We start from the raw sequence: 288,358 nt of genomic DNA on the forward strand, positions 1-288,358 counted from the left end.
CTGTGGACTCCCTCTGGTGGCTGTGAGTGGAACTGCTGGTTCTTGAGGTTGCTTCCTCAGCTGCCCTCGTTTGCGGCTAGGCTGGCTTCTCTATTTAACTCCACTCAGATCGTTACTTCATGCCAGCTGTCAATGTATCAGTACTGGTTCAGATCTCTCTCGGATCTTTCTGATGACCTGTCTACTCCAGCAGAAGCTAAGTCCCTGCTAGTTCATTTGTTGTTCATTGTGTACTGAATATATTTCTTAGTACTTGCTAAGTTCTAGTCCAGCTTGCTAACATGATATTGCCTTGCTAGCTGGAAGCTCTGGGGTGCAGAGTGGCACCTCCGCACCGTGAGTCGGTGCGGGGGTCTTTTTGCACACTCTGCGTGGCTTTTTGTAGTTTTTTGTGCTGACCGCATAGATCCCTTTCCTATCCTCTGTCTGTTTAGTGAAGACTGGCCTCCTTTGCTGAAACCTGTTTCATTCCTGTGTTTGTGACTTTCCTCTTAACTCACAGTCAATATTTGTGGGGGGCTGCCTTTACCTTTGGGGAATTTCTCTGAGGCAAGGTAAGGCTTTATTTCCTATCTTTAGGGGTAGTTAGCTCTTAGGCTGTGAAGAGGCGTCTAGGGAGAGTTAGGTACGCTCCACAGCAATTTCTAGTGTGTATGATAGGATTAGAATTTGCGGTCAGCACAGATCCCACTTCCCAGAGCTTGTCCTGTCGTCTAGTTTAACCATCAGGTCATTCCAGGTGCTCCTAACCACCAGGTCCACAACAGTACAGCTGGCCACAAAGTGTTAATGCATCTCAATAGAGGGATAAGAGAAGTTCTGAGACCATTTTTTTTTCTCTGCAGTGTGTTTTGTCTTTCTTTTCCCCTTAACCTCTGGGTGGTTCAGGACTCAGGTGTAGATATGGACATTCAAGGTCTGTCCTCTTGTGTTGATCAACTCACTGCAAGGGTACAAAGCATTCAAGATTATGATGATGGCACAGAATGAAATAGCGCACTCCTCAGTCTTGACGATAAACTTTTTCTTTATTGAAGCATATTCATGGGTACAGGCGGGTGGATGTGAGCGGAGCGGGTACACAAGACTACAGCTGTTTCGCGCACAAAATGCGCTTCTACAGGTCCAGATAGCCACCGGAACCAGAGGGAGGCAACCTTATAGTCCTGCCCAGACCCAAGCCACCTCCCCCTGCTCACATGCGGCACCGGTAGCGCTAATTACTATGTGACAACTCCACATTTAACAAATACAAAAAGTGAGACATTACTTAAAATTAATAATAATATAGTTTAAAATATGAAACTGTGATTGGACGTACTCTCTTATCCTATCAAGTATAATACGGCGTGAACAAGGAGGAACAAACGACGATGTAAACATCAATAAGAACAAGGACATAAGATAAAGTATGGCGGGCAGGAAAGGGTGTCCCTGGCCTACAAAAAGACAGACATATCCACGCGTTCATTCAGACCATTCAGATAGCTCTGTTGAAGGCTATAAAAAACAATCAAAATTATTATATAAACGCTTTGAAAATCGAGGTTATCCACGTCCCCTACTCGATGCAGCAATGAAACGAGTGGAAAAAGAGGAACCCGGTTCTACAAAACCAAATGATAGGGTTACTACACATGCTAATAAACAGTTTGTGTTCAGTTTTAAATATGGCCCCATGGACTCGTACATTAGATCTACAATTAGAAAGAATTGGCATATTTTGAGCAAAGACGGAGACTTAACAGAAAGGTTAGAAAAAGGTCCCCTGTTTGCGAGTCGTCGTAGTAGAAACATAGGGGACATGCTAGTCCGCAATCGGATCACTACGGACCGCACAAGTTGGTTAAATAAGGATACCCCTAAGGGGAATTATAAGTGCGGTCAATGCAGTATATGCCCACAACATATTGTAGGTAGTACAGTTCAGATTGGGCCAATAAAACACACAGTCAAGGAATTTATTTCTTGTAAAACCACTTATGTGGTTTATGTGATCTTTTGTCAGTGTGGTTTCTACTATTTAGGAAAAACAATCCGTCCTCTATATATTCGTATTAAAGAGCATTTTGCATCAGTGCGGACAGGAAGGGGTGTTCCACGCCTTATTGATCATGTCAGGCAATGCCATGCAGGCAATACTCGTACATTATCCTTTGCTGGCATATCACGAGTTTATTCGCCACAACAAGGAGGTAATCTAAACCAGCGGCTGTTACAATGCGAGGCCCGATGGATAATGCGTACTAACGCAATGGGTCCTATGGGTCTGAATGAACGCGTGGATATGTCTGTCTTTTTGTAGGCCAGGGACACCCTTTCCTGCCCGCCATACTTTATCTTATGTCCTTGTTCTTATTGATGTTTACATCGTCGTTTGTTCCTCCTTGTTCACGCCGTATTATACTTGATAGGATAAGAGAGTACGTCCAATCACAGTTTCATATTTTAAACTATATTATTATTAATTTTAAGTAATGTCTCACTTTTTGTATTTGTTAAATGTGGAGTTGTCACATAGTAATTAGCGCTACCGGTGCCGCATGTGAGCAGGGGGAGGTGGCTTGGGTCTGGGCAGGACTATAAGGTTGCCTCCCTCTGGTTCCGGTGGCTATCTGGACCTGTAGAAGCGCATTTTGTGCGCGAAACAGCTGTAGTCTTGTGTACCCGCTCCGCTCACATCCACCCGCCTGTACCCATGAATATGCTTCAATAAAGAAAAAGTTTATCGTCAAGACTGAGGAGTGCGCTATTTCATTCTGTGCCATCATCATCGTTTGTGAAACTCTTGGATGCAGCACCCTCATTAAGACGGACTCTATTTGGGACTACGAGTTCCTGCTACTTGGAATAAAAATTCCTAACACGAGGGGTAAGTGCAGCCCAGCAGTGCCAATTTTCTGCTTTCAGACTTTCTTTGCTTGTGGCATTCAAGATTATGTAGTTCAGAATCCGATGTTAGAGCCTAGAATTCCAATTCCTGATTCGTTTTCTGGGGATAGATCTAAATTTCTGAATTTCAAAAATAATTGTAGACTGTTTTTTGCTTTGAAACCCCGCTCCTCTGGTGACCCCATTCAGCAAGTAAAAATCATTTCTTTGTTACGTGGCGACCCTCAAGACTGGGCATTCTCCCTTGCGCCAGGAGATCCTGCATTGCTTAATGTAGATGCGTTTTTTCTGGCGCTTGGATTGCTTTATGACGAACCTAACTCTTTGGATCAGGCAGATAAAATCTTGCTGGCTTTGTGTCAGGGTCAGGATGAGGCGGAGGTATATTGCCAGAAGTTTAGAAAGTGGTCTGTGCTTACTCAATGGAATGAGTGTGCCCTTGCAGCAATTTTCAGAAAGGGTCTTTCTGAAGCCCTTAAGGATGTTATGGTGGGGTTCCCCACGCCTGCTGGTCTGAATGAGTCAATGTCCTTGGCCATTCAGATCGATCGGCGCTTGCGTGAGCGCAAGGTTGTACACTATTTGGCGGTATCCTCTGAGCAGAGGCCTGAGCCTATGCAATGTGATAGGACTTTGACCAGAGCTGAACGGCAAGAACACAGACGTCAGAATGGGCTGTGTTTTTACTGTGGTGACTCCACTCATGCTATCTCTGATTGTCCTAAGCGCACTAAGCGATTCGCTAGGTCTGTCACCATTGGTACGGTACAGCCTAAATTTCTTTTGTCCGTTACCCTGATTTGCTCTTTGTCATCCTACTCTGTTATGGCATTTGTAGATTCAGGCGCTGCCCTGAATTTGATGGACTTGGAGTTTGCCAGGTGCTGTGGTTTTTTCTTGGAGCCCTTGCAGTATCCTATTCCATTAAGGGGAATTGATGCTACGCCTTTGGCCAAGAATAAGCCTCAGTACTGGACTCAGTTGACCATGTGCATGGCTCCTGCACATAAGGAAGATATTCGCTTTTTGGTGTTGCATAATTTGCATGATGTGGTCGTGTTGGGTTTGCCATGGCTACAGGTCCATAATCCAGTATTGGATTGGAAATCAATGTCTGTGTCCAGTTGGGGTTGTCAAGGGGTACATGGTGATGTTCCGTTGTTGTCAATTTCTTCTTCTACTCCTTCTGAAGTCCCTGAGATTTTGTCGGATTACCAAGATGTATTTGATGAGCCCAAATCCAGTGCCCTACCTCCTCATAGGGATTGTGATTGTGCTATTAATTTGATTCCTGGTAGTAAATTTCCTAAGGGACGACTTTTCAATTTATCTGTGCCAGAACACGCCGCTATGTGGAGTTATATAAAGGAGTCCTTGGAGAAAGGGCATATTCGCCCGTCGTCGTCACCGTTGGGAGCAGGGTTCTTTTTTGTGGCCAAGAAGGATGGTTCTCTGAGACCTTGTATAGATTACCGCCTTCTCAATAAAATCACGGTCAAATTTCAGTACCCTTTGCCTCTACTGTCTGATTTGTTTGCTCGGATTAAGGGGGCTAGTTGGTTCACCAAGCTAGATCTTCGAGGGGCGTATAATCTTGTGCGTATTAAACAGGGCGATGAATGGAAAATAGCATTTAATACGCCCGATGGCCATTTTGAGTACCTGGTGATGCCATTCGGGCTTTCTAATGCTCTATCTGTGTTTCAGTCCTTTATGCATAACATCTTCCGAAAGTATTTGGATAGATTCCTGATTGTATATTTGGATGATATTTTGGTCTTTTCGGATGATTGGGAGTCTCATGTGAAGCAGGTCAGAATGGTGTTCCAGGTCCTTCGTGCTAATTCTTTGTTTGTGAAGGGGTCTAAATGTCTCTTCGGAGTTCAGAAGGTTTCCTTTTTGGGCTTCATTTTTTCCCCTTCTACTTTCGAGATGGATCCTGTTAAAGTTCAGGCCATTTATGATTGGACTCAGCCTACATCTGTGAAGAGCCTTCAGAAATTCCTGGGCTTTGCTAATTTTTACCGTCGCTTCATCGCTAATTTTTCTATTGTTGTTAAACCTTTGACTGATTTGACCAAGAAAGGTGCTGATGTGGTTAATTGGTCCTCTGCGGCCGTTGAGGCTTTTCGGGAGTTGAAACGTTGTTTCTCTTCGGCCCCTGTGTTGTGTCAGCCAGATGTTTTGCTCCCTTTTCAGGTCAAGGTTGATGCTTCTGAGATTGGAGCAGGGGCTGTTTTGTCACAAAGAAATTCAGATGGCTCTGTGATGAAGCCATGTGCTTTCTTTTCTAGAAAGTTTTCGCCTGCTGAGCGCAATTATGATGTTGGCAATCGGGAGTTGTTGGCTATGAAGTGGGCATTCGAGGAGTGGTGACATTGGCTTGAGGGAGCCAAGCACCGCGTGGTGGTCTTAACGGATCACAAGAATCTGACTTATCTCGAGTCTGCCAAGCGGTTGAATCCTAGACAGGCTCGATGGTCACTGTTTTTCTCCCGTTTCGATTTTGTGGTTTCATACCTTCCGGGTTCTAAGAATGTGAAGGCCGATGCCCTTTCAAGGAGTTTTGTGCCTGATTCTCCGGGAGTTCCTGAGCCAGCTGGTATTCTCAAAGAGGGGGTAATTCTGTCTGCCATCTCACCTGATTTGCGGCGGGCGCTGCAGGAGTTTTAGGCTGATAGACCTGATCGTTGTCCAGTGGAGAAACTGTTTGTCCCTGATAGATGGACTAGTAGAGTTATCTCTGAGGTTCATTGTTCGGTGTTGGCTGGTCATCCTGGGATTTTTGGTACCAGAGATTTGGTGGCTAGGTCCTTTTGGTGGCCTTCCTTCTCACGGGATGTGCGTTCTTTTGTGCAGTCCTGTGGGACTTGTGCTCGGGCCAAGTCCTGCTGTTCTCGTGCCAGTGGGTTACTTTTGCCCTTGCCAGTCCCGAAAAGGCCTTGGACGCATGTTTCCATGGATTTTATTTCAGATCTCCCTGTCTCTCAAAGGATGTCGGTCATCTGGGTGGTTTGTGATCGCTTCTCTAAGATGGTCCATTTGGTGCCCTTGCCTAAATTGCCTTCCTCCTCTGATTTGGTTCCATTATTTTTCCAGCATGTGGTTCGTTTGCATGGCATTCCGGAGAACATCGTGTCGGACAGAGGTTCCCAGTTTGTTTCAAGGTTTTGGCGGTCCTTTTGTGCTAGGATGGGCATTGATTTGTCTTTTTCTTTGGCTTTCCATCCTCAGACAAATGGCCAAACTGAACGAACTAATCAGACTTTGGAGACCTATCTGAGATGCTTTGTTTCTGCTGATCAGGATGATTGGGTGACCTTCTTGCCATTGGCTGAGTTCACCCTTAATAATCAGGCCAGTTCGGCTACTTTGGTTTCGCCTTTTTTTTGTAATTCTGGTTTTCATCCTCGTTTTTCTTCAGGGCAGGATGAGCCTTCGGACTGTCCTGGTGTAGATTCTGTGGTGGACAGGTTGCAGCAAATTTGGACTCATGTAGTGGACAATTTGACATTGTCCCAGGAGAAGGCTCAACGTTTCGCCAACCGCCGTCGTTGTGTTGGTCCCCAACTTCGTGTTGGGGATTTGGTTTGGTTGTCGTCTCGTTATGTCCCTATGAAGGTTTCTTCTCCTAAGTTTAAACCTCGTTTCATTGGTCCTTATAAGATTTCTGAAATTCTCAATCCTGTGTCGTTTCATTTGGCCCTTCCAGCTTCTTTTGCCATCCATAATGTGTTCCATAGGTCGTTGTTGCGGAGATATGTGGCGCCTATGGTTCCCTCCGTTGACCCTCCTGCTCCGGTGTTGGTCGAGGGGGAGTTGGAGTATGTGGTGGAGAAGATTTTAGATTCTCGTATTTCGAGACGGAAACTTCAGTACCTGGTCAAATGGAAGGGCTATGGTCAGGAGGATAATTCCTGGGTTGTTGCCTCCGATGTCCATGCTGCCGATTTGGTTTGTGCCTTTCATTTGGCTCCTCCTGATTGGCCTGGGGGCTCTGGTGAGGGTTCGGTGACCCCTCCTCAAGGGGGGGATACTGTTGTGAATTCCATTCTCGAACTCCCTCCTGTGGTCATGAATGGTACTTCGGCGAGTTCTGTCCGTGGACTCCCTCTGGTGGCTGTGAGTGGAACTGCTGGTTCTTGAGGTTGCTTCCTCAGCTGCCCTCGTTTGCGGCTAGGCTGGCTTCTCTATTTAACTCCACTCAGATCGTTACTTCATGCCAGCTGTCAATGTATCAGTACTGGTTCAGATCTCTCTCGGATCTTTCTGATAACCTGTCTACTCCAGCAGAAGCTAAGTCCCTGCTAGTTCATTTGTTGTTCATTGTGTACTGAATATATTTCTTAGTACTTGCTAAGTTCTAGTCCAGCTTGCTAACATGATATTGCCTTGCTAGCTGGAAGCTCTGGGGTGCAGAGTGGCACCTCCGCACCGTGAGTCGGTGCGGAGGTCTTTTTGCACACTCTGCGTGGCTTTTTGTAGTTTTTTGTGCTGACCGCATAGATCCCTTTCCTATCCTCTGTCTGTTTAGTGAAGACTGGCCTCCTTTGCTGAAACCTGTTTCATTCCTGTGTTTGTGACTTTCCTCTTAACTCACAGTCAATATTTGTGGGGGGCTGCCTTTACCTTTGGGGAATTTCTCTGAGGCAAGGTAAGGCTTTATTTCCTATCTTTAGGGGTAGTTAGCTCTTAGGCTGTGAAGAGGCGTCTAGGGAGAGTTAGGTACGCTCCACGGCTATTTCTAGTGTGTATGATAGGATTAGAATTTGCGGTCAGCAGAGATCCCACTTCCCAGAGCTTGTCCTGTCGTCTAGTTTAACCATCAGGTCATTCCAGGTGCTCCTAACCACCAGGTCCACAACACCCCCCCCCCCGACTACAAACGCCAGCTTACAGCCACCCTAGAAATGGCACATCTGTAAGATGCGCCAATTCTGGCACTTAGCCTCTCTCTTCCCACTGCCCTGTAGCAGTGGCATATGGGGTAATAGGGGGTTAATGTCACCTTTGAATTGCAAGGTGATGTAAAGCAGGCTTAGTAATGGAGAGGCGTCAATAAGACAACTATCCATTACTAATCCTACAGTTGTTAATGAGTTAAATAAAGACATACACATGCAGAATTAAGTATTTTAATGAAATAAAACACGACACAGTTTTGCCATCTTTATTATATTGGTAATCCATGCGACGCCCTCGATCGCCTGCAAAAAATAAAAAATAAACCAACAGAAATACTCCCTGGTCCGACACAGTCTATTTAATAACAAGTGTCCCACGATGATCTCCCCTATAGAGCTGTCACATCAGGAGATCTAACAGCTCTATAATCCTCCAGTGACACACTGACAGGAGACAATGGCTCCTGCAGTGTTATCACTAAGGGTTCAATGGCCTCTCCCTTAACGGCACTGCTGCATGAGAATTTTCCCACACAGCGGTGCCACAAGTGACAGTATGAACTCTGCACTCACATCGGTGGAGGGATACAGTGTGGAAGGATACGTTCCGTCATTGTATCATCAGAGCCACTAGAGAGCGATCGCATCTGCCAATGAGACAACTCTCCATGGGAGATCATCGTGGGACACGCCTTATTAAATGGATTACATTGGATCAGGGAGTATACTGTTGATTTATTATGTTCAATTTTTTTCCAGGTGATCGTGGGCTTCGGGGATTAGCTGTATGGTGAGTATGTACGGCATGTTGTATGTACTGTATGTCTATATGTATGTACTGTATATGTGTGAATGTGTTTTGTGGTTTTTGCTTTTTTTTTTACATTTGAACACAGTAGCCAGATGATGGGACTACTACTGTCCCATAATCCGGCTACCTGTCACTGTAGCAGGCATAGCTGGATGGGACTAGTAGTTACATCGGACGATGCCTGCCTACACACAGACACACACACAGTCCCGCACACACACACACAGCCCCGCACACACACAAATAACAGCCACACACACACACACAGCCCCGAAGACACCCACAGACCCAAGCACACACACACAGACACACACAAACACACACATAGCCCTGCAGACCCCCGCAGATACACACAGACACACACAAACACCTGCACATAGACATGCACATCTTCTCCGCACACACAGTCTCCGCCCAAACACACAGTATCCTCCCACACACTCTTCCCCCTCCCAATCTGCAGGATTTCTCGCAGGCACATCAGCAGCAAAATGGCTGATTTTTTTAAACCTGCGGTTTTGCTGCAGATTGGCCTGACACAATGGAAGTCAATGGGTACAGAAACGCTGCAGATACGCAAAAAGAATTGACATGCTGTGGAAAAAAAGCTGCGCTTCCATGAGTTGTTTCTGCAGCATGTGCACACCAAATGTCAATTTCACATAGACTAACATTGCTTGTGCACTACACTGCAGATTTGATGCAATTCCGCGTGTCCATAAACGCTGCAGATCCGCATCTAAATCTGCAACGTGTGCATCTAGCCTTACTCACCTAGCCGTGCAGATTTGGCCTAATCTAAGGCAGGAAGTACAGTATAATGTACTAGGAACTGATTGCAGTATACTTAATTTAACATGTTCTATTGCTAACAAAATACACATTTCCTTATAAAATGTTTCATACAAATGACAAGGAGAAAATATAAGCCTTAAATATGGTGCCACTTGCATTTTCCCTAAAGCAGAATTATTGATGCTCTGTGTGTTATTTTCCTTCCTATTTCAATTACAAACTGTATTTTAAAATGATCAAGCAAATTTGCCGACTTCATTTTGCTATTCCTTTTAGTTGCTTATTGACATTTGGAATCATCATGTTTGTAATACTTAGGGAACTTAATTGAAGTCATCTGATTTCTAACTGAGACTATCTTTTATTCATGTTTTAAGGGTGATTTTTCAAAGTGAAACACTGAGAGTGAATAGAACAAATAATTAGTTTTACTCTGTATGCCTATCCACCTGAGAATTGTAATGTTATATGACTTCCTCATTGACAAGAAAAGTAAAAACGTCTACAGAAAGAAAGAAAAAGGGAAAGCAGAAACGCATATATACCAGTTAGTGTAACAGCCAGGGAAATATTTTGATGTATTTGCCAATGTACCAATTGACTTAAATGGGTTAACACATTTATTTAATTTATGTATTTTACTTGCTTATATAGCACTATTCATTCCACAGTGCTTTACCGACATTAACATTTGTCAAAAGGGTATACTGTCTAAGGCTAGTTTCACTTTTGTGGTAGAATCCGCAGCGTTTATGCCGCAACCTGAAACACATGATAAACCGCATGCAAACGCGTGCAAATGCAGTGTTTTTAGTTGCATAATGTAACGCAGGCGTTAATAAAAACACAATGTTTACACGCTTTTTCATGCTTTTTGCATGCGTTTGCATTTTCTGTGCACATGGTGGAAAATTTACCAGGAGAAAAATCTCGATAAACAGACACCACCAATCGTACTACAGTGGGCGTGTATTATAGGATATCTTTATATAGACCCTTGGACTGCTGAAATCTTCAGATTTAGCTACTGTATCCTGTGTCATGATGGATCTTCACATGGAGAGCTTTTATTTCAACCTGGATATAATTATCAAGCTGTTTCTTGCCTATGCGTTTGCTTGGGAGCAACAAAGAAATAGAGAAAGACAGAGAAGGACACGGCATCAGCATTTTTTTGAGACACCCCATTATTGAACTCCGGGAGAGCTGTGAAGCCTACCACATGCTATTTGGCGAGCTTAATGCTAACCTGGACAAACTCCCGGAATATACGAGGATGTCTCAAGAGACTTTCCAGGATTTACTTGGTCGTGTCCAAGGAGCCATCCGGAGACAGGACACACAGCTCCGTGGAGCGATTCCTGCAGAGGAACTTCTCCTGGTCACACTAAGGTACATAATAACTCTAAACAAATGCCTGTCATAATTATAATTGTTCTGCCATGTATTATTTGTATTTTCCTTTATGTGTTTAGTAAACCCCACCATAAATAGAATTATTCCCATTTTTTTTTTCAGATTCCTGGCTATCGGAGAGAGCTTATCATCGCTTCACTTTCAGTACCGGTTCGGAATTTCCACCTTGTCTGGAATAGTTGCGGACACCTGCCGGGCTTTGTGTAACGTTCTCCGGGATGAATTTATCCCCCTACCCACCGTGGACATGTGGATGGAAATTGCTGAAAAATTCTGGAGAGTGTGTAATTTCCCCAACTGTTTGGGAGCGGTGGATGGAAAGCACATACGGATTATCAAACCCGCCAGATCTGGATCCGAGTACTTTAACTACAAGAAATATTTTTCTGTAGTGCTCATGGCAATAGCAGATGTGGACTGTCACTTTATCACCGTGGACATTGGAGCTTTTGGCCGTGGCAATGGCTCCCAGACTTTCAAGAACTCTGATATGGGCCAACGTTTGCATGGCAAAAATTTTAATTTTCCCCTGCCACGACCTCTCCTCAGCACTCAAGGCCCATCAATGCCATTTGTTATGGTTGGGGATGAGGCCTTTCAGATGTGTGAAAACCTACTGAAGCCATATTCCAGTCGGGACTTGAACCACTTGAAAAGGATTTATAACTACAGACTGACCAGGGTACCTTTGAGATTCTTGTCTCAAAATGACGCATTCTTGGGACAGCCATGAATCTAAAAATGGAGACAGTCAATGAGGTTGTCAAAGCCTGTATGGCTTAGGAGCGACCCAACATTGAACTTGACGAACCATTTGCAAACCCATTGCCAGATTACCAGCATCACCCTCTGCGGTCAACTGTTGAAGTTGCCCACATGAGGGACCAATTTGCTGCCTATTTTGTTCCTGACATCGGACATGTGGCATGGCAAGATGATATTGTGTAAAATTTGCTGTTGGGTTTGGGTCTGTACCAGTTATGTTTTAAATGTTACTAACATTTTTTTTAATAAACGTTTTTTGACACCTGTACAGAGTCTCCTATGTCTTTCCTCTAAAAACCACTTATGTTGTTAGTGGTAAGGTAGTTGATGTCATTACATCCTGAATCTGTTCTGCAGTATCTATTGGTCGCAGACTGAAGAAACGATGGAGGTATAATACAAAGCACATCTATACTCACCAGTTCATATGTGAGAAATAATGACTTCATGATGCACAAAACCCAGCCTCATGAAGTCACTATTTCTGACACCTGTCCAGGTGAGTATACAGGTCCTTCTCAAAAAATTAGCATATAGTGTTAAATTTCATTATTTACCATAATGTAATGATTACAATTAAACTTTCATATATTATAGATTCATTATCCACCAACTGAAATTTGTCAGGTCTTTTATTGTTTTAATACTGATGATTTTGGCCTACAACTCCTGATAACCCAAAAAACCTGTCTCAATAAATTAGCATATCAAGAAAAGGTTCTCTAAACGACCTATTACCCTAATCTTCTGAATCAACTAATTAACTCTAAACACATGCAAAAGATACCTGAGGCTTTTAAAAACTCCCTGCCTGGTTCATTACTCAAAACCCCCATCATGGGTAAGACTAGCGACCTGACAGATGTCAAGAAGGCCATCATTGTCACCCTCAAGCAAGAGGGTAAGACCCAGAAAGAAATTTCTCAACAAATAGGCTGTTCCCAGAGTGCTGTATCAAGGCACCTCAATGGTAAGTCTGTTGGAAGGAAACAATGTGGCAGAAAACGCTGTACAACGAGAAGAGGTGACCGGACCCTGAGGAAGATTGTGGAGAAGGACCGATTCCAGACCTTGGGGAACCTGAGGAAGCAGTGGACTGAGTCTGGTGTGGAAACATCCAGAGCCACCGTGCACAGGCGTGTGCAGGAAATGGGCTACAGGTGCCGCATTCCCCAGGTAAAGCCACTTTTGAACCATAAACAGCGGCAGAAGTGCCTGACCTGGGCTACAGAGAAGCAGCACTGGACTGTTGCTAAGTGGTCCCAAGTACTTTTTTCTGATGAAAGCAAATTTTGCATGTCATTCGGAAATCAAGGTGCCAGAGTCTGGAGGAAGACTGGGGAGAAGGAAATGCCAAAATGCCTGAAGTCCAGTGTCAAGTACCCAGTCAGTGATGGTGTGGGGTGCCATGTCAGCTGCTGGTGTTGGTCCACTGTGTTTCATCAAGGGCAGGGTCAATGCAGCTAGCTATCAGGAGATTTTGGAGCACTTCATGCTTCCTGGCACCTGCTCACAGTGCCAAAACCACTGGTAAATGGTTTACTGACCATGGTATTACTGTGCTCAATTGGCCTGCCAACTCTCCTGACCTGAACCCCATAGAGAATCTGTGGGATATTGTGAAGAGAAAGTTGAGAGACGCAAGACCCAACACTCTGGATGAGCTTAAGGCCGCTATTGAAGCATCCTGGGCCTCCATAACATCTCAGCAGTGTCACAGGCTGATTGCCTCCATGCCACGCCGCATTGAAGCAGTCATTTCTGCCAAAGGATTCCCGACCAAGTATTGAGTGCATAACTGAACATTATTATTTGATTTTTTTTTGTTTGTTATTAAAAAACACTTTTATTTGATTGGACGGTTGAAATATGCTAATTTATTGAGACAGGTTTTTTGGGTTATCAGGAGTTGTAGGCCAAAATCATCAGTATTAAAACAATAAAAGACCTGACAAATTTCAGTTGGTGGATAATGAATCTATAATATATGAAAGTTTAATTGTAATCATTACATTATGGTAAATAATGAAATTTAACACTATATGCTAATTTTTTGAGAAGGACCTGTAGATATGCCTTGTATGACCTCCATTGTCTCTTCAGTTTGTGTGAAATAGATTACATAGACTGAAGAGAAATTGGAGGTTATACAAGGCAGTTTTCTACTCACCAGGACAGGTGTCATAAATAATGAGTTCAAGATGCAAAGTTTTGGGCATCATGAACTCACTATTTATGACACATGACCTGTTGAGTATAAATCTGCTTTGTATTACCGCCATTGTCTCTTCAGTCTGCGTCACATAGATTAAGCAAACTGAAGAGATTATGGAGAAAATACAAGTAATATTAGTTTTTGACAACTCATAGCTCCATACCAAACACACAAAGCTGTAGTGTTCTACTTAATAACTCCTGGAGCTATGAGGTGGCAAAAAAACAAAGTGTACGGCACAGTGTGTTTATTCGATGCACGGTGTGTTGCCGGTGGTGGAATACACAAATAACCAAACAGTATTGGGGGCAAAAAACATTTACATTTATTAAAAAAAAAAATTAACTGCGTCGGCTTGGGGTAGAGTGACGGAACTGGGGGGTGTGTAACTGTGAGGCCTGGCTGAAGATGACGCAGGGGTTGCAGGAGAAGGGGCAATTAAACTAGTGGGGTCAGGGAGTTCAGGGATGGTGCTAGAGGCATGGGAAGGCAGAGACACACTGGAAGGGCGAGACAAACCTGACATCACAGACACATTGGGAGGTTTGGGGAGCATTGGTGGGCTCATTTCTTGCTGCCCGGTCATGGTGGCCGACCTGTCATGGCCCGTGTACTGCTGCTGCTGCATGGTGGTGAAGACCATGCCAGGATCTGGCTGCTGCTGCTGCATGGTGGTGGTGGTGAAGGCCATGCCAGGGTACGGGTGCTGCTGCTGCATCCTGGTGGTGGTGAAAGCCATGGCAGGGTCCGGATGCTGCTGCTGCTGCAGCTGGGACCTGGTGATGGTGGCCAACCTGTCCTGATCCGGGTGCTGCTGCTGCATGGTGGTGCCAGTGGAGGATGTCCAAGCAGGAGCAGCAGTTGGCATGGTGGTGGCGGTGGGCTGTCCAACAGCACTCGGCATGGTGGTGGCACTGTAGTGGTTTCCGGCAGTGCTTGGAATGGTGGTGGCTGTTCAGTGGTATGCAGCAGAGCTCAGCACTGAGGTCAAGCGTGACAGTGTTGGCACAGGTGGAAATGCCACCACTGGCTGCTGAAAATACCGAGTCTGCCGCATAGCCTGCACATAAGCAGCATTGCAGGCCTGCATGACACTAAGTTGGAGATCAGGAGTAAGGCTGGTTTCACACTTGCGTTTTTTGCCGCTGCGTTTTAGCGCTAAAAAACGCATGCGTTTTTTTTCTATACTTAACATTAAAAACGCATGCGTTTTTTGCATGCGTTTTGCCGCATTTTGACAACGCATGCGTTTTTTTATGCTTGCGTTTTGTTGCAGAAATGCAACCTGTAGAAATTTCTAGCAGTGTTTTTTTTCCGCAAAAAAACGCATGCGTTTTTTCGAGGCAAAAAAAGTATTGCTGTCTATGTAAACGCATGCGTTTTTAAGCACATGCGTTTGCGTTAAAAACGCATGCGTTTTATAGAAAAAAACAAGAATACACACTTATAAGCCACCCCCCACCATCAAGGTGATAAAGGGATCCAAACCCTAACCCTAACCCTACCCCTAACCCTACCCCTAACCCTAAAGCCGGTAATTCAATTGCCGGCTTTTCATTTCTCCTGCCTAAACCCGACATGATATGAGACATGGTTTACATACAGTAAACCATGTCATATCCACCTTTTTTTTGCATATTCCACACTACTAATGTTAGTAGTGTGTATGCGCAAAATTTCGGCGCTGTAGCTATTAATTTTAAGGGTTAAATCGCAGAAAAAAATGGCAATTTTCAACGCCAGAGTGGTAAAGCCAGTGACTGAGGGCAGATATTAATAGCCTGGAGAGGGTCCACGGTTATTGGCCCCCCCCTGGCTAAAAACATCTGCCCCCAGCCACCCCAGAAAAGGCACATCTGGAAGATGCGCCTATTCTGGCACTTGGCCACTTTCTTCCCACTCCCGTGTAGCGGTGGGATACGGGGTAATGAAGGGTTAAAGTCACCTTGCTATTGTAAGGTGACATTAAGCCAGATTAATAATGGAGAGGCATCAATTATGACACCTATCCATTGTTAATCCAATTGTATGAAATGGTTAAAAAAAACACACACACAATATTGGTTGGTGCTCAGAAGTGCTGGCTGCACAGAGAAAAACACTCGCCACTGTGTCAGTGGGGTTCAGTAACGCCAGCTGTTCCCCTGCTGTGTAACCAGCAACGTGTCCTGCAAACGCCACTCAGACACAACAGACACTAAACTGCCTCCAGTGCAGGCTTCGGCCTTCACTCTGCTCCTCCTGCTGTTTCTGGGCTCTAACACCACCAGTTGGTGCTCAGAAGTGCTTGCTGCACAGGGAAAAACACTCACCACTGTGTCAGTGGGGTTCAGTATCACCAGCTGTTCCCCTGCTGTGTAGCCGGCAACGTGTCCTGCAAACGCCACGTAGACACAACAGACACTAAGCTGCCTCCAGTGCAGGCTTCGGCCTACACTCTGCTCCTCCTGCTAACCCTGTGCTCCAACACCGCTAGTTGCTGCTCGAAAGTGTTGGCTGCACAGAGAAAAAAACTCGCCTCGCCACTGTGTCAGTGGGGTTCAGCAATGCCAGCTGTTCCCCTGCTGTGTAGCCAGCAACGTGTCCTGCAAGCGCCACGCAGACACAACAGATATTAAACTGCCTCCAGTGCAGGCTTCGGCCTACACTCTGCTCCTCCTGCTGTCCCTGGGCTCTAACACTGCCAGTTGGTGCTCGGAAGTGCTGGCTGCACAGAGAAAAACACTCGCCACTGTGTCAGTGGGGTTCAGTAACGCCAGCTGTTCCCCTGCTTTGTAGCCGGCAATGTGTCCTGCAAATGCCACGCAGACACAACAGACACTAAGCTGCCTCCAGTGCAGGCTTCGGCCTACACTCTGCTCCCCCTGCTGACCCTTGGCTCCAACACCGCTAGTTGCGGCTCTAGGAAGACAATCTTGAATAGCTCCCCCTGGTTCCAGTACCGTCAGCTGGTTCTGGGCAGAGCCTTTGGCTTAGGTGCCTCCTTCTGGGTATCCGAGTTCCACCAACGTCAGGTGGTCCTTGTTAATGCTTTCTGGCACGGGTACCTCCTGCTTAGTAACCGGGTTCCAGTAACGTCAGCTGGTCCTCAGTACTTCCTTTGGCTCTTGGACCTTTGGGTAGCCATACGAGTTCCAGTTCCATCAGCTGGTTCTCGGCATTTTCTCAGCCTTCTTGTACCTTCTGCTACATTTCCAAGTTCAAGACCCTACAGACGACGACCCGGAAGACCGAGAAGCAGAAGAACAAGAGGGTTGCAGAACAAAGAGCAGAAGAACATTAAGCATAAGACTAAACATCAGAGCAAAAGATATTATCTAATTTATAAGCAGAAGAAGACTAAGCAGTGTATGGGGGTGAGTCCGTTCCTCCTCGTGGTGCCCCTGGAAAAAGCCTGCTGCTGCAGGCCTAACTGAACGCGGACAAATCCTGTTGTAACTCTTTTGTGACAGGCAGAACGTAAGGTGTAATCTTCAAACTTTTATAGATAACAACTACAGGAATGCCTGTCACAAATAAGAATATGATGAAGAAGTAGAATATGAAGAAGAATAATAGTTTAATAAAAAGAATATGAAGAATGTAACCAAAAAAAATAATAGGTAGTAGATGAAGAAGAAGATGAATAAGGTGAAGAAGAAGTTGATGTCAAAGATGCTGCTGCTGAGGATGATGAAGAAGAAAGTGTGGGAGAAGTAAAAAAGAAGGTGAAGGGCATGGAAGTAGTGAAACATCAATATCTGACAAAATAAAACAAATCTTAACATAGTCAATATCTTTGTAACTCCGAACGTCTTAAAAAAAAATTAAAATTCCTGCTATTCTATTTGATTGGGCTAAACCTATATGCCTTTAATGTCTCCGCCACCTCCCCCAATACATCCTACATTATTCTTAGTTGTTTTCCTTCATGTACAATGAACCTACAAGGAAAGAAAGGGTTTATTTTAATTCCGATATTTTGGTCCCATTGACTTGCATTGGTATCGGGTATCGGTATCGGCGATATCCGATATTTTTTGAATATCGGCAGATCCAATCCGATACCGATACTTTCCGATATTGGAAGGTATCGCTCAACACTAGTGATGATTTAAAAAACAGGAATACCTGAATGTGATTTATTCGTTAATGCATTTTCTTGCTCACCACAGACTCATCGGCAGTGCAGATTTTAACCCATTCTTCTCCAGGCTTAGGCTGGTTTCACATTTGCGGTTGTGTCCGCAGTGTTTATGCCGCATTTTTCCGCATGCGTCGTGTATTCCTATCTTTAACATTAGGGACGCAGGTGCCTGCCATTGGATGCGTTTAGTTGCATTTGACGAAGCATGCATCGTTTCGTTGTCTGCGGCTTGGTGCGGTAAATGCTACATGTTGTAATTTCAGAGGCATGAGTTTGCCGCCAAGAAACGTATGCGGTTGTTAGTAGGAGGAGTGCGGCGAAAAAACGCATTTCAGTCTATGAGAACGCATGCATTCGCAAGCACATGCGTTTGTTTGCGTTTGTGAACGCATGCGTTTTACTACAGGAAAACCTGTCTAGACACTGATTAGCCACCCCCACAGATACAAACTGATAAAAGGAAGGAGTGGACATTTGCAGGCCACTACTCAGCACACTGGGAACAAGAGAACAAGCTCTGAAGCTGTGAGGAATCTACACTTTGAACAATGTGAGTATCAAAGCCAATGTCTATATTTTCTTTTTTCTCTCTATATGTCCTAATAATTTCTGTCTTTTTTTTCTTGCTGCATGCATCAGAATTTCATTGGCTTCTTCTGAGGAGCATCTTAGGCATGAACAAGGTGGAAATGACAATGAAGTGAGTACTCACCTCTTCAGTATTCTCTGTCACATCTACACACGTGACAATTTTTCTTTTTTCTTTTTCAGAACAGTTCTTCAACTGCGGCAGAGGCCGTGCAGGAGCAGCGTGGACACGGTCGTGTGGCAAGGCGGCGTCTAAGTATACCTGACTGATTGGACTCTGTTTATTTTATCCTGACTTTATTATTCTTGACTGTTCATTTATTTACTTTGCTCTTTCTTTACCTTTTTCTTCTTGACTCCTTTTTTTTCTTGACTTTGAATATTCTTGCCTGTTTTCTGTCTCTGTTGTTTTCTTTCTTTTTTTATGTTAATGTCTCAAACAATAAAGTATTTATTTATTTTCTAGGTTCCAGAAAGGGATGAGGACCTCATTGACAATGACATCCTCATCTCCCTGGTCCATGAGTGAGTCCCATTGTGGGACATCCGGGTTCCGCAGCACTCAGACAACGTGACGATCAGGCGACTAAGAAATTAGATGGCTCAAGCGATGTGGGATGGCTGGGACAGCGCCCTGGCTCGGGCCGCAAGGCAATTCGTAAGTATTGCAATGCGTTGTGATGCAGCAATGACATCGTCCGGGATCACACAACTGTGTAACTGTGTGTGATGAGAGAAACTCCTGAGAGTTTCTCTCATCACACACAGTTGTGTGATCCCGGCCAAAAGTGCTTTGTCTAACCATGTTTTTTTTTAACAGTGCTCAAAGTCAGAACACGTTGGCATTCCATGAAGGATCGCTTCAACAAGGACCTTTGTCAAGAGAGCCGGGTTTCCTAGTGGTTCTGGAGCTGGGATCAGAAAATATAAGCATCACCACATGCTGTCATTTTTGAGACTGGTCCTTGCCCAGAAAACATAAGTATTTTTTGTGTTGCATTGGATTGTGTTGTATTGCCTAATCTGTATTTTTCAATTCCACAGGAGTTGGCGCTTTTACTATTATAAATGTTTTATACTAATGTTTTTTTGTTGTTTTTTTTGTTCACAGCACCTGGAGTAGCACTCTTGACCCTGGTTCTGGAGCGGTCCTTCATCAAACAGCCACGGTCCCGTCCCAGCCATCCAGCAGCACAGCAGCAAGTGGGCCTGCAAAACAGACTGGAGACCAGGAAGCTGGTCCATCAGCTGTTTCCCTGTCCCAGTCCCCTGCCTCTGCCTCTTTTTTTTTTGGCTCTTCCCGGCAGCGGCAGAGGGCCTCGGACAGGTCACTCATGCCCGAGTTTTTGCACTTGAGCTCGATCTTTCATGTTGGACTCAAGGCGATGGGAGGCAGACTGGATAGTTGCATAAACCATATGTATACACTTATCCAGGATGTCACCAGAAGCCTTGACCAAGTGAAAGCCGACTTCCAGAGGCCAGCACATCATTTTTTTAATCAAATAGAAAAGGGCATGTCGGGACACCTTAGGCTAGTTTCACATTTGCGTTTAAAAATGCAGCGTTTAAAACGCAAATGCAGGTGTTGAAAAAACGCATGTAGACGCGTGCAAACGCTGCGTTTTTTAGATGCATGCGTTTTTCTCATGCGGTAAACAAACGCAGCGTTTTGACGCCTTTACATGCGTTTTTTCCTGCGTTCGCGTTTTTGAAACGCATGCTGAGAAGTGTGTGACAGCTGCCAATCATCAAAATCATCTCGAAAACCCAATATACAGTGCCTACAAGTAGTATTCAACCCCCTGCAGATTTAGCAGGTTTAATAAGATGAAAATAAGTTAGAGCCTTCAAACTGCAAACAAGAGCAGGAATTATTAACAGATGCATAAATCTTACAAACCAAAAAGGTTTGTTGCTCAGTTAAATTTTTATAAATTTTAAACATAAAAGTGTGGGTCAATTATTATTCAACCCCTAGGTTTAATATTTTTTGGAATAACCTTTGTTTGCAATTACAGCTTTTAATCGTCTTTTATAAGACCTGATCAGGCCGATACAGGTCTCTGGAGTTATCTTGGCCCACTCCTCCATGCAGATCTTCTCCAAGTTATCTAGGTTCTTTGGGTGTCTCATTTGGACTTTAATCTTGAGCTCCATCCACAAGTTTTCAATTGGGATAAGGTCAGGAGACTGACTAGGCCACTGCAACACCTTGATTTTTTGCCTCTTGAACCAGGCCTTGGTTTTCTTGGCTGTGTGCTTTGGATCATTGTCTTGTTGGAAGATGAAATGACGACCCATCTTAAGATCCTTGATGGAGGAGCGGAGGTTCTTGGCCAAAATCTCCAGGTAGGCCGTGCTATCCATCTTCCCATGGATGCGGACCAGATGGCCAGGCCCCTTGGCTGAGAAACAGCCCCACAGCATGATGCTGCCACCACCATGCTTGACTGTAGGGATGGTATTCTTGGGGTCGTATGCAGTGCCATCCAGTCTCCAAACGTCACGTGTGTGGTTGGCACCAAAGATCTCGATCTTGGTCTCATCAGACCAGAGAACCTTGAACCAGTCAGTCTCAGAGTCCTCCAAGTGATCATGAGCAAACTGTAGACGAGCCTTGACATGACGCTTTGAAAGTAAAGGTACCTTACGGGCTCGTCTGGAATGGAGACCATTGCGGTGGAGTACGTTACTTATGGTATTGACTGAAACCAATGTCCCCACTGCCATGAGATCTTCCCAGAGCTCCTTCCTTGTTGTCCTTGGGTTAGCATTGACTCTTCGGACAAGCCTGGATTCGGCACGGGAGGAAACTTTCAAAGGCTGTCCAGGCCGTGGAAGGCTAACAGTAGTTCCATAAGCCTTCCACTTCCGGATGATGCTCCCAACAGTGGAGACAGGTAGGCCCAACTCCTTGGAAAGGGTTTTGTACCCCTTGCCAGCCTTGTGACCCTCCACGATCTTGTCTCTGATGGCCTTGGAATGCTCCTTTGTCTTTCCCATGTTGACCATGTTTGAGTGCTGTTCACAAGTTTGGGGAGGGCCTTAAATAGTCAGAAAAGGCTGGAAAAAGAGATAATTAATCCAAACATGTGAAGCTCATTGTTCTTTGTGCCTGAACTACTTCTTAATACTTTAGGGGAACCAAACAGAATTCTGGTGGGTTGAGGGGTTGAATAATAAATGACCCTCTGAAAAAACTTTTCCCAATTTAAAAAAAAAATAAACAAAGAAATAACATTCTTTTTTGCTGCAGTGCATTTCACACTTCCAGGCTGATCTACAGTCCAAATGTCACAATGCCAAGTTAATTCCAAATGTGTAAACCTGCTAAATCTGCAGGGGGTTGAATACTACTTGTAGGCACTGTAAATAGTAAAAGCTATATTTACTTCAGCGCGATAAATGTGAAAAGCCGGTAATTCAATTGCCGGCTTTTCATTTCTCCTGCCCAAAAACCCGACATGATATGAGACATGGTTTACATACAATAAACCATGTCATATCCCCCTTTTTTTTGCATATTCCACACTACTAATGTTAGTAGTGTGTATGTGCAAAATTTCGGCGCTGTAGCTATTAAATTTAAGGGTTAAATCACGGAAAAAATTGGCGTGGGCTCCCGCACAATTTTCTCTGCCAGAGTGGTAAAGCCAGTGACTGAGGGCAGATATTAATAGTCTAGAGGGGGTCCATGGTTATTGGCCCCCCCCTGGCTAAAAACATCTGCCCCCAGCCACCCCAGAAAAGGCACATCTGGAAGATGCACCTATTCTGGCACTTGGCCACTCTCTTCCCACTCCCGTGTAGCGGTGGGATATGGGGTAATGAAGGGTTAATGTCACCTTGCTATTGTAAGGTGACATTAAGCCAGATTAATAATGGAGAGGCGTCAATTATGACACCTATCCATTAATAATCCAATTGTATGAAATGGTTAAAAAAAACACACACACAATATTGCAAAGTATTTTAATGAAATAAACACACAGGTTGTTGTAATATTTTATTGCTCTCTCAATCCACCTGAAGATCATCGTTCTGTAACAAATTAAAAATAATAAACCAACAATATACATACCTTCCGTAGATCTGTGACGTCCCACGATGTAAATCCATCTGAAGGGGTTAAAATATTTTACAGGCAGGAGCTCTGCTATAATGCAGCTGTGCTCCTGCCTGTAAACCCCAGGGAATGAAGGTAATGTAGGTCAATGACCTATAGTTACCTTCAGTCGCGGGGATGCGCCCTCTGCTGGATGTCCTCATGAACTGCAGCCTGGGAACTTTTTCCTACGCTCGACGTCATATGAGGACATCCAGCAGAGGGCGCATCACCGCGACTGAAGGTAACTATAGGTCATAGACGTACATTACCTTCATTCCCCGGGGTTTACAGGCACGAGCACAGCTGCATTATAGCAGAGCTCCTGCCTGTAAAATATTTTAACCCCTTCAGATGGATTTACATCGTGGGACATCACAGATCTACCGAAGGTATGTATATTGTTGGTTTATTATTTTTAATTTGTTACAGAACGATGGTCTTCAGGTGGATTGAGAGAGCAATAAAATATTACAACAACCTGTGTGTTTATTTCATTAAAATACTTTGCAATATTGTGTGTGTGTTTTTTTTTAACCATTTCATACAATTGGATTAATAATGGATAGGTGTCATAATTGATGCCTCTCCATTATTAATCTGGCTTAATGTCACCTTACAATAGCAAGGTGACATTAACCCTTCATTACCCCATATCCCACCGCTACACGGGAGTGGGAAGAAAGTGGCCAAGTGCCAGAATAGGCGCATCTTCCAGATGTGCCTTTTCTGGGGTGGCTGGGGGCAGATGTTTTTAGCCAGGGGGGGGCAATAACCGTGGACCCTCTCCAGGCTATTAATATCTGCCCTCAGTCACTGGCTTTACTACTCTGGCGGAGAAAATTGCCAATTTTTTCTGCGATTTAACCCTTAAAATTAATAGCTACAGCGCCGAAATTTTGCACATACACACTACTAACATTAGTAGTGTGGAATATGCAAAAAAAAGGTGGATATGACATGGTTTACTGTATGTAAACCATGTCTCATATCATGTCGGGTTTAGGCAGGAGAAATGAAAAGCAATTGAATTACCGGCTTTAGGGTTAGGGGTAGGGTTTGGTTCCCTGTATCACCTTGATGGTGGGGGGTGGCTTATAAGTGTGTATTCTTGTTTTTTTCTATAAAAACACATGCGTTTTTAACGCAAATGCATGTGCTTAAAAACGCATGCGTTTACATAGACAGCAATACGTTTTTTTGCCGCGAAAAAACGCATGCGTTTTTTTTGCGGCAAAAAACGCCGCTAGAAATTACTACAGGTTGCAAATCTGCAACAAAACGCAAGCATAAAAAAAGCATGCGTTGTCAAAACGCGGCAAAACGCATGCAAAAAAACGCATGCGTTTTTAATGTTAAGTATAGAAAAAAAAAAGCATGCGTTTTTAGCGCTAAAACGCAGCGGCAAAAAACGCAAGTGTGAAACCAGCCTTACTCCTGATCTCCAACTTAGTGTCATGCAGGCCTGCAATGCTGCTTATGTGCAGGCTATGCAGCAGACTCGGTATTTTCAGCAGCCAGTGGTGGCATTTCCACCTGTGCCGCTGAAACACTGTCACGCTTGACCTCAATGCTGAGCTCTGCTGCATACCACTGCACAGCCACCACCATTCCAAGCACTGCCGGAAACCACTACAGTGCCACCACCATGCCGAGTGCTGTTGGACAGCCCACCGCCACCACCATGCCAACTGCTGCTCCTGCTTGGACATCCTCCACTGGCACCACCATGCAGCAGCAGCACCCGGATCAGGACAGGTTGGCCACCATCACCAGGTCCCAGCTGCAGCAGCAGCAGCATCCGGACCCTGGCATGGCTTTCACCACCACCAGGATGCAGCAGCAGCACCCAGACCCTGGCATGGCCTTCACCACCACCACCATGCAGCAGCAGCAGCCAGATCCTGGCATGGTCTTCACCACCATGCAGCAGCAGCAGTACACGGACTATGACAGGTCGGCCACCATGACCGGGCAGCAAGAAATGAGCCCACCAATGCTCCCCAAACCTCCCAATGTGTCTGTGATGTCAGGTTTGTCTCGCCCTTCCAGTGTGTCTCTGCCTTCCCATGCCTCTAGCACCATCCCTGAACTCCCTGACCCCACTAGTTTAATTGCCCCTTCTCCTGCAACCCCTGCGTCATCTTCAGCCAGGCCTCACAGTTACACACCCCCCAGTTCCGTCACTCTACCCCAAGCCGACGCAGTTAATTTTTTTTTTTAATAAATGTAAATGTTTTTTGCCCCCAATACTGTTTGGTTATTTGTGTATTTCACCACCGGCAACACACCGTGCGTCGAATAAACACACTGTGCCGTACACTATTAATATCTGCCCTCAGTCACTGGCTTTACCACTCTGGCAGAGAAATTTGCGCGGGAGCCCACTACAATTTTTTCCGTGATTTAACCCTTAAATTTAATAGCTACAGTGCCGAAATTTTGCACATACACACTACTAACATTAGTAGTGTGGAATATGCAAAAAAAAGGGGGATATGACATGGTTTATTGTATGTAAACCATGTCTCATATCATGTCGTGTTTTTAGGCAGGAGAAATGAAAAGCCGGCAATTGAATTACCGGCTTTTCACATATATCGCGCTGAAGTAAATATAGCTTTTTCTATTTATATTGGGTTTTCGAGATGATTTTGATGATTGGCAGCTGTCACACACTTCTCAGCATGCGTTTCAAAAAAGCAAACGCAGGAAAAAACGCATGTAAACGCGTCAAAACGCCGAGTTTGTTTACCGCATGAGAAAAACGCATGCGTCTAAAAAACGCAGCATTTGCACGCGTTTACATGCGTTTTTTCAACACCTGCATTTGTGTTTTAAACGCTGCATTTTTAACCGCAAATGTGAAACTAGCCTAAGGTGTCCCGACATGCCCTTTTCTATTTGATTAAAAAAATGATGTGCTGGCCTCTGGAAGTCGGCTTTCACTTGGTCAAGGCTTCTGGTGACATCCTGGATAAGTGTATACATATGGTTTATGCAACTATCCAGTCTGCCTCCCATCGCCTTGAGTCCACCATGAAAATCGAGCTCAAGTGCAAAAACTCGGGCATGAGTGACCTGTCCGAGGCCCTCTGCCGCTGCCGGGAAGACCCAAAAAAAAGAGGCAGAGGCAGGGGACTGGGACAGGGAAACAGCTGATGGACCAGCTTCCTGGTCTCCAGTCTGTTTTGCAGGCCCACTTGCTGCTGTGCTGCTGGATGGCTGGGATGGGACCGTGGCTGTTTGATGAAGGACCGCTCCAGAACCAGGGTCAAGAGTGCTACTCCAGGTGCTGTGAACAAAAAAAACAACAAAAAAACATTAGTATAAAACATTTATAATAGTAAAAGCGCCAACTCCTGTGGAATTGAAAAATACAGATTAGGCAATACAACACAATCCAATGCAACACAAAAAATACTTATGTTTTCTGGGCAAGGACCAGTCTCAAAAATGACAGCTTGTGGTGATGCTTATATTTTCTGATCCCAGCTCCAGAACCACTAGGAAACCCGACTCTCTTGACAAAGGTCCTTGTTGAAGCGATCCTTCATGGAATGCCAACGTGTTCTGACTTTGAGCACTGTTAAAAAAAAACATGGTTAGACAAAGCACTTTTGGCCGGGATCACACAACTGTGTGTGATGAGAGAAACTCTCAGGAGTTTCTCTCATCACAGACAGTTACACAGTTGTGTGATCCCGGCCGATGTCATTGCTGCATCACAACGCATTGCAATACTTGCGAATTGCCTTGCGGCCCGAGTCGGGGCGCTGTCCCAGCCATCCCACATCGCTTGGGCCATTTCATTTCTTAGTCGCCGGATCGTCACGTTGTCTGAGTGCTGCGGAACCCGGATGTCCCACAATGGGACTCACTCATGGACCAGGGAGATGAGGATGTCATTGTCAATGAGGTCCTCATCCCATTCTGGAACCTAGAAAATAAATAAATACTTTATTGTTTGAGACATTAACATAAAAAAAGAAAGAAAACAACAGAGACAGAAAACAGGCAAGAATATTCAAAGTCAAGAAAAAAAAGGAGTCAAGAAGAAAAAGGTAAAGAAAGAGCAAAGTAAATAAATGAACAGTCAAGAATAATAAAGTCAGGATAAAATAAACAGAGTCCAATCAGTCAGGTATACTTAGACGCCGCCTTGCCACACGACCGTGTCCACGCTGCTACTGCTCGGCCTCTGCCGCAGTTGAAGAACTGTTCTGAAAAAGAAAAAAGAAAAATTGTCACGTGTGTAGATGTGACAGAGAATACTGAAGAGGTGAGTACTCACTTCATTGTCATTTCCACCTTGTTCATGCCCAAGACGCTCCTCAGAAGAAGCCGATGACATTCTGATGCATGCAGCAAGAAAAAAAAGACAGAAATTATTAGGACATATAGAGAGAAAAATGAAAATGTAGACATTGGCTTTGATACTCACATTGTTCAAAATGTAGATTCCTCACAGCTTCAGAGCTTGTTCTCTTGTTCCCAGTCTGCTGAGTAGTGGCCTGCAAATGCCCACTCCTTCCTTTTATCAGTTTGTATGTGTGGGGGTGGCTAATCAGTGTCTAGACAGGTTTTCCTGTAGTAAAACGCATGCGTTCACAAACGCAAACAAACGCATGTGCTTGCGAATGCATGCGTTCTCATAGACTGAAATGCGTTTTTTCGCCGCACTCCTCCTACTAACAACCATATACGTTTCTTGGCGGCAAACTCATGCCTCTGAAACTACAATATGTAGCATTTACCGCACCAAGCCGCAGACAACGAAACGATGCATGCTTCGTCAAATGCGACTAAACGCATCCAATCGCAGGCACCTGCGTCCCTAATGTTAAAGATAGGAATACACGACGCATGCGGAAAAATGCGGCATAAACACTGCGGACACAATCGCAAATGTGAAACCAGCCTAAGGCTGGAGAAGAATGGGTTAAAATCTGCACTGCCGATGAGTCAGTGGTGAGCAAGAAAATGCATTAACGAATAAATCACATTCAGGTATTCCTGTTTTTTAAATCATCACTATTGTTGAGCGATACCTTCCAATATCGAAAAGTATCGGTATCGGATTGGATCTGCCGATATTCAAAAAATATCGGATATCGCTGATACCGATACCCGATACCAATGCCCGATACCAATGCAAGTCAATGGGACCAAAATATCGGAATTAAAATAAACCCTTTCTTTCCTTGTAGGTTCATTCTACAGGAAGGAAAACAACTAAGTATAATGTAGGATGTATTGGGGGAGGTGGCGGAGACATTAAAGGCATATAGGTTTAGCCCAATCAAATAGAATAGCAGGAATTTTAATTTTTTTTTAAGACGTTCGGAGTTACAAAGATATTGACTATGTTAAGATTTGTTTTATTTTGTCAGATATTGATGTTTCACTACTTCCATGCCCTTCACCTTCTTTTTTACTTCTCCCACACTTTCTTCTTCATCATCCTCAGCAGCAGCATCTTTGACATCAACTTCTTCTTCACCTTATTCATCTTCTTCTTCATCTACTACCTATTATTTTTTTTGGTTACATTCTTCATATTCTTTTTATTAAACTATTATTCTTCTTCATATTCTACTTCTTCATCATATTCTTATTTGTGACAGGCATTCCTGTAGTTGTTATCTATAAACGTTTGAAGATTACACCTTACGTTCTGCCTGTCACAAAAGAGTTACAACAGGATTTGTCCGTGTTCATTTAGGCCTGCAGAAGCAGGCTTTTTCCAGGGGCACCACGAGGAGGAACGGACTCACCCCCATACACTGCTTAGTCTTCTGCTTATAATTTAGATAGTATCTTTTGCTCTGATGTTTAGTCTTATGCTTAATGTTCTTCTGCTCTTTGTTCTGCAACCCTCTTGTTCTTCTGCTTCTCGGTCTTGCGGGTCGTCGTCTGTAGGGTCTTGAACTTGGAAATGTAGCAGAAGGTACAAGAAGGCTGAGAAAATGCCGAGAACCAGCTGATGGAACTGGAACTCGGATGGCTACCCAAAGGTCCAAGAGCCAATGGAACTACTGAGGACCAGCTGACGTTACTGGAACCCGGTTACTAAGCAGGAGGTACCCGTGCCAGAAAGCATTACCAAGGACCACCTGACGTTGGTGGAACTCGGATACCCAGAAGGAGGCACCTAAGCCAAAGGCTCTGCCCGGAACCAGCTGACGGTACTGGAACCAGGGGGAGCTATTCAAGATTGTCTTCCTAGAGCCGCAACTAGCGGTGTTGGAGCCAAGGGTCAGCAGGGGGAGCAGAGTGTACGCCGAAGCCTGCACTGGAGGCAGCTTAGTGTCTGTTGTGTCTGCGTGTCATTTGCAGGACACGTTGCTGGCTACAAAGCAGGGGAACAGCTGGCGTTACTGAACCCCACTGACACAGTGGCAAGTGTTTTTCTCTGTGCAGCCAGCACTTCCGAGCACCAACTGGCGGTGTTAGAGCCCAGGGAATCAAGGAGGAGCAGAGTGTAGGCTGAAGCCTGCACTGGAGGCAGTTTAATATCTGTTGTGTCTGCGTGGCATTTGCAGGACATGTTGCCGGCTACAGAGCAAGGGAACAGCTGACGTTACCGAACCCCACTGACACAGTGTCGAGTGTTTTTCTCTGTGCAGCCAGCACTTCCGAGCACCAATTCGTGGTGTTAGAGCCCAGGGATAGCAGGAGGAGAAGAGTGTAGGCCGAAGCCTGTACTGGAGGCAGCTTAGTGTCTGTTGTGTCTGCGTGGCGTTTGCAGGACACATTGCTGGCTACACAGCAGGGGAACAGCTGGCATTACTGAACCCCACTGACACAGTGGCGAGTGTTTTTCTCTGTGCAGCCAGCACTTCTGAGCACCAACTGGCGTTGTTAGAGCCCAGGGACAGCAGGAGGAGCAGAGTGTAGGCCAAAGCCTGCACTGGAGGCAGTTTAATATCTGTTGTGTCTGCGTGGCGTTTGCAGGACACGTTGCTGGCTACACAGCAGGGGAACAGCTGGCGTTGCTGAACCCCACTGACACAGTGGCGAGGCGAGTGTTTTTCTCTGTGCACCCAGCACTTCCAAGCAGCAACTAGCGGTGTTAGAGCCCAGGGTCAGCAGGAGGAGCAGAGTGTAGGCCGAAGCCTGCACTGGAGGCAGCTTATTGTCTGTTGTGTCTGCGTGGCGTTTGCAGGACACATTGCTGGCTACACAGCAGGGGAACAGCTGGCAATACTGAACCCCACTGAAACAGTGGCAAGTGTTTATCTCTGTGCAGCCAGCACTTCTGAGCACCAACTGGCGGTGTTAGAGCCCAGGGAAACAAGGAGGAGCAGAGTGTAGGCCGAAGCCTGCACTGGAGGCAGTTTAATATCTGTTGTGTCTGCGTGGCGTTTGCAGGACATGTTGCCTGCTACACAGCAGGGGAACAGCTGGCGTTACTGAACCCCACTGACACAGTGGCGAGTGTTTTTCTCTGTGCAGCCAGCACTTTCAAGCACTAATTTGTAGTGTTAGAGCCCAGGGACAGCAGGAGGAGCAGAGTGTAGGCCGAAGCCTGCACTGGAGGCAGCTTAGTGTCTGTTGTGTCTGCGTGGCGTTTGCAGGACACGTTGCCGGCTACAAAGCAGGGGAACAGCTGGCGTTACTGAACCCCACTGACACAGTGGCGAGTGTTTTTCTCTGTGCAGCCAGCACTTCCGAGCACCAACTGGTGGTGTTAGAGCCCAGGGACAGCAGGAGGAGCAGAGTGTAGGCCGCAGCCTGCACTGGAGGCAGCTTAGTGTCTGTTGTGTCTGCGTGGCATTTGCAGGAGACGTTGCCGGCTACACAGCAGGGGAACAGCTGGCATTACTGAACCCCACTGACACAGTGGCAAGTGTTTTTCTCTGTGCAGCCAGCACTTCCGAACACCAACTGGCGGTGTTAGAGCCCAAGGACAGCAGGAGGAGCAGAGTGTAGGCCGAAGCCTGCAGTGGAGACAGCTTAGTGTCTGTTGTGTCTGCGTGGCATTTGCAGGACACGTGACCGGCTACACAGCAGGGGAACAGCTGGCGTTACTGAACCCCACTGACACAGTGGCGAGTGTTTTTCTCAGTGCAGCCAGCACTTCCGAGCACCAACTGGCGGTGTTAGAGCCCAAGTAATCAAGGAGGAGCAGAGGAGCAGAGTGTAGGCGGGAGCCTGCACTGGAGGCAGCTTATTGTCTGTTGTGTCTGCGTGGCGTTTGCAGGACACATTGCTGGCTACACAGCAGGGGAACAGCTGGCGATACTGAACCCCACAGACACAGTGGCGAGTGTTTTTCTCTGTGCAGCCAGCACTTCGGAGCACCAACTGGCGGTGTTAGAGCCCAGGGAATCAAGGAGGAGCAGAGTGTAGGCCGAAGCCTGCACTGGAGGCAGTTTAATATCTGTTGTGTCTGCGTGGCGTTTGCAGGACATGCTGCCTGCTACACAGCAGGGGAACAGCTGGCGTTACTGAACCCCACTGACACAGTGGCGAGTGTTTTTCTCTGTTGAGCCTGCACTTCAGAGCACTAACTGCTGGTGTTAGAGCCCAGGGACAGCAGGAGGAGCAGAGCGTAGGCCGAAGCCTGCACTGGAGGCAGCTTAGTGTCTGTTGTGTCTGCGTGGCGTCTGCAGGACACGTTGCCGGCTACACAGCAGGGGAACAGCTGGCGATTCTGAACCCCACTGACACAGTGGCGAGTGTTTTTCTCTGTGCAGCCAGCACTTCCGAGCACCAACTGGCAGTGTTAGAGCCCAGGGAATCAAGGAGGAGCAGAGTGTCGGCCGAAGCCTGCACTGGAGGCAGTTTAATATCTGTTTTGTCTGCGTGGTGTTTGCAGGACATGTTGCCTGCTACACAGCAGGGGAACAGCTGGCGTTACTGAATCCCACTGACACAGTGGCGAGTGTTTTTCTCTGTTGAGCCAGCACTTCCGAGCACCAACTGGCGGTGTTACAGCCCAGGGAATCAAGGAGGAACAGAGTGTAGGCCGAAGCCTGATTGGAGGAAGTTGAAAGGGAACCTTTAACCCCCCCCCCACAAGGCGTTTGTAGCTGAAAGAGCCATCTTGTGCAGCACTAAGGATGCAAAAGGAAAAGGTGGCTCTTTTAATTATGCTCCTTGCAAGCGCTGAACTAAACACTTATAAAATGTGTCCCCTGATACCGTGAAACCGTCCCGGAGGTGGGACTGTCCTTCAAAATGGGACGCAGCACAGCCGTCATTCTTACCCCCTTGGCGCCGTGCGCCGCCTCCTCAGCATTGTTTGAATCTGTCCCCAAGCCTGCGCTGTTATGTTATCCCTTGGCCATAGCGCAGCCCATCTTCTGACATCATTTGATGTCAGGCTGGCTGCGCCTGTGCGGATGCGCTGCCCGAAATCTCACCAGGCAGTGTCATCTAATGTAATCACACTGCGGGTCTGGGATCCATGGGCATGTGCAGTGCATATCTTTGCCTCTCACTCCCTTCCTTCCGGCTTCTTCAGACTGTGCGGCGTCATGGCCGTGGCATGCTATTAGGGATCAGCTGACGGCGCACAGTCTGAAGAAGGCGGAGGGAGATGAGTGAGAGCCTGAGGTGAAGATATGCACTGCGCATGCCCATGGATCCCAGGCCCGCAGTGTGATTAAATCAGAAGAGACTGCGAGGCGGGATCTCAGGCTGCGCTATGATGTCAGAATACGGGCAGCGCTAAATGCGCATGGCCAAGGTTGAACATAACAGCACAGGCTACAGGACAGAATCAAACAACGCTGAGGAGGCGGCGAATGGCGCCAAGGGGGTAGTAATGATGGCTGTGCTGCTTCCCATTACGAAGGAAAGTCCCACCTCTGGGACGGTTACACAGTGTGAGGGGACACAATTCATAAGTGTTAGGTTCAGCATATGCAAGGAGCACAACAAAAAGAGGCACCTTTTCCTTGTTCAGCATTACTGCTGCACAAGGTGGCTCTTTCTGTAACAAACGCCTGGGGGGGACAGGTTCCCTTAAATTTCAGTTGTGGTGTCAGCGTGGCATTCGCAGGACACATTGCCGCAACACAGCAGGGGAGCAGCTGGCATTACTGAACCCCAATAACAGAGGAGCAACTGTTGACTGTGCAGACAGCACGTCCGGACAGCAACTGGCGGTGTTGGAGCCCAGGGACAGCAGGAGGAGCAGGCTAGAGTTATTGCCGCAACACAGCAGGGGAGCAGCTGGCGTTACTGAACCCCAATAACAGAGGAGCAACTGTTGACTGTCCAGACTGCACTTCCGGACAGCAACTGGCGGTGTTGGAGCCCAGGGACAGCAGGAGGAGCAGGCTAGAGTTATTGCCGCAACACAGCAGGGGAACAGCTGGCGTTACTGAACCCCAATAACAGAGGAACAACTGTTGACTGTGCAGACAGCATGTCCGGACAGCAACTGGCGGTGTTGGAGCCCAGGGACAGCAGGAGGAGCAGGCTAGAGTTATTGCCGCAACACAGCAGGGGAGCAGCTGGCATAACTGAACCTGTTGTGAATTTGGATTCTGGGCTCCCCCGGTGGCTACTGGTGGAATTGAACTGGTGTCTTCATCTTCTCTGTTCACCTGTTCCCATCAAGATGTGGGAGTCGCTATATAACCTTGCTGCTCTGTTAGTTGCTTGCCGGTCAACAATGTTATCAGAAGCCTCTCTGTGCTTGTTCCTGCTCCTAGACAACTACTAGATAAGTTGGACTCTTGTCCATGTTTGTTTTTGCATTTTTGTTCCAGTTCACAGCTGTAGTTTCGTTACTGTGTCTGGAAAGCTCTTGTGAACAGGAATTGCCACTCTGGTGTTATGAGTTAATGCCAGAGTTTTAAAGTAATTTCTGGATGGTGTTTTGATAGGGTTTTTAGCTGACCATGAAAGTGTCCTTCTTGTCTTCTGCTATGTAGTAAGTGGACCTCAAATTTGCTAAACCTATTTTCATACTACGTTTGTTATTTCATCTTGATTCACCGCCAATACATGTGGGGGGCCTCTGTCTCCTTTCGGGGTATTTCTCTAGAGGTGAGCTAGGACTAATATTTTCCTCTGCTAGTTTTATTTAGTCCTCCGGCTGGTGCTGGGCATCTAGAATCAATGTAGGCATGCTACCCGGCCACTGCTAGTTGTGTGTTAGGTTTAGTTCATGGTCAGCTCAGTTTCCATCTTCCAAGAGCTAGTTCCTATATTTGCTGATGCTATGATCTCTTGCCATTGAGATCATGACAGTTTGACCGGCCCACTAAAGGGTTAAAATCCTTGGCTGAGAAAGGAGAGAAATAAGTAGTCTGCTGAAATTTTTTTTTTTTTTTTTTTCTCTCCTTTGAATGGCTCTGTGTTCACCTGTTTGCAATGGATCTTCAGAGTGTAACTGCAGGTTTGAATAATCTCGCCACGAAGGTACAAAATTTGCAAGATTTTGTTTGTCATGCACCTGTATCTGAGCCGAGAATTCCTTTGCCGGAATTTTTCTCGGGGAATAGATCTGGGTTTCAGAATTTTCGAAATAATTGCAAATTATTTTTGTCCCTGAAATCTCGCTCTGCCGGAGATCCTGCACAGCAGGTCAGGATTGTGATTTCCTTGCTCCGGGGCGACCCTCAAGACTGGGCTTTTTCATTGACACCAGGGGATCCTGCGTTGCTCAATGTGGATGCGTTTTTTCTGGCCTTGGGGTTGCTTTATGACGAACCTCATTTGGAGCTTCAGGCAGAAAAGACTTTGATGTCCCTATCTCAGGGGCAAGATGAAGCGGAAATTTACTGCCAAAGATTCCGTAAATGGTCTGTGCTTACTCAGTGGAATGAGTGCGCCCTGGCGGCGACTTTCAGAGAGGGTCTCTCTGATGCCATTAAGGATGTTATGGTGGGGTTCCCTGTGCCTGCGGGTCTGAATGAGTCCATGACAATGGCTATTCAGATCGATAGGCGTTTGCGGGAGCGCAAACCAGTGCACCATCTGGCGGTGTCCACTGAGAAATCGCCAGAGAGTATGCAGTGTGATAGAATTCTGTCCCGAAGCGAGCGGCAGAATTTTAGACGGAAAAATGGGTTGTGTTTCTATTGTGGTGATTCTACTCATGTTATATCAGCATGCTCTAAGCGCACTAAAAAGCTTGGTAAATCTGTTTCCATTTGCACCTTACCGTCTAAGTTTATTCTATCTGTGACCCTGATTTGCTCTTTGTCATCTATTACCACGGACGCCTATGTCGACTCTGGCGCCGCTTTGAGTCTTATGGATTGGTCCTTTGCCAAACGCTGTGGGTATGATTTAGAGCCTTTGGAGACTCCTATTCCTCTGAAGGGGATTGACTCCACCCCATTGGCTAATAATAAACCACAATACTGGACACAAGTAACTATGCGTATTAATCCGGATCACCAGGAGATTATTCGCTTTCTGGTGCTGTATAATCTACATGATGATTTGGTGCTAGGATTGCCTTGGCTGCAATCTCACAACCCAGTCCTCGACTGGAAAGCTATGTCTGTGTTGAGCTGGGGATGTAAGGGGGCTCATGGGGATGTACCTGTGGTTTCCATTTCATCATCTATTCCCTCTGAAATTCCTGAGTTCCTGTCTGACTATCGTGACGTCTTTGAAGAATCCAAGCTTGGTTCGTTACCGCCGCACCGAGAGTGCGATTGTGCCATAGATTTAATCCCGGGTAGTAAATACCCAAAGGGTCGTTTATTTAATCTGTCTGTGCCTGAACATGCTGCTATGCGTGAATATATAAAGGAGTCCTTGGAAAAGGGACATATTCGTCCATCGTCATCTCCCTTAGGAGCCGGTTTTTTCTTTGTGTCAAAAAAAGACGGCTCTTTGAGACCATGTATTGATTATCGGCTTTTGAATAAAATCACTGTTAAATATCAATACCCATTGCCGTTGCTGACTGATTTGTTTGCTCGCATAAAGGGGGCCAAGTGGTTCTCTAAGATTGACCTTCGTGGGGCGTATAATTTGGTGCGAATCAGGCAGGGGGATGAGTGGAAAACCGCATTTAATACGCCCGAGGGCCACTTTGAGTATTTAGTGATGCCTTTTGGTCTTTCAAATGCTCCGTCAGTTTTCCAGTCCTTTATGCATGATATTTTTCGCGATTATTTGGATAAATTTATGATTGTGTATCTGGATGATATTCTGATTTTTTCGGATGACTGGGACTCTCATGTCCAGCAAGTCAGGAGGGTTTTTCAGGTTTTGCGGTCTAATTCTTTGTGTGTGAAGGGTTCTAAGTGTGTTTTTGGGGTACAGAGGATTTCCTTTTTGGGATATATTTTTTCCCCCTCTTCCATTGAAATGGATCCTGTCAAGGTTCAAGCTATTTGTGATTGGACGCAGCCCTCTTCTCTTAAGAGTCTTCAGAAATTTTTGGGCTTTGCTAACTTTTATCGTCGATTTATTGCTGGTTTTTCGGATATTGCTAAGCCATTGACCGATTTGACTAAGAAGGGTGCTGATGTTGCTGATTGGTCCCCTGATGCTGTGGAGGCCTTTCGGGAGCTTAAGCGCCGTTTTTCCTCTGCCCCTGTGTTGCGTCAGCCTGATGTTGCTCTACCTTTTCAGGTTGAGGTCGACGCTTCTGAGATCGGAGCTGGGGCAGTGTTGTCGCAGAAAAGTTCTGACTGCTCCGTGATGAGGCCTTGTGCCTTCTTTTCCCGTAAATTTTCACCCGCTGAGCGGAATTATGATGTTGGGAATCGGGAGCTTTTGGCCATGAAGTGGGCTTTTGAGGAGTGGCGCCATTGGCTTGAGGGGGCCAGACATCAGGTGGTGGTATTGACTGACCACAAAAATTTGGTTTATCTTGAGACCGCCAGGCGCCTGAATCCTAGACAGGCGCGCTGGTCATTATTTTTCTCTCGGTTTAATTTTGTGGTGTCATACCTACCGGGTTCTAAGAATGTTAAGGCGGATGCCCTTTCTAGGAGTTTTGAGCCTGACTCGCCTGGTAACTCTGAGCCCACAGGTATCCTTAAGGATGGAGTGGTATTGTCAGCCGTTTCTCCAGACCTGCGGCGGGCCTTGCAGGAGTTTCAGGCGGATAGACCTGATCGTTGCCCACCTGATAAACTGTTTGTTCCTGATGATTGGACCAGTAGAGTCATCTCTGAGGTTCATTCTTCTGCGTTGGCAGGTCATCCTGGCATTTTTGGTACCAGGGATTTGGTGGCAAGGTCCTTCTGGTGGCCTTCCCTGTCACGAGATGTGCGAGGCTTTGTGCAGTCTTGTGACGTTTGTGCTCGGGCCAAGCCTTGTTGTTCTCGGGCTAGTGGATTGTTGTTGCCCTTGCCTATTCCTAAGAGGCCTTGGACGCACATCTCGATGGATTTTATTTCAGATCTGCCTGTTTCTCAGAAGATGTCTCATCTGGGTGGTGTGTGACCGTTTCTCTAAGATGGTCCATTTGGTTCCTCTGCCCAAGTTGCCTTCTTCTTCCGAGTTGGTTCCTCTGTTTTTTTCAAAATGTTGTTCGTTTGCATGGTATTCCTGAGAATATCGTTTCTGACAGAGGGACCCAATTCGTGTCTAGATTTTGGCGGGCATTCTGTGCTAGGATGGGCATAGATTTATCTTTTTCGTCCGCTTTCCATCCTCAGACGAATGGCCAGACTGAGCGGACTAATCAGACCCTGGAGACATATCTGAGGTGTTTTGTGTCTGCTGACCAGGATGATTGGGTTGCTTTTTTGCCATTGGCGGAGTTCGCTCTCAATAATCGGGCCAGCTCTGCCACTTTGGTGTCCCCGTTTTTCTGTAATTCGGGGTTTCATCCTCGATTTTCCTCTGGTCAGGTGGAATCTTCGGATTGTCCTGGAGTGGATGCTGTGGTGGAGAGATTGCATCAGATCTGGGGGCAGGTGGTGGACAATTTGAGGTTGTCCCAGGAGAAGACTCAGCTTTTTGCTAACCGCCGTCGTCGTGTTGGTCCTCGTCTTCGTGTTGGGGACTTGGTGTGGTTGTCTTCTCGTTTTGTCCCTATGAGGGTCTCTTCTCCTAAGTTTAAGCCTCGGTTCATCGGCCCGTATAAGATATTGGAGATTCTTAACCCTGTTTCCTTCCGTTTGGACCTCCCTGCATCCTTTTCTATTCATAACGTTTTTCATCGGTCATTATTGCGCAGGTATGAGGTACCGGTTGTGCCTTCCGTTGAGCCTCCTGCTCCGGTGTTGGTTGAGGGTGAGTTGGAGTACGTTGTGGAGAAAATCTTAGACTCTCGTGTTTCCAGACGGAGACTCCAGTATCTGGTCAAGTGGAAGGGATACGGCCAGGAGGATAATTCTTGGGTGAATGCATCTGATGTTCATGCCTCTGATCTGGTTCGTGCCTTTCATAGGGCCCATCCTGATCGCCCTGGTGGTTCTGGTGAGGGTTCGGTGCCCCCTCCTTGAGGGGGGGGTACTGTTGTGAATTTGGATTCTGGGCTCCCCCGGTGGCTACTGGTGGAATTGAACTGGTGTCTTCATCTTCTCTGTTCACCTGTTCCCATCAAGATGTGGGAGTCGCTATATAACCTTGCTGCTCTGTTAGTTGCTTGCCGGTCAACAATGTTATCAGAAGCCTCTCTGTGCTTGTTCCTGCTCCTAGACAACTACTAGATAAGTTGGACTCTTGTCCATGTTTGTTTTTGCATTTTTGTTCCAGTTCACAGCTGTAGTTTCGTTACTGTGTCTGGAAAGCTCTTGTGAACAGGAATTGCCACTCTGGTGTTATGAGTTAATGCCAGAGTTTTAAAGTAATTTCTGGATGGTGTTTTGATAGGGTTTTTAGCTGACCATGAAAGTGTCCTTCCTGTCTTCTGCTATGTAGTAAGTGGACCTCAAATTTGCTAAACCTATTTTCATACTACGTTTGTTATTTCATCTTGATTCACCGCCAATACATGTGGGGGGCCTCTGTCTCCTTTCGGGGTATTTCTCTAGAGGTGAGCTAGGACTAATATTTTCCTCTGCTAGTTTTATTTAGTCCTCCGGCTGGTGCTGGGCATCTAGAATCAACGTAGGCATGCTACCCGGCCACTGCTAGTTGTGTGTTAGGTTTAGTTCATGGTCAGCTCAGTTTCCATCTTCCAAGAGCTAGTTCCTATATTTGCTGATGCTATGATCTCTTGCCATTGAGATCATGACATGAACCCCAATAACACAGGAGCAACTGTTGACTGTGCAGACAGCACTTCCGGACAGCAACTGGCGGTGTTGGAGCCCAGGGAATTCAGGAGGAGCAGAGTGTAGGCCGAGACTTAATTGGAGCAAGTTGAAAGGGAACCTTTAACCCCCCCAGGCGTTTGTAGCTGAAAGAGCCACCTTGTGCAGCACTAATGCTTCAAAAGGAAAAGTTGGCTCTTTTAATTATGCTCCTTGCAAATGCAGAACTAAACACTTATAAAATGTGTCCCCTGATACCGTGAAACCGTCTCGGAGGTGGGACTTTCCTTCATAATGGGACGCAGCACAGCCGTCATTCCTACCCTCTTGGTGCCGTGCGCCGCCTCCTCAGCGTTGTTTGAATTTGTCCCGTAGCCTGCGCTGTTATGTTATCCCTTGGCCATGCGCAGTTACCGCTGCCCGTCTTCTGACATCATTTGTTGTCAGGCTGGCTGCACCCGTGCGGACGCGCTGCCCGCAGGGCCGGCCCAAATGTATAGGTGAACTAGGCGGCCGCCTAGGGCGCCGACCCTAAGGGGGCACCTGAGAAAAAATAGAAAAAATTATAAAAAATCTTTTCAAAAGGCAAAAGGTGTATGGAGCGGAGCCGTGTGTGTATGAGGTGTACGGAGCGGAGCCGTGTGTATGAGGTGTATGGAGCAGAGTCGTGTGTGTATGAGGTGTATGGAGTGGAGCTAAATGTGTACGAGGTGTACGGAAAGGAGCCGCGTGTGTACGAGGTGTATGGAGCAGAGCGCGTGTGTACGGAGTGCAGACGTGTGTGTAGGAGTAGCTATGTGTGGCCATTATACGGTACGAAGTATCATGTGCGGCCAATATACAGTATGGAGCATTATGTGTGGTCATTAGTGTTGAGCATTCCGATACCGCAAGTATCGGGTATCGGCCGATACTTGCGGTATCGGAATTCCGATACCGGGATTCCGATACTTGCCGCGTATCGGATACCGGAATCGGAAGTTCTAAGATTCAAAAAGCAGAAATTCAGCCAATGAGATTGATTCCAAGTGTGGGCACATCCTGTTTAGCATGGAGGGCATGAAACTACTGGCAAGGCTGTGATTGGCTGGTGTAATGATGTCATGATGCAGTTTAAAAGTCGCTGGCGCCATTTTGCGATCACTCTGCTGTGAATTCAGTTAGTGACAGGACGCTGTTTGCTGACTGAGGGACAGTTTAGAGATAGCGATTTGCTTCTTTGTGCTTTCCAAAGGCTAATTTAGCAACCGCTGTGTTCACCTACTATTCACCTTGCTTTTGCCTTGTAGCGCTGTTTTCACAGCGATCTGCAGGGTCTGTGTGTGTGTGTGTGTGAGTGCAGCCCAGTCTCCAGTCTGAGTGCAGCCACATAGGCCATCCATAGTTGGTTGTATTCAGTTCAGGGAGGGTGGTTCATTGCCTCATACTGTTCCTTTTTTTTTTTTTTTTCCCAAGTAGTGTAGTCTGCTGCTAATTTATTCAAAAAAATCCTATTAGTGTCTTTCCACCCGTCTCCAGCTAATTTGTGGAAAAACACTACATAGGATAAAGTAGAGGAGGGTTTTTGGGCCTTGCAGCGCCGTTTACGGCTGTCTGCACGGTCTCCGTGTGACTGCAGCTCGCCCTGTAATCTGTGAGCAGCTGTAGCCTGGTTGTCTCCAGCTCAGGGTTTTTCACTGCGTCATACCGCCAAATCAATTTTCTTTTTTTTCAAAGTAGTGTAGTCTGCTGCTAATTAATTTAAAAAAATCCTATTAGTGTCTTTCCACCCGTCTCCAGCTAATTTGTGGAAAAACACTACATAGGATAAAGTAGAGGAGGGTTTTTGGGCCTTGCAGCGCCGTTTACGGCTGTCTGCACGGTCTCCGTGTGACTGCAGCTCGCCCTGTAATCTGTGAGCAGCTGTAGCCTGGTTGTCTCCAGCTCAGGGTTTTTCACTGCGTCATACCGCCAAATCAATTTTCTTTTTTTTCAAAGTAGTGTAGTCTGCTGCTAATTAATTTAAAAAAATCCTATTAGTGTCTTTCCACCCGTCTCCAGCTAATTTGTGGAAAAACACTACATAGGATAAAGTAGAGGAGGGTTTTTGGGCCTTGCAGCGCCGTTTACGGCTGTCTGCACGGTCTCCGTGTGACTGCAGCTCGCCCTGTAATCTGTGAGCAGCTGTAGCCTGGTTGTCTCCAGCTCAGGGTTTTTCACTGCGTCATACCGCCAAATCAATTTTCTTTTTTTTCAAAGTAGTGTAGTCTGCTGCTAATTAATTTAAAAAAATCCTATTAGTGTCTTTCCACCCGTCTCCAGCTAATTTGTGGAAAAACACTACATAGGATAAAGTAGAGGAGGGTTTTTGGGCCTTGCAGCGCCGTTTACGGCTGTCTGCACGGTCTCCGTGTGACTGCAGCTCGCCCTGTAATCTGTGAGCAGCTGTAGCCTGGTTGTCTCCAGCTCAGGGTTTTTCACTGCGTCATACCGCCAAATCAATTTTCTTTTTTTTCAAAGTAGTGTAGTCTGCTGCTAATTAATTTAAAAAAATCCTATTAGTGTCTTTCCACCCGTCTCCAGCTAATTTGTGGAAAAACACTACATAGGATAAAGTAGAGGAGGGTTTTTGGGCCTTGCAGCGCCGTTTACGGCTGTCTGCACGGTCTCCGTGTGACTGCAGCTCGCCCTGTAATCTGTGAGCAGCTGTAGCCTGGTTGTCTCCAGCTCAGGGTTTTTCACTGCGTCATACCGCCAAATCAATTTTCTTTTTTTTCAAAGTAGTGTAGTCTGCTGCTAATTAATTTAAAAAAATCCTATTAGTGTCTTTCCACCCGTCTCCAGCTAATTTGTGGAAAAACACTACATAGGATAAAGTAGAGGAGGGTTTTTGGGCCTTGCAGCGCCGTTTACGGCTGTCTGCACGGTCTCCGTGTGACTGCAGCTCGCCCTGTAATCTGTGAGCAGCTGTAGCCTGGTTGTCTCCAGCTCAGGGTTTTTCACTGCGTCATACCGCCAAATCAATTTTCTTTTTTTTCAAAGTAGTGTAGTCTGCTGCTAATTAATTTAAAAAAATCCTATTAGTGTCTTTCCACCCGTCTCCAGCTAATTTGTGGAAAAACACTACATAGGATAAAGTAGAGGAGGGTTTTTGGGCCTTGCAGCGCCGTTTACGGCTGTCTGCACGGTCTCCGTGTGACTGCAGCTCGCCCTGTAATCTGTGAGCAGCTATAGCCTGGTTGTCTCCAGCTCAGGGTTTTTCACTGCGTCATACCGCCAAATCAATTTTCTTTTTTTTCAAAGTAGTGTAGTCTGCTGCTAATTAATTTAAAAAAATCCTATTAGTGTCTTTCCACCCGTCTCCAGCTAATTTGTGGAAAAACACTACATAGGATAAAGTAGAGGAGGGTTTTTGGGCCTTGCAGCGCCGTTTACGGCTGTCTGCACGGTCTCCGTGTGACTGCAGCTCGCCCTGTAATCTGTGAGCAGCTATAGCCTGGTTGTCTCCAGCTCAGGGTTTTTCACTGCGTCATACCGCCAAATCAATTTTCTTTTTTTTCAAAATAGTGTAGTCTGCTGCTAATTTATTCAAAAAAATCCTATTAGTGTCTTTCCACCCGTCTCCAGCTAATTTGTGGAAAAACACTACATAGGATAAAGTAGAGGAGGGTTTTTGGGCCTTGTAGCGCCGTTTACGTCTGTCTGCACGGTCTCCGTGTGACTGCAGCTCTATCTGTTGTCAGTTCAGCCCCCAAAAAATAAATAAATAATAAAGTTCACCAAACACACCAGTTACACCACTTTACATTTCTGTAGGCCACATTAGCTCATATTTGTGTCTAGTCCACACTTTAGATAATTAGTGCTTCTTATACCTGTTAGGAGGAGTTGCTCAGGAATAAGCACACAAATCCGTTAGTACTTTTCTGCTTATCTTTATCAGTCAACCAAGATGAAGAAGGCAGTGAGTAAGGCACGGGGGCGTGGGAGCCGTCGCGGAGCAGGGAGGGGACGTGGGGATTCTGTGCCTGCTGCGGGCACCGGTGACTCATCAGCACCCACTTTCACCAGGCAACAGTCGTTCATGCGAAGCTTTGTGTCCGAGCGCCGTACACCGCTGCTGCGTGAAGAACAAATTGAAGCTGTTGTCGGATGGATGGCAGCTAATGCATCAACTTCCATTAGTGCCACATCCTCTCAGACACAGAGCACTGGAGAGCAGCCATCTGTCTCTTCACCACCTGCCAAATTGCCCAGGCAGACAGAGAGCCCAGGACAGGAGCCGTCTCTACTTCTGTTCTCTGAATCTCTTGGCTTGGAAACAGGGGGCCAGCCAAGCAGCATTGGAGAAATGGAAGAAGAGGCAGGGTGCAGTGATGCCCAACAGCTTTTTCTGTCTTCCTCTGAAGAGGCGGGTGGGCCAGTGGCTCCGGTCACCACATCGCAGGCCGCATCAGCTGATGATGACACTCAGGTGCCACTTACTGGTGCGTGCTCTGCTGCTGAGACTACCCAGGAGGAGCAGTTGGGGGCAGAGGGTAGTGTAGATGATGAGGTCCTCGACCCATCTTGGCGTGAGGGACAGGAAGGTGGTGGGAGCAGCTCTGAGGAAGAGATTCCCCGTACGGCCCAAAGAGGGAGAGGGAGGGGGAAGACTGCGGATCCTGCAGCCTCCGCTTTGGCACCCGTTAGGAGCATGTCTCTTCCAAAAGCCAAAAAGGGCGCTCCCAAGACTTGCAGTGCCTGGTCCTTTTTTGACACAGTTGCAGATGACATTTGCTATGTCAGATGCAACGTGTGTCATCAAAAAGTCAAAAGAGGTCGAAATGTCAGCAACCTCAATACCTCCAACATGTGGAAACATGTGCGCAACAGGCACCCGGCGGAGTTAGAAAAACACACTGAAGAGGTAGGCCAACCAACAGCGGCAGCTACCACCTCTTCAGCTCGTGTTGCCTCTTCCTCTACCTCACACGCAGCTGGTTCGGCGTCCTCCCAGGATCGCCGTGGAAGAACCTCTGCCCCTGTTGTCCAGAGACCCGCTGTAATTCCACCCGCAGCGCCACTTTCCCAGTCATCCACACACTCCCAGCCCAGTCTACAGCCATCGGTAGTACAGGCATGGGAGAAAAGGCGGCCTTTCTCGTCAAACCACCCACGAGCACAGGCTCTGACTGCAGGCATTGCCAAACTTCTGTCACTGGAAATGCTGTCATTCAGGCTGGTGGAGACTGACAGCTTCCGTGACTTCATGTCATTGGCAGTCCCACAGTACAAAGTGCCCAGCCGCTTTTACTTCAGCAGGCAAGCCGTCCCTGCCCTGCAGAAGCATGTGGAGGGACACATAAAACACGCGCTACTGAACGCCGTCAGTAGCAAGGTCCACCTCACCACCGATGCGTGGACCAGTCAACATGGACAGGGGCGATACCTTTCCCTCACTGCCCATTGGGTTAATGTCGTTGAGCCGGGTACAGACCGTGCGAGTGGCGCAGGACGTGTCCTGCCCACTCCAAGGATTGCAGGAATCCATTCTGTACGCATTGACTCCTCCTCTTACACCAGTTCCTCAGAATCATCGCTGCAGGAGCCGTCACAGTCCACCTCCACATGGACCCGTGATGAACGTGTACCTGTTACGACCGACATGAGCACAGCCGTGGCCAAACGTCAACAGGCCGTCTTGAAATTAATTTTCTTGGGGAATCGTAGCCACACAGCGCAGGAGCTCTGGAATGCCATCAAGCAGGAGAGCGATGTGTGGTTTGTGCCAGCGAATCTCCAGCCAGGCATGGTAGTGTGTGATAATGGCCGAAATCTGGTGGCAGCTCTGGGCCTCGGCAACCTCACTCACATCCCATGTCTGGCACATGTGCTCAATTTGGTCGTGCAGAGCTTTTTGAGGGACTATCCGGATCTTGATGCACTGCTGCACAAGGTCCGCCTAGAGTGTGCTCACTTGCGGCGTTCCAGCACGGCAAAAGCGCGCATTGCGGCTCTGCAGCGCCGACACCGCCTGCCGGAACATCGCATCATATGTGACCTACCTACCAGGTGGAATTCCACGTTACATATGTTGGAGCGGTTGTGTGAGCAGCAGCAAGCTGTAATGGAGTACCAGCTGCTTCAGGCGCAAAAAAGTCGCAGTCAGCGCCGTACAGACTTCACAACCACAGAGTGGGCCACTATGAATGACGTCTGCCAGGTTTTGCGTCCCTTTGATTATTCCACGCGGATGGCGAGTGCAGATGATGCACTAGTCAGCATGACTGTCCCCCTTATCTGCCTGCTTGAAAAATCACTGCAAGCGCTAAGGGATGATGTTGTGGAAGAGGTGGAGGATGAGGATTCACCATTTCCATCATCTTCTGGACAGTCAGCGCCACGTGGTTCCTCACAAACGCGTAGGCAGGGGACCGTTTGTGAGGAGGATGAGGAGGAGTCAATGGAGGAGGAAGACATCCGTCCAGAGGAGGGAGTTACACAATTGTCCAGTACTCAGTGTGTACAGCGAGGGTGGGGTGATGACGAGCGGGCAGAGATCACGCCTCCAGCAGGGGACAGCGTTTCTTGGGCAGTTGGCAGTCTGCAGCACATGGTGGATTACATGCTGCAGTGCCTGAGAAACGACCGCCGCATCGCCCACATTCTCAACATGTCTGATTATTGGGTGTTCACCCTCCTCGATCCTCGCTACCGGGACAACGTAGAAAGCCTCATCACACCGTTGAACCGGGAGCGAAAAATGCGGGAGTACCAAGACACACTGGTCAATTCCATCATCTTCTCCATTCCAACTGAGAGAAGTGCTGCTAGTGCATTCCAAAGCAGCTCAGTGCGTCCAGGCCGTGGTGGAGGCTCTGCACAAAGAGGGAGCAGAAGCAGTGCCTCTGCCCAAGGCAAGACCAGTATGGCCGAACTGTGGCACAGTTTTCTGTGCCCGCCACAAAAGTCTACACCATCACAGACGGCTCCAGTCAGCAGGAGGCAACGGTTCCGTCAGATGGTGACAGACTACATGTCTTGCCCTCTTGCTGTACTCCCAGACGGCTCTTCCCCTTTCAAGTTTTGGGTCTCAAAGCTGGATACATGGCCAGAGCTAAGCCAGTATGCATTGGAGGTGCTGTCTTGCCCTGCGGCCAGTGTATTATCGGAACGTGTCTTTAGTGCTGCAGGTGGTGTACTAACTGACCGTCGCATGCGACTATCCTCCGATAACGTTGACCGGCTTACTTTCCTGAAAATGAACAAGGCCTGGATCTCGCCGGAATTTGCCACTCCTCCTCCTGATTGAATAATTAGGTCACTGTATACGTTATCCAGGTCTCCTGTTGTGTTCATCTTTCTACCACCTGAACTTAAATTCCTGGGCTCCAACACCGCCAGTTGAGGCTCAGACGTGCCGTCTGCACAGTCAAAACATACGACCCAGTGTTATTGGGTTTCAGTAACGTCAGCTGATCCCCAGCTGTGTAGCCGGCAATGTGTCATGCGACCGCCACGCTGACACAACAACTGAAATGTAAGGGAATCTGTCCCCCCCCCCCCAAGGCGTTTGTTACTGAAAGAGCCACCTTGTGCAGCAGTAATGCTGCCCAAGGAAAAGGTAGCTATTTTTGTTTAGCTCCTTGCACACGCAGAACTTAACACTTATAAAATGTGTCCACTGATACCGTAAAACCGTCCCGGAGGTGGGACTTTCCTTCGTAATGTGACGCAGCCCAGCCGTCATTCCTACCCCCCCGGCGCCGCGCACCGGCTCCTCAGCGTTGTTTTATTCCGTCCAGGAGCCTGCGCTGTTATGTTATCCCGTGGCCAGGCACACTTAGCGCTGCCCGTCTTCTGGCATCATTTGGTGTCTGGATGGCTGCGCCTGTGCGGCCGCGCTGGCAGAGAGCCCGCCTCGCAGTGTCTTCTGATTTAATCCCACTGGGGGCCTGGGATCCATGGACATGCGCAGTGCATATCTGAACCTCCACCTCTCACTCATTTCCCTATGGCTTCTTCAGACTGTTCGGTGTCAGCTGGTCCCTAACAGCATGCCACGGCCGTGACACCGCACAGTCTGAAGAAGCCATAGGGAGATGAGTGAGAGGTGGAGGTTCAGATATGCAGTGCGCATGTCCATGGATCCCAGGCCCCCAGTGGGATTAAATCAGAAGACACTGCGAGGCGGGCTCTCTGCCAGCGCGGCCGCACAGGCGCAGCCATCCAGACACCAAATGATGCCAGAAGACGGGCAGCGCTAAGTGTGCCTGGCCACGGGATAACATAACAGCGCAGGCTCCTTGACGGAATAAAACAACGCTGAGGAGCCGGTGCGCGGCGCCGGGGGGGTAGGAATGACGGCTGGGCTGCGTCACATTACGAAGGAAAGTCCCACCTCCGGGACGGTTTTACGGTTGCAGGGGACACATTTTATAAGTGTTTAGTTCTGTGTTTGCAAGGAGCATGATGAAAAGAGCCACCTTTTCCTTTTGCATCTTTTGTGCTGCACAAGCTGGCTCTTTCAGCTACAAACGCCTTGGGGGGGGGTTAAAGGTTCCCTTTCGACTTTCTCAGGCTTCGGCCTACATTGTGTTCCTCTGCTTTTCCACCTGTCCCTGGGCTCCAACACCGCCAGTTGCCGTCCAGAAGTGCTGTACGCACAGTCAACAGTCCCTCCTCTGTTATTGGGGTTCAGTAACGTCAGCTGTTCCCCTGCTGTGTGTGTGGCAATCCCTCCTACCTCCTCCAACCTCCTCCTCCTCCAACCGTCCCTGGGCTCCAACACCGCCAGTTGCCGTCCAGAAGTGCTGTACGCACAGTCAACAGTCCCTCCTCTGTTATTGGGGTTCAGTAACGTCAGCTGTTCCCCTGCTGTGTGTGTGGCAATCCCTCCTACCTCCTCCAACCTCCTCCTCCTCCACCCGTCCCTGGGCTCCAACACCGCCAGTTGCCGTCCAGAAGTGCTGTACGCACAGTCAACAGTCCCTCCTCTGTTATTGGGGTTCAGTAACGTCAGCTGTTCCCCTGCTGTGTGTGTGGCAATCCCTCCTACCTCCTCCTACCTCCTCCAACCTCCTCCTCCTCCACCTGCCCCTGGGCTCCAACACCGCCAGTTGCCGTCCAGAAGTGCTGTACGCACAGTCAACAGTCCCTCCTCTGTTATTGGGGTTCAGTAACGTCAGCTGTTCCCCTGCTGTGTGTGTGGCAATCCCTCCTACCTCCTCCAACCTCCTCCTCCTCCACCCGTCCCTGGGCTCCAACACCGCCAGTTGCCGTCCAGAAGTGCTGTACGCACAGTCAACAGTCCCTCCTCTGTTATTGGGGTTCAGTAACGTCAGCTGTTCCCCTGCTGTGTGTGTGGCAATCCCTCCTACCTCCTCCTACCTCCTCCAACCTCCTCCTCCTCCACCTGCCCCTGGGCTCCAACACCGCCAGTTGCCGTCCAGAAGTGCTGTACGCACAGTCAACAGTCCCTCCTCTGTTATTGGGGTTCAGTAACGTCAGCTGTTCCCCTGCTGTGTGTGTGGCAATCCCTCCTACCTCCTCCAACCTCCTCCTCCTCCAACCGTCCCTGGGCTCCAACACCGCCAGTTGCCGTCCAGAAGTGCTGTACGCACAGTCAACAGTCCCTCCTCTGTTATTGGGGTTCAGTAACGTCAGCTGTTCCCCTGCTGTGTGTGTGGCAATCCCTCCTACCTCCTCCAACCTCCTCCTCCTCCACCCGTCCCTGGGCTCCAACACCGCCAGTTGCCGTCCAGAAGTGCTGTACGCACAGTCAACAGTCCCTCCTCTGTTATTGGGGTTCAGTAACGTCAGCTGTTCCCCTGCTGTGTGTGTGGCAATCCCTCCTACCTCCTCCAACCTCCTCCTCCTCCACCCGTCCCTGGGCTCCAACACCGCCAGTTGCCGTCCAGAAGTGCTGTACGCACAGTCAACAGTCCCTCCTCTGTTATTGGGGTTCAGTAACGTCAGCTGTTCCCCTGCTGTGTGTGTGGCAATCCCTCCTACCTCCTCCTACCTCCTCCAACCTCCTCCTCCTCCACCTGCCCCTGGGCTCCAACACCGCCAGTTGCCGTCCAGAAGTGCTGTACGCACAGTCAACAGTCCCTCCTCTGTTATTGGGGTTCAGTAACGTCAGCTGTTCCCCTGCTGTGTGTGTGGCAATCCCTCCTACCTCCTCCAACCTCCTCCAACCTCCTCCTCCTCCACCTGCCCCTGGGCTCCAACACCGCCAGTTGCCGTCCAGAAGTGCTGTACGCACAGAGCCAAACACCTCGCCAATGTGTTAGTGGGGTTCAGCACCGCCAGCTGTTCCCCTGCTGTGTATACGGCAACGTGTACTGCGACCGCCACGCAGGCACAACAAGTTAAATGTAAGGGAACCTGACCCCCCCCCCCCCCCAGGCGTTTGTTACTGAAGGAGCCACCTTGTGCAGCAGTAATGATGCAAAGGGAAAAAGTGCCTCTTTTCGTGATGCTCCTTGCACATGCTGAACCAAACACTTATGAAATGTGTCCCCACACAGCGTTAAACCGTCCGGTAGGTGGAACTTTCCTTTGTCGTGTGACGCAGCACAGCCATCATTTTTACCCCCTTGGCGCCGTGCGCCGCCTCCTCAGCGTTGTTTTAATCTGTCCCGGAGCCTGCGCTGTTAGGTTAGCCCTTGGCCATGCACACATGTTGCGCTGCCCGTCTTCTGACCTCATTTGGTGTCAGGCTGGCTGCGCCTGTGCGGGTGCGCTGGTCGAGATCCCGCCTCGCAGTGTCGTCTAATGTAATCCCACCGCGGGCCTGTGATCCGTGCCCGTGCGCAGTGCATATCCTCTCCTCTCACTCCCCTCCCTACGGCTTCTTCAGACTGTGCGATGTCAGCTGGTCCCTAATAGCATGCCACGGCCGTGACACCGCACAGTCTGAAAAAGCCGTAGGGAGGGGAGTGAGAGGAGAGGATATGCACTGCGCACGGGCACGGATCACAGGCCCGCGGTGGGATTACATTAGACGACACTGCGAGGCGGGATCTCGGCCAGCGCACCCGCACAGGCGCAGCCAGCCTGACACCAAATGATGTCAGAAGACGGGCAGCGCAAAATGTGTGCATGGCCAAGGGCTAACCTAACAGCCCAGGCTCCGGGACAGATTAAAACAACGCTGAGGAGGCGGCGCACGGCGCCAAGGGGGTAAAAATGATGGCTGTGCTGCGTCACACGACAAAGGAAAGTTCCACCTACCGGACGGTTTAACGCTGTGAGGGGACACATTTCATAACTGTTAGGTTCCGCATGTGCAAGGACCATAATTAAAAGAGCTAAGTTTACCTTTTCCAGCATTAGTGCTGTACACAATGGCTCTTTCAGCTACAAACGCCTGGGGGGGGGGGGGTTAAAGGTTTCCTTTCAACTTGCTCGAGTGCAGGCTTCGGCCTACACTCCGCTCCCCCTGCTCCTCCTGCTGACCCTGGGCTCCAACACCGCCAGTTGGGGCCCGGTACTGCTAGCTGCACAGAGAAAAACACCTCGCCAATGTGTCAGTGGGGTCCAGCACCGCCAGCTGTTCCCCTGCTGTGTAGCCGGCAACGTGTCCTGCAAAAGTCACGCAGACACAACACACCCAAAGCTGCCGCCTGTGCAGGCTTCGGCCTACACTCCCCTCCCCCTGCTCCTCCTCCTCCTGCTCCTCCTCCTGCTGTCCCTGGGCTCTAACACACCGCCAGTTTTTGCCCAGATGTGCTAGCTGCACAGAGAAAAACACCAGCCAATGTGTCAGTGGGGTCCAGCACCGCCAGCTGTTCCCCTGCTGTGCAGCCGGCAACGTGTCCTGCAAAAGCCACGCAGACACAAGAACTGAAATTGAAGGGAACCTGTCCCCCCTCCCCCAGGCGTTTTTACGTTATCCAGCCACCTTGTACAGCGGTAATGCTGCATGTGTGCAAGGTGGCTCAGAAACGTATTCTCCTCGCACATGTGGAACTGAAAACACGTCTGCAATGTGTCCTCTGTGTGACCATTTAACCGTCCCGGTGGTGTGACTTTCCTTTGTAATGACACGCTGCAACCCCCTTGGTAGCGCTGCCCGTCTTCTGGCATCATGGTTTGGCTGCCTGCGCCTCTGCGGCCGCCCTGACCCACACAACGCCCCTCGGTGTCTTATTTATTGGGACTGCGAGGGTGTGATTGATGGGCAGGATCAGTGCATCAGTTCGCCTGTCCCTCCTCTCCTTCCGCCTTCTTCGGACTGTGCGGCTTCATGGCCGTGGCATGCGATAAGGGATCAGATGACGCCGCACAGTCTGAAGCGGGTGTAAGGACCCGAGTGTGAGAGGCGAACATATGTGCTGCGCCAGGCCCTGAATCCCAGCCCCGCAGTGTTTTAACAATGTTAAGACACTGCGGGGCTGGGATTCATGGGCATCGCGAACCGCACCGGCCGACATTACATGATGCCAGAAGATGGGCAGCGCTAACGGCGCTAGGCCAGGGGATAACACGACAGCGCAGACTCCTGTACAGCAAATAACAACGCTCGGGAGGCTGCACCCAGCACCAAGGTGGGATTCTTGACACCTGTGCTGCGTCTCATTACAAAGGGAACTCTCGCCTCCATTACACAGTTTGACTGTCTAAAGGGCTGAATGTTATACGTGTTCCATTCAGCGTGTGCAAGGAGAAAAATTACAAGAGCAACCTTTGACTTGCGCAGCACTGCTGCTGCATAAGCTGTGGCTCTTCTACTTTGTAACCCCTGAGGGGGGGTTAAAGGTGACTTTTGAAATCGGTTCAATTAGGCTTCGGCCTACACTCTGCTCCACCTGCAGAGCCCGGGCTCCAACAACGCTAGTTGCTGTCCGGAAGTGCTGGCTGCACAGAGCCAAACACCTCGCCAATGTGTCAGTGGGGTCCAGCACCGCCAGCTGTTCCCCTGCTGTGTAGCCGGCAACGTGTCCTGCAAAAGTCACGCAGACACAACACACCCAAAGCTGCCGCCTGTGCAGGCTTCGGCCTACACTCCCCTCCCCCTGCTCCTCCTCCTCCTGCTCCTCCTCCTGCTGTCCCTGGGCTCTAACACACCGCCAGTTTTTGCCCAGATGTGCTAGCTGCACAGAGAAAAACACCAGCCAATGTGTCAGTGGGGTCCAGCACCGCCAGCTGTTCCCCTGCTGTGCAGCCGGCAACGTGTCCTGCAAAAGCCACGCAGACACAAGAACTGAAATTGAAGGGAACCTGTCCCCCCTCCCCCAGGCGTTTTTACGTTATCCAGCCACCTTGTACAGCGGTAATGCTGCATGTGTGCAAGGTGGCTCAGAAACGTATTCTCCTCGCACATGTGGAACTGAAAACACGTCTGCAATGTGTCCTCTGTGTGACCATTTAACCGTCCCGGTGGTGTGACTTTCCTTTGTAATGACATGCTGCAACCCCCTTGGTAGCGCTGCCCGTCTTCTGGCATCATGGTTTGGCTGCCTGCGCCTCTGCGGCCGCCCTGACCCACACAACGCCCCTCGGTGTCTTATTTATTGGGACTGCGAGGGTGTGATTGATGGGCAGGATCAGTGCATCAGTTCGCCTGTCCCTCCTCTCCTTCCGCCTTCTTCGGACTGTGCGGCTTCATGGCCGTGGCATGCGATAAGGGATCAGATGACGCCGCACAGTCTGAAGCGGGTGTAAGGACCCGAGTGTGAGAGGCGAACATATGTGCTGCGCCAGGCCCTGAATCCCAGCCCCGCAGTGTTTTAACAATGTTAAGACACTGCGGGGCTGGGATTCATGGGCATCGCGAACCGCACCGGCCGACATTACATGATGCCAGAAGATGGGCAGCGCTAACGGCGCTAGGCCAGGGGATAACACGACAGCGCAGACTCCTGTACAGCAAATAACAACGCTCGGGAGGCTGCACCCAGCACCAAGGTGGGATTCTTGACACCTGTGCTGCGTCTCATTACAAAGGGAACTCTCGCCTCCATTACACAGTTTGACTGTCTAAAGGGCTGAATGTTATACGTGTTCCATTCAGCGTGTGCAAGGAGAAAAATTACAAGAGCAACCTTTGACTTGCGCAGCACTGCTGCTGCATAAGCTGTGGCTCTTCTACTTTGTAACCCCTGAGGGGGGGTTAAAGGTGACTTTTGAAATCGGTTCAATTAGGCTTCGGCCTACACTCTGCTCCACCTGCAGAGCCCGGGCTCCAACAACGCTAGTTGCTGTCCGGAAGTGCTGGCTGCACAGAGCCAAACACCTCGCCAATGTGTCAGTGGGGTCCAGCACCGCCAGCTGTTCCCCTGCTGTGTAGCCGGCAACGTGTCCTGCAAAAGTCACGCAGACACAACACACCCAAAGCTGCCGCCTGTGCAGGCTTCGGCCTACACTCCCCTCCCCCTGCTCCTCCTCCTCCTGCTCCTCCTCCTGCTGTCCCTGGGCTCTAACACACCGCCAGTTTTTGCCCAGATGTGCTAGCTGCACAGAGAAAAACACCAGCCAATGTGTCAGTGGGGTCCAGCACCGCCAGCTGTTCCCCTGCTGTGCAGCCGGCAACGTGTCCTGCAAAAGCCACGCAGACACAAGAACTGAAATTGAAGGGAACCTGTCCCCCCTCCCCCAGGCGTTTTTACGTTATCCAGCCACCTTGTACAGCGGTAATGCTGCATGTGTGCAAGGTGGCTCAGAAACGTATTCTCCTCGCACATGTGGAACTGAAAACACGTCTGCAATGTGTCCTCTGTGTGACCATTTAACCGTCCCGGTGGTGTGACTTTCCTTTGTAATGACACGCTGCAACCCCCTTGGTAGCGCTGCCCGTCTTCTGGCATCATGGTTTGGCTGCCTGCGCCTCTGCGGCCGCCCTGACCCACACAACGCCCCTCGGTGTCTTATTTATTGGGACTGCGAGGGTGTGATTGATGGGCAGGATCAGTGCATCAGTTCGCCTGTCCCTCCTCTCCTTCCGCCTTCTTCGGACTGTGCGGCTTCATGGCCGTGGCATGCGATAAGGGATCAGATGACGCCGCACAGTCTGAAGCGGGTGTAAGGACCCGAGTGTGAGAGGCGAACATATGTGCTGCGCCAGGCCCTGAATCCCAGCCCCGCAGTGTTTTAACAATGTTAAGACACTGCGGGGCTGGGATTCATGGGCATCGCGAACCGCACCGGCCGACATTACATGATGCCAGAAGATGGGCAGCGCTAACGGCGCTAGGCCAGGGGATAACACGACAGCGCAGACTCCTGTACAGCAAATAACAACGCTCGGGAGGCTGCACCCAGCACCAAGGTGGGATTCTTGACACCTGTGCTGCGTCTCATTACAAAGGGAACTCTCGCCTCCATTACACAGTTTGACTGTCTAAAGGGCTGAATGTTATACGTGTTCCATTCAGCGTGTGCAAGGAGAAAAATTACAAGAGCAACCTTTGACTTGCGCAGCACTGCTGCTGCATAAGCTGTGGCTCTTCTACTTTGTAACCCCTGAGGGGGGGTTAAAGGTGACTTTTGAAATCGGTTCAATTAGGCTTCGGCCTACACTCTGCTCCACCTGCAGAGCCCGGGCTCCAACAACGCTAGTTGCTGTCCGGAAGTGCTGGCTGCACAGAGCCAAACACCTCGCCAATGTGTCAGTGGGGTCCAGCACCGCCAGCTGTTCCCCTGCTGTGTAGCCGGCAACGTGTCCTGCAAAAGTCACGCAGACACAACACACCCAAAGCTGCCGCCTGTGCAGGCTTCGGCCTACACTCCCCTCCCCCTGCTCCTCCTCCTCCTGCTCCTCCTCCTGCTGTCCCTGGGCTCTAACACACCGCCAGTTTTTGCCCAGATGTGCTAGCTGCACAGAGAAAAACACCAGCCAATGTGTCAGTGGGGTCCAGCACCGCCAGCTGTTCCCCTGCTGTGCAGCCGGCAACGTGTCCTGCAAAAGCCACGCAGACACAAGAACTGAAATTGAAGGGAACCTGTCCCCCCTCCCCCAGGCGTTTTTACGTTATCCAGCCACCTTGTACAGCGGTAATGCTGCATGTGTGCAAGGTGGCTCAGAAACGTATTCTCCTCGCACATGTGGAACTGAAAACACGTCTGCAATGTGTCCTCTGTGTGACCATTTAACCGTCCCGGTGGTGTGACTTTCCTTTGTAATGACACGCTGCAACCCCCTTGGTAGCGCTGCCCGTCTTCTGGCATCATGGTTTGGCTGCCTGCGCCTCTGCGGCCGCCCTGACCCACACAACGCCCCTCGGTGTCTTATTTATTGGGACTGCGAGGGTGTGATTGATGGGCAGGATCAGTGCATCAGTTCGCCTGTCCCTCCTCTCCTTCCGCCTTCTTCGGACTGTGCGGCTTCATGGCCGTGGCATGCGATAAGGGATCAGATGACGCCGCACAGTCTGAAGCGGGTGTAAGGACCCGAGTGTGAGAGGCGAACATATGTGCTGCGCCAGGCCCTGAATCCCAGCCCCGCAGTGTTTTAACAATGTTAAGACACTGCGGGGCTGGGATTCATGGGCATCGCGAACCGCACCGGCCGACATTACATGATGCCAGAAGATGGGCAGCGCTAACGGCGCTAGGCCAGGGGATAACACGACAGCGCAGACTCCTGTACAGCAAATAACAACGCTCAGGAGGCTGCACCCAGCACCAAGGTGGGATTCTTGACACCTGTGCTGCGTCTCATTACAAAGGGAACTCGCGCCTCCAACACAGTTTGACTGTATAAAGGGCTAAATGTTATACGTGTTTCATTCAGCGTGTGCAAGGAGCGAAATTAAAAGAGCAACCTTTGACTTGTGCAGCACTACTGCTGCATAAGCTGTGGCTCTTCTACTTTCTAACCCCTGAGGGGGGGTTAAAGGTTACCTTTGAAATTGGTTCAAGTAGGCTTCGGCCTACACTCTGCTCCCCCTGCAGAGCCCGGGCTACAACACCGCTCGTTGCTGTCCGGAAGTGCTGGCTGCACAGAGCCAAACACCTCGCCAATGTGTCAGTGGGGTCCAGCACCGCCAGCTGTTCCCCTGCTGTGCAGCCGGCAACGTGTCCTGCAAAAGCCACGCAGACACTTGCTCTTGTACCTTCTGCTCCACATCCTGGTTCCAGTACCGTCAGCTGGTTCCGGGCAGAGCCTTTGGCTTAGGTGCCTCCCTCTGGGTATCCGAGTTCCACCAACGTCAGGTGGTCCTTGGTAGTGCTTTCAGGCACGGGTACCTCCTGCTTAGTAACCGGGTTCCAGTAACGTCAGCTGGTCCTCGGTAGTTCCATTGGCTCTTGGACCTTTGGCTACCCATCCGGGTTCCAGCACCGTCAGCTGGTTCTCGGCAGTGTCTTTTGCTCTTGTACCTTCTGCTCCCCATCCTGGTTCCAGTACCGTCAGCTGGTTCCGGGCAGAGCCTTTGGCTTAGGTGCCTCCCTCTGGGTATCCGAGTTCCACCAACGTCAGGTGGTCCTTGGTAGTGCTTTCAGGCACGGGTACCTCCTGCTTAGTAACCGGGTTCCAGTAACGTCAGCTGGTCCTCGGTAGTTCCATTGGCTCTTGGACCTTCGGGTAGCCATCCGAGTTCCAGTTCCATCAGCTGGTTCTCGGCATTTTCTCAGCCTTCTTGTACCTTCTGCTACATTTCCAAGTTCAAGAGACTAAACACGATGACCCGGAAGAACACCCCTAAGATGACGACGACACCAGAGACGACAACCACCGTGATGACGACGACCCTGGAGACGATGACCCTGAAGACCACCCCGATGACGACGACCCCGGAGACCACCCCGATGACGACGACCCCGGAGACGACGACCCTGGAGACGACGACGACCTGGAAGACCGAGAAGCAGAAGAACAAGAGGCTGCAGAACAAAGAGCAGAAGGACATTAAGCATAACACAAAATATCAGAGCAAAAAAATATTATGTAAATTATAAGCAGAAGAAGACTAAGCAGTGTATGGGGGTGAGTCCGTTCCTCCTCGTGGTGCCCCTGGATAAAGCCTGATGCTGCAGGCCAAACTGAACGCGGACAAATGTAACTGGTTTGTGACAGGCAGAACGGAAGGTGTAATCTTCAAACTTTTATAGATAACAACTACGGGAATGCCTGTCACAAATAAGAATATGATGAAGAAGTTGAATATGATGAAGATAATAGTAAAATAAAAAGAATATGAACAATGTAACCCAAAAAATAATAGGTAGAAGATGAAGAAGAAGATGAATAAGGTGAAGAAGTTGATGTCAAAGAAGCTGATGATGAGGATAATTAAGAAGAAAGCGTGGGAGAAGTAAAAAAGAAGGTGAAGGGCGTGGAAGTAGTGAAACATCAATATCTGACATAAAAAAAAAAAAAAATAACATAGTCAAATTCTTTCTAACGCCGAACTTCATAAAAAAAAATAAAAAATCCTGCTATTCTATTACATTGGGCTAAACCTCTGTCCCTTTAATATCTCCGCCACGTCCCCCAATACATCCTACATTATTCTTAGTTGTTTTCCTTCATGTAGAATGAACCTACAAGTTTATTAAGGGTTTATTTTAATTCCGATATTTTCGTCCCATTGACTTGCATTGGGATCGGGTATCGGTATCGGATTGGATCCGATATTTTGACGGTATCGGCCGATACTTTCCGATACCGATACTTTCCGATATCGGAAAGTATCGCTCAACACTAGTGGTCATTATACAGTATGGAGCATCATGTGTGGCCATTATACAGTATGGAGCATCATGTGTGGCCATTATACAGTATGGAGCATCATGTGTGGCCATTATACAGTATGGAGCACTGTGTGGCCATATTTTTTTGTTTATAATTATTCTTTATGAAACAGGGGGATCAGAAGTGCTAAATGGGTGTGGTTGGGACGTGGATATGGGTGTGGTTAGTTATGAATGGGTGTGGTCAGAGGCGTGGCCTAAAATTTGCCTTTGCGCTTTGCGCGCCGCAAACTTTGTCCCTCTTTCCCATCTTCAAAAGTTGGGAGGTATGTTAAAAGTAGTAGGGACGCAACAAAATAGTTTTGCCTAGGGCACCGTAATCTCTCGGGCCGGCCCTGGCTGCCCGAGATCCCACCTCACAGTGTCTTCTAATGTAATCACACTGCGGGCCTGGGATTCATGGGCATGTGCAGTGCATATCTTTGCCTCTCACTCCCCTCCTTCCGGCTTCTTCAGACTGTGCGGCGTCACGGCCGTGGCATGCTATTAGGGATCAGCTGACGGCGCACAGTCTAAAGAAGGCGGAGGGAGATGAGTGAGAGCCTGAGGTGAAGATATGCACTGCGCATGCCCATGGATCCCAGGCCCGCAGTGTGATTAAATCAGAAGAGACTGCGAGGCGGGATCTCGGGCAGCGCGGCCGCACAGGAGCAGGCAGCCTGACAACAAATGATATCAGAAGACGGGCAGCGCTAAGTGTGCATGGCCAAGGGATAACATAACAGCACAGGTTACTGTTGTGAATTCCATTCTGGAGCTCCCTCCTGTGGTTGCTGGTGGTATTTTTGTGGGTTCTGCCCTTGGGCTCCCTCTGGTGGTTTCGGGTGGAACTGCTGCTCCTTTGGGTGGCTGTAGCAGCTGTCGTCACTGATCGCCTTGCCTGGGTTTGTTATTTAAACCTGCTCTGGGCTTTAGTTCATGCCAGCTGTCAATGTCTTAGGTTGGATTTGGTTCTCTCCTTGGATTTCTCATATGGCCTATCCTTGTCAGCAAAAGATAAGTTTCTGCTAGTTCTTGTTTGTCCATTTTCTTTGGACACTATTGCTTTGCAAATATGTGTCTTTTTGTCCAGCTTGTCATATTCAAGCTAGCTGGAAGCTCTGGGAAGCAGATTTGCCCCTCCACACCGTGAGTCGGTGTGGAGTTCATTTTTGGAAACTCTGCGTGGATTTTTGTAGTTTTTAATACTGACCGCACAGTATCCTTTTCTCTCTGTCTATCAAGTTTAGTATTGGCCTCCTTTGCTGAAAACTGATTTCATTTCTGTGTATGTCATTTGCCTCTCCACTCACAGTCAATATTTGTGGGGGGCTATCTTTCCTTTTGGGGTTTTCTCTGAGGCAAGATAGTTTTCTATTTCCTTCTTTAGGGGTAGTTAATTCTTAGGCTGTGAAGAGGTGTCTAGGGAGAGTCAGGAACATCCCACGGCTATTACTAGTGCTGTTGTTAGGATTAGGGACTGCGTTTTAGCCACCAGGTCATATCAGTGTGGCCTCTTAACCACCAGGTCATAACAGTACAGCTGGCCAACAATGTGTTAAATGCATCTCAAAAGAGGGAAATGAAAGTTCTGAGTCATTTTTTTTTCCTTTGTAGCTTGTTTTGTCTTTTTTTTCCCCTTAATCTCTGGGTGGTTCAGGATTTTGGTGCTGATATGGAGGTTCAGGGTCTGTCCTTGCGCGTGGATCAACTCGCTGCAAGGGTCCAGGGTATCCAAGATTATGTTGTCCAGACTCCGGTATTAGAGCCTAGAATTCCTATTCCTGATTTGTTTTCTGGGGATAGATCTAAATTTCTGAACTTTAAAAATAATTGCAGATTGTTTTTTGCTCTGAGACCCCGTTCCTCTGGTGACCCTATTCAGCAGGTGAAGATTGTTATTTCTTTGCTGCGTGGCGACCCGCAGTACTGGGCATTCTCCCTTGAGCCAGGAAATCCTGCATTGCTCAATGTTGATGCATTTTTTCAAGCGCTCGGATTGCTGTATGACGAGCCTTATTCTGTGGATCAGGCAGAAAAAACTTTGCTGGCTCTGTGTCAGGGTCAGGAAGCAGCAGAAGTATACTGCCAGAAATTTAGAAAGTGGTCTGTGCTCACAAAATGGAATGAGTATGCCCTGGCAGCGATTTTCAGAAAGGGTCTTTCTGAAGCCCTTAACCCCTTAGTGACAGAGCCAATTTGGTACTTAATGACCGAGCCAATTTTTACAATTCTGACCACTGTCACTTTATGAGGTTATAACTCTGGAACGCTTTAACGGATCCTGCTGATTCTGAGATTGTTTTTTCGTGACATATTGTACTTCATGTTAGTGGTAACATTTCTTCGATATTACTTGCGTTTATTTATTAAAAAAATAGAAATATGGCTAAAATTTTGAAAATTTTGCAATTTTCAAAATTTGAATTTTTATTCCCTTACATCAGAGAGATATGTCACACAAAATGGTCAATAAATAACATTTCCCATATGTCTACTTTACATCAGCACAATTTTGGAAAAAAAAAAAAAATATTAGGGAGTTATAAGGGTTAAAATTTGACCAGCAATTTCTTATTTTTACAGCAAAATTTACTAAACCATTTTTTTTAGGGACCACCTCACATTTGAAGTCAGTTTGAGGGGTCTATATGGCTGAAAATACCCAAAAGTGACACCATTCTAAAAACTGCACCCCTCAAGGTGCGCAAAACCACATTCAAGAAGTTTATTAACCCTTCAGGTGCTTCACGAGAGCTAAAGCAATGTGGAAGGAAAAAATGAACATTTTACTTTTTTTCACAAACATTTTACTTCAGAACCAATTTTTTTTATTTTCATAAGTGTAAAAAAAGAAAATGAACCACATAATTTGTTGTGCAATTTGTCCTGAGTATGTCGATACCCCGTATGTGGGGGTAAACTTCTGTTTGGGTGCACAGTAGAGCTCAGAATGGAAGGAGCGCCATTTGGCTTTTTCAACATAGAATTCCCTGAAATTGAGATCGGACACCATGTTGCGTTTGGAGAGGCGCTGATGTGCCTAAACAGTGGAAACCCCCCACAAGTGACCCCATTTTGGAAACTAGACCCCCTAAGGAACTTATCTAGGCATGTGGTCAACACTTTGAACCCCCAAGTGCTTCACACAAGTTTATAACGTAGAGACGAAAAAAATAAAAATAATTTTTTTTTCACAAGAATGATCTTTTCACCCCCAATTTTTTATTTTCCCAAGGGTAGCAAGAGAAATTGGTTCCCAAAAGTTGTTGTGCAATTTGTCCTGAGTATGTCGATACCCCGTATGTGGGGGTAAACTTCTGTTTGGGTGCACAGTAGAGCTCAGAAGGGAAGGAGCGCCATTTGGCTTTTTCAACATAGAATTCCCTGGAATTGAGATCGGACACCATGTTGCGTTTGGAGAGGCGCTGATGTGCCTAAACAGTGGAAACCCCCCACAAGTGACCCCATTTTGGAAACTAGACCCCCTAAGGAACTTATCTAGGCATGTGGTCAACACTTTGAACCCCCAAGTGCTTCACACAAGTTTATAACGTAGAGACGAAAAAAATAAAAATAATTTTTTTTTCACAAGAATGATCTTTTCACCCCCAATTTTTTATTTTCCCAAGGGTAGCAAGAGAAATTGGTTCCCAAAAGTTGTTGTGCAATTTGTCCTGAGTATGTCGATACCCCGTATGTGGGGGTAAACTTCTGTTTGGGTGCACAGTAGAGCTCAGAAGGGAAGGAGCGCCATTTGGCTTTTTCAACATAGAATTCCCTGGAATTGAGATCGGACACCATGTTGCGTTTGGAGAGGCGCTGATGTGCCTAAACAGTAGAAACCCCCCACAAGTGACCCCATTTTGGAAACTAGACCCCCTAAGGAACTTATCTAGGCATGTGGTCAACACTTTGAACCCCCAAGTGCTTCACACAAGTTTATAACGTAGAGACGAAAAAAATAAAAATCATTTTTTTTTCACAAGAATGATCTTTTCACCCCCAATTTTTTATTTTCCCAAGGGTAGCAAGAGAAATTGGTTCCCAAAAGTTGTTGTGCAATTTGTCCTGAGTATGTCGATACCCCGTATGTGGGGGTAAACTTCTGTTTGGGTGCACAGTAGAGCTCAGAAGGGAAGGAGCGCCATTTGGCTTTTTCAACATAGAATTCCCTGGAATTGAGATCGGACACCATGTTGCGTTTGGAGAGGCGCTGATGTGCCTAAACAGTGGAAACCCCCCACAAGTGACCCCATTTTGGAAACTAGACCCCCTAAGGAACTTATCTAGGCATGTGGTCAACACTTTGAACCCCCAAGTGCTTCACACAAGTTTATAACGTAGAGACGAAAAAAATAAAAATCATTTTTTTTTCACAAGAATGATCTTTTCACTCCCAATTTTTTATTTTCCCAAGGGTAGCAAGAGAAATTGGTTCCCAAAAGTTGTTGTGCAATTTGTCCTGAGTATGTCGATACCCCGTATGTGGGGGTAAACTTCTGTTTGGGTGCACAGTAGAGCTCAGAAGGGAAGGAGCGCCATTTGGCTTTTTCAACATAGAATTCCCTGGAATTGAGATCGGACACCATGTTGCGTTTGGAGAGGCGCTGATGTGCCTAAACAGTGGAAACCCCCCACAAGTGACCCCATTTTGGAAACTAGACCCCCTAAGGAACTTATCTAGGCATGTGGTCAACACTTTGAACCCCCAAGTGCTTCACACAAGTTTATAACGTAGAGACGAAAAAAATAAAAATCATTTTTTTTTCACAAGAATGATCTTTTCACTCCCAATTTTTTATTTTCCCAAGGGTAGCAAGAGAAATTGGTTCCCAAAAGTTGTTGTGCAATTTGTTCTGAGTATGTCGATACCCCGTATGTGGGGGTAAACCTCTGTTTGGGCGCACTGCGGAGCTTGGAAGGGAAGGAGCGCCGTTTGACTTTTTAATCTCTTAATTGTGAGAGCGGACGCCATTTTGGGTTTGTAGATGTGCCTAACAGCAGAAACCCCCCCACAACTGACCCTGTTTTGGAAACTACACCCCTCAAAGAATTTAATCAGGGGTATATTGAGCAATTTGAACCCACATGTACGACACAGAGTTTGATAACATTAGGTCGGCATACTGAAAAAATTCATTTTTTTCCACGAGAATCTTGTTTTAGACCTGAATGTCTCACTTTTTCAGAAATAACATCAAAAAGTGGACCCCACAATTCGTTACCCACTTTATTATGAGTGCAGCGATATCCCATATGTAGTCAAAAAGTTCTGTTTGGGCAAATGGCAGGGCTTGGACAGAAAGGGGCACAATGTGACAAATTTGGCTTTATTTGAAATTGAAGATCCAGGACCCATTCAAAGCTTCTAGAGACATTGAGCAAAAAAGAAAATCCTTCCAGGAATTATTACTCACAGAGGGAGGCATGCTCCTAAAACACATTGGCTGACTATAAAATTGGTCTTGCTAACAAAACAGTTGTCCCGCATTTGCGTATATTGTAGCAGGAAGAATAAACTGTACTGGAATGAAGGGCAAAATGTGTAGGAAAATGCAGCCAACTATGTGGCAAAGCGGAGTTTGTTCCAAAGATGAAAGAACACCATCAGGGCTAGAATGGCAGACACTTTCAGAGACTGGTCGTACAACGTCCTTTTAGCTCCATCAATCCCTATATGGGGACAAATGTGCCAATAGACGTGGTACACCATAGCAAGCTCCCACCCGCCAAGGTCAGAACCGCTATATGCACAAAACAACCAGTTCTCTATAGAAAGTATTGTCTGGTACCAGAGGTTCGGCAAGAACCATAAAGTAAAGCCCATAGTGTATAAGTACGGAACTTCCTAATTTTTTTAGAAATCCTACAATAAAATGATCATGCCCGTATCATCAGCATAAATATAAGTAATATAAATGGAAGCCAAAGTTTTGTGTAGCAAGACAGTCATAAAAAATGGTCAAAAATAGATAAATGGTCAAAAATGTTTGTGAGTAATCAAGTCCTAGAATTCATTTTCAGATGATCTCACTTTTCAAGATCATTTCTGGGGTCCACATTCTAACGCTTATTGACATGGGTACGTGGATGAGAATTTGTTGGAATAGTAGTTTGGCATGGGATTGATCAAGTTCTAGAATTTTCAGATGACCTGACTTTGCAAGAACATTTGTGGGGTCCACACTCTAGAGCGTACAGACGTGGGTACGTGGATGAGAATTTGTTGGGATAGTAGTTTGGTATGGGATTGATCAAGTTCTGGAATTAATTATGAAATGGGGTAAAATGGGATCTACTAATTAAAATAATATTTATCAATTGTTCCAAATTGTACTACTTGGGCCACTAAGCAGAAAATAAAAATTATTGAAAAAAAAAAGAAACTAATAATTGTAGGTGGTGTGGTAGGTCTCAAAACAGGGGGAGATACAAAGGCCTGGTTGGGATGGGCATGTGGGGCAATAGAATCGGGAATCACTCCGTCTGCCATGCTTTCTGCAAACTCTGCACCTTTTTTGAGGATACCTTTGGGTGGGAGTGACAGGGACAGGGTGAGGAAAATGGCGTTCTGAAAGTCTCCGGGAATCCTCAGAGTCGAAGGCTTCCCCCGGTGCCATGGACTCAAATATGAGGCTCTCTATAATTTTTTCCTGAAAGTGCAGGAACGTAAGTGGTCCTTGTGATTTTTTATATAGGACAAAACTGTTATAAGTGGCAGTTTGGATTGGATAGATTGCCACCTTTTTATACCATGCCCTGGTCTTCCTCTTGACCAGGTATGGTTGCAGAACCTGGTCTGACAAGTCTACGCCACCCATGTGTTTGTTGTAGTCTGTGACGCAGACAGGTTTTTCTTTGTCCCTGGTGGCACCCCTCTCTCTGACCGTCACAGTGGTGTCCGTATGCAGTGTGGAAAGCATGTAGACGTCCTTCCTGTCTTTCCACTTCACTGCAAGAAGTTGGTCGCTTGCAAGTGAGAATGACGCCCCCCTCTCCAAGCGTCTGGACACCAACTGTGACGGAAGCCCCACTCTATTTTTCCTCACTGTCCCACAGGCCCCTGTATTTGCAGCATGGAGGGATTTGTATAGGGGGATGCTCGTGTAATAGTTGTCCGTATACACGTGGTACCCTTGATTGAGAAAGGGCGTCATTAGCTCCCAGACAATTTTGCCTGGGATACCAATTGTCTGGGGGCAGTTTGGGGGGTTTATTTGGCGGTCCCTACCTTCATAAATTAAAAAGGTGGACGTGTACCCTGATGAGCTCTCGCATGCTTTATATAATTTTACGCCATATTTGGCTCTCTTGGAGGGAATAAATTGGCGGAATGACAGACGGCCCTTGTAGCTCATCAAGGACTCGTCGACTGCCACATTTTGCTCTGGGGTATAGGAATTTAGAAAGGAAGTTTTTAGGAGGGAAATTAGGGGTCTTAATTTATTTAGCCGATCGTAGTTGGGGTCAGTTCTTGGGAGGGCTTGGGAATTGTCACTAAAGTGGAGGAATCTCATCAGGGCTTCGTAACGGACTCGGGACATGACGGCTGCAAATACAGGGGTGCAGTGGACAGCTTTTGTTGCCCAGTAAGAGCGGAGAGTGGGTTTTTTGACTATACCCATATTCAGGGTGAGGCCTAAGAATTTTTTTATTTCGGGGACATTTGTGGGGATCCAGGAACGGGAATGAAAGGCATTGGGTTTTTGGGAAATATACTGGCGGGCATATAGGTTGGTTTGGTGGACGATTAATTGCAGGACTTCGGGGCTAATGAAAATTTCAAAAAAATCAATGGGGGTAAAATTGGCGACATTTACTTTTATTCCAGGGACTGCAGAAAAAGGGGGAATTTGAGGGGAAAATGAGGTGTCATTATACCACAGCGGTGGGGGGACTGCGGTACTTGGTCCTGCCTCTGAAGCTTCAGCAGTGACGACCGACTCCGCTACCATCGGGCCGGGGGATCCCGTGGAGGAAGAGTCGTCATCACTGTCTGAAAGCTGCTCAGCTTCAGAGGCAGATTCTGTTTCACTGCCGGAGCTGCCGGAGCAAAGCAGGCTGTAAGCTTGCTCCGCGCTGAACGTTCTGCGGGCCATTTTATTTATTTCCAACCCCAACCAACCCTAACCCTAACCCTAACCCTAACCCTAACCCTAAAAAAAATTTTTTAAAAAAATTATATATATATATTTTTTTTTTTTTTATAATCCCCTGCTTATGATGCAGGGATTACGGAGAACGGGGGTGGGTAAATTCGATGCTGGCGGATATAGAAATGGCTTTTTTTATTACTGACAGGGCAGCGCTTGATATGTAGTCTCTCTCTCTTCTCTCCCAGAACAACTACAAGGAGAGAAGAGAGAGGTACATCCCAAGTGCTGCCATGTTTATAAAACATTTGTGGTTTTGATCACTGTGATAGGACATATCACAGTAATCAAAACCCAGCAGCCTATGAGAAAATTCTCACAGGTTGCTGGGTCTCTGCTGGCAGATCATGGCAGGCGCACTGCGCATGCGCCCGCCATTTTCTTCCAGCAGAGAAGAAGAAGGGGGGCCGGGAGCTGTGGGCTGGGAACCTTGGACCGGGGACCTGGGACCGGGGCAGGGGACACACCGGAGGTATGGTGGGGGGCTCTGGGGACTCTATTTCTCTCCCTTCTGATGTACGATCACATCAGAGGGGAGAGAAATGAAAAGCAAACTTTTTTTTTTTTTACAAACTATATGCAGCGATCGCAACCCCGGGGGTCTGTAGAGACCCCCGGGATTGCGATCGCTCCAGGGGCCAATACACTGCGGGGGGGCTGGATTCTGGCGGCCGGAGCTATGTTGTGGCGGGCGCATCTGCTCATGCGCCCGCCATCTTGGAGCACTAGGAAGCAGGAGGAAGGTCGGGGACCGGGGGGGACCTTTTTCGGTACATAAGGTACCGTGGGGGGCTCGGGGGACCCTATTTCTCTCCCCTCTAATGTGCGATCACATTACAGGGGAGAGAAAGAAAACGCAAGTCCGGATTTTTTTTTTTTTTTTGCGATCGCCGGTAAACGGTTAATTACCGGCGATCGCAAAAGCGGGGTCGGTAAAAACCGACCCGAATCATGTTCTCTGGGGTCTCGGCTACCCCCGGCAGCCGAGACCCCGGAGAAAATCGGACTGTGGGGGGCGCTATACACTTTTTCCACAGCGCCGTTAATTAACGGCGCTGTGGTTTAAGTACCCTTAGCGGCCGCCGTTAAAAGGCGTATCGGCGGTCGTTAAGGGGTTAAAGATGTTATGGTGGGGTTTCCCATGCCTGCTGGTCTGAATGAGTCAATGTCTTTGGCCATTCAGATTGATCGGCGCCTGCGCGAGTGCAAGGTTGTGAACCATATGGCAGTGTCCTCTGAGCAGAGTCCTGAGCCTATGCAATGTGATAGGATTTTGACTAGCGCAGAAAGGCAGAAATTCAGACATCAGAATGGCCTGTGTTTTTACTGTGGTGATTCTGCTCATGCTATTTCTGATTGCCCTAAGCGTACTAAGAGGGTCCCTAGGTCTCTTACCATTGGTACTGTACAGCCTAAATTTCTTTTGTCTGTTACCCTGATTTGCTCATTGTCGTCCTTTTCTGTTATGGCATTTGTGGATTCTGGCGCTGCCCTGAACTTAATGGACTTAGAATTTGCCAAGCGCTGTGGTTTTTCCTTGGAGCCTTTGCAGAGCCCTATTCCCCTAAGGGGGATTGATGCTACGCCATTGGCCAAGAATAAACCCCGGTACTGGACACAGTTGACCATGTACATGGCTCCAGCACATCAGGAAAATATTCGCTTTTTGGTGTTGCATAATTTGCATGATGTTGTTGTGCTGGGTTTTCCATGGTTACAGGTACATAATCCAGTGCTGGATTGGAGATCTATGTCTGTAACTGGTTGGGGTTGTCAGGGGATACATAGTGATATTCCTTTGATGTCCATTTCCTTGTCCCCTTCTTCTGATGTTCCTGAGTTTTTGTCGGATTTCCAGGATATATTTGATGAGCCCAAGTCCAGTTCCCTGCCTCCTAATAGGGACTGCGATTGTGCCATTAATTTGATTCCTGGCTGTAAGTTCCCTAAGGGCTGACTTTTCAATCTGTCTGTGCCAGAGCATGCCGCTATGCGGAGTTATGTAAAGGAGTCCTTGGAGAAGGGGCATATTCGCCTGTCTTCGTCACCATTGGGAGCGGGATTTTTTTTTGTTGCCAAGAAGGATGGTTCCTTGAGACCCTGTACAGATTATCGCCTTCTCAATAAAATCACGGTCATATTCCAGTACCCTTTACCTTAGCTTTCTGATTTGTTTGCTCGGATTAAGGGTGCCAGTTGGTTTACTAAAATCGACCTTCGAGGGGCGTATAATCTCGTGCGTATTAAACAAGGTGATGAATGGAAAACAGCATTTAATACGCCCGAAGGCCATTTTGAATATCTTGTGATGCCATTCGGGCTCTCTAATGCTCCATCGGTATTTCAGTCCTTTATTCATGATATCTTCCGGAATTATCAGGATAAATTCATGATTGTGTATTTGGATGATATTTTGGTTTTTTCCGATGATTGGGAGTCTCATGTGAAGCAGGTTAGGATGGTATTTCAGGTCCTTCATGCTAATGCTTTGTTTGTGAAAGGGTCTAAGTGCCTCTTTGGAGTTCCGAAAGTTTATTTTTTGGGTTTCATTTTTTCTCCCTCGGCTATTGAAATGGACCCTGTTAAAGTCCAGGCCATTCATGATTGGACTCAACCCACATCTGTAAAGAGCCTTCAAAAAATTTTGGGCTTTGCTAATTTTTATCGCTGCTTTATTGCTAATTTTTCTAGTGTGGTGAAGCCTCTGACCGATTTGACGAAGAAAGGCGCTGATGTGATGAATTGGTCCTCTGCGGCTGTTGAGGCCTTTCAGGAGCTTAAACGTCGTTTTACTTCTGCCCCTGTGTTGCGTCAGCCAGATGTTTCTCTCCCTTTTCAGGTTGAGGTTGATGCTTCTGAGATTGGGGCAGGGGCCGTTTTGTCTCAGAGAAATTCTGATGGCTCTTTGATGAAACCATGTGCTTTCTTCTCCAGAAAGTTTTCGCCTGCTGAGCGTAATTATGATGTCGGCAATCGGGAGTTGTTGGCTATGAAGTGGGCATTTGAGAAGTGGCGACATTGGCTTGAGGGAGCCAAGCATCGCGTGGTGGTCTTGACTGATCATAAAAATTTGATTTACCTCGAGTCTGCTAAGCGGTTGAATCCTAGACAAGCTCGGTGGTCTCTGTTTTTCTCCCGTTTTGATTTTGTGGTCTCATATATTCCGGGATCTAAGAATGTGAAGGCTGATGCCCTTTCTAGGAGTTTTTTGCCTGATTCTCCGGGAGTTCTTGAGCCGGCTGGGATTCTCAAGGAGGGGGTGATTCTTTCTGCCATCTCCCCTGATTTGCGGTGGGTACTTCAGGAGTTTTCAGGCTGATAAACCTGACCGCTGTCCAGTGGGGAAACTGTTTGTTCCTGATAGATGGACTAGCAGGGTTCATTGTTCGGTGTTGGCTGGTCTCCCTGGGATTTTCGGTACCAGAGATTTGGTGGCTAGGTCCTTTTGGTGGCCTTCCTTGTCGCGGGATGTGCGTTCGTTTGTGCAGTCCTGTGGGACCTGTGCTCGGGCTAAGCCTTGCTGTTCCCGTGCCTGTGGGTTGCTTTTGCCTTTGCCTATTCCTGAGAGGCCCTGGATGCATATTTCCATGGATTTTATTTCTGATCTTCCTGTTTCTCAGAAGATGTCTGTCATCTGGGTGGTTTGTGACCGGTTTTCTAAGATGGTCCATTTGGTACCGTTGCCTAAGTTGACTTCCTCCTCTGATTTGGTTCCTTTGTTTTTCCAGCATGTGGTTCGTTTGCATGGTATTCCGGAGAATATTGTGTCTGACAGAGGTTCCCAGTTCGTTTCTAGGTTTTGGTGGTCCTTTTGTGCTAGAATGGGCATTGATTTGTTTTTTTCTTCAGCATTCCATCCTCAGACAAATGGCCAAACGGATCGAACCAATCAGACCTTGGAAACCTATTTGAGATGCTTCGTGTCTGCTGATCAGGATGATTGGGTGACCTTTTTGCCATTGGCCAAGTTTGCCCTTAATAATTGGGCTAGTTCTGCTACCTTGGTTTCGCCTTTCTTTTGTAATTTTTGTTTTCATCCTCGTTTTTCTTCAGGTCAGCTTGAGCCTTCTGACTGTCCTAGTGTGGACAGGTTGCAGCAAATTTGGACTCATGTGGTGGACAATTTGATGTTGTCTCAGGAAAAGGCTCAACGTTTTGCTAACCGTCGTCGGTGTGTTGGTCCCCGGCTTCGTGTGGGGGATTTGGTCTGGTTGTCTTCTCGTCATGTTCCTATGAAGGTTTCTTCCCCTAAGTTCAAGCCTCGCTTTATTGGGCCTTATAAGATTTCTGAAATTATCAATCCGGTGTCTTTTCGTTTGGCCCTTCCAGCTTCTTTTTCCATTCATAATGTGTTCCATAGATCCTTGTTGCGGAGATATATGGTACCTATGGTTCCCTCCGTTGATCCTTCTGCTCCGGTGTTGGTTGAGGGGGAATTGGAATATGTGGTGGAGAAGATTTTGGATTCTCTTTTTTCGAGACGGAAGCTTCAGTATCTGGTCAAGTGGAAGGGTTATGGCCAGGAGGATAATTCTTGGGTTGTTGCCTCCGATGTTCATGCTGCCGATTTGGTTCGTGCTTTCCATTTGGCTCGTCCTGATCGGCCTGGGAGCTCTAGTGAGGGTTCGGTGACCCCTCCTCAAGGGGGGGGGGGTACTGTTGTGAATTCCATTCTGGAGCTCCCTCCTGTGGTTGCTGGTGGTATTTTTGTGGGTTCTGCCCTTGGGCTCCCTCTGGTGGTTTCGGGTGGAACTGCTGCTCCTTTGGGTGGCTGTAGCAGCTGCCGTCACTGATCGCCTTGCCTGGGTTTGTTATTTAAATCTGCTCTGGGCTTTAGTTCATGCCAGCTGTCAATGTCTTAGGTTGGATTTGGTTCTCTCCTTGGATTTCTCATACAGCCTGTCCTTGTCAGCAAAAGATAAGTTTCTGCTAGTTCTTGTTTGTCCATTTTCTTTGGACACTTTTGCTTTGCAAATATGTCTCTTTTTGTCCAGCTTGTCACTATGTCATATTCAGGCTAGCTGGAAGCTCTGGGAAGCAGATTTGCCCCTCCACACCGTGAGTCGGTGTGGAGTTCATTTTTGTAAACTTTGCGTGGATTTTTGTAGTTTTTAATACTGACCGCACAGTATCCTTTTCTCTCTGTCTATCAAGTTTAGTATTGGCCTCCTTTGCTGAAAACTGATTTCATTTCTGTGTATGTCATTTCCCTCTCCACTCACAGTCAATATTTGTGGGGGGCTATCTTTCCTTTTGGGGTTTTCTCTGAGGCAAGATAGCTTTCTATTTCCTTCTTTAGGGGTAGGTAATTCTTAGGCTGTGAAGAGGTGTCTAGGGAGAGTCAGGAACATCCCACGGCTATTACTAGTGTTGTTGTTAGGATTAGGGACTGCGGTCAGTAGAGATACCACCTCCTCAGAGCTCATCCCATGTTGCGTTTTAGCCACCAGGTCATATCAGTGTGGCCTCTTAACCACCAGGTCATAACAGATTACGGGACAGATTCAAACAACGCTGAGGAGGTAGCGGCACCGAGGGGGTAGGAATGACGGCTGTGCTGCGTCCCATTACGAAGGAAAGTCACACCTCCGGGACGGTTTCACGGTATGAGGGGACACATTTTATAAGTGTTAAGTTCTGCGTGTGCAAGTAGCTAAACTAAAAGAGCTACCTTTTCCTTGTGCAGCATTACTGCTGCACAAGGTGGCTCTTTCAGTAACAAACGCCTGGGGGAGGGGGGACAGGTTCCCTTAAATTTCAGTAGTTGTCTCAGCATGGCGGTCGCAGGACACATTGCCGGCTACACAGCTGGGGATCTGCTGACGTTACTGAAACCCAATAACACTGGGTCATGTGTTTTGACTGTGCAGACGGCACTTCTGAGCATCAACTGGCGGTGTTGGAGCCCAGGGATTACAGTTCAGGTGGTAGAAACATGAACGCAACAGGAGACCTGGATACTGTAGCCAACCAATTATTTAATCTGGAAGAGGAGTGGCAAATTCCTGCGAGATCCAGGCCTTGTTCATTTTCAAAAAAGTAAGCCGGTCAACGTTATCGGAGGATAGTCGCATGCGACGGTCTGTTAGTACACCACCTGCGGCACTAAAGACTCGTTCCGATAATACACTAGCAGCAGGACAAGCCAGCACCTCCAATGCATACTGGCTTAGCTCTGGCCATGTATCCAGCTTAGAGACCCAAAATTTGAAGGGGGAAGAGCTGTCTGGGAGTACAGTAAGAGGGCAAGACATGTAGTCTGTCACCATCTGACTGCAACGTTGCCTCCTGCTGACTGGAGCCATCTGTGATGGTGTAGACATGTGTGGCGGGCACACAAAACTGTGCCACAGTTGGGCCATATTGGCCTTGCCTTGTGCTGAGGCACTGCTTCTGCTCCCTCTTTGTGCAGAGCTTCCTCCACTGCCTCGACGCACTGAGCTGCTTTGTAAAGCACTAGCAGCACTGCTCTCATTTGGACTGGAGAAGATGATGGAATTCACCAGTGTGTCTTGGTACTCCCGAATTTCATGCTCCCGGTTCAACGGTGTTATGAGGCTTTGTAAGTTGTCCCGGTAGCGAGGATCAAGGAGGGTGTACACCCAATAATCAGCCGTGTTGAGAATGTGGGCGATGCGGCGGTCGTTTCTCAGGCACTGCGGCATGTAATCAGCCATGTGCTGCAGACTTCCAACTGGCCAAGAAATGCTGTCCCCTGCTTGAGGCGTGATCTCTGCCTGCTCTGCATCACCCCACCCTCGCTCTACACACTGACTACTGGAGAATTGTGTAACTCCCTCCTCTGGACCAATGTCTTCCTCCTCCATTGACTCCTCCTCATCCTCCTCACAAAGTGTCCCCTGCCTAGGCCTTTGTGAGGAACCACGTGGCGCTGACTGTCCAGAAGCTGATGGAATTGGTGACTCCTCATCCTCCACCTCTTCCAGAACATCATCCCTTAGTGCTTGCAGTGTTTGTTGAAGCAGGCAGATAAGGGGGGCAGTCATGCTGACTAGTGCATCATCTGCACTCGCCATCCGCGTGGAATCATCGAAGGAACGCAAAACCTGGCAGATGTCCTTCATAGTGGCCCACTCAGTGGTTGTGAAGTCTGAACGGCGCGGAGTACGATTTCTTTGCGCCTGATGCAGCTGGTACTCCATTACTGCTGGCTGCTGCTCACACAACCGCTCCAACATATGTAACGTGGAATTCCACCTGGTGGGTAGGTCACATATGATGCGATGTTCTGGAAGGCGGAATCGGCACTACAGAGCTGCAATGCGCGATCTTGCCATGCAAGTGAGCACACTCTAGGCGGACCCTGTGCAGCAGTGCATCAAGATCCGGATAGTCCCTCAAAAAACTCTGCACAACCAAGTTGAGCACATGTGCCACACATGGGATGTGAGTGAGGTTGCCTAGGGCAAGAGCTGCCACCAGATTTCAGCCATTGTCACACACTACCATGCCAGGCTGGAGATTCGCTAGCACAAACCACACGTTGCTCTCCTGCTTGATGGCATTCCAGAGCTCCTGCGCTGTGTGGCTTCGATTCCCCAAAGAAATTAATTTCAAGACGGCCTGTTGACGTCTGGCCACAGCTGTGCTCATGTCGGTCGTAACAGGTAAATGTTCACTGGTCCATGTGGAGGTGGACTGTGACGGCTCCTGCAGCGATGATTCTGAGGAACTTGTGTATGAGTAGGAGTCAATGCGTACAGACTGGATTCCTGCAATCCTTGGAGTTGGCAGAACATTTCCTGCGCCACTCACACGATTTGTACCCTGCTCAACAACATTAACCCAATGGTCAGTGAGGGAAAGGTATCGCCCCTGTCCATGGTGACTGGTCCACGCATCGGTGGTGAGGTGGACCTTGCTACTGATGGCGTTCAGTAGCGCGTGTTTTATGTGTCCCTCCACATGCTTGTGCGGGGCAGGGACAGCTTGCCTGCTGAAATAAAAGTGGCTGGGCACATTGTATTGTGGGACTGCCAATGCCATCAAGTTATGGAAGCTGTCAGTCTTCACCAGCCTGAATGACAGCATTTCAAGGGACAGTAGTTTTGCAATGCCAGCATTCAGAGCCTGTGCTCAGGGGTGGTTTGCTGAGAAAGGCCGCCTTTTCTCCCATGCCTGTGCTACCGATGGCTGTAGACTGGGCTGGGAGTGTGAGGATGACTGGGAACGTGGTGCTGTGGGTGGAATTACAGTGGGTCTCTGGACAACAGTGCCAGAGTTTCTTCCATGGCGATCCTGTGAGGAAGCCGAACCAGCTGTGCGTGAGCTGGAGGAAGAGGCAACAACACGAGCTGAAGAGGTGGTAGGTGCCGCTGTTGGCCTAGGTCTTCAGTGTGTTTTTGTAACTCCACCGCGAGCTTGGTCCGCACATGTTTCCACATATTTGTGGTATTGAGGTTGCTGACATTTTCCCTCTTTTGACTTTCTGATGACACACCTTGCATTTGACAAAGCAAATGTCATCTGCAACTGTGTCAAAAAAGGACCAGGCACTGCAAGTCTTGGGAGCGCCCGTTTTGGCTTTTGGAAGAGGCATGCTCCTAACGGGTGCCGAAGTGGAGGCTACAGGAACCACAGTCTTCTCCCTCCCTCTCCCTCTTTGGCCCGTTCAGGGAATCTCTTCCTCAGAGCTGCTCCCACCACCTTCCTGTACCTCACGCTACGATGGGTCAAGGACCTCATCATCTACACTACCCTCTGCCACCAACTGCTTCTTCTGGGTAGTCTCGACAGCACAGTACGCACCAGAAAGTGGCACCTGAGTCTCATCATCAGATGCGTACTGGGGTGTGGTGACCGGAGGCACTGGCCCACCTGTCTCTTCAGAGTCAGAGAGACAAAGCTGTTGGGCATCACTGCATACTTCCTCTTCTTCCATTTCTCCAATGCTGCTTGGCTGGCCCCCTGTTTCCAAGCCAAGAGATTCAGAGAACAGAAGTAGAGATGGCTCCTGTCCTGGGCTCTCTGACTGCCTGGGTAATTTGGCAGATGGTGAAGAGACAGATGGGTGCTCTCCAGTGCTCTGTGCCTGAGAGGATGTGGCACTAATTGAAGTCGATGCGTTAGCTACCATCCATCCGACAACGGCTTCAATTTGTTCTTCACTCAGCAGCTGTGTACGGCGATCTACAAAGCTGCGCATGAAGGACTGTTCCCTGCTGAAACTGGGTGATGAGTCACCGGTGCCCGCAGCAGGCACAGAATCCCCATGTCCTCTCCCTGCTCCGGGCCCACGCCCATGCCCACATGCCTTACTCCCTACCTTCTTCATCTTGGTTGACTGATAAAGATAAGCAGAAAAGTACTAAGGGCTTAGTGTGCTTATTCCTGAACAGCTCCTAACAGGTATAAAAAACACTAATTTTCTAAAGTGTGGACTAGACTTTAATATGAGCTAATGTGACCTACACAACTGTAAAGTGGTGTGTTTGGTAAACTTTATTAATGTTGTTTTTTTTTTGCAGAACTGACTACAGAGTGAGCTGCACTCACACACAGACCATGCAGACAGCCATGAACGGCGCTGCAAGGCCAAAACAAGCTCCTCTATGTAATCCTATTTAGTGTTTTTCCACAGTCTAGCAGGATACGGAGGGAAAGCCACTAATAGGATAAATTTGAAAAAATGTGCAGCAGGCTGCACTAATTGAGAAACAGACAATGGAACGGTAGGAGGCAGTCACGCACCCTGAGCTGACTGCAACCGGCCGTGGCTGCCAACAGACTACAGAGCGATGTGAACTCACACAGAGACCATGCAGACAGCCGTAAACGGCGCTGCAAGGCCAAAAAAAGCTGCTCTATGTAATCCTATGTAGTGTTTTTCCACAATTTTGCTGGATACGGATGGAAAGCCACTAATAGGAAATATTTGAAAAAATGTGCAGCAGGCTGCACCAATTGCAACAAAGGACAATGGATAGAACAGTATGAGGCAGTGATGCACTCTGAGCTGACTACAACCGGCTGTGGCTGCAGACAGACTACAGAGCGATGTGCACTCACACACACAGAGACCTTGCAGACAGCTGTGAACAGCGCTGCAAGGCAAAAGCAAGGATCTCACACAGCGGTTGCTAAATTAGCCTTGGTAAAGCACAATGAAGAAAATCGCTATCTCTAAACTGGCCCTCAGTCAGAACACAGCGTCCTGTCCCTAACTGAATTCACAGCAGAGTGAGCCCTAAATGGCGGCAGCGACTTTTATATTCCATCATGATATCATTTCAGCAGCCAATCACAGCCATGCCAGTACTTCCATGCCCACCATGCAGAACAGGATGTGCCCACACTTCTAATCATTCCTCATTGGCTGAATTCAGGCACTTTGAATTGTGGGAACTTCCGATTCCTGGATCCGATATACTGAAAATATCGGAACTTGGTATCGGAATTCCGATACCTCAAATATCGGCCGATACCCGATACTTGCGGTATCGGAATGCTCATCACTAGGGTTGAGCGACTTTTGTTTTTTTAGGATCGAGTCGGGTTTCGTGAAACCCGACTTTCTCGAAAGTCGGATCGTGTAAAATCGGCCGATTATTGTGAAAAGTCGGGGGGCCGACCGAAACACGAAACCCAATGCAAGTCAATGGTGTCCTCCTCCTCCTCCTCCTCCTCCCTTATGAAATTAACCAATCCGTTTCGCTCAACCCTACTCATCACTGATTAGTCAGCAGCACAGATCTCAACTAGTGTTGAGCGATACCGTCCGATACTTGAAAGTATCGGTATCGGAAAGTATCGGCCGATACCGGCAAAGTATCGGATCTAATCCGATACCGATACCCGATACCAATACAAGTCAATGGGACTCATGTATCGGACGGTATTCCTGATGGTTCCCAGGGTCTGAAGGAGAGGAAACTCTCCTTCAGGCCCTGGGAACCATATTAATGTGTAAAAGAGAGAATTAAAATAAAAAATATTGCTATACTCACCTCTCCGACGCAGCCTGGACTTCAGCGAGGGAACCGGCAGCGTTGTTTGCTTAAAATTCACGCTTTAACTTCCTTACTTGAAGTCCCGGCTTGTGATTGGTCGCGCGCCGCCCATGTGACCGCGACGCGACCAATCACAGCAAGCCGTGACGTAATTTTAGGTCCTTCAGGATTTTAAAATTACGTTCCGGCGTTGTGATTGGTTGCGTCGCGGTCACATGGGCGACGCGACCAATCACAAGCCGTGACGTCACGGGAGGCATTTTAAAATGCGCGCGTGTCCTGCCTCCCGTGACGTCACGGCTTGTGATTGGTCGCGTCGCCCATGTGACCGCGACGCGACCAATCACAACGCCGGAACGTAATTTTAAAATCCTGAAGGACCTAAAATTACGTCACGGCTTGCTGTGATTGGTCGCGTCGCGGTCACATGGGCGGCGCGCGACCAATCACAAGCCGGGACTTCAAGTAAGGAAGTTAAAGCGCGAATTTTAAGCAAACAACGCTGCCGGTTCCCTCGCTGAAGTCCAGGCTGCGTCGGAGAGGTGAGTATAGCAATATTTTTTATTTTAATTCTTTATTTTACACATTAATGTTGTTTCGATACTGATACCCGATACCACAAAAGTATCGGATCTCGGTATCGGAATTCCGATACAGCAAATATCGGCCGATACCCGATACTTGCGGTATCGGAATACTCAACACTAATCTCAACCCATTCTTCTCCAGCCTTAGACGTTCTCCATATCGAAGGTCTGCAGCAGCCATTTTAAGCTCTTCAAGCAGTTGTAATCATACAGCCCTAACAGGTGAGCACATTTTCCCACATTCACCTACTGTTATCTGGATAAGACCCTGTTGCGCTCATTGTCTTTCCAGTTCAATATTCCTAAAAGCACATACTTTAGTTTATGTTCGGATTCTGCAACCTCAAATATAATCAAAAACTTAGTTGCCCACATTTTTTACTTTACTGCTAAAGTGCAGCGGTGTCCACACTGTACAGGGATGAGGCAGTGACCCAGGAAAAGTTCAAAGTAAAGTGTCTTTTAAAGGGAATCTGTCACCTAGTTTTTCAAGCTTCCGCCACCGCCATCAGGGGCTTATCCACAGCATTCTGTAATGCTGTAGATAAGCCCTCCCCCCCACCCCAATGTAACCTGAAAGATAAGAAAAACAAGTTACAGTGCCTTGCGAAAGTATTTAGGCTCCCTGGAACTTTTCAACCTTTTCCCACATATCATGCTTCAAACATAAAGATACCAAATGTACATTTTTGGTGAAGAATCAGCAACAAAAGGAACACAATTGTGAAGTGGAACGAAATTTATTGTTTTTTTTTTATTTTTGTGGAAATTCAAAAACTGAAAAGTGGGGAGTGCAATATTATTCAGCCCCTTTACTTTCAGTGCAGCAAACTCACTCCAGAAGTTCATTGTGGATCTCTGAATGATCAAAGGTTGTCCTAAATGTCTAATGATGATAAATATAATCCACCTGTGTATAATCAAGTCTCTGTATAAATGCACCTGCTCTGTAATAGTCTCAGGGTTCTGTTTGAAGCACAGAGAGCATCATGAAGACCAAGGAACACAACAGGCAGGTCCGTAATACTGTAGTGGAGAAGTTTAAAGCCGGATTTGGATACAAAATAAAAAATAAAAGCCCATACCGTTTTTTCCTGAACAATGCCTAGGCCAAATAGCTTGACCAGGTCCACACTTACTTTTATTTTGCCCTGTGGCTCACAGGCATCCTGCTGTGACCACAAGGCACTCCAGTGGGTCTAATAGGACTCTGTTCGCATCCTGGGGGAAACATATCGACCCTCGCATATGATCCCCCTCCCTGCCTCACACTGCATAGGAAAAAATAAGCATGTAATAGGCAGAAAGTTGTGTACATATGGTAATAACATTAAGGCCACATGCACACGAGTACTTGGTGAATTTTTTATCAGTAATTGTAATCCAAAACCAGTAGTGGAACAGACGTCGGAGAAGTATAGAGAAACACCTAATCACTTCTGCATTCATCACCCACTCCTGGTTTTGGCTTACAAATACTGACGTAAAAAAATCACCAAATATTCAACGTGTGCACTTTGCCTAACCAGAACATTTTCAATGGGCCTATATACTGTAAACACTGAATGTGTTGTGAATGTAGCCTTAGGCCTGTGCAGATTCTGGGCCTTGTTCTTGTGAAAAGCTTGAACACAGACTGCAATGCTAGTCAATGTGCTAGTGCACAAGAATGATTTTCTGCAAAAGCAAAACAATCACACCATGCAAAAGTCTCTTACATTTTACGAATGAGACAGCGCTAGATTTATTGGCAGATAACTTCAGCAATTGTCCACATAGTTGCTGTCAACTTTGCCTAAATAAATAATGAACACGGACAAGCTTAGGTAGTTACCCACCTATTTATCTACACTATCTATCTATCTATCTATCTATCTATCTATCTATCTATCTATCTATCTATCTATCTATCTATCTATCTCATATATATCTATCTATTTGGACCTAGGCTTTATCTAGTTAGCAATCTCAGCACGTTTTCTTTACATAAATGTATATTATTGGGTCTCCTCATTACAATACAATATCCATGACTATTTAAATTTGTATTTTGCTGGCCTAGTATACAGTAAATGTCTTTTAATAAATACATTTTCACTTCCATCTGGGTTGGTTTGGTTGCTAGTTTTCACCTAAGCGACATTCATTTTTCATGTATGTGTCCTATCCGTATTTTTTACAATAAGAACACATACAATTTATAGCATATGGGCTGGTCACAAATATATGTTTTTTGCGGATTGTGTGCCTGCTAAAAAACATCTGAGACATGTCCATTTTTAATTCAAGTCACAGATCAAAATCACACATACAAGTCTATGGGTCTGTGAAAAACACAGACAGCACACATCACCATCTGTGTGCAGTCTGTGTGTTGTCTGTTTTTAACATTAAAAAAGGTAGGAGAAGCAATTGCATTTTTTGGCACATGAGAAAATTATTGATGGTAAAAATGGACCAACTGCCCAAACAACAATGAAAATCTGATCCAAAACACTAATGTAAATTAGTTGAAAGACATGGTTGTCTTGGAAAAATAGATACTGAATGGTCTGCGATTTTTCAGTAACTGCATCACTCTTCAGTTTGTGTCTGCTATCACAGCAGCAATAGGTTATTTAATTAAAAACAATGCCTAAATACAGTTGTGTGAAAACGAATGATACAATGTGGATCTCTGTTGAAAAAACAACTGTTACATTTTTTCGTGTTTTTTACATAGTTATTACATAGTTACATAGTTATTAAGGTTGAAGGAAGACTGTAAGTCCATCTAGTTCAACCCATAGCCTAACCTAACATGCCCTAACATGTTGATCCAGAGGAAGGCAAAAAAAACCCATGTGGCAAAGAGTAACTCCACCATGGGGAAAAAAATTCCTTCCCGACTCCACATACGGCAATCAGACTAGTTCCCTGGATCAACGCCTTATCAAGGGATCTAATGTATATACCCTGTAACATTATACTTTTCCAGAAAGGTATCCAGTCCTCGCTTAAATTTAATTAATGAATCACTCATTACAACATCATACGGCAGAGAGTTCCATAGTCTCACTGCTCTTACAGTAAAGAATCCGCATCTGTTATTATGCTTAAACCTTCTTTCCTCCAGACATAGAGGATGCCCCCTTGTCCCTGTCTCAGGTCTATGATTAAAAAGATCATCAGAAAGGTCTTTGTACTGTCCCCTCATATATTTATACATTAAAATAAGATCACCCCTTAGTCTTCGTTTTTCCAAACTAAATAGCCCCAAGTGTAATAACCTATCTTGGTATTGCAACCCCCCCAGTCCTCTAATAACCTTGGTCGCTCTTCTCTGCACCCGCTCCAGTTCAGCTATGTCTTTCTTATACACCGGAGACCAGAACTGTGCACAGTATTCTAAGTGTGGTCGAACTAGTGACTTGTATAGAGGTAAAATTATGTTCTCCTCATGAGCATCTATGCCTCTTTTAATGCATCCCATTATTTTATTTGCCTTTGTAGCAGCTGCCTGACACTGGCCACTGAATATGAGTTTGTCATCCACCCATATACCCAGGTCTTTTTCATTGACGGTTTTGCCCAGAGTTTTAGAATTAAGCACATAGTTATACATCTTATTACTTCTACCCAAGTGCATGACCTTACATTTATCCCCATTAAAGCTCATTTGCCATTTATCAGCCCAAGCTTCTAGTTTACATAAATCATCCTGTAATATAAAATTGTCCTCCCCTGTATTGATTACCCTGCAGAGTTTAGTGTCATCTGCAAATATTGAAATTCTACTCTGAATGCCCCCTACAAGGTCATTAATAAATATGTTAAAAAGAAGAGGGCCCAATACTGACCCCTGTGGTACCCCACTGCTAACCGCAACCCAGTCCGAGTGTGCTCCATTAATAACCACCCTTTGTTTCCTATCCCTGAGCCAGCTCTCAACCCACTTACACATATTTTCCCCTATCCCCACTACTCTCATTTTATGTAACAACCTTTTGTGTGGCACCGTATCAAAAGCTTTGGAAAAGTCCATATACACTACGTCCACTGGGTTCCCTTGGTCCAGTCCGGAACTTACCTCTTCATAGAAGCTGATCAAATTAGTCTGACATGAACGGTCCCTAGTAAACCCGTGCTGATACTGGGTCATACGGTTATTCCTCTTCAGATACTCCAGTATAGTATCCCTTAGAATGCCCTCCAGGATTTTACCCACAGTAGAGGTTAAGCTTACTGGCCTATAATTACCGAGTTCAGTTTTTGCCCCTTTTTTGAATATTGGCACCACATTTGCTATACGCCAGTCCTGTGGTACAGACCCTGTTATTATGGAGTCTTTAAAGATTAAAAATAATGGTCTATCAATGACTGTACTTAGTTCCTGCAGTACTCGGGGGTGGATGCCTACACTACACACTGTTCTGTTGCTCATGTTATGTTTTCGCCTAAATGAAATGTACCACAGTCCAGCATTTATATAGTGAACATCCTTGGAAAGTCTTAGAGGGGTCCACTACTCAAACAACCCTTTCGGAATCCCTATGTCCCCCACCCCAGTAACATAATAACACATACTCACCTTTGGTGCCGGCGTCATTCCAGTGTTGTTGACACTGTCTCTACTCTCCTTCGGAGAAAATTAGATATCTGGAAGAAGTGTGAGAGCAGCAACAGATATCACTTCCTCCAGATGTCAATTTCATCAGTAGGAGAGGAGAGTGAAGCCAGCACTAATTGGCCACAGGGACTGCGTGACATTATGTCACGCCATTCCCAGAAGAGCCAGTGCATTTAACCCCTGGAATGGTGCCAGCATCGGAGGCGAGTATAATTGTTATTATTTTACTGGGGGAAAATAGTGATTCAGAAGGGGTTGTCCGAGTAGTGGACAACCCCTATAACTAAAGCCTGTGAGATTTTATTGATCACAGCTCCATGATGTCCCCATAAAATGGGAACATTTCCTTCTCAGCTCTCTCATGTGATAGTCTGAGCTGACAAGAGGACTTCCACAATTAACAAATCCTTGAATCAAGGAGTATTTTGGCAAGGATCACTGGTTCTTGCAAATCAGTAAAACTTTATTATTTTTAATCCATCTGCTGTTAAATATCTATGTGGACAGAACTCTATTTTCTTTAGTTTATTTCTCTTCCAGAAAAAAGCAAAAATTAATTCCATAAGTTATCATTAGAGATGAGGAAATATATTGGAGTAGAATTGAATTCTACTGGAATATTACAAAAATTCATCTTTGTCAATTCACTTCCATACAGATTCAACTGTAAAGGGACATCAAAAGGTTAAAAACAACTAGTGCTCTCTCACCTTACTGCTCGCCTCTCCAGTCCTCCTGTTTCTCACTGTCCCCCATTTGACCTTCATGGCATCTTCTTTAACAGACAACAGCACTGAATCCATGGGCCACTTCATTCTGTCTTCTGGCTTTGATGAGGTGTGAGATGTTTGCACACTTGCGCAAGGTCATGGCATGCATTGCGATATCATGACATCATGACCTTACGAAAGCTTTATCAGAACTGTCCAAGGCCTCATCCCAGCTGGAACCACAGGCCTAGTATGTACAGGCCACGGATTCAGCGCTTGCGGCAGTGATAAGGTGTGCTGAGGATTTGACAGGTGAGGAGCAGAGGGGCAGGAGAGATGAGCAGTAAAGTGATTATTAGTAAAGTTCATGCAATTTTAAATTTTACCTTATCTGCTCATCACTAGTCAGCGTATATAGTCTAAAATTAATCAATGAAAACTACAAGTGCCTTGTTGATGGAAAGATAAGACAGTTACAGTATGCCTTTTCAAAATTTAATGTCGTAAAAGCTATTTTTTAAAATTAATTATTTTTACATAGAGAAAATCTATCTATTTACCCCCTGTCAATATAGCGCTGCCTCATTACTGTTTCTTTCCGTCTTTGTTCACATTGCTACATCGGTCACGTCACAACAACTATATTTTATTACTGTCGAAGTTAATCACACATCCAAGAGACCTGAGCTGTTATGATCTGGTGACCTTGGAGCCGCATGAGAGACTTTCTCAGGAGTAGGTGGTACCTGTACTGACCGCAAACCCTAAACTAACACCGCAACTAGAAGTAGCCGTGGGATGTTATTAACATGTCCTAGACATCTCGACACAGCCGGAGGACTAAATACCCCTATAGATGGAAATGGGAATTCTATCTTGCCTCAGAGCAGAACCCCAAAGGATAGGCAGCCTCCCACAAATATTGACTGAGTATAAGAGGAAAGACACACGCAGGCAGAAAAACAGGATTTAGCAAAAGAGGCACTTCTAGCTAAATAGAAAAGGATAGGACAGAATACTAAGCGGTCAGTATTAAAATCCTAAAAATATCCACAGCAGATAATACAAATATTCCACATCTAACTAAAGACATAGAAAGTATATCTGCATCTCCTGAGAATCCAGCATGACTGAAAAATCCAAACAAGTCTAAGCTGGACAAAAACACAATAAATTGCACTGAATTGCAAAGCACACTGCATGTGTGCACAGAGACAAAAAACCAGACACTTATCTTAGATGAATTGGCAGCAGGGCATGAGGAGCCAGAGAGAGATGCAATCCCTCCAAGTACAATGGACAATTGGTACAGACTCATGGATCCTGCACATCTAAATACCTAATAGAGCTGCAATCAGCAGAAACACCTGCCCGGATTACAACCCCAAGACAACTGCACTACCACCAACAACCACCGGAGGGAGCCCAAGAGCAGAATTCACAACAGTACCCCCCCTTGAAGAGGGGTCACCGAACCCTCACCAGAGCCCCCAGGCCGATCAGGACGAGCCAGATGAAAGGCACGGACCAAATCAGCAGCATGGACATCAGAGGCAAAAACCCAAGAATTATCCTCCTGGCCATAACCCTTCCATTTGACAAGGTACTGAAGCCTCCTCCTCGAAAAGCGAGAATCCAAAATCTTCTCAACCACATACTCCAACTCCCCATCAACCAACACAGGAGCAGGAGGATCAACAGAGGGAACAACGGGCACCACATATTTCCGCAATAAAGATCTATGGAAAACATTATGGATGGCAAAAGAGGCCGGAAGGGCCAAACGAAAAGACACCGGATTGATAATCTCAGAAATCCTATAAGCACCAATAAACCGAGGCTTAAACTTAGGGGAAGAAACCTTCATAGGAACATGACGGGAAGACAACCAGACCAAATCCCCAACCCGAAGCCGGGAACCAACACACCGACGACGGTTAGCAAAACGCTGAGCCTCCTCCTGAGACAACACCAAACTGTCCACCACATGAGCCCAAATCGGCTGCAACCTGGCAACCACAGAATCCACACCAGGACAATCAGAAGGTTCAACTTGCCCCGAAGAAAAACGAGGATGAAAACCAAAATTACAAAAGAAGGGCGAAACCAAGGTAGCCGAACTAGCCCGATTATTAAGGGCAAACTCGGCCAATGGCAAGAAAGCCACCCAATCATCCTGATCAGCAGACACAAAGCATCTCAAATAAGTTTCCAAAGTCTGATTAGTTCGCTCGGTCTGGCCATTTGTCTGAGGATGAAATGCGGAAGAAAAAGACAAATCAATGCCCAGTCTAGCACAATAGGCCCACCAAAACCTAGAAACAAACTGGAAACCTCTATCAGACACAATATTCTCCGGAATACCATGCAAACGAACCACATGCTGAAAAAACAACAGAACCAAATCAGAAGAGGAAGGCAATTTAGGCAAAGGCACCAAATGAACCATGTTAGAAAACCAGTCACAAACCACCCAGATAACCGACATCCTCTGGGAAACCAGAAGATCTGAAATAAAATCCATAGAAATATGCGTCCAGGTCCTCTCAGGGACCGGCAAAGGCAAAAGCAACCCACTAGCACGGGAACAACAAGGCTTGGCCCGCGCACAAGTCCCACAGGACTGCACAAAAGAATGCACATCACGCGACTAAGAAGGCCACCAAAAGGACCTACCAACCAAATCTCTGGTACCAAAAATACCAGGATGGCCAGCCAACACAGAACAATGAACCTCAGAAATCACTCTACTAGTCCATCTATCAGGAACAAACAGTTTCCCCACTGGACAGCGGCCAGGTTTGTCAGCCTGAAATTCCTGCAGAACCCATCGCAAATCAGGGGAAATGGCAGAAAGGACCACCCCTTCCTTCAGAATGCCGACCGGCTCAAGTACCTCAGGAGAATCAGGCAAAAAACTCCTAGAGAGGGCATCAGCCTTAATATTCTTAGAACCCGGAAGATACGAAACCACGAAATCAAAACGGGAGAAAAACAGGGACCATCGAGCCTGTCTAGGATTCAGCCGTTTGGCAGATTCGAGGTAAATCAGATTTTTATGATCGGTCAAGACCACAATACGGTGCTTGGCTCCCTCAAGCCAATGTCGCCATTCCTCAAGCGCCCACTTCATAGCCAACAACTCCCGATTGCCGACATCATAATTGCGTTCAGCAGGCGAAAACTTATGGGAAAAGAAGGCACACGGTTTCATCAAGGAACCATCAGAATTCCTCTGAGACAAAACGGCCCCTGCCCCAATCTCAGAAGCGTCAACCTCAACCTGAAACGGAAGAGAAACATCTGGCTGACGCAACACCGGGGCAGAAGTAAATCGGCGTTTAAGCTCCTGAAAGGCAGAGACAGCCACAGAGGACCAATTCGCTACATCAGCGCTAGTGTTGAGCATTTCGATACCGCAAGTATCGGGTATCGGCCGATATTTGCTGTATCGGAATTCCGATACTGAGATCCGATACTTTTGTGATATCGGGAATCGGTATCGGGATCGATATTAATGTGTAAAATCAAGAATAACAATAAAAAATATTGATATACTCACCTCTCCGGCGCAGCCTGTACCTTACCGAAGTAACTGGCAGCTTCCGCTCATAAGAATGAGCGCTTGAAAGTCCTTAGATGACTTCGCGGCCTGTGATTGGTCGCGGAGTGGTCACGTGACCGCAACGCGACCAATCACAAGCCGTGACATCATCTAAGGTCTTTCAAGCGCTTGAAAGACCTTAGATGATGTCGCGGCTTGTGATTGGTCACGTGGCGGTCACGTGACCGCTCCGCGACCAATCACAGGCCGCGAAGTCATCTAAGGACTTTCAAGCGCTCATTCGTATGAACGGAGGCTGGCGGTTACCACCAGGGCGCGTCAGAGGCTGAGTATATCAATATTTTTTATTTTTATTCTTTATTTTACACATTAATATGGATCCCAGGGCCTGAAGGGGAGTTTCCTCTCCTTCAGACCCTGGGAACCATCAGGATACCTTCCGATACTTGGTGTCCCATTGACTTGTATTGGTATCGGGTATCGGCGATATCCGATACTTTTCGGGTATCGGCCGATACTATCCGATACCGATACTTTCAAGTATCGGATGGTATCGCTCAACACTAATCAGCGCCTTTCTTAGTCAAATTGGTCAGGGGTTTAACCACACTGGAGAAGTTAGCAATGAAACGGCGATAAAAATTAGCAAAGCCCAAAAATTTCTGAAGGCTCTTCACGGATGTGGGCTGAATCCAATCATGAATGGCCTGAACCTTAACCGGATCCATCTCTATAGATGAGGGAGAAAAAATGAAGCCCAAAAAGAAACCTTCTGCACTCCAAAGAGACACTTAGACCCCTTCACAAACAAAGCATTATCACGAAGGATCTGAAATACCATCCTGACCTGTTTCACATGAGACTCCCAATCATCGGAAAAAATTAAGATGTCATCCAAATATACAATCATGAATTTATCAAGATAATTCCGGAAGATATCATGCATGAAGGACTGAAAAACAGATGGAGCATTAGAGAGCCCGAATGGCATCACAAGGTATTCAAAATGGCCTTCGGGCGTATTAAACGCAGTTTTCCATTCGTCACCCTGCTTAATACGAACAAGATTATATGCCCCCCGAAGGTCAATTTTAGTAAACCAACTAGCCTCCTTAATCCTGACAAACAAATCGGAAAGAAAAGGTAAAGGGTATTGAAACTTGACCGTGATCTTATTCAAGAGGCGATAATCAGTACAGCGTCTCAAGGAGCCATCCTTCTTAGCAACAAAAAAAATCCCGCTCCCAAAGGTGAAGAAGATGGCCGAATATGCCCTTTCTCCAAAGACTCCTTAACATAACTCCGCATGGCGGTATGTTCCGGCACCGACAGGTTGAAAAGTCGGCCCTTAGGAAACTTACAGCCTGGAATCAAGTCAATAGCACAATCACAGTCCCTATGCGGTGGAAGGGAACTGGCCTTGGGCTCATCGAATACATCCTGAAAATCAGACAAAAACTCTGGAACTTCAGAAGAGGAGGAAGAGGAGATTGACATCACAGGAACGTCATTATGAACCCCCTGACAACCCCAACTAGTCACAGACATAGACTTCCAATCCAACACAGGATTATGTATCTGCAACCATGGAAAACCCAACACAATAGCAACATGCAAATTATGCAACACCAGAAAACGACAATCTTCCTGATGGGCTGGCGCCATGCACATGGTCACCTGTGTCCAAAACTGGGGTTTATTTTTTGCCAAAGGTGTAGCATCAATGCCCCTTAAAGGAATAGGGTTCTGCAAAGACTGCAAGGGGAAACCACAATGCCTGGCAAATTCAAAGTCCATTAAGTTCAAAGCGGCGCCTGAATCCACAAACGCCATGACAGAAAATGACGACAATGAGCAGATCAAGGTCACAGATAACAGAAATTTAGGTTGTACAGTTCCGATGGTAACTGAAGTAGCGATTCTCTTTGTACGCTTTGGGCAGACTGAAATGACATGAGAAGCATCGCCACAATAAAAACACAACCTATTCTGACGTCTGAATCCTTGTTGTTCCGTTCTAGACAGAATCCTATCACACTGCATAGGCTCAGGCATCTGCTCTGAGGACAACGCCACAGTGCGCACAGTTCTGCGCTCCCGCAAGCGCCGATCGATCTGAATGGCCAGAAACATAGAATCACTTAGACCAACAGGCGTGGGAAACCCCACCATAACATCTTTAACAGATTCAGAAAGACCCTTTCTGAAAATTGGCGCCAAAGCATCCTCATTCCATTTAGTCAGCACAGACCATTTTCTAAATTTCTGACAATACAATTCTGCCGCTTCTTGACCCTGAGACAGGGCCAACAAGGTCTTCTCCGCTTGATCCACAGAATTTGGTTCATCATATAATAATCCTAGAGCCAGAAAAAAGGCATCTACATTAAGCAAGGCCGGATTCCCAGATTCCAGGGAAAATGCCCAATCCTGAGGATCACCACGCAGCAGGGAGATGACAATTTTAATCTGCTGAATGGGATCACCAGAGGAACGAGGCTTCAGAGCAAAAAACAGTTTACAGTTGTTTTTAAAACTCAAAAATTTGGACCTGTCCCCAAAAAACAGGAGTAGGAATGCTAGGCTCTAAAAGCGGAGTCTGAGCAATATAATCAGAAATATCCTGTACCCTAGCAGCAAGCTGGTCTACACGAGAAACTAATCCCTGAACATCCATGCTAGCACAAGACTCCTCAGTCACCCAGAGGAAAAGAGGGAAGAAAAGACACAGCAGGCTACAGAAAAAAAAATGGCTCTTTCTTCCCTTCTTCTGAGATGCATTTAACTCATTGTTGGCCAATTGTACTGTTATGATCTGGTGACCTTGGAGCCGCATGAGAGACTTTCTCAGGAGTAGGTGGTACCTGTACTGACCGCAAACCCTAAACTAACACCGCAACTAGAAGTAGCCGTGGGATGTACCTAACACGTCCTAGACATCTCGACACAGCCGGAGGACTAAATACCCCTATGGATGGAAATGGGAATTCTATCTTGCCTCAGAGCAGAACCCCAAAGGATAGGCAGCCCCCCACAAATATTGACTGTGAGTATAAGAGGAAAGACACACGCAGGCAGAAAAACAGGATTTAGCAAAAGAGGCACTTCTAGCTAAATAGAAAAGGATAGGACAGAATACTAAGCAGTCAGTATTAAAATCCTAAAAATATCCACAGCAGATAATACAAATATTCCACATCTAACTAAAGACATAGAAAGTATATCTGCATCTCCTGAGAATCCAGCATGACTGAAAAATCCAAACAAAGTCTAAGCTGGACAAAAACACAATAAATTGAACTGAATTGCAAAGCACACTGCATGTGTGCACAGAGACAAAAAAACAGACACTTATCTTAGATGAATTGGCAGCAGGGCATGAAGAGCCAGAGAGAGATGCAATCCCTCCAAGTACAATGGACAACTGGCACAGACTCATGGATCCTGCACACCTAAATACCTAATAGAGCTGCAATCAGCAGAAACACCTGCCCGGATTACAACCCCAAGACAACTGCACTACCACCAACAACCACCGGAGGGAGCCCAAGAGCAGAATTCACAACACTGAGCCCAGTGATTGGTTCCAGCAGTCACATGTTCTAATGATAATGTCACTGCTGCAGCTATGTGAACAATGACCAGTGGCATTTATCTGTGGAATATAAAAGTGAAAAAGACAATTGTGCATATTTGTCAAAATTGTATTATTCTTAGCAACGTAAACTTAGACTGGAAAGTCATAAAAAGTGCCAAATTTATTAAAGTGGTTCATGTAGTTTGTAAAATCTGGCATATTTTCAGACTGTCAGGTCTAAGTTCACATGACCTATTAATGTGCATCGTGTTAAGCCTCATCCTTTTTTCTGTTAGACCACATCCTTTCATGGGAAAAGTCCTAAAAAGTGTCAAAAACACAATAAAGTTGATACAAATTATGAAAGTTTTTTTGGTCAAAATTATGCTAGAATTCTATTGTGTTTAGCTTTGGCATAACAACCTAGAGACTAACGTATAAAAAAACTTAAACCACAAAAACAAATGGCTTCTTTTTTGCCACATATACTCTAAAACATACCAAAATGATTTTCCATATATGTAAAGATTAAAAATTATAGCTCATCCCACGTAGAACAAGCTTTCATGAGGAAATGCCAGCTAAAAATGTAAAAGTTATAGCTCTTGGAATGAAATACTAAAGAAAAAAATTGCTATTTATTAACAGCTCAAAATAGATTTGTCTTTGAAGAAATTATCAATCAACTCTGACATCCACATCAGGAGGTGAGACCTGTGTGCTGGTAACGTTACAGAAGCCACTTGCCAGGTCTCCTTCACTTCCAACCAGAATCATGCACACATCCTCTTCTAATTAATTGGACAGGTGCTCTATACTGCTGACACCTGGGAACTGGCTGTCAAAAAAACAGCAACAGTGCCTAGCAATGCGCAAGTGAAAGGAATGATAAAACACCTTTCAAAAGGTATCCGTCGCATCCCAAAAATGTATTTACTTGAATGTATAGTGCTAATCTGCAGGTAAATAACACTTAAATCATGTTTGGTAGAAATACTGGAATAGTGGCAGCAGGGAGAAAAGTAAGTTATTTTCTCCCTGCAATCACTCGCTTCCAGTTATTGGGTTATCCAGGGGGCTGTAACACTCTCTGCTCACTACACAATAAGCACAGGAGCAGACATACAATTGATGCAACCTGTATAACCCCACACTGTCAAAGGGGTAAATGGGCCCTCTTCTACATCCAAAGCATATGGAATTGTGCATTATAATAAGCTATTAGACAGTAAAGGGCCCGTATACTGTTTTTGCAAAGGGACTCTCTTCTGTGTCCACCCTTGATCTAGCATCATGTAATCACTCCCCTGCACATTGATCGACAGTCTGCTCTGCAAATATGATGCAAAGCTGTCTGTCAATTATTGTTTCAAAGAGAAGTTACAGCCACGCTCACTGCATAGTGAGTGGTGACTCTAACATTCTCTGTTCGACTCCGATGACTGTAAGCAAGTGGCTGAATGGAGAATATAACTTAATTTTCTCCCTGTACATGTTCTAACAGAAAGCCTGCCAGTCATAATTTAAGCGACTTTTACCTGCAGGTTACCATTACATCTGCTGGTAAATAAAATTCTTGGAGGTGACAGATTCCCTTTGAAGAAGCACCCCATCAATGTTTTTAATCATATTATATATCACTGTATGCTTACAATTTATCATTTTGCCTATCTACCAAGTTAATTTTTCTGTTTTCTATTAGGCATATGACATAATGTGATTAAAAACTGACTAGCTTAATCCTTCAAAGGCATATGTAGAAACAGGAAGTCAATTTTCCCTGCATAACTCAGGAGTCAGTGTCAGTGAAGGGGAGAGCAACTGGGTCAGGAATTGAAGAGAAGAATGCTAAACAAAGGGAAAAGAGACTTCCTGTTTCAACATAGAGCAGCGAAAAGAGAAGAATTTACTGGGTAGTAAAGCAAAGTGAGCAACAAGTAAGTACACAGTGCTGTATAATACAGGATGGGCCATGTATATGGATACACCTAAATAAAATGGGAATGGTTGGTGATATTAACTGATATTAAGCGTGGCGATCTGGCATCAGTCGAACATCCCGTCGGCAGATATTAGATACTCACAAATGGCACTCTTACAAAATCCTGCTGCTGCAGCATCTCAAAAAGGATGACCCAGATCGGAGCGCTGAATTTGCAGCATGGGCAAAACAAAAATTGGAACAGTACCCTCAGTTTAAACAGAACATTATGTTCAGTGATGAGGTAAACTTTTTTGGGTGGCCCATTTATATGGATACACCTAAATAACATGGGAATAGTGACAGTTTTATTGCGTAGGGTGTCTTACATTGAAATCTGCTGTAATGACCCGGGTACTGGGTTCACCAGACATCAACACAATTTCTATCCGCTCCTCACGTGTTAACCTCTGCGACATGTCAATGGCCGTAAACAAAGAGAAACTTGTAAATAACTCATTAAAGAATAAACTTACGTTAAAACCAAGCACACCATTGTTTTTCTTTTGAAATTCTCAATAAGTTTGATGTGTGACATGACCCTCTTCCCATTGGAAAAAATAAAGTTGGATCCAAAATGGCCGACTTCAAAATGGCCGCCATGGTCTCCACCCAACTTGAAAAGTTTTCCCCCTCCCTTATACTAATGTGCCACACTCAGGAAGATGATATCACCAACCATTCCCATTTTATTTAGGTGTATGCATATAAATGTCCCACCCTGTATATGGATGACTAATTGATTCTAGGAAAAAAAATTGAACTATTTTTTTTTGTTTTATATGCCATATACATGGCCCACCCTGTATAATGACTGCAATATATTAAGAGGATAAAAACATTGACGGGAGTGCTTCTTTAAGGAGTTAAACTACATTGCATGATAAAAGAAATTACATTTCTGTTATAACTGGATGGGCTTAATGTTAAATGATTGTTCTCAAACCTATTAACCCCTTAAGCCCGTATGACGTACTACACCGTCGAGGTGGGGTGGGCCTTAATTCCCGGTGACGGGATAGTACGTCATACGCGATCGGCCGCGCTCACGGGGGGAGCGCGGCCGATCGCGGCCGGGTGTCGGCTGCATATCGCAGCTGACATCCGGCACTATGTGCCAGGAGCGGTCACGGACCGCCCCCGGCACATTAACCCCCGGCACACCGCGATCAAACATGATCGCGGTGTACCGGCGGTACAGGGAAGCATCGCGCAGGGAGGGGGCTCCCTGCGTGCTTCCCTGAGACGATCGGTACAAGGTGATGTACTCACCTCGTACCGAACGTCTTCTCCCTGCATGCCCCGGATCCAAAATGGCCGAGGGGCTGTATCCGGGTCCTGCAGGGAGCACTTCCGGGTCGGAGCAGGCTGCAGATGAAAGCTGCAGCCTGCTCCGATGAAAGTATGATCGCGGATCTGATAGAGTGCTGTGCACACTATCAGATCTGCGATCTGTGATGTCCCCCCCTGGGACAAAGTAAAAAAGTAAAAAAAAAAATTTCCACATGTGTAAAAAAAAAAAAAAAAAAATCCTAAATAAATAATAATAAAAAAAAAAATATTATTCCCATAAATACATTTCTTTATCTAAAAAAAACAAACAAAAACAATAAAAGTACACATATTTAGTATCGCCGCGTCCGTAACGACCCAACCTATAAAACTGGCCCACTAGTTACCCCCTTCAGTAAACACCGTAAGAAAAAAAAAAAAAAACGAGGCAAAAAACAACGCTTTATTACCATACCGCCGAACAAAAAGTGGAATAACACGCGATCAAAAAGACGGATATAAATAACCATGTTACCGCTGAAAACGTCATCTTGTCCCGCAAAAAACGAGCCGCCATACAGCATCATCAGCAAAAAAATAGAAAAGTTATAGTCCTCAGAATAAAGCGATGCCAAAATAATTATTTTTTCTATAAAATAGTTTTTATCGTATAAAAGCGTCAAAACATAAAAAAATGATATAAATGAGGTATCGCTGTAATCGTACTGACCCGACGAATAAAACTGCTTTATCAATTTTACCAAGCGCAGAACGGTATAAACGCCTCTCCCAAAAGAAATTCATGAATAGCTGGTTTTTGGTTATTCTGCCTCACAAAAATCGGAATAAAAAGTGATAAAAAATGGTCACGTGTCCGAAAATGTTACCAATAAAAACGTCAACTCGTCCCGCAAAAAACAAGACCTCACATGACTCTGTGGACCAAAATGTGGAAAAATTATAGGTCTCAAAATGTGGAGACGCAAAAACTTTTTTGCTATCAAAAGCGTCTTTTAGTCTGGTTTCACACTTGCGTTTTTATCTGCATGCGTTTTTTAAAAAAACCGCATGTGTGAAAAAATGCATGTAAACGCGGTAAAACGCATGCGTTTTTATAGAAAAACACAAGAAAACAAGAAAAAAACAAAAAACCCTACCCCTAACCCTACCCCTAACCTGAAAAACGTGGCACTGAAATATGTGGCACTGAAATATACGTTTATATACGTATATAAGTGCCACGATATTTCAGTGGCCACGTATTTCAGTGGCCACGTATTTAAGTGCCACGTATTTAAGTGCCACGTATTTAAGTGCCACGTATTTAAGTGCCACGTATTTACGTGCCACGTATTTTTCAGTGCCTGAAATACGTGGCACTGAAATATCGTGGCACTGAAATATCGTGGCACTGAAATATCGTGGCACTGAAGTATTTACGTGCCACGTATTTTTCAGTGCCTGAAATACGTGGCACTGAAATACGTGGCACTGAAATACGTGGCACTTAAATACGTGGCACTTAAATACGTGGCACTTAAATATGTGGCACTTAAATACGTGGCACTTAAATACGTGGCACTTATATACGTGGCACTTATATACGTGGCACTTATATACGTGGCACTTATGACTGTCAGAAAATGTTCAGTAAACGGTTAGGGGTGAGGTTAGGGGTAGGGTTTCAGGTAGAATTGGGGAGTTTCCACTGTTCAGGCACATTAGGGGCTCTCCAAACGCGACATGGCGTCCAATCTCAATTCCAGCCAATTCTGCGTTGAAAAAGTAAAACAGTGCTCCTTCCCTTCCGAGCTCTCCCGTGCGTCCAAAAAGGGGTTTACCCCAACATATGGGGTATCAGCGTACTAGGGACAAATTGAACAACAACTTCTGGGGTCCAAGTTCTCTTGTTATCCTTGGGAAAATAAAAATTTGGGGGGCTAAAAATCATTTTTGTGGGAAAAAAAATATGTTTTATTTTCACGGCTCTGCGTTGTAAACTGTAGTGAAACACTTGGGGGTTCAAAGTTCTCACAACACATCTAGATAAGTTCCTTGGGAGGTCTAGTTTCCAATATGGGGTCACTTGTGGGGGGTTTGTACTGTTTGGGTACATCAGGGGCTCTGCAAATGCAACGTGACGCCTGCAGATCAATCCATTTAAGTCTGCATTCCAAATGGCGCTCCTTCCCTTCCGAGCTCTGTCATGCGCCCAAACAGTGGTTCCCCCCCACATAGGGGGTATCAGCGTACTCAGGACAAATTGGACAACAACTTTTAGGGTCCAATTTATCCTGATACCCTGGTGAAAATACAAAACTGGGGGCTAAATTTCATTTTTGTGAAAAAAAAATATATATATTTTCACGGCTCTGCGTTATAAACTGTAGTGAAACACTTGGGGGTTCAAAGTTCTCACAACACATCTAGATAAGTTCCTTGGGGGGTCTAGTTTCCAATATGGGGTCACTTGTGGGGGGTTTGTACTGTTTGGGTACATCAGGGGCTCTGCAAATGCAACGTGACGCCTGCAGACCAATCCATTTAAGTCTGCATTCCAAATGGCGCTCCTTCCCTTCCGAGCTCTGTCATGCGCCCAAACAGTGGTTCCCCCCCACATAGGGGGTATCAGCGTACTCAGGACAAATTGGACAACAACTTTTAGGGTCCAATTTATCCTGATACCCTTGTGAAAATACAAAACTGGGGGCTAAATTTCATTTTTGTGAAAAAAACAAAAATTATTTTCACGGCTCTGCATTATAAACTGTAGTGAAACACTTGGGGGTTCAAAGTTCTCACAACACATCTAGATAAGTTCCTTGGGGGGTCTAGTTTCCAATATGGGGTCACTTGTGGGGGGTTTGTACTGTTTGGGTACATCAGGGGCTCTGCAAATGCAACGTGACGCCTGCAGACCAATCCATTTAAGTCTGCATTCCAAATGGCGCTCCTTCCCTTCCGAGCTCTGTCATGCGCCCAAACAGTGGTCCCCCCCCACAAATGGGGTATCAGCGTACTCCAGACAAATTGGACAACAACTTTTGGGGTCCAAGTTATCCTGATACCCTTGTGAAAATACAAAACTGGGGGCTAAAAAATCATTTTTGTGAAAAAAAAAAATAATTTTTATTTTCACGGCTCTGCGTTATAAACTGTAGTGAAACACTTGGGGGTTCAAAGCTCTCAAAACACATCTAGATAAGTTCCTTAGGGGGTCTACTTTCCAAAATGGTGTCACTTGTGGGGGGGTTTAATGTTTAGGCACATCAGGGGCTCTCCAAACGCAACATGGCATCCCATCTTAATTCCAGTCAATTTTGCATTGAAAAGTAAAATAGCGCTTCTTCCCTTCTGAGCTCTGCTATGCGCCCAAACAATGGTTTACACCCACATATGGGGTATCGTCGTACTCAGGACAAATTGCACAACAACTTTTGTGGTCTAATTTCTTCTCTTACCCTTGGGGAAATAAAAAAATGGGGGTGAAAAGATCATTTTTGTGAAAAAATATGATTTTTTATTTTTACGGCTCTGCATTATAAACTTCTGTGAAGCACTTGTTGGGTCAAAGTGCTCAACACACATCTAGATAAGTTCCTTAAGGGGTCTACTTTCCAAAATGGTGTCACTCGTGGGGGGTTTCAATGTTTAGGCACATTAGGGGCTCTCCAAACGCAACATGGCGTCCCATCTCAATTCCAGTCAATTTTGCATTGAAAAGTCAAATGGCGCTCCTTCCCTTCTGAGCTCTGCCCTGCACCCAAACAATGGTTTACACCCACATATGGGGTATCAGTGTACTCAGGACAAATTGCACAACAATTTTTGGGGTCCAATTTCTTCTCTTACCCTTGGGAAAATAAAAAATTGGGGGTGAAAAGATCATTTTTGTGAAAAAATATGATTTTTTATTTTTACGGCTCTGCATTATAAACTTCTGTAAAGCACTTGTTGGATCAAAGTGCTCACCACACATCTAGATAAGTTCCTTAGGGGGTCTACTTTCCAAAATGGTGTCACTTGTTAGGGGTTTCAATGTTTAGGCACATCAAGGGCTCTCTAAATGCAACATGGCGTCCCATCTCAATTCCAGTCAATTTTGCATTGAAAAGTCAAATGGCGCTCCTTCCCTTCCGAGCTCTGCCCTGCGCCCAAACAATGGTTTACACCCACATATGGGGTATCAGCGTACTCAGGACAAATTGCACAACAATTTTTGGGGTCCAATTTCTTCTCTCACCCTTGGGAAAATAAAAAATTGGGGGTGAAAAGATCATTTTTGTGAAAAAATATGATTTTTTATTTTTACGGCTCTGCATTATAAACTTCTGTAAAGCACTTGTTGGGTCAAAGTGCTCACCACACATCTAGATAAGTTCCTTAGGGGGTCTGCTTTCCAAAATGGTGTCACTTGTTAGGGGTTTCAATGCTAATCCTAATTCACACAGGATAGAACCCAGGCTCAGTCCTAATTTTAGCCTGTGTCACAGAGATGCGAAACAGCTCTCACTGTTTGTTTTTTACATAATCACTTTGATTGTATTTATATATAAGGCAGTATGGTTTGTACTTTTGTGTCTACTTCTATACAGTATACCATAATTGATTACATTGCATTGTCCATTCAGGGATATTTTTAGTGCTGCCAAAAGCACAGATGTTGTTGGTTTTGAATGATCTGGCACCATCTACAGGAATAAAATTAAAAATAAAAGATGTTGGAGGTCGTTTTCTAGCTTAGATTCTTTTTTTTTCTTAGGATGTATGCCTATCAAAAAATACATAAAAGGGCTGGCAGGAATTTATGACTTGCAAACTACTTTTTTTTTAATAGAGGACAGCCACCAAACAATATGTGAGGGAAAGTACCTTACTAAATTCTGTCTGAAAAGTTATTGAATACATTACTGTGGATGTAGTCCAGTCACTGCTTCAGATGATGTCTTGATTGGTGTGGGGTTATAACTTATGATTAGCGATGAACTAACCGTTCAAAGTTCGGTTCAGATTCGGCGAATGTTCCAATATTCGCCGGACAGTTTGTTGAACTGTTTGACGCACATATCAAAACCCCATTGGGAGGCAAAATCAAGAGCATAGACAACACCTTTAGGGGGTCCATAAACCTGCCAGAACAACTCAAATTAGGGGCAGACACTAGGGAAAGTGGCATCAGTGATCTCACCATAGAAATTTGATAATGGCACAGTCAGTCATGGGCCATGCATGAAGTATCGTTCTAGGCCAGCATTTACAGCTTTTAATTTAAGTTTAAATTAAGATGAGGTGGATGAGGGACCAGTGTAAGCCTGCTGTGCTGGGAGCCCTGATATTTCACGCAACAACTCAAAGTGCTTTTTGCTCAGCCACACTCAAATACCACTAAATTTAGCTTGGTAGACCACCAATGTTAAAAAATGTAAGAATAGTAGCACAGGTAGTTGACTGATCAATTCACCCACACTAGAAATTTTAGAATGACACAGCAGTCAACCATGAGCCATGCATAAGGCATCAGGGTCTTGGACAGCATTTAGACCTTTGAACTGAAATTTCAATTACAACGTGGTGGGCAAGGGAGTAGTGTAAGCCTTCTTTGCTGGGAGTCCTGATACCTCATGCAACTCATCTGAATTATTTCTTTCCCAGCCACAGTCAGGTGGCTCAAACATCAGTTTCAAAGACTACTATTGGTGGAAAAATGTAAGGAGAGTAACACAGGTAGTTGACTGATAAACTGACCCACAGTAGAACCTGTTATAATGGCACAGAAACATTAAGCCATGGGCCTTGCATGAGGTATCTGGGCAAGCATTTACTGCTTTGAAATTTGGTTGAAATGAAAAGGTGGTTGAAGGACCAGTGCAGGCTTGCTGTGCTTGGAGTTCTGCCAAATTCAGGAAACACTCATGAAGTAGATCCAACTTGGAGTAAAAACATTTCCAAAAATTTTTGCCACACACACCACTAAAGTGTCATCAATTTCCCCAGAGTAGAAATAGTATAATTGCCCATTTTTAAAAAAAAAACTTCTGTTACTGTGCGGTCTACTCGACTCCCTTTCTTTGGCAGCCGCTCAGCTGGTATTATTATTATTTATTGTTATAGGGCCATTTATTCCATTGTGCTTTACATGTGAAAAGGGGTATGCATAATAAAAGCAAGAATAATAATCTTAAACAATACAAGTCACCGAATGGTACTGGAGGAGAGAGGACGGTTGAGGATACAATATGTGAGGGCAGAGCTGCTTCTGCAGTGATATGGTGAAGCAATGGCAAGTGTAGGTTATAGGCTTGTTGGAAGAGGTGGTTTTTCAGGTTCCCTTTGAAGGTTCCCACTGTAGGTGAGAGTAAGATGTCTTATGGTACACAGTTCCAGAATAAAGGGGATCTACGGGCGAACTCTAGTATGCAATTGTGGGAAGAGGAGATAAAAGGGGAGTAGAGATCTTGTGAGGATCGGAGGCTGTGTGCAGGTAAGTACCGGGAGAGTAGGTCACTGATGTATGGTGGAGACAGGTTGTGGATGGCCTGCTTTGCCAAGTTAGGGTTTTAAACAGGAGTTTCTAGGCAATGGGGAGCCAGTGCAAGGATTAACATAGGGGAAATTCCGGGGAATAGCGGGGTGACAGGTGTATTAGACAGGCAGCAAAGTTTAGGCTAGTTTGGATGAGTGTGAGCGTGTTAGAAGGGAAGCCACAGAGCAGGAGGTTGCCATAGGTGAGGTGGAAGATCACGAGGATATGCACTAATGTTTCTGCAGCTTTATAGTTGAGAAAAGTGCAGATCCAGAAGTTATTTTTGAGTTGGAGTTGGCAGAAAGTGGAAAGGGCTTGGATCTCAGATTTGAAAGAGAGATCAGTCAAGCTTGTGGGACTGGAAAAGTGGGCAGCCATTGACTTTGATGGATAGGTCATTTGGGGTGGTAAAAATCAGATGGTGGAAAGATGATGAATTCAATTTAATCCATGTTAAGTTTTAGAAATCTAGCAGGGAAGAAAGATGAAATAGCGGGTTGACAGGGGGATTAGTCAGGTAGCAGAATTTAGGAAAGATTAAATTGGTTTGATAGTGTTACAAAGGAGGCCACAGAGCAGGAGGTTGCAGTAGTTGATGCGGGAGATGATAAGGAGATGCACTAGTGTTTTTGCAGATTCATGGTTGAGGAATCTGTGGATTTGGAAGCTATTTTTGATTATGACAGTGCAAGAAGGGGAAAGGGATTGGATCTTAGATTTGAAGGAAAGATCATAGTCAAGCCATTGAGCTTGAACTGCGGTGACCTAATCACTGACTTTTTCCCACATTGCTGAGTAGTGTTGAGCGATACCTTCCGATATTCAAAAGTATTGGATTGGATCGGCCGATATCCAAAAAATATCGGATATCGCCGATACCGATACCCGATACCAATACAAGTCAATGGGACACAAATATCGGAAGCTATCCTGGATGGTTCCCAGGGTCTGAAGGAGAGGAAACTCTCCTTCAGGCCCTGGGATCCATATTCATGTAAAAAATAAAGAATAAAAATAAAAAATATGGATATACTCACCCCTCCGACGGACCCTGGCTCTCACCGTTGCAAGCGTCTGCCTCCATCCCTAAGAATGCAGTGAGTGAAGGACCTTCGATGACCTCGCAGTCACAAGAGCGGTCACGCGACCAATCACAAGACCTCGACGTCATCGCAGATCCTACACTCACTGCATTCTTAGGAACAGAGGCTGCCGGTTGCACCGCTGATGTCCAGGGTCCGTCGGAGGGGTGAGTATATCCATATTTTTTATTTTTATTCTTTATTTTTTACATGAATATGGATCCCAGGGCCTGAAGGAGAGTCTCCTCTCCTCCAGACCCTGGGAACCATACGCACCGCACACGCCTCGGAACTCATAGGAACTTCCGATTCCGATTTCCGATATCACAAAAATATCGGAACTCGGTATCGGAATTCCGATACAGCGAATATCGGCCGATACCCGATATTTGCAGTATCGGAATGCTCAACACTATTGCTGCGATGACTGCAGTTCAACCTAGCTGGGAACACAGCCTCAGTGACTCGCGGTAACCTCATTGAGGTCACCACTAGTCACTGAGGCTGCACTCACAGCAACTCATTCGCCAGTGGTTTACAGCCTGGACAGTTTCATCTTAGCACTGTTCAGGTTGAAAACTATTAAAGGGAACCTGTCACCCCCAAAATTGAGGGTGAGCTAAGCAACCCAGCATCAGGGGCTTATCTACAGCATTCTGGAATGCTGTAGATAAGCCCCCGAAATATCCTAAAAAATAAGAAAAAGAGGTTAGATTATACTCACCCAGGGGTGGTCCTGGTCCCGGTCTGGTCCGATGGGTGTCGAGGTCCGGTCCGGCACCTAACATCTTAATCAGATGACGTCCTCTTGTGGTCTTCATGCTGCGGCTCCAGCACAGGCGTACTTTGTCTGCCCTGACCTATCCCGGCATCTGCGCACTAAAGTACTTTGCTCCGCCCTCAACAGGACAGACAAAGTATGCCGGAGCCGCAGCATGAAGACCAGAAGAGGACGTCATTCTATGAAGATGGGAGGCCCCGGAACCAGACCGCGACACCCATTGGATCGGTCCGCCCGCCCAGGTGAGTATAATATAACCTCTTTTTCTTCTCTTTCAGGTGACATCGGGAGCTTATCTACAGTATTACAGAATGCTGTAGATAAGCCCCTGATGCCGGTGGGCTTAGCTCACCCTCGATTTGGGGGGTGACAGGTTCCCTTTAATAACCAGACATGGATTATGATGTGGGATAGAACAACAGAGAGGTGAGAGATATTGTTGTTTTTTATTTTTGTTTTACTACAGGAAACGATTCAGTGGAATTAGGCGTTTGATGAGTATAACTGTGTTTATTATTTTTAAATAAAAATGGGAAAGTGTGTTTTGTTTTATTTCTAATAAAGGACTGTATTCTGGCTGTGCCTTTATTTACCATATAACTATAGGATTAGTAATGGGTAGGTGTCTTATAGATGCCTCTCCATTATTAAGCCATGGGCTTGATGTCACCAAACAATACAAAGGTGACATCAGCCCCACAAATATGAACCCCACATGCCACCGCTGCAGGGAAAGTGAGAAGAGCCAGGCAAATCAACAGAATTAGCGCATCTAATAGATGTGTCTTTTCTAGGTGCATGCAGGCTGCTATTTTTAAGTGGGGGGGTTCAATATCCATGGCCCCTTACCATCTTGAGAATACTAGTCCCCAGCTGACAGCTTTAGCAAGGCTGGTTGTCAAAAATGGGGGAGACCTCATGTTGTTTTTTAAAATTATTTAAATTATTTAGAGTAACAGCATGGGGACTCCTCTATTCTTGATAACCAGCCTTGCTGAAGCTGACAGGTGAGGGTTGCAGACCCCAGCTTTCAGTTTTGACTGGCTGGTTAAAAAAATACAGGGGAACCCATGCCATTTTTTTCATTTATTCATAGCACAGGTGGCGGGTGAGGAATACTACTGTCAGCCGCTCCTGCTGTCACTGTTATTAGTGGAAGCAGGTGTAGGCTGATGGGAGGAATAGTCCCAAAAGCTGCCACCTGCTGTCATTGTTCTCTCTTGAATTCAACTCTCATCATTCTCCCCGCTCATGCTGATTGCCGGCAGAGCAGGGGAAAATGATAAGAGTCATATTCAGCACCAGGCGCTGGGGAACAGCGCTTACTGTACAGCTGCTTCCCAGGTCCCCACCATGTGGTATTGATGCGGTACACAGGCACCACACGGTTGCCACATGTGTGTCACATGTACTACATGCACAGACACTGACATCTCCGGTACCATTTTGATGTTAGCGCGAGCATCATGGGAAAATTTCTATCAGCGCCAGTGCTGACATCAGTTTGGTGAAATGAATTAATTGGCGGAGAACTCCCAGGACCCTTCTGACAGCATTGTGAGTGTAAAAACTTTCTCACGCTCACAGTGATATCAGACAGGTTATAGGAGTTCACTGCGAGACACTGGGCAGCAGTAGCAGGTGCTGCTGAGAGTCTGCTGGATGCCAGGCTGCATGGTCGCATCATGCAGACTGCCATCTAGCTGTAGCAGAGCTAGATTCATCACAAGTAGTGTTGAGCATTCCGATACCGCAAGTATTGGGTATCGGCCGATACTTGCGGTATCGGAATTCCGATACCGAGATCCGATACTTGCCGCGTATCGGATACCGGAATCGGAAGTTCCCAGGATTCAAACTGCACGAATTCAGCCAATGAGGAATGATTCTGAGTGTGGGCACATCCTGTTCAGCATGGAGGGCATGAAACTACTGGCAAGGCTGTGATTGGCTGCTGAAATGATGTCATGCTGCAGTTTAAAAGTCACTGGCGCCATTTTGCGCTCACTCTGCTGTGAATTCAGTTAGTGACAGGACGCTGTTTGCTGACTGAGGGCCAGTTGAGATAGCGATTTGCTTTATTGTTCTTTTCACAGGCTAATTTAGCAACCGCTGTGTTCACCTACTAATCACCTTGCTTTTGCCTTGCAGCGCTGTTTTCACAGCGATCTGCAAGGTCTCTGTGTGTGTGTGTGTGTGTGTGTGCAGCCCACTCTCTAGTCTGTGTGCAGCCATAGGCCATAGCTGGTTGTATTCAGTTCAGGGAGGGTGGTTCACTGCCTCATACTGTTCTATTTTTTTTTTCTTTTTCAAGTAGTGCAGGCTGCTGCACATTTTTTCTAATAATTCCTATTAGTGTCTTTCCACCCGTATCCAGCTAAATTGTGGAAAAACACTAGATAGGATAACGTAGAGGAGTGTTTTTGGGCCTTGCAGCGCTGTTTACGGCTGTCTGCACGGTCTCCGTGTGACTGCAGCTTGCCCTGTAGTCTGTGTGCAGCCATAGCCGGTTGTATCCAGCTCAGGGTAAATCACTGCGTCATACCGTGAAATCCAATTTCCTTTTTTCTAAGTAGTGCAGGCTGCTGCACATTTTTTCAAAAAATTCCTATTAGTGTCTTTCCACCCGTATCCAGCTAAATTGTGGAAAAACACTACATAGGATAATGTAGAGGAGGTTTTTGGGGCCTTGCAACGCCGTTTACGGCTGTCTGCACGGTCTCCGTGTGACTGCAGCTCGCCCTGTAGTCTGTGTGCAGCCATAGCCGTTTGTATCCAGCTCAGGGTAAATCACTGCGTTATACCGTGAAATCCAATTTCCTTTTTTCTAAGTAGTGCAGGCTGCTGCACATTTTTTCAAAAAATTCCTATTAGTGTCTTTCCACCCGTATCCAGCTAAATTGTGGAAAAACACTACATAGGATAACGTAGAGGAGGTTTTTGGGGCCTTGCAGTGCCGTTTACGGCTGTCTGCACGGTCTCCGTGTGACTGCAGCTCGCCCTGTAGTCTGTGTGCAGCCATAGCCGGTTGTATCCAGCTCAGGGTAAATCACTGCGTCATACCGTGAAATCCAATTTCCTTTTTTCTAAGTAGTGCAGGCTGCTGCACATTTTTTCAAAAAATTCCTATTAGTGTCTTTCCACCCGTATCCAGCTAATTTGTGGAAAAACACTACATAGGATAACGTAGAGGAGGTTTTGGGGGCCTTGCAGCGCCGTTTACGGCTGTCTGCACGGTCTCCGTGTGACTGCAGCTCGCCCTGTTGTCAGTTCAGCCCCCCAAAAATAAATAAATAATAAAGTTCACCAAACACACCACTTTACAGTTGTGTAGGCCACATTAGCTGATATTAAAGTCTAGTCCACACTTTAGAAAATTATTGTTTCTTATACCTGTTAGGAGCTGTTCAGGAATAAGCACACAAAGCCGTTAGTACTTTTCTGCTTATCTTTATCAGTCAACCAAGATGAAGAAGGCAGAGACCCACTGTAATTCCACCCGCAGCACCACGTTCCCAGTTGTCCTCACACTCCCAGGCCAGTCTACAGCCATCGGTAGTACAGGCATGGGAGAAAAGGCGGCCTTTCTCGGCAAACCACCCACGAGCACAGGCTCTGACTGCAGGCATTGCCAAACTTCTGTCACTGTAAATGCTGTCATTCAGGCTGGTGGAGACTGACAGCTTCCGTGACTTGATGTCATTGGCAGTCCCACAGTACAATGTGCCCAGCCGCTTTTATTTCAGCAGGCAAGCCGTCCCTGCCCTGCACAAGCATGTGGAGGGACACATAAAACACGCGCTACTTAACACCGTCAGTAGCAAGGTCCACCTCACCACCGATGCGTGGACCAGTCAACATGGACAGGGGTGATACCTTTCCCTCACTGCCCATTGGGTTAATGTTGTTGAGCCGGGTACAGATCGTGCGAGTGGCGCAGGACATGTCCTGCCCACTCCAAGGATTGCAGGAATCCAGTCTGTACGCATTGACTCCTCCTCTTACACAAGTTCCTCAGAATCGTCGCTGCAGGAGCCGTCACAGTCCACCTCCACATGGACCCGTGATGAACGTGTACCTGTTACGACCGACATGAGCACAGCCGTGGCCAAACGTCAACAGGCCGTCTTGAAATTAATTTCTTTGGGGAATCGAAGCCACGCAGCGCAGGAGCTCTGGAATGCCATCAAGCAGATGAGCGATGTGTGGTTTGTGGCAGCGAATCTCCAGCTAGGCATGGTAGTGTGTGATAATGGCCGAAATCTGGCGGCAGCACTGGGCCTCGGCAACCTCACTCACATCCCATGTCTGGCACATGTGCTCAATTTGGTTGTGCAGAGTTTTTTGAGGGACTATCCGGATCTTGATGCACTGCTGCACAAGGCCCGCCTAGAGTGTGCTCACTTGCGGCGTTCCAGCACGGCAAAATCGCGCATTGCGGCTCTGCAGCGCCGATTCCGCCTTCCGGAACATCGCATCATATGTGACCTACCTACCAGGTGGAATTCCACATTACATATGTTGGAGCGGTTGTGTGAGCAGCAGCAAGCAGTAATGGAGTACCAGCTGCATCAGGCGCAAAGAAGTTGCACTCCGCGCCATTCAGACTTCACAACCACAGAGTGGGCCACTATGAAGGACGTCTGCCAGGTTTTGCATCCCTTCGATTATTCCAAGCGGATGGCGAGTGCAGATGATGCACTAGTCAGCATGACTGTCCCCCTTATCTGCCTGCTTGAAAAATCACTGCAAGCGCTAAGGGATGATGTTGTAGAAGAGATGGAGGATGAGGATTCACCATTTCCATCATCTTCTGGACAGTCAGCGCCACGTGGTTCCTCACAAACGCGTAGGCAGGGGACACTTTGTGAGGAGGATGAGGAGGAGTCAATGGAGGAGGAAGACATCCATCCAGAGGAGGGAGTTACACAATTGTCCAGAAGTCAGTGTGTACAGCGAGGGTGGGGTGATGACGAGCGGGCAGAGATCACGCCTCAAGCAGGGGACAGCGTTTCTTGGCCAGTTGGCAGTCTGCAGCACATGGTCGATTACATGCTGCAGTGCCTGAGAAACGACCGCCGCATCGCCCACATTCTCAACATGTCTGATTATTGGGTGTTCACCCTCCTCGATCCTCGCTAACGTAGAAAGCCTCATCACACCGTTGAACCGGGAGCGAAAAATGCGGGAGTACCAAGACACACTGGTGAATTCCATCATCTTCTCCAGTCCAACTGAGAGAAGTGCTGCTAGTGCATTACAAAGCAGCTCAGTGCGTCCAGGCAGTGCAGGAGGCTCTGCACAAAGAGGGACCAGAAGCAGTGCCTCTGCCCAAGGCAAGAGCAGTATGGCCCAACTGTGGCACAGTGTGTGCCCGCCACAAAAGTCTACACCATCACAGACGGCTCCAGTCAGCAGGAGGCAACGGTTCCGTCAGATGGTGACAGACTACATGTCTTGCCCTCTTGCTGTACTCCCAGACGACTCTTTTCCTTTCAAGTTTTGGGTCTCAAAGCTGGATACATGGCCAGAGCTAAGCCAGTATGCATTGGAGGTGCTGGCTTGCCCTGCGGCTAGTGAATTATCGGAACGCGTCTTTAGTGCTGCAGGTGGTGTACTAACTGACCGTCGCATGCGACTATCCTCCGATAACGTTGACCGGCTTACTTTCCTGAAAATGAACCAGGCCTGGATCTCGCAGGAATTTGCCACTCCTCTTCCTGATTAAATAATTAGGTGACTGTCTACAGTATCCATGTATCCTGTTGTGTTCATCTTTCTACCACCTGAACTTTAATTCCTGGGCTCCAACACCGCCAATTGAGGCTCAGAAGTGCCGTCTGCACAGTCAAAACATACGGCCCAGTGTTATTGGGTGTCAGTAACGTCAGCTGATCCCCAGCTGTGTAGCCGGCAATGTGTCCTGCGACCGCCACGCTGACACAACAACTGAAATGTAAGGGAACCTGTCCCCCCCCAGGCGTTTGTTACTGAAAGAGCCACCTTGTGCAGCAGTAATGCTGCACAAGGAAAAGGTAGCTATTTTTGTTTAGCTCCTTGCACACGCAGAACTTAACACTTATAAAATGTGTCCACTGATACCGTAAAACCGTCCCGTAGGTGGGACTTTCCTTCGTAATGTGACGCAGCACAGCCGTCATTCCTACCCCCTTGGCGCCGTGCGCCGGCTCCTCAGCGTTGTTTGATTCTGTCCCAAAGCCTGCGCTGTTATGTTATCCCTTGGCCAGGCACACTTAGCGCTGCCCCTCTTCTGACATCATTTGGTGTCAACCTGACTGCATCTGTGCGTCCGCGCTGGCCGAGATCCCGCCTCGCAGTGTCTTCTGATTTAATCACACTACGGGCCTGGGATGCATGTGCAGTGCATATCTCACTCATCTCCCTTCGCCTTCTTCAGACTGTGCGCTGTCAGCTGATCCCTAATAGCATGCCACGGCCGTGACACCGCACAGTCTGAAGAAGCCGGAGGGAGGGGAGTGAGAGGCGAGGATATGCACTGCGCATGGCCACGGATCCCAGGCCCGCGGTGGGATTACATTAGACAACACTGCGAGGCGGGATCTCGGCCAGCGCGGACGCACAGGCGCAGCCAGACTGACACCAAATGATGTCAGAAGATGGGCAGCGCTAAGTGTGGCTGGCCAAGGGATAACATAACAGCGCAGGCTCCGGGACGGAATTAAACAACGCTGAGGAGCCGGGGCACGGCGCCAAGGGGGTAGGAATGACGGCTGTGCTGCGTCATATTACGAAGGAAAGTCCCACCTCCGGGACGGTCTCACGGTATCAGGGGACACATTTTATAAGTGTTTAGTTCTGTGTTTGCAAGGAGCATAATGAAAAGAGCCACCTTTTCCTTTTGCATCCTTTGTGCTGCACAAGCTGGCTCTTTCAGCTACAAATGCCCTGGGGGGGTTAAAGGTTCCCTTTCGACTTTCTCCAATCAGGCTTCGGCCTACACTGTGTTCCTCTGCTCCTCCTGCTGTCCCTGGGCTCCAACACCGCTAGTTGTTGTCCGGAAGTGCTGTCCGCTCAGTCAACAGTCGCTCCTCTGTTATTGGGGTTCAGTAACATCAGCTGTTCCTCAGCTGTGTGTATGGCAATCCCTCCTCTCTCCTCCACCTCCTCCTCCTTCTGTCCCTGGGCTCCAACACCGCTAGTTGTTGTCCGGAAGTGCTGTCCGCACAGTCAACAGTCACTCCTCTGTTATTGGGGTTCAGTAACGTCAGCTGTTCCCCAGCTGTGTGTGTGGCAATCCCTCCTCTCTCCTCCACCTCCTCCTCCTTCTGTCCCTGGGCTCCAACACCGCTAGTTGTTGTCTGGAAGTGCTGTCCGCACAGTCAACAGTCGCTCCTCTGTTATTGGGGTTCAGTAACATCAGCTGTTCCCCAGCTGTGTGTGTGTGGCAATCCCTCCTCTCTCCTCCACCTCCTCCTCCTTCTGTCCCTGGGCTCCAACACCGCTAGTTGTTGCCTGGAAGTGCTGTCCGCACAGTCAACAGTCGCTCCTCTGTTATTGGGGTTCAGTAACGTCAGCTGTTCCCCAGCTGTGTGTGTGGCAATCCCTCCTCTCTCCTCCACCTCCTCCTCCTTCTGTCCCTGGGCTCCAACACTGCTAGTTGTTGCCTGGAAGTGCTGTCTGCACAGTCAACAGTCGCTCCTCTGTTATTGGGGTTCAGAAACGTCAGCTGTTCCCCAGCTGTGTGTGTGGCAATCCCTCCTCTCTCCTCCACCTCCTCCTCCTTCTGTCCCTGGGCTCCAACACCGCTAGTTGTTGCCTGGAAGTGCTGTCCGCACAGTCAACAGTCGCTCCTCTGTTATTGGGGTTCAGTAACGTCAGCTGTTCCCCAGCTGTGTGTGTGGCAATCCCTCCTCTCTCCTCCACCTCCTCCTCCTTCTGTCCCTGGGCTCCAACACCGCTAGTTGTTGTCTGGAAGTGCTGTCCGCACAGTCAACAGTCGCTCCTCTGTTATTGGGGTTCAGTAACATCAGCTGTTCCCCAGCTGTGTGTGTGGCAATCCCTCCTCTCTCCTCCACCTCCTTCTCCTTCTGTCCCTGGGCTCCAACACCGCTAGTTGTTGCCTGGAAGTGCTGTCCGCACAGTCAACAGTTGCTCCTCTGTTATTGGGGTTCAGTAACGTCAGCTGTTCCCCAGCTGTGTGTGTGGCAATCCCTCCTCTCTCCTCCACCTCCTCCTCCTTCTGTCCCTGGGCTCCAACACTGCTAGTTGTTGCCTGGAAGTGCTGTCTGCACAGTCAACAGTCGCTCCTCTGTTATTGGGGTTCAGAAACGTCAGCTGTTCCCCAGCTGTGTGTGTGACAATCCCTCCTCTCTCCTCCACCTCCTCCTCCTTCTGTCCCTGGGCTCCAACACCGCTAGTTGTTGCCTGGAAGTGCTGTCCGCACAGTCAACAGTCGCTCCTCTGTTATTGGGGTTCAGTAACGTCAGCTGTTCCCCAGCTGTGTGTGTGGCAATCCCTCCTCTCTCCTCCACCTCCTCCTCCTTCTGTCCCTGGGCTCCAACACCGCTAGTTGTTGTCTGGAAGTGCTGTCCGCACAGTCAACAGTCGCTCCTCTGTTATTGGGGTTCAGTAACGTCAGCTGTTCCCCAGCTGTGTGTGTGGCAATCCCTCCTCTCTCCTCCACCTCCTCCTCCTTCTGTCCCTGGGCTCCAACACCGCTAGTTGTTGCCTGGAAGTGCTGTCCGCACAGTCAACAGTCGCTCCTCTGTTATTGGGGTTCAGTAACGTCAGCTGTTCCCCAGCTGTGTGTGTGGCAATCCCTCCTCTCTCCTCCACCTCCTCCTCCTTCTGTCCCTGGGCTCCAACACCGCTAGTTGGTGCCTGGAAGTGCTGTCCGCACAGAGCCAAACACCTCGTCAATGTGTTAGTGGGGTTCAGTAATGCCTGCTGCTCCCCTGCTGTGTATACGGCAACCTGTCATGCGACCGCCACGCAGGCACAACAACTTAAATTTAAGGGAACCTGTACCCCCCCAGGCGTTTGTTACTGAAAGAGCCACCTTGTGCAGCAGTAATGATGCAAAAGGAAAAAGTGCCTCTTTTCGTGGTGCTCCTTGCACATGCTGAACCTAACACTTATGAAATGTGTCCCCTCACACCGTTAAACCATCCGGTAGGTGGAACTTTCATTTGTCATGTGACGCAGCACAGCCGTCATTCTTACCCCCTTGGCGCCGTGCGCTGCCTCCTCAGCGTTGTTTTAATCTGTCCCGGAGCCTGCGCTGTTATGTTAGCTCTTGGCCAGGCACACTTAGCGCTGCCCGTCTTCTGACATTATTTGGTGTCAGGCTGGCTGCGCCTGTGCGTCCGCGCTGGCCGAGATCCCGCCTCGTAGTGTCTTCTGATTTAATCCCACTGCGGGCCTGTGATCCATGGACATGCGCAGTGCATATCTTAACCTCCGCCTCTCACTTATCTCCCTACACCTTATTCAGACCATGCGCCGTCAGCTGATCCCTAATAGCATGCCACGGCCGTGACGCCGCACAGTCTGAAGAAGCCGTAGGGAGGGGAGTGAGAGGCGAGGATATGCACTGCTCATGCCCATGGATCACAGATCCGCAGAGTGATTACATTAGATGACACAGCGAGGCGGGATCTTGGCCAGCGCGGCCACACAGGCGCAGCCAGCCTGACACCAAATGATGTCAGAAGACGGGCAGAGCAAAATGTGTGCATGGCCAACGGCTAACATAATAGCGCAGGCTCCGGGACAGATTCAAACAACGCTGAGGAGGCGGCACACGGCGCCAAGGGGGTAAGAATGACGGCTGTGCTGCGTCACATGACAAATGAAAGTTCCACCTACCAGACGGTTTAACGGTGTGAGGGGACACATTTCATAAGTGTCAAGTACAGCGTTTGCAAGGACCATAATTAAAAGAGCTAAGTTTACCTTTTTCAGCATTAGTGCTGTACAAGATGGCTCCTTCAGCTACAAACGCCTTGGGGGGGGTTAAAGGTTCCCTTTCAACTTGCTCCAGTGCAGGCTTCGGCCTACACTCTGCTCTTCCTGCTGACCCTGGGCTCTAACACTGCCAGTTGGCGCCCGGAAGTGCTAGCTGCACAGAGCAAAACACCAGCCAATGTGTTAGTGGGGTTCAGCACCGCCAGCTGTTCCCCTGCTGTGTAGCTGGCAACATGTCCTGCAAAAGCCACGCAGACACAAAGCTGCCTCCAGTGCAGGCTTCGGCCTACACTCTGCTCCCTCTACTCCTCCTGCTGACCCTGGGCTCTAACACCGCCAGTTGGGGCCCAGAAGTGCTGTCTGCACAGAGCCAAACACCTCGCCAATGTGTCAGTGGGGTTCAGCAACGCCAGCTGTTCCCCTGCTGTGTAGCCGGCATCGTGTCCTGCAAAAGCCACGCAGACACAAGAACTGAAATTGAAGGGAACCTGTCCCCCCCCAGGCGTTTGTATTTATAACAGCCACCTTGTACAGCAGTAATGCTGCATTTGTACAAGGTAGCTCACTAAGTTATTCTCCTTGCACACGTGGAACGAAACACGTCTAAAATGTGTCCCCCGAGACCATTAAAACATCCCTGAGGTGTAAATTTCCTTTGTAATGACACGCAGCGACCCCCTTGGTAGCGCAGCCCTTCTTCTGACATCATTGTTTGGCTGGCTGCGCCTCTGCGGCCGCCCTGCCCGACACAACGCCCCTCGGTGTCTTATTTATTTTGACTGCGAGGGTGTGATTGACGGGCATGAGCAGTGCATATCTTCGCCAGGCTGTCACTCAGCTCCTTCCGCCTTCTTCAGACTGTGCGGCTTCATGGCCATGGCATGCGATAAGGGATCAGCTGACGCCGCACAGTCTGTAGCAGGTGTAAGGACACGAGCGAGAGGCGAACATATGTACTGCGCCAGGCCATGAATCCCAGTCCCGCATTGTGAAACACTGTAAAGACACTGCGGGGCTGGGATTCATGGGCATCGCGAACCGCACCAGCCGACATGAAATGATGTCAGAAGACGGGCAGCGCATGGCCAAGGGATAACGCAACAACGCAGACTCCTGTACAGCAAAATGCAATGCTCAGGAGGCCGCGCCAAGCACCAAGGTGGTATTTTTGCCAGCTGTGCTGCGTCTCATTACGAAGGGAACTCCCGCCTCCAAGACAGATTGACTGTATAAGGGCCAAAATGTTGTACGTGTTTCATTCAGCTTGTGCAAGGAACAAAATTAAAAGAGCAACCTTTGACTTGTGCAGCACTACTGCTGCATAAGGCGTGGCTCTTCTAGTTTGTAACACCTGAGGGGGGTTAAAGGTTACCTTTAAAATTGGTTCAATTAGGCTTCGGCCTACACTCTGCTCCCCCTGCAGAGCCTGGGCTCTAACACCGCCAGTTGGTGCCCCGAAGTGCTGGCTGCACAGAGAAAAACACCCGCCAATGTGTCAGTGGGGTTCAGCACCGCCAGCTGTTCCCCTGCTGTGTAGCCAGCAACGTGTCCTGCAAACGCCAAGCAGACACAACAGACCTACAAATGCCTCCAGTGCAGGCTTCGGCCTACACTCTGCTCCCCCTGCTGACCCTTTGCTCCAACACCGCTAGTTGGGGCTCTAGGAAGACAAGCTTGAATAGGTCCCCATCCTGGTTCCAGCACCGTCAGCTGGTTCCGGGCAGAGCCTTTGGCTTAGGTGCCTCCTTCTGGGTATCCGAGTTCCACCAATGTCAGGTGGTCCTTGGTAGTGCTTTCAGGCACGGGTACCTCCTGCTTAGTAACCGGGTTCCAGTAATGTCAGCTGGTCCTCGGTAGTTCGATTGGCTTTTGGACCTTCAGCTACCCATCCGGGTTCCAGTACCGTCAGCTGGTTCTCGGCAGTTTCTTTTGCTCTTGTACCTTCTGCTCCCCATCCTGGTTCCAGTACCGTCAGCTGGTTCTGGGCAGAGCCTTTGGCTTAGGTGCCTCCCTCTGGGTATCCGAGTTCCACCAACGTCAGGTGGTCCTTGGTAGTGCTTTCAGGCATGGGTACCTCCTGCTTAGTAACCGGGTTCCAGTAACGTCAGCTGGTCCTCGGTAGTTCCATTGGCTCTTGGACCTTCGGGTAGCCATCCGAGTTCCAGTTCCATCAGCTGTTTCTCGGCATTTTCTCAGCCTTCTTGTACCTTCTGCTACATTTCCAAGTTCAAGACCCTAAAGACGACGACCCAGAAGACCACCCCTAAGATGACGACGACACCAGAGACGACAACCACTGAGATGACGACGACCCTGGAGATGATGACCCTGAAGACCACCCCGATGACGACGACCCCGGAGACGATGACCCTGGAGACGATGACCCTGGAGACGACGACATGGGAGACCGAGAAGCAGAAGAACAAGAGGCTGCAGAACAAAGAGCAGAAGAACATTAAGCATAACACTAAATATCAGAGCAAAAGATATTATCTAAATTATAAGCAGAAGAAGACTAAGCAGTGTATGGGGGTGAGTCCGTTCCTCCTCGTGGTGCCCCTGGATAAAGCCTGATGCTGCAGGCCAAACTGAACGCGGACAAATGTAACTCTTTTGTGACAGGCAGAACGGAAGGTGTAATCTTCAAACTTTTATAGATAACAACTACGGGAATGCCTGTCACAAATAAGAATATGATGAAGAAGTTGAATATGAAGAAGAATAATAGTTAAATAAAAAGAATATGAACAATGTAAAAAAAAAAAAATTATAGGTAGAAGATGAAGAAGATGAATAAGGTGAAGAAGAAGTTGATGTCAAAGATGCTGATGATGATGAAGAAGAAATTGTGGGAGAAATAAAAAAGAGGGTGAAGGGCGTGGAAGTAGTGAAACATCAATATCTGACAAAATAAAAAAAATCTTAACATAGTCAATATCTTTGTAACTCCGAACGTTTTTAAAAAAAATTAAAATTCCTGCTATTCTATTTGATTGGGCTAAACCTCTATTATGCCTTTAATGTCTCCGCCACCTCCCCCAATACATCCTACATTATTCTTAGTTGTTTTCCTTCATGTAGAATGAACCTACAAGGAAAGAAAGGGTTTATTTTAATTCCGATATTTTCGTCCCATTGACTTGCATTGGGATCGGGTATCGAAATCGGCGAGATCCGATACTTTGACGGTATCGGCCGATACTTTCCGATACAGATACTTTCCGATATCGAAAGGTATCGCTCAACACTAATCACAAGACATTATTATTTTATCTGCGAAAAAGATGAGGAATATTGTTGTTTTTTATTTTAACTCTCTTGCAGGAGACAATGGCGTCACTGGAATGGGCAAGGCAGTAAATATTATAGATGCTCCTTTTCTGAGGCGGCTGAGAGCTGATGTTTTTAGCCTGGGATGGCAGTATCCATGGCCCCTTCCTAGGCTATTAATATCAACCCCCAGCTATCAGCCTAGCATTTCCTTTTTATTAATTATAGGGGGATCCTACATCATTTTTTTGGGGTCCCCCATTTTAGTAGCCATTGAAGGCTAAGTACACAGCTGTGAGCTGATATTAATAGCCTGGAAAGCTCCAGAGGTATTACCCCCTTCCCATGCTTTAAACATCTGCCCCAGCCATCGGCTTTCACTTGGCTGGTTAAGAAAATTACACATTGTTTTTAGAAAAATAATCTTTTAATAATTATTTACTTGTACATTGAGCTGCACATGTACTGCACTAATTGTATATGTCACTTACATCTATTCTATGTGTATATACTGTATGTAATCTATCTCTTCTATCTTGTCAGGTCCCGCTGTGATTTTACAGTATGTGGCTTCTATTCATCTATGTAATATATATATATACATAGAGATATATATATATGTGTGTGTCACTGACATCTTTATACCTATCTATTCTATGTGTACAGTATATACTGGGATCGCCTCTCACATAGCCAAAGCAGTCAAAATAAGGGTCGCTTTTTGAGGGTATCTACTGTTTTGGTACATCAGGTGCTCTGCAAACATGATATGGCATCTTCTTACAATTCCAGACAATTTTGGTTTCCAAAAGTCAATTGGTGCTCCATCCCTTCCAAGATCAGCCATGTGCACAAATAGTAGTTTTCCACCACATATGGGGTGTCGGCGTACTCAGGAGAAATGGCACAACACATTTTGGTGTGCATTTTCTCCTGTTGCCCTTGTGAAAATGCAAAGTGTTGGACTTAACCACCAGTTTTGTGGGAAAAATTTGATTTTTTTTATATTTACTAGTGATGAGCGAATATACTCGTTACTCGAGATTTCCTGAGCACGCTCGAGTGACCTCCGAGTATTTTTTAGTGTTCAGAGATTTAGTTTTCATCGCCGCAGCTGAATGATTTACATCTGTTAGCCAGCATAAGTACATGTGAGGGTTGCCTAGTTACTAGGGAATCCCCACATGTAATCAAGCTGGCTAAGAGATGTAAATCATTCAGCTGAGGTGAGGAAAACTAAATCTCCGAGTTCTAAAAAATACTCGGAGGTCACCCGAGCGTGCAAGGGAAATCTCGAGTAACGAGTATATTCGCTCATCACTAATATTTATAGTTCAACGTTATACAATTCTGTGAAGCACCTGCAGGTTCAAGATGCTCACCAGACCTCCAGATAAGTTCCTTGAGGGGTGTAGTTTCAAAAATGGTGGGGGGATGCCATTGTTTAGGTACATCAGGGGCATAACATGGAGTCAGCTATCTATTCCAGCCTATTTTGTGTTTCACATTCTGAAGGTGCAACTTCCCTTCTGAGTCCTGCCATGTGCTGAAACAGTAGTTTTTCATCACATATGGGACATCAGCATACTCAGGAGAAATGTCACAATCAATTGCATGGTCATAGAATCATAGCATGGCAGAGTTGTAAGGGACCTCCTGGTTCATCTGGCCCAATCACTGGCTCAATGCAAAATTCACTAAATCATCCCAGACAGATGTGTGTCCAATCATACTCTGTTGGTCCATTTTCTCCTGTTACCCTTGTGAAAGTGCAACATTTTTTGGCTAATGCAACATTTTTGTGGGAAAAAGTACAATTTTCATTTTTGTCGTCCACATTGCTTTAATTCTTGTGAAACACCTGAAGGGTTAATAAACTTCCTGAATGTGATTTTGAGGGGTACAATTAAAATGGTGTCACTTTTGAGTATTTTCTGTCATAAAGACCCTCAAAGTCACTTCAAATATGATGTGGTCTCTACAAAAATACATTTTTTAAAATCTTGGAGAAATCTATATTTGGTACATTTTCCTAATTTAGACACAGTTAAATGAAAAATATTGAGGCAGCAGCGCCTTTAAGAAAAGCTGGCTTATTGTAATTCAAGGGAAAGAAAATGTAAGGGGTTGAGCACTTCTTGTTTTACTCTTGTATGAGCAGCTGTTTCCCAACATCAGAGAAAAGCAGAAGGGACCATACTTGCACCAAATGGTTCTCTCAGCCCTGAGGCTTTTCCTGGCTTAGTAATTTTAAGATGAATCATAGAATTTGTTGTACACACAGACCTTGTCCTTGGAGACGCTTCTATCTCTGTATGCTTAAACAAGCAAAATTGCATTTTTAATTATTCTGCTTTCCCTGGGGTGATTGTTCCTTTGTGAAGAAAGAAGGTGCACTACTGAATAATTAATTAATTGTGTTTGTGTATTGTTTAATTAGTTCCAAAAGCAATCAATAATGAATCAAAAATTAGTAGACCATGTTTATAATGCAGAATCACATATAATAAATGAATGCAAAAAAAATCTAATTCTGGAGGGATGGCTATCTGGTCTTGCATTATTATTTTTACTGTGAGCATAGAATTTAGATTGGATTTTCATTACATGCGATGAGACATTGGCAGGTTCAACAACTCATTGTCATTACTAACAAGTTATACAGACTAGACTTCAGACTCTGTCCAAATTCTTTAGCTCATTCTTTTCGGCCTTCTTTACTCAAGGCCCTGGCTTCCAAGTCCAGTAGGCCTTAGTCTGACTTCACTGCACACTGTATATCATGATGTCACACTGCAAGAATGACAGCCTCCGCTCCCAAATGAAAAGGTGAATATGCCACTATTATTAAAGGGAACCTGTCACAATAAAAATGTAGCCCACTCTGCAGGCAACATGTTATAGAGAAAGGGGGCATGAGCAGATTGACATATAGTTTTGTGAGAAAAGATTCTGCTTGAGTGCACATCCAGATCGCTGTATAACACGGATGACGATCACTCTCCTGACCCGAGCGTGACAGCAAGTATTTCACACTGTCACACTGTCACACTGAGAGCCAGTCTGTGCACTGCAATGCGATCATGGTCCGTATTATACGTTTGTCTGACTGCGCCCTAACATGTGTCCATCATTTAAACCTCTGCTCTTCCTGGGATTTTTACTGCAGTGGTCGGTCCTACCAGTGACTGACAGCTTTCTTTGTAGAAGAGCAAACAGATACAGCTGCCAGTATTTAGGATTAAAACAGATTATACTGATTTTTTTCTCACAAGACTATATATTGTATTTTTCGGATTCCAAGGTGCACTTTTTTCTCCAAAATTTGTGTGGAAAATGGGGGTGCATATTATAATCCAAAGTTCTTATCGGTGGGGCAGCTGCAATGTAGACGGGTTTCAGGAGGCAGGGTGGTTGCTTCAGGAAGCCAGCGGCAGCAGGAGTGGGGACATGCTATGGTCCCTGTGCTCTCAGAAGATGTAGTTGGCGGTGATCTTTCCGGAGAGCTCAATCTGCACATGCACCACTGTAGGCCGCCATTTTCCCAAAGCACACCGTTGGGAAATTAATAGGAAAGGGGGAAAGGGGACTCCACTCTCCGATTCCAACACCTTATGAGAGCCCAGGGCCCACAGCCTTGCACCACCCTCTTCCCAGCCCAGAACCCGCTGCATCGCCCAACTCCTACCGCCGACCTCCTGAAGCAGCGAACCTGCCTCCTGTTACCCCGCTCCACTGCTGCCGCAATACCAGTAAACTACCATTAAAATGAACTAGAAGACAAACGACCATTTTAATTTAAAAAATTTCTTCCTATTTTCTACCCCAAAATTTGGGGTGCATCTCATGGTCCGTTGAGTCTTATAGTCCACAAAATATGGTACCTACTAATGAGTAGTATCTACGCAGTCACTCTGATCTATATCTTGTTGCCTGCAGAGTGTACTGAATTTCCACGGTGACAGGTTCTATTTATCTCCTACACCACCATGCAGTTTTCCATTTTGGCACTTTCATTTTTTCCTCCCCTTCTTCCCAGAGCCATAACTTTTTTAATTTTCTGTCAATATAGCTTGTTTTTTGCAGGATGAGTTGGATTTTGAATGACACCATTAATTTTACCAAAATTCCAAGCGCAAAAAAAAATTGCAATTCCACAATGGTTCTTTGGATTTTTTTATTTACCATGTTCACCAAATGCTAAAACTGACCTGGCAATATTATTCCTCAGATCAGTATGAGTTCACAGATACCAAACATGTATAGGTTATTTTTTATTTAGGTGGTGAAAAAAAGCTTGTTATGTCGCGATTTTCTGAGACCCATAGCATCTCAATATTTCTGGATCTTGGGCTGGGTGACAGCTTAATTTTTGCGGCCTCGGCTGACATTTTTTTTTCTTGTTAGGCTGTTTATTGATTGGATTAATTTACTTTATATTTTGATATATTTGACATTTCCAGCAAGAACTTCCAAAAATGTAATAGAAGACAGACTTGGATACACTCTGTATTAGACATAAAGGAGGGCCTCAGACACATTCTGTTCAAATTTAGTGGTATTCCTAGACTCTAAAAGGCTATGTCACGAACCATGTGGGAAAGACTAAGTGCAATACGAAAGGATGAGGGGAAGGAAGCCCAGACACTAGGTAAATGGAGAGTGGAGATCCCTAGGTAGATCTAAAGTAATCCTGTATGACCTAAACATCCCTATATAGGTTCTGCACCTATCGCCGAGCGGGAACCTAATCCCTGCCTGACCCTGGCAAAAAGCTCTGCTTAGGGAAAGATGGGGTATGCACTAGTCGATCCCCACTACCACTAGACAAACAAGGGGAACACTTAAGGTGCTGCAAAGCCAAACGCAGAGACCTTTTGCAGCTAGATACAGAGTGCGACTGTCTCCAACTGTTTGACATACCCATGACAGTACCCCCCTCTCTTTGAGTGGCCTCTAGACACTCAGGACGAGGTTTCTTGGGATAAGAGGTGTGAAATGATTGAACAATCCTGGGGCATTCACCTCTGATGCTGAGGCCTACATCCTTTAGGCCCCCCTTAAATCCAACTTGGAGAACAAATTAGCTCCCACAACCTGGTTGAACAGATCAGGAATCAGAGGAAGAGGGTATGGATCTTGGACGGTAATTTGATTTATCTTCAGATATTTAAACAGGGATGTAGACCGCCATCTTTTTTCTTCACGAATAAGAACCCTGCCACCATGGGTGAAGATGAAGGTCTGATGTGTTCCTTCTCCAGACTATTCGCAATGAAATCTTTCATGGCTTGTCTCTCAGGACCAGAAAGATTATAAAGTCTGGATTTTGGTAGTTTAGCTTCAGGGGTCAAATTAATAGGACAGTCATATTCACGATGAGTAGGCAAGTCCTGACACCCTCTCTCAGAAAAAATGTTATCAAATGCCAACAAAAATGCAGACAAATATGCAGGTAAGGTTTCTGTAGAGACTGTACACCATGTTCCAAACTATTATGCAAATTATATTTTTCTCGGATTTTCCTAAATGGTCGGTGCAAATGACAGTCACTCTAATAAAAGTCATTACCCGTTAGAGTATACATCAAATTTTATCGAAGAAACCTCCCAATGATAGCAGTATAATCTCCAAAATGAATAAAACCTCAAAATGCACTGTTCCAAATTATTAGGCACGGTAGAATTTCTAAACATTTGATATGTTTTAAAGAACTGAAAATGTTCATTTGTTGAATTTGCATCATTAGGAGGTCACATTCACTGAACAAAAAAGCTATTTAACTCCAAAACATCCTAACAGGCAAAGTTACATGTTAACATAGGAACCCTTTTTTGATATCGCCTTCACAATTCTTGCATCCATTGAACTTGTGAGTTTTTGGAGAGTTTCTGCTTGTGTTTCTTGATGACACTCCAAAGGTTCTCTATAGGGTTGAGGTCAGGGAAGATGGGGGCTACACCATGAGTTTACCTACTTTTATGCCCATAGCAGCCAATGACTCAGGTATTCTTTGCAGCATGAGATGGTGCATTGTCATGCATGAGGATGATTTTGCTCCTGAAGGCACGTTTCTGCTTTTTATACCATGGAAGAAAGTCGTCAGTCAGAAACTCTATATACAGTTAGGTCCATATATATTTGGACAGAGACAACATTTTTCTCATTTTGGTTATAGACATTACCACAATGAATTTTAAACAAAACAATTCAGATGCAGTTGAAGTTCAGACTTTCAGCTTTCATTTGAGGGTATCCACATTAAAATTGGATGAAGGGTTTAGGAGTTTCAGCTCCTTAACATGTGCCACCCTGTTTTTAAAGGGACCAAAAGTAATTGGACAGATTCAATAATTTTAAATAAAATGTTAATTTCTAGTACTTGGTTGAAAACCCTTTGTTGGCAATGACTGCCTGAAGTCTTGAACTCATGGACATCACCAGACGCTGTGTTTCCTCCTTTTTGATGCTCTGCCAGGCCTTCACTGCGGTGGTTTTCAGTTGCTGTTTGTTTGTGGGCCTTTCTGTCTGAAGTTTAGTCTTTAACAAGTGAAATGCATGCTCAATTGGGTTGAGATCAGGTGACTGACTTGGCCATTCAAGAATATTCCACTTCTTTGCTTTAATAGACTCCTGGGTTGCTTTGGCTTCATGTTTTGGGTCATTGTCCATCTGTAGTATGAAACGACGACCAATCAGTTTTGCTGCATTTGGCTGGATCTGAGCACACAGTATGGCTCTGAATACCTCAGAATTCATTTGGCTGCTTCTGTCCTGTGTCACATCATCAATAAAAACTAGTGACCCAGTGCCACTGGCAGCCATGCATGCCCAAGCCATCACACTGCCTCCGCCGTGTTTTACAGATGATGTGGTATGCTTTGGATCATGAGCTGTACCAAGCCTTCGCCATACTTTTCTCTTTCCATCATTCTGGTAGAGGTTGATCTTGGTTTCATCTGTCCAAAGAATGTTCTTCCTGAACTGTGCTGGCTTTTTTAGATGTTTTTTAGCAAAGTCCAGTCTAGCCTTTTTATTCTTGACACTTATGAGTGGCTTGCACCGTGCAGTGAACCCTCTGTATTTACTTTCATGCAGTCTTCTCTTTATGATAGATTTGGATATTGATACGCCGACCTCCGGGAGAGTGTTGGTCACTTGGTTGGCTGTTGTGAAGGGGTTTCTCTTCACCATGGAGATTATTCTGCGATCACCCACCACTGTTATCTTCCGTGGGCGCCCAGGTCTTTTTGCATTGATGAGATCACCAGTGCTTTCTTTCCTTCTCAGGATGTACCAAACTGTACATTTTGCCACTCCTAATATTGCAGCAATTTCTCGGATGGGTATTCTCTCTGTTTTCACAGCTTAAGAATGGCTTGTTTCACCTTCATGGAGAGCACTTTTGACCGCATGTTTACTTCATAGGAAAACCTTCCAAATGCAAGCACCACACCTCAAATCAACTCCAGGCCTTTTATCTGTTTAGTTGAGAATGACATAATGAAGGGATTGCCCACACCTGTCCATGAAATAGCCTTGGAGTCAATTGTCCAATTACTTTTGGTCCCTTTAAAAAACAGGGTGGCACAGGTTAAGGAGCTGAAACTCCTAAACTCTTCATCCAATTTTAATATGGATACCCTCAAATGAAAGCTAAAAGTCTGAACTTCAACTGCATCTGAATTGTTTAAAATTAAATTGTGGTAATGTCTATAACCAAAATGAGAAAAATGTTGTCTCTGTCCAAATATATATGGACCTAACTGTACTTTGCAGAGGTCATTTTCACACCTTCAGGAACCTTAAAGGGCCCTACCAGCTGTTTCCCCATGATTCCGGCCCAAAACATGACTCCTCCACCTCCTTGCTGACATCGCAGCCTTGTTGGGACATGGTGGCCATTCACCAACCATCCACTACTCCATCCATCTGGACCATCCAGGGTTGCACGACACTCATCAGTAAACAAGACTGTTTGAAAATTAGTCTTCATGTATGTCTGGGCCCACTGCAACCGTTTCTGCTTGTGAACACTGTTTAGGGGTGGCTGAATAGTAGGTTTATGAACCAAAGCAAGCTTTTGAAGGATCCTACACCTTGAGGTTTGTGGGACTCCAGAGGCACCAGCAGCTTCCAATATATGTTTGCTGGTTTGTAATGGCTTTTTAGCAGCTGCTCTCTTAATCCGATGAACTTGCCTGGCAGAAACCTTCCTCATTATGCCTTTATCAGCACGAACACGTCTGTGCTCAGATTCAGCCACAAATCTCTTAACACTAGATGATCACACTTAAGCTTTCGGGAAATATCTAATGTTTTCATCTCTTGACCAAGGCATTGCACTATTTGATGCTTTTCAGCAGCAGAGAGATCCTTTGTCTTTCCCATGTTACTTGAAAACTGTGGCCTGGTTAATAATGTGGAACATCATTTTTAAGTAGTTTTCCTTTAATTAGAATCACCTGGAAAATTAATAATCACGTGTTTAGGATTGATTTCAGTGATCCATTGAGCCCTGAGACACAATACCATCCATGAGTTTATTTGAAAAACAAAACAATTAAATCTTTATGACACTTAAATCTAATTTGCATAATAATTTGGAACACGGTGTTGAAAGAGAAATATTTAAACAATTCTCATGGCAGTAATTCCCCCCACTCAGTGATCTCCCTGGCTTGCCAATCCACCAATGGATTATGTTTAGTGTTGAGCATTCCGATACTGCAAATATCGGGTATCTCCGATATTTGCTGTATCGGAATTTTGATACCGAGTTCCGATATTTTTGTGATATCGGAATCAGAAGTTCCCATAGTGCAATAATGCACTATAATGGAGTGTGGGCGGTGCGTGGGTGGAGACTGCATGTCTCTGTGTGGGCGGGGTCTGTGCGGGACCATGGGGGGTCTGTGCGTGCCTGCCGGGGCTCTGTGCGGGCTGCCGGGGCTCTGCTGGGCTCTGTGCGGCGTGCCGGGGCTCTGCACAGGCTGCCGGGGCTCTGTGCTAGCTGCCGGGGCTCTGTGCGGCGTGCCGGAGTTCTGTGCTGCCTGCCAGGGCTCTGCGCAGCCTGCGGGGGCTCTGTGCGGGGCTCTGTGTGGCATGCCGGGGCTCTGTGCAGGCTGCCGGGGCTCTGTGCAGCGTGCCAGGGTTCTGTGCGGGCTGCCGGGGCTCTGTGCGGGGCTCTGTGTGGTGTGCCAAGGCTCTGTGCAGGCTGCCAGGGCTCTGTGCGGGGCTCTGTGCGACGTTCCGGGGCTCTGTGCGGGCAACGGGGGCTCTGTGCGGGCTGCTGGGGCTCTGTGCAGGGCTCTGTGTGGCGTGCCGGGGCTCTGTGCGGGCTGCCAGGGCTCTGTGCAGGGCTCTGTGCGGCGTGCTGGGGCTCTGTGCAGGCTGCCAGGGCTCTGTGCTTGTGTGCAGGCATCGTCCGATGGGACTACAAGTCCCATCGGACGATGCCTGCTACAGTGACAGTGGACGATGCCTGCTACAGTGACAGTGATTGACACATTAGCCAATGAAGGGACAGTAGTAGTCCCATCATCCGGCTAATGTGTTGAAAGTAAAAAAATAAATAAATAAATAAAAATACTGCATACATGCTACATACATACTACATGCATGCTACATACATACTACATACATGCTACATACATACTACATACATACTACATGCTACATACATGCTACATACATGCTACATACTACATACATACAAGTTACATACATACTACATACATACTACATGCTACATACATGCTTCATACATACTACATCTTACATACATGCTACATACATACTACATACATACTACATGCTACATACATGCTACATACATACTACATACATACTACATACCACATACATGCTACATACATACATACTACATGCCACATACATGCTACATACATACTACATGCTACATACATGCATGTTACATACATGCTACATACATGCTACATACATACTACATACATACATACTACATACATACACACATATATACAACATACATACTACATACTACATACTACATACTACATGCTACATACATGCTACATACTACATACAAGTTACATACATACTACATACATACTACATGCTACATACATGCTTCATACATACTACATGTTACATACATGCTACATACATACTACATACATACTACATGCTACATACATGCTACATACATACTACATACATACTACATACCACATACATGCTACATACATACATACTACATGCCACATACATGCTACATACATGCTACATACATGCTACATACATACTACATACATACATACTACATACATACATATATACAACATACATACTACATACATACATGCTACATACATGCTACATACATACTACATACATACTACATACATACATATATACATACAACATACATACATACTACATACATACTACATACATACATACATACATACTACATATATACTACATAAATACATACTACATACATACTACATACAATACATACATATAGAGATACAGTACATTAAACATAGAGTTATAAACATACAAAAAGAGCCACGTATGTCAGAACAATAGTAGAATACTTTATTAAACAACATAAAAAATCAGATTAAAATATAATAGCCAATAGTGCTTAAGTGAGCCAAAAGTAGCAACAGAAGGCATCACCATTAGGTGGGCAGAATAATCACAAAAAATAATAACAAAACATACTACAAAAGGATTAGTAAGGACAATGGATCATAAGCAATGGGGATACATATAATTAACAGGCTCAAAATAATGCCAACATAAATCCAAAATGGATCCCCCAATGCTAAGATCTATAAGTCCTCAATACTCAGAAATAACAAGTATGGACTATGGACCATAGGCTCTGAGTTAGAGACCATAGTAGGAAGCATATAGGAAAAAGTGCCTGGAACAAAGCCCCAGCTACCGAGGTCCACAGATCCCCAATACACAATTGAACCAATCCATGTAGTAAAATACAGAGCCCAGGCAGGCAGCACAGAGCCCCGGCACGCCGCACAGAGCCCCGCGCAGAGCCCAGGCAGCCCACACAGAGCCCCGGCAGCCTGCACCGAGCCCCGAGACGCCCGTACAGATCCCCAGCAGGCACGCACAGACCCGGCCCGCAAACACAGACACGAACAGTGTCCGCCCACACACCGCTCATGCTCTTCCCCCCTCCGGAACAGGATGTAGAAGGACAGAAAGGGCTTATTTACATTCCGATATTTCTGTTCCATTGACTTGCATTGGTATCGAGTATCGATATTTTTTGGATATCGGCCGATCCAATCTGATACCGATACTTCTGGAAATCGGATGGTATCGCTCAACACTATTTATGTTGCATCTACCAGGGAATACCCAATACAATTGGGGTGGGAAAACCATCCAGTACATAGCATGGAATTATTTCAGAATGAACCAACCCAACCCTCAGTCATATATTCTGCACAATTTGAGTGAAAGCTTTCTGTGCAAGTGGCGCCGAGTCGATGGCGAAGATGGGAATGGGCTTAGCTAAAGCACAGCAAACCAGCCCATGAGTTCTGGAAAACTCAGGATCAACCATATTGACTCCAGCTCCACTGTCAACAAACACAAAAATCTCCTTGGTAGGGTTGAGCGAAACGGATCAGTCATTTTCAAAAGTCGCCGACTTTTGGCAAAGTCGGGTTTCATGAAACCCGATCCGATCCCAGCGTGGGATCGGCCATGCGGTACACGATCTTAGCGCCAAAGTCGCGTTTCCTATGATGCTTAAAGCGCCATTTCTCAGCTAATGAAGGTGCATGCAGAGTGTGGGCAGCGTGATGACATAGGTCCTGGTCCCCACCATCTTAGAGAAGGGCATGGCAGTGATTAGCTTGCTTTCTGCGGCGTCACAGGGGCTTTAAAGGGGCGTTCCTGCCGACCGCCATCTTACTGCTGCTGATCTGAGCATAGGGAGAGGATGCTGCCGCTTCGTCAGAAGCAGGGATAGCATTAGGCAGGGTAAATTAACCCCAAAACCGCTTGTGCTGTAGCGATTTCCACTGTCCAACACCACCTTTTCTTTGCAGGGACAGTGGAGGCTAGATGTCTGTGCAACAGCTCTGTAGGTTATAAGGCTCCCTGATAGCTGTGTTGCTGTGTGTACGCCGCTGTACAAACCAACTGCTTTTTTCAAAGCACAAATCCTGTTGCTCCTTCCTTTCTGCACAGCTATCTTGTTTGTTTGTCCACACTTTTGACTTTTGTGTGCAGCAGTCCTTTTTATTGCTGCCTGCCATACTTTTCTGAGATTACTGTAGGGAGATAGTAATTGTAGTACAGTCCCTTTTTTTTTTTTGTTTTTTTGTTTTTTTGTTATATCTCTTCAAGCCACTTTCTGCCACAGAAAATATACTCTAATACACTGGCCCAGATTTATTCACTAGTCTCCCTGAAAAAAAAAAAGGGGCAGATTAAAATTGGCAAATCTGCATCAGTGCCAGTCCTGTGTGTGGCATCTGTCTTTCATTTTCTGCCACAGAAAAACTACTGTATAACAGTGGGCCTGATTTCTTCACAATTCTCCCATAAAAAGTAAAACAAGTGGGAGATTAAGATTGGCAAATCTGCATCAGTGCCAGTCCTGTGTATGGCATCTGTCTTTGTTTTTCTGCCACAGAAAACCTACTGTATAACAGTGGGCCTGATATCTTCACAATTCTCCCATAAAAAATAAAACAAGTGGGAGATTAAGATTGGCAAATCTGCATCAGTGCCAGTCCTGTGTGTGGCATCTGTCTTTGTTTTTCTGCCACAGAAAACCTACTGTATAACAGTGGGCCTGATATCTTCACAATTCTCCCATAAAAAATAAAACAAGTGGGAGATTAAGATTGGCAAATCTGCATCAGTGCCAGTCCTGTGTGTGGCATCTGTCTTTCTTTTTCTGCCACAGAAAACCTACTGTATAACAGTGGGCCTGATTTCGTCACAATTCTCCCAGAAAAAATAAAACAAGTGGGAGATTAAGATTGGCAAATCTGTATCAGTGCCAGTTCTGTGTGTGGCATCTGTCTTTCTTTTTCTGCCACAGAAAACCTACTGTATAACAGTGGGCCTGATTTCTTCACAATTCTCCCATAAAAAATAAAACAAGTGGGAGATTAAGATTGGCAAATCTGCATCAGTGCCAGTCCTGTGTGTGGCATCTGTCTTTGTTTTTATGCCACAGAAAACCTACTGTATAACAGTGGGCCTGATTTCTTCACAATTCTCCCAGAAAAAATAAAACAAGTGGGAGATTAAGATTGGCAAATCTGCATCAGTGCCAGTCCTGTGTGTGGCATCTGTCTTTGTTTTTCTGCCACAGAAAACCTACTGTATAACAGTAGGCCTGATTTCTTCACAATTCTCACAGAACAAAAAAAAGGGAGATTAAAGGCCCCGTCTCACATAGCGATTTACCAACGATCACGACCAGCGATACGACCTGGCCGTGATCGTTGGTAAGTCGTTGTGTGGTCGCTGGGGAGCTGTCACACAGACAGCTCTCTCCAGCGACCAACGATCAGGGGAACGACTTCGGCATCGTTGAAACTGTCTTCAACGATGCCGAAGTCCCCCTGCAGCACCCGGGTAACCAGGGTAAACATCGGGTTACTAAGCGCAGGGCCGCGCTTAGTAACCCGATGTTTACCCTGGTTACCAAAAAAAACAAACACTACATACTCACCATCTGATGTCCGTCAGGTCCCTTGCCGTCTGCTTCCTGCTCTGACAGTGCCGCTGTACAGTGAGAGCAGAGCGCAGCGGTGACGTCACTGCTGTGCTGTGCTCTCACTGTACGGCCGGCACTGTCAGAGCAGGAAGCAGACGGCAAGGGACCTGACGGACATCAGATGGTGAGTATGTAGTGTTTGTTTTTTTTGGTAACCAGGGTAAACATCGGGTTACTAAGCGCGGCCCTGCGCTTAGTAACCCGATGTTTACCCTGGTTACCAGTGAAGACATCGCTGGATCGGTGTCACACACACCGATTCAGCGATGTCAGCGGGACCTCAACGACCAAAAAAAGGTCCAGGCCATTCCGACACGACCAGCGATCTCACAGCAGGGGCCTGATCGCTGGTACGTGTCACACATAGCGAGATCGCTACTGAGGTCGCTGTTGCGTCACAAAACTTGTGACTCAGCAGCGATCTCGCTAGCGATCTCGCTATGTGAGATTGGGCCTTAAGATTGGCAAATCTGCATCAGTGCCAGTCCTGTGTGTGGCATCTGTCTTTGTTTTTCTGCCACAGAAAACCTACTGTATAACAGTGGGCCTGATTTCTTCACAATTCTCCCAGAAAAAATAAAACAAGTGGGAGATTAAGATTGGCAAATCTGCATCAGTGCCAGTCCTGTGTGTGGCATCTGTCTTTGTTTTTCAGCCACAGAAAACCTACTGTATAACAGTGGGCCTGATTTCGTCACAATTCTCCCAGAAAAAATAAAACAAGTGGGAGATTAAGATTGGCAAATCTGCATCAGTGCCAGTCCTGTGTGTGGCATCTGTCTTTCTTTTTCTGCCACAGAAAACCTACTGTATAACAGTGGGCCTGATTTCTTCACACTTCTCCCAGAAAAAAAAACAAGTGTGAGATTAAGATTGGGAAATCTGCATCAGTGCCAGTCCTGTGTGTGGCATCTGTCTTTCTTTTTCTACCACAGAAAACCTACTGTATAACAGTGGGCCTGATTTCTTCACAATTCTCCCATAAAAAATAAAACAAGTGGGAGATTAAGATTGGCAAATCTGCAGCAGTGCCAGTCCTGTGTGTGGCATCTGTCTTTCTTTTTCTGCCACAGAAAACCTACTGTATAACAGTGGGCCTGATTTCCTCACACTTCTCCCAGAAAAAAAAACAAGTGGGAGATTAAGATTGGCAAATCTGCATCAGTGCCAGTCCTGTGTGTGGCATCTTTCTTTCTTTTCCTGCCACAGAAAACCTACAGTATAACAGAGGGCCTGATTAAATCACTTGTCTCCCATATCCAAAAAAAAATTAAAATAAAGGGAGAATAATCTTGCCAAATCTGTGCATCTGTGCCAGTGCTGTCTGTGGTATCTGTCAGTCATTTTGTGCCACAGGAACTATACCGTGATATAGTGGGCCTGATTAAATCCCTTGTCTCCCATATAAAAAAAAAGAGGGACATTTCTATTGCCAGTGTGTGCATCTGCGTCAGTCCTGTTAGTGTCATATCTGCCAGCCTCTTTCTGCCAATAAAACTGTGTAGTGTAATACAGTGGGCCTGATTTTTCCCTGAATTCTCCCACACATAAAGAGGGACATTTCTATTGCCATTGTGTGCATCTGCGTCAGTCCTGTTAGAGCCATATCTGCCAGCCTCTTTCTGCCAATCAAACTGTGTAGTGTAATACAGTGGGCCTGATTTTTCCCTGCATTCTCCCACACATAAAGAGGGACATTTCTATTGCCAGTGTGTGCATCTGCGTCAGTCCTGTTAGTGCCATATCTGCCAGCCTCTTTCTGCCAATCAAACTGTGCAGTGTAATACAGTGGGCCTGATTTTTCCCTGCATTCTCCCACACATAAAGAGGGACATTTCTATTGCCACTGTGTGCATCTGCATCAGTCCTGTTAGTGCCATATCTGCCAGCCTCTTTCTGCCAATCAAACTGTGTAGTGTAATACAGTGGGCCTGATTTTTCCCTGCATTCTCCCACACATAAAGAGGGACATTTCTATTGCCAGTGTGTGCATCTGCGTCAGTCCTGTTAGTGTCATATCTGCCAGCCTCTTTCTGCCAATCAAACTTTGTAGTGTAATACAGTGGGCCTGATTTTTCCCTGCATTCTCCCACACATAAAGAGGGACATTTCTATTGCCAGTGTCTGCATCTGCGTCAGTCCTTTTAGTGCCATATCTGCCAGCCTCTTTCTGCCAATCAAACTGTGTAGTGTAATATTATTATTATTATTATTTATTGTTATAGCGCCATTTATTCCATGGCGCTTTACATGTGAGGAGGGGTATACATAATAAAAACAAGTACAATAATCTTAAACAATACAAGTCATAACTGGTACAGGAGGAGTGAGGACCCTGCCTGCGAAGGCTCACAATCTACAAGGGATGGGTGAGAATACAGTAGGAGAGGATAGAGCTGGTCATGCAGCGGTTTCGTTGATCGGTGGATACTGCAGGTTGTAGGCTTGTCGGAAGAGGTGGGTCTTCAGGTTCTTTTAGAGTGGGCCTGATTTTTCCCTGCATTCTCCTACACATAAAGAGGGACATTTCTATTGCCATTGTGTGCATCTGCATCAGTCCTGTTAGTGCCATATCTGCCAGCCTCTTTCTGCCAATCAAACAGTGTAGTGTAATACAGTGGGCCTGATTTTTCCCTGCATTCTCCCACACGTAAAGAGGGACATTTCTATTGCCAGTGTGTGCATCTGCATCAGCCCTGTTAGTGCCATATCTGCCAGCCTCTTTCTGCCAATCAAACTGTGTAGTGTAATACAGTGGGCCTGTTTTTTCCCAGCATTCTCCCACACATAAAGAGGGACATTTCTATTGCCAGTGTGTGCATCTGCGTCAGTCCTGTTAGTGCCATATCTGCCAGCCTCTTTCTGCCAATCAAACAGTGTAGTGTAATACAGTGGGCCTGATTTTTCCCTGCATTCTCCCACACATAAAGAGGGACATTTCTATTGCCAGTGTGTGCATCTGCGTCAGTCCTGTTAGTGCCATATCTGCCAGCCTCTTTCTGCCAATCAAACTGTGCAGTGTAATACAGTGGGCCTGATTTTTTCCTGCATTCTTCCACACATAAAAAAGGGAGATTTAAATTCACAACAAGTTCACGTACACCTTCTACCTGGTTTTACAGGACCACATAACGGTTGTTAGTTTGATTACATTTTTCCAAGAATGAGGAAGTCTGGTGGAAGAGGTCGTGGCCGTGGGCGTTCATTGCCAGCTGGTAATGTTGTTAGTGGTGGTGGTCGTGGAGCATCAGGTGGTCGTGGGAAAAGCAATATAGCTCCTAAGTCTCGAGTTGTTGAGCCAGCGTCATCGTCTGGCTACACAAGGCCTCGAAGGCTCCCTTTTCTGGGAGTAGGAAAACCGCTTTTGAAGCCGGAGCAGGAGGAACAAGTATTGGCTTTCATTGCTGACTCTGCTTCTAGCTCTTTCGCCTCCTCCTCGGAAAGTGCCAAATGTCAGAGCAGTGCGTCGTCAGTGGATGCTCCCGGTCAGGAACAAGTCGCTTCCTTGTGTCCTTCACCCAGAACAACAGTGAAGGATGCGTCAGGCGACACAACAGGTTACTCCATGGAGCTCTTTACACATACTGTGCCTGGATTAGAAAGGGAAATTGTTAACAGGCCATGCCCATTACAAGATGAATCGGACATAGAGTGCACAGATGCACAGCCACAGCCAGATTATTATGCTGTTCCTTTGACTCAGATCAGAACATTGCCCTCGCAGTGTACTGATCCAGAATCTGACCCCGATGAGACTATGGAGCCCCGTCACCAACGCTATAGCACCGGCTTACACGGTGACCCAGAGGAAGGTGCACAGGACATAGAAGAGGAGGTCATAGATGACCCAGTTGTTGACCCCGATTGGCAGCCATTGGGGGAACAGGGTGCAGGCGGCAGTAGCTCTGAAGCGGAGGAGGAGGAGCTGCAGCAGGCATCAACATCGCAACAGGTTCCATCTGGCAGGCCCGTATCTGGCCAAAAACATGTGGCAAAACCAAAACCAGTTGTAGGACAGTGTGGCCATCTGGTTAAAGTAGCTCAGTGTGCAATGCCTGAAAAGGTATCCGATAGTAGGAAGAGTGCAGTCTGGCATTTTTTTAACCAAGATCCCAATGATCAGTGCAAAGTCATCTGTAAGAAATGCTCAAGGACCTTCAGCAGAGGTCAGAATGTTAAAAATCTAAATACAAGTTGCATGCGTAGACATTTAACCACCATGCACTTGCAAGCCTGGACAAACTACCAAACGTCCCTTAACGTTGTAGCACCCTCTCACAATGAAGCTAGTCAGCAACGCGACATCCCTTCTCTCACTGTAAGCCCACCATTTACCACACCACCTGCAGGTAATGCGGCGGTTTCGTCGCAAGGCCAAAGCAGTCAGGGAATCACCAGGTTCATGGTAGGAAAAACTGTATGTAGGGCAACAGCAAGAATACCATCACCAACCCTCTCTCAGTCACCCATGTCCACCAGCACCCCCGCTAGTTCCACCCTATGCAGCTCTCCAGTCCAGCTCACCCTACATGAGACTCTCGTTAGGAAAAGGAAGTACTCATCCTCGCATCCGCGTACACAGGGTTTGAACGCCCACATTGCTAGACTAATCTCATTAGAGATGATGCCCTACCGGTTAGTTGAAAGCGAAGCTTTCAAATCCCTGATGGACTACGCTGCACCACGCTACAAGCTACCCAGTAGACACTTTTTTTCCAGAAAAGCCATCCCAGCCCTCCACCAGCATGTAAAAGACCGCATTGTCCATGCGCTCAGGCAATCTGTGAGTAGAAAGGTGCACCTGACAACAGATGCATGGACCAGTAGGCATGGCCAGGGGCGTTACGTCTCCATCACGGCACACTGGGTTAATGTGGTGGATGCAGGGTCCACAGGGGACAGTAATCTTGGGACAGTTCTGCCTAGCCCACGGTCTAGGAAACAGTTCGCTGTAGGCGTTCGTCACCCCTTCTCCTCTTCGTCCTCCAGCAGAAGCGAGAGCTCGTCCACAGACCACAGTCGCACGACCACTCCATCCGCAGCTGCCACTGTTGCACACGAGGTGTCCAATTATGGAACAGCTAGTGGCAAGCGTCAGCAGACTGTATTGGCAATGAAGTGTTTGGGCGACAACAGACAAACCGCGGAAGTTCTGTCCGAGTTCTTGCAGCAAGAAACTCAGTCATGGCTGGGCACTGTACATCTTGAGGCAGGCAAGGTAGTGAGTGATAACGGAAGGAATTTTATGGCTGCCATAGCCCTTTCACAACTGAAACACATTCCTTGCCTGGCTCACACCTTAAACCTGGTGGTGCAGTGCTTCCTGAAAAGTTATCCAGGGTTACCCGACCTGCTGCTGAAAGTGCGCAGACTTTGCTCTCACATCCGCCGTTCGCCCGTACACTCCAGCCGTATGCAGAACCATCAGCGGTATTTGAACCTTCCCCAGCATCGCCTAATCATCGATGTTGCAACAAGGTGGAACTCCACACTGCACATGCTTCATAGACTGTGCAAACAGAGGCGTGCTGTTATGTATTTGTGGGAGGATACACATACATGGGCAGGCAGTTGGATGGCAGACATGGAGTTGTCAGCTGTGCAGTGGTCGAAGCTCCAAGACCTGTGTCAAGTCCTTCAGTGTTTTGAGGAAAGCACACGGCTGGTTAGTGCAGACAACGCCGTAATAAGCATGAGCATCCCCCTAATGCGTCTGCTGATGCAAAGTTTGACGCACATAAAGGAGCAGGCGTCTGCAGCCGAGGACAAGGGAAGCCTAGATGACAGTCAGCCATTGTCTGCTCAGGGAAGTCTACAGGACGAGGTGGCGGGCGAAGAGGAGGAGGACGAGGAGGATGATGGGGATGAGTATTTTTTGGATGAGGAAGCTTCTCAGGGGGCAATAGAAACTGCTGGCGGTGCAAGGCCAGGTTCAGGTTTTTTGAGGGAGACAAGTGACGTTGATTTGCCAGAAACTGCTCCTCAACCCAGCATATGCACTGACTTGACAACTGGAACATTGGCCCACATGGCGGATCATGCCTTGCGTATCCTCAAAAGGGACCCACGCATTATAAAAATGATGACCAATAATGACGATTACTGGTTGGCCTGCGTCCTTGATCCTCGCTATAAAGGCAAATTGCAAAATATCATGCCACATGAGAACCTCGAACAAATATTGGCAACCAAACAAGCTACTCTTGTAGAACGTTTGATTCAGGCATTCCCAGCACACAGCGCCGTTGATGGTTCTCACACGAGCTGCAGGGGGCAACAGGGCAGAGGTGTTAGAGGTGCACAAATCAGAAGTGGCATAGGACAGAGGGGTTTTCTGACCAGGTTGTGGAGTGATTTCGCAATGACCGCAGACACGACAGGTACAGCAGCATCAATTCAAAGTGACAGGAGACAACATTTGTCCAGTAGGGTTACTAACTATTTTTCCTCCATTACCGATGTTCTCCCTCAACCGTCATTCCCCTTTGATTACTGGGCATCCAAAATAGACACCTGGCCTGAATTGGCCGAATATGCATTGCAGGAGCTTGCTTGCCCAGCAGCTAGTGTGCTATCAGAAAGAGTATTCAGTGCTGCTGGTTCAATACTGACCGAAAAAAGGACTTGTCTGGCTACCCAAAATGTTGATGATCTAACCTTCATTAAAATGAACCACTCATGGATTTCAAATTATTTTGCCCCACCTTTCCCGGCTGACACCTAGCTTTCCTGTAAAAAGGTCTTGCTTTGGGACTGGTGTTACTGACTGTTCCAATCTCTTAATTTGCAGCTGCTGTTTGTCCAGCATACGACATGTTTACACCTCCCAAAATGGCCTAACTCCCCCCAAGGGGCCGTGGTCTCGCCACTTGGCGCAAGCACCCGTCAGAGTGCCGTTTGTCTGAAGAGGTGGGTGTGCCCACTTTTGGTCGACGGCACTGGCACTGGGTCCCTCATAGTACAATGAAGTGTCTCTGGCGGTGGTGGCGCGCACCCAACGTCAGACACACCATTGTAACATGAGGGGCCCTGGGCTTCTACCGCCGGCCAGGAGAGAGTGTTCCCCCCCATGTCAAACAGTGCTCTACCACTTGCAAAATTATCTGTCGCTGCTCCACCACTGTTTAGTCTATGCGCTGAAATCCTTCAATGGCTGGCACAGACAATAACAATTTGTTGACATGTATGATGCTAGTTAAAATAGTCAGGGGCCCTGTCCTACATTTACACCAGTAAATACTTTGCGCAAAATTACAATGTCTGAAAGTCAGCATAGGAGCACACCCCTGTACCTAAGTATGCCACCCTTTTTTTTTGGTTTTGTTATTTTTTGGGATACATTAACATCAATTTAGTTTTTGGGAGTACTTACTGTGTCAGACACTCCTTCCAATTGTCCTCCGCTGACCACACCAATGCTGCCTGTGTACCCCTGCCACATAATGGAAGCTGCATATAGCCTATTTTATTATTTTAGGCCTAGGAAGTCTGTCTGCGGTCCCTCCTTCCAATTGTCCTCCGCTGACCACACCAATGCTGCCTGTGTACCCCTGCCACATAATGGAAGCTGCATAGAGCCTATTTTATTATTTTAGGCCTAGGAAGTCTGTCTGCGGTCCCTCCTTCCAATTGTCCTCCGCTGACCACACCAATGTTGCCTGTATACCCCTGTAACCAATTTAAAACTGCATAGAGCCAACTTTTTGAGTTAACACATACTACCTTTGTCTGTCTGCGCCACTCAGTCACGCGGTCCTCCACTGAAAAAGCTGAGCTTCAACCTTCAGGCTCTCATTAAGTAGTTTTTAATGTAACACTGCAGTTGCCCTACTACTTTGGTTGGGGCCTAGTAACGGTGTCTGCTGCTCCTTGGTGTTCTCCTCCAGGTTTCCTTGTCTGAGCTTCAACCTTCAGGCTCTCATTAAGTAGTTTTTAATGTAACACTGCTGTTGCCCTACTACTTTGGTTGGGGTCTAGTAACGGTGTCTGCCGCTCCTTGGTGTTCTCCTCCAGGTTTCCTTGTCTGAGCTTCAACCTTCAGGCTCTCATTAAGTAGTTTTTAATGTAACACTGCAGTTGCCCTACTACTTTGGTTTGGGGCCCAGTAATGGTGTCTGCCGCTCCTTGGTGTTCTCCTCCAGGTTTCCTTGTCTGAGCTTCAACCTTCAGGCTCTCATTAAGTAGTTTTTAATGTAACACTGCAGTTGCCCTACTACTTTGGTTGGGGCCTAGTAACGGTGTCTGCCACTCCTTGGTGTTCTCCTCCTCCTTGGTGTTCTCCTTCAGGTTTCCTTGTCTGAGCTTCAACCTTCAGGCTCTCATTAAGTAGTTTTTAATGTAACACTACAGTTGCCCTACTACTTTGGTTGGGGTCTAGTAACGGTGTCTGCCGCTCCTTGGTGTTCTCCTCCAGGTTTCCTTGTCTGAGCTTCAACCTTCAGGCTCTCATTAAGTAGTTTTTAATGTAACACTGCAGTTGCCCTACTACTTTGGTTGGGGCCTAGTAACGGTGTCTGCTGCTCCTTGGTGTTCTCCTCCTCCTTGGTGTTCTCTTCCAGGTTTCCTTGTCTGAGCTTCAACCTTCAGGCTCTCACTAAGTAGTTTTTAATGTAATACTGCAATTGCCCTACTACTTTGGTTGGGGCCTAGTAACAGTGTCTGCCACTCCTTGGTGTTCTCCTCCTCCTTGTTGTTCTCCTCCAGGTTTCCATGTCTGAGCTTCAACCTTCAGGCTCTCATTAAGTAGTTTTTAATGTAACACTGCAGTTGCCCTACTACTTTGGTTGGGGCCTAGTAACGGTGTCTGCCGCTCCTTGGTGTTCTCTTCCTCCTTGGTGTTCTCCTCCAGGTTTCCTTGCCTGAGCTTCAACCTTCAGGCTCTCATTAAGTAGTTTTTAATGTAACACTGCAGTTGCCCTACTACATTGGTTGGGGCCTAGTAACGGTGTCTGCCGCTCCTTGGTGTTCTCCTCCAGGTTTCCTTGTCTGAGCTTCAACCTTCAGGCTCTCATTAAGTAGTTGTTTATATAAGACAGCAGTTGCCCTACTACTTTGGTTGGGGCCTAGTAATGGTGTCTGCCGCTCCTTGGTGTTCTCCTCCAGGTTTCCTTGTCTGAGTTCAACCTTCAGGCTCTCATTAAGTAGTTGTTTATATAAGACAGCAGTTGCCCTACTACTTTGGTTGGGGCCCAGTAACGGTGTCTGCCGCTACTTGGTGTTCTCCTCCTCCTTGGTGTTCTCCTCCAGGTTTCCTTGTCTGAGCTTCAACCTTCAGGCTCTCATTAAGTAGTTTTTAATGTAACACTGCAGTTGCCCTACTACTTTGGTTGGGGCCTAGTAACGGTGTCTGCTGCTCCTTGGTGTTCTCCTCCTCCTTGGTGTTCTCTTCCAGGTTTCCTTGTCTGAGCTTCAACCTTCAGGCTCTCACTAAGTAGTTTTTAATGTAATACTGCAATTGCCCTACTACTTTGGTTGGGGCCTAGTAACGGTGTCTGCCACTCCTTGGTGTTCTCCTCCTCCTTGTTGTTCTCCTCCAGGTTTCCATGTCTGAGCTTCAACCTTCAGGCTCTCATTAAGTAGTTTTTAATGTAACACTGCAGTTGCCCTACTACTTTGGTTGGGGCCTAGTAACGGTGTCTGCCGCTCCTTGGTGTTCTCCTCCAGGTTTCCTTGTCTGAGCTTCAACCTTTAGGCTCTCATTAAGTAGTTGTTTAGATAACACTGCATCAGGCATACTAGTTTGGTTGGGGCCTTCTAACGGTGTCTGCCGCTCCTGGGTTTCATCCTGTTTGTTTTTCTTGAGCTTCAACCTTCAGGCTCTCATTAGGTAGTTGTTAATGTAACACTGCAGTTGGCCTACTAGTTTGGTTGGGGCCTAGTAACGGTGTCTGCCGCTGCTTGGTGTTCTCCTCCACTGAACAAAGCAGTGCCGCCTGTTTCCTACTGTTACCAATTTATAACTGCATTTAGCCTAGTTACTTATTTGGCCCTACTCACTGTGTCAGCCTCTCATTACAGTTGTCCTCCACTGAACAAAGCAATGCCGCCTGGTTAGTCCTGTTACCAATTTTGAACTGCATTTAGCCCACTTTATTATTTGGGCCTAGATCTGTGTTTCCTCCTCATCCTGCCCATTGCCCAGCCACTGCTAGATGAGTCCGCTGGTACATTGACCCAGACCACTACATTCCCCTTGCACTCTACACAGCCAGAATCTGACCCTGCTGAAAGTCAGGTTCCTCTTCGCGCTTACTATACCACCTTACACGGGGACAAAGAGGAAGGTGCAGGTGAAAGTGCAGGTTCCTTCATCAGGTGGGGGGCATACTCGTTGGCGACGTCACTGGCACAGGTCCCCTCATAGTACGCAAAAGTGTCACTGCCGGTGGGAGGCGCCCCCACTGTGCAAACACACCGCCATACTGTGAGGGGCCCTGTGCCAGTGCCAATGTGAACGAGTGGGCCCCCCCTGCTTGCTCAGGATCACAGAACTTGCAACGTTGAAATACTTACCTCTCCCTGCTCCACCGCCGTGACGTAGTCCACGTTTCCTGGGCCCACTAAAAACTTGAACCAGCCCTACCCCCCACAACTTTAGCCAAATGACCCCCAATTTCCAATGCCTAACTATTATTATAAAGTAAATTAATATTGACAAGCTTCAGTAACAAGAATGGATGTTTTTCCCATTAAAATGGGCACTGTAGGTGTTTTCCTGGCCTCCACTCACTGCCGACTATGCTTCCCCATTGACTTGCATTGGGTTTCATGTTTCGGTCGATCCCTGACTTTTCGCGATAATCGGCCGACTTCACTCGACTCGACTTTTGACAAAGTCGGGTTTCGCAAAACCCGACTTAACCCCAAAAAAGTAAAAGTCGCTCAACCCTACTCCTTGGTTTTGCTCTCCAGCACCACTTCTTCTGTCAGGACAAACCGGTTGACAATAGATGCACCACTTGCTTATTCCACTCTAGACTACTAAGGGTTCAACAAGTCTCCTTTTGTTTAGGCAATAAAATGTCCCTTTTTTCCACAAAAAACACACACTTTTTTTTTGCAAATGTCCCAGGAAGTGTACAATTGAGGCACCCCTAACTACATGGGTTCCTCCACCCTCTCCAGTATGGATTCACTGCAAGACTGCTCCCCTGGCAAAGGGGCAATAGCCCAAAAAAGAGGCTCCGGAGAAGGTGGTCTTACCCACCTCTCTCAAAAGGCATCTGTCAACATGTATAGCCAAAGACATAGCAGCCTCCAAGGACTAAGGGGTTTCATATACCGCCAAGGCATCTTTCAACCTTTCAGTGAGACCCTGAAGAAATTGGCTTCTGAGATCTGGGTCATTTTACTTAGTATCAGTTGCCCACCTGCGGAATTCAGAGCTATACGTCTCCACTGATCGATTTCCTTGCTGAAGGTGACGCAACCTAGACTCAGCCAAGGAGACTTGGTCAGGGTCATCATAGGTAAGGGCTAGAGCCCAAAAAAATTCCTCCACAGACTGGAGACAAACCAAATCCTGTGGCAAAGAGAAAGCCCAGAACTACAGATCTTTCTGTAGAAAAGATATCACAATACCGACTCGTTGTTCTTCATTTCCGGAAGAGTGAGGATGAAGTTTAAAATAAAGTTTGCAAGCTTCCTTAAACACAAAAAATCTTGTCTCTTCCTCCTGTCTGGGAGGGCAACCTTGGGTTCAGGTTGGATCGGCCTACCTGCAGAGACCCCAACATCAGCGACCTGCAGCTGATGTTGCTGCTGCTGAACCTCATATCGGAGGTCATTCACCTTCAAAGACAGACAGCGTAGCTCCTCCGTCAGCCCTGCGACCGGATCCATACCAAGGGAGAAAAGGGCTACAGCCCCTATATTCAGGGACAGGAGCATAATTACCTCTCATTATTAGACTCCATATTTTTTCTGAGTGAGTGCTGTACAATCTATTTTTTTTACCATTGGGACATCTGTTATTTTGTTTGTATTTGCCTTATTCATATTATACAGCCTTGACCAATATATTTTTATTAGCTGGTTTTCGGTACCTTCTATTACCTTATCTGATTTCAGATTATGTGGCTTTTATCACAATACAGCTGTACACTATGTTTGGTACTGTTTGCTTGCAAGATAACTTATCACGTTAGTGGGTCATCCGGTTCTGGGACCCCATTGTTCGTGTCACTGTTTTTAACTGTTTTTAATCTACTTGTGTGTAGTGTCAAAACTAATGAAAGGTGTTATTTTTACATATTGGGGTGTGCATATTCATGGGGTAGTTATTTTCTTGTTGTTCCCATTATCATTGTTACTACCCTTGTAGCACCTCCTCCAAGGTTATATATATTTTCTAATTGAGCACTCTTCATTGGTAGTGCACCCTTATATTCTATATATGCAGACTTTCTGATCTCTTGGCATTACAGGCTTGGCCCTTTGTTGGATCTCCTTGTAGCTAATAGACAGGGCATTCAGTGTCCCCCACTAACACACCAACTCCTCATCTCGCCCCCTTTGTGTTGGTGTCCCTCAAGGTTCAGTTGTAGGCCTGGGTACTATGCTTAGGGCATGCACACACTCCCTCCCTCTTAAAGGGACTGCTTGCATCTCCCTAAGGTGTCCCCTGTCAACAGCTGGGCAACATCTTCTATTTAAGGCTCCTTGTCCAATATGGAGGTGCCTGAGCAATGTTGTTAGTTTGGCTTGCATTCTTGCTGGTTGTCAGGCTCCCAGGTCTGCCCGTTTGCTTGTCTACCCTGTACACATCTGCTTGTACCTGTCTGTGCTCTTCTGTCCATCACCCGGTCCAGCCTGTAACTGCCATTATCCATCTGTCAAATACCTGGTCCACTCGGCACCTGCCAGCACTCTCCTGTTCTTCAGTTGGTCCAGCCCGCACCTGCCAATGCTCATCTAACAGCCGGTCCAGTCCGCACCTGCCAGTGCTTTTCTATTCCTCAGCCTGTCCCATCTGCACCAGTGGTTCCAGTGTCAACATAGTGCTTCGAAGCCAAGACAAGAAAGGAAGATGATGCGCACTCCTGGGTCCGGTCTGAGACCTGTAGAAGCGCAGTCTGCGCGAAACAGCTGTAGTCCTGTTTTCCTTGCACGTTTTCTCCCCCCCGCCTGTCATTGTTCAGATGTCCCAATAAAGGAAATATTTTTACCAGACCCAGGAGTGCGCATCATCTTCCTTTCTTGTCTTGGCTTCGAATCATATGAACTTTATGGATGCGGCACCCTAAGAGGCCGGCTACACGAGGCAATTGAGCTACGGTGAAACGGATAATTCCTACACTCGAGGGGTAAGCGAGCTACAGCGGTGCTATTCTTTATTTCTCTTTATTTTTTGATACAACATAGTGCTTGCCTGCATTCTTTGACCCTACTTTGAGCCGTACCAGCCTACCCACTCTAGGGGTCAGCTGCCACCCTCTGTAGGTCAGCCATGGAGTAACACCTGGTACCACCTCCTCCCTCCTTGTCCACTTATCCAAGGTCAGATTTGGTGAACCACCTAGTTATGCCCCTACAGGCTTTCTGAGGGCTACAGCACAGTGATTCCACCACCTTGTCTATTACAGTCTCCATCTGCTGAGTTGGCTGTAGTAGAAGAGGTGTGGGTCCACATTATACTATTTCTACTCTATTGCAATTGATGCCACTTTGATGTTGTCTGCCTCTAATTTTTGTAAATGTGTAGACTTTTGGTTGGATCTCCTTCATGTGTGTTGTCTGTAGCAGTAGGCCTCTGAGACCGGCAGGCCTCCACTCCCTTTGAGTCACCTACTTGTGTTACTATCCTTAGATTTTTCTGACAATAGTAGTCTTTGAAACTGATATTTGTGCTACCTGAGTGTGACTGAGCATCAAAGCAGGTTGAGCTGTTGCGTGTGGTATCAGGGCTCCCAGCACAGCAGGCCTACACTGATGCCTCACCCACCTCATCTTAACTTGAAGTTCAATTCAAAGCTGTAAATGCTGGTTTAGGCCCTGATACCTTATGCATGGCTGATTGCTGCCGTTCCATTCTAAAATTTGTACTGTGGGTGAATTGAGCCCACTTTCCTGGTGTCTGTCCCTCATTTGATATGTTTTGGCAGCTTTTGGGCCTGTTTGAAGGTGTTGTGTATGCATTTGTTTTGTCTCCCATTGACTCCAATGGCATTCGCCTATGTTTGTCGAATATTCAACAAATAATACGGCGAATATTGCAAAATAAGTGATCATAATCCGAACTGAGCATTGAAATATTTGCTCATCTCTAGTTGTGAGCACCTTGAACATCCAGGTGCTTTAAAAGAAGTTAATAACGTTGAGCAGTGAAAATAAAAATCTAATTTTTCCATTAAAAATGTTCATTTAGCCCCAAATGTTGAAGTTTCACAAGGGTAGCAGGAGAAATTGCATGATACAATTTGTAGTGCAAATTCTCCTGAATATGTGGTTACTCCATATGTGGAGGAAAACTACTGTTTGGACGCAAAGCAGGGTTCGGAAGGGAAGGAGAGCCGTTTGAATTTTGGAGATCAAAATTTGCTGGTATAATTAGTAGACACCCTGATGAATTTTGTAGAGCCCCTGATGTACCTAAACAGTTGACTCCAATAGCTGTTGTGGGTGAAAACTATTGTTTGGCTGCAGAGAAGGGCTCAAAAAGGAAGGAGTGATGTTTTGGAACTCAGACTTTGATGAAATGGTGTGCTGGTGTTATGTTGTGTTTGGAGAGCTCCTGAAGTCCTAAAAAATGGAAACCCCCCACAAGTGACCCCATTTTGGAAACTGTGTAATAAACATATTTATTAACAAACATCTATTTTTCCATTACACTGCGTACCTGTCCTCAATAGATAACAAACAATAAGTTACAAAAAACATCAACTCAAGTGTCAACATTCAGTAATATGACAATAGTCCATATTTCTTGACCAACCGTAGAAAAACACAAATTCATAAGTCAACATAAAGTTAATAGCGTATGTCTCTGGCTTACCAAATCTATGACTGTATAATTAAGAATAAATCCTGTGTTGTCCCATCCCCTCAAGGAATGTATCTAGATATGGTGCGCACCTTGAACCCCCAGGTGCTTCACAGAAGTTTATCACGTTGAGCCATGAAACAAAACAAAAAAAAAATCAAATCAATCAAATATTGTTTTAACTCCAATTATTTTTAAAAGGGTAACAGGAGAAAATAGACCCCAATCCCTGTTGTGCAATTTTTCCTGAGTAAGGCGAGCCCCCATAAGTGGGTGAAAACTATTGTTTGGGGGCACAGCAGGGCTCAAAAAGGAAGGAGTGACGATCTGTGAAAATGAGAAAAAAATATTTTTGAAACAAAAATGTTGCTTTTGCCCCAATTTTTTCATTTTCGCAAGGATAGCAGGAGAAAATGGATATCAAAATATGTTGGGCAATTTCTCCTGAGTACACCGATATCCCATATGTGGTCGACAACTACTTTTGAGGAAGAAGCGCCATATTGGAGTTTAGATTTTATTGAACTGTTTTAAGGGTGATGAGCTAACCTCATTTTACAAACTACACCTTTGACTGAACTTATCTAGTAGTGCAGTGGTCATATTGACATCACAGATGTCACAGAATTGTGAAGAAAAAATTATTACATTTTTACCACCAAAATTTTGTTTTAGTCCCATATTTTACATTTTCACACTGAGAAATGGGTAAAAATGGCACCAAAATTTGTCCCACAATTTCTGCTAAATGTAGAAATACCCCATATGTGGCTATACAGTACTGCTTAGCCACATGGAGAGATTCTGAAGAGACTTCAGAACATAACAAATGGCTTTTACTAGCAATTCGATTAGCTTCAAATTTATTGAATTTACTGGGGCGAATTTGAATGAATTGAGCAAATTAAATTTCAGCAGATTCACTCATCTCTACCACTCTTACAACAGTCAAATGTTCCCTTTATGACCCCTATCTGACTGTGGTGATTTGGTCCAAATGTCCTACAGGAGAATGGCATATCAATATTTATGTTTGAAGGGGTTGTCCACTACTTAGACAACCTCTTCTTAATTCGTATGTTTTCCCCCATTAAAATAATAACACTTATACTCACCTTTGGTACTGGTGCTGTTTCAGTGTTGTAACATTCGTTACATATGTCATGCGATCCCTGAGGTCAATCAGTGGTCTCTTCACATTCCATGCCTTCAGAAGTATCACACTTATTACATCCGCAGGAAGGGGGGTAATGGCAGAAATATGCACAGCGATTAGTTGATCACCTTCATGGCAAAACTGGAACCTGGACAAATCTTTTAAAGTCCTTTATGTAAAAATAAGAAAATAACATTGTTTTTGAACAAAGTTTTATTTTGAAGGTGATATTCACTAAAGCTAACTCATTAGTTTGTAAATTGATAATTATGCTGGTACATTTTTGCATTGCCTAAATTAACAGATAGTGCGAATGTTTGAAAGGAAAAACATGAAGATAACAAAAAGCTATAAAAGTATAATGGATTATGGAACATGAGAATGATTTCTGAATAATAACACAACAGTGCATCTATTAATAATAGCTTACAGCTTAAGCAGTTGAATTATTACAACAATGGGGATGTGGATAAAGCACACTTCTCTGATGTAAATCCAATTTGCAAATATCAGTGGAAAAAAAATAAAATTTTTAGTTTAATTTTCTTTTCAAATAACGTTAAGATAAATCAAAGCGAAGTTAGTGTTTTTTCCTCTACTGTATGTCACAATCCAATCACAGTAGGCTACATATGGTTTCATAAAATACTTTTTTGAAGGTATTTTGTAGATGCATGCAGTTTCTCATAAATGAAGAACACAATATGTAACTTACTAAGGTTAACTTTGTCTAATCCACTTTCTTACAGTTTGATACATGAGGCTCATTATGTAAGCTTAATATGTGGGCTTTACACAGATCCTAGATGTATTTTGTAAACCTCAGCATGCTCCATCTCAGATAAAAATCATTGGGAGAAAATAATAAAATGTTATCATCAAGGAAACTACATAATAAAATGCAATTATGCACTAAAGTTTTGTTAAAAATGTTGCATTGCAAAATTATTTTGTATGAATCCATAATCTCATGGTGTTCATAGAAATGTATGGGCCATAATTTTAAACTACGAGGGGGAATCACAAAAATCCACACTCCAGTTATATTAATTCCTGTTTGCCACATGGTCTTATCAGTGCTTTGTGTATGAGATCATTTTCTCAATATATCACTGTTGTTCTGTATTGGATGTGTTACCAACTTGTGATTTTGCATAAGAAAAGGGCAGCATACAGTGATTCTTCTTTTGTGCTCAAAAGTGTATCTAATGTTGATATTTATCAAAGACTTTGGGCAAGATATGGAGAAAGTGTTTTGTCTTGAACAAGTGAGTATGAATTGATAGATAAGTTCAAGGAGGTTGCACAAGTGTCAGCCATGAAGAATGAGCCGGATGGCCTTCCATGTCCACGACATGATAACGTGCAGATGAACTGATTCTTTTGGACAAATGAGTGACATTTGATTATATGGCAAATCATTTGTAAATAAGCCTTGGCTATGCTTACATAATAATCCAAAACTGATGAAGAAGTGAAACAGCAGTGCACTCGTGGCTCACAGCTCAGCACAAAATATTTTTTAAAGAGTGAATGAGAAAGTTTGATGACAGATGGACAAGGTGTATTGAAAAGCATGAAAAGCATGCAGATTATGTTGAAAAATTATCTATTTGTCTTTTCTGAAAGTTGGTTAAAATACATAACCAATATAAGCACACCTCCTGGAGTTGTGTACAGACAGTTTTCACTGTTTGTTAATTGTATTCAATAAAGCAAGTGGAAAAAAGAATAAAGAAAAAGCATATCTTATACAATTGAGAAAAAACAAATGGTCATAAAAAAGATATTGAAAAGATAAAATAGGTATACTAAAGGAGAATTAATTAAGAAAAAGAAAATAATTATAATTGTAAAGAAGTGTGAATGCCAACTGGGACTAAGAATCAACTATGAAAGAGAGTGGATGTGGTGCTTCTATTTAAGCACAATCTCGTGAGTTAACGTGACTCTATATGAGAGAAAAACATAAAAAAGGAATGTCATTGAAAGTGGGAAATTGTTAGATGATTAGAAAAAGGATCACCATAATACATAAAAGCAGGATTTAAACTATTGTGAGAAGTGTAGCGTGTCTAGGTGGAAACAGAGTGCACATTACCCAATCTTGTGAGCTATAAGTTCTAGATGTAAGATAAACTTCTCAAATTAAGGGAATGTGAATAAAGAATCAGATTCATCATGAGTATGCAGTTAAATAATAACAGAAGGGAGCACCATAAGTGTTCATAGAATCATAGAATGTTAGAGTTGGAAGTGACCTCCTGGGTCATCTGGTCCAACCCCCTGCTGAAAGCAGGATTCACTAAATCATCCCAGACAGATGTCTGTCCAGCCTCTGTTTGAAGACTTCCATTGAAGGAGAACTCACCACCTCTCGTGGCAGCCTGTTCCACTCATTGATCACCCTTAATGTCAAAAAGTTTTTTCTAATATCTAATCTGTCTCCTGCCATTCACTTTCATCCCATTGCTTCTAGTCTTTCCTTGCGCAAATGAGAATAAAGATGATCCTTCTACAATGTGACAGCCCTTGAGATATTTGTAGACAGCTATTAAGTCTCCTCTCAGTCTTCTTTTTTGCAAGCTAAACATTCCCAAATCCTGTAAATGTTCCTCATAGGACATGGTTTGCAGACCAGTCACCATTCTGGTCCCTCTTCTCTGAACTTGTTCCAGTTTGTTGTCTTTTTTAAAATGTGGTGCACAAAACTGGGCACAGTATTCCAGATGAGGTCTGACCAAAGAGGAGTAGAGGGCAATAATGACTTCACATGATCTAGACTGTATGCTTCTGCTCATACATCCCAGAATTGTATTTGCCACTTATGCTGCTGCATCACACTGTTGACTCATATTCAGTCTGTGATCTATTAGTATAACCAAGTCTTTTTCACATGTGCTGTTGCTTAGCCCTATTCCTCCCATACTGTATATGCTTTTTTCATTTTTATTGCCCAGATGTAGTACTTTGCATTTTTCTCTGTTAAAAATCATTCTGTTAGTTGCTGCCCACTGCTCCAGTTTATGTATATCTTTTTGAATCCACTATCTCTTCTCTAGTATGAGCTATCCCTCCTAGTTTTGTGTCATCAGCAAATTTAATCAGTTTACCTTCAATTCCTTCATCTAAATCATTGATAAAGATGTTGAGCAATACAGGGCCCAGGACAGAGCCCTGTGGTACCCACTTGAGACATTCTTCCAACTGGATGTCTGGTTGACTAACCACCTCCATAACCAGACCTTTCAGGCTCTATTGAGCCTCCTCCACCAACAGTGCATATGGCATTACCTGCTCCAGATTTTACTGCAGAACAAGCAGAAATTGCCCCTGAGGACATTTAGCCAAATGTTGCCTCCAATGTTTATTGCTGTTTGGTGGACTTGTCTACAACAGAATCATCACCATCATTGCCATCAATACTTTGGCTGACCTTGGCCAGATTTCCACCCCTATACTTGCCCTGCTAAAAGTGCTACTACCAATATAAGTGATTCTACAACCATGGCTTGCAGAGCCATCGATACAGTTTGATATTAGAATTGTGTCCTCCATGTCTTCCAGCCCCTTGACATTTGAGTAAAAAGGCTGACTGTTAATGTCTTCCATGACAAGGGGTATGGACGAGTCATGCGTGATGTTACCCCAATCTTATTCCCCCTCTAAAATAAACTACTCACCAGAATAAATTAAATTGGCTATGCAGCCCTTGATTAGACAAACAACAATAACAACTCAACCATAATGAAAAGGAGGATATGCCTCGAAGCCCATGACCTGAGATGGGTACCATTTATACACACACCTCAGCTTAGGCTGAATTTTAACTCTAGCTATTTTAGCAACAGCTCAGAGGCACCTGTTAGCCAACCTGGCTTTATCCACATTATTCACTACACATGTGCCCCTTCCAGCCCTTAACTCAGGAGTTCCACTACCCGCCACCAATCAATGTCCACTTGGGTGGTTCAGAACCTTGTGAGCGCCATCCCACCTATCCACCATTAACATACCAATCTGAATGACTCCCCCATTTGCCACCAAGATTAATGTTTGTACCTCTTAAACATTTATGTCCCTCCACATTCTCAATGCAAGCTTGGTGCTCTCTTGTATGTCCTGGCACCACATATTCAGCACCACTGCATTCAGATGCACCCCATATGCACTCCATCTCACCTCCAAAACTCACCTTCACCAGATTCTATATTCCCATAATGCACTGCCCGTTCCCGGCAATAAAGCAGCCCACAGCTATATTTACTTTCATCCTGGCCTTCCTCACTCTCTCCACAGACCTTACCCCATGACAAATCTTCTTTGGAATAAAGTGTGAGCACACCATGGAAACATTGCCCATAGCCTCAAAAGATCGAATTTAATGTCTCTTATTGGTTCAAAAAACGGCTTCCTCTCCAAGTCTTTACCTCTAGTATGAAGCATCAATATATCTGGGGCTCAAGCAAACCTTGCGAACCAATGAAATTCTGGAAGAAACTGGCTCCAAACCAGGCCCCAATTACCAATCCACTGGAGTATCCCTCAGATTTCAAAGCTGCCACCCTGATGGCCAAACTGCAGCTTGCAATGCCATCCAAAAAAACAAATGGCCCATAATCCATACTAATAGAGGCCCAGCACCTGTGAAAATAGAACACTTAACGTAACCTGCTTACCCCACAATTTTTTTAAAGTATAATAAACAAAACGTATAATTAAGTAGGTCAAACATAAGACCTAAATCTAGCCGATTTTCACCTCCCAATCCGCTTCAACACTTCTTCTCCCAACCCACTCCTTGCTGTATCCGCAGTAGAATGAACCGTAATAGGGTCCACACCAAAAAATGTGACCAAATTACCCAACTCAAAAGAAAAACATGCTCAAAACCATTATTAAAAACTAATGGGGTAAACTAAAGGTCCCTAGGTGTGTCTCCTAAGCTCACACCTACCTGGCTGCGGAGGTTGGCACCCTGGGGGGAAACGTAATGGCACCCCCGCTCAACGATCGCTTTCCCTAGGGGCCATGATATACCCTGCAGCCACTATGGAACCCTATACCCAGATACTAGAGAGACCCCTATCAATAAACATAGACCCTCTATGATAAAGGAGACCCTAGACCCCATAAATTAATTAGTTTTCCCCCCCAGGGTGCCGACCTCCGCAGCCAGGTAGGTGTGAGCTTAGGAGACACACCTAGGGACCTTTAGTTAACCCCATTACTTTTTAATAATGGTTTTGAGCACGTTTTTCTTTTGAGTTGGGTAATTTGGTCACGTTTTTTTGTGTGGACCCTATTACTGTTCCTTTTAATAATAAAGTATTTTTTGAATAGTGAATTTTTATGATATTATATTTGAAGCCCTAATTATATCTACTGAAATTGACTGCATCCGTAGTAGCCCTGATTTGAAAAGAATAACCAGTATAATCTGCTGACGACAGCCAACTCCAAACAATGTTTAAAAATGGCCATAAATTGAAGGTGAGACAAAAATGAACCATCCTTAGGAACCAGCAAAGGAGCATTAAGCCTTCCATGAACCACTCCAAATTCCTTCAGGTAATGTATTGGGCATCCAGGGGAACCAGGAACCTTAAAAATTACCAATCTACACCCTTTTCCCCTCTAACCAGCACTAACCAGCTCCCCTATCTGTAAAACAGCATAGAAGTCAAGGGAAAAAGCCAATTTAAACAATTAAATCTCTCAAAGTGACTCGCATACCAGTTCAGCCTGCTGTCTACCCAAGAGTAGCAGCAACTCATGCAAAACAACTTCTATCTTCTTCCTTCCTCTCCTCCATCCTCTCAAGGCCTGTACCACTAAGGATTTCATCTCATCCTTAGCACCTCTTACCTTAAAACCTAAAGCTGATACCACCATAAATCTATTTATCTTCAGAACCAACTATCCTTCTTTCCAACAAAGACCCACTAATAGCAACAGCAAACCTTCATCACTAACAACTTCATCTACAGTTAGTTTACAATCTTCCCAGATCTTCCAGGCAAGAGAAAATGTTGACCATGTCCAGCCTGATAAAGCAGAGCAAATTAGATCCCTTGCTGCTTGAATGACAGATCCCACAACTTCCCTGGATATACCAAGCCCACCTCTTACGCTCGAGGTCCCAATTTTAAAAATTGTTCCCACTGCGAACAAGAAATTAAATCAGCAATTGAATTATTAATACCTGGGATAGATTCCACTACCACACAAACATTTAACAAAAAGCCCAACAACACCATATGTTGTAGTACCAATAGAGGAGACAATGAATCAAGTAAGGACATCACCCCCATGTTATCTTAAAAAAAACAACTTTTTTTTTTTTATTTCTGAGCCTATCCCCCAAAATTGCCAATGAAACCATGATGGGAAACAGTTTGAGTAAGGCTAATTTTTTTTAACAAACCTTGAGTATGCCATTTTTCAGGACACTTAAAAAAATCCAGCTACCCTGACAATATGCTCTGAAACCATTGTGCCATGCCAAGTCTGTAAATGCTCCAAATCACTTGAACTAACCATTGGCTCCATACACAAGACTTTCCCATGGTAGCTTTCTAAAAATTCAGCCAAAATTCACAAGTCTTCTTGCAACTCCTTCCGTAGCTGAAAAAAAGGTTACGTTGGGCCCTAACCACAGCTGTTACCATAGCCAACCTGTGGCAAAAGCCCTACCCATTGGCATGATGTGGCAAGCAAAAATAATCTAGGCAAACTATGAATTTATCTAAGGATGAGCAGAACCAGGGATGTTCGGGTTTCACCGAACTGTAGTTCAAAGTTTGGTTGGCTACCTGAACTTGAACCCGAACCTCATAGAAGTCAATGAGGACAAAAACTTTTGTGCTGTAAAATAGCCATAGAAAGGGCTAGAGGGCTGCAAAAGGATGCAAAATGGGGGTAAGAGCAGGAGAATTGCCTTGCAAACAAATGTTGATGCAAAAATTACTTAAAATTACTGAATTAAAAAAAAAATCTTGAACCAGGAAGTGGAGGTCCAAGTGGAGTAGCTGGTTGAAGAGAAGGTGGACGTGGACGTGTAGGTTGAAGAAACGGAGGAGGAGAGAGTAAAGTAGCCAACACTGTTGTTTTTTTTTTAATTTGGGGAGACCCAAAAACATTGGGAATGGGAAATAGGACAAACAAATTGCTGTGGAGTATAACAATGGATGGGTGTGGCTAGCATACTTCTCTATTCAACTATAGGTATGGACAAGTACTGTGGAATCAATGCTTTGTTCATTTTAATGAATGTGAGTTTGCTCATATTGGCTATGGACAGATAGATGCACTGGTCTGTGATTTCTCTCCCTGACATGCTAAACACATGTTCAAACAGTACACTTGCCACAGAGAAGGCCAGCATCTCCAGAGCGTAGAGGGCTCATGCAATTTGGAGACCCAGAAGTTAAATGGGGTCAGACCCATCACTCAGTAAGTGAAGACGTATGAACACATACTTTTCCGCCATCCATATTGTAGAAACACTGCCTTCTGCTAATACAGACCATATCAGATGGTGGTTATGGATGTTATGGTGTGCTGAGGAAACTTTTCAGCCAGGCAAACCCTCCATTCCAATGTGGTGCCAGTGCCCCAGCTGCGTTTGCAACTTCCTCCTCCACTTTCTGCTTCCATTGAGCAGAGTGTGCACTTGTATTCCTGCATTTTTGAATCACACTCGAGTGACGGAAGTAAGGATGGCACGTAGTCCATGTAGTGGGAATCCAGCAAGGTAGCCATGCAGTAATCAGCACTGGTAACAATCCAGGCAAATCAGCGGTCATTGCACAGGCACCGCAGCATGTATTCCCTCATGTGTGCCAGGCTAGACAGAGGCAATAGCAAGCTGTCCACGGTGGGAGGTATAATGTCTGAGTATGCTGTATCCCCCAGCCATGCTCCGGTGCTGCCTGTGAGCTGCTTAGATTATCTCGCTGCTGTGAACACAGTTCCTCCTCCTCATCCTCCAAAACTGTCCCCTGGCTGGAGAGTTGTGTACCTGGCTGCTCTTGGTATAGGAACCCCACCTCCGAGCCATGTGTGAATGACTGGTCTGATAATAGTGTGAATAGTCCCTTTTCCTCTTCCACATTCATCATTGCCTGAAGAGTTTTTTCAAAGGCCATGTTTGTGGAGTACTCGAAGCAGCTCAACATGGCACAGTCTCATATGGAGGCCCACTCGATGGTCGTGAAGTGGTGTTGTTCCGTAAAGCAACTCACCAGTAGGTGCTGCAGCTGAAACTTTTCTATTGTATGCTGCTGTTCTCACAGTCTCTCCAGCATACTGTATGTAAGGTGGAATTCCACTTTGTGGGTACGTCACATATGAGGTGGTGAGCGGGAGAGCTGAAGTGATGCTGCAGCACAGACAGATGAATAGCAGGGTGAGAACGCTGAAAGTACGCACTATCTGCAGCAGCTCAGACATCTCGAGCTAATTTTTCAGGAAGCTCTGCACCACCAAATTCAGCACATGTGCCAGGCAAAGAATGTGTGTCAAACCTTTTAGTCCAGCGCTGCAAAGAGATTTCACCCGTTATCTCACACCACCAGACCGTGCTTGAGGTTTAGCGGCACCAACCACTCATCAGTCTGTTGTTTGATCCCTGTTCATAGCTCCTGCGTGGTGTGGGTGTTTTCCCTAAAACAGATGAGTTTCAGAACAGCTTGCTGACATTTCCCCTTGCTGTTCTGAAGTTGGTCGTGCAGGTGTTACACTGACCGGATGAGGAGGCAGTGGAGAAAGTGGAGTAGGAGGAGGAGGCAACTTGGAAGTAGAAACCCCTCAATCCTCGGTGGTGGTAGGACATGCACCAAATTGCTTTCTATCTTAGGGTCAGCCACCACTACATTTACCCAGTGGGCAGTTAGAAAAATATAACGTCTCTGCCTGTGCTTACTGGTCCACACATCGATCGGTGGTTATGTGGACCTTTCCACTATTGGCGTTGCACAGTTCACACGTGATTCTGTCTGCAAATTGTTCATGCAGGGCAGGGATGGCCCACCTGGAAAAGTATTGGTAACTGGAAACCATGAACTGTCGGACAGCCACCGCTATAAGTTTTTTAATAGTGTTAATTTCCACCACCTGGAATAGCAGTATTTCAAAGGCTAGGAATTTAAAAATTCTGCTAATCTGGACCATGGCTCATGAGTGGGTAGGTGGGTACTTCCTCTTTCTTTTCAGTGTTTCAGGGATGGACAGCTGAACATTTCCATGGAACAGTGTGGAGATGCTTGGGAACACTGCTGGTGGTGGTGCTGTACCATACTCTCTTTGTGGGGAGCCAGGTGGCCCTGTTTGTTATGCACGTGGTTGTGGAGCCAATGTGCCATGGTCCAGGTAGAGGCTGAAAGGGCATAACTAAGTGACCATGTTTTTCTTTACTAGAGCCCCTGATAATGTGATTAGACTTGAACCCAGGTGGATGACAGATGCATCTCCATGACAGACCCCGGAAACCGTGGCCGCTGACCATCAAAGGTCAATCAAGGCAGTAGAATCGGCCAGGAACTGAATAGGAGGAGGAAATGCGGCTGGTTAACAGGACAGGTACTGGATCAGAAACAAATAGGATAAGTTCTGAAACACAGGACTGACTCAGGCACAGGATTACATGTGCGAGTCCAGACTGGACTGGTTAGAATAGCAGTATAGGTAGAGACAGGATGGGCTCAGTAACAGGTTGCAGTGGGATGGAAAGGAACCAGTTCAGACAAGGCAGAGAAGATGGACAGGTTAATGTTCAGACAGAGTACAGGTATAGGGACTTTAGAACTTGATAGCAGGAAACACGCTAGATACTAAAGTTGGTAAGGCACCTCACAATCTGGGAGGGTGCCTTAAATATCAGATGTTTTCCAGCTATTAGTTGGGGACATTTTCAGAAGCACTTGCACTGTCACTTTAAGAAGCAGGGAGCATGCACAAACCCTAAATACATTCCCAGGAGTCCTGCCTGTCATGCACATGTCCTGGGAGGAAACAGACACAGAAGAAGTACAGATGGGTAACTTGCTGTTTTAACACTGTTGTTCGGGAGCAGTAGGAAGAAGCCAACAATGCAACAGAAAAGGGATCAAGAGGAGTTTTAGATATTTCCTGGTTTTTCAGGTGTGTAATCCACTGCAATTCATGCTTTGAGTTCAAATGCCTCATCATACAGGTCGTGCTCAGGTTAAGAACATATATGCCTCACTTCAGGCTTTGATGGCACAGTGTGCAAACCACCCGTGTCTTGTCATCAGCACATTGTCTGAACAAATGCCACGCCAGGAAGCTTCTTTGAGCTGGCTTTGGTGTGCTCAGTTCTTTGATGTGGTGAACAGTAGCAGCCGATGTACTAGCTTTTGTACCCTGCTCCTTCTTTTGCTGTGCAATTGCACACCAAAGGCCGGGTCAGGTGGTGCACCGGCAAATTACAGCCTTGCCAATACTTGGCATGGTGGTGATTGCTGAGGAAGTGCCCACAACAAACTTTATTCAGCATCCGAACGCCGAACTCAAAAACGGACTTCCGCGAGAAGGCTGTGTTCAGAATTGAGCAAGTGTTCAGTATGAACCCCGAACTGAACAAGTTCAGGTTTGCTCATCTCTAATTGCAACCCCTTCAAAGTCACCTTACGCAATCCTCTGACTTTTTTCACCTCCGCCATGAGGTCTACTAGCTTTTCTACATTCCATAGCAACAGTATTAATAACAATAGCTAGAAAACTTAATACTATGACTGGTCCTACGGTCTTCTCCATCAAAGAATTTCCAAACGTATGGGCTATGCCTTCCACAGGGCAGTATTTGCCATTAGGCACATGAGGGCACGTGCATAGGGCAGGATGATGAGGGGGGCGGCACCTGAGCAAGTTTGTTTTTTGTTTTTTAAGCCCAAGGGGTCGGCCCGAGCACTCACCTCAGTTTTCCTGCTGCTGCGACACCTTCACTCCGCCCCTGATCACATGATGATGACGTCACCAAGGTTCTTCATCTCTTGCTCTGGGCACCTTCATCGTGAATCAGCTCCGCCCCTGATGACATGACGATGATGTCACCACAGGTCCATTAGCTCTCCATTCAACTTCTCCTTCCTGGTTGTGTGCTGTGCAGCTCGTGTTCTCTGGTATCAGTTAGCAGCAGATTTCCATTTCCTGCCATTACAGGAGGGTTTGGTGGAGTTTTGATGCTTGTGGTAAATATGACGTGTAGGAGGCTGAAGTTGGTTTCTAAGGGTATGTGTTCACGGTCAGGATTACATCCGGATTAGCTGCGGATTGAACGCTGCATACATCCGGTCACTAGGCTAGTTCTCACGGTCTGCTGACCGCGAGTGCTAGAATGTAGGTAATCGCTGGAGAGTTTTCTCAGGTGGTCATCTACAAGCTCTGCTATTACTGAATGTCAGGCATCCAGATGTAGCAGAGCTGGACTCGTCGTGGGACACTAGTTAAGGACTGCGTCAGACACAGGGAGTATACTGTTGGATTATTTTTTTTTTTCAGAAGATCGATGGCTTCGCATGGATTACCAGTATAATAAAGATGGCAAAACTGTGTCATTTTATTTCATTAAAATACTTTATTCTGCTTGTGTGTGTGTTTTATTAACCCTTTATCAACTATAGGATAAGTAGTGGTAGGAGTCTTATTGACGCCTCTCCATTACTAAGCCGGCTTAATGTCACCTTACAAAGGTGACATTAACCCCTTATTACCCCATATGCCACCGCTACAAGGCAGTGGGAAGAGACAGGCTAAGTGCAGGAATTGGCGCATCGTACAGATGCTCCATTTCTGGGGTGGCTGGGAGCTGGTATTTGTAGCCGGGGGGTCCAATATCCATGGTCCCTTCCTAGGCTATGAATATCAGCCTGCAGCTGTCTGCATAGCCTTTCTGGCTATAAATTATAGGGGGACCCCACATCATTTTTTTTGGGGGGGCCCATATTTTAATAGCCAATAAAGGCTAAATATACAGCTGCGGGCTGATATTCATAGCCTGGGAAGCTCCATGGGTATAAACCCCTTCCAAGGCTATAAACATCGGTCCTCCAGTCGCTGGCTTTCCGTCTCTGGTGCGGAAAATTGCGCAGAAGCCCACACCATTTTTTTTTAAATTAAACAGATATTGCATTTAAGGCCGGGGTCACACTTGCAAGAAACTCGCATGAGACTCGCACCTCAGTACCCAGCACTGCTGCCGGCACTCGGGACCAGAGCACTCAGCTGCATAGAAATACAGCGTAGCAATACAGCATAGAAATAATGCATGTATAGAAATACATGTAGCCGCACACTCCGGTCCCGAGTGCCGACGATAGTGCTGAGTATTGAGGTGCGAGTCTCCTGAGTTTCTTGCAAGTGTGACCCTGGCCTAATGCAGATTTCATGTGTGTGTCTTTATTTAAGGCCGGGATCATATATGCAAGAAACTCAGATGAGTCTCGCATCTTAATACCTGACACTGCCGCCATCACACGGGAGCGGAGCGTGTGGCTGCATAGAAATACATGCAGCCGCACGCTCCGCTCCCAAATGCCAACCGCAGTGCCAGGTATTAAGATGCAAGACTTGTCCGAGTTTCTCGCATGTATGATCCCGGCCTAACTTTTTATTACCATTTTATTATGTTTATTACTAAACATTGGGCTTGGTATTATCTATAGATAGATCTATATTTCTATTGTATCTATCTATCTATAGATCTATCGTATCTATCTATTATCTATCTATCGATATATCTATCTATTATCTATCTATCGATATTTCTAACTATCGTATCTAGGGTTGAGCGACTTATTTTTATAGGATCGGGTCGGGTTTCATGAAACCCGACTTTCTCAAAAGTCGGGTCGAGTGAAATTGGCCGATCCTATAAAAAAGTCGGGGTCGGGGTCGGCCGAAACACGAAACCCAATGCAGTGCAATGGGATACTATGGTTCCCAGGGTCTGAAGGAGAGGAAACTCTCCTTCAGGCCCTGGGATCCATATTAATGTGTAAAATAAAGAATCAAAATAAAAAATATTGATATACTCACCCTCGGACGCGCCCTGGTACTAACCAGCAGCCTTCCTTCCTAAGAATGAGCGCATGAATGACCTGCAGTGACGTTGCGGCTCGTGATTGGTCGCGAGCGGTCACATGGGCGGTCATGCGACCAATCACAAGCCGCGACGTCATCTAAGGTCCTTCACGCGTTCATTCTTAGGAAGGAAGGCTGCCAGAAAGAAGCAGGGTGCGTCTGAGGGTGAGTATATTCCTATTAGGTCACGTGACCAATCACAAGCCGTGACGTCATCTAAGGTCCTTCACGCGCTCATTCTTAGGAAGGAAGGCTGCCGGAAAGAAGCAGGGCACGTCCGAGGGTGAGTATATTCCTATTAGGTATATACTCACCCTCGGACGCGCCCTGCTTCTTTCTGGCAGCCTTCCTTCCTAAGAATGAGCGCGTGAAGGACCTTAGATGACGTCGCGGCTTGTGATTGGTCGCGTGACCGCCCATGTGACCGCTCGCGACTAGTGTTGAGCGATACCGTCCGATACTTGAAAGTATCGGTATTGGAAAGTATCGGCCGATACCGGCAAAGTATCGGATCTAATCCGATACCGATACCCGATACCAATACAAGTCAATGGGACACCAAGTATCGGACGGTATCCTGTATGGTTCCCAGGGTCTGAAGGAGAGGAAACTCTCCTTCAGGCCCTGGGATCCATATCAATGTGTAAAAGAAAGAATTAAAATAAAAAATAGGGATATACTCACCCTCTGACGTGCCCTGGACTTTACCGCCGTAAGCGGGAGCCGTTGTACCTAAGAATGCACGCTTGAAGGGCCTTAGATGACGTCACGGCGCTCTGATTGGTCCGTAGCGGTCGCGTGACCGCTACGCGACCAATCACAAAGCCGTGACGTCACCTAAGGTCTTTCAAGCGCTTGAAAGACCTTAGGTGACGTCACGTCTTTGTGATTGGTCGCGTAGCGGTCACGCGACCGCTACGGACCAATCAGAGCGCCGTGACGTCATCTAAGGCCCTTCAAGCGCGCATTCTTAGGTACAACGGCTCCCGGTTACGGCGGTAAAGTCCAGGGGCCACCGGAGAGGTGAGTATATCCCTATTTTTTATTTTAATTCTTTCTTTTACACATTGATATTAATCCCGATACCGATTCCCGATACCACAAAAGTATCGGATCTCGGTATCGGAATTCCTATACCTCAAGTATCGGCCGATACCTGATACTTGCGGTATCGGAATGCTCAACACTACTCGCGACCAATCACAAGCCGTGACGTCACCGCAGGTCATTCATGCGCTCATTCTTAGGAAGGAAGGCTGCCGGTTAGTACCAGGGCGCGTCCGAGGGTGAGTATATCAATATTTTTTATTTTGATTCTTTATTTTACACTTAAATATGGATTCCGATGCCGATTCCCGATATCGCAAACATATCGGAACTCGGTATCGGAATTCCGATACCAGATTCAGAAGATCGCCGACCTCATGGCCGACCCCACACAGGGGTCGGGTCGGGTTTCATGAAACCCGACTTTGCCAAAAGTCGGCGACTTCTGAAAATGGCCGACCCGTTTTGCTCAACCCTAATCGTATCTATTTATTATCTATCTATCGATATATCGATAGATAGATAATAGATAGATATATTGATAGATACGATAGATAGATAGATAGATAGATAGATAGATAGATAGATAGATAGATAGATAGATAGATAGATAGATAAAAAGAAAACAAAAAGCAGCACCAAAAGAAAACAAAGGGTGCAAAAAATCCTTCCAGGTATGTACCAAACCTCATGCTATTATCCAGAAAAACGAAGGCAGCACTCCAATAGAAAAAATATGTGTGATTTATTGGCTCATGTGCGACGTTTCAGTCCAGGATGTGGACCTTCTCTTAGCTTGAGAAAGGTCCACATCCTGGACTGAAACGTCACACATGGGCCAATAAATCACGCGTATTTTTTTTATTGGAGTGCTGCCTTCGTTTTTCTGGATAATAGATAGATAGATCGATAGATAGATACGATAGATATAGCGATAGCTATAGAGATAGATATGATAGATCTATATATCGCTATATCCATCTATCTACAGCTATATCTATATATCTATCGTATCTATCTATTATCTATCTATCGATATATCTATCTATCGATATATCTATAGATAGCTAGATAGATATATCGATAGATAGATGATAGATAGATATATCGATAGATACGATAGATAGATAGATAGATAGATAGATAGATAGATAGATAGATAGATAGATAGATAGATAGATAGATAGATAGATCTATAGATAGATAGATATAGCTATAGAAAGATACTAGCTGTTTCCAGCCAGCTAACACTCGGCATGCTCATTGTTATCTAATTAACGCTGCTAGTGATTAAACTAAAGTAAATAATGACAACATTCAATAGCGCTTACGCAGGTGGTAAATTAACTTAAAATGAAGTTAATAATAATAATAATAATTAAAAATCAGAATAATACTAATACATTTTATTCACAGTGTAAAATCAAAAGCAAACTGGATTTGTGTGGTAATGTGTGGGGACAGAGCCTCGTGTGGTAATGTGTGGGTATGCAGCCTCATGTGGTAATGTGTGAGGATGGAGCCTCGTGTGGTAATGTGGAGGGACGGAGCCTCGTAAGGTAATGTGTTGGGACGGAGCCTCGTGTGGTAATGTGTGGGGACGGAGCCTCATGTGGTAATGTGTGAGAAGGGAGCCTCGTATGGTAATGTGTAGGGACGGAGTCTCGTGTGGTAATGTGGGGGGATGGAGCCTCGTGTGGTAATATGTGAGGACGGAGCATAGTATGGTAATGTGTGGGGACGGAGTCTCGTGTGGTAATGTGTGGGGACGGAGCCTCATGTGGTAATGTGTGAGAAGGGAGCCTCGTATGGTAATGTGTAGGGACGGAGCCTCGTGTGGTAATGTGTGGGGATGGAGCCTCGTGTGGTAATGTGGAGGGACGGAGCCTCGTGTGGTAATGTGGAGGGATGGAGCCTCGTATGGTAATGTGTGGGGACGGAGCCTCGTGTGGTAATGTGTGGGGACGGAGCCTCGTGTGGTAATGTGTGGGGACAGAGCCTCAAGTGGTAATGTGGAGGGACGGAGCCTTGTAAGGTAATGTGTGGGGACAGAGCCTCGTGTGGTAATGTGTGGGGATGGAGCCTCATGTGGTAATGTATGAGGATGGAGCCTCGTATGGTAATGTGTGGGGACGGAGCCTCGTGTGGTTTAGTGGGGGGATGGAGCCTCATGTGGTAATGTGTGAGGACTGAGCATAGTATGGTAATGTGTGGGGACGGAGTCTCGTGTGGTAATGTGTGGGGACGGAGCCTCAGGTGGTAATGTGTGAGAAGGGAGCCTCGTATGGTAATGTGTAGGGACGGAGCCTCATGTGGTAATGTGTGGGGACGGAGCCTCGTGTGGTAATGTGGAGGGACGGAGCCTCGTGTGGTAATGTGGAGGGATGGAGCCTCATATGGTAATGTGTGGGGACGGAGCCTCGTGTGGTAATGTGTGGGGATGGAGCCTCGTGTGGTAATGTGTGGGGACAGAGCCTCAAGTGGTAATGTGGAGGGATGGAGCCTTGTAAGGTAATGTGTGGGGACGGAGCCTCGTGTGGTAATGTGTGGGGATGGAGCCTCGTGTGGTAATGTATGAGGACAGAGCCTCGTATGGTAATGTGTGGGGACAGAGCCTCGTGTGGTAATGTGTGGGGATGGAGCCTCATGTGGTAATGTATGAGGACAGAGCCTCGTATGGTAATGTGTGGGGACGGAGCCTCGTGTGGTTTAGTGGGGGGATGGAGCCTCATGTGGTAATGTGTGAGGACTGAGCATAGTATGGTAATGTGTGGGGACGGAGTCTCGTGTGGTAATGTGTGGGGACGGAGCCTCAGGTGGTAATGTGTGAGAAGGGAGCCTCGTATGGTAATGTGTAGGGACGGAGCCTCGTGTGGTAATGTGTGGGGACGGAGCCTCGTGTGGTAATGTGGAGGGACGGAGCCTCGTGTGGTAATGTGGAGGGATGGAGCCTCATATGGTAATGTGTGGGGACGGAGCCTCGTGTGGTAATGTGTGGGGATGGAGCCTCGTGTGGTAATGTGTGGGGACAGAGCCTCAAGTGGTAATGTGGAGGGATGGAGCCTTGTAAGGTAATGTGTGGGGACGGAGCCTCGTGTGGTAATGTGTGGGGATGGAGCCTCGTGTGGTAATGTATGAGGACAGAGCCTCGTATGGTAATGTGTGGGGACGGAGCCTCGTGTGGTTTAGTGGGGGGATGGAGCCTCGTGTGGTAATGGGGGGCGGAGCCTCATGTGGTAATGTGTGGGGACGGAGCCTCGTGTGGTAATGTGGAGGGACGGAGCCTCATGTGGTAATGTGGAGGGACGGAGCCTCATATGGTGATGTGTAGGGACAGAGCCTCGTGTGGTAATGTGTTGGGACGGAGCTTCGTGTGGTAATGTGTGAGGACAGAGCCTCGTATGGTAATGTGTGGGACGGAGCCTCGTGTGGTAATGTGGGGGGACGTAGCCTCATGCGGTAATGTGTGGGGATGGAGCCTCGTGTGGTAATGTGTGGGGATGGAGCCTCGTGTGGTAATGTGGAGGGGCGGGATTATTTGTGGTAATATGGTGGGGGGCGGGATTATGTGTGGTAATATGGTGGGGGGAGGGATTATGGTGGTAATATGGTGGGGGGACGGGATTATGTGTGGTAATGTGGTGGGGGCGGGATTATGTGTGGTAATGTGGTGGGGGGCGGGTTTATGTGTGGTAATGTGGTGTGGGGGTGGGATTATGTGAGGTAATGTGGTGGGGGGTGGGATTATGTGTGGTAATGTGGTGGGGGGGCGGGATTATGTGTGGTAATGTGGTGGGGGTGGGATTATGTGTGGTAATGTGGTGGGTGGCGGGATTATGTGTGGTAATGTGGTAGGGGGCTGGATTATGTGTGGTAATGTGGTGGGTGGCAGGATTATGTGTGGCAATGTGGTGGGGGGCGGGATTATGTGTGGTGATGGGGTGGGGCAGAGCTACTGTGCAGGGGCGGGATTATCTGTGGTAATGTGGTGGGGGGATTATGTGTGGTGATGGGGTGGGGGCGGGGCTACTGTGCAGGGGGCGGGATTATGTGTGGTAATATGGTGGGGGGAGGGATTATGGTGGTAATGTGGTGGGGGGGCGGGATTATGTGTGGTAATGTGGTGGGGGCAGAATTATGTGTGGTAATGTGGTGGGGGGTGGGATTATGTGTGGCAATGTGGTGGGGGGTGGGATTATTTGTGGTAATGTGGTGGTGGGGTGGGATTATGTGTGATAATGTGGTGGGGGGCGGGATTATGTGTGGTGATGGGGTGGGGCGGAGCTACTGTGCAGTTGTGGGATTATCTGTGGTAATGTGGTGGGGGGCGGGATTATGTGTGGTGATGGGGTGGGGGCGGGGCTACTGTGCAGGGGGCGGGATTATCTGTGGTAATGTGGTGGGGGGGTGGGATTATGTGTGGTGATGTGGGGGGGCGGGAATATGTGTGGTGATGTGGTGGGGGGGCGGTATTATGTGTAGTGATGTGGTGGGGGGCGGGATTATGTGTTGCGATGTGGTGGGGGGCAGGATTTTCTGTGGTAATGTGGTGGGGGGTGGGATTATGTGTAGTAATGTGGTGGGGGGTGGGATTATGTGTGGTAATGTGGTGGGGGCGGTATTATGTGTGGTAATGTGGTGGGGGGCGGTATTATGTGTGGTAATGTGGTGGGGGCGGGATTATGTGTGGTAATATGGTGGGGGGAGGGATTGTGTGTGGTGATGTGGTGCAGGGCGGGATTGTGTGTGGTAATGTGGTGGGGGCGGGATTATGTGTGGTAATGTGGTGAGGGGGCAGGATTATGTGTGGTAATGTGGTGGGGGGCGGGATTATGTGTGGTTATATGGTGGGGGGAGGGATTGTGTGTAGTGATGTGGTGCAGGGCGGGATTTTGTGTGGTGATGTGGTGGGGGCGGGATTATGTGTGGTAATGTGGTGAGGGGGCAGGATTATGTGTGGTAATGTGGTGGGGGGGCGGGATTGTGTGTGGTGATGTGGTGGGGGGTGGGATTGTGTGTGGTGATGTGGTGGGGGGGCGGGATTGTGTGTGGTGATGTGGTGGGGGGGCGGGATTGTGTGTGTTGATGTGGTGGAGGGCGGGATTATGTGTGGTAATGTGGTGGGGGCGGGTTTATGTGTGGAGATGTGGTGGGGGGTGGTATTGTGTGTGGTGATGTGGTGGGGGGGCGGGATTGTGTGTGGTGATGTGGTGGGGGGCAGGATTATGTGTGGTGATGTGGTGGGGGGCGGCCTTATGTGTGGAGATGTGGTGGGGGGCAGGATTGTGTGTGGTGATGTGGTGGGGGCGGGATTGTGTGTGGTGATGTGGTGGGGGGCGGGGTTATGTGTGGTAATGTGGTGGGGGGCGGGATTATGTGTGGTGATGTGGTGGGGGGTTGGGATTGTGTGTGGTAATGTGCTGGGGGTGGGATTGTGTGTGGTAATGTGGTGGGGGGTGGGATTGTGTGTGGTGATGTGGTGGGGGCGGGATTATGTGTGGTAATGTGGTGAGGGGCGCGATTGTGTGTGGTAATGTGGTGGGGGGCAGGATTATGTGTGGTAATTGGTTTGGGGTGGGATTATGTGTGGTAATGTGGTGGAGGGGCGGGATTATGTGTGGTAGTGTGGTGGGGGGAAGGATTATGTGTGGTAATGTGGTGGGGGGTGGGATTGTGTGTAGTAATGTGGTGGGGGGCGGGATTGTGTGTGGTAATGTGGTGTGGGGGCGGGATTGTGTGTGGTAAAGTGGGGGGGCGGGATTATGTGTGGTAATGTGGTGGGGGGCGGGATTATGTGTGGTAATGTGGTGGGGGGCGGGATTTTGTGTGGTAATGTGGTGGGGGGCGGGATTATGTGTGGTAATGTGGTGGGGGGCCGGATTGTGTGTGGTGATGTGGTGGGGGCGGAGCTACTGTGCAGGGGGCGGGATTAGCAAGTAATCACGATGCCTCTTATATATATAGATAAGAAAAAAATTGGAACAGCATCAAATACTACCATACAAAACATGCAAAGCTCTCCCAACCAGCAATCCAATGGTCACCAATGGTAGATTCAAAAAAAGGAAAGCAGCACAAAAAGGTTTGAAAAAATAAGTGGACTTTAATGCCTGAATGGCGTGAGAAAGGCTTGAGAAAGGATATTACATCCGAAACGTTGCCATGCCATTCAGGCATTAAAGTCCACTTATTTTTTTCAAACCTTTTTGTGCTGCTTTCCTTTTTTTGAATCTACTATAGATAGATATAGCTATAAATAGATAGATATGATAGATAGATAGATAGAACTATAGATAGATGATAGAAAGATACTAGATAGATAGATAGATATAGCGATAGATAGATACGATAGATACAGATAGATAGATAGATAGATAGAACTATAGATAGATGATAGAAAGATAATAGATAGATAGATAGATAGATAGAGCGATAGATAGATACGATAGATACAGATAGATAGATAGATAGATAGATACAACAGATGGACAGATCTAGCTATAGCTAGATCTATCTATCTATTATCTATCTTATCTATCTATCATTTATCTATAGCTATATCTACTGTATCTATTGTATATATCTCTATTATCTATCTATCTAAAGCAGAGCAGAGTCTTGCGGAGCCAAGGCGTGTGGAGCAGAGCCAGGCATTGCAGCAGTCACAGAGAGTGCTCTGGCCGAGAGCAGCAGCGCTAAACAGACCAGCATCACCCAACGCCAACAGCGGGGACCAGGGAGAGCGGGATGAGGGGTGTGTGTCCAATGAAAGCCAAAGAATATCAGGTGCCATACACGACGTGACAGTGAGCACTGCACACGCGCTGCTCAAGTGAGACCACATATAAAACCGACACCTGCACCCTGACAAGGACACAATATACTGTAGTTGCTCTGACTCTTGTGACCTTACTACGTCAGTTAAGACAGTTTTCTAGAGCCACGTTGGGCTCGTACAGGTCTATGGCCCTTGCCTTTAGTAGCCATATCTGTATATGGACAAGGCGCAGTGGAAGGTACCGGAGACCGACCACTGTCGCCAGAAGATGGACCTTTGGTCCACAGTGTTTTCCTGGAAAGGATACCGCGCCAGCCATTGCCGGCATTATTGAGTTCGCAGCAGGAGCTGCAGTTTAAGGACTTCCTGATGCAAGTGTTAATGAACTGCCTTTATTTTAAACCATTGTTCTTCACCATAAGAATATCCTCTGACTTAATGTACTGTTTGTCTCCTCTATATAACCTTTTGTCTCCTGACATCCTTTTCCCTTTATGCTGCCTAACCCTCTACCTTCTTGCATGGAGTAATGCTGTTTAATTAAATCCCTCTGTTAACCCTTGCTCTGCCTCAAGTCCATCACTGGATCCCGCTTTCCTGCTAGCATCTTACACTTGACGTAGTCAGCAGGATGCAGTCTATGGATGCGGGGGTGGCAGACCAAGCGGATGGGAGTGCCCCAAGGGCCAGTATACCGCTGGGGACAATTTTGAGTAATCTCCCCAAGTTCACAGTGAGTAATGTTCGGCTATGGAGCTGGACTGAGCGGGTCAGTGGGATGATGAGGATGCACCTCATGACTCCTACGTTAGAGGTGGAGGTTGTCGTGATGGTCCTAGACAGGGAAGTGAGGAATTCCGTCATGCTACGACCCCCCCAGGCGTGAGACACCTTTGACAAAGTTCTGAAAATACTTGAAGAGACCCATGGAGACCCCATTGACGTAGGGGAACTGAGGACGCGTCTCTTTAGCCGCATGCAGAGAGAGGGGGAGACTGTGACACAGTACATGAACACGCTACAGGAATTACACATCGCAATTCTATAAAAAAGTTGGCATAGCCATAGGACACCCTAATGTAGTGCTGCGAGACCAGTTAGTGACGAGCCTGAGAGAAGTGCTGCTGGGGCGGGCGTGAGCGCCTACAAGCTAACCCGCCCATTACTTTTGCTGAAAATTCGGGCAGAGGTACGCATAGGCGAGCAGAAGCAGGGGATTGCAGCCTTGACGGGGATGATATGGAGTTGCGGAGTACCCAGCCCAAAAGAGGAACAGCCGATGTGGTCCCGTGGATTACGGCCGTGAATACAGAAAGGATGGGAAAAAATTGAAAAGCTGGAGGATGCTCTTATGGCTGTCTTGGAGTCCCGTGTCATACCTCAAGGTGGCTCACAGCAAAACCTAAAGGAAGTTAGAGGAGAAGTGCAGAGCATCATAAGTTCCCAACAGTTGTCCAAAGATTTACTTCTAGTATGTGGATTGAAGAGCAAAGGCAAGTGAGATGTGCTTCACTCCGAGTTTGATGATCCAGACCAAAGCGCTCACAAGACAGACGCAGATGAGGGTGTTGGACGTGTGGAAGAATGGGATACCTGTTCAGAAATTGTCCCACTTGATACAGACGACGGGGAATGTTCGCTCATTCCTCCAAAGGTCCTGCCAATTGGAGAGAATGTCGTCCCTGGGAGAAAAGGTAAGGCAAAAAGAGAGCAACCGCACACAAAGCCAGACAGAACCACGACATTGGGCACTGAGAAGAGATGGAGAGGGGGTCGGCTGTCTACGGTGAGATGTCTACATTGGCCAGAAGAGGTGTCTAACTGAATGGTCCACCAAAGCATGTCGTGCCCCTGCCTATTACAGGATTCTGAAGGGAAAGTGCCAAGTGTTCCCAGTACGCGCACTCCCACAGTTCCCATTTGTGAAGAAGAAGAAGAACCATTGGCTTCGCTTTCTGAAGTGGAAAGTTTGCCACCCGACCATCGCAGAGATCCCGACCGGTTGGAGGAGGCGAAGCAAATGTGTGAGGCAGAGAGAGTGGCTGAAAAGCAAAGGGAAGTGACGCCTGCAATACCCAGCGCAGATATGACGGAGGGTCCGGTCTGCATGGTCTTAATTCATCCGACTCCAGCCCTGATGGGAGAGCGCCTGTCAAAGAGAAGGGGTGCTTTGGAAAGGAATTGCTAGTACTAAGTCGACAGACTGAGGAGTCAGAGCAAGAAGTCCCTAAGATTTCTGATGAAGACAAAGAAAAGATCGAACCGTCTGCTCAAACATCTGCTGGTAGCAAAGCTGACAAAAGGAAAAAAAAAGGAGAAAGGTGTGAAAGTGACTGATGACGCCCGAAGGTTAGAGTGACCTCTACAAGCCTTATTGGGAGTACGACGAAGCCTCGCCCGTGGAATGGCGAGTTAAAAGAGAGGGGGAATGTAGGGAGAAAGACCGGACCGTGGGTACCTGCATGTTGTGTCTGGAACTGAAAGGGCTGGGCTGCATCCTCTGTTCCCGGAGAAAAACCTGAGGGAGGCGGACCTTCCCCTGCTGCAGGAGGGAAGGAAGAGAGAGACAGAGCTTCCTGTTGACCCAGGAGAGCCAGGAAAACAGCTGACAGATAAAAGGGAAGAGCGTGCCAAAAGAGTCAGTCTGGTGCTGGCACAGAGCAGTGCAGAGGGCAGCACAGGAAGCAGCGCGCAGAGCGGTGAGCAGCGCGCTCTGCATCCCCCACCTGAGAGGACTGACTTGGCGACGGGTCATATAGAAGCAGCTCCCATTGCCAGTAGAGAGAGCCATGCAGAGCAGAGCTTCGCGGAGACAAGCCATGCAGAGTCTTGCAGAGCCAAGCTATGCAGAGCAGAGTCTTGCGGAGCCAAGCCTTGTGGAGCAGAGCCGGGTGTTGCAGCAGGCACAGAGAGTAGTGCTCTGGCTGAGAGCACCAGTGCTAAACAGACCAGTATCACCCGCCGCCAACAGCGGGGACCAGGGAGAGTTGGATGAGAGGTGTGTGTCCAGTGACAGCCAAAGAATATCAGGTGCCGTACATGATGTGACTGTGAGTACTGCACACTCGCTGCTCAAGTGAGACCACATATAAGACCGACACCTGCACCCTGACGTGGACACACTATAGACTTGTGACCTTACTACGTCAGTTAAGACAGTTTTCTGGAGCCAGAAGAAGGACCATTGGTCCACAGTGCTTTCCTGGAAAGGTTACCGCGCCAGCGTTATTGAGTTCGCAGCAGGAGCTGCAGTTTAAGGACTTCCTGACGCAAGTGTTAATGAACTACCTTTATTTTGAACCATTGTTCTTCACCTCAAGAATATCCTCTGACTTAATGTACTGTTTGTCTCTCCTGTATAACCCTTTGTCTCCCGACATCCTTTTCCATTTATGCTGTCTAACCCTCTACCTCCCTGCCTGGAGTAAGGCTGTTAAATTAAATCCCTCTGTTAACCCTTGCGCTGCCTCCCATCTGTCACTGCATCCCGCATTCCTGCTAGCATCTTACAGTTCCACAAACCACTTCCGTGACAACAACATGAACATACAGATACGTCCAAGATTGTGAAAGGGTTAAAAATGAAGATGAATAAAAACTGAAGATAAAAAAATACACATTTGTGGTATCGTTACATTCAGAAAAGTCAGATGTCAGAATAAACACAATTCATAAAGGCCATACATCCGCAGCGTCCAACCCGCAGCGTCCAACCCGCAGCGGCGATATGTTACAGCACAGTGGATGGGATTTCAAGAAATCCCATGTCCACTATGCATGCACTGATGCCTGCGGCTTACCTGCAGAGAAGGACATGCGGCGTGTCTTTCCATGTCTATTTATCTTGTGGAGACGTGAGCCTTTGTAAGATAAATCTCACCCATACAATGTAATGGACGTGGTGAATCCACATGGTTCAATAAACACATGAAGAATCACCTGCATTCAAAAGCCGGCAGAGCTTTGGACCCAGCCGACATGTGCTGCGTCCAAAGCACTGCTGATTACTGACCGTAGCCACATACCCTTATTTCTGCCTTAAGACGTTTTTCATGCAGAATTGCTTGCAGTTCCTGGAGCGCCCCCAGACGCAGGGCCGCGGGGTACTCGGTACCGGGCCTCTCTGTCTCAGTTCTGGAGTTGTCAAGGTGGCTAGACCCAGTCCATGACCCTGCTAAGAGGCGTCCAATGAAAGATGAGATAATGGTGCGTGGTGCAGGCCGCGATGAATTACGAGGACACAGGGTTGCAGTCTCTTTACCTCTTTACTGAAGGCTTCAAGATCCTCAATCCAGAGTACAGTTAACAGGGCTGGCTGAGACCGGCCGGTCCGATGGCACCTCCAGAGTTCCCCTTGCAGGTGGAAATCTGTGCCTACCTTCTAGCACCTGTGTGTTGTAGTACTTCCCTGCTGAGCACCACGGGATAGTCCTCACAACTGTTGTGTCTGTTTCTGATGTTCTTTCCCACAACTTACATCTGTTCTGATGTTCTTCTCCATCCCCCAGATGATATGGCTAGGACGCACCCGTATGACGGGTAGGCCTGGAGTTCTTCCGGGACCCTAGTGACGCCCCTCTCCCACAGTCGCCCCCTATGTCTGCTTAGGTGATTTAGGTGAGACAGCCAACCTATAATTAACTGTCCTGCCGTTGGTTTGAAGTAATGCTTGGAGCCCAATACTTCCTCGGTGTTCCGGCCACCGGCTACGCGCCTCAGTGGGATGTTGCCTCGATCTTACGGCACGACTCCTACTGGTGTTATCTCCTTTTTGCTATGATCTCGTTTCTCACTCTTCACAATAAACCTTGCTTCTTGTCCTTTCTTGAGATACCGCCGCGATGTAGTGCAGGCGCGGTTCCTTAACGTTCTGTCTTATTCGCTAGGCCTCTGTCAGGATCCCACCCCTGACAGGGACCCCCCTGAATCTTCCCCCGCAACACCCTCTGCCACAGGATGTTGCCTGGTTCCTACCCAGTCAGCTTCTGTTTGTTTCTGATTGTGAGGAGTGGCCTAATACATAGTGCCCTTTGCTCCCCCTGGAGGCCAGACTATGAAGTGTATTGGTGTCTGTGATACCTGGTCAGGTGAACTCCTTAAGTGTCATTAGACATACCATCACTCCCCTTAGCGGCGGAGCATCAGTACTGCAATGACCAGGACTCTGGGGCGCTGCACTCCCCCCCAGTTAAATCCAGTACTCCCGGACTGGGAAGAAAACAACAATACATGTCAGCAAAAGACATACAAATTTTGAAATGCAATAAACAAGTAATAAGAAATAATAACAGTGCCTCCCTTTATGGGAGGTGAGGACTCTTAAACGTTACAAACAAAACATAGTTAAATATTTTAAATAACACACTATAAATAACTTTTATTACCCAGCCGGGTATTCTACAAAGTGCAAATTCTGAACAATAATTTAACTTTGCCTCTAAGGAAATATAAGCTGGATCCACTAAAGGCTTACTATAAAACTCCTAAAATATAAATTAACTTTTCTTCATTTCTCTCTTCTAAGTGCAACACCTTCTTCCTAATTTCTGATTTGTCTTATGCAGGACCGCCTTTCTATCTGCCCAGGCCTACTGCCTCTTTTCTTAGCACAGGACCACTGAGCCATCTCTCTATGGCTCCTAGGAGGACTCACCCACTAACCCCTATGGGTTCACTTCCTGTCCTCAATTTCTAGCAACATTATCAAACATTTTCTATAACTAACTAGCTGGCTACATATAACTTGTTATGTAAAACATTATTACTGTTCACTTTCTTTTAAGGCAACTTTGTATATTAAGTGCAACTGGTGAACTTCCCCTTTAAGAGGGGACCAAATCTCTTTGAGGTAGTGCAACTGCTCAAGTTGCAAGTCCGTGTAAGGCAGGAACTCCTGTACTGTTTCTAGGAACAGTTTCTGCGTAAAGAGTTCTTTTTCTTGTAAAACCAGTAGGGGGCACCCTTAATAGGGTGCGAACTATTTACATCACAGTTTGTGAACCATTCACCGTCCATGATTCAGTAGTCTTTTCAAAATAGGGGGTGTAACGAAGCAAAAAGGAAAACAAAGGCAAAAATAAAAAGTAATAGGGATCCCGGGTAAACAAAGGGATCCCTTTGAGAAAAACCCTGGTCGGGTACTAGCAGCAGAAGACACAGAAGACGAACAGTTAACTATTTACAGTTTGTAGAACTTTAGGGCTTCATTCTGACTGATCAGGAGGGGGCCTCCTGCCGGGCCTTACCTGGCAAGCGGCCCTCAGTGATCTGGAAAGGCCCGATCCTCATCCAGGCAACGGCGGCGCCCCTCTTTGGGCCACCCTTCCCAGCCGGGAACGGGCGCGACCCATAGATACACGGTGGGTCGGGATATTCTGGTGATCCACAGTGGAGGGTTCCGCCAACTTTTCTGCAGCGGGTTCGGCGTCCGGAGTCCCAGCAGCAACCTGGAGAGTGGCGCACCGCTGAACGCCCCGGGCCATCCAGCCGACCTCTCTCCGCCACCGGGTAGAGGTCACAGCATCTCCGGGTTCCAAGTCGCGGTCCACATCATACTTTCCACCGCAAGGCTCCACTTCCCTCCGGTCGACACGGACCTGCAGTGGCTCTCCGATCTCCTGAATAACTCCCCTTCCTTCCCGGGAGTTGAAGAAAACCACTACACCCCAGTGTGACGGTGGGACCTCCGCAGCACCCGTCAGGTCGACCAGGGCCGCAGGTTGGAGCCTGTCCTTCCATGCTGCTACCAGGTGCCGTAGATGTTCCGCCACCGGCAGGATCCTCAGGTCCGGCGTCTGCAGCTCACGCTCTTGTCGCGGTCGGGATGGATAGGGCGGGGGACACTGGAGACAGGCGGACCTCCGTAGGCTGGCCCAGCCGGGAGATCACACGGTCGTCGGCCTCTTGGTAGCGTGCTAACCGCCGGGCCTCAGCCGCAAGCCACCCATTCCTCAGATGGCTGCCAGCTAGGTCTTCCCATTGGTAGCTCCGTGAGGGCCAGTCCTTGCAGCGACGGCGACTCCGGGGCTGCTACAGGTGATGCAGCCTCACGCTGGGTCGGGTCGTCCCCATGCGGTGCTTCAGACGTCGCCATCTTTGTCTCCTCTTCTGAGTCCTCTTCCCGCGCTCTTTTTCGGGGGTGGCCCCGTCTCCATGGTCTCCACCCTCCATAGAGGATGAGAAGGCGGACCTCCGCAGCTGACGGACACGTCCTCAGGATCCAGCAATACTTAGATTGGGCGGCCATTGTCTTTTGCGCTCTCCAACTTGTCTACGCCCACTTCCAAGCCCCTCTTCTTCTCCTGCGCTCCTTGTTGCGCTGTAATGGCGGCGGTTTTGGCGGCAATATACAGTCCTTGCAATAAGTCACAGTTCAAGCACAATAAATCACAATTCCAAGGCACACATGACCTGATTCTTCAGGCTTGAGTAGATCCTGTTCGTGACGCCAAGTTTGGAGCGCCCCCAGATGTAGGGCCGCGGGGTACTCGGTACCGGGCCTCTCTGTCTCAGTTCTGGAGTTGTCACGGTGGCTAGACCCGGTCCATGACCCTGCTAAGGGACGTCCAATGAAAGATGAGATAATGGTGCGTGGTGCAGGCCGCGGTGAATAACGAGGACACAGGGTTGCAGTCTCTTTACCTCTTTACTGAAGGCTTCAAGATCCTCAATCCAGAGTACGGTTAACAGGGCTGGCTGAGACCGGCCGGTCCGATGGCACCTCCAGAGTTCCCTTTGCAGGTGGAAATTTGTGCCTACCTCCTAGCGCCTGTGTGTTGTAGTACTTCCCTGCTGAGCACCACGGGATAGTCCTCACAACTGTTCTGTCTGTTTCTGATGTTCTTTCCCACAACTTATATCTGTTCTGATGTTCTTCTCCGTCCCCCAGATGATATGGCTAGGACACACCCGTATGACGGGTAGGCCTGGAGTTCTTCCGGGACCCTAGTGACGCCCCTCTCCCACAGTTGCCCCCTATGTCTGCTTAGGTGATTTAGGTGAGACAGCCAACCTATAATTAACTGTCCTGCTGTTGGTTTGAAGTAATGCTTGGAGCCCAATACTTCCTCGGTGTTCCGGCCACCGGCTATGCGCCTCAGTAGGATGTTGCCTCGATCTTACGGCACAACTCCTACTGGTGTTATCTCCTTTTTGCTATGATCTCATTTCTCACTCTTCACAATAAACCTCGCTTCTTGTCCTTTCTTGAGATACCGCCGCGATGTAGTGCAGGCGCGGTTCCTTAACGTTCTGTCTTATTCGCTAGGCCTCTGTCAGGATCCCACCCCTGACAGGGACCCCCCTGAATCTTCCCCCGCAACACCCTCTGCCACAGGATGTTGCCTGGTTCCAACCCAGTCAGCTTCTGTCTAACTTTCTATCCAACCCCCAGTTTTACCAGATTGTGAGGAGTGGCCTAATACATAGTGCCCTTTGCTCCCCCTGGAGGCCAGACTATGAAGTGTATTGGTGTCTGTGATACCTGGTCAGGTGAACTCCTTAAGTGCCATCAGACGTACCATCACTCCCCTTAGCAGCGGAGCATAAGTACTGCAATGACCAGGACTCTGGGGCGCTGCATTCCCATACCCATACACTTGCTATTTCACACACACAAAAGTTAAGATATATGCCTTATATAAAAATCCACATATACATCGAAGGAAACAATGAACTGATCCCTTGCTGATTTTGTAAGTTTGGCCACTGACAAAGACATGAAACTGTGAAAACATTCCTTGAAAAAAAGACACATAAGGTCAATGTCATGGCCTGCAAATAGTCCGGATCTCAATCCAATTGAAAATCTTTGGTGGAAGTTGAAGAAAATGGTCCATGACAAGGCTCCAACCTGCAAAGCTGATCTGGCAACAGCAATCAGAGATAGTTGGAGCCAGATTGATGAAGAGTACTATTTGACACACATTTAGGCTACTTTCACACTAGCGTCGTGCACTGCACATCGCTAGGCATCGTTTTGAAGAAAAAACGCATCCTGCAAAAGTGCTTGCAGGATGTGTTTTTTCTACATAGACTTGCATTAGCGACGCAGTGCGACGCATTGCCACACGTCGCAACCGTCGTGTTGCGTCGGTCCATCACCACCAAAAAACGTTGCATGTAACGTTTTTTGGTGCGTCGAGAACGTCTTTTCCGCCCCCACCTCCCCGCACCTCACAATGGGGCAAAGGATGCTTTGAAAAACTGCATCCGCTGCCCCCGTCTGTGATGTTTTTTTTCTACAAAATTAAACAACTGAATGAACATCCTCCAAGGCCAGTGATTCCATAATTTTTGCCAGGGGTTGTACGAAGGAGCTCTGTATATAGGGTCAGTGTACAGATAATACAGTGATCACTGGTGACATTATGCACAGGAGCTCTGTATGTAGCATATACAGTGTCTTGCGAAAGTATTCGGCTCCCTGGAACTTTTCAACCTTTTTCCACATATCAGGCTTCAAACATAAAGATACCAAATGTAAATTTTTGGTGAAGAATCAACAACAAGTGGAACACAATTGTGAAGCTGAATGAAATTTATTGGTTATTTTACATTTTTGTGGAAATTCAAAAACTGAAAAGCGGGGCGTGCAATATTATTCGGCCCCTTTAACTTAATACTTTGTTGCGCCACCTTTTGCTGCGATTACAGCTGCAAGTTGCTTGGGGTATGTCTCTATCAGTTTTGTATGAGAGACTGAAATTCTTGCCCATTCTTCCTTGGCAAACAGCTCGAGCTCAGTGCGGTTTGATGGAGATCGTTTGTGAACAGCAGTTTTCAGCACTTTCCACAGATTCTCGATTGAATTGAGGTCATGACTTTGACTTGGCCATTCTAACACCTGGATACGTTTATTTGTGAACCATTCCATTGTAGATTTTGCTTTATGTTTGGGATCATTGTCTTGTTGGAAGACAAATTTCCATCCCAGTCTCAGGTCTTTTGCAGACTCCAACAGGTTTTCTTCAAGAATGGTCCTGTATTTGGCTCCATCCATCTTCCCATCAATTTAACCATCTTCCCTGTCCCTGAAGAAAGTAGGTCCAAACCATGATGCTGCCACCACCATGTTTGACAGTGGGGATGGTGTGTTCAGGGTGATGAGCTGTGTTGCCTTTACGCCAAACATATCATTTGGCATTGTTGCCAAAAAGTTCAATTTTGGTTTCATCTGACTAGAGCACCTTCTTCCACATGTTTGGTGTGTCTCCCAGGTGGCTTGTTGCTATCTTTAAAACACACTTTTTATGGATATCTTTGAGAAATGGCTTTCTTCTTGCCACTCTTCCATAAAGGCCAGATTTGTGCAGCGTACGAACGATTGTTGTCCTATGCACAGACTGTCCCACCTCAGCTGTACATCTCTGCTGTTCATCCAGAGTGATCATGGGCCTCTTGGCTGCATCTCTGATCAGTCTTCTCCTTGTTTGAGATGAAAGTTTAGAGGGATGGCAGGGTCTTTGTACTGGTCCTTCTCAAAAAATTAGCATATAGTGTAAAATTTCATTATTTACCATAATGTAATGATTACAATTAAACTTTCATATATTATAGATTCATTATCCACCAACTGAAATTTGTCAGGTCTTTTATTGTTTTAATACTGATGATTTTGGCATACAACTCCTGATAACCCAAAAAACCTGTCTCAATAAATTAGCATATCAAGAAAAGGTTCTCTAAACGACCTATTACCCTAATCTTCTGAATCAACTAATTAACTCTAAACACATGCTAAAGATACCTGAGGCTTTTAAAAACTCCCTGCCTGGTTCATTACTCAAAACCCCCATCATGGGTAAGACTAGCGACCTGACAGATGTCAAGAAGGCCATCATTGACACCCTCAAGCAAGAGGGTAAGACTCAGAAAGAAATTTCTCAACAAATAGGCTGTTCCCAGAGTACTGTATCAAGGCACCTCAATGGTAAGTCTGTTGGAAGGAAACAATGTGGCAGAAAACGCTGTACAACGAGAAGAGGTGACCGGACCCTGAGGAAGATTGTGGAGAAGGACCGATTCCAGACCTTGGGGAACCTGAGGAAGCAGTGGACTGAGTCTGGTGTGGAAACATCCAGAGCCACCGTGCACAGGCGTGTGCAGGAAATGGGCTACAGGTGCCGCATTCCCCAGGTAAAGCCACTTTTGAACCATAAACAGCGGCAGAAGCGCCTGACCTGGGCTACAGAGAAGCAGCACTGGACTGTTGCTAAGTGGTCCCAAGTACTTTTTTCTGATGAAAGCAAATTTTGCATGTCATTCGGAAATCAAGGTGCCAGAGTCTGGAGGAAGACTGGGGAGAAGGAAATGCCAAAATGCCTGAAGTCCAGTGTCAAGTACCCACAGTCAGTGATGGTGTGGGGTGCCATGTCAGCTGCTGGTGTTGGTCCACTGTGTTTCATCAAGGGCAGGGTCAATGCAGCTAGCTATCAGGAGATTTTGGAGCACTTCATGCTTCCATCGGCTGAAATGCTTTATGGAGATGAAGATTTCATTTTTCAGCACGACCTGGCACCTGCTCACAGTGCCAAAACCACTGGTAAATGGTTTACTGACCATGGTATTACTGTGCTCAATTGGCCTGCCAACTCTCCTGACCTGAACCCCATAGAGAATCTGTGGGATATTGTGAAGAGAAAGTTGAGAGACGCAAGACCCAACACTCTGGATGAGCTTAAGGCCGCTATTGAAGCATCCTGGGCCTCCATAACATCTCAACAGTGTCACAGGCTGATTGCCTCCATGCCACGCCGCATTGAAGCAGTCATTTCTGCCAAAGGATTCCCGACCAAGTATTGAGTGCATAACTGAACATTATTATTTGATGGGTTTTTTGTTTGTTATTAAAAAACACTTTTATTTGATTGGACGGGTGAAATATGCTAATTTATTGAGACAGGTTTTTTGGGTTATCAGGAGTTGTATGCCAAAATCATCAGTATTAAAACAATAAAAGACCTGACAAATTTCAGTTGGTGGATAATGAATCTATAATATATGAAAGTTTAATTGTAATCATTACATTATGGCAAATAATGAAATTTTACACTATATGCTAATTTTTTGAGAAGGACCTGTAGATTTGGAGTGGTATGATACTCCTTCCATTTCAATATGATCGCTTGCACAGTGCTGCTTGGGATGTTTAAAGTTTTGGAAATCATTTTGTATCCAAATCCAGCTTTAAACTTCTCCACAACAGTAACACGGACCTTCCTGTTCTGTTCCTTTGTCTTCATGATGCTCTCTGTGCTTCAAACAGAACCCTGAGACTATCAGGACATGTTCACATGTTGCGGTTTTTACCGCGGATCCGCAGTGTTTTTGATGCTGCGGACCTGTAGCAGTTTTCCATGTGGTCTACAGTACCATGTAAACCTATGGAAAACCAAATCCGCTGTGCACATGCTGCGGAAAAAAACGTGCGGAATGGCAGCATTGTTTTTTCCGCAGCATGTCAATTCTTTGTGCGGAACTGCAGCGTTTCTGCACCCATTGACTTGCATTGAGTCGGGCACTTCCGCAGCAAAACCGCAGATGTAAAAAAGATCTGCGGTTTAGCTGAGGAGGAAATGCTGCAGTTCGGGAGGCGGGAAGAGTGTGGGTGGAGTGTGGGCAGTGACTGTGTGTGTGTGTGCGGGCGGGGTCTGTGAGCTCTCCATGCCGGGTCTGCGGGCTGCCCGGGTGGTCTGCGGGCTGTCTGGGGGTCTGCAGGCTCTCTGTGCCAGATCTGCGGGCTGTCCGGGGGTCTGCTTGCTCTCCCTGCTGGGTCTGCGGGCTGTCTGGGTGGTCTGCGGACTGTCGGGGGTCAGCGGGCTCTCCGTGCCAGGTCTGCAGGCTGTCCGGGTGGTCTGCGGGCTGTCCGGGTGGTTTGCGGCCTGTCTGGGTGATCTGCGGCCTGTCCGTGTGGTCTGCGGCCTGTCCAGGTGTGTGTGTGCATGTGTGTGTGCAGGCATCGTCCAATGGGACTACAAGTCCCATCGGGCTATGCCTGCTACAATGACAGTGAGTCACACATTAGCCAATGATGGGACAGTAGTAGTCCCATCATCCAGCTAATGTGTTGAATGTATAAAAAAACACATACATACATACAACATATTACATACAACATACATAAATACAACATGCATACAACATACTACATGCATGCAACATACATGCAACATAATACATACATGCAACATACATGCAACACACTTCATACATGCAACATACTACATACATGCAACATACATGCAATATACATGCAACATACTACATACATGCAACATATTACATACATGCAACATACTTCATACATGCAACATACATGCAACATACTACATACATGCAACATACTACATACATGCAACATACATACTACATACATACAACATACTACATACATGCAACATACTTCATACATGCAACATACATACAACATGCAACATACTACATACATACAACATACTACATACATGCAACATACTACATACATGCAACATACTACATACATGCAACATACAACATACATGCAATATACTACATACATGCAACATGCTACATACATGCAACATACGGCATACATCATACTACATACATACAACATACAGACATACAGTACATATAACAGAGTACATACTCACCATCACCTTGTCACTTTGATCCCCAAAGCCAGTGTCACCTGTAAAAAATATTAAAATAATAAACAAACACCCTGATCAGCAGAAATCGAATTAAAATGAGTGTCCCATGAAGATTCAACATGGAGAGCAGCAGCAGCAGCTGATGCGACCGCTCTCCAGGGGCTCCAGGACTGCAATGACGCAGGGTATCCTTCTGCACTGTATTCCTCCGCCACTGTAAAAAATAGTCCCTAGTCTCACTTGTGGCACTGCTGTGTGAGAAAGTTCCCACGCAGCAATGCCATAAAGTGAGACGCTAAACACAGCAGGAGCCATTGTCTCCTGTCAGTGTGTCACTGGAGGTCTATAGAGCAGTGACATCACCCGATGTCACTGTTCTATAGGGAAGATCATCGTGGGACACTCGTTATTAATTGGACTGCGTCGGACAGGGAGTATACGGTTTATTATTTTTAATTTTTTACAGGCGATCGAGTATGGTAAGTATGGTTAAATTAAGAATATTAAAATACTTTTTTTCTGACTGTGTCTTTATTTTTTAACTCTTTCACTACTCTAGGATTAATAATGGATAGGCGTCTTATTGACGCCTCTCCATTATTAACACGGCTTAATGTCACCTTACAATAGCAAGGTGACATTAACCCCTTATTACCCCATATTCCACCGCTACTTGGGAGTGGCAAGAGAGGGGCTAAGTGCCGGAATTGGCACTGGTATTGGGCTGGTATTTGTAGCCGGGGAGGGCAATATCCATGGCCCCTCTCTAGACTATGAATATCAGCCCGCAGCTGTCTGCGTAGCCTTTCTGGCTATAAAATATAGGGGGACCCCATGTCATTATTTTTGGGGGGTCCCCCTATTTTAATAGCCAGTAAAGGCTATGCAGACAGCTACGGGCTGATAGTCATAGCCTGGGAGGGGCCATGGGTATTACCCCCTTCCCAGGCTACAAATATTGGCCCCCGGCCATCGGCTTTCCCTCTCTGCCGCAGAAAATTGCATGGGAGCCCACGCCATTTTTTTCAGGTTTTTTTTAAATTAAACGTTCAGTAAGAAACATAGGCCTTGCTATTATATATCTATGGATATATCCATAGATATATCCATAGATAAATCTATATATCTATACATGGATAACTATGGATATATGTATAGATATAACAATGGCTATAGATATATTTATAAATAGATAGATATATCTGTAGATACATAGATGTTTCTATCCATATATCTATCTGGCTCCTTTCACACATCAGGTTTTTGCCATCAGGCACAATCCGGTGAGTTTTGAAAAAACGGATCCGTGTTTTTTTCCGCCGGAACCATTTTTTCTCATAGAGTTGTATTAGCGCCGGATTGTGCCTGATGGCCTCTTGTTTCATCCGTTTTTTGCCGGATCCATCAGAAAAGCTGTTTCCAGCGGATGGAGAAAACGTACAGAAAAATGTTTTTTTCTGTCCTGCGAAAAAACGCCCAGCGACGGATCTGGCGAAAAACGTATGAAACTGAGATGTGAAACGATGAATCCGGCCTCCGAATCCGTTTTTTCATGCTTTTTTCCATTGAAATCATGTACTCTCTCTCTCAAAAAAAAATGGATCCGTTGCATCAGTTTTTCACTATTTGCAACGGATCCGTTTTTTCAAAAATTTGCCGGATCCTGCCTGATGGATAGATGTAGATAGATATATGGATAGCTAGGCTACTTTCACACATCAGTTTGTTTCCGTCAGGCAGGATCAAGCAAATTTTTGAAAAAACGGATCCGTTGCAAATAGTGAAAAACTGATGCAACTGATTCGTTTGTTTTTTTAGAGAGAGAGCGAGAGAGAGAACAAAAAATGTACATGATTTCAATGGAAAAAATGCATGAAAAAACGGATTCGGAGGCCGGATTCATCATTTCACATCTCAGTTTCATACGTTTTTCGCCGGATCCGTCGCTGCGCGTTTTTTCGTCGGACAGAAAAAAACTTTACTCTGTACGTTTTCTCTGTCCGCCGGAAACAGTTTTTTCGATGGATCCAGCAAAAAACAGATGAAACGTGTGGCCATCAGGTGCAATCTGGCGCTAATACAACTCTATGAGAAAAAAAAACGGATCCGTTTTTTTCAAAACTCGCCAGATTATGTCTGATGGCAAAAACCTGATGTGTGAAAGTAGCCTAACTATCCATATATCTATCTACATCTATCTGTCTCATTCCGTCTATCTGTCTATCTATCTCTCTGTCTATCTATGTGTGTAATAGAGTGTGGGTTGGACAAATGTAAAAGAGGAGGTTGGACAAGACATGGCATCACAAATCTTTTTTTTTTTGCTCAATAATACATCTTTATTTAGCTTTCAAAAACGCATACAAAACCGCATAAAAAAACGCATAAAAAATGCATCAAAACCGCGCAAAAAACACATCAAAGCTGCGCAAAAAACGCATCAAAAACGCATCTGCATTTTCTGCCAAGAGCTGCGGATTTAGTGCAGAAAAATCGGCAGGCAAATCTGCAACGTGTGCACATAGCCTCACAGAGCAAGTGCATTGATACTGAGATTTAATTACGCACAGGTGGAATATATTTATCATCATTAGGCATTTAGGACAACATTGGATCATTCAGAGATCCTCAATGAACTTCTGGAGTGAATTTGCTGCACTGAAAGTAAAGGGGCCGAATAATATTGCACCCCCCATTTTTCAGTTTTTGAATTTCCACAAAAATTTTAAATAACCAATAAATTTCATTCAACTTCACAATTGTGTTCCACTTGTTGTTGATTCTTCACCAAAAATTTAGATTTGGTATCTTTATGTTTGAAGCCTGATATGTGGGAAAAGGTTGAAAAGTTCCAGGGGGCCGAATACTTTCGCAAGGCACTGGAGTGTACAGGTAATACAATGTTCACCAATGACATTATACATAGGAGCTTTGTATATAGCGTCAGTGTACAGTTAATACAATGATACAGAGAGAGCAGGCCCAGTTCTCACCGGGGCCCATATGCCAGTAAGGCTACTTTCACACTAGCGTTTTTTGCAATACGTGGCAATGCGTCGTTTTGGCGAAAAAACGCATCCTGCAAAGTTGTCTGCAGGATGCGTTATTTCCCCATTGACTAACATTAGCGACGCCTTGCGACGCATTGACACACATCGCAACCGTCGCGCGACGGATGCGTCGTGCTTTGGCGGACCGTCGGCTCAAAAAAACGCTACATGTAACGTTTTTTTGTGCGACGTGTCCGCTTTTTCCGACCGCGCATGCGCGGCCGGAACTCCGCCCCCACCTCCCCGCACCTCACAATGGGGCGGCGAATGCGCTGGAAAAATGCATCCGCTGCCCCCGTTGTGCGGCGTATACAACGCTAGCGTCGGTAACCTCGGCCCGAAGCACTGCGACGGGCTGAGCCCAACGCTAGTGTGAAAGAAGCCTAAGGGCAGTAATGTACTGATTGCAACTGATTTTAGGCGTGTCCTGCACTGGGTATCTATCATGTATCTTCACTCTCATGTTATAATTTCCCCGGGATCAATAAAGTGTATTGTATCGTATCGTAAATCAGTAAAGGCATGGGGGAAGCACAGAACCATCACTAAATTCTCTAAGCTCTGTACACTCCAGACTGCTTCCCATCCCCCTCATGTTTGCCGACTACTAGCTGTGCTGAAAAAGCCGGAGGAGGGGAGGCATGGTCATACATACAAATAATGTGGCACCATAGCAAATGTACTAATGGGGCTCCACATCCAAAAAAAATATTGGGTGGTATGGGTTTGCTCTCAGTACATAGGCACAAACACAGAAGGGCAGTACCTTTCTTGTATTGTGGCACTTACATAGTAATTTTGCCACTACTGAATCCCCTTAGTTTCACGGGCACGACTCATGGACCTCATAGCGGCCTTGTGGCCTGCCACTATGTGGTCTGATTTGCTCCTATTCATATTGGTGATGTCTATCAGTTAAAGGAGAACCTGTCAGTCATCCTGCCCAATCAGATCCTGGCTGCATGATTTTTGTAGCTACAGTATGTATATTATTCTCTGAAACACTGGGATGTTTAACAGAAAATATAATTAGGAGATTGTGCTCGGTCCCACCTGTCTTCTCCCAGCAGGTGATTGACAGTAGTCTTGTGGAGGGTATCTTTTAAAAGTATATTATTCTCTTAAACGCCACAATGTTTCAGATAATAATATGCCTGACTGGACATTGAACTTGATCACTGTCGGCTGAACCATGATCTGGCTGATCATTCGGCTGGCAGATATCTCGGCCATCTTTCGTATACGCAAGAGCACTCTCTCCACTACAATGTTCTCTATAAGGCCTGTCCCACACGTCCAGATAATTCTGGTACCGGAAAAAATCAGTACCGGAGTTATCCGTGTCCGTGTGCCTGTGAGCTCACGTAGGCCATACGTGCGGCACCTGTGTGCCGAGTGGGTACCACACGGAGCGTGCAGGAGACAGCACTAAAGGTTAGCGCTGTCCCCTGCATCGTGCTGATGCCGCGATTCATATCTTCTGTGCAGCAGCGTTTGCTGCATAGAAGATATGAATAATAGTGTTTAAAAGAAAGATCTATCTGTCCGCCACCCTCCCACCCCCTGTGCGCCCCCCCGCTGTTCTGAAAATACTCACCCGCTTCCCTCGTTGGCTGTCGCTGCTTCCTGTCCTGGCTGCACTGTCTCCTGTATGCGGCCACGTGGGGCCGCTCATTTACAGTCATGAATAGGCGGCTCCACCACTATGGGAGGTGGAGCCGCATATTCATGACTGTAATCGGCGGCCCCACGTGACTGCATACAGTAGAAGGTGCAGCCAGGACAGGAAGCAGCGACAGCCAACGAGGGAAGCGGGTATTTTCTGAACAGCGGGGGGGCGCACAGGGGGTGGGAGGGCGGCGGACAGATAGATCTTTCTTTTAAACACTATTATACATATCTTCTATGCAGCAAACGCTGCTGCACAGAAGATATGAATCGCGGCTTCAGCACCATGTGGGGGGGACAGCGCTTACTGTAGCACTGTCTCCTGCATGCCACACGGAGAACGTCCGTGTGAGGTACGTGTTTTACACAGACCCATTGACTTTAATGGGTCCATGTAATACGTGCGCTCCCACGAACACTGACATGTCTCCGTGTTTGGCACACGGAGACACGGTCCGCAAAAAGTCAATGACATCTGCACAGATGCATTGATTTTAATGTGTCTACGTGTGTCAGTGGCTCCGGTACCTGAGGAAACTGTCACCTCACGTACCGGAGCCACTGACGTGTGAAACCGGCCTAAGAAAGGGTCACAAGCACAACCAGATATCTCTGACACCGGCTTATCTCTAGAGAACTTAAAGGATTGGCAGTACAAAATCGGATATGATGGATGATTATCTCCCCAACCTCATGTCGGGGGAGAGTTGGGAAGACCCCATACACATTAGACTGTCAGCAGAACCTGCTTATATTGGCAAGTTCAGCTGAAGTCGACCTAATGTGTATGTCGGCCTTTAGGGATGCTATCTTTTTATGCCAAGAAAAATCAACAATGCCACAGATTAAAAGTAGAGTAAAAACTATACACCTGTATATATGTACACACATACAGAAACAAATATTATTGTAATATCATATTTATAAAAAAATTGCAACAGTATTGAAGGTAAATGCAGGAGTATGCATGGTGTTTGTACATGGCACCTCTCCTTTCCAGCCTGTGCAGTTCACAAGCAGGGCCTGCATTAGGGCAAGGCAGACTAGTCAGCTGCCTAGGGCCCCCACCCCCTTGGGGGCCCCCAGCGTCTACAACAGAAGCTTCACTCATAATAGCATGTCAGTGAAGCTTCCGATGTAGAGACTTGTTGAGGACCTGTAGTGACATCACGATCATGTGACCTGCCATGTGACCACAGGCCATGTACTCTGGGAATGTCTGGACATTTATGGCAGTGAAGAGTGTGCAGTGAAGCACAGGATCACCGCCCACTGAACCTACCCCATCAGAGTGATAGAAGTGCTCATAGGCCAGTGCTCTTGTCCTCCTGCCTGGCGCCTCTGAGGGGGAGAGAGACCTAGAGATGGCAGCTACCAGCCTGAGCTGTGAGGTAAGTAGTGCACTAGTGCAGCACTGTGTGTGCTGCTCCTGATGATGATGGCTTCTGCTCTTGTCGGCAGTCCCAGCAGAGGAGAGGGCAGGGAGGTGTCTGCTGCGACTGTGCTGCTGGGAGCAGGAGGAGCTGCGACTGATAGTGTGGAACATCTCATTCCCTCCAGCATAAAGCAGTGTGTGTGTGGTATGTGTGTGTGCTGTCTGTAAGCTATGTGTATATGTTTATGTGAATCACATGTATCAAATGAGCATTTGATGTGCAGCATGTGTGTGCCGTGTATGTGTGTATAAGTGCGTGCCGTGCGTGTATAAGTGTGTGCCATGTACATGTATGTATGTGTATAAGTGCGTGCCATATATGTGTGTGCCATGTACATGTATCAATGTGTATATAAGTTTGTGCCATGTATGTGTATAAGTGCGTGCCATGTGTATGTGTATAAGTGCGTGCTATGTATGTGTGTGTGTATAAGTGTGTGCCATGTACATGTATGAATGTGTGTATAAGTGTGTGCCATGTACGTGTGTGTGTGCGCCGTGTGCGTATAAGTGCATTCCATGTACATGTATGTGTGTGTGTGTGAATAAGCATGTGCAATGTACATGTATGTATAAGTGCGTGCCGTGTGTGTGCCATGTACATGTGTGAGTATGTGTGTGTGTATCTGCTTATGCTTGTGCCATGTATGTGTTTGTGTGTGTGTGTGTGTGTGTGTGTGTGCATGTATGTGTGTATATATACATATATATATATATATATATATATATATATATATATATATATATATATATACTGTATATATAATTTTTTTTTGCGTTATTCTAATTGAATATATGTAGATGGCTGGGTATAAACACACAGTGGCAGTGTGTGTATGTGTGTGTCCTGCACATTTTTAAATACTGGATGCATAGACAAGAGTTCATGTAATAAATAAATATATATATATATGTATATTATGTTGGCAATCATCCAGCGAACGAGCAAAATGCTGCTCATTCATTGGGTGATTTGATTGTTTATGGCAGAACATAAATCGTTGTTCTCGGCAGCACATTGTCGGTGTAAGCTGCATAAATGCTGCTGATCAGAGCTGTGGAGTCTGTAAGCCAAACCTCCAACTCTGACTCCTCAACTTCCCTGACTTCAACCCCACAGCACTGGGTCACTACTAAGCATGGACATAAAGTGCAGCACAGATTCATCTCCACTAACAGAAGAGATCTTGAGATCAGGAACAAAACAGACATTTATAGGACACTAGAAATAGGCCCGATGCTATCACATCGGGAGTGCGGCAAGTTATATCTGTTACTGGGAATAGCGGTGACGTATATCTGTCACTTGCGCAGGTGCAGTTTGTGGCCGTAAGGCTGTTACTGCGGCTGCACAAATAAAACATAGACGTCACCACTATTCCCCACGCAGGCGCAGTAACAGCCGCATCGTTACCGCACATGCGCGGGTACAGCAGTAGAGAGCGCAGTTGTGGCTGTTATTACGTGGGAATAGCGGAGACATGTATGTCACTTGGGCAGGTGCAGTTTGTGGCTTTGCGGCCACAAACTGCGCCTGCGCAAGTGACACTACCACGGTGCCTTATGGGGCAGGGGTCGGAAGACCCAACTGGCGATTATATATGTAGATTTCATAACTTTCCCAAATTACTATGAAAAAACTGCAGCACATCCTGCACCCAATGTATTATATAATGTATTTAAGGAGTCAGAGTCTGTCCATTTGATACCAACTCCACCAAAATGGACACTGGCTCGCCAGCCCTGCTGCTTATAACATGACACTATATGAGGACAGATTGAGCTACTTGTCTTCTGTCCCATTTGTTCTTCATTAGCCGGTGTAATGAGGCCAAGAAACAAGAGCCAAACGACTTCAATATTGTCGATCACACTGAACGGCCTGAACTCAGTTGACATAGCGTTTCCGGGAACTGCCTCTATACAGTAGACGGGTGGTGAGCTGATACGTTCTTAACACGTACGTATGGTCGTGCTCAGTGTAGTGGACACAGAGGGTGGGAGGGAGTTATAAAAGTCTTCTGGAATACAGGGCCTAAATAAGTTATATTTATATATAAAAATAAGGCAACATTCAGGAGAAAAAAGTGCAGAAGCCTTTATTCCTCATGCAGCTCTTCTCAGATTATCCCATCTCAAGCTGGAGGTCTGCCTCAATTCTTTTTATCTGCAACACTGTGGGATATTTTCATCCTCCTCCATAGACTGTGCTTGTCCGATATGCAGTATTCACCTATATTTCACAAGCACATACATAAATATATATTATTTATGTATGTTCTTGTGAAATGTATGTGTACTCTACATATCTGACAAGTGCAGTCTATGGATGAGTATAGGTATATATTCATTTCCTAGAGGTGTATATATCTATATATATAATTGTCTAAGGGTTTTTCTGTCTGTCTGTCTGTCCTGGAAATCCCGCGTCTCTGATTGGTCGAGGCCGCCTGGGCCTCGACCAATTAGCGACGGGCACAGTATCGACATAGATGTCATAATGGAAATCCCGTGTCTCTGATTGGTCGAGGCCACCAGGCCTCGACCAATCAGCGACGGGCACAGCATGGCGACGATGATGTCATAAAGATTGCCTCGACCAATCAGCGACGGGCACAGTCTGCCGCGAATTCGCCTCGACCAATCAGCGACGGGCACAGTATCGACGTAGATGTCATAATGGTTGCCATGGCGACGATGATGTCATAAAGGTTGCCTCGACCAATCAGCGACGGGCACAGTCTGCCGCGAATTCTGGAATCATCATTGTCCATATACTACGGGGACATGCATATTCTAGAATACCCGATGCATTAGAATCAGGCCACAATCATTCACCTCTAGGAATTAGGAAATTAATATATACCTGTACAGAGCACTGCTTATTATTATAGCTAAAATATAGAAGGGAGTCAGGAACTAGCAGAGCAGGCTGCTCCGCTCACCGACAGGGAAACTCCCACCACTGCTGCCTGGAGCCCACCCGAAGTCCAGACATCCATCATGCTTTAGGCTATGTTCACAAGTTGCGTTTTTGCTTTTTTTTCTGCAGGCAAAACCTGCTCTCTTGGCAGTAAAGAAGCGACTTATAAAAAGCAGGTTTAGCTGCTTTTTTTATGCGTATTTGCTGTGTGTTTTGCTGAATTTTTATTGTCTCTTGTGCGTGCTCATAAAGTTTAGTGCCTCCAAAACTTGCATTTACTCATTGCTTTCTATGGGTGAACAAAACATTGCAAGAATTAACATGCTGAAGTTGAAAAAAACAGCAGTTTTCCAAATCAGTCAGGAAAAAACAAACCAATGTGTGTGCATGAGATTTCTGAAATCTCATAGCTTTTGCTGGTACTGTAAAAAGCAGCTGAAAGAAACACCAAAAAACCGCAATGTGTGAACATAGCCTTACCGTTGTACACCCCCCCAGCTCTGCTGCTTGATGATACTGGCTAGTAGCACTGCAAGAGAGTGAGCTGACTGAAAGTCCCACCCCTCCTGTCCTGTGACCTGGATTGGTTACTCTCCCATGTGCTTGTCGAAATCAAGCTCCGCTTACTGACTGCCTCCGAACCCTGGTAAGAACTTTATACAGACAAAGAGTGTTTTTTATCCCTCTTGGACACTATAGCTGGCAGAAAAAAACAACAGGTTTTTGCTAATTGTCCATTTATTGACAGACTGTTGGCAGTCCTAGCATAGGCCCCCCAGCTCAGGTGCTCCATAACGGCTCCTTCGCACACCCCAGGGGGGTAAAGCATTTGCTGTATGGTTAGCGAGAAGCTATGTGGCCAAATAGAGAGCCGGGGGGACTTGTTACCCTAATTCTTTTATAACAGCCATGTGGCTCAGCAGACAGGAGTCTTCATCCCTTGAGGCTGCAGTCTGCTTTGCAGGAGGCCCCAGAGCCATGAGCAGCTGGCACCGCTGCAGTCAGTCTTGCTTCAGCTGCTGCTTCTTTGGACACTGTAGACTCCACTCCACTGCTGCTCTATAGGTTAGTCCTTAGAGTTCTGGGGGGATGCTAACCATATGGCCGGGGTCACACTTGTGAGTGCAATGTGAGAAACTCGCAAGAGTCTCTCGCATCAATACCTGGCACTGCCACCCAGAAGCGTTCAGCTGCATAGAAATACATGTAGTCGCACACTCCGGTCCCAGTGCCAGGTATTGATGTGAGAGACTCGTGCGAGTTTCTTGCATTACACACGCAAGTGTGACCCCGGCCTATAGCAAATGCTATACCCCCTGCCCTTCTTGCTCAGCTAGTAGTTAGCAAACAGGGGGGGAGGGGAAACCGTCTGCTGCACATGGAGAATTTAGTGAGGGTCATGTGCTCTGCCCATGGCTTTACTGGTTTATGACATGAGGCTGAAGAGGGGCAAGGCCCAGTCCTGTACCACAAACTGTACACGTGTGTAATGTATATACAGTACTTGTGAAGTGGATGTGTAATAAATACACCATGGGTAGTGCACTTTTGTGCCTGTATTTCAGCAGTGTAATTCTTATATATGTGCATTTGTGTAAATAAATATAAGGCTTATATCTTAATTTGTGTGTGTGAAAGAACGTGTACATGTTAAATATATGCTGCAGATATTTCTGCACTAAAAACGATACTCGTGGCAAAAACTATTATAAAAATCCTTTTTACAGCGTTATTTTACTTGCATTCTTCTATGCATTTTTTTTCCATGCATTCGATAGGGTGATAAACCTACAAAAATGCTGAAAGAATTGACTTGCTGCAGATGTGAAACTGCTCCAAATCTGCAAGGGAAAAATAAGCAACGTGTGCATGAGGCTTTAGAATTCTCACTAACTTTGTTGGTACTAGGGAATACTGCAGTTTGTACAGCAAAACTGAGCAGAAAAAAGCAGCAAAAATGCAGCAAATACTTAAAGGGGTTGTCCACTACTTTCAACTGCGTGCCGGTGCGGGGGCTCTGTGTGCCGGCGCCAGTGTCTGCGTGCCGGCGCCGGGGCTCTGCGTGCCGGCATGTGGGGTCCGGCGCCGGTATGTGCTGGGTCTGCTGGGGGGGTGGTCTTTGGGGTATGTGTGTGTGTGTGTGTGTCTCTCTCTCTGTGTGCAGGCATTGTCCGATGGGACTACAAGTCCCATCGGGCTCTGCCTGCTACAGTGACAGTGAGTGACACATTAGCCAATGATGGGACAGTAGTAGTCCCATCATCAGGCTAATGTGTTGAATGTAGAAAAAAAAAAAAGAAATGCACATATACAGTACATACATACAACACACACCATGTGACATGTAACAACATGCGACGTGACAACATGCAACATACGACATGCAGTACCATGCGACAACATGCGCCTTGCGACGACATGCGCCATGGGACGCCATACGACATGTACCATGCGACAACATGCAACATGCGACGACATGCACCATGCGATGACATGCGCCATGCGACGACATGCACCATGCGACGACATGCGCCATGCGACCACATGCACCATGCGACGACATGCACCATGCGACGACATGCACCATGCGACGACATACGCCATGCGCCGACATGCACCATGCGACAACATGCGACATGCACCATACAACGACATGCACCATGTGACGACATGCACCATGCGATGACATGCAACATGTGACATGCAACATGAAACATGCCACATACAGTACGTACATACATACAACATACATACAGTACATATAACATAGAGTACATACTCACCATCACTTGTCACTTTGATCCCCGAAGCCAGTGTCATCTGTAAAAAATATTAAAATAATAAACAACCAATATACTCCCTGATCCGTAGAAATCCAATTAAAACGAGTGTCCCTCGACGATCTCCTCCCGTGGAGAGCAGGAGCATCTGCTGATGCGACTGCTCTCCAGGGGTTCCAGGAACACAATGAGGGGAGGAAGGTATCCTTCCACAATGTATTCCCCACAATGTATTCCTACGCCCTTGTGAGAAAATAGTCCCTAGTCTCACTTTATGCCATTGCTGTTGAGAAATTTTCACAGGCAGCAATTGCCAAAAAGTGAGATTTGTCCTAAGGTAACCTCTCAGTGATGCACTGCAGGAGCCATTGTCTCCTGTCAGTGTGTCACTGAGTGTCCTATAGAGCAGTGACATCACCCGATGTCACTGTTCTATAGGGGAGATCGTCGTGGGACACTTGTTATTACGACGGACAGGTAGTATACGGTTTATTATTTTACGTTTTTTGCAGGCTCTGAAATATGGTAAGTATGGTGAAATGAAGAATATTAAAATACTTTTTTCCTAATGTGTGCGTGTTTTATTAACCCTTTATTAATATTGGATTAGTAATGGATAGGCGTCTTATTGACGCCTCTCCGTTATTAACCTGGCTTAATATCACCTTACAATAGCAAGGTGACATTAACCCCTTATTACCCCATATCCCACCGCTACACGGGAGTGGGAAGAGAGGGGCTAAGTGCCGGAATTGGCGCGTCTTACAGATGCGCCATTTCCGGGGCGGCTGCGGACTGGTATTTGTAGCCGGGGGGACCAATATCCACAGCCCCTCTCTAGGCTATGAATATCAGCCCACAGCTGTCTGCGTAGCCTTTCTGGCTATAAAATATAGGGGGACCCTACGTCATTTTTTGGGGGGAGTCCCCCTATTTTAATAGCCAGTAAAGGCTACGCAGACAGCTGCGGGCTGATATTCATAGCAGGCTACAAATATTGGCCCCCGGCCGTCGGTTTTCCCCCTCTGGCGCAGAAAATTTTGCGGGAGCCCACGCCGTTTTTTTTTTTAACTGAAACATATTGTTCATTAACCCCTTTCTGCCAGCTGACGGAATAGTACGTCAGCTGGCAGTATTCCCCACTTTGAGGTGGACTTCGCGGTGAGCCCACTTCAAAGCCGCAACATGTCAGCTGTTTTCAATACAACAAAAAAAAAATGTACTTGATCGCTAAACGGCATAGCGAGAAAAAAAAATCAAAAGCCAAAATTATGTTTTTTGGTTGCCGCGACATTGCATTAAAATGCAATAATGGGCGATCAAAAGAACGTATCTGCACAAATGTGGTATCATTAAAAACGTCAGCTCGGCACGCAAAAAATTAGCCCTCACCCGACCCGATATCTCAGAAAATATAGACGCTACGGGTATCGGAAAAAGGCGCAATTATTTTATTTCTTTTTAGCAAAGTTTTGAAATTTTTTTTTACCACTTAGATAAAAAATAACCTAGACGTGTTTGGTGTCTATGAACTCGTAATGACCTGGAGAATCATAATGGCAGGTCAGTTTTATGCTGTGTGCACACGTTGCAGATTTGGGTGCAGAATTGTCTGCACAAAATCTGCATCTCCTTGCAGAAAACACAGCTGCGTTTTGGATGCATTTTTTTCACGTTTTTTTCATGTTTTTGCGTGGTTTTGATGCAGGTTTTTTGTGTGCTTTTGATGCTGTTCTTGGTGCGATTTTTGGTGTGGTTTTTGAGCGGTTTTGATTCAGTTTTTGCTGCAGTATTTGGTGCGTTTTTTTGCGTGGTTTTGATTCAGGTTTTTGATGCTTTTTTATGCAGTTTTTGGTGAAGATTTGATAAAGTATTTGGTGCGGTTTTGATGCAGTTTTTGGTGCTGTTATGATGCAGTTTTTGGTGCAGTTTTTGCGCGCTTATGATGCATTTTTTAATTTTTTTGGTGCGGTTTTTGCGTGTTTTTTGTGCGTTTTTGTATGCGTTTTTGAAAGCTAAAGATGTATTATTGAACATTGTTCAGTGATGTCATTTCTGTCCAACCTCCTCTTTTACATTTGTCCAACCCACACTCAATTACACACAGATAGATAGACATATAGATGATAGATGAAATGGATAGACAGAGCTACATGTAGATAGATCTATACATGCATACATCTATCTATTCCTATATCTATCTATAGATATATGTGATACAAAAAAAGATGAAAACAGCACAAGCTCACCGACGGGTGCCAGGCCTCCCAGGCAGGACAGTCCACTCATCCACCCAAATATCATAGAAATTGAAAAAGGAAGGCAGCACTCCAATATTTGCAAAGGTGAAAAAAGCTGTGACGTTTATTTCAGACCCACATCTTCATACGACGTTTCGGCTCACACTGAGCCTTTCTCAAGCCTTGAGAAAGGCTCAGTGTGAGCCGAAACGTCGTATGAAGATGTGGGTCTGAAATAAACGTCACAGCTTTTTTCACCTTTGCAAATATTGGAGTGCTGCCTTCCTTTTTCAATTTCTATAGATATATGTGGATAGATATATCTATTGATAGATGTATGGATAGTGTAGGGTGCGTGTCCACTGTCCGGATTACATCCAAATTAGCTGCAGATTGGATGCTGCTAACTTGTAGTCCCATTGGATGATCCCCGCACACATCCGAACAGTCCCACACACACCCGAACAGTCCCGCACAGCGTCACACACACCTGAACAGTCCCGCACACACCCAAACAGTCCCGCACACACCCAAACAGTCCCGCACACACCCAAACAGTCCCGCACACACCCAAACAGTCCCGCACACACCCAAACAGTCCCGCACAGCGCCGCACACATCCAAACAGTCCCGCACACATCCGAACAGCCCGCAGACCCCGCACACACCTGAACAGTCCCGCACAGCGCTGCACACATCCAAACAGCCCGCAGACCCAGCACACACGTACACGCACACCGTCACTGCCCACATTCCGCCCACCAGGGCCGGACTGGCCATCGGGCACAAGGGCCAGAAGGGCCGGTGCCAGTCGTGGGCCGCTCGATCCGCCTCCCCCCGCCGCCGCCGACTCACCCCCCTGCCTTCGCATTCAGCTATACCGGCGTCTATGACGCCGGTACAGTTGAATGCAATGATGGAGGAGAGAGCGTCTACAGACGCTCCCTCTCCCATCATTCCCCGCTCTGCCTGTGACACTGCGGGTGCGCGATGACGTCATATCATCGCGCACCTGCTGTGTCCCGGGCAGACTGCAGCCGCTGAGACAGGAGCAGGGAGCAACGCGGGCAGGAGGAAAGGTGAAGAGAGTGTTGTTGTTTGTTTTTTTTTTACTGGACTGTGGGGACATTCTCGGGGGGGGGGGGAGGAGGAGAGATGCGGGCTTTACTGTATATACCACTGTGCGGGCAGTGCTGGATATACCACTGTGCGGGCAGTGCTGGATATACCACTGTGCGGGCTGTGCTGTATATACCACTGTGCGGGCTGTGCTGTATATACCACTGTGCGGGCTGTGCTGTATATACCACTGTGCGGGCTGTGCTGTATATACCACTGTGCGGGCTGTGCTGTATATACCACTGTGCGGGCTGTGCTGTATATACCACTGTGCGGGCTGTGCTGTATATACCACTGTGCGGGCTGTGCTGTATATACCACTGTGCGGGCTGTGCTGTATATACCACTGTGCGGGCTGTGCTGTGTATACCACTGTGCGGGCTGTGCTGTGTATACCACTGTGCGGGCTGTGCTGTGTATACCACTGTGCGGGCTGTGCTGTGTATACCACTGTGCGGGCTGTGCTGTGTATACCACTGTGCGGGCTGTGCTGTGTATACCACTGTGCGGGCTGTGCTGGATATACCACTGTGCGGGCTCTGCTGGATATACCTCTGTGCGGGCTCTGCTGGATATACCACTGTGCGGGCTCTGCTGGATATACCACTGTGCGGGCTCTGCTGGATATGCCACTGTGCGGGCTCTGCTGGTTATGCCACTGTGCGGGCTCTGCTGGTTATACCACTGTGCGGGCTGTGCTGTATATACCACTGTGCGGGCTGTGCTGTATATACCACTGTGCGGGCTGTGCTGTATATACCACTGTGCGGGCTGTGCTGTATATACCACTGTGCGGGCTGTGCTGTATATGCAGCGCCCCAGAGTCCTGGTCGTTGCAGTACTGTGGCTCCGCCACTAAGGGGAGCTATGGTACGTCTGATGGCACTGAAGGAGTTCATCTGACCAGGTATCACAGACATCAATACATTTCACAGCCGGGCCTCCGGGGGGAGCTAAGGGTTTTATTCACTAGGCCACTCCCCACCATAGTGGGTAAACTGGGGGTCAGGCAGGAAGTTAGATCAGAAGCTGACTGGGTTGGAACCAGGCAACACCTTGTGGCAGAGGGTGTTGTGGGGGAAGATACAGTAGGGTCTCTGTCAGGGGTGGGATCCTGACAGAGGCTTGGCAACTTGAACGAACGTAACAGGACCGTGCCTGCTCAGGATAGCGGCGGTGCCCAAGAAAGGATCAGAAGCGAGATAGATTGTGCTGAGTGAGAAACGAGATCATAGCAATAGGAGAATACCAGTAGGAGTCGTGCTGTAAGACCAAAGCAACATCCTACTGAGGCGCATAACCGGTGGCCGGAACGCCAAGGGAGTATAATAATATCCAGCTTCAAGCAATACTCTAAACAGCGGCAGGACAGTCAGTCTCAGGCGGGCTGTCTAACTCAAATCACCTATGCAGTCTTGGGGGGCAACTTGTGGAGAGGAGCGACTCTAGGGTCCCGGAAGAGCTCCGAGCCTACCCGTCAAACGGGTGCCGTCCCAACCAGAACATCAGGGAGGGACGGAGGATTAGCAGAACATCATCTAATCGAGTTGTGAGGGAACTTAAGAAACAGACACAACAGTTGTGGGGTACTTTCCGTAAGCACAGCAGGGAAGGACCACAACACCTAGCGCTAGGGGGAAGGCGCAGATTTCCACCTGTGAAGAGAACTCTGGAGGTGCCATTGGACCGGCCGGACTTGCGCAGCCTGGTGAACCGTATTCCGGACTGAGGACCCAGAGATCTTCAGTAAAGAGGTAAAGAGACTGCAACCTGGTGTCCTCGTTATTTACCGCGACCTGCACCCCACAACTGCACTGCTACACCACCACTTATTGCACCGGACGTCCCCCACTGACAGACAGGGCCACGGACCGGGTCTAGCCACCGTGACAACCCCAGGACTGAGACCCAGAGGCCCGGCTCCGGGTACCCCTCGGCTCTGCGGCGGTGTGGGGGCGCTCCAACTTGGCGTCACGAACAGGATCTACTTAAGCCTGAAGAATCAGGTCATGTGTGCCTTGGAACTGTGATTTACTGTGCTTGGACTGTACTTTATTGCAAAGACTGTGTGCTGCGCCACTTGCCGCCAAAATCCGCCGCCATTGCAGCGCTGAGGAGAGCGCAGGAAGAGAAGAGGGGCGTGGAGTGGGCGTAGGTAAGCTGGAGAGCGCGAACAACAATGGCCGCCCAGTCTAAATATTTCTGTGTCCTGAGGACGTGTCCGTCAACAGCCGAGGTCCGCCTCCTGATCCTGTCTGGAGGGTGGAGACCATGGAGACGGGGCCGCCCACGAAAAAGACCGTGGGAAGAAGACACTGGGGAAGGAGAAAAGATGGCGACACCGAGAACACCGCGTGGGACTGACCCGATCCAGCCTGAGGCTGCACCACCCGACACAGCCCCAGATGCGTCAACGTTGCAGGGACTGACCCTCACGGAGCTACCGATGGGCCGACCCCCCTTGAGGCGGAAGGTACGCTGCCCACAGAGGGTATGAGGATCTTGCCGGAGGCCGAGCACCTGCGGCACCTGATGGCGGCATGGCGGAGCCAGCCCCAGCCTGCAGCTCAGATTGATTTGACCAGTGTGGGAGAAACCCCGTCGTCACACTGGGGTGTAGTGGTCTCCTTCAACCCCCGACATGGAAGAGGGGTTATACAGGAGATCGGGGAGCCGCTACAAGTCCACGTGGACCGGGAGGAGGTCGAGCCCTGCGGGAGAAGGTTTGCTCGCGACCTGGAGCCCGGTGATGCTGTCACTTATACTAGGTGGAGGAGTGCAACCGGCGAGGCTGGCTGGATGGCGCGGGGCGTCCAGCGGTGCGTCGCGCTCCAGGCCGCCACTGCAACATCTGAAGATGAGCCTCCTGCCGAAAAGGCAATGGAACCTGACCCAGCGGAGCAGCGGAGAACCCGGACCCACCATGTACCCTGGGGGCGTGCAGGATCCTCGGCGAAAAGAGCATCGCGGCGAGGGATCCTGTCGTTGCTGGGACCAGAACCACTTCCTGGATCACCAGCGCGACCCGTTGGTCTGGTGAGGCCCGGGAGGAAACCACCTTCTGCACCGAATGAGTAAGATAATTACTCCTAAAATATGTATATAGTTACTGTTTCCTGTTTTGCTGCTAAACCCGTTCAGGGTTAACTTTTAAAGGGATCCCTTTGTTGACCCGGGATCCCTATTATGTTTTGTTTATTTTTCTAAAAGTTTTGCACAAGTTTTAAGAACTGCCGCAATCATGAACAGTGCATGATACAAACTTTTTGTAAATAGTTTGCACCTTATTAAAGGCGCTCCCTACTGGTTTTACTTCAAAAAGGACTCTTTGTGAAGATACCACACTGGAACCTTTGCTGAGTAAGGACTGGTAGCTTGGGAAGACATGCTACCTCATAGAGACTTGATCCCTTCTTAAAGGGGATGTGCACTTGTTGTACTTAAAGAATGGTATTGCTTTAAGGTAGATAGCAATAATGTCTTGATAGGAAAGAAAGTGATAATGTTGATATGTAATAGTTAATATGACCAACTAGTTAATTGTAAAAGAATGTTGATAATGTTCCCTGAAAGAAAGAGAAAGCTAGAAGAAGGACGCAGTGGACCCATAGGGATAGACGAAGTGTCCAGCGTGCATGTTAGTGAGAAAAATAATGAGAAGGTTGATGTTCTATAGGAAATGTTTAATAATGTTGATAGATAATGAGGATAGAAGGTAAACCCTGAGTCCTCATAGGAGCCATATAGAGATGGCTCAGTGCTCTTAAATTGAAAGTAATGTTATGTTCTATACTGTGTATAGTAGTTGAAAGACAGAAGGCTCGGGCTGAAAAGAGCGGTCCTGTAAGAAAGGAGAGGCAGTAGGTCTGGTGCCGATAGGACAGGCGGTCCTGCAGATCTAAAGAAGGAGAATGTAAAAGTTAAATTGCCTTATAATGTGATTATAAGAAGGTCTTTAGCGGATTCCGAGTGTAAGTCCTTAAAGGCAAAGTTAAATTATTTTTCAACAATGTTGCACTAAGTAGAATACCCGGTTGGGTAAGAAGAGTTGTTCATAGCATGTTGCTATGATATTTAACCATGTTTGTAACGTTCAAGTGTCCTTACCTCCCATAAAGCGAAGCCTGTTCAAGTATACTTACTGTTATTGCACTCAACAAAACTGTATGTCTTTTTGCTAACTTGTATTGTTGTTTTCTTCCCAGTCCCGGAGTACTGTGTTTAACCAGGGGGGAGTGCAGCGCCCCAGAGTCCTGGTCGTTGCAGTACTGTGGCTCCGCCACTAAGGGGAGCTATGGTACGTCTGATGGCACTGAAGGAGTTCATCTGACCAGGTATCACAGACACCAATACATTTCACAGCCGGGCCTCCGGGGGGAGCTAAGGGTTCTATTCACTAGGCCACTCCCCACCATAGTGGGTAAACTGGGGGTCAGGCAGGAAGTTAGATCAGAAGCTGACTGGGTTGGAACCAGGCAACACCTTGTGGCAGAGGGTGTTGTGGGGGAAGATACAGTAGGGTCTCTGTAAGGGGTGGGATCCTGACAGAGGCTTGGCAACTTGAACGAACGTAACGGGACCGTGCCTGCTCAGGATAGCGGCGGTGCCCAAGAAAGGATCAGAAGCGAGATAGATTGTGCTGAGTGAGAAACGAGATCATAGCAATAGGAGAATACCAGTAGGAGTCGTGCTGTAAGACCAAAGCAACATCCTACTGAGGCGCATAACCAGTGGCCGGAACGCCGAGGGAGTATAATAATATCCAGCTTCAAGCAATACTCTAAACAGCGGCAGGACAGTCAGTCTCAGGCGGGCTGTCTAACTCAAATCACCTATGCAGTCTTGGGGGGCAACTTGTGGAGAGGGGCGACTCTAGGGTCCCGGAAGAGCTCCGAGCCTACCCGTCAGACGGGTGCCTTCCCAACCAGAACATCAGGGAGGGACGGAGGATTAGCAGAACATCATCTAATCGAGTTGTGAGGGAACTTAAGAAACAGACACAACAGTTGTGGGGTACTTTCCGTAAGCACAGCAGGGAAGGACCACAACACCTAGCGCTAGGGGGAAGGCGCAGATTTCCACCTGTGAAGAGAACTCTGGAGGTGCCATTGGACCGGCCGGACTTGCGCAGCCTGGTGAACCGTATTCCGGACTGAGGACCCAGAGATCTTCAGTAAAGAGGTAAAGAGACTGCAACCTGGTGTCCTCGTTATTTACCGCGACCTGCACCCCACAACTGCACCGCTACACCACCACTTATTGCACCGGACGTCCCCCACTGACAGACAGGGCCACGGACCGGGTCTAGCCACCGTGACAACCCCAGGACTGAGACCCAGAGGCCCGGCTCCGGGTACCCCTCGGCCCTGCGGCGGTGTGGGGGCGCTCCATATATACCACTGTGCGGGCTGTGCTGTATATACCACTGTGCGGGCTGTGCTGTATATACCACTGTGCGGGCTGTGCTGTGTATACCACTGTGCGGGCTGTGCTGTGTATACCACTGTGCGGGCTGTGCTGTATATACCACTGTGCGGGCTGTGCTGTATATACCACTGTGCGGGCTCTGCTGGATATACCACTGTGCGGGCTCTGCTGGATATACCACTGTGCGGGCTCTGCTGGATATACCACTGTGCGGGCTCTGCTGGATATACCACTGTGCGGGCTCTGCTGGTTATACCACTGTGCGGGCTGTGCTGGTTATACCACTGTGCGGGCTGTGCTGGTTATACCACTGTGCGGGCTGTGCTGTATATACCACTGTGCGGGCTGTGCTGGTTATACCACTGTGCGGGCTGTGCTGGATATACCACTGTGCGGTTTGTGCTCTATCTATCTATCTATTTGTTATCTATCTATCCATCTATCTGTGTGTAATGGAGTGTGCGTTGGACAAATGTAAAAGAGGAGGTTGGACAGAAATGACATCACAAATCTTTTTGAAGATAGAGGGGGAGAGGAGGGAGGGGTTGGGGTGTGTTTTGGAGTGGGTGTGGTAGGTTCGTGCTTAGTAGCAGTGCAATGCATCATGGAACTTGTAGTATTAGAGCACAATAACTCAGGAGAAAGGAAGTTGTCGATTAACCCCATGAGAGCTAGATCCAGCACTGAAAATGTGCTGCTACAGCATGATAAAAGGTAATATTGCTAAAATAAAGACAGTGGATGTTTTCAGTGGCACATAATAGCAAGATTTATGGAAAAAAAAAAAAAAAGAGTTTATTGTAGTGGACAACTTCTTTAAATATGCACATACCCCAAAACAATCTTTCAGATTCTGGACTGCAGCAGCGTTCACCCACTTCCTGGCGCAAACAATTTCTATTTTTGCACTTTTATTTTTTTTTTCTTCCCCTTCTTTTCAGAGCAATAACTTGTTTTATTTTTCTGTCCACATAACAATGAGGGCTTGTTTTTTTGCAAGACGAGTTATACTTTTGAATGAAGCTATTCGTTTTACCACACAGTGTACTAGAAAGTGGGAAAACAATTCCAAGTGTTGTGAAATTGAGAAAAACATTTTGACATTTTTTGGCAATATTTCTTAAATATATTTTTATTGTGTGTTTAAAAATGACCTAACAATATGATTTTGCTCATCAGTACAATTACGGTGATATTAAACATGTCCAATTTTTTTCTTTATTGGTGAGAAAAGTTTTTTATTTTTTTATTTTTTTTTTATTTTGGCTTATTTTTTGCAGGCTGAGACAATATTTTTTATCAATACCATTTTAGGATAGATATGACATTTTGCTTTTTAAAGCACTATTTTGCAGTATCACAGTAACCAAAAAATGCAATTTTGGCATCTTTGAAGTTTTTTTCTGTTTACTGTGTTTAGGAATCTGGTTTACAGTATAAGCTGACCCTAAGCCGACCCCCCTAATTTTGCAACAAAAAGCTGGAAAAACTTATTGACTCGAGTATAAGCCTAGGGTGGAAAATGCAGCAGCTACCGGTATATGTCAATAATAAAAATAAATACCAATAAAAGTAAAATTAATTGAGACATCAGTAGGTTAAGTGTTTTTGAATATCCATATTGAATCAGGAGCCCCATATAATCTAATATATAAAGCTGAATGTGTGTATGTATGTATGTATGTATGTGTGTATGTCCGGGATTGGCATCTGAACCGTCGCAGCTACAGCCACAAAATTTTGCACAGTCACACGTCTGGACCCCGAGAGCGTCATAGGCTATGTTGTGAGGTGAAATTTTAACCCCGCGCTTTCCAGTTCACCAAACAATTTTGCCCCTACCTACATAATGGGGAAAAAGTGAAAGGAAAAGTGTTGGAGGCGTCGCAGCTACAGGCACAAAATTTTGCACAGTCACACATCTGGACCCCAAGAGCGTCAAAGCTATGTTGTGAGGTGAAATTTTAACCCCGCGCTTTCCAATTCACCAAACAATTTTGCCCCTATCTACATAATGGGGAAAAAATGAAAGGAAAAGTGTTGGAGGCAAATTAACAGCTGCCAGATGTGAACAAGGGGGACTTAACCCCTTCCTGACATCAGACGTACTATCCCGTCGAGGTGGGGTGGGCCCGTATGACCGCCGACGGGATAGTACGTCATCACCGATCAGCGGCGCTCACGGGGGGAGCGCTGCCGATCGCGGCCGGGTGTCAGCTGCATATCGCAGCTGACATCCGGCACTATGTGCCAGGAGCGGTCATGGACCGCCCCCGGCACATTAACCCCCGGCACACCGCGATCAAACATGATCGCAGTGTACCGGCGGTATAGGGAAGCATCGCGCAGGGAGGGGGCTCCCTGCGGGCTTCCCTGAGACCCCCGGAGCAACGCGATGTGATCGCGTTGCTGCGAGGGTCTCCTACCTCCTTCCTGGCTGCAGGTCCCGGATCCAAGATGGCCGCGGCATCTGGGTCCTGCAGGGAAGGAGGTGGCTTACCGAGTGTCTGCTCAGAGCAGACACTTGGTAAGCCTGCAGCCCTGCACAGCAAATCGTCGATCTGGCAGAGTGCTGTGCACACTGCCAGATCAATGATCTGTGATGTCCCCCCCTGGGACAAAGTAAAAAAGTAAAAAAAAAAAATTTCCACATGTGTAAAAAAAAAAAAAAAAAAAAAAAAAAATCCTAAATAAATAATAAAAAAAATATATATATTATTCCCATAAATACATTTCTTTATCTAAATAAAAAAAAAAAAACAATAAAAGTACACATATTTAGTATCGCCGCGTCCGTAACGACCCAACCTATAAAACTGCCCCACTAGTTAACCCCTTCAGTAAACACCGTAAGAAAAAAAAAAAAAAAAACGAGGCAAAAAACAACGCTTTATTACCATACTGCCGAACAAAAAGTGGAATAACACGCGATCAAAAAGACTGATATAAATATCCATGGTACCGCTGAAAACGTCATCTTGTCCCGCAAAAAACAAGCCGCCATACAGCATCATCAGCAAAAAAATAAAAAAGTTATAGTCCTGAGAATAAAGCGATACCAAAATAATTATTTTTTCTATATTTTAGTTTTTATCGTATAAAAGCGCCAAAACATAAAAAAATGATATAAATGAGATATCGCTGTAATCGTACTGACCCGAAGAATAAAACTGCTTTATCAATTTTACCAAACGCGGAACGGTATAAACGCCTCCCCCAAAAGAAATTCATGAATAGCTGGTTTTTGGTCATTCTGCCTCACAAAAATCGGAATAAAAAGCGATCAAAAATGGTCACGTGTCCGAAAATGTTACCAATAAAAACGTCAACTTGTCCCGCAAAAAACAAGACCTCACATGACTCTGTGGAGCAAAATGTGGAAAATTTATAGGTCTCAAAATGTGGAGACGCAAAAACTTTTTTGCTATAAAAAGCGTCGCTGGTTTCACACTTGCGTTTTTGTCTGCAGCGTTTTTTGCACAAAAAAACGCATGCGTTTTTTCCCTATATTTAACATTGAAAACGCATGCGGTTTTTTTGTACGCGTTTGGTCGCGTTTTCAAACGCATGCGGTTTTTTTCTGCATGCGTTCATTTTCAGAAATACAACCTGCAGTATTTTCTTGCGTTTTTAAGCACATGCGTTTGTTTGCGTTAAAAACGCATGCATTTTTATCGAAAAAAAACAGAAAACACACTGAAAAGCCACCCACCACCATCAAGGTGATAAAGGGATCCAAACCCTAACCCTAACTCTACCCCTAACCTCACCCCTAACCGTTTAATGAACATTTTCTGACAGTCATAGTGCCACGTATTTCAGTGCCACGTATTTCAGTGCCACGTATTTCAGTGCCACGTATTTCAGTGCCACGTGTTTCAGTGCCACGTATTTCAGTGCCACGTATCACGTATTTCAGTGCCACGTATCACGTATTTCAGTGCCACGTATCACGTATTTCAGTGCCACGTATCACGTATTTCAGTGCCACATATTTTAGTACCACGTATTTCAGTGCCACGTATTTCAGTGCCACGTATTTCAGTGCCACGTATTTCAGTGCCACGTATTTCAGTGCCACGTGTTTCAGTGCCATGTATTTAAGTGCCACGTATCACATATTTCAGTGCCACGTATTTCAGTGCCACGTATTTCAGTGCCACGTATTTCAGTGCCACGTATTTCAGTGCCAAGTATCACGTGTTTCAGTGCCACGTATTTCAGTGCCACGATATTTCAGTGCCACGTATTTCAGTGCCACGTATTTCAGTGCCACGTATTTCAGTGCCACGTATTTCAGTGCCACGTATTTCAGTCACGTTTAGGGTTAGGGTTAGGGGTAGGGTTAGGGCTAGGGTTGGAGGTAAAGTTAGGGTTGGGGCTAAAGTTAGGGTTGGGGCTAAAGTTAGGGTTAGGGTTTGGATTACATTTACGTTTGGATTAGGGTTGGGATTAGAATTATGGGTGTGTCAGGGCTAGGGGTGTGGTTAGGGTTACCGTTGGGATTAGGGTTAGGGGTGTGTTTGGGTTAGGGTTTCAGGTAGAATTGGGGAGTTTCCACTGTCCAGGCACATCAGGGGCTCTCCAAGCGCGACATGGCGTCCAATCTCAATTCCAGTTAATTCTGCGTTGAAAAAGTAAAACAGTGCTCCTTCCCTTCCGAGCTCTCCCGTGCGCCCAAAAAGGGGTTTACCCCAACATATGTGTTATCAGCATACTCGGGACAAATTGAACAACAACTTCTGGGGTCCAAGTTCTCTTGTTATCCTTAGGAAAATAAAAATTTGGGGGGCTAAAAATCATTTTTGTGGGAAAAAAAAGATGTTTTATTTTCATGGCTCTGCGTTATAAACTGTAGTGAAACACTTGGGGGTTCAAAGTTCTCACAACACATCTAGATAAGTTCCTTGGGAGGTCTAGTTTCCAATATGGGGTCACTTGTGGGGGGTTTGTACTGTTTGGGTACATCAGGGGCTCTGCAAATGCAACGTGACGGCTGCTGACCAATCCATTTAAGTCTGCATTCCAAATGGCGCTCCTTCCCTTCCGAGCTCTGTCATGCGCCCAAACAGTGGTTCCCCCCCACATATGGGGAATCAGCGTACTCAGGACAATTTGGAAAACAAATTTTGGGGTCCAGTTTATTCTGTTACCCTTGTAAAAATACAAAGCTGGGTGCTAAAAAATCATTTTTGAGAAAAAAAATAAAAATTATTTTCACGGCTCTGCGTTATAATCTGTAGTGAAACACTTGGGGGTTCAAAGCTCTCAAAACACATCTAGATAAGTTCCCTAGGGGGTCTACTTTCCAAAATGGTGTCACTTGTAGGGAGTTTCAATGTTTAGGCACATCAGGGGCTCTCCAAACGCAACATGGCGTCCCATCTCAATTCCAGTCAATTTTGCATTGAAAAGTCAAATGGCGCTCCTTCCCTTCCAAGCTCTGCCATGCGCCCAAACAATGGTTTACACCCACATATGGGGTATCAGCGTACTCAGGACAAATTGCACAACATTTTTTGGGGTCCAATTTCTTCTCTTACCCTTGGGAAAATAAAAAATTGGGGGCAAAAAGATAATTTTTGTGAAAAAATATGATTTTTTATTTTTACGGCTCTGCATTATAAATTTCTGTGAAGCACTTGGTGGGTCAAAGTGCTCACCACACATCTAGATAAGTTCCTTAGGGGGTCTACTTTCCAAAATGGTGTCACTTGTAGGGAGTTTCAATGTTTAGGCACATCAGGGGCTCTCCAAACGCAACATGGCGTCCCATCTCAATTCCAGTCAATTTTGCATTGAAAAGTCAAATGGCGCTCCTTCCCTTCCAAGCTCTGCCATGCGCCCAAACAATGGTTTACACCCACATATGGGGTATCATCGTACTCAGGACAAATTGCACAACATTTTTTGGGGTCCAATTTCTTCTCTTACCCTTGGGAAAATAAAAAATTGGGGGCGAAAAGATCATTTTTGTGAAAAAATATGATTTTTTATTTTTACGGCTCTGCATTATAAACTTCTGTGAAGCACTTGGTGGGTCAAAGTGCTCACCACACATCAAGATAAGTTCCTTAGGGGGTCTACTTTCCAAAATGGTGTCACTTGTAGGGGGTTTCAGTGTTTAGGCACATCAGGGGCTCTCCAAACGCAACATGGCGTCCCATCTCAATTCCAGTCAATTTTGCATTGAAAAGTCAAATGGCGCTCCTTTCCTTCCGAGCTCTGCCATACGCCCAAACAGTGGTTTACCCTCACATATGGGGTATCAGCGTACTCAGGACAAATTGTACAACAACTTTTGGGGTCCATTTTCTCCTGTTACCCTTGGTAAAATAAAACAAATTGGAGCTGAAATAAATTGTGTGTGAAAAAAAGTTAAATGTTCATTTTTATTTAAACATTCCAAAAATTCCTGTGAAACACCTGAAGGGTTAATAAACTTCTTGAATGTGGTTTTGAGCACCTTGAGGGGTGCAGTTTTTAGAATGGTGTCACACTTGAGTATTTTCTATCATATAGACCCCTCAAAATGACTTCAAATGAGATGTGGTCCCTAAAAAAAAATGGTGTTGTAAAAATGAGAAATTGCTGGTCAACTTTTAACCCTTATAACTCCGTCACAAAAAAAAATTTGGGTTCCAAAATTGTACTGATGTAAAGTAGACATGTGGGAAATGTTACTTATTAAGTATTTTGCGTGACATATGTCTGTGATTTAAGGGCATAAAAATTCAAAGTTGGAAAATTGCAAAATTTTCAAAATTTTCGCCAAATTTCCATTTTTTTCACAAATAAACGCAAGTTATATCGAATAAATTTTACCACTAACATGAAGTACAATATGTCACGAGAAAATAATGTCAGAATCGCCAAGATCCGTCAAAGCGTTCCAGAGTTATAGCCTCATAAAGGGACAGTGGTCAGAATTGTAAAAATTGGCCCGGTCATTAACGTGCAAACCACCCTTGGGGGTGAAGGGGTTAAAGAATGACAGTGATGGCGCCAAAGAGTATATACTGTACAGTTGCTAGGGTGGGGCCCCGACATGGGATAATCACCACACCACCACGGGGATATGAACACATACACACAAAATGCGCCACACACTACCACGTGCTCGAACACATATACCACCCTCAGCGCACATTTCACCACACATACACCAACCTCGCCACATAAAAGTCGAAACACAAAAGTCGCCGCTCAAAACTCACCACGCGCAAAACTCTCCACATGCAAAACTTGCCACACGTGCAAAACTCGCCACATGGAAAACTCGCCACATGCAAAACTTGCACACGCAGAAAAATTGCCACATGCACAAAAGTTGCAACACATGCAAAAGTTGCCTCACACAAAACTTGCACATACTCAAAAGGCACCACACATAAAACTCGCCACGCGCAAAACTCGCCATGCGCAAAACTTGCTGCACACAACTTGCTACACTAACCTGTCACATGCAACTCGACACACACAAAAAGTTGCTACACGCATGTCGCCACACAAAACTCATCTCACAAAAGTCGCTACATGCATGTCGCCACACGCAACTCAACACACACAACTTGACACACGAAACTCGCCCTAAAACACACACAAGTCTGGTATTATCCTTCAAAAATAAAAATCTGATTAATAAGCAGACAAACTACAAGAGCAACAAATGTACCATATAGGAATACGGCAGCTGTCAGTCACATGACCAGTCTATTATGTGTATGTGTGAGCTAATATATACTGCCAGGGGGTGGGCTTCCTGTAGGCTGGGGATTTATCAGGCTGCCAATTTAGCTTACAAATACTGAGGTAAAAATACTGACCAAATAACATGTGAACGAGGTCTAATACTGGAGGAGGTGACATACAGATATATACTATATACAGGAGGAGATGACATACAGGTATATACTATATACAGGAGGAGATGACACACAGGTATATACTATATACAGGAGGAGATGACACAGATATATACTATATACATGAGAGATGACACACAGGTATATACTATATACAGGGGAGATGACACACAGGCATATACTATATACAGGAGAGATGACACACAGGTATAAAGTATATACAGGAGGAGATGACATACAGGTATATACTATATACAGGAGGAGATGACACACAGGTATATACTATTTACAGGGGAGATGACACACAGGTATATACTATATACAGGAGGAGATGACACACAGATATATACTATATACAGGAGAGATGACACAGGTATATACTATATAGAGGAGGAGATGACATACAGGTACATACTACATACAGGAGGAGATGACATACAGGTATATACTATATACAGGAGGAGATGACACACAGGTATATACTATATACAGGAGCAGATTACCTACAGGTATATAGTATATACAGGAGGAGATGACATACAGGTATATGCTATGTATAGGAGGAGATGACATACAGGTATATACTATATACAGGAGGAGATGACACACAGATATATACTATATATATAGGTGAGATCACACACAGGTATATACTATATACAGGAGATTACATACAGGTATATCTAATATATAAAGCTAAATATGTGTATGTATGTATGTGTGTATGTCTGGGATTGGCATCTGCACCGTCGCAGCTACAGCCACAAAATTTTGCACAGTCACACGTCTGGACCCCGAGAGCGTCATAGGCTATGTTGTGAGGTGAAATTTTAACCCCGCGCGTTCCAATTCACCAAACAATTTTGCCCCTATCTACATAATGGGGAAAAAGTGAAGGGAAAAGTGTTGGAGGAAAATTGACAGCTGCCAGATGTGAACAATGGGGACTTAAAGAATGAGAGCGATGGCGCCAAAGAGTATATACCGTACAGTTGCTAAGGTGGGGCCCCGACATGGGATACTCACCACACACGGGGATATGAACACACACACAAAATGCGCCACACACTACCACGTGCTTGAACACATATACCACCCTCAGCACACATTTCACCACACACACACCAACCTCGCCACATAAAAGTCGAAACACAAAAGTCCCCACTCAAAACTCGCCACGCGCAAAACTCGCTACATGCAAAACTCGCCATATGCAAAACTAGGCTCACGCAAAACTCGCCACACGTGCAAAACTCACCTCATGGAAAACTCACCTCATGCAAAACTTGCACACACAGAAAAATTGCCACATGTACAAAAGTTGCACCACATGCAAAAGTTGCCTCACACAAAACTTGCACATACTCAAAACGCACCACACATAAAACTCGCCACGCGCAAAAATCGCCATGCACAAATCTTGCTGCACACAACTTGCTACACTAACCTGTCACATGCAACTCGACACACAAAAAGTTGCTACACGCATGTCACCACACAAAACTCATCTCACAAAAGTCGCTACACGCATGTCGCCACACGCAACTCAACACACACAACTTGACACATGAAACTCGCCCTAAAACACACAGAAGTCTGGTATTATCCTTCAAAAATAAAAATCTGATTAATAAGCAGACAAACTACAAGAGCAACAATTGTACCATATAGGAAATACGGCAGCTGTCAGTCACATGACCTGTCTATTATGTGTATGTGTGAGCTAATATATACTGCCAGGGGGGAGGGCTTCCTGTTGGCTGGAGATTTATCAGGCTGCCAATAGCAACCAATCACAGCTCAGCTTCTATTTTGCTACAGTTAATTAATCTGAGCTCTGATTGGCTAATATAGGCAACAAAGACATTCTCAGTATAACAAAGCTAATATATGTTAAGAAATGCTTCTATTAGCTTAGTTTTTGCCTTTTAATAATTACATTTCTATCTATTTGTTTTGTGGTTTTTGTGTGCAGAATAAATTTTTGTTAACACATTCTATTTTGCTAACAGCAGTCATTAACCCGGGCGAAGCCGGGTAGTACAGCTAGTGCTCCATAAAGTTCATGATGTGCCCCATAAGATGCTTCATACAAAATACGCCCTATATAAAGCTTCATAAAATTTATGATGGGCCCCAAAAGATGCTCCATATTAAAATATGCCCCATATAATGCTGCACAAATGCTGATTATGGACCCATAGGATGCTCCATATAAAAATGTGCCACATGTAATGCTCCATGCAGTTCATTATGGCCCCTTAAGATGCTCCATATAACAATGTGCCACATGTAATGCTCCATGCAGTTCATTATGGCCCCATAAGATGCTCCATATAACAATGTGCCACATGTAATACTGCTGCTGCAATAAAAAAAAATGACATACTCACCTCTCGCCGCTGCCCGCTGCTCCTCAGCATCCCATCTCTCTGAACTGACTGTTCAGGCAGAGGGCGGCTCGCGCACTAATACGTCATTGCGCCCTCTGCCCTGAACAGTCACTGCAGAGGACGCGGAAGACGGGGCGGCGGTGGAACGAGGAAAGGTGAATATGAAATACTCACCTGCTCCTGGCGCAATCCCTGGCAGCTTCTCCCGGACAGATGGTCTCCGGCGCCGCCAGCTTCTTCCTCTGTTCAGCGGTCATGTGGTACCGCTTATTACAGTAATGAATATGCGGCTCCACCCCTATGGGAATGGAGTCCATATTCATTACTTTAATAAGTGGTACCACTTGACCGCTGAACAGGGGAAGAAGCTGCCGGCGCCGGAGGTCATGGGACATGCAGGGACCGCATCAGGAGTGCCAGGAGCAGGTGAGTATTTGACAGGCGTCGCTCCCCCTCACCCGCCGACCCCCCCTCCGACCATGACTCGAGTATTAGCCGAGAGGGGCACTTTCAGCCCATTTTCTGGGGCTGAAAATCTCGGCTTATACTCGTGTATATTCGGTAATTACTTTTAGATTTTCATAGATCAGACTTTTCCGAAAGTGATGATACATATTTTTTTACTTTATTTTTAATAGGAGAAAATGAGGGCAATTTTAACTTCTATTTTTTTCATTATTTTTTTTTTATAACTTTTTTTTTTTTACTTTTCACTGTATTTATTAATCTCTTTAGGGGACTTGAAGTTGTGATCATCTGATCACTTGTGCTTTATACAGTGCTACCATAGTATTGTGGCATATAGTAAAAATCACAGTCTCCTTTGAAACCTGGCCACAGGCAGAGTTTAAACGGAGCTGTGTGATGACAGGCACAGAGGTCTTGAAAAGACCCCTGGCTGTCATAGCAACCCATTGGCGACTCATGATCACATCACAGGCGAGCCATTGGGCACTCTGAATGACATACGCCCATACCAGCCAGCTGCTGATGCCGCTGTCAAACTCTGCCACCTGTGATTGTAAGGCCATGTGCACACGTTGCGGATTCCATTGTGGAATTTTCCGCAGCGGATTTGATAAATCCGCAGTGCAAAACCTCTGCGGTTTTTACTGTGGATTTATCACGGCTTTTATTGCAGTTTCCGCTGCGGTTTTTCACCTGCAGTTTCCTATTGGAGCAGGTGAAAAATCGCTGCGGATTCCGCACAAAGAATTAACATGCTGCGGAAAATAAACCGCTGCATTTCCGCGCGTTTTTTTCCGCAGCATGTGCACAGCGGTTTTTGTTTTCCATAGGTTAACATTGTACTGTACACAGCATGGAAAACTGCTGCGGATCTGCAGCGTCAAAAACGCTGCGGATCCGCAGCAAAAACCGTACCGTGTGCACATAGCCTTAGAGGCAGGTCTTGGATGTAACACACAGCCATCACCTGTAGAGTTTGGGGCGAGCTTTCCCTGTGAGCCAGCTCCATACACTTGATAGCAACTTGTGCTATACATGTATGGAAGATGTCTGTAAGTGGTTAAATAAGAATCTAAAAATATATGTACAGAATACACCGACATACACATCTAACAATGCCGCAGTAGAGTGATGGAATATATGTCTTTAAAGGGATCCTGTCAGCAAGATTGTACACAGTAACCTACACACAGTGTCTTGACGGCGCCGTTATACTGATTAAAATTATACCTTGGTTGGTGAAATCCATCTTGTGGTTGTTTAATCCTTACTGTATTTGCAGTTTTCAGTTAATGAGATTCTCATGCTCTGCGGCGGCCTGTGGGGGGAAGTCTTTATGTGGTGCTCCACTTACATATTCATCTGTAAAAATTATCTTAATCAAAATAGCCGGCGGCCTTTCCGATAGATGCGGCGGCGATCTGGCGTCATTTTGATTAAGATTATTTTTTTACTGGGGCCAGCAAAATACCTAAATAAAATGAATATATGCATATCATACATCGCATCATGCTGCAGCACAGGTGTTGCCGCCTGCATGGTGAATGTTATTTTATTTATTTTTTAGCGATCAGGTTAATTTTTTTTTTATTGATAGATCGGGTGATTCTGAACGCGGCGATACTAAATATGTGTATAAAGATCCAAAGAAAAAAGAAAAAAAGCCGCACCACTCCAACTTTCCTGATAGTTAAAAAACCTTTGTCCTTTATTTCTTTCAATGTGTTATGGACATAGTTACAGAGGGCAGTACGTTTGCAGAAAATTCCAGTACAAGGAGAGGACTATGGCCGTTTCACGTATTACACGCTTCTACGGGTCCATGTATAACAAATGGTATGTCATTTCCTTTTTAAGCCATCAACACCTGAGGCCATGTACATATAATTATTTTTTTTATTTTTTTTTTTAAACATGCACTAGTCATGAAAAAAAAAATAAAACAAAACCATTACATCTAATTTTTGTTGATAATTATTATATGCAAACTTCTATATACTATGGTACTTCAAGAGGCAAAAAAGTTATTTTAGGTTTGATTATAAAAAACAAGAAAGATCTAATCTTTCATTAAGTCCCAAAGGGCCCTGTGCATTGGTTTCTATTATCCATTTTGCTTCTTTTCGTAGGAGAATTTTATTATGGTTGCCCCCATTTCTTGGAAATTTAACCATTTCTATGCCAGCGAAACGCAGGCATTGGGGGTTTGAACCATGTACCTCCTGAATGTGTTTTATAAATCTAGGGGAACCTTTGCCTGTTGAAATAGAGTGAAAATGTTCACAAAATCTTACAAACATCGATCGTATAGTTTTGCCTATGTAATAGAATAAGCAAGGGCAGAATATATTATAAACCACGTTTTTAGTCTTACATTTTATTAGATTATAAATACATGCCAGAACTGATAACATGCAAAGACCATATTCATAGGAAAAACTCTCTAAGAGCAATATGGTAACCATAAGAAAGAAAAAGAGCCTACAATTCCCAAGTAGCTACTAATATCAAATAAATAACAAATGCCATGAAAATATTTTTTAGAAAAATTTATACAAAGCTTTATTAGCACATCAAATACAAAAAACAGGCAAATAAGTATACACAATAAAACCCAATAATACTGGACAGGTAGATTAAATGATGATGCATACAAGCAGTGATAGGCTATCCATAACACAGGGGTACTCAACCAATACTATCATATACTAAAGTTAGAAAAATGTACATGTGAGTAACCTCAAAAAAGTATCCAAGTGGGTGAGCTCCATATAGTAGCAATCAGCCCATCCCTTATTCAGTACATATAATGTGGTATAGTAACCACAACATCAAACCGTAACATGTGAACAAGTATGGAGGCAAAAAAGGATGCTGAGAAAGTAAATGCTCACCCATAGGCAGGGTGGATTTGATTTAAATCTAACTGATTTAAATCACGATTTAAATCACTAGTCAGTAAGGCTTGATTTAAATCAGTGATTTAAACCAAAGTTTCTACCTAAACTAGTTCTTGCTACTTTAACATGCAAGTAGATGAAGATTTTTAGAATCACTTTTTATATTACTTTTTTCTCCCCAGTTTAATGGGTTAATCATTCATATTTGGACACCACTGTTCTGTTGTACTTAGGAAGGAGAAAAATAATCCTGACCTTAATAACAATTTAAATAGATTTATTGAACTGAAACAATAACAACATTACAGATTAAGTTATTTGCTTAAACAAACATCCATGTTTGTTAATAAACAAAATATATATATATATATTTTAAGAAACTTAGACTGTCAGCCCAGCCGACACATGAAAAACTTAAATACTACTGTCCCTGCTGTCCTCTGTAGCTCACTTGTTGTCATCTTCATCATCATCTTCTTCTTTGTTCCTATTCATAATCTGGAAAAGAAAAACAAGCTTTCCTGCTTTATTGGGTCCCAACCGATTTCTCAATTTAGAATGAATGAGTCCAAAGGAAGAGAATATTCTTTCAATGCCTGCAGAAGAAGCTACTGCTGTTAAAAGTGAAATCATTACTTGAACAGTCTCTAAATCCAGGCGCTTAAGTGACTTCCACCAGTTTACTGGTGTGACCTTCCTTAAAATATCTTCAGCAAACATATTTCTTGAATGGTTCCCCCTTAGCTCTGAAGTTTATTATAGTTGGCATTAAAGATGGATGATTGCTGGATACCCATGTCATAGCTAACTCCTCTTCCTCAGCACTTAGGTTTTGACCCTGATATTGGATATTGACAATATTTGAACCAACAAAGAAATAAACACACACCGGCGCTCCCGGGGGAGTAAAAGAGAAGGCTGCGGGTGCCTAGACAGTAACTGTGCTAATTCTGTCAAATAACAAAGGGTTATTTAGTATTGACAATATTTGCCAAAAAATTAGCTGGAGTCAGTGCTTGTCCCATTCCTTTGTTTACTGCTTGTAATTTAATTCTGTCCATGTGTAGTTCTGTTTTTAAGTGTTCACACAGTTCCTTCCAAATTTCAACAGCATCCGCAATAAAACAGCTATTTTTCTGTATTTTGTTTAAAGCTTGAGAGATGGGTTTCAGGAAGCTCAGCATATGTTCAACATTTCTCTTAAGCCCAATGTTGAGGATTTTGGCCGTGACAGTGCCATCTATTTTATCTCGATTTTCTTCACAAAGTGTCATCAGAATAGGCCAGTTTTTGATATACTGCTCAAAACAGTCCACCACAGAGTTCCATCTAACATCTTGAGGGAGCGTTAGCTTGGTTCCACCCATCCTTTTCAGAGCTGCTGCAGCAAAATGATTATTACGGAAGTATTTAGCAATTTCAACAACATTAGCCTTTATTTCTGGAACACTTAAGTCTTTGGCTAAGAGGTGCAGCAAATGAGCACTGCAACCATATGTTATTAGCAGCTTTGTGTTCCCTCCCTGCTCTTCTAAATCTCTTCTCATCTTGGATACGTTTGCAGCATTGTCAGTGACCAAACTGCGTACTAGACATTTGAATTTTTGTTCACATGTTGTTATAGCTTTTACTGCCACTTCTTGTAAGTATTCTGCTGTGTGCATTTCCTGACGTATCAGTTGTTTGTGCAAGGAAGACTTTACCTTCTTCTGTTGTTATACAAGCACATACAATAGGATCATTGTGGACATTACTCCACCCATCAATACTTAGGTTAACAATTTTACCCTCCAGAGCTGTTGCACATTGCTCCATTTCTCTGTCATACACTTGATCCAGCAGTTTCCCTGCAACATCAGCTCTGCTGGGTGGACTGTATCCTGGTCTCAGTGACTGAACCATATTAATGAAATGTGGGTTCTCAGTCAGACGGAAAGAAGAGTTCGTTGCATAAATAAACTGGGCAATTTTTTCATCAATCAACTCTTTTTCTAATCTGCTAGTTCTTATCACAAACCTATCTATGGTGGTTCCAGGAGGTAAAGGTTTTTTCTTCCTTTTGGGTGATGGTGATATGTGGCTGTGGGTGTCTGATGATGATGCTGCTGCTAATGAAGCACTATCCTGGATGGATAACTCTGAAACTGTAGAACAGGATGATGGTGATCTTGGAGGTGGATAGTTTCCAGAATCCATGAATTCCCCTAAACAAAAAAAGTCAATGCTGTTATTTTATTGTTTATACAATTTCTGCTTATTGTACACAACACATCACTGCCCCTGCCCCAAAAAAATATTTGTTTTTCTTCATAACTGTACCAAATGACAGTAACATGCAGTAATAATAAGAAATATAATTTTTCTCACACATGACAGTTCAGTCTTTAGAAATAGGATTCAATAAAAATGTTTACCAACCTGAAGATCCTGCCTGTTCAGAAGTGTTTCTTTGGTCATCTTCATCACCGCACTTCTCATGATGTTGCCTCATTCGCGCCACCAGGCCTTGCATCTCTTTGTTGCATCGTTTGCATTTTGCACGCATGCCTGCCTTACCGATAGGCGAAGGAGCTTCATTAAAATATTCCCAAACTGGGTCTCTTTTACGGCCTGCTGCCATTATAAGGAAAGAATGTAATAAACCTCAGATCGTATCGTACACACAAACAGATCCAGACTTGTCTGTCTGTGGCTATGCTGCAGTATTGTGCTCAAAGTTTCACTTTAATTTTCTTGTCTGCTTGCCCTTCCTCCTCCTCACACTTAGATCCACATTCTTCTTGTGTTGTGCAGATCTATTCCACTCCAAACAATCAGAAACATATTGTCTAACTTCTTGGACTTGGCACTGAAGGGGTTGATTCTGTATTCATAGGTTTGTAGAACAATAGGATTAAGGTATTTTTCTCAACTCTGTTCATGTTGTAACATTTTTGCCGTGAAGAAGAGGCTGGGACCTCTGCGGAGTCAAATTCAGTTTTGAGAACTGCGTAAGTAAAGCGAGCATCTGTGATAATATAGGAGAGAAACTGCCCACTAATCCTACAGAAACCTCTGGAAGAGCATGGCATTGTGAATGTTACACATATACAGCCTTTATTCTACTGAGTTAAACAACTCAGCTTTCTCTCATGATGGAAGAACCTTTGGATGGTAAAATATTTTCCTCAAAAAGCAGTTTATTGAAAAAAATCCGATTTAAATCAAAATAATCCGATTTAAATAAAAAAAATCCGATTTTTTTTTTTTATTTATTTTTTTTTAAAAAAACATTGATTTTTATCCACCCTGCCCATAGGACAGCACTAAGGACTGCAGAGATACCCCAACACGTGTTTCGCTGCCGCTTCTTCAGGGGGCCTTGGATACTTTTTTGAGGTTACTCACATGTACATTTTTCTAACTTTAGTATATGATAGTATTGGTTGAGTACCCCTGTGTTATGGATAGCCTCTCACTGCTTGTATGCATCAACATTTAATCTACCTGTCCAGTATTATTGGGTTTTATTGTGTATACTTATTTGCCTGTTTTTTGTATTTGATGTGCTAATAAAGCTTTGTATAAATTTTTCTAAAAAATATTTTCATGGCATTTGTTATTTATTTGATATTAGTAGCTACTTGGGAATTGTAGGCTCTTTTTTCTTTCTTATGGTTACCATGTTATTAGATTATTAACCCTATGCTGAATATGTCCGATTTTTAGGAAATAACCGATTAGATGATATTGGCAGAAATTGCAATTTTTACATTTATAATTGCCTTTAGGGGATACTGCGCTTAACCAATTATTTTGTGGATTCTCGGTCCGATTTCGGACTAGCAAATTTAACAAATTGTTGGTTCATTTGTATGCAAATCTGGGTTTGATTGTTCCTTGTTTAATCAGATCATTATCTGTCTCTAGGACATGCCAGTTTGTTCGGATTGATGTCTGAATTGTTTTATCTAGTGGCGTATGTTTGAAACAGAAGTTGAAATTTTTTTCTTGTAGCACAGATTGAAATGACTTTTTGTTATCTTTACCATGCAGCAACTCTCTTTGTGTAATTTTTTTTAACTTGTGTTTCTTCACTATTTAAAACCTCTAATAGGTAACCTCTATGAAGAAACCTCCCCTTTAACTCATCTACTTGTGTCTGAAAACAAGCCTCGTTATTATTCAACTTTCTTAACTGTAACATTTGGCTAAATGGTAAACTTTTTTTTAGTGTGCTCAGAATCGTATCCTAATTAGTAGGGTGAAGCTCCTTTTATTTTTATAGGATCGGGTCGGGTTTCACGAAACCCGACTTTCTAAAAAGTCGGGTCGAGTGAAATCGGCTGATCCTATAAAAAAGTCGGGATCGGGTCGGCCAAAACACGAAACCCAATGCAGTGCAATGGGATACTATGGTTCCCAGGGTCTGAAGGAGAGGAAACTCTCCTTCATGCCCTGGGATACATATTAATGTGTAAAATAAAGAATCAAAATAAAAAATATTGATATACTCACCCTCGGACGCGCCCTGGTACTAACCGGCAGCCTTCCTTCCTAAGAATGAGCGCGTGAATGACCTGCGGTGACGTCGCGGCTTGTGATTGGTCGCGAGCGGTCACATGGGCGGTCACGCGACCAATCACAAGCCGCGACATCATCTAAGGTCCTTCACGCGCTCATTCTTGGGAAGGAAGGCTGCCGGAAGGAAGCAGGGCGCGTCCGAGGGTGAGTATATTCCTATTAGGTATATACTCACCCTCGGACGCGCCCTGCTTCTTTCCGGCAGCCTTCCTTCCTAAGAATGAACGCGTGAAGGACCTTAGGTGATGTCGCGGCTTGTGATTGGTCGCGTGACCGCCCATGTGACCGCTCATGACCAATCACAAGCAGCGACGTCACCGCAGGTCATTCACGCGCTCATTCTTAGGAAGGAAGGCTGCCGGTTAGTACCAGGGCACGTCCAAGGGTGAGTATATCAATATTTTTTATTTTGATTCTTTATTTTACACTTAAATATGGATTCCGATACCGATTCCCGATATCGCAAACATATCGGAACTCGGTATCGGAATTCCGATACCAGATTCAGAAGATCGCCGACCTCATGGCCGACCCCACACAGGAAGTCGGCGACTTCTGAAAATGGCCGACCCGTTTCGCTCAACCCTACTAATTAGGAATTTGATTCTGTGACTTTCCTGTGTACTTTGGTAAGCAGGTTTCCTTCTCCAATATTAATTTCTACATCCAGAAAGTTCAATTTGTCTTGCCCAAAACAGGCTGTAAACTGCATATTCTTAGTGCCATTCTTAGGGTGGCGCTCACAGCAAGCCGGCATCGGCAACCATATAGGTCTCATGGAGACCTCTGGTTACTATGCCGACGCATCGCTGACCCCCGATCATGTGACGGGGTCGGCGATGAGCGCATTTCTGGACGTGCGGCTGGATTCAGTAGTTAAATGCCGCTGTCAGCGTTTGACAGCGGCATCTAACTAGTTAATAGCAGCGGTTGGATCGTGATTCCACTCGCCACTATTGCGCACCCATGTCAGCTGTTCAAAACAGCTGACATGTCGTGGCTTTGATGTGGGCTCACCGCCAGAGCCCACATCAAAGCAGGGGATCTGACCTCGGACGTACTATCCCGTCTGAGGTCAGAAAGGGGTTAAACAACAACCACAAGACGGATTTCATCAACATTTTAATCAGTATAATGGCTCCAACCTGATAGTGTCTGTAGGTTACTCAACACAATCCTGCTGACAGGCTCACTTTAAATGGGATAGTCTGGGCATATTGAATTGACGCATCACACTGCGTCATAATCCTGCTGTCATAGAGAGTAACTGCAGACTTTTCTTTTGCGACCAGAAAGCCCAACAAGAGATTAAAGTATTTATCCTGAAATACAGTATTGATGACCTAGCTACAGGATAGCTGATCAGTAGCAGATCAATGGTGTATGACAACTGGCGCTCCCACCAATCAGCTATTTGCTGTAGTGGCAATACTGAGATGCTGCTGGTACTGCAGAACAGCTGCTGTTCTTTTGAATAGACACCATGCTACAGTGTCAGCAGTGTATGGCAGAGGCCCCAACTCTCTGAGTAGAGCTACACTTGCTCCAGAGCTTGTAACAGATGGTCCATAAGGGTGCCACCAGACAGACCCTAACAGCGACCGCGATCCACCCATGGCTGAAGCCCTGCTCTGTGTAGCACAAGTGATCGTAAGATTGCAGCTTCTAGTTTTCTCATGGAGACTATTGCAGCAAGTAAAAAGTATAAAAAAATGTTTTGAATAATGTTAAAAAAATAAAAGTTGAAATCACCCCCCATTCAAAATAAAACAATAACGAAAAAAAAACCAAAAGCACATGTTTGGTATCACTGAGTTCAGAATCGACCGATCTATCATTATATAAAAAGAATTAATCCGATTGTTAAATGGCGTTATGATAAAGTAAAAAAGCCAGAATTACATTTCTTTTTTGGGTCACCGCAACATTCCATTAAAATGCAATAAATAACGGGCGATCTAAAGATCGTATTTACCCCAAAAAGGTATCAATAAAAAATGTCAGCTCGGCGCGCAAAAAAAAAGCCCTCAACCAGCACCAGATCACAAAAAATGGAGACACTTTGAGTCTAGGAAATCGGTGTTATGTTTTTTTTTCTTTAGAAACTTTGGATTTTTGTCACCACTTGAATAAAAAAGAACCTATACATGTTTGGTATCTATGAACTTATAATGACCTGGAGAATGGCAGGTCAGCTTTAGCATTTAGTGATCATGGTAAAATAGTGTGGCGCCCCTAGGGGTATTTGCCACAAAAATAGTTATTGACACCAAATACAAATATTAAAATAGCAAGACTGCACTACCATCTCCGGCCAGAAGGGAGAGCTCCAGAGACTCCCCTTGATCTATTCTGGTCTGAGAAAAGGACTGGCAGTGGGGTTGAGGAGTTGAAACTGAGAGGTCGTATAACTGAACTCCTAACAGCCCTATGACGGATTATAGGCCCGTGATAACCATAGTAGGAAAAGAGGAATAGAGAAAAAAGACATTGTGAGAACCGGGTAGCAATAACCTCTACCCAGAATAGGCACAGAGATGGATACCGGATCCGTGGCTATATTCATTATATATAATACAGCAACCGGAAGGAAGTGAGGTGATATCAGCTTCACCAGGTTAAGACGCAGCAACAGACACAGAGTTCAGCGGTACTCCCAGAGGGGGTAAGCCGACAAAAAAAGGACTCGGGTTGTTCGTCGAACCAGAGCTCAGAAGAGACAGATTGGGTCGGCAGCCAGTTCACAAACAGCAGCAGGGCCATACAGAAACTGCGCATAATAAGAGGTGGAAATCCTGACAGGGTCAAAGTAATTCAGAGTTCTTAAACAGACTCCGGTGACAGTATTGGTTGCAAATCCCTTTTTGTTGAAGTAAACTGGTTAAACGTTTCAGCGCCTCAGTCTTTCATTTGGACAATAGCCATCGATCCAGGATCAGGGTCATCACAGCTGAGAGGACCTGCTGCTGATCAAGTAAGTGTCTGTTCCTTCATGATATCCCTTACATTGTGCATCGCCTGAGGCCACAGCACCGGGTCAAGCCACTAGTGACATCCCCCTCAAGAGACGGACCTCATTGATCTGGTGCTGGATACCTCGGTCTCCCGGGCGTCACAACTGGCGTCACGAACAGGATTGGGCCAGCCCAATTGTGTGCCGTAATTGGAGTCTGAAACTGTGAAAATTTGGATGAAAAATCTTGGAGATTGACTTTGTTATAGAAAATCCCGTTCCCCATTGAAAACTATTGAAAGTGACTTTTCTCCATTGGTTATAATGGGGTAAAAATGGCCGCCATCCCCTGATGTAATCATCTCATAACCGTTAGGCACAAAACTGTTAATCGAGCTACGTCATTACCCAAGCCCCAGTCTAACTGAAAAACTTCAAAATCCACCATCACAGAGCGTGCGGCAGTTAGAGGCAGCAGGGGGCGTGTCATTGTCATCCTGCTGCACAGAGGAACGAATCTACATTATCTAGACGGAAGCTGGGACCGGAGGGGTCTGGATTAACTAAGGGGGTACAGTATGTCGCAGCACGGAGATGCCGCAGCACCCGGCGACGCTAATGCAGCTGAAAGACAGAGTGTCGATAGAGAGCCTGGCAGCGCAGCAGTGCAAGGAGTGGTGCCCATCATGCCGGTGTTGATGCCATATACCCCGGGTGGCCCGTGGCTTCCAATGTATGAAGGTGAGCCTAATACCCTTGATGGTTTCAGGGAAAAGATGCTGGCTCATTTTGATATGTTCCCCGTGGGTGAAGCTCAGCGTGTTAGTCTCCTGATGATGCAGTTAAGTGGCCATGCTAAGCGAGAAGTCACGGCATGGGCAACTGATCTAAAAGGTACTGTTGAACGCATATTTGCTGGATTAAAAGCTACATTTGAAACCACTGCCAGCAGCAAAGCTAAAGTACGATTCTTTAATTGCAAACAAAAAGCTAATGATGGCGTGAGAGATTTTGCCTTAAACCTGCAGGAAGCCCTTAAATCACTTATACTGGCTGAACCCATTTTTAACACAGGAGCCGATAAACTGCTAAGAGATCAATTTATTGAGGGACTCTACACCCCTTCTCACCGGGGGCATGTGAGCATGCTTGTTTTTAAGAACCCTGAATTGACATTTGCCCAATTAAAGGAGAGCGCTATACGTCTCCAGCTGGCAGAGGCACCTCGGGATCAGGATCTCACACAACCCATGGCAGATGCACTTCAGCAACGGGGAATGCCAGTGACATCAGCTACGTCCGGTGCCAGTGCTAAGTCCCTGGGGCACATTACTAATGAGGCTCTTCAGCAAAAGCTTGACTCTTTAACTGATGTTGTTGCTTCAATGGCTAAAACCATGCAGGAGATGAGAGAACCCAAGATGGAGTTGGAAAACCGTAGAGAGGATGTTCCATGGATGAGGTCCCGGAGATACCCGACATGGAGAGGACGACCCCGTGACCGCTACCAACCGGATGGACAGCCCATTTGCCGCCGTTGCCAGCAGCCAGGCCACTTTGCACGAAATTGTGATTTAAACGGGAATCCCCTGGGAATGCGGGCCGCTTCGCAGGAATGAATTTTCAAGGCCCAACACCTTGGCATGACAGGTACATCGGAGGACGACCCATCATCCCTATTGTGCTGGACGGAATTCCCCTCAACGCTTTGCTGGATACAGGTTCCCAGATTTTATCTATACCATATATCCTTTATAAGAGGTACTGGGCTGAGATAGATATTGATAAAGTACCCTCTGATGTTGAACTAGATATATGGGCCAGTAATGGTAAGTTGGTACCGAAACTAGGATTCAGGGAGATGACCATAAAGATTGGTTAAGCAGAATTGAAGAAACAGGGTATAATTGTCGTTGATGTTGACCGGCAGAACTGTGAACCAACTGTATTGATAGGAATGAATGTGTTAGAGAACTGCTTTTCCGAAGTTATTTCTGTCTTACAACAAATTGCTGAAACTGCCCGATCCTGCCAGCAGAGAGTTCTCCGGAGGGAAATAAAAGTATTAATGTTAAGGCAACAGATAGAAGTTGCAGGTGGAGAAATCGGCAGTGTGAGGGTGAGTGATCCAACGTCTATTGTAATCCCACCAAAAACAGAAATGCTGGTATGGTGTAGAGCGGCCATTGGTACTAAAGGACGAGACTATCAAGCCTTAATAGAACCAGCATACACCGACAGCAGGCCCACTATACTCACGGCACGAGGGGTGGTCGAGGTACACCGGGGACGGGTGCCGGTACGACTTTTGAACTGTGGAGAGGAAGAGGTCACTTTGCCAAGGTACGCTACAGTGGCAAAGTTATATACTGTTGACAACAATGCCATCACAACCGCTGAGCCCTTAGAATCGACCTGTCAGGTGGAAAATAACGGCTCAAATGGAAAATTGGAGGATTGGTGCCAACAGCTAGACGTAGGTATAGATTCAACACCTACCCATCAAAGACAAGGGGTGTATAGATTAGTGACGGAATATGAACAGGTCTTCAGTAAACACCCATTGGACTTCGGACGGATAGAAGCGGTGGAACATACAATCCCCACCGGTGACCATCCCCCGATAAAAGAAAGATATAGACCCATACCACCTGCTCACTATCAATGCGCGAAGATCATGCTGAGAGAGATGAAACAGGCCGGGGTAATAAGAGATAGTTGTAGCCCTTGGGCGGCCCCTCTGGTGATTGTCAAAAAAAAGGACGGAACCATGAGAATGTGCGTAGACTACCGGCGGATTTATAACATGACCCATAAAGACGCCTATCCCTTGCCTAGGATAGAAGAGTCCTTGACTGCTTTGAAATCTGCTAATTATTTTTCCACCTTAGACTTAACAAGCGGGTATTGGCAAGTCCCTGTGGCTGAGAGAGATAAAGAAAAAACGGCATTCACCACACCAATGGGTCTAAGCGAATTTAATCGCATGCCGTTCGGACTCTGCAACGCATCCGGTACTTTCCAGCGACTGATGGAATGTTGCCTCGGACACAAGAACTTCGAGACCGTCCTCCTGTACCTAGATGATGTGATCGTCTACTCAAAGACTTACGAACAGCACTTAACAGACCCGGCAGAGGTGTTCGAAGCCTTATCCAAGTATGGTATGAAAATCAAACCATCCAAATGTCACCTTCTCAAGCCAAAGGTACAATACTTAGGGCACATCGTGAGTTCGGAGGGAGTAGCACCGGATCCCGAGAAAATAACTGCCATAAGGGATTGGCCAAGACCTACCAACGCAAAAGAAGTGAGGCAATTCTTGGGATTAGTGGGTTACTATCGTAGATTTATAAAAGGATTTACCAAATTGGCAGCGCCCTTGCAAGATGCCTTGATAGGGCAGACGAAGAAACCTTCAAACCGAAACCCTCCTTTTCAGTGGAACGACGAAAGAGAAGACTCCTTTGAACAACTAAAGAAGGCACTAACCAGAGAAGAAGTTCTGGCGTACCCGGATTACCATCAACCTTTCATCCTCTACACCGATGCCAGTAATGTGGGATTGGGAGCGGTGCTGTCACAAAAGCAAGAAGGTCGGGAGAAAGTCATCGCCTTTGCAAGTAGAAAACTCCGGCCTACTGAAAGAAATTCTGAAAATTATAGCTCCTTCAAATTGGAGCTACTGGCAGTAGTTTGGGCTGTGACTGAACGTTTCAAACACTATTTGACCGGTGCAGAATTTATTGTCTATACTGACAACAATCCATTGACCCACCTAGACACGGCTAAATTAGGTGCGTTAGAACAGCGATGGATAGCCCAGTTATTTAATTACAACTTTGTGATCAAGTATCGAGCAGGTCGCAAGAATGGAAATGCCGATGCCCTATCCCGGATGCCACACTTGAGAGATGTAGAAGAAGAAACGGGGGAGCTTGAAGAAATTGAACTACCAGCCTTTCATCAGCCCAAGGTAAAACATCGTCAGTCAAATACCTATCAGAAACAACAAGAAGTGAATTTTAATCCGTTAGCACACCATAGATGGGCTGACACCCAAGATAGCAATCCGGCTGTGAAGCTAGTGAAGGAACTATTGACTGAGCAAAGTGCATATCCCGATGAGGATGCCCCAGAAGAGACGCATCAACTCTGGAAAGAGAGAGGCAAAATGTTCCTGTATCAAGGGAAACTCTGTAGACGATACACCAATCCGAAAACACATGAATTGATTTGGCAGATTATCGTGCCTAAACAAGATGTGAGGATAGTCCTCGAGGCTTACCACAATGGTGCTGGTCACTTTGGTTGGAAAAAGCTAGAAGTACTTCTGAGAGAAAGATTTTATTGGGTCGGGATGAGAAAATCAATCGAACAGTGGTGTAGAAACTGTGGCCCGTGCAGCCTCAGAAGGAACGATCAAAAGGGCCAAAGAGCACCACTGCAGCCCATAATCACCAAACAACCACTTGAACTGGTAGCCATGGACCACGTGAAGTTGACACCGAGCCGGTCTAGTTACGTCTATGCCTTGACCATCGTGGATCATTATTCGCGCTTCTTGGTAGTAGTACCTGTAAAAGATCTGACTGCAAAAACAGCAGCCAAAGCGTTCCAAACGTACTTTTGTAGACCCCATGGATATCCGGAACAGGTTCTCACTGACCAGGGTACAGCCTTTGAATCAGAGATCTTCAGAGAATTCTGTAATATGTATGGTTGCAAAAAGATCCGGACAACGGCCTATCATCCGCAAACAAACGGCTTATGTGAGAAGATGAACCATATTGTGATAGACCTACTAAAGACTTTACCTGAAACGGAAAGGAATCAATGGCCAGAGAAATTGCCTGACTTGGTGGATCTGTATAATCATGTCCCGGTGAGCTCTACCAACTGCACCCCAGCTTATCTTATGCGTGCAAGACCCGGCCAATTGTCAATCGATCTAGAAATGGGAATTCTGAAACCAGACGCAGAAGTTCAAGACTCCAATTGGGATGTCGTACGGCAAAAGCAGTATCGCCAAGTGCAAGAGAGTGTGGAAAGAAGCCTCCAGCAAACCAGAGAAAGACAAGAGCGAACTTTCAACCAGAATGCTCTAGCAACTCCATTAAGACCGGGTGACCAAGTACTCAAGAGGAATCGTCGAACCAATAAACTGGATAATCAATGGGAAGCCGTACCCTACACAGTTTTACCAACAAGAATGGATAATCCTAAAATGTGTCTCATTAGCAAAAACGGAGGTTTAACATCTGTACTAGTGTCAAGAGACAATCTTAAATTATGTCCGGAAACGTTGAAAGAGCCAGAAGTTGTCCAGCCAGAATCAGAAGTTATTCAACCTATACAGGTTCAACCAGTAAAGGAAAAAGAGGAGGAAATGTATCACACCTGTATAGGAGACTTTCCCAAAACCCTACCAACATAGTAGTGGTTCCCAAGGTGGCCTTTTATCCAACACCGAACCCAATATTAGAAGTCCCAAGACAGGAAGAGGTTGACCCCGTACTTCAAGAGGTTCCAGGTCAGGAAGAACAGATTCCTGATCAGAGTGATCCCATTCACGGTGGACTTGCCAACCCCTTAGTGGTGGAATTATCTATAGCAGAGAGGGCAGATACTATATCCGCAGTAGACAGAAGTACACCACATAAAGAGACACCGCTATTACGTAGATCCCAGCGTAGTACCCAGGGTCAATTACCGGCCAGGTATGCGGATTACCAACTATAAGACTATAGTCATTGTTATCGTTCTGTAACGTTTAAGCCCAGTACCTACAGAGACTTACCTGTATGAACTTTTTGCATATTCTTGAACTTTTTATCAGCCCGGAAACACTAAATCAAAGCTCTGGAAAGACTGCTTTGTGAACTTTGCTTCCTAGTACCTTCAAGGATAGAACTGTATTATGGACGCTATTTGAAGTGACTTTTTACAGAATTCCATTTTTTTTTTGTTTCTTTGAGTGGTTTTTGTAACTTTTCATTTTTAAGACTCTGTACATATCAATTGTTATTTCAAAATGTTATCATCCCACAGTCCCGGAGTACTGTTCTTAACTAAGGGGGAATGTGGCGCCCCTAGGGGTATTTGCCACAAAAATAGGTATTGACACCAAATACAAATATTAAAATAGCAAGACTGCACTACCATCTCCGGCCAGAAGGGAGAGCTCCAGAGACTCCCCTTGATCTATTCTGGTCTGAGAAAAGGACTGGCAGTGGGGTTGAGGAGTTGAAAGTGAGAGGTCGTATAACTGAACTCCTAGCAGCCCTATGACGGATTATAGGCCCGTGATAACCATAGTAGGAAAAGAGGAATAGAGAAAAAAGACATTGTGAGAACCGGGTAGCAATAACCTCTACCCAGAATAGGCGCAGAGACGGATACCGGATCCGTGGCTATATTCATTATATATAATACAGCAACCGGAAGGAAGTGAGGTGATATCAGCTTCACCAGGGTAAGACGCAGCAACAGACACAGAGTTCAGCGGTACTCCCAGAGGGGGTAAGCCGACAAAAAAAGGACTCGGGTTGTCCGTCGAACCAGAGCACAGAAGAGACAGATTGGGTCGGCAGCCAGTTCACAAACAGCAGCAGGGCCATACAGAAACTGCGCATAATAAGAGGTGGAAATCCTGACAGGGTCAAAGTAATTCAGAGTTCTTAAACAGACTCCGGTGACAGTATTGGTTGCAAATCCCTTTTTGTTGAAGTAAACTGGTTAAACGTTTCAGCGCCTCAGTCTTTCATTTGGACAATAGCCATCGATCCAGGATCGGGGTCATCACAGCTGAGAGGACCTGCTGCTGATCAAGTAAGTGTCTGTTCCTTCATGATATCCCTTACATTGTGCATTGCCTGAGGCCACAGCACCGGGTCAAGCCACTAGTGACATCCCCCTCAAGAGACGGACCTCATTGATCTGGTGCTGGGTACCTCGGTCTCCGGGGCGTCACAACAGCAAAACATAACATACTGTATATACTCAAGTACAAGCCGACCCGAGTATAAGCCGACCCCCTAATTTTGCCACAAAAACTGGGAAAACTTAATGACTCGAGTATAAGCCTAGGGTGGAAAATGCAGCAGCTACCGGTAAATGTCAAAAATACAAATAGATACCAATAAAAGTAAAATTTAATTGAGACATCAGTAGTTTAAGTGTTTTTGAATATCCATATTGAATCAGGAGCCCCATATAATGCTCAATAAAGTTTGATGGGCCCCATAAGATGCTCCATATTAAAATATGCCCCATATAATTCTGCACAAATGCGGATTATGGCCCCATAAGATTCTCCATACAGACATTTGCCCCATATAATGCTGCACAAACATTGATTATGCCCCATAAGATGCTCCATGTAGACATTTGCCCCATATAAAGCTGCACAAACATTGATTATGGCCCCATAAGATGCTCCATGTAGACATTTGCCCCATATAAAGCTGCACAAACATTGATTATGGCCCTATAAGATGCTCCATGTAGACATTTGCCCCATATGCTGTTGCTGCGATAAAAAAAAAAAAAAATCACATACTCGCCTCTTGTCGCTCAGGCCCCCGGCACTTGCTATACTCACCTGCTCCCCATTCCACAGCCGCCGCTGTGTCTTCCCCATCCTCTGTACTGACTGTTCAGGCAGAGGGCGGCGCGCACACTAATCGCGTCATCGCGCCCTCTAACCTGAGCGTCGGTGCAGAGGACCAGCGGTGGTGGAACGGGGAGCAGTTGAATATCGCGCACTGCGTTATACGGCAGCTTCTTCCTGTAGTGAGCGGTCACATGGTACCCCTCATTACAGTAATGAATATACGGCTCCACCCCTATGGGAGTGGAGTGGGGTTCATATTCATTACTGTAATGAGTGGTACCATGTGACCGCTCACTACAGGGTGAAGCTGCCGGAGCCGGGGAACCAGGGACTGCGCCAGGAGTAGGTGAGTATTATTACACAGCTGCTGCTCCCCCCCCTGTCGACCCCTGAGTATGACTCGCGTATAAGCCGAGAGGGGCAATTTAAGCCTAAAAAAATGGGCTGAAAATCTCGGCTTATAATTGAGTATATACGGTAATTGTGAAATTGCACTTTTTTAGCAATTTCACTGCACTTTGAAAATTTTTTTTCACCCTTTCCAGTACACTATTTAGCAAAACCAATGGTGTTGTTCAAAAGTACAACTCGTCCCACAAAAAACAAGCTCTCACTTGGCCATATTGATGGAAAAATAAAAAGTCATGGCTCTGGGAAGAAGGGGAGCAAAACATGGAAAAACCCAAGGTGGTGAAGGGGTTAAAGGAAATTTACTTTAAAGAGAATTTCCACACTTTTTTACATTTTAAAGGGAAAACGGTTTGTTTTAACCACTCCATTTAACCCCTTTACCCCCAAGGGTGGTTTGCACGTTAATGACAGGGCCAATTTTTACAATTCTGACCACTGTCCCTTTATGAAGTTATAACTCTGGAACACTTCAACGGATCCAGATGATTCTGACAATATTTTCTCATGACATATTGTATTTCATGGTAGTGGTAAAATTTCTTTGATATTACCTGTGTTTATTTGTGAAAAAAACAGAAATTTGGCAAAAATTTTGAAAATTTTGCAATTTTCCAACTTTGAATTGTTATGCCTAAATCACAGAGATATATCACACAAAATACTTAATAAGTAACATTTCCGACATGTCTACTTTACATCAGCACAATTTTGGAACCAAATTTTTTTTTTGTTAGGGAGTTATAAGGGTTAAAATTTGACAAGCAATTTCTCATTTTTACAACACCATTTTTTTTAGGGACCACATCACATTTGAAGTCACTTTGAGGGGTCTATAGAAAATACCCAAGTGTGACACCATTCTAAAAATTGCACCCCTCAAGGTGCCCAAAACCACATTCAAGAAGTTTATTAACCCTTCAGGTGTTTCTCAGGAATTTTTGGACTGTTTAAAAAAAAAAAACGAACATTTTACTTTTTTTCACAAAAAATTACTTCAGCTCCAATGTGTTTTATTTTACCAAGGGTAAGGCTAGGTTCAGATTGCGTTAGTGCAATCCGTTTAGCGCGAGCGCTAGCGGACTGCGCTAACGCAATGTCTTTTTCGGGGCCGCGTTCAGGGGTCGCGTTAACGTCCCCGCTCTCGCAGATCCCCGATCTGCGAGAGCGGGGAACGGACCTCTGGCGCGCCGCGGACGCTGCAAGCAGCGTCCGAGGCGCGCTACAAAAGACCGGCACATCGCTAGCGTGTGCCGAAAATGACACGCGCTAGCAATGCGCTCTAACATTGCCGGCAATGGGAGCGCTAACGGACGCGGTGCACGGTGTTAATTTCGCCGTGCAGCGCTGTCCGTTAGCGCTATCCCATTAACGCAATGGGAACCTAGCCTAAGAGAAGAAATTGTTGTTGTGCAATTTGTCCTGAGTACGCTGATACGCGATATGTGGGGGTAAACCACTTTTTGGGCACATGGCAGAGCTCGGAAGGGAAGGAGCGCCATTTGACTTTTCAATGCAAAATTGACTGGAATTGAGATGGGACACCATGTCGTGTTTGGAGAGCCCCTGATGTGCCTAAACATTGAAACCCCCCACAAGTGACACCATTTTGGAAAGTAGACCCCCTAAGGAACTTATCTAGATGTGATGTGAGAGCTTTGAACCCCCAAGTGTTTCACTACATTTTATAACGCAGAGCCGTGAAAATAAAAAATAAAAAATTCCCACAAAAATGGTTGTTTATCCCCCCAAATTTTTATTTTCCCAAGGGTAACAATAGAAATTGGACCCCAAAAGTTGTTGTCCAATTTGTCCTGAGTACACTGATACCCCATATGTCAGGGTAAACCCCTGTTTGGGCGCACGGGAGAGCGCGGAAGGGAAGGAGCACTGTTTTATTTTTTCAATGCAGAATTGGCTGGAATTGAGATAGGACGCCATGTCGCGTTTGGAGAGCCCTTGATGTGCCTAAACAGTGGAAGCCCCCAATTCTAACTGGAACCCTAACCCAAACACACCCCTAACCCTAATCCCAACTCTGCCCATAACCCTAACCCCACCCCTAACCCGAACATGCCCCTAACCCCAACCACACCCCTAACTCCAGCACACCCCTAACCCTAATCTCAACCATAACCCTAACCACACCACTAACCCTGACACACCCCTAACCCTAATCCCAACCGTAAATGTTACCTAACCCTAGCCCCAACCCTAACCCTAAATTTAGCCCCAACCCTAACCCTAACTTTAGCCCCAACCCTAACTTTAGCCCTAACCCTAACTTTAGCCCTAACTCCAACCCTTGCCCTAACCCTAGCCCCAACCCTAATCCTAACCCAAGCCCTAACCCTAGCCCTAACCCTAGCCCCAACCCTAACCCTAATGGGAAAATGGAAATAAATACATTTTTTTATTTTATTATTTTTCCTCAACTAAGGGGGTGATGAAGGGGAGTTTGATTTACTTTTATAGCAGGTTGTTTAGCGGATTTTTGTGATTGGCAGCCGTCACACACTAAAAGACGCTTTTTATTGCAAAAAATAGTTTTTGTGTCTCCACATTTTGAGAGCTATAATTTTTCAATATTTTGGTCCACAGAGACATGTGAGGTCTTGTTTTTTGTGAGACGAGTTGACGTTTTTATTGGTACCAATTTCGGGCATTTGACATTTTTTGATCGCTTTTTATTCCAATTTTTGTTAGGCAGAATGACCAAAAACCAGCTATTCATGAATTTCTTTTTGGGGGGAGCATTTATACCGTTCCATGTTTGGTAAAATTGATAAAGCAGTTTTATTCTTGGGGTCAGAACGATTACAGCGATACCTCATTTATATCATTTTTTTATGTTTTGGCGCTTTTATATGATAAAAACTATTTTATAGAAAAAATAATTATTTTTGCATCGCTTTACTCTGAGGACTATAACATTTTTTTTTTCGCAGATGATGCTGTATTGGCGGGTCCTTTTTTACGGACAAGATGACGTTTTCAGCGGTACCATGGATATTTATATCCATCTTTTTGATTGCTTGTTATTCCACTTTTTGTTCGGCGGTATGATAATAAAGCGTTTTTTTGCCTCGTTTTCTTTTTTACGGTGATCACTGAAAGGGTTAACTAGTGGGACAGTTTTATAGGTTGCGTCATTACGGACGTGGTGATACTAAATACTTGTACTTTTACTGTTCTTTTTTTTAGATAAAGAAATGTATTTATGGGAACAATATTTCTTTTTCTGTATTTAGGAATTCTTCCCTGCAGGACCCGGAAGGCCCCCGGTGGCCATATTGGATCCAGGGCCTGCAAGCAGGAGGAGGTAGGAGACCCTCGGAGCAACGCAATCACATCGCGTTGCTCCGAGGGTCTCGGGGAAGCACGCAGAGCGCCCCCTCCCTGCACAATGCTTCCCTATACCGCCGGAACACTGCAATCATCTTTGATGGCAGTGTGCCGGGGGTTAATGTGCCAGGAGCGGTCCGTGACTTCTCCTGGCACATAGTGCCGGATGTCAGCTGCGATAGTCAGCTGACACCCGGCGGCGATCACATATGACGTACTACCCCGTCACTGGGCATTAAGTCCCAGGTCACCTCGACGGGATAGTACGTCATATGGGATTAAGAGGTTAAGGTCTGTTTGGTTATTTTTTCTTCCTACATTTTGGGCTATTCTTTTAAACTGCACATTTATAACTCATAATTCATTCTTATTGCTCTTCACGGCCTCCCCTTTTTTCTCCCCCCAATCCAGGAGCAGCAACTATATTCTCAAGTTTACGGCCTTAGTTTAGGTCTGTAATTCCCTTTCAGGCTACGGTCACACTATCCGTATTTGGTCAGTATTTCACATCAGTATTTGTTAGCCAAAACCAGGAGTGGGTCAAAAATACAGACTTGGTGACGTGTTTCTATTATAGCTTTCCCTTCTGTTTTTTCCACTCCTTGATTCGGCTTACAAATACTGATGTAAAATATTGCCACATACTTATAGTGTGACCATAGCCTCACACATGTACTCAGCTAGACACTCTCTATAATAATTAGTTACGCCTTTGTTAGGCTAGGTTCACATTGCGTTAATGTGTGCACGCTAACGGACAGCGTTGCACGGCGAAAATGTCGCAATTAACGCCGTGCAATGGGTCCGTTAGCGTGCCCATTGACAGCAATGTAAATTTCTCCTGCAGCGCATCACTAGCGCGTGCCTTTTTCGGCTCGCGCTAGTGATGTGCCGTTCTTCTGTGACGCGCCTCGGACGCTGCTTGCAGCGTCCGCGGCGCGCCCGAGGTCCGGGGATCTGCGAGAGTGGGGACGTTAACGCGACCCCAAACACGGCCCCTAAATAAACATTGCGTTAGCGCAATCCACTAGCGCTAGCGCTAAACGGATTGCCCTAACGCAATGTGAACCTAGCCTAGCCTAAATGCCTCTGTTCAGCTCTCAAGATCTGTACTGTGAGCTCCTTTCCTCTCCCTCCCCCACTCTTTCTAATTCCTCTATAAAATCCTTTCCCCCTTTCCTTTTCCCCTGTTCCTCTCTATTTGTTACCAATTGATGCTACATTATCTTATACAGCATTTCTTCACTTCTTGGTTATACTTATGCATGTATACTTTATTGACGGGAGTTGGTCAATTTTAATATGTCTCTGCATTGTTGGTTATCTTCTAGGGTTATATGTTAATGCCTGTATTTTTTCTATGTATTTCTTTATGAACAAAATCGTTTTTTTCCATACCCTTACTTATTTTAATTTGTATTGTTTGTATTTACTTCTAGCAATGTTTGAGAAAGACCAGGACTAGGCCGAAACGTTACTCGCTGCTTAACGTATTGTCGTTCACCAATTTGGCATTATTTTGTTTGTGCTGTGATTTCTCTATACTAGAATTAAATGTTTCACTTTGCATCCACTTGAGTGTGGCTGACTAACTCCTTCTGATGATTTTTTTGGATGATTCCGGTTCAGCCAGCATTTCTAAGTTTTATGAGCTGTGTGCACCTTCCTCTTTTTCCTGTTATTTACCGAATAACGGCGATCACAAGAAAAAAAAGCCACATTTTCAATTCATTTCTTTCTCCTCTGATATGATCTAGCATATCAGAGGAGAGGGAAATGGAGTCTCCTGAGCTCTCTCTTCCTGGTACCTGTGCCATTCCTGGGCCCGCCAGCTCCATCCCCCGGTAGTTCACATCACCCCTAACGATGATAGTGAACAAGCCATAATCCTAACAGGATAATTAAGGTTTGAAATCTTGATCAAAGTTGTCTGAGCACACAAATCTTCGAGGGTACCCAAACTTTTTCATCTTCCTATTTTTCCATCTTGTAATTTTTAAAATGTAAAGAATGACTATATAGAATCATAGAATGATAGAGTTGGAAGGGACCTCCTGGGCCATCTGGTCCAACCCCCTGATCAAAGCAGGATTCACTAAATCATCCCAGACAGATGTCTGTCCAGCCGCTGTTTGAAGACTTCCATGGAAGGAGAACCCACCACCTCTCATGGCAGCCTGTTCCACTTATTGATCACTCTAATTGTTAAAAAGTTTTTTCTAATATCTAATATGTGTCTCCTCCCATCCCATTTCCGTTTCCGTTTCATCCCATTGCTTCTAGTCTTTCCTTGTCCAAATGAGAATAAAGATGATCCTACTTCAATGTGACAGCCCTTGAGCTATTTGTAGACAGCTATTAAGTCTCCTCTCAGTCTTCTTTTTTGCAAGCTAAACATTCCCAAATCGTGTGTAACCATTCTTCATAGGACATGGTTTGCAGACTGGTCACCATTCTGGTCGCTTTTCTCTGAACTTGCTCGAGGTTGTTGATGTCTTTTTTCAAATGTGGTGCCTAAAACTGGACACATTATTCCAGGTGAGATCTGACCAAAGAGGAGTAGAGGGCAATAATGACCTCACGTGATCTAGACCAGAGGTGTCAAACTGCATTCCTCGAGGGCCGCCAACAGGTCATGTTTTCAGGATTTCCTTAGCATTCCACGAGGTGCTGGAATCATTCTGTGCAGGTGATTAAATTTATCACCTGTGCAATACAAGGAAATCCTGAAAACATGACCTGTTGGCGGCCCTCGAGGAATGCAGTTTGACACCTCTGATCTAGACTGTATGCTCCTGTTAATGCATCCCAGAATTGCATTTGAATTTTTTTTGCTTCTGCATCACACTGTTGGCTCATGTTCAGTTTATGATCTATTAGTATACCCAAGTCTTTTTCACTTGGCTGTTGCTTAGCCCTATTCCTCCCATTCTGTACATGCTTTTTTCCTTTTTATTGCCCAAATGTAGTACTTTGCATTTTTCTTTGTTAAAAACCATTCTGTTAGTTGCTGCCCATTGCTCCAGTTTTATATCTTTTTGAATCCTCTCTCTCTTCTCTAGTATTCGCTATCCCTCCTAGCTTTGTGTCATCAGCAAATTTAATTAGTATACATAATATATGACTATATAACACTATATAAAAAGACGCATATCCATGTATTTCTCAATATCTGACATGAAATGAGAATAAACCTTTACCATTTTAGGTCAATTAGGATTACCATAATTATTATTTGCCAAATGCCAGAATAATGAGAAAGATAAAATGTTTTAAGGCATTTTTATTACTTACTGCAAAGTCAAAAGTTTACATACACTAAGGGTACCGTCACACAGTGGCATTTTGATCGCTACGACGGCACGATTCGTGACGTTCCAGCGCTATATTTACGATCTCGCTGTGTCTGACACGCTACTGCGATCAGGGACCCCGCTGAGAATCGTACGTCGTAGCAGATCGTTTGAAACTTTCTTTCGTCGTCAAGTGTCCCGCTGTGGCGGCATGATTGCATCGTGTAACAAAGGTGTGCACGATATTGTATACGATGTGCGCATAGTAACCATCGGCTTCTACATTGCAAATACGTCATGAAATTATCGCTCCAGCGCCATGCATTGTGAAGTGTGACCGCAGTGTATGACGCTGGAGCGATAATGGAGCGACGCTGGAGCGTCACGGATCGTGCCGTCGTAGCGACCAAAGTGCCACTGTGAGACAGTACCCTAAGACTACTATGCCTGTAAACAATTTTGGACTGCCCATATGAAGATGTCAAGTGTTTCTTAGCTTCTGATAGGTATTTTGGCAACATCTGAGTTAATTAAAGACAAACACGTGGATGTATTTTAATGCACACCTTAAACACACTGCTTCTTTGTGTAGCATCATGGGAAGGTCTCAAGAAATCAGCCAAGATATCAGGAAGAGAATTGAGCACTTGCACAAGTCTCCCTCATCATTGGGTACAATTACCTGAAAGTGCCTTGTTCATCTGTACAAAAAATTATATGCAAGTACAAACAAGATGGGAATGTCAAGCCATCATATTGCTTAGGAAGGAGACGGGTTCTGTGTCCCAGAGATAAACGTGCTTTGGTCTGCCATGTGCATATCAACCCAAGGACAAAAGCAAAAGACCTTGTGAAGATGATGGCGAAAGCTGGTAAGATTGTGTAAATTTCCACAGTGAAACAATTACTGTATCAACATGGGCTGAAAGGCCACTCTGCCAGGAAGAAGCCATTACCCCAAAAGAAACATAAAAAAGCCAGATTAATGTTTACAAATGCACAAAGGAACAAATACCTTAATTTGGGGGGAAATGTCCTGTGGTCTGATGAAACTAAAATTGAACTTTATGGACATAATGACCATTGTTACATTTGGAGGAAAAAGTGAGAAGCTTGGAAGCCTCAGAACACCATCACAACTGTGAAACACGCGGGTGGCAGCATCAGGTTGTGGGGTTGTTTTGCTGCAGGAGGGACTGGTGCACTTCACAAAATAGATGGCATCATTAGAAAAGAAGATTATGTGGCAATACTGAAGCAACATCTCAAGACTAGTGTTGAGCATTCCGATACCGCAAGTATCGGGTATCGGCCGATACTTGCGGTATCGGAATTCCGATACCGGGATTCCGATACTTGCCGCGTATCGGATACCGGAATCGGAAGTTCCAAGATTCAAAATGCAGAAATTCAGCCAATGAGAATGATTCCAAGTGTGGGCACATCCTGTTTAGCATGGAGGGCATGAAACTACTGGCAAGGCTGTGATTGGCTGCTGAAATGATGTCATGATGCAGTTTAAAAGTCGCTGGCGCCATTTTGCGATCACTCTGCTGTGAATTCAGTTAGTGACAGGACGCTGTTTGCTGACTGAGGGACAGTTTAGAGATAGCGATTTGCTTCTTTGTGCTTTCCAAAGGCTTATTTAGCAACCGCTGTGTTCACCTACTATTCACCTTGCTTTTGCCTTGTAGCGCTGTTGTCACGATATGGTATGAAATATCATAAGTTTAGTTCTCTTGTCAGCCCAGGATGTGGGCTAAGAAACCCCCCTTGTCTTTTACTTCAGAGTAGAGCTGCCTTGCCAATGTATGTGAGAGGGGAGTTTTATTGAAGAAAGGCATTTACGACCGGCATTTCCTGCCGCGTACGCTCTTGTCCAGCTATCCGTGGACTAGAAGCTTCTAGAATCATGAAAGTCTTTTGTTCTGTTTTTGGAAGATATTATGCAAACAATTTAAAATACGAACACAAAAATATATCGTCATAATCACACTCGGAGGATCTACCCATCCCTCGAAACACAGGTTTCTAGCTCCATCTGGTACAGAGGTAGGGATTTCTCTGTCAGTGTGCGTGACAAATAGGACATATTTGATCTCATCGGAATGCCCACGATACTACGAGATGAATGATGGGTATGGTGCGATTATTTTATGTTCTGTAGCGAAGTTACAGGCATCAGATATATTTAATGCCCAGTGAGTAATACTGAAGAAGTAGGAGGTGTTGGAAAAACCAGCCCTTTCTGTGAGGTCACAGGCTGTAGGTTATAAAGTTGCTGGCAGGCTTCCAGGGGGGGAGTTGTGAGTTTTTACCTGAAGCGACCAGACTGCGAGTGCAAATGCACTGGGATAGATGGAAAGCTATCATAGCCTGTTGCCTGCAATGCAATGATCTGAGAATATGTGAGTGTTATCTTTTCTTCCTTTAATCCTTTTATTTTTATAATTACCTTGTACATATTTGCAATTGTCTCATTTGTAACATCTTTGTAAAATATTTTATAAACACTGCCTAAAAATCATTTATGGGGTATAATATTTAATACTAGTTCGTTCTTCCTGCCCTAAACCGTACCCTGTCTCTGAAGGGAATTACGCTACTGTTTTGGGGTTGGCTCCAGACCCGTTCAATTGGAGCTGGTGGCAGCGACCGTGTGCCGGCTTTTGGGGGTCCCTGTAGCGACTGCGGCTTGATAATTATTGTTCCTGCCTGAGTGGGAGTAGTTATCGCGTCGCTGCAGCGCACCCAATAGCCAGTACATAGCAGGCAGTGTTTCTGGCGACTAATCACCCTAGGTGCAGTACCTAATCTGACCTGACAGTAAGGGGGGCGCCAGAGAACTGCAAGGTTTAAGTGGAACTGTACGCGGGATATACACAAATCCCTGCAGTTCATGGTATACTGAAGAGCAGTGGGATACCTAAAATAAGCCCCTGCTGTAAACAAGAGGTCAATAGCCTCGTGTGTGTTTTTTTCCATCACATTGTGGCAGTGGAGGGATAACTAGGATAAGCCCCCCCTGCACCTGTGATAGCCGTCTGCTGGTCTAAAGTCACCCCAATCCGTGACATATTGTGGGCAGTGGCTAAGGGATCTTGACAACTGGTGACAGTCACGGTGTGAATCGTGACATATTGGTGGCAGCGGTGGGATATTAGAGCATTAGTGATTTGGTTTGAGCAATCATTCCTCTCACTAAAAACTTGCAGAAAGTTCTTGCGAGAACTCTGCGCAAATAAGTTTGGAGAACGAACTCAGTGTTTATTAGCTGTGAGACAATTGTGTACTGGTAATTATCCCTTCCCTTTCTCTTCGTTTTTCTATCCTATCTTTTATTTGGCAACCATGGCTACGAAAGGAGAAGCCTGGTACACCCAGCAGAAGAAAGACACTCTTGCTGGGATATGCATGTACCATGGCCTGAACCCCCAGAACAAGACCAAGACTCAAATGGTCGCTGAACTGGTGCAATGGGAAGCCGCTCTAGACCACTCAGAGCGCCCAGAAGCCGCAGATGCCAGCACCAGCGAACATGGTGCTGCAGCAGAGGTCCAACCACTGAACGCTGGCCCTGTTAGCAATCCGGGCGAATTGGACCCCCACCTGCAGGCGGCCTTGAAAGAATTCCCCACTGACGACCATGAGGGACGGCGGCAGCTGATTCAGCAATACCGGCAGGAGGCTGAGGCCCGAGCTGAGCGAGAGGCCCAGCGAGAGGCAGAGAGAGCCGAGCGAGAGGCCCAGCGAGCCGAGCGAGAGGCCCAGGCCCAGCAAGCCGAGCGCCAAGCCCAGCGAGAACATGAACTGGAGATGCTCCGGCGGGGGGGGACGCCTTCCACTGCCCAGAGCCGTGAGCCCAGCAGCGCTCAGACACCAAAGCCCCGGCCCGACCACTTTCCTGTTATGGAAAAGGATGGGGACTTGGACACTTTTCTGCGGGCCTTTGAGAAAGCCTGCAGACAGTACCAGCTGCCTACACAAGAATGGACACGATACCTGACACCAGGGCTGAGAGGAAAAGCTCTGGAGGCGTTTGCTGCCCTCCCTCAAGAACAAGATGGTGACTATGAGGCCATCAAGCAGGCTCTCATAGCCAAGTACCAGCTTACACCCGAGGTGTACCGTAAGAAGTTTCGGACCCTCCAACGTGGCCCACACGACAGTTACAGTGATGTGGTGCATGGACTGGGGACCCACTTTGACCAGTGGACCCAAGGACTGTCAGTGACCACCTTTGCACAGCTGCGAGACCTGATGATCAAAGACCAGTTCTTCCGTCTTTGCCCAACTGAGGTGCGACAGTTCGTGATGGACAGAGAACCCAAAGACGTGACGAAAGCAGCGCAGGTTGCCGATGCCTATGAGGCCAACCGTAGATCGGAAGTGCGGAAGCCAGTCACCTCCAGCTGGAGAGGGGGTAAGCCTGCATCCAACGCCAGTACCCCTGCCAGCCAACCTACCAGAGGTCCTGTCCCCGTGGCCAACAGCACCAGACCTACCACCGAACTTCGCCAGTGTTACCACTGCAGGCAGACTGGACACCTCAGTCACCAATGTCCAGCCAAGCAGAAGAACCCCTCATCCCAGGGCCTAATGCAGCCGTTCTTTTGGTGGGTGGTGTGGTTGGGAGGGTGTGTGACAACGTACAGCCCGTCACTGTGGGAGGTCGTGTTGCTACAGGCCTCAAGGACACCGGGGCTGAACGAACCCTCATCCGACCCGAACTGGCGGCCCCTGAAGAAATCATTCTGGGGAAAACCCTAACTGTCACTGGGATTGGGGGCATCAGCTGTCCCTTACCGATGGCCCGGGTTTTTATTGATTGGGGTGCCGGGAGCGGGGTGAAGGAAGTGGGGCTGTCTGATAATTTGCCCACTGATGTTTTGTTGGGGACTGATTTGGGGAGGTTGGTTGCATACTTCGTGGATGACCCTCCTCCCCAATCTACTAATGAGGGTAAAGTTAACCCTAATGATGATGATGATGATGGGAAATCGCATGTGTTACCTGACCATGCTTTATCTTGTAATGATGCATCCGTTAACCATTTTTTCCCTAGGATTGATGGTGAAAATGTTGTGCCTGTGCCAACTGTACCTGATAATGATGTTTCTGTGAAAGTTGATGTGTCCATAGGTACAGGAGTGCTCAGCCACGTTGCTCTGCGGAGTGAGACGGCTGAGGAACCCCTAGCAGGGGCAAGTGTCGGTGCTACAAGAAATGGGGAGATACATGGGAACCGTGAGGAAGGTGATGCCATGCAATTGACCAGTGCCACCGAGGAAGGTAACTGGCCCATAAGTAGCAATGCTCCTGAGGTAATGGGGGTGGATGGGGAGGTAGAGCCCATAGCAGCGTCGGCTGATGGGTCTGTAGAAACCCCCGGGGAGACAGCCTATGTAGCTGCTGTCACCCGCAGTCAGAGTGCCCGGAACGCAGATAACTGTCTGCCTCCCGGACCCTCCTCAGTCATCAGTGTGACTGAACCAGAGGTGGACCCAGAGCAGGTCCAAGAGGGTTCCCGTGGGGAAGGGACCCTGACATCGCTTTTGGCTTCCCCTAGCCAGGAGTTTCAGGCCGCTCTGCACACAGATGCGAGCCTAGAGAGTTTGAGAAAACTCGCCGGGACGTCATTCTCCGAGACTGATAAGGAGAAGGTGTTCTGGGAAGGAGGAAGGTTGTACCGGGAGACAGTACCCGGAGAATCACAAAAGGAGTGGTTGAGGGAAAGACAGCTGGTCGTCCCACAGCAATTCCGGGGTGAGTTGTTGCGGATTGCCCATGAGATCCCGCTAGCTGGACACTTGGGGATCAGCAAAACTAAGGCCCGGCTGTCTCAACACTTCTATTGGCCTAAGATGGGGACAGATGTGTCAAACTACTGCCGGTCCTGTGTCACCTGTCAAAGAGTGGGGAAGGCGGGGCCTGCTCTTAAGGCTCCCCTGATCCCTTTGCCAGTGATAGAGGAGCCTTTCCAGAGGATTGCGGTGGACATTGTGGGCCCGTTGGCCGTGTCCAGCAGCTCTGGAAAGCGATATATTCTTACTGTGGTAGACTACGCTACCCGGTACCCAGAGGCAGTAGCTCTGTCGTCAACTAGGGCAGATAAGGTGGCGGATGCCCTGTTGGCCATCTTTTCACGGGTAGGATTTCCCAGGGAAATGCTTACTGATCGAGGGACCCAATTTATGTCTCACCTAATGGAGGCTCTCTGTAAGAAAATGCAGGTGAAGCACCTGGTATCGAGTGCGTATCACCCACAGACCAATGGCTTGTGTGAACGCTTCAATGGTACCCTCAAACAGATGCTACGCATGCTGGTTGAGACACAAGGGCGCGACTGGGAGCGGTATCTCCCACACCTGCTATTCGCTTACCGAGAGGTTCCGCAGGCCTCGACGGGGTTCTCCCCCTTCGAGCTCCTGTACGGCAGGCGAGTCCGGGGACCCCTTGGGTTGGTAAGAGAATCCTGGGAAGAGGAGCCGAACCCTTCTGAAGTGTCCATAGTAGAGTATGTCATGCGCTTCCGTGACAAGATGCAGACCTTGACGCAGTTGGTGCATGACAACATGACGCAGGCTCAGGCTGATCAGAAGCACTGGTACGACCAGAACGCCCGGGAGCGGACCTACCACGTGGGTCAAAAGGTGTGGGTGCTGGTTCCTGTACCAACGGATAAGCTTCAGGCAGCCTGGGAGGGCCCGTACGTCGTCCACCAACAGCTCAACCCGGTCACCTATGTGGTCACACTTGACCACACTCGGGGTAGGCGAAAGGCCTTTCACGTCAACATGATGAAGGCTCATCACGAACGTGAACCTTTCGTCCTACCGGTCTGCAGCGCACCTGAAGAAGGGGAGGAAGACACCCTCCTGGACATGCTGGCCCAAGCCAAGGCCCGTGGGTCCATTGAGGACGTGGAGGTAAGCGCCTCGCTAGATGAACCACAGCGGTTGCAGTTGCAAACCACACTGGAACCCTTCCGGGTCGTGTTCTCCAACCGGCCTGGAAGGACTGAGTTAGCGGTCCACGAGGTGGACACCGGGAATCACGCCCCACTACGGCGAACACCCTATCGAATCTCTGACCAGGTGCAGCAGATTATGCGCCAGGAGATCGATGAGATGTTACAGCTGGGAGTGATTCGACGGTCAAAGAGCGCGTGGGCCTCACCTGTAGTTCTCGTGCCAAAGAAGGACCGGACCACCCGGTTCTGCGTGGACTACAGGGGGCTCAACGCCATTACAGCCTCTGACGCGCACCCAATGCCGCGCATCGAGGAGCTGCTTGAGAAGTTAGCTGGCGCAAAATACCTGACAATCATGGATCTGAGTCGCGGATACTGGCAGATTCCCCTGAGCCCCGAGGCGCAGGAGAAGTCCGCCTTTATCACACCCTTTGGACTGTACGAGTCCACGGTCATGCCCTTCGGCATGAAGAATGCCCCTGCCACTTTCCAGCGGATGGTCAATCTCCTGCTTCAGGGACTGGAGAAGTACGCCGTGGCGTACTTAGATGACATTGCCATCTTCAGTCCCTCCTGGGATGAACACCTGCAGCATCTCGAGGAGGTGCTCAGGCGAATTCACCAAGCAGGCCTGACTATCAAGCCGGGAAAGTGCCAGATGGGCATGAGGGAGGTTCACTACCTGGGGCACCAGGTAGGTGGAAACACCCTAAAGCCAGAGCCTGACAAAGTGGGCGTGATCGTGAACTGGCCCACTCCCAGGACCAAGAAACATGTGATGTCCTTCCTGGGCACTGCAGGGTACTATAGGCGCTTCGTGCAGCACTATAGTAGCCTGGCAAAACCTTTGACGGACCTCACCAGGAAGAAGCTACCCCACATCGTCAACTGGACAGATGGCTGTGAGGGGGCCTTCCAGGCATTGAAAACAGCACTGTGCAACGCCCCTGTGTTGAAAGCAGTCGACAGCAGTCGACCGTTCTTGGTACAGACCGACGCCAGTGAGTTTGGCCTTGGTGCTGTGCTCAGCCAGGTTGACTCGGAGGACCAAGAGCACCCCGTGTTGTACCTGAGCCGGAAACTTTTGCCGAGGGAAGTGGCCTACTCCACCATTGAGAAGGAGTGCCTGGCCATAGTCTGGGCCCTGCAGCGCTTGCAGCCCTACTTGTACGGTCGCACCTTCACGGTGGTGACCGACCACAACCCTCTGCGCTGGCTAAGCACCATGTGTGGAACCAATGGCAGGTTGCTACGCTGGAGCCTTGCCCTTCAGCAATTTGACTTCACCATTAAACACAAAGCGGGCAAAGAGCATGGGAATGCAGATGGACTCTCCCGCCAGGGTGAACCCACGGAGGTGCGCATGGAGGCATACCGAGAGGTTCTGCCGCCGTAGCGCACGCAAAAAGGGGGAGGTGTCACGATATGGTATGAAATATCATAAGTTTAGTTCTCTTGTCAGCCCAGGATGTGGGCTAAGAAACCCCCCTTGTCTTTTACTTCAGAGTAGAGCTGCCTTGCCAATGTATGTGAGAGGGGAGTTTTATTGAAGAAAGGCATTTACGACCGGCATTTCCTGCCGCGTACGCTCTTGTCCAGCTATCCGTGGACTAGAAGCTTCTAGAATCATGAAAGTCTTTTGTTCTGTTTTTGGAAGATATTAGGCAAACGATTTAAAATACGAACACAAAAATATATCGTCATAATCACACTCGGAGGATCTACCCATCTGTCATGATCTCCATGGCCAGAGAACTAGCATAAGCCTATATAGGAACAAGCTCTTGGAAGATGGTAACTGTACTGACCATGAACTAAACCTACCGCACAACTAGAAGTAGCCAGGTAGCATGTCCTACTTTTTATCCCTATATGCCCAGCGCCGGCCGGAGAACTAAATAATGCTAGCAGAGGGAAATATAAGACCTGACTCACCTCTAGAGAAATGCCCAAAAAGGAGACAGAGGCCCCCCACATATATTGGCGGTGATTTTAGATGAAATAACAAACGCAGCAGGAAAATAGTTTTAGCAAATTTGAGGTCCGCTTTCTAGATAGCAGAAGACAGAAAGCACACTTTCATGGTCAGTAGAAAACCCTAACAAAACACCACCCAGAAATTACTTTAGGACTCTGGCATTAACTCATAATACCAGAGTGGCAATTCCTGATCAACAAGAGCTTTCCAGACACAGTAACGAAACTGCAGCTGTGAACTGGAACCAAAAAACAAAAACAAACAAGGACGAAAGTCCAACTTATCTAGTAGATGTCTGGGAGCAGGAACAAGCACAGAGAGGCTTCTGATAACATTGTTGACCGGCAAGCAACTAACAGAGAAGCCAGGTTATATAGCGACACCCAGATCTGATGAGAACAGGTGAACAGGGAAGATGATGACACAAGTTCAATTCCACCAGTAGCCACCGGGGGAGCCCAGAATCCAAATTCACAACAGTACCCCCCCCCTCAAGGAGGGGGCACCGAACCCTCACCAGAACCACCAGGGCGATCAGGATGGGCCCTATGAAAGGCACGAACCAGATCGGAGGCATGAACATCAGATGCAGTGACCCAAGAATTATCCTCCTGGCCGTATCCCTTCCACTTGACCAGATACTGGAGTCTCCGTCTGGAAACACGGGAGTCTAGGATTTTCTCCACAACGTACTCCAACTCACCCTCAACCAACACCGGAGCAGGAGGCTCAACGGAAGGCACAACCGGTGCCTCATACCTGCGCAATAACGACCGATGAAAAACGTTATGAATAGAAAAGGATGCAGGGAGGTCTAAACGGAAGGAAACAGGGTTAAGAATCTCCAATATTTTATACGGACCGATGAACCGAGGCTTAAACTTAGGAGATGAGACCCTCATAGGGACAAAACGAGAAGACAACCACACCAAATCTCCAACACAAAGCCGAGGACCAACACGACGGTGACGGTTGGCAAAAAGCTGAGTCTTCTCCTGGGACAACTTCAAATTGTCCATCACCTGCCCCCAGATATGATGCAATCTCTCCACCACCGCATCCACTCCAGGACAATCCGAGGATTCCACCTGACCGGAGGAAAATCGAGGATGGAACCCCGAATTACAGAAAAACGGGGACACCAAGGTGGCAGAGCTGGCCCGATTATTGAGGGCGAACTCCGCCAATGGCAAAAAAGCAACCCAATCATCCTGGTCAGCAGACACAAAACACCTCAGATATGTCTCCAGGGTCTGATTAGTCCGCTCGGTCTGGCCATTAGTCTGAGGGTGAAAAGCAGACGAAAAAGACAAATCTATGCCCATCCTAGCACAGAATGCCCGCCAAAATCTAGACACAAATTGGGTTCCTCTGTCAGAAACGATATTCTCAGGAATACCATGCAAACGAACAACATTTTGAAAAAACAGGGGAACCAACTCGGAAGAAGAAGGCAATTTGGGCAGGGGAACCAAATGGACCATCTTAGAAAAACGGTCACACACCACCCAGATGACAGACATCTTCTGGGAAACAGGCAGATCTGAAATAAAATCCATCGAGATGTGCGTCCAAGGCCTCTTAGGAATAGGCAAGGGCAACAATAATCCACTAGCCCGAGAACAACAAGGCTTGGCCCGAGCACAAACGTCACAAGACTGCACAATGCCTCGCACATCTCGTGACAGGGAAGGCCACCAGAAGGATCTTGCCACCAAATCCCTGGTACCAAAAATTCCAGGATGACCTGCCAATGCAGAAGAATGCACCTCAGAGATGACTCTACTGGTCCAATCATCAGGAACAAACAGCCTATCAGGCGGACAACGATCCGGTCTATCTGCCTGAAACTCCTGCAAGGCCCGCCGCAGGTCTGGAGAAACGGCTGACAAAATAACTCCATCCTTAAGGATACCTGTGGGCTCAGAGTTGCCGGGTGAATCAGGCTCAAAACTCCTAGAAAGGGCATCCGCCTTAACATTCTTAGAACCCGGTAGGTATGACACCACAAAATTAAACCGAGAAAAAAATAATGACCAGCGCGCCTGTCTAGGATTCAGGCGCCTGGCGGTCTCAAGATAAATCAAATTTTTGTGGTCAGTCAATACCACCACCTGATGTCTGGCCCCCTCAAGCCAATGGCGCCACTCCTCAAACGCCCACTTCATGGCCAAAAGCTCCCGATTCCCAACATCATAATTCCGCTCAGCGGGCGAAAATTTACGGGAAAAGAAGGCACAAGGCCTCATCACGGAGCAGTCAGAACTTTTCTGCGACAACACTGCCCCAGCTCCGATCTCAGAAGCGTCGACCTCAACCTGAAAAGGAAGAGCCACATCAGGCTGACGCAACACAGGGGCAGAAGAAAAACGGCGCTTAAGCTCCTGAAAGGCCTCCACAGCATCAGGGGACCAATTAGCAACATCAGCACCCTGTCTAGTCAAATCGGTCAATGGCTTAACGACATCCGAAAAACCAGAAATAAATCGACGATAAAAGTTGGCAAAGCCCAAAAATTTCTGAAGAGTTTTAAGAGAAGAGGGCTGCGTCCAATCACAAATAGCTTGAACCTTGACAGGATCCATCTCAATGGAAGAGGGAGAAAAAATATATCCCAAAAAGGAAATTCTCTGAACCCCAAATACGCACTTAGAACCCTTGACACACAGAGAATTAGACCGCAAAACCTGAAAAACCCTCTTAACCTGCTGGACATGAGAGTCCCAGTCATCCGAAAAAATCAGAATATCATCCAGATACACTATCATAAATTTATCCAAAAAATCGCGGAAAATATCATGCATAAAGGACTGGAAGACTGAAGGGGCATTAGAAAGACCAAAAGGCATCACCAAATACTCAAAGTGGCCCTCGGGCGTATTAAATGCGGTTTTCCACTCATCCCCCTGCCTGATCCGCACCAAATTATACGCCCCACGGAGATCAATCTTAGAGAACCACTTGGCCCCCTTTATGCGAGCAAACAAATCAGTCAGCAACGGCAATGGGTATTGATATTTAACCGTGATTTTATTCAAAAGCCGATAATCAATACATGGTCTCAAAGAGCCGTCTTTTTTTGACACAAAGAAAAAACCGGCTCCTAAGGGAGATGACGATGGACGAATATGTCCCTTTTCCAAGGACTCCTTTATATATTCTCGCATAGCAGCATGTTCAGGCACAGACAGATTAAATAAACGACCCTTTGGGTATTTACTACCCGGAATTAAATCTATAGCACAATCGCACTCACGGTGCGGAGGTAGTGAACCCAGCTTGGGTTCTTCAAAGACGTCACGATAATCAGACAGGAACTCAGGGATTTCAGAGGGAATAGATGATGAAATGGAAACCAAAGGTACGTCCCCATGAGTCCCCCTACATCCCCAGCTCAACACAGACATAGCTCTCCAGTCAAGGACTGGGTTGTGAGACTGCAGCCATGGCAATCCTAGCACCAAATCATCAAGTAGATTATACAGCACCAGAAAACGAATAGTCTCCTGGTGATCCGGATTAATACGCATAGTTACTTGTGTCCAGTATTGTGGTTTATTATTAGCCAATGGGGTGGAGTCAATCCCCTTCAGAGGAATAAGAGTCTCCAAAGGCTCTAAATCATACCCACAACGATTGGCAAAGGACCAATCCATAAGACTCAAAGCGGCGCCAGAGTCGATATAGGCGTCCGTGGTAATAGATGACAAAGAGCAAATCAGGGTCACAGACAAAATAAATTTAGACTGTAAAGTGCCAATGGAAACGGATTTATCAAGCTTTTTAGTACGCTTAGAGCATGCTGATATAACATGAGTAGAATCCCCACAATAGAAACACAACCCATTTTTCCGTCTAAAATTCTGCCGCTCGCTTCTGGACAGAATTCTATCACACTGCATGCTTTCTGGCATCTTCTCAGTGGACACCGCCAGATGGTGCACTGGTTTGCGCTCCCGCAGACGCCTATCGATCTGAATGGCCATTGTCATGGACTCATTCAGACCCGCAGGCACAGGGAACCCCACCATAACATCCTTAATGGCATCAGAGAGACCCTCTCTGAAAGTAGCCGCCAAGGCACACTCATTCCACTGAGTAAGCACAGACCATTTACGGAATCTTTGGCAGTAAATTTCAGCTTCATCTTGCCCCTGCGATAGGGACATCAAAGTTTTTTCTGCCTGAAGTTCCAAATGAGGTTCCTCATAGAGCAACCCCAAGGCCAGAAAAAACGCATCCACATTGCGCAACGCAGGATCCCCTGGTGCCAATGAAAAAGCCCAGTCTTGAGGGTCGCCGCGGAGCAAGGAAATCACAATCCCAACCTGCTGTGCAGGGTCTCCAGCAGAACGAGATTTCAGGGACAAAAATAACTTGCAATTATTTCTAAAATTCTGAAAGCCAGATCTATTCCCTGAGAAGAATTCCGGCAAAGGAATTCTCGGCTCTGATACCGGAGCATGAACAACAAAATCTTGCAAACTTTGTACTTTCGTGGCGAGATTATTCAAACCTGCAGTTACACTCTGAAGATCCATTATAGACAGGTGAACACAGAGCCATTCAAAGATTAGAAGGAGAGAGAAAAAAAAAGAAAGACTGCAGCATAGACAGACTGGCAAGTGATCCAATTAAGAGCACAAAAAAAAAAAAAAAAAAAAAACTCTCAGCAGACTTCTTATTTCTCTCCTTTCTCAGCCAAGGATTTTAACCCTTTAGTGGGCCGGTCAAACTGTCATGATCTCCATGGCCAGAGAACTAGCATAAGCCTATATAGGAACAAGCTCTTGGAAGATGGTAACTGTACTGACCATGAACTAAACCTACCGCACAACTAGAAGTAGCCAGGTAGCATGTCCTACTTTTTATCCCTATATGCCCAGCGCCGGCCGGAGAACTAAATAATGCTAGCAGAGGGAAATATAAGACCTGACTCACCTCTAGAGAAATGCCCAAAAAGGAGACAGAGGCCCCCCACATATATTGGCGGTGATTTTAGATGAAATAACAAACGCAGCAGGAAAATAGTTTTAGCAAATTTGAGGTCCGCTTTCTAGATAGCAGAAGACAGAAAGCACACTTTCATGGTCAGTAGAAAACCCTAACAAAACACCACCCAGAAATTACTTTAGGACTCTGGCATTAACTCATAATACCAGAGTGGCAATTCCTGATCAACAAGAGCTTTCCAGACACAGTAACGAAACTGCAGCTGTGAACTGGAACCAAAAAACAAAAACAAACAAGGACGAAAGTCCAACTTATCTAGTAGATGTCTGGGAGCAGGAACAAGCACAGAGAGGCTTCTGATAACATTGTTGACCGGCAAGCAACTAACAGAGAAGCCAGGTTATATAGCGACACCCAGATCTGATGAGAACAGGTGAACAGGGAAGATGATGACACAAGTTCAATTCCACCAGTAGCCACCGGGGGAGCCCAGAATCCAAATTCACAACACCCATCCCTCGAAACACAGGTTTCTAGCTCCATCTGGTACAGAGGTAGGGATTTCTCTGTCAGTGTGCGTGACAAATAGGACATATTTGATCTCATCGGAATGCCCACGATACTACGAGATGAATGATGGGTATGGTGCGATTATTTTATGTTCTGTAGCGAAGTTACAGGCATCAGATATATTTAATGCCCAGTGAGTAATACTGAAGAAGTAGGAGGGGTTGGAAAAACCAGCCCTTTCTGTGAGGTCACAGGCTGTAGGTTATAAAGTTGCTGGCAGGCTTCCAGGGGGGGAGTTGTGAGTTTTTACCTGAAGCGACCAGACTGCGAGTGCAAATGCACTGGGATAGATGGAAAGCTATCATAGCCTGTTGCCTGCAATGCAATGATCTGAGAATATGTGAGTGTTATCTTTTCTTCCTTTAATCCTTTTATTTTTATAATTACCTTGTACATATTTGCAATTGTCTCATTTGTAACATCTTTGTAAAATATTTTATAAACACTGCCTAAAAATCATTTATGGGGTATAATATTTAATACTAGTTCGTTCTTCCTGCCCTAAACCGTACCCTGTCTCTGAAGGGAATTACGCTACTGTTTTGGGGTTGGCTCCAGACCCGTTCAATTGGAGCTGGTGGCAGCGACCGTGTGCCGGCTTTTGGGGGTCCCTGTAGCGACTGCGGCTTGATAATTATTGTTCCTGCCTGAGTGGGAGTAGTTATCGCGTCGCTGCAGCGCACCCAATAGCCAGTACATAGCAGGCAGTGTTTCTGGCGACTAATCACCCTAGGTGCAGTACCTAATCTGACCTGACAGTAAGGGGGGCGCCAGAGAACTGCAAGGTTTAAGTGGAACTGTACGCGGGATATACACAAATCCCTGCAGTTCATGGTATACTGAAGAGCAGTGGGATACCTAAAATAAGCCCCTGCTGGAAACAAGAGGTCAATAGCCTCGTGTGTGTTTTTTTCCATCACATTGTGGCAGTGGAGGGATAACTAGGATAAGCCCCCCCTGCACCTGTGATAGCCGTCTGCTGGTCTAAAGTCACCCCAATCCGTGACATATTGTGGGCAGCGGCTAAGGGATCTTGACAACTGGTGACAGTCACGGTGTGAATCGTGACAGCTGTTTTCACAGTGATCTGCAAGGTCTGTGTGTGTGTGTGTGTGAGTGCAGCCCACTCTCTAGTCTGAGTGCAGCCACATAGGCCATCCATAGCTGGTTGTATTCAGTTCAGGGAGGGTGGTTCATTGCCTCATACTGTTCTTTTTTTTTTTTTTTTCAAGTAGTGTAGTCTGCTGCTAATTTATTCAAAAAAATCCTATTAGTGTCTATCCACCCGTCTCCAGCTAATTTGTGGAAAAACACTACATAGGATAACGTAGAGGAGGGTTTTTGGGCCTTGCAGCGCCGTTTACGGCTGTCTGCACGGTCTCCGTGTGATTGCAGCTCGCCCTGTAGTCTGTGAGCAGCCATAGCCTGGTTGTCTCCAGCTCAGGGTTGTTCACTGCGTCATACCGCCAAATCAATTTTCATTTTGTTTTAAGTAGTGCAGGCTGCTGCACATTTTTTCAAAAAATTCCTATTAGTGTCTTTCCACCCGTCTCCAGCTAATTTGTGGAAAAACACTACATAGGATAACGTAGAGGAGGGTTTTTGGGCCTTGCAGCGCCGTTTACGGCTGTCTGCACGGTCTCCGTGTGATTGCAGCTCGCCCTGTAGTCTGTGAGCAGCCATAGCCTGGTTGTCTCCAGCTCAGGGTTGTTCACTGCGTCATACCGCCAAATCAATTTTCATTTTGTTTTAAGTAGTGCAGGCTGCTGCACATTTTTTCAAAAAATTCCTATTAGTGTCTTTCCACCCGTCTCCAGCTAATTTGTGGAAAAACACTACATAGGATAACGTAGAGGAGGGTTTTTGGGCCTTGCAGCGCCGTTTACGGCTGTCTGCATGGTCTCCGTGTGACTGCAGCTCGCCCTGTAGTCTGTGAGCAGCCATAGCCTGGTTGTCTCCAGCTCAGGGTTGTTCACTGCGTCATACCGCCAAATCAATTTTCATTTTGTTTTAAGTAGTGCAGGCTGCTGCACATTTTTTCAAAAAATTCCTATTAGTGTCTTTCCACCCGTCTCCAGCTAATTTGTGGAAAAACACTACATAGGATAACGTAGAGGAGGGTTTTTGGGCCTTGCAGCGCCGTTTACGGCTGTCTGCATGGTCTCCGTGTGACTGCAGCTCGCCCTGTAGTCTGTGAGCAGCCATAGCCTGGTTGTCTCCAGCTCAGGGTTCTTCACTGCGTCATACCGCCAAATCAATTTTCATTTTGTTTTAAGTAGTGCAGGCTGCTGCACATTTTTTCAAAAAATTCCTATTAGTGTCTTTCCACCCGTCTCCAGCTAACTTGTGGAAAAACACTACATAGGATAACGTAGAGGAGGGTTTTTGGGCCTTGCAGCGCCGTTTACGTCTGTCTGCACGGTCTCCGTGTGACTGCAGCTCTATCCGTTGTCAGTTCAGCACCCAAAAAATAAATAAATAATAAAGTTCACCAAACACACCAGTTACACCACTTTACATTTGTGTAGGCCACATTAGCTCATATTAAAGTCTAGTCCACACTTTAGAAAATTAGTGTTTCTTATACCTGTTAGGAGGAGTTGCTCAGGAATAAGCACACAAAGCCGTTAGTACTTTTCTGCTTATCTTTATCAGTCAACCAAGATGAAGAAGGCAGTGAGTAAGGCACGTGGGCGTGGGCGCGGAGCAGGGAGGGGACGTGGGGATTCTGTGCCTGCTGCGGGCACCGGTGACTCATCAGCACCCACTTTCACCAGGCAACAGTCATTCATGCAAACACAAAAAAGCACAGTAAAACCAAAACCACTCTGTTGCAAAAAAATCACAGTGGACAGCAAGTGCTAGTAAAAAGATGGAAAAAACAGGGTATTTGGTTGATACGTTTTTTGCAAAAAATGTATATTAAGCCGCTGTACCAATCGCCAAGGTATACCCATATCACAGCAGTCCTAACTAATGAATGTAATCCCTATCTGATGTATTTAAAACCTGGTCATATGTACAATACCTGTATGAGCAGGATTCAGAAAAGGAATGTCCATGTGGACACGATGGACAGAACGGCTCCTGTGCGCACAGCTCAAAAAAAGAGGGGTGGAGGCCTCCCCAGTCTTGTAGAAACAAGAAAACAATTATGTAGAACCAGAACACATGAGCTGCGCGCACAGTGAACAAGCCAGTAAAGACATGTTCACACCACCAAGAGACTTGAAAACACAAAAAAGCACAGTAAAACCAAAACCACTCTGTTGCAAAAAAATCACAGTGGACAGCAAGTGCTAGTAAAAAGATGGAAAAAACAGGGTATTTGGTTGATACGTTTTTTGCAAAAAATGTATATTAAGCCGCTGTACCAATCACCAAGGTATACCCATATCACAGCAGTCCTAACTAATGAATGTAATCCCTATCTGATGTATTTAAAACCTGGTCATATGTACAATACCTGTATGAGCAGGATTCAGAAAAGGAATGTCCATGTGGACACGTTGGACAGAACGGCTCCTGTGCGCACAGCTCAAAAAAAGAGGGGTGGAGGCCTCCCCAGTCTTGTAGAAACAAGAAAACAATTATGTAGAACCAGAACACATGAGCTGCGCGCACAGTGAACAAGCCAGTAAAGACATGTTCACACCACCAAGAGACTTGAAAACACAAAAAAGCACAGTAAAACCAAAACCACTCTGTTGCAAAAAAATCACAGTGGACAGCAAGTGCTAGTAAAAAGATGGAAAAAACAGGGTATTTGGTTGATACGTTTTTTGCAAAAAATGTATATTAAGCCGCTGTACCAATCGCCAAGGTATACCCATATCACAGCAGTCCTAACTAATGAATGTAATCCCTATCTGATGTATTTAAAACCTGGTCATATGTACAATACCTGTATGAGCAGGATTCAGAAAAGGAATGTCCATGTGGACACGTTGGACAGAACGGCTCCTGTGCGCACAGCTCAAAAAAAGAGGGGTGGAGGCCTCCCCAGTCTTGCAGAAACAAGAAAACAATTATGTAGAACCAGAACACATGAGCTGCGCGCACAGTGAACAAGCCAGTAAAGACATGTTCACACCACCAAGAGACTTGAAAACACAAAAAAGCACAGTAAAACCAAAACCACTCTGTTGCAAAAAAATCACAGTGGACAGCAAGTGCTAGTAAAAAGATGGAAAAAACAGGGTATTTGGTTGATACGTTTTTTGCAAAAAATGTATATTAAGCTGCTGTACCAATCGCCAAGGTATACCCATATCACAGCAGTCCTAACTAATGAATGTAATCCCTATCTGATGTATTTAAAACCTGGTCATATGTACAATACCTGTATGAGCAGGATTCAGAAAAGGAATGTCCATGTGGACACGTTGGACAGAACGGCTCCTGTGCGCACAGCTCAAAAAAAGAGGGGTGGAGGCCTCCCCAGTCTTGTAGAAACAAGAAAACAATTATGTAGAACCAGAACACATGAGCTGCGCGCACAGTGAACAAGCCAGTAAAGACATGTTCACACCACCAAGAGACTTGAAAACACAAAAAAGCACAGTAAAACCAAAACCACTCTGTTGCAAAAAAATCACAGTGGACAGCAAGTGCTAGTAAAAAGATGGAAAAAACAGGGTATTTGGTTGATACGTTTTTTGCAAAAAATGTATATTAAGCCGCTGTACCAATCGCCAAGGTATACCCATATCACAGCAGTCCTAACTAATGAATGTAATCCCTATCTGATGTATTTAAAACCTGGTCATATGTACAATACCTGTATGAGCAGGATTCAGAAAAGGAATGTCCATGTGGACACGTTGGACAGAACGGCTCCTGTGCGCACAGCTCAAAAAAAGAGGGGTGGAGGCCTCCCCAGTCTTGTAGAAACAAGAAAACAATTATGTTGAACCAGAACACATGAGCTGCGCGCACAGTGAACAAGCCAGTAAAGACATGTTCACACCACCAAGAGACTTGAAAACACAAAAAAGCACAGTAAAACCAAAACCACTCTGTTGCAAAAAAATCACAGTGGACAGCAAGTGCTAGTAAAAAGATGGAAAAAACAGGGTATTTGGTTGATACGTTTTTTGCAAAAAATGTATATTAAGCCGCTGTACCAATCGCCAAGGTATACCCATATCACAGCAGTCCTAACTAATGAATGTAAACCAAATACCCTGTTTTTTCCATCTTTTTACTAGCACTTGCTGTCCACTGTGATTTTTTTGCAACAGAGTGGTTTTGGTTTTACTGTGCTTTTTTGTGTTTTCAAGTCTCTTGGTGGTGTGAACATGTCTTTACTGGCTTGTTCACTGTGCGCGCAGCTCATGTGTTCTGGTTCTACATAATTGTTTTCTTGTTTCTACAAGACTGGGGAGGCCTCCACCCCTCTTTTTTTGAGCTGTGCGCACAGGAGCCGTTCTGTCCAACGTGTCCACATGGACATTCCTTTTCTGAATCCTGCTCATACAGGTATTGTACATATGACCAGGTTTTAAATACATCAGATAGGGATTACATTCATTAGTTAGGACTGCTGTGATATGGGTATACCTTGGCGATTGGTACAGCGGCTTAATATACATTTTTTGCAAAAAACGTATCAACCAAATATCCTGTTTTTTCCATCTTTTTACTAGCACTTGCTGTCCACTGTGATTTTTTTGCAACAGAGTGGTTTTGGTTTTACTGTGCTTTTTTGTGTTTTCAAGTCTCTTGGTGGTGTGAACATGTCTTTACTGGCTTGTTCACTGTGCGCGCAGCTCATGTGTTCTGGTTCTACATAATTGTTTTCTTGTTTCTACAAGACTGGGGAGGCCTCCACCCCTCTTTTTTTGAGCTGTGCGCACAGGAGCCGTTCTGTCCAACGTGTCCACATGGACATTCCTTTTCTGAATCCTGCTCATACAGGTATTGTACATATGACCAGGTTTTAAATACATCAGATAGGGATTACATTCATTAGTTAGGACTGCTGTGATATGGGTATACCTTGGCGATTGGTACAGCGGCTTAATATACATTTTTTGCAAAAAACGTATCAACCAAATACCCTGTTTTTTCCATCTTTTTACTAGCACTTGCTGTCCACTGTGATTTTTTTGCAACAGAGTGGTTTTGGTTTTACTGTGCTTTTTTGTGTTTTCAAGTCTCTTGGTGGTGTGAACATGTCTTTACTGGCTTGTTCACTGTGCGCGCAGCTCATGTGTTCTGGTTCTACATAACAGTCATTCATGCGCAGCTTTGTGTCAGAGCGCCGTACACCGCTGCTGCGTGAAGAACAAATAGAAGCCGTTGTCGGATGGATGGCAGCTAATGCATCAACTTCAATTAGTGCCACATTCTCTCAGACACAGAGCACTGGAGAGCAGCCATCTGTCTCTTCACCACCTGCCAAATTGCCCAGGCAGACAGAGAGCCCAGGACAGGAGCCGTCTCTACTTCTGTTCTCTGAATCTCTTGGCTTGGAAACAGGGGGCCAGCCAAGCAGCATTGGAGAAATGGATGAAGAGGCAGGGTGCAGTGATGCCCAACAGCTTTTTCTCTCTTCCTCTGAAGAGGCGGGTGAGCCAGTGGCTCCGGTCACCACATCGCAGGCCGCATCAGCTGATGATGACACTCAGGTGCCACTTACTGGTGCGTGCTCTGCTGCTGAGACTACCCAGGAGGAGCAGTTGGGGGCAGAGGGTAGTGTAGATGATGAGGTCCTTGACCCATCTTGGCGTGAGGGACAGGAAGGTGGTGGGAGCAGCTCTGAGGAAGAGATTCCCCGTACGGCCCAAAGAGGGAGAGGGAGGGGGAAGACTGCGGATCCTGCAGCCTCCGCTTTGGCACCCGTTAGGAGCATGTCTCTTCCAAAAGCCAAAAAGGGCGCTCCCAAGACTTGCAGTGCCTGGTCCTTTTTTGACACAGTTGCAGATGATATTTGCTATGTCAGATGCAAGGTGTGTCATCAAAAAGTCAAAAGAGGTCGAAATGTCAGCAACCTCAATACCTCCAACATGTGGAAACATGTGCGCAACAGGCACCCGGCGGAGTTAGAAAAACACACTGAAGAGCTAGGCCAACCAACAGCGGCAGCTACCACCTCTTCAGCTCGTGTTGCCTCTTCCTCTAGCTCACACGCAGCTGGTTCGGCTTCCTCCCAGGATCGCCGTGGAAGAACCTCTGGCCCTGTTGTCCAGAGACCCACTGTAATTCCACCCGCAGCACCACTTTCCCAGTCATCCACACACTCCCAGCCCAGTCTACAGCCATCGGTAGTACAGGCATGGGAGAAAAGGCGGCCTTTCTCGTCAAACCACCCACGAGAACAGGCTCTGACTGCAGGCATTGCCAAACTTCTGTCACTGGAAATGCTGTCATTCAGGCTGGTGGAGACTGACAGCTTCCGTGACTTGATGTCATTGGCAGTCCCACAGTACAATGTGCCCAGCCGCTTTTACTTCAGCAGGCAAGCCGTCCCTGCCCTGCACAAGCATGTGGAGGGACACATAAAACACGCGCTACTGAACGCCGTCAGTAGCAAGGTCCACCTCACCACCGATGCGTGGACCAGTCAACATGGACAGGGGCGATACCTTTCCCTCACTGCCCATTGGGTTAATGTCGTTGAGCCGGGTACAGACCGTGCGAGTGGCGCAGGACGTGTCCTGCCCACTCCAAAGATTGCAGGAATCCATTCTGTACGCATTGACTCCTCCTCTTACACCAGTTCCTCAGAATCATCGCTGCAGGAGCCGTCACAGTCCACCTCCACATGGACCCGTGATGAACGTGTACCTGTTACGACCGACATGAGCACAGCCGTGGCCAAACGTCAACAGGCCATCTTGAAATTAATTTTTGGGGGGAATCGTAGCCACACAGCGCAGGAGCTCTGGAATGCCATCAAGCAGGAGAGCGATGTGTGGTTTGTGCCAGCGAATCTCCAGCCAGGCATGGTAGTGTGTGATAATGGCCGAAATCTGGTGGCAGCTCTGGGCCTAGGCAACCTCACTCACATCCCATGTCTGGCACATGTGCTCAATTTGGTCGTGCAGAGCTTTTTGAGGGACTATCCAGATCTTGATGCACTGCTGCACAAGGTCCGCCTAGAGTGTGCTCACTTGCGGCGTTCCAGCACGGCAAAAGCGCGCATTGCGGCTCTGCAGCGCCGACACCGCCTGCCGGAACATCGCATCATATGTGACCTACCTACCAAGTGGAATTCCACGTTACATATGTTGGAGCGGTTGTGTGAGCAGCAGCAAGCTGTAATGGAGTACCAGCTGCTTCAGGCGCAAAGAAGTCGCAGTCAGCGCCGTACAGACTTCACAACCACAGAGTGGGCCACTATGAATGACGTCTGCCAGGTTTTGCGTCCCTTTGATTATTCCACGCGGATGGCGAGTGCAGATGATGCACTAGTCAGCATGACTGTCCCCCTTATCTGCCTGCTTGAAAAATCACTGCAAGCGCTAAGGGATGATGTTGTGGAAGAGGTGGAGGATGAGGATTCACCATTTCCATCATCTTCTGGACAGTCAGCGCCACGTGGTTCCTCACAAACGCGTAGGCAGGGGACAGTTTGTGAGGAGGATGAGGAGGAGTCAATGGAGGAGGAAGACATCCGTCCAGAGGAGGGAGTTACCGAATTGTCCAGTACTCAGTGTGTACAGCGAGGGTGGGGTGATGACGAGCGGGCAGATATCACGCCTCCAGCAGGGGACAGCGTTTTTTGGGCAGTTGGCAGTCTGCAGCACATGGTGGATTACATGCTGCAGTGCCTGAGAAACGACCGCCGCATCGCCCACATTCTCAACATGTCTGATTATTGGGTGTTCACCCTCCTCGATCCTCGCTACCGGGACAACGTAGAAAGCCTCATCACACCGTTGAACCGGGAGCGAAAAATGCGGGAGTACCAAGACACACTGGTCAATTCCATCATCTTCTCCATTCCAACTGAGAGAAGTGCTGCTAGTGCATTCCAAAGCAGCTCAGTGCGTCCAGGCAGTGGTGGAGGCTCTGCACAAAGAGGGAGCAGAAGCAGTGCCTCTGCCCAAGGCAAGACCAGTGTGGCCCAACTGTGGCACAGTTTTCTGTGCCCCCCACAAAAGTCTACACCATCACAGACGGCTCCAGTCAGCAGGAGGCAACGGTTCCGTCAGATGGTGACAGACTACATGTCTTGCCCTCTTGCTGTACTCCCAGACGGCTCTTCCCCTTTCAAGTTTTGGGTCTCAAAGCTGGATACATGGCCAGAGCTAAGCCAGTATGCATTGGAGGTGCTGTCTTGCCCTGCGGCCAGTGTATTATCGGAACGTGTCTTTAGTGCTGCAGGTGGTGTACTAACTGACCGTCGCATGCGACTATCCTCCGATAACGTTGACCGGCTTACTTTCCTGAAAATGAACAAGGCCTGGATCTCGCAGGAATTTGCCACTCCTCCTCCTGATTAAATAATTAGGTCACTGTATACGTTATCCAGGTCTCCTGTTGTGTTCATCTTTCTACCACCTGAACTTAAATTCCTGGGCTCCAACACCGCCAGTTGAGGCTCAGAAGTGCCGTCTGCACAGTCAAAACATACGACCCAGTGTTATTGGGTTTCAGTAACGTCAGCTGATCCCCAGCTGTGTAGCCGGCAATGTGTCATGCGACCGCCACGCTGACACAACAACTGAAATGTAAGGGAATCTGTCCCCCCCCCCCCAAGGCGTTTGTTACTGAAAGAGCCTCCTTGTGCAGCAGTAATGCTGCACAATGAAAAGGTAGCTATTTTGGTTTAGCTCCTTGCACACGCAGAACTTAACACTTATAAAATGTGTCCACTGATACCGTAAAACCATCCCGGAGGTGGGAATTTCCTTCGTAATTTGACGCAGCACAGCCGTCATTCCTCCCCCCCCCCGGCGCCGCGCCCCGGCTCCTCAGCGTTGTTTGATTCCGTCCCGGAGCCTGCGCTGTTATGTTATCCCGTGGCCAGGCACACTTAGCGCTGCCCGTCTTCTGGCATCATTTGGTGTCAGGATGGCTGCGCCTGTGTGGCCGCGCTGGCCGAGAGCCCGCCTCGCAGTGTCTTCTGATTTAATCCCACTGGGGGCCTGGGATCCATGGACATGCGCAGTGCATATCTGAACCTCCACCTCTCACTCATCTCCCTACGGCTTCTTCAGACTGTTCGGTGTCAGCTGGTCCCTAATAGCATGCCACGGCCGTGACACCGCACAGTCTTAAGAAGCCGTAGGGAGGGGAGTGAGAGGCGAGGATATGCACTGCGCATGGCCATGGATCCCAGGCCCCCAGTGGGATAAAATCAGAAGACACTGCGAGGCGGGCTCTCGGCCAGCGCGGCCGCACAGGCGCAGCCAGCCTGACACCAAATGATGTCAGAAGATGGGCAGCGCTAAGTGTGCCTGGCCAAGGGATAACATAACAGCGCAGGCTCCGGGACGGAATCAAACTACGCTGAGGAGCCGGGGCGCGGCGCCCGGGGGGGAGGAATGACGGCTGTGCTGCATCATATTACGAAGGAAAGTCCCACCTCCGGGACGGTTTCACGGTTTCAGGGGACACATTTTATAAGTGTTTAGTTATGTGTTTGCAAGGAGCATGATGAAAAGAGCCACCTTTTCCTTTTGCATCTTTTGTGCTGCACAAGCTGGCTCTTTCAGCTACAAACGCCTTGGGGGGGGTTAAAGGTTCCCTTTCGACTTTCTCAGGCTTCGGCCTACATTGTGTTCCTCTGCTTTTCCACCTGTCCCTGGGCTCCAACACCGCTAGTTGCCGTCCAGAAGTGCTGTCCGCACAGTCCCAACAGTCGCTCCTCTGTTATTGGGGTTCAGTAACGTCAGCTGTTCCCCTGCTGTGTGTGTGGCAATCCCTCCTACCTCCTCCACCACCTCCTCCTCCACCTGTCCCTGGGCTCCAACACCGCTAGTTGTTGCCTGGTAGTGCTGTACGCACAGTCAACAGTCCCTCCTCTGTTATTGGGGTTCAGTAATGTCAGCTGTTCCCCTGCTGTGTGTGTGGCAATCCCTCCTACATCCTCCACCTCCTCCTCCTCCACCTGTCCCTGGGCTCCAACACCGCTAGTTGTTGCCTGGTAGTGCTGTACGCACAGTCCCAACAGTCCCTCCTCTGTTATTGGGGTTCAGTAACGTCAGCTGTTCCCCTGCTGTGTGTGTGGCAATCCCTCCTACCTCCTCCACCTCCTCCTCCTCCACCTGTCCCTGGGCTCCAACACCGCTAGTTGTTGCCTGGTAGTGCTGTACGCACAATCAACAGTCCCTCCTCTGTTATTGGGGTTCAGTAACGTCAGCTGTTCCCCTGCTGTGTGTGTGGCAATCCCTCCTATCTCCTCCACCTCCTCCTCCACCTGTCCCTGGGCTCCAACACCGCTAGTTGTTGCCTGGTAGTGCTGTATGCACAGTCCCAACAGTCCCTCCTCTGTTATTGGGGTTCAGTAACGTCAGCTGTTCCCCTGCTGTGTGTGTGGCAATCCCTCCTACCTCCTCCACCTCCTCCTCCTCCTCCACCTGTCCCTGGGCTCCAACACTGCTAGTTGTTGCCTGGTAGTGCTGTACGCACAGTCAACAGTCCCTCCTCTGTTATTGGGGTTCAGTAATGTCAGCTGTTCCCCTGCTGTGTGTGTGGCAATCCCTCCTACCTCCTCCACCTCCTCCTCCTCCACCTGTCCCTGGGCTCCAACACCGCTAGTTGTTGCCTGGTAGTGCTGTACGCACAGTCAACAGTCCCTCCTCTGTTATTGGGGTTCAGTAATGTCAGCTGTTCCCCTGCTGTGTGTGTGGCAATCCCTCCTACCTCCTCCACCTCCTCCTCCTCCACCTGTCCCTGGGCTCCAACACCGCTAGTTGTTGCCTGGTACTGCTGTACGCACAGTCCCAACAGTCCCTCCACTGTTATTGGGGTTCAGTAATGTCAGCTGTTCCCCTGCTGTGTGTGTGGCAATCCCTCCTACCTCCTCCACCTCCTCCACCTGTCCCTGGGCTCCAACACCGCTAGTTGCCGTCCAGAAGTGCTGTCCGCACAGAGCCAAACACCTCGCCAATGTGTTAGTGGGGTTCAGCACCGCCAGCTGTTCCCCTGCTGTGCAGCCGGCAACGTGTACTGCGACCGCCACGCAGGCACAACAAGTTAAATTTAAGGGAATCTGTCCCCCCCCCAGGCGTTTGTTACTGAAGGAGCCACCTTGTGCAGCAGTAATGATGCAAAGGGAAAAAGTGCCTCTTTTCGTGGTGCTCCTTGCACATGCTGATCCTAACACTTATGAAAAGTGTCCCCTCCTACCATGATACCGTACGGTTGGTGGAACTTTCCTTTGTGATGTGACGCAGCACAGCCGTCATTCTTACCCCCTTGGAGCCGTGCGCCGCCTCCTCAGCGTTGTTTGAATCAGTCCCGGAGCCTGCGCTGTTAGGTTAGCCCTTGGCCATGCACACATTTTGCGCTGCCCGTCTTCTGACATCATTTGGTGTCAGGCTGGCTGCGCCTGTGCGGCCGCGCTGGCCGAGATCCCGCCTCATACTGTCTTCTGATTTCATCCCACTGGGGGCCTGAGATCCATGGACATGCGCAGTGCATATCTGAACCTCCACCTCTCACTCATCTCCCTACGGCTTCTTCAAACTGTGCGGTGTCAGCTGGTCCCTAATAGCATGCCACGGCCGTGACACCGCACAGTCTGAAGAAGCCGTAGGGAGGGGAGTGAGAGGCGAGGATATGCACTGTGCATGGCCACGGATCTCAGGCCCCCAGTGGGATTAAATCAGAAGACAGTACGAGGCGGGATCTCGGCCAGCGCGGCCGCACAGGCGCAGCCAGCCTGACACCAAATGATGTCAGAAGACGGGCAGCGCAAAATGTGTGCATGGCCAAGGGCTAACCTAACAGCGCAGGCTCCGGGACTGATTCAAACAACGCTGAGGAGGCGGCGCACGGCGCCAAGGGGGTAAAAATGACAGCTGTGCTGCGTCACATCACAAAGGAAAGTTCCACCTACCGGACGGTATCACGGTAGGAGGGGACACTTTTCATAAGTGTTAGGTTCAGCATGTGCAAGGACCATAATTAAAAGAGCTAAGTTTACCTTTTCCAGCATTAGTGCTGTACACGATGGCTCTTTCAGCTACAAACGCCTGGGGGGGGGGTTAAAGTTTCCCTTTCAACTTGCTCCAGTGCAGGCTTCGGCCTACACTCTGCTCCCTCTCCTCCTCCTGCTGACCCTGGGCTCTAACACCGCCAGTTGGGGCCCAGATGTGCTAGCTGCACAGAGAAAAACACCAGCCAATGTGTCAGTGGGGTTCAGCACCGCCAGCTGTTCCCCTGCTGTGCAGCCAGCAACGTGTCCTGCAACAGCCACGCAGACACAAGAACTGGAATTGAAGGAAACCTGTCCCCCCTCCCCCAGGTGTTTCTACAGTTTACAGCCACCTTGTACGACAGTAATGCTGCATGTGTGCAAGGTGGCTCAGAAACTTATTCTCCTTGCCCATGTTGAACTGAACACGTCTAAAATGAGTGCTCTGCGACCATTAAAACGTCCCTCAGGTGTGATTTTCCTTTGTATTGACACGCAACAAGCTCCTTGGTAGCGCTGCCCGTCTTCTGGCATCATTGTTTGGCTGCCTGCGCCTCTGCGGCCGCCTTGCCCCACACAACGCCCCTCGGTGTCTTATTTATTTGGACTGCGAGGGTGTGATTGATGGGCATGAACGGTGCATTTCTTCGCCTGTCCCTCATCTCCTTCCGCCTTCTTCGGACTGTGCGGCTTCATGGCCGCGGCATGCGATAAGGGATCAGCTGACGCCGCACAGTCTGAAGCGGGTGTAAGGACCCGAGTGCGAGAGGCGAACATATGTGCTGCGCCAGGCCATGAATCCCAGCCCCGCAGTGTTTTAACAATGTTAAGACACTGCGGGGCTGGGATTCATGGTCATCGCGAACCGCACCGGCCGACATTAAATGAGGTCAGAAGATGGGCAGCGCTAACAGCGCTAGGCCAGGGGATAACACGACAGCGCAGACTCCTGTACAGCAAATAACAACGCTCAGGAGGCTGCACCCAGCACCAAGGTGGGATTCTTGACATCTGTGCTGCGTCTCATTACAAAGGGAACTCGCGCCTCCAACACAGTTTGACTGTATAAAGGGCTAAATGTTATACGTGTTTCATTCAGCGTGTGCAAGGAGCAAAATTAAAAGAGCAACCTTTGACTTGTGCAGCACTACTGCTGCATAAGCTGTGGCTCTTCTACTTTGTAACCCCTGAGGGGGGGTTAAAGGTTACCTTTGAAATTGGTTCAAGTAGGCTTCGGCCTACACTCTGCTCCCCCTGCAGAGCCCGGGCTCCAACACCGCCAGTTGGGGCCCGGTACTGCTAGCTGCACAGAGCCAAACACCAGCCAATGTGTCAGTGGGGTTCAGCACCGCCAGCTGTTCCCCTGCTGTGCAGCCGGCAACGTGTCCTGCAACTGCCACGCAGGCACAACAGACCCAAAGCTGCCGCCAGTGCAGGCTTCGGCCTACACTCTGCTCCATCTCCTCCTCCTGCTGACCCCGGGCTCTAACACCGCCAGTTGGGGCCCGGTACTGCTAGCTGCACAGAGAAAAACACCAGCCAATGTGTCAGTGGGGTTCAGCACCGCCAGCTGTTCCCCTGCTGTGCAGCCGGCATCGTGTCCTGCAAAAGCCACGCAGACACAAGAACTGAAATTGAAGGGAACCTGTCCCCCCTCCCCCAGGCGTTTGTACGTTTTTAAGGCCACCTTGTACAGCGGTAATGCTGCATGTGTGCAAGGTGGCTCATAAACGTATTCTCCTCGCACATGTGGAACTGAAAACACGTCTAAAATGTGTCCTCTGTGTGACCATTTAACCGTCCCGGTGGTGTGACTTTCCTTTGTAATGACACGCTGCAACCCCCTTGGTAGCGCTGCCCGTCTTCTGGCATCATTGTTTGGCTGCCTGCGCCTCTGCGGCCGCCCTGACCCACACAACGCCCCTCGGTGTCTTATTTCTTGGGACTGCGAGGGTGTGATTGATGGGCATGAGCGGTGCATCACTTCGCCTGTCCCTCATCTCCTTCCGCCTTCTTCAGACTGTGCGGCTTCATGGCCGCGGCATGCGATAAGGGATCAGCTGACGCCGCACAGTCTGAAGCGGGTGTAAGGACCCGAGTACGAGAGGCGAAAATATGTGCTGCGCCAGGCCATGAATCCCAGCCCCGCAGTGTTTTAACAATGTTAAGACACTGCGGGGCTGGGATTCATGGTCATCGCGAACCGCACCGGCCGACATTAAATGAGGTCAGAAGATGGGCAGCGCTAACAGCGCTAGGCCAGGGGATAACACGACAGCGCAGACTCCTGTACAGCAAATAACAACGCTCAGGAGGCTGCACCCAGCACCAAGGTGGGATTCTTGACATCTGTGCTGCGTCTCATTACAAAGGGAACTCGCGCCTCCAACACAGTTTGACTGTATAAAGGGCTAAATGTTATACGTGTTTCATTCAGCGTGTGCAAGGAGCAAAATTAAAAGAGCCACCTTTGACTTGTGCAGCACTACTGCTGCATAAGCTGTGGCTCTTCTACTTTGTAACCCCTGAGGGGGGGTTAAAGGTTACCTTTGAAATTGGTTCAAGTAGGCTTCAGCCTACACTCTGCTCCCCCTGCAGAGCCCGGGCTCCAACACCGCCAGTTGGGGCCCGGTACTGCTAGCTGCACAGAGCCAAACACCAGCCAATGTGTCAGTGGGGTTCAGCACCGCCAGCTGTTCCCCTGCTGTGCAGCCGGCAACGTGTCCTGCAACTGCCACGCAGGCACAACAGACCCAAAGCTGCCGCCAGTGCAGGCTTCGGCCTACACTCTGCTCCATCTCCTCCTCCTGCTGACCCCGGGCTCTAACACCGCCAGTTGGGGCCTGGTACTGCTAGCTGCACAGAGAAAAACACCAGAAAATGTGTCAGTGGGGTTCAGCACCGCCAGCTGTTCCCCTGCTGTGCAGCCGGCATCGTGTCCTGCAAAAGCCACGCAGACACTTGCTCTTGTACCTTCTGCTCCCCATCCTGGTTCCAGTACCGTCAGCTGGTTCTGGGCAGAGCCTTTGGCTTAGGTGCCTCCCTCTGGGTATCCGAGTTCCACCAACGTCAGGTGGTCCTTGGTAGTGCTTTCAGGCACGGGTACCTCCTGCTTAGTAACCGGGTTCCAGTAACGTCAGCTGGTCCTCGGTAGTTCCATTGGCTCTTGGACCTTCGGCTACCCATCCGGGTTCCAGCACCGTCAGCTGGTTCTCGGCAGTGTCTTTTGCTCTTGTACCTTCTGCTCCCCATCCTGGTTCCAGTACCGTCAGCTGGTTCCGGGCAGAGCCTTTGGCTTAGGTGCCTCCCTCTGGGTATCCGAGTTCCACCAACGTCAGGTGGTCCTTGGTAGTGCTTTCAGGCACGGGTACCTCCTGCTTAGTAACCGGGTTCCATTAACGTCAGCTGGTCCTCGGTAGTTCCATTGGCTCTTGGACCTTCGGGTAGCCATCCGAGTTCCAGTTCCATCAGCTGGTTCTCGGCATTTTCTCAGCCTTCTTGTACCTTCTGCTACATTTCCAAGTTCAAGAGACTAAACACGATGACCCGGAAGACCACCCCTAAGATGACGACGACACCAGAGACGACAACCACCGTGATGACGACGACCCTGGAGACGATGACCCTGAAGACCACCCCGATGACGACGACCCCGGAGACGATGACCCTGAAGACCACCCCGATGACGACGACCCCGGAGACGACGACCCTGGAGACGACGACGACCTGGAAGACCGAGAAGCAGAAGAACAAGAGGCTGCAGAACAAAGAGCAGAAGAATATTAAGCATAACACTAAATATCAGAGCAAAAAATATTATCTAAATTATAAGCAGAAGAAGACTAAGCAGTGTATGGGGGTGAGTCCGTTCCTCCTCGTGGTGCCCCTGGATAAAGCCTGATGCTGCAGGCCAAACTGAACGCGGACAAATGTAACTCTTTTGTGACAGGCAGAACGGAAGGTGTAATCTTCAAACTTTTATAGATAACAACTACGGGAATGCCTGTCACAAATAAGAATATGATGAAGAAGTAGAATATGATGAAGATAATAGTAAAATAAAAAGAATATGAACAATGTAACCAAAAAAATAATAGGTAGAAGATGAAGAAGAAGATGAATAAGGTGAAGAAGTTGATGTCAAAGAAGCTGATAATGAGGATAATGAAGAAGAAAGTGTGGGAGAAGTAAAAAAGAAGGTGAAGGGTGTGGAAGTAGTGAAACATCAATATCTGACAAAATAAAAAAAAAATTAACATAGTCAAAATCTTTCTACCGCCGAACGTCATAAAAAAAAACAAAATCCTGCTATTCTATTACATTGGGCTAAACCTCTGTGCCTTTAATGTCTCCGCCACGTCCCCCAATACATCCTACATTATTCTTAGTTGTTTTCCTTCATGTAGAATGAACCTACAAGTTTATAAAGGGTTTATTTTAATTCCGATATTTTCGTCCCATTGACTTGCATTGGGATCGGGTATCGGTATCGGATTAGATCCGATATTTTGACGGTATCGGCCGATACTTTCCGATACCGATACTTTCCGATATCGGAAAGTATCGCTCAACACTACTCAAGACATCAGCCAGGAAGTTAAAGCTTGGGCTTAAATTAGTCTTCCAAATTGACAAAGACCCGAAGCATACTGCTAAAATGATAATAAAGTGGCTTAAGGATAACAAAGTCAATGTTTTGGAGTGGCCATCACAAGTCCCTGATCTCACCCTATTGAAAACGTAATAAAGTGGCTTAAGGATAACAAAGTCAATGTTTTGGAGTGGCCATCACAAGTCCCTGATCTCACCCTATTGAAAACGTATGGACAAAGCTGAAAAGCCAGGGGTGAACAAGGTGACCTAAAAACCTGGATCAAGTAAACCAGTTTTTTCAGGAGGAATGTAACATGGTAACATAGTTTTTAAGGTTGAAGGAAGACTTTAAGTCCATCTTGTTCAACCCATATCTTAACCTAACATGCCTTAACATGTTGATCCAGAGGAAGGCAAAAAACCCATGTGGCAAACAGTAATCTCCACATTGGGGAAAAAAAATTCTTCCCGATTCCACATACGGCAATCAGACTAGTTCCTTGGATCAGCGCCCTATCAAGTAATCTAGTGTATATAACCTGTAACATTATACTTTTCAAGAAAGGCATCCAGTCCCCTCTTAAATTTTAGTAATTAATCACTCATTACAACATCATACGGCAGAGCGTTCCATAGTCTCACTGCTCTTACAGTAAAGAATCCGCATCTGTGATTATGCTTAAACCTTCTTTCCTCCTGACGTAGAGGATGCCCCCTTGTCCCCGTCTCAGGTCTACGGTAAAAAGATCATTAGAAAGGTCTTTGTACTGTCCCTTCATATATTTATATATTGTAATAAGATCACCCCTTAGCCTTCGTTTTTCCAAACTAAATAACCTCAAGTGTAATAACCTGTCTTGGTATTGCAGACCCCCCAGTCCTCTAATAACTTTGGTCGCTCTTCTCTGCACCCGCTCTAGTTCAGCTATGTCTTTCTTATACAACGGAGACCAGAACTGTACACAGTATTCTAAGTGTGGTCGCACTAGTGACTTGTATAAAGGTAAAATTATGTTCTTCTCATGAGCATCTATGCCTCTTTTAATGCATCCCATTATTTTATTTGCCTTTGCAGCAGCTGCCTGACACTGGCCACTAAATGTGAGTCTTTTTCAGTGATGGTTTTGCCCAGTGTTTTACAATTAATCATGTAATTATACATCTTATTTCTTCTGCCCAAGTGCATGACCTTACATTTATCCCCATTAAAGCTCATTTGCCATTTATCAGCCCAATCTTCTAGTTTACATAAATCCTCCTGTAATATAAAATTGTCCTCCTCTGTATTGATTACACTGCAGAGTTTAGTGTCATCTGCAAAAATTGCAATTCTACTCTGTATGCCCCCTACAAAGTCTTTAATAAGTGTTAAAAAGAAGCGGGCCCAATACTGACCCCTGTGGTACCCCACTGTAAACTGTGACACAGTTCGAGTGTGTTCCATTAATAACCACCCTTTGTTTCCTATCCCTGAGCCAGTTCATAACCCACTTATACATATTTTCCCCTATTCCCATTGTTCTCATTTTATGTATCAACCTTTTGTGTGGCTCTGTATCAAAAGCTTTTGAAAAGTCCATATACACTACATCCACTGGGTTCCCTTGTTCCAGTCCGGAACTTACCTCTTCATAGAAGCTTATCAGCTTATTAGTCTGACATGAACGGTCCCTAGTAAACCCATGTTGATATTGGGTCATGAGGTTATTCATCTTCAGATACTCCAGTATAGCATCCCTTAGAATGCCCTCCAGGATTTTACCCACAGTAGAGGTTAAGCTTACTGGCCTATAATTTCCGAGTTCAGTTTTTGTCTACTTTTTGAATATTGGCACCACATTTGCTATACGCCAGTCGCTAGTCCTGTGGTACAGACCCTATTATTATGGTCTATCAATGACTGTACTTAATTCCTGTAGTACTCGGGGGTGTATCCCATCTGGGCCTGGGGATTTGTCAACTTTAGTGATTCTTAGATGCCGCCGTACTTCCTGCTGGGTTAAGCAGATGACACTTAATGGGGAATTTTTGTTATCACTGATCATATTGTCCGTCATGGGATTTTCTTATGTAAATACTGTTGAAAAAAAGTAATTTAGCATATTGGCTTTTTACTCATCCTCATCCACCATTTCACCCAGACTATTTTTAAGGGGGCCAACACTATCATTTTTAGTTTCTTACTATTTATGTAGTTAAAGAATATTTTGAGATTATTTTTACTTTCTCTGTCAATGAGTCTCTGTGTCTCAATCTTTGCTGCCTTGATTTGCTTTTTTACAGAATTTATTTAATTTTCTGTGTTTATTTAATGCCTCATCACTACCTACTTGCTTTAATTCTCTAAATGCTTTTTTTTTGTCACTTATTGTGCCCCTTTCAACTCTATTTAGCCATATTGGTTTCCTCCTATTTCTAGTATGTTTATTCCCATAGGGTATATACTGTGCACAGGTCCTATCCGGTCCTATCCAGGATGCTAATAAATGTCTCCCATTTTCTTTGGGTATTTTTATGTCTCTGGGTATTTTTATGTCTCAAGATATCTTCCCAGTTCATTGCATTAAGATCATCTCTCAACCGTTGGAAATTTGCCTTAATGAAGTTTAGTGTCCTTGTAACCCCTCTACTACACATCTTATTAAAGGATACATGAAAACTTATTATTTTGTGATCACTGTTACCCAAATGACCCCCAACCCTTATATTTGATATGTTGTCTGGCCTGTTGGTTAATATTAGGTCTAGCAGTGCCCCCTTTCTTGTTGGGTCGTGAACAAGTTGTGGAAGGTAATTGTCTCTCATAGTTGTCAAAAACCAATTACCTTTGCTGGAACTGCAGGTTTCTGTTTCCCAATGTATTTCAGGGTAATTGAAGTCCCCCATAATAATGACTTCTCCTTGAGTCGCTGCTTCATCTATTTTCTTTACGAGGATATTCTCTGTTGCTTCCATTGTTTTTGGAGACTTATAACAAACCCCTATCAGTAATTTATTATTTTTCCCCCTCTTCTTAACGCCACCCACAGGGACTCTACATTTTAATTAGATTCACATACATTATCACACCGGATGATTTTACATATAATATATGATTTTTCATATATAAACACACACACACACACACCCTCGCTTATTTGTACGATCATTTCTGAACAGACTATAACCCTGTAAATTAACAGCCCAGTCATGACTCTCATCCAGCCATGTCTCAGATATCCCCACAATGTCATAATTATGTTCCAACAAAATAACTTTGTTTTGTTGGTGAGGCTCCTGGCATTAGTGTACATGCATTTTTTCTGTATCTCTCCGTACCTCTATTCTTTCTTAAATTATTAACTGTTCTAACCCCACCCCAATTCCAACCCCAATTTCATTATTTGTGCCCAGGTCTCTATCTGCACCATCTTCCCTTCCTATAAAATGAATACCCTTCCCTCATCCCTAGTTTAAACAATCCTCCAACCTTCTAGCCATTTTCTCCCCCAACACAGCTGCGTCCTCCCCACTGAGTTGCAGCCCATCCCTAGTGTAGAACCTGTAGCCAACTGAGAAGTTGACCAAGTTTTCCTGGAACCGAAACCCCTCCTTCCTACACCAATTCCTGAGCCACTTATTTATCTCCCGAATCTCCCATTGTCTCTCTGGCATGTCACGTGGTTAAGGGCAGTATTTCGGAAAATACCACGTTGGAGGTCCTTGCTTTAAGCTTGCAGCCTAATTCCCTGAAATCATTTTTAAGGAACTTTCACCTACCTTTAACTTTGTCATTTGTGCCAAGGTGCACCATGACTGCTGGGTCCTCACCAGCCCCTCCCAGTAATCTGGCAACCCGATCAGCGATGTGTCAGACTTAGGTGCCAGGCAGGCAGCACACTGTTCAGTGATCCCTGTCTTTGTGACAGATTGCCCTATCTGTTCCCCTAATAATTGAGTCCCCCATTACCAGCACCTGTCTGGCCTGCCCTACTCTCCTATTTCTCCCCTTACTTGAACAGACACTCCTCCGGCTTTCAGAGGACATGCCTTGCTGCAGCAGTGCTACTCCTGCACTGACATCCTTCTCATATGCCAACTTAGCAAACTTATTTGGGGTGTGTCAGATCAGGACTAACCTCCCTGGCACTCTTCCCTTTATCCCACCTTCTGTCACCCAGCTAGCTGCCTCACCGTTCTGCAGCTGTATACTACCATCCTCCCTCACATCTATCCCATTGAGAGTCTGCTCAGTCAGCAGCAGGCTCCTTTCCATATTGTCTATGGATCTCAGTGTTGTCAGCTGCACATTTAGATCCAGAATCTGGGCTTCCAAATGCACAACGTGCTCACATCTCACACAGCAGTATGCACCCTCGACCGGCTGATCAAAGATTGCATACATGTGGCAAGATGTACACTGGATGGCATTAATAATAGTGGAGCACATTTCCTAATGGGGATTGCACCAGACGGAAAGTAAAACAAAATATAAAGTATTAATAAAATGCAAACAGCAATTCAGTGATTTCTCACTTGCAAACTCCCTGAATCCAAAGTCACTGAATCACAAGTCACACACTCACTTAGGTTCGCACTTACGCTCCGGTCACACTCAGCTCATTCACACTCACTAAGAAAGAAGATTTAAACAGATTTTTTATTCCTTTATCATCGACCCAATCAACAGCCCTGTGCACTTCCAAATTCCAACCAACTATTGTGAGAAGCTTATGGAAGGATATTCCAAATGTTTGACCCAAGTCATTCAGTTTAAAGGCAATGATACCAAATATTAATGAAGTGTATGTAAATTTTTGACTTTGCAGTAAGTAATAAAAATGCCTTAACATTCTCTCTCATTATTCTGGCGTTTGGCAAATATTAATAATTATGGTAATCCTAATTTACCTAAAAGGGGAAAGGTTTATTCTGATTTCATGTCAGATATTAAAATATATATATACAGTACAGACCAAATGTTTGGACACACCCTCTCATTTAAAGATTTTTCTGTATTTTCATGACTATGAAAATTGAACATTCACACTGAAGGCATCAAAACTATGAAATAACACATGTGGAATTATATACTTAACAAAAAAGTGTGAAACAACTGAAATTGTGTCTTATATTCTAGGTTCTTCAGGTAGGCAGGGGAGTCTATGTGCAAATATCCACATCAGTGCAAGGTCTGCAGGCACTGTACGTGAGTATATGGAGATCTCACTGCATACCCCAAAAAGCTCCATTCCTGTCTGCTGATGAGTATTTTATATATACGTAACTGCAGGTCTCCGTGGCAATTTTTTTTTTCTGCTTATACCTGCTCATTTTATTAGAAAGCAATCCATAGCCCCCTTTTTTCTACATTTATTTGTTGGTCACGCTGCAGGCTACAGCCAGGTCATTGCAATACAGGAGCATGAAAATCTACCAATTTTATTTTTTATATATTTTTTTTTTTGTCCCAGGCATCAGATGCGAGTGTGCAGAAAAATCTGGCCTTTTCTTTTTTTGGTACTTTATTATTTTTTGGAGTGTTTTACAACATTTTAGGACACCATTTTGCTGCCCCAAAATCTGTAGCTGGCCCAAAAATATTTAGCTTCAGTTCTTATATTTATCACTGTGATTTGTACGCCACATGCATCGCATATCATTGCGCTAAATATCTTACAATTTCAGTAGTCCAATTTTTTTATTTTAGTGTCATAGCCTACTTATTGACACAATTTTGGTGGGCCCAAAAAAATCAAGGCCACATTTTTATCAGTCTGTTATCTCCGTCTGACGCCTGGTGTATCTGTAGTGTCAAAATCCTGTTTTGCTGGCATACGATGCATTGTTTTGTCTGCTGGCCTTGGTTTACTCATTATTTAGTGGTTAAATGTTTTGTGTTTTTTTTTTTAAAAAAGACAAGGCCACACATTTAAACAGTCTGTTATCTCCGTCAGACGCCCAGTGTATCTGTGGTGTCAAAATCCTCGCTTTGCAGGCATACGTTGCATTTTTTTGTCTGCTAGCCTAGGTCTACTCATTATTTAGTGGTTAAAATTTTTTAAAAAAGGCCACACATTTAAACAGTCTGTTATCTCTGTCAGACGCCCGGTGTATCTGTGGTCTCCAAATACTTGCTTTTCAGGCATACTGATGACATATCAGTTTTCTCCAAATTAATCCATTTCTATAGAACTTTTCAAATATTTCAGTAGTCCATTTAAATTGGACAAGGCAAGGGACAGGGAAGTGGACATGATGCTAATGGTGCATGCAGAGGACGAGGCCGTGGCCAAGCTGAAAGTGGGCCACAACAAAGACCCACATCTTCTCGCTCAACCTTCCTGCCCCAGTTTCTAGGGGACAGCAGAACACCACTTTTGAAGCCAGAGCAGTGTGAAACAGTTGTTAGTTGGATAGCAGATAATGCTTCCAGTCACTTAGCCAACACCACCATCACGTCTTCCACACGGTCAAGTTTGCTAGCCTAGGTCTACTCACTATTTAGTGGTTAACATTTTTAAAAAAAGGCCTCACATTTAAACAGTCTGTTATCTCTGTCAGACGCCTGGTGTATCTGTGGTGTCAAAATCCTTGCTTTCCAGGCACACGTTGTTAGGGCTAGCGGAACGCACCGAGTAAATATAGATGTTTATTATTATTGATGCGTTCGCAGCCCGGGGTCCACCGTGCAGGGGAACATGCTGCTAGCAAATGGTGGCACTATTTGGCGGTATAGACTAGCTCTGTTACCTCACAGAGTAGGCAAGAAAGGAAAGCTCTGCACCCTGTTAGACTTCACAGGAGCACAGGTTAACTGCCCATCAGAGAGCAGTCAGTGGTCATGCAAACATACAATCTCCTCACCGGAGGAGCCAGTATTCTAGGGGCTTATTTCAGCCGGGGCCCTAAATCCACCCACACAATCTCCTCGCCGGAGGTGCCGGCATTCTAGGGGCTTATTTCAGCCGAGTCCCTGAACACACATAAATGACCACACTGGCGCATGCACATAACAGATTCAATAATAGCGCATGGCCGTGCAGTCATGAGAGCCTTAAATAGCTGCAGCAAGTACAGGACCCTCCTAGATGGACCAATGAGAGGCTGCTACAGAGCCTGAGCACCTTCAGGACCTTCCTGGAGGACCAATGGATTTAGCTGCAGTAACTGAACATGTGACCCTTGATCTCCACTGAGAGATCTTACTCTGGGCATGCTCAGAAGGAGAAAAGCAGGACTTAGTCCCAGAAGCGTCTGCTTGCCGCTGCCCAGCACTGACTTCAATGGCAGAAGCTGGAAAAGCAGCCATAACCCTTTGTACAGAGTCAGACTGAGCGAGACGCGGGGACTGACGTCTCCGCTGAGCAGGCTCCACTGCAGCAGGAGAAGAATGGGAGACCGCAGCGGAGATGGTCCGAGATTCCCCCTGTGCAGAGGCGGGAACTTGACCCCTAACACACATTGCATTGTTTTGTCTGCTAGCCTTGGTCTACTCATTATTTAGTTGTTAACAATTTTTTTTGGCCATGATTTTTTTGGGGGGGCACCTTATACCTGCTAATTTTAGTACAAAGCAATCCAGATCCCCATTTTTTCAAAATGTATTTGCTTGGTCACACTGCAGACTACAGCCAGGTCATTTTAATACAAGAGTGTTAAAATCTAACAATTTAAAATGGATGTTTTTGTCCCAGGCATCAGATGTGAGTGCGCATAAAATTCTGGCCTATTTTTTGCTACTATAGGTTTTTTTGGAGTGGCTTACAACATTTTTGGACAACATTTTGGTGACCAAAAAATCTTTAACTGGCAAAAAAATATTTAGCCACAGTTCTTATATTTAGCAATGTGATTTGTATGCCACACGCATCGCATATCATTGCTCAAAATATTGTATAATTTAAGTACTCCAAATTTTTTATTTTAGTATCATAGCCTACTTATTGACACAATTTTGATGGGCCCAAAAAAATCAAGGCCACATTTTGATCAGTCTGTTATCTCCGTCAGACGCACGGTGTATCTGTGGTGTCCAAATACTCGCTTTGCAGGCATACATTGCATTTTTTGGTCTGCTACTCTTGGTGTATACAGAATTTTGTGGCCACATATTGAAAGTCTGTTATCTCTGTCAGAGGCCTGGTCTATCTGTGTTCTCCAAATCCTTGCTTTTCATGCCTACAATCCAGTTTCTGGTCTGCTACCCTTGGTGTATACAGTATTTTGTTGTTTTAAAATTTTTAAAAAATACAGGCCACATATTGAAAGTCTGTTATCTGTCAGATGCCTGGTCTATCTGTCGTCTCCAAATCCTAGCTTTTCAGGCATAAATTCCAGTTTTTGGTCTGCTACCCTTGGTGTATACAGTATTTTGTTGTTTTAAAATTTTAAAAAATACAGGCCATATATTGAAACCGTCTGTTATCTCCGTCCGATGCCCGTTCTATGTGTGGTCTAAAAATAGTTGTTTTCATGCATACATTCCAATTTTTGGTCTGTCTAATATCCTAGGTCTATACACTATTTTGGTAGGAAAAAAAACATATATTACAGTGTCATAGTTCCATGACACGCCTCATCTATCTGTGGGCTACAAAGTGTGCTTTTGAGGCTTCCATTCACCTTTTTTTGCAGTGTGTTACCCTAGCTCTAAACACTATTTAGTAGTAAAAAAATAAATATACAGGCCACATATTGGAGAGTCTGGTATCTCAGTCAAACGCCAGGTGTATCTGTGGCTTACAAATTGTGGCATTTCAGGGCTACATTCCACAGTATTTGCTGTCTCTGACCTGATTTCTATACACTATTTTTGGGGCCAAAATAAAAACACAGGCCACATATTTTACAGTGTGGTATCTCCATGACACGTCTCATGTATCTTTAGTGTACAAAGTGTGCTATTCAGGCTTCCCTTCACTTTTTTGCTGTGTGTTACCCTAGCTCTAAACAGTAAACACTATTTTGGGCTGAATTTTTTTTTTTTTAATTTACCCACCACAGGGAAATGTTTGTCAGCCCATACATTTAGTGTTTGGGCATTTCAAGTCTAGGAGACCCGCTCCTTTAAATTTTTTTTTTTTTTTTAATGAGGCCTTCCTCCACGTCTTATCATCCACTGCCACTAGAACAGGGTGAACGTTTTCTATGCTGCTACAGCCAGTCAATTTTTTGGCAAGGGTGTCTATGATCACCATAAAAAATGTACCCCCATGGGAAAATGTTTGTCAGCCCATACACTTAGTGTATGGGCATTATGAGTCTAGGAGATCTACTCCTTTGTAATGGGACTCTTTTTTATGAGGCCCGCCTTCTTGTTTCTTCCAAGGAGGGATTGGGGTGCCTGCAAACTTGGGACAAGGTAGCCCTTGCATTCAATGCACAAGGAAACTGTATGGCAGGACCAACTGAAGACTGTGAAGTGGGTTTCCCTGTGGCCATCCAGTACCTGGATTCAAAGGCTTATGGGGGGTGCATATGACTTGATAGCAGGGCTGGCCTTGCATTCAATGCAACATTTTTTCAGGAAGCCCTTCTGTACCTCTCGTGAAAAGGGTATTGGGGTGTGGTGTAATTCTGGTCAGCCCAGCCACTCACTGCATAGGCAATAATAGCATAGGAAACCCACTGTTTAATTATGGCCCTTTAAGAATTTTAATGCCGCCTGATGCCCCTCTAAAAGTAGGCTTTGTGACTAAGAGTCCCTCCTTCATAAATGAAACAAGATGTGTCTCCTTATATGTCACACACGACATGGCCAGCTAGGGTTGTTAACTGTTACAATTACATTTCCCAGTGAATGCATTTGTGCTGGTTGAAAGCAATGTTAAAGTTGAAAAAAACGCATCAAAATCACAGCGTGTGAACATAACCCAAGCGGTGGAGGAACATTTTAGTCTGGGGTAAATTATTTTGCCTTATATACAGGGCCGTATTTGCCACTAGGCACTCGAGGGCACGTGCCTAGGGCGGCGACATTGCGGGGGGGCGGCACCTGAGCAAGGTTTTTTTTTTGTTGTTTTTTTTTAGTCCCGGGTCACAAACGCGACCGACTGCCCCGCCCCCACCTCCCGCCCCTGCTCACCTCCGAGTCCCACCCACCCTCCTTGAAGACGATACTCATCCTGCTCCAGTGATGCCTGGTCTCAGCGTGTGTAGCGCATCCTGAGTGAGCGGTCACGTGGTACCGCTCATTAAGGTCATGAATATGCATATATTCATGACCTTTAATGAGCGGTACCACGTGACAGCTCACTCAGGAAGAAGGCGCTGCGGCGGGACAGAGCCTGAGGGAGGATGTCGGCACAGCCACACGGTGTTTGGGACAGCTGACAGGTGAGTATGAGGGATGAGGGATGGGGGACGGGGGGCAGGGGGATGAAGGAGGACGGTAAGCCGCCCGAGCCATGCAAGATGGGAGAAGGGGAGGGGGTGGAGAGATGAGCCATGCATACCGGGGAGTATGAGCCATCAGCCATGCATATGGGGGGGGAATTATGAGCCATGCATACAGGGGAATATGAGCCATCAGCCATGCATACAGGGGGGAATTATGAGCCATCAGCCATGCATACAGGGGGGGGAATTATGAGCCATGCATACAGGGGAATATGAGCCATCAGCCATGCATATGGGGGGGAATTATGAGCCATGCATACAGGGGAATATGAGCCATCAGCCATGCATACGGGGGGGGGGAATTATGAGCCATGCATACAGGGGAATATGAGCCATCAGCCATGCATACAGGGGGGGAATTATGAGCCATCAGCCATGCATACAGGGGGGGAGAATTATGAGCCATGCATACAGGGGAATATGAGCCATCAGCCATGCATATGGGGGGGATTATGAGCCATGCATACAGGGGAATATGAGCCATCAGCCATGCATACAGGGGAGGAATTATGAGCCATCAGCCATGCATACAGGGGGGGAATTATGAGCCATGCATACAGGGGAATATGAGCCATCAGCCATACATACGGGGGGGGGAATTATGAGCCATGCATACGGGGGAATATGAGCCATCAGCCATACATACAGGGAGGGGAATTATGAGCCATGAATACGGGGGAATATGAGCCATCAGCCATACATACGGGGGGGGAATTATGAGCCATGCATACAGGGGGGGTGGAGAGATGAGCCATGCATACAGGGGGGGTAGAGAGATGAGCCATGCATACAGGGGGAGGTGGATTATGAGCCATGCATACAGGGGGGGTGAATATGAGCCATGCATACAGGGGGGTGGAGAGATGAGCCATGCATACAGGGGGGGTAGAGAGATGAGCCATGCATACAGGGGGAGGTGGATTATGAGCCATGCATACAGGGGGGGTGAATATGAGCCATGCATACAGGGGGGGGGAGTATGAGCCATGCATACGGGGGGGGAGTATGAGCCATGCATACAGGGGGGGAATATGAGCCATGCATACGGGGGGGAATATGAGCCATGCATACAGGGGGGGGAATATGAGCCATGCATACAGGGGGGAATATGAGCCATGCATACAGGAGGGGGGTCATTATACAGTATGGAGAACTGTGTGTGGCCATTATACAGTATGGAGCATCATATGTGGCCGTTATACAGTATTGAGCATCATGTGTGGCCATTATACAGTATGGAGCATCATGTGTGGCCATTATACAGAATTTAGCATCATGTGTGGCCGTTATACAGTATGGAGCATCATGTGTGGTCATTATACAGTATGGAGCATCATGTGTGGCCGTTATACAGTATGGAGCATCATGTGTGGCCAATGGCCATTATACAGTATGGAGCATCACGTGTGGCCATTATACAGTATTGAGCATCATTTGTGGCCATTATACAGTATGGAGCATCATGTGTGGTCATTATACAGTATGGAGCATCATGTGTGGCCATTATACAGTATGGAGCACTGTGGCCATATTGTTTTCGTTTATAATTATTGTATATAAAACAGTGTGATCAGCAGTGCTAAATGGCTGTGGTTGGGACGTGGATATGGGTGTGACTAGTTGTGAAATGGGTGTGGTCAGAGGCGTTGCCTAAAATTTGCCGCGGCGCTCACTTTATACCTCCTTCCCTTCTTCAAAAGTTGGGAGGTATGGTACCGCATTTGCCAGATCATGGCAAGTGCTGCAAATCTCATAGGGAATGAATGAGCCCAAATGCAGTGTTGCTGTAAGTGATCCGTTACGCGGCACATGCAGAAAAAATGACGGATCTGCTGCAAAAGGCGACTTTCACATCAGCGATTCTTGCTAAAGTCACTGCCGATAGTGTCAAACTCACCAAAAGGGGAGGCAGCACTAAAAGTGCCTAGGGCAGCAGAAACCTTAAATACAGCCCTGCTTATATACAAGTCATTAGCCTGGAAAGTATGTACCTTAACATATTTCCCAGCAAAATCCATTTTGTTTACGTTTTTATGTTTTTTGCTGCACCTGTAAAAATGGCGTGAAACTCTGACAACATTGCTTACAGCTGTGACCTAGGAGTCAGAAATGCTTCCAGGGACGATCCCCATGATATTCCTGTGTCATTTCAGCAGTGTTTCCATAATTTTCTGATGTTTGTAGACCTTAAAAGGACCCCCGGAGAGATCACGGTAAAAATACTCGGGTCTCCCATAGACTTATATTGGGCTTGTTGCTCAGGTCGAGTACCCGAGTATTCCAATTTGCTCGACCTGAGCAACGACCACCCGAGCATTTTTGTGCTAGCCCATCACTAATTATTATCATTGTCTGTAGCGATTACCTCCCATAAATCATCTTTAGACAATAACATCTCCACTTTGAACTTTCATAACTGTTAGTTCTCATTATTCAGTTTAGCTACTGTGAGTCTCAGCTCTGAACTGCTGCTCATCTTTAACTTATTTGTCTTACTTGTTTGGAGAGAATTGCTCTGAAGTATTCTTTTGTAGAGTTGAGCGACTTTTACTTTTTTAGGATCGAGTCGGGTTTCACGAAACCCGACTTCGTCAAAAGTCTGGTCGGGTGACATCGGCCGATTATTGCGTAAAGTCGGGGGCCGACTGAAACACGAAACCCAATGCAAGTCAATGGGGAATCAAAGTCGGCAGAGAGTGGAGGACAGGAAAACACCTACAGTGCCCATTTTAATGCCAAAAACATCAATTCTTATTACTGAAGCTTGTCAATCTTAATTTACTTTATAATAATAGTTAGGCATTGAAAACTGGGGGTCATTTGGCTAAAGTTGTGGGGGGGTAGGGCTGGCTCAAGTTTTTCGTGGGCCCAGGAAACGCTGATTACATCACGGCGGTGGAGCAGGGAGAGGTAAGTATTTCAACTTTGTAAGTGCTGTGATCCTGAGTGGGGGCCCACTCGTTGGCACTGGCACTGGCACAGGGCCCCTCATAGTACAGCGGTGTGTTTGACGGCGGGTGGTGCCTCCCACCGGCAGAGACACTTTTTTGTACTATGAGGGGCCCTGTGCCAGTGATGTCACCAACGAGTATGCCCCCCCACCTGATGAAGGAACCTGCACTTTCATCTGCACCTTCCTCTTTGTCCCCGTGTAAGGTGGTATAGTATGTGGGAAGGGGAACCTGACTTTAAGCAGGGTCAGATTCTTGCTGTGTAGAGTGCAAGGGGAATGTAGTGGTCTGGGTCAATGTACCAGGAGACTCATCTAGCAGTGGCTGGGCAATGGGCAGGATGAGGAGGAAACACATATATAGGCCCAAATAATAAAGTAGGCTAAATGCAGTTCAAATATGGTAACAGGACTAAACAGGCGGCATTGCTTTGTTCAGTGGAGGAAAACTGTAATGAGTGGCAGACACAGTTAGTAGGCCCAAATAATAAAGTGGGCTAAATGCAGTTCAAAATTGGTAACAGTAATAACCATTCGGCATTGCTTGGTTCAGCGGAGGACAATTGTAAGGAGTGGCTGACACAGTGAGTAGGCCCAAATAAGTAAGTGGGCTAAATGCAGTTCAAAATTGTTAACAGGAAGAACCAGGCGGCATTGCTTGGTTCAGCGGAGGACAATTGTAAGGAGTGGCTGACACAGTGAGTAGGCCCAAATAAGTAAGTAGGCTAAAAGCAGTTCAAAATTGGTTACAGGACTAAACTGGCAGCGTTGCTTGGTTCAGCGGAGGACAATTGTAAGGAGTGGCTGACACAGTGAGTAGGCCCTAATAATAAAGTAGGCTAAATGTCTGCCAAAATTTTTTTCTGAAATAACCAGGTGGCATAGCTAGGTACAGGGGTGGGCTCCTCTGCTGAGTAGCAGACAGTGGCAGTAGGTGCAACGTATTAACTAGTCTAAATGGAGGCCAGGGCCCCTTTATATTTTAACTATCGTCTATCATTTCAACAAATTTGTATTGGCAGTGCCATTGAAGGATTTAACAGCACAGACTACACAGTGGTGGAGCAGGGAGAGGTAAGTATTGCAAGTGGTAGAGCACTGTTCGAGCTGAGGGGGAACACTCTCTCGTGGGCTGCGGTACTGGCACAGGGCCCCTCATATTACGACGGTGTGTCTGACGTTGGTTGTGCACCACCACCGTCAGAGACACTTCTTGTACTATGAGGGACCCTGCGCCAGTGCCGTCGCCCAAGAGTGGGCACTCGCACGGGTGCTTGCGCCAGGTGGTGACCACGGCCCTGTGGGGGGAGTCAGCCCATTTAGGGAGGTATAAAAATGGCCTATGGTGGACATTCAGCAGCTGCAAATGGAGGAATTGGAGAAGTCAGTAAGAGGAGGCCAAAAGCAAGACATTTTTCAGGCAAGCTACTTGTCAGCAGAGGAAGGTGGGGCCAAATAATTTGAAATCCATGATTGGTTCATTTTAATGAAGGTTAGATCATCAACATTTCGGGTAGCTAGACATGTCCTTTTTTCGGTCAGTATTGAACCAGCAGCACTGAATAATCTTTCTGATAGCACACTAGCAGCAGGGCATGCGAGCTCCTGTAATGCATATTCTGCCAATTCAGGCCAGGTGTCTATTTTAGATGCCCAGTAATCAAAGGGGAATGACCTGTGAGGGAGAACATCGATAAGGGCGGAAAAGTAGTTTGTAACCATACTGGACAAATGCTGTCTCCTGTCACTTTGAATCGATGCAGCAGTACCTGTCGTGTCAGCGATCATTGCTACATCACTCCACAACCTGGTCATAAAACCCCTCTGTCCAACGCCACTTCGGATTTGTGCACTTCTAACACCTCTGCCATGTTGCCTACTACGGCTCGTGTGAGAACCATCACCGCCACTGTGTGCTGGGAATGCCTGAAGCAAACGGTCTACAAGAGTTGCTTGTTTGGTAGCCAAAATTTGCTCAAGGTTCTCATGTGGCATGATATTTTGTAATTTTCCTTTATATCATGGATCCAGGAGGCAGGCCAACCAGTAATCGTCATCAGTCATCATTTTGATAATGCGAGGGTCCCTTTTTATGATACGAAAGGCATACTCAGCCATGGGCCAATGTTCCAGGTGTCAATTCACTGCTTGTGCTGGGTTGAGGAGCACTTTCTTGCAAATCAACATCACTTGTGTACCGCAAAAACCCTGTACCTGACCTTGCAACGCCACTAGTTTCTATTGCCCCCCTGAGAAGCATCCTCCTCCCATAAATATTCATCCCCATCATCCTCCTCCTCCTCTTTGTCCGCCACCTCATCCAGGAGAGTTCCCTGAGCTGACAATGGCTGACTGTCATCAAGGCTTCCCTCCTCTTCGGCTGCAGATGCCTGCTCCTTAATGTTCGTCAAACTTTGCATCAGCAGGCGCATTAGTGGGATGCTCATGCTTATGATGGCTGTCATGATTCTCAATGGCGAGAGAACATAGCCCAGCATATATAAGAACTAGCTCTTGGAAGATGGAATCTAAACTGACCATGAACTAAACCTGCCGCACAATTAACAGTGGCCGGGTAGCGTGCCTACGTTTTATCCCTAGACGCCCAGCGCCAGCCGGAGGACTAACTAATCCTAGCAGAGGAAAATACAGTCCTGGCTCACCTCTAGAGAAATTTCCCCAAAAGGCAGACAGAGGCCCCCACATATATTGGCGGTGATTTTAGACGAAATGACAAACGTAGTATGAAAATAGGTTTAGCAAAATCGAGGTCCGCTTACTAGATAGCAGGAAGACAGAAAGGGCACTTTCATGGTCAGCTGAAAACCCTATCAAAACACCATCCAGAAACTACTTTAAGACTCTAGTATTAACTCATAACACCAGAGTGGCAATTTCAGATCACAAGAGCTTTCCAGACACAGTAACGAAACAGCAGCTGTGAACTGGAACAAAATGCAAAAACAAACAAGGACGAAAGTCCAACTTAGCTGGGAGTTGTCTAGTAGCAGGAACATGCAAAGAAAGGCTTCTGATTACTGTTGTGAAATTGGATTCTGGGCTCCCCCGGTGGCCACTTGTGGAATTGAACTTGTGTGCATCATCCCCTCTGTTCACCTGCTCCTATCAGGATGTGGGAGTCGCTATATAACCTTGCTCCTCTGTCAGTTTCTTGCCGGTCAACAATGTAATCAGAAGCCTTCTGTGCTTGTTCCTGCTACTAGACAACTCCCAGCTAAGTTGGACTTTTGTCCTTGTGTGTTTTTGCATTTTTTTCCTGTTCACAGCTGCTGTTTCGTTACTGTGTCTGGAAAGCTCTTGTGATCGGAAATTGCCACTCTGGTGTTATGAGTTAATGCTAGAGTCTTAAAGGAATTTCTGGATGGTGTTTTGATAGTGTTTTTCTGCTGACCATGAAAGTGTCCTTTCTGTCTTCCTGCTATCTAGAAAGCGGACCTCGATTTTGCTAAACCTATTTTCATACTACGTTTGTCATTTCATCTTAAATCACCGCCAATATATGTGGGGGCCTCTGTCTGCCTTTTGGGAAAATTTCTCTAGAGGTGAGCCAGGACTGTCTTTTCCTCTGCTAGGATTAGGTAGTTCTCCGGCTGGCGCTGGGCATCTAGGGTTAAAAAACGTAGGCATGCTACCCGGCCACTTCTAGTTGTGCGGCAGGTTTAGTTCATGGTCAGTATAGTTTCCATCTTCCAAGAGCTAGTTCTCATATATGCTGGGCTATGTTCTCTCGCCATTGAGAATCATGACAGTTTGACCGGCCCAAAAAAGGGTTAAATTACTGGCTGAGAAAGGAGAGAAAAAAGAAGTCTGCTACAATTTTTTTTTTTTTTTTTTCCTCTAGTTCTGAGTGTGCTCTTAATTGTATCACTTGCTAGTCTGCCTATACTGCAGCCTTCCTCTCTTTCTCTCCTTCTAATCCTTGAATGGCTCTGTGTTCATCTGTTTCAAATGGATCTTCAGAGTGTAGCTACAGGTTTGAATAATCTCGCCACAAAGGTACAAAATTTGCAAGATTTTGTTGTTCATGCACCTATGTCTGAGCCTAGAATTCCTTTGCCTGAATTCTTCTCGGGGAATAGATCTCACTTTCAAAATTTTAAAAATAATTGCAAATTGTTTTTGTCCCTGAAGTCTCGCTCTGCCGGAGACCCTGCACAACAGGTCAGGATTGTAATTTCCTTGCTCCGGGGCGACCCTCAAGACTGGGCTTTTGCATTGGCACCAGGGGATCCTGCGTTGCTCAATGTGGATGCGTTTTTTCTGGCCTTGGGGTTGCTTTATGAGGAACCTCATTTAGAGCTTCAGGCGGAAAAGGCCTTGATGTCCTTGTCTCAGGGGCAAGATGAAGCTGAAATATACTGCCAAAAATTCCGCAAATGGTCTGTGCTTACTCAGTGGAATGAGTGCGCCCTGGCGGCGATTTTCAGAGAAGGTCTCTCTGATGCCATTAAGGATGTTATGGTGGGGTTCCCTGTGCCTGCGAGTCTGAATGAGTCCATGACGATGGCTATTCAGATCGATAGGCGTCTGCGGGAGCGCAAACCTGTGCACCATTTGGCGGTGTCTACTGAGAAAACGCCAGAAAATATGCAATGTGATAGAATTCTGTCCAGAAGCGAGCGGCAGAATTTTAGACGAAAAAATGGGTTGTGCTTCTATTGTGGTGATTCAACTCATGTTATATCAGCATGCTTTAAGCGTACTAAGAAGCCTGACAAGTCTGTTTCAATTAGCACTTTACAGTCTAAGTTTATTCTATCTGTGACCCTGATTTGTTCTTTGTCATCTATTACCGCGGACGCCTATGTCGACTCTGGCGCTGCTTTGAGTCTTATGGATTGGTCCTTTGCCAAACGCTGTGGGTATGATTTGGAGCCACTGGAGGCTCCGATACCTCTGAAAGGGATTGACTCCACCCCATTGGCTAGTAATAAACCACAATACTGGACACAAGTGACTATGCGTGTTAATCCGGATCACCAGGAGGTTATTCGCTTTCTGGTGCTGTATAATCTACATGATGTTTTGGTGCTGGGATTGCCATGGCTGCAATCTCATAACCCAGTCCTCGACTGGAGAGCTATGTCTGTGTTAAGCTGGGGATGTAAAGGAACTCATGGGGACGTACCTTTGGTTTCCATTTCATCATCTATTCCCTCTGAGATTCCTGAATTCTTGTCTGACTTTCGTGACATTTTTGAAGAACCCAAGGTTGGTTCACTACCTCCGCACCGGGAGTGCGATTGTGCCATAGACTTGATTCCGGGTAGTAAATACCCTAAGGGTCGTTTATTTAATCTGTCTGTGCCTGAACACGCTGCTATGCGAGAATATATAAAGGAGTCCTTGGAAAAGGGACATATTCGTCCTTCGTCATCTCCCTTAGGAGCCGGTTTTTTCTTTGTGTCTAAGAAAGACGGCTCTTTGAGGCCGTGTATTGATTATCGACTTTTGAATAAAATCACGGTTAAATATCAATATCCGTTACCACTGCTTACTGATTTGTTTGCTCGTATAAAGGGGGCCAAGTGGTTCTCTAAGATTGATCTCCGTGGTGCGTATAATTTGGTGCGAATCAAGCAGGGGGATGAGTGGAAAACCGCATTTAATACGCCCGAGGGCCATTTTGAGTATTTGGTGATGCCTTTTGGTCTTTCAAATGCCCCTTCAGTCTTCCAGTCCTTTATGCATGACATTTTCCGCGATTATTTGGATAAATTTATGATTGTGTATCTGGATGATATTCTGATTTTTTCGGATGACTGGGACTCTCATGTCCAGCAGGTCAGGAGGGTTTTTCAGGTTTTGCGGTCTAATTCCTTGTGTGTGAAGGGTTCTAAGTGTGTTTTTGGGGTTCAAAAGATTTCTTTCTTGGGATACATTTTTTCCCCCTCTTCCATCGAGATGGATCCTGTCAAGGTTCAGGCTATTGGTGATTGGACGCAACCCTCTTCTCTTAAGAGTCTTCAGAAATTTTTGGGCTTTGCTAACTTTTATCGTCGATTTATTGCTGGTTTTTCTGATGTTGTAAAACCATTGACTGATTTGACTAAGAAGGGTGCTGATGTTGCTGATTGGTCCCCTGATGCTGTGGAGGCCTTTCGGGAGCTCAAGCGCCGCTTTTCTTCCGCCCCAGTGTTGCGTCAGCCTGATGTTGCTCTTCCTTTTCAGGTTGAGGTCGACGCTTCTGAAATCGGAGCTGGGGCGGTGTTGTCGCAGAGAAGTTCCGACTGCTCCGTGATGAGACCTTGTGCTTTTTTTTCCCGTAAATTTTCGCCCGCCGAGCGGAATTATGATATTGGGAATCGGGAGCTTTTGGCCATGAAGTGGGCTTTTGAGGAGTGGCGTCACTGGCTTGAGGGGGCCAGACATCAGGTGGTGGTATTGACTGACCACAAAAATTTAATTTACCTTGAGTCTGCCAGGCGCCTGAATCCTAGACAGGCGCGCTGGTCGTTGTTTTTCTCTCGGTTTAATTTTGTGGTGTCGTACCTACCGGGTTCTAAGAATGTTAAGGCGGATGCCCTTTCTAGGAGTTTTGAGCCTGACTCCCCTGGTAATTCTGAGCCCACAGGTATCCTTAAAGATGGAGTGATATTGTCTGCCGTTTCTCCAGACCTGCGGCGGGCCTTGCAGGAGTTTCAGGCGGATAGACCTGATCGTTGCCCACCTGGTAGACTGTTTGTTCCTGATGATTGGACCAGTAGAGTCATCTCTGAGGTTCATTCTTCTGCGTTGGCAGGTCATCCTGGAATCTTTGGTACCAGGGATTTGGTGGCAAGGTCCTTCTGGTGGCCTTCCCTGTCACGAGATGTGCGAGGCTTTGTGCAGTCTTGTGACGTTTGTGCTCGGGCCAAGCCTTGTTGTTCTCGGGCTAGTGGATTGTTGTTGCCCTTGCCTATCCCGAAGAGGCCTTGGACGCACATCTCGATGGATTTTATTTCGGATCTGCCTGTTTCTCAGAAGATGTCTGTCATCTGGGTGGTGTGTGACCGTTTCTCTAAGATGGTCCATCTGGTTCCCTTGCCTAAGTTGCCTTCTTCTTCCGAGTTGGTTCCTCTGTTTTTTCAAAATGTTGTTCGTTTGCATGGTATTCCTGAGAATATCGTTTCTGACAGAGGGACCCAATTCGTGTCTAGATTTTGGCGGGCATTCTGTGCTAGGATGGGCATAGATTTGTCTTTTTCGTCTGCTTTCCATCCTCAGACTAATGGCCAGACCGAGCGCACTAATCAGACCTTGGAGACATATTTGAGGTGTTTTGTGTCTGCGGATCAGGATGATTGGGTTGCTTTTTTGCCTTTGGCGGAGTTCGCCCTCAATAATCGGGCCAGCTCTGCCACCTTGGTGTCCCCGTTTTTCTGTAATTTGGGGTTTCATCCTCGATTTTCCTCCGGTCAAGTGGAATCTTCGGATTGTCCTGGAGTGGATGCTGTGGTGGAGAGGTTGCATCAGATTTGGGGGCAGGTGGTGGACAATTTGAAGTTGTCCCAGGAGAAGACTCAGTTTTTTGCC

The sequence above is a fragment of the Ranitomeya variabilis genome, chromosome 4 (assembly GCF_051348905.1).
Source record: "Ranitomeya variabilis isolate aRanVar5 chromosome 4, aRanVar5.hap1, whole genome shotgun sequence".
NCBI classification, from domain to species: domain Eukaryota; kingdom Metazoa; phylum Chordata; class Amphibia; order Anura; family Dendrobatidae; genus Ranitomeya; species Ranitomeya variabilis.